This window comes from Eumetopias jubatus, unplaced genomic scaffold (assembly GCF_037043125.1).
Source record: "Eumetopias jubatus isolate StellerSeaLion01/CBP00866 unplaced genomic scaffold, mEumJub1_p1.0 scaffold_4, whole genome shotgun sequence".
NCBI classification, from domain to species: domain Eukaryota; kingdom Metazoa; phylum Chordata; class Mammalia; order Carnivora; family Otariidae; genus Eumetopias; species Eumetopias jubatus.
The window spans coordinates 29821250-30036224 of NW_028274810.1; the positions used below are offsets into that span (position 1 = coordinate 29821250).

General features: G+C 37.2%; 2 protein-coding genes and 1 pseudogene across 2 annotated transcripts; all 3 read right to left on the minus strand.

Moving 5' to 3' along the window:
* Nucleotides 1–31234: 31234 nt before the first annotated feature.
* On the minus strand, nucleotides 31235–141788 carry BTBD8 (BTB domain containing 8). The gene is made up of 18 exons (XM_028087609.2): nucleotides 141533–141788; nucleotides 135689–135886; nucleotides 116993–117228; nucleotides 112088–112205; nucleotides 92137–92226; nucleotides 80883–80963; nucleotides 79558–79654; nucleotides 60533–60621; nucleotides 59968–60070; nucleotides 46816–46998; nucleotides 45987–46124; nucleotides 44970–45099; nucleotides 42467–42528; nucleotides 37983–38688; nucleotides 37641–37725; nucleotides 37099–37238; nucleotides 33114–35441; nucleotides 31235–31832 (listed from the first exon to the last, which is right to left on the minus strand). The coding sequence occupies exons 1-18, from the start codon at nucleotides 141679–141681 to the stop codon at nucleotides 31363–31365; spliced, it is 5403 nt and encodes a 1800-aa protein (XP_027943410.2). The 5' UTR covers nucleotides 141682–141788; the 3' UTR covers nucleotides 31235–31362.
* An 8756-nt stretch (nucleotides 141789–150544) lies between these two features.
* LOC114196862 (lysophosphatidylcholine acyltransferase 2B-like) lies at nucleotides 150545–152516 on the minus strand (annotated as a pseudogene).
* A 2406-nt stretch (nucleotides 152517–154922) lies between these two features.
* EPHX4 (epoxide hydrolase 4) lies at nucleotides 154923–195742 on the minus strand. Its single transcript, XM_028087681.2, has 7 exons — nucleotides 195512–195742; nucleotides 193179–193264; nucleotides 183121–183278; nucleotides 181029–181157; nucleotides 177120–177223; nucleotides 172992–173140; nucleotides 154923–155154 (listed from the first exon to the last, which is right to left on the minus strand). Exons 1-7 carry the CDS (start codon nucleotides 195740–195742, stop codon nucleotides 154923–154925), a joined length of 1089 nt encoding a protein of 362 aa, XP_027943482.1.
* Between the last annotated feature and the right edge of the window lie 19233 nt (nucleotides 195743–214975).

The following is a 214975-nucleotide window of genomic DNA, read 5'->3' on the forward strand; positions in this document are numbered from 1 at the left end:
GGCACCTTCTAGTTCATGTTTCAGTAATAACATATCAGACTTCATTGAATGTTAGTGGCCATAATATGAATAGTACCAATGGGGGCTTCTATTTTTATTAAAATTCTTAGTCTTATTACTATTAGGCTCAAAATAATTTATTTCAAGCTTTGGTGTTCTGGGTCTAACTAATTTGTCTGAGAGGTATATACTGGAAATAAATGTTTAACAGTTAACCCTGCTAACAAGTTTTTATTTAGGAGGCTTATATATTACAGTGATTCATTCATTACCAGAACAAATCAGGCTGTTTGAGTTGTGCTTTTAAAGGTTCTCTACACAATTCAGGTCCAACTATATTGAAATTGACTACACAAATATATTTGGCAACTCTATAACAGCCCAGCTCTCTGATTCACTACTCGCTAGAATTCCTACACAGAAATATGTTCAATTTACATTCATGGTTAGTGTCAGAACATTCCTAATTCAGCAGCTGTGAGAAAGTTATAATGAAAAATTAATTCCATAAATTATTTATTCCTGGATGGAAAATGTAAGCTTGCACTTGAAAGCATATAATCAATAAAAAATATATATTTCATAAACCTCGCAATGCCATATTTCCACATTAGTTGTAGAATGACAAGCTGTTATGAGACAGTACGAAGAATAGCTTAGTGTTGCTGTGAGATGTCTCAGTTTCATCATCAGCAGCAAACCCTCTAATCTGCTTAGTGGCTTGAATGCTTTGATAATCAATGTACTTCAATATTTTCCCTTTTAATCAATTGCAAATATTGAACAATTGCAAATATTGAACAAGCATTTTCTTTTGAGGTTCTACTCCATGTTCTTTTTGTTATCTGCTTCATTCCTGACATTCTGACCTTGATGCTATAAACTGTCAAAAGGAAACACACACACACAAAGACTAAGAAAAATATAGAGGAAATCTGATGAAAGAAAGTGGCTGTTTTCAAATCTAGCCTTTCATCAATTTTCTTTGATACAGGAACTGATATTGTACTATATTCTTAAATCTCACCATGTATATAAATTCTTATTTTTTAAATGATTGGATTTAAACAATTCATTGTACTGAAAACAGGCTCAACTTAATTAGCCGTATGTTTTAGTTTTTTAAAACATTTTATTTATTCATTTGAGATAGAGAGAGAGAGCACAAGCAGGGTGAGAGGCAGAAGGAGAAAGAGAAGCAGGCTCCCCACTGAGCTGAGAGCTGGACGCAGGCTTGATCCCAGGACCTGGAGATCATGACCAGAGCCGAAGGCAGATGCTTAACCACCTGAGCCACCCAGGCGCCCCTAAGCTGTATGTTTTAAAAATAGCTGGTTGTTTAGCTTCAAAACCTTTTCTATTTCCAAATAGGTTTGGGTATGCACATATATGGGTTTAGAAAATCAAAGCAAAACATATTCAGTTCTTTTTTTTAAAGATTTTATTTATTTAATAGAGGGGGACAGAGAGAGAGGGAACACAAGCCGGGGGAGTGGGAGAGTGAGAAGCAGGCTTCCTGTGGAGCAGGGAGCCCAATGCGGGGCTCAATCCCAAGGACCCAGGGATCGTGACCTGAGCTGAAGGCAGACACCTAACGGCTGAGCCACCCAGGCACCCTTTATTCAGTTCTTTATTCAGGCACTAAGAAAGAATTTTTGCACTTTCCCACCACACTGGTTCTGTTCATCCTCTTTGACTTAAATCTCTCCTGGTTCTCAGCTGACTCTCAATGGTAATCCCTTGCGCTTTAGCTACTTTTGGTTTAATGTGATCATTGAGCATAAATGTAATTTAATGGTGGATTCCTCAAAATTTTGACATTTCGACAGATTCTTGTTTTTGACAAGGGAAACTGCCTTCAGTTCTCAGTTGTAATGTAAAAGCGACTAAGATGAAAACTCAACACACCAGCAAAAACTAGATCTGAGAACATAAAAATAGCTGAATTTAAGGTAATTTTGAATTGTATAAAGAAATTTCTACCCTTCAAAGCATAGTCAAGTTTTACCATATGAAAAAGCATAAAAATACATAATATCTATCTCTCTGCCCTGCATCAGATCAAGGGTGTGCACCAACTAAAAATTTTGCGGTAATCACTTTACCAGGTATGTACCTCTTTTTGAGCAGACTTTACATCCCCATGACTTACTTATTTTATAACTAGAAGTTTGTGTCTCTTAATCCCCTTTTCCTATTCCACCCATCCCCACAAACCCCTCCCCTCTGGTAACCACCAGTTTGTTCTCTGTCTTTCTGAGTTTCTGAGTCTGGTTTTTTGGTTTTCATTTGTTCATTTGTTTTTTAGATTCCATATATAAGTGAAATCACATGCTATTTGTCTATTTCTGTCTGACTTACTTCACTTAGCGTAATATACTCTGGGTCCATCCATATTATTGCAAATGGAAGAATTCCATTTTTTTATGGCTGAGTAATATTCCATAGTGTGTGGATGTACACATACATACTGTATATGTATATAATATACATATATTGAATTTTATATATCTAAATATATTCATCACATATTTTCAATATGAATATATATTCCTATATACATATATTCAATATATTTACTTCTTCCTTATCTGTTATATATATCACTGATATATATATATCACTTCTTTATCTGTCCCTCTATTGATGGACACTTAGGTCACTTCCATATCTTCGCCATTGTAAATAATGCTGCAATAAACATAGAGGTGCATGTATTTTTTTCAATTAGTGTTTTCGTTTTCTTCTGGTATATACCCAGCAGTAGAATTACTGAATCATATGACTGTTGTTTTTTTTTTTTTAATTTTGAGCAACTTCCATATTGTGGCTGCACGAATTCACATTCCCACCAACAGTGCATTAGGGTTTCCTTTTCTCCACATCCTTGCCAACACTTGTTATTTCTTGTCTTTTTGATACTGGCCATTCTGACTGGTGTGAGGTAATAACTCATTGTGGTTTTGATTTGTATTTCCATTCTGGCTAGTGCTGTTGATCATCTTTTCATGTGTCTATTAGCCATCTGTACGTCTTTTGTGGAAAAAGGACTATTCAGAGCCCCTACTCGCTTTTTTCCTTTAATTATTTATTAATTTTTAGAATTGTTAAGAAGTTTTATTGTGATAAAAATATACATAAGATTTATCATTTTAACCATTTTTAAGTGTACATTAATTACATTCACACTGTTGCTCAGTTATCACCACCAACCATCTCTAGAGCTTTTCATCTCCATAATGGAAACTCTGTACCCATTGAACAATAACTACCCATTACCCCTTCAATCCAGCCCTTGGCAACCACCATTTTACTTTCTGTCTTTATGAATCTAGGGACCTCCTATATGTGGAATCATATGGCCCTTTTATGACTGGCTTATTTCCCTCAGCATAATGTCTTCAGGGTTCATCCACATTGTAGCATATGTCAGGATGTCCTTCCTTTTCTTTTTTTTTTAACATTTTTTAACCTAAATTCAATTAATTGAATATAATGTATTATTGGTTTCAGAGGTACAGGCCTGTGATTCAACAGTCTTATATAATACCCCCTGCTACTTATATCACATGCCCTCCTTAATGTCCATCACCCAATTACCCCATCCCTCCACCCCCGTCCCCTCCAGCAACCCTCAGTTTGTTTCCTATGATTAAGAGTCTCTTATGGTTTGTCTCCCCCTTTGATTTCATCTTGTTTTATTTTTTCCTATCTTCCCCTATGATCCTCTGTTTTGTTTCATAAATTCTACATATCAGTGAGATCATATGATAATTGTCTTTCTCTGTTTGACTTATTTCACTTAGCATAATACCCTCTAGTTCCGGCATGCCTGGGTGGCTCATTTGGTTAGGTGTCTGCTTTCGGCTCAGATCATGATCCCGCGGTTCTGGGATCAAGTCCCACATCAGGCTCCTTGCTCAGTGGGGAGTCTCCTTCTTCCTCTCCCTCTGCCTGACACTCTCCCCTGCTTGTACTTTCTGTCAAATAGATAAATAAAATCTTAAAAAAAAAAATACCCTCTAGTTCCATCCATGTTGTTGCAAATGGCAAGATTTCATTTTTTTGATGGCTGTGTAATATTCCATTGTGTGTGTGTGTGTGTGTGTGTATACACACACAATGGAATATTAATACCACATCTTCTTTATCCATTCACCTATCAGTGGACATTAGGGCTCTTTCCATAGTTTGGCTATTGTGGACATTGTTGCTATAACACTGGGGTGCAGGTGTCCCTTCAGATCACTACATTTGTATCTTTGGGGTAGATGCCCAGTAGGGTAATTGTGGGGTCATAAGGTAGCTCTATTTTCAACTTTTTGAGGAACCTCCATACTGTTTTCCAGAGTGGCTGCACCAGTTTGCATTCCCACCAACAGTGTAGGAGGGTTTCCCTTTCTCTGCATCCTCGCCAACATCTGTCTTATTAATTTTAGCCATTCTGACTGGTGTGAGGTGGTATCTCATTGTGGTTTTGACTTGTATTTCCCTATGCCAAGTGATGTTGAACATTTTTAAATGTGTCTGTTGGTCATTTGAATGTCTTCTTTAGAGAAATATCTGTTCATGTCTTCTATTTCTTGATTGGATTAGTTGTGTGTTGAATTTGGTAAGTTCTTTATAAATTTTGGATATTAGCCTTTTATCTGATAAGATACTTGCAAAAATCTTCTCCCATTCTGTCAGTTGTCTTTTGGTTTTGTCTACTGTTTCCTTTGCTGTGCAAAAGCTTCTTAGCTTGATGAAGCCCCAGAAGTTCATTTTTGACTTTGTTTCCCTTGCCTTTGGCGATGTGTCTAGCAAGAAGTTGCTGCAGCTGAGGTCAAAGAGGTTGCTGCCTGTGTTCTCCTCAAGGATTTTGATGGATTCCTGTCTCACATTTAGGTCTTTCATCCATTTTGAGTCTATTTTTGTGTATGGTGTAAGAAAGTGGTCCAGTTTCATTTTTCTGCATGTGGCTGTCCAATTTTCCCAGCACTATTTGTTGAAAAGACTGTCTTTTTTCCATTGGATATTCTTTCCTGCTTTGTCAAAGATTAGTTTACCATAGAGTTGAGGGTCCATTTATGGGTTTTCTATTCTGTTCCATTGATCTACTTGTTTTTGTGCCAGTACCATAATGTCTTGATGATTATAGCTTTGTAATAGAGCTTGAAGTCTGGAATTGTGATGCCACCAGTTTTGGTTTTCTTTTTCAACATTCTATTTGGGGTCTTTTCTGGTTCCCTACAAATTTTAGGAATATTTGTTCCAGCTCTGTGAAAAAAGTTGATGGTATTTTAATAGGGATTGCATTGAATGTGTCGATTGCTCTAGGTAGCATAGACACTTTAACAGTATTTGTTCTTTCAATCCATGAGCTGGCAGGTTTTTCCATTTCTTTGTGTCTTCCTCAATTTTTTTCATGAGTCTTCTATAGTTATCTGAGTACAGACCCTTTGCCTCTTTGGTTAGATTTATCCCTAGGTATCTTATTGTTTTTGGTGCAATTGTAAATGGGATTGACTCCTTGATTTCTCTTTCTTCTGTCTCATTGTTAGTGTATAGGAATGCAACTGATTTCTGTGCATTGATTTTATAGCCTACCATTTTGCTGAATTCCTATTTGGGTTCTAGCAATTTTGGAGTGGAGTCTTTTGTGTTTTCCACATAAAGTATCATATCATCTGCAAAGAGTGAGAGTTTTTGACTTCTTTGCCAATTTGGATGCCTTTTATTTCTTTTTGTTGTCTGATTGCTGAGGCTAGGACTTCGAGTAGTATGTTGAACAACGGTGGTGATAGTGGACATTCCTGCCATGTTCCTGACATTAGGGGAAAAGTCTGTTTTTCCCCACTGAGAATGTTATTTGCTGTGGGCTTCTTGTATATGGCTTTTATGATATTCAAGTATGTTCCCTCCATCCCTACACTGTAAAGAGTTTTAATCAAGAAAGGATGCTGTACTTTGTCAATGCTTTTTCTGCATCTATTGAGAGGATCATATGGTTCTTGTCCTTTCTTTTATTGATGTAGTGTATCCCATTGATTGATTGAACCACCCTTGCAGCCCAGGAATAAATCCCACTTTGTTGTGGTGAATAATCCTTTTAAATGTACTGCTGGATCCTACTGGCTAGTATCTTGGTGAGAATTTTTGCATTCATGTTCATCGGGTATATTGGTCTGTAATTCTTTATGTTGGGGTCTTTGGTTTTGGGATCAAGGTAATGCTGGCCTCATAGAAAGAGTTTGGAAGTTTCCCTTTCATTTCTATTGTCTGAAACAGCTTCAGAAGAATAGGTATTAATTCTTCTTTAAATGTTGGGTAGAATTCTCTTAGGAGGCCTTCTGGCCCTGGTTTCTTGTTTGTTGGGAGACTTTTGATTACTGCTTCAATTTCCTTACTGGTTATGTGTCTGTTCAGGTTTTCTATTTCTTCCTGGTTCAGTTTTGCTAGTTTATACTTCTCTAGGAATGCATCCAGTTTTTCCAGATTGCCTAATTTGTTGGTATAGAGTTGCTCATAATAGTTCTTATGATTGCTTGTATTTCTACGGTGTTGGTTGTGATCTTTCCTCTTTCATTCATGATCTTATTTATTTGGGTCCTTTTTCTTTTCTTTTGATAAGTCTGGCCAGAGGTTTATCAATCTTATTAATTATTTTAAAGAACTAGTTCCTAGTTTCATTGATCAGTTCTACTGTTCTTTTGGTTTCTATTTCATTGATTTCTGCTCTAAAATCTTTATTAATTCTCTTCTCCTGCTGGTTTAGGCTTTATTTACTGTTCTTTCTCCAGCTGCTTTAGGTGTAAGGTTAGGTTGTGTATTTGAGACCTTTCTTGTTTCTTGAGAAAGTCTTATATTGCTATATACTTCCCTCTTAGGACTGCTTTTGCTGCATCCCAAAGGTTTTGAACAGTTGTGTTTTCATTTTCATTTGTTTCAATGAATTTTTTAAAATTTTCCTTTAATTTCCTGTTTGACCCATTCGTTCTTTAGCAGACTTTTTTTTTAACTTCCATGTATTTGAGTTCTTTCCAACTTTCCTCTTGTGATTGAGTTCAAGTTTCAAAGCACTGTGGTCTGAAAATATGCAGAATCTTTTGGTACTGGTTGAGACCTGATTTGTGACCCAGTATGTGATCTGATTCCGCAGAATGTTCCATGTGCACTAGAGAAGAATGTGTATTCTGTTGCTTTAAGATGGAATGTTCTGAATATATCTGTGAAGTCCATCTGGTCCAGTGTGTCATTCAAAGCCCTTGTTTCCTTGTTGATCTTCTGCTTAGATGATCTGTCCATTGCTGTGAGTGGGGTGTTAAGGTCCCCTACTATTATTGTACTATTATCAATGAGTTCCTTTATGTTTGTTGTTAATTGTTTTATATATTTTGGTGCTTCCAAGTTAGGGGCATAAATATTTACGATTGTTAAATCTTCTTGTTGAATAAACACTTTTATTATGATATATTGTCCTTCTTCATCTCTTGTTACAGTCTTTGCTTTAAAATCTAGTTTGTCTGATATAAGGATTGCTACTCCAGCTTTCTTTTGACATCCATTATCATGATAAATAGTTCTCCACCCCTCACTTTCTATCTGGAGGTGTGTTTGGGTCTAAAATGAATTTCTTGCAGACAGCACATTGGTGGATCTTTTTTTTTTATTATTATTCAACCTGATACTCTGTCTTTTGATTGGAGCATTTAGTCCAGTTACATTCAGAGTAACTATTGAAAGATATGAATATAGTGCCATTGTATTACCTGTAAAGTCAGTGTTTCTGTATATTGTCTTTGTTCCTTTCTGGTCTCTGTTACTTTTGGGTTCTCTCTTTGCTCAAAAGATCCCCTATGATATTTCTTGCAGGACTGGTTTAGTAATCACAAATTCTTTTATTCATTTTTATTTTTTTATTTTTTAAGTTTTTATTTATTTATTTGTCAGAGAGAGACAGAGCTCACAAGCAGGGGAAGCGGCAGGTGAGGGAGAAGCAGGCTCCCCACTGAGCAACAAGCCCAGTGCAGGTCTCAATCCCGAGACCCTGGGATCATGCCCTAAGCCGAAGGCAGACACTTAACCAACTGAGCCATCCAGGTATCCAGATCACAAATTCTTTTAGTTTCTGTTTGTCCTGGAAGCTTTTAATCTCTCCTTCTATTTTGAATGACAGCCTTGCTCGATAAAGTATTCTTGGCTGCATATTTTTCTCATTTAGCACCCTGAATATATCATGCCAGTCCTTTCTGGCTTGCCAGGTCTCTGCGGAAAGTTCTGCTACCAATCTAATGTTTCTACCCTTGTAGGTTACCGACCTCTTGTCCTGAGCTGCTTTCAGGATTTTCTCTTTGTCTCTAAGATTTGCAAGTTTCACTATTATATGTCGAGGTGTTGACTTATTTTTATTGGTTTTGAGGGGTGTTCTTTATGCCTTCTGGAATTGAATACCTCTTTCCTTCCCCAGATTAGGGAAGTTCTCCTCTATAATTTCCTCCAATATACCTTCTGCCCCCATCTCTCTTTCCTCTTCTTCTGGGATCCCAATTCTAATATTATTTCACTTTATGGTACCATTTACCTCTTGAATTCTCCCCTTGTGATCCAGTAGTTGTTTGTCTCTTTTTTCTCAGCTTCTTTATTCTCCATCATTTTGTCTTCTATATCACTTATTCTCTCTTCTGCCTCATTTATCCTAGCAGTTAGAGCCTCCGTTTTTTTAAAGATTTTATTTATTTGAGATAGAGAGTAAGAGAGAGAGCATGAGCCAGGGGGCAGAGGGAGAAGCAGGCTCCCCACTGAGCAGGGAGCCCAATCGGGCTCAATCCCAGGACCCTGGGATCATGACCTGAGCCAGAGGCAGATGCTTAACCAACTGAGCCAAACAGGCAGCCCTAGAGCCTCCATTTTTTTATTGCATCTCATTAATAGCTTTTTTTATTTTGACTTGATTAGATTTTAGTTCTTTTAATTTCTCCAGAAAGGGAATTTCTAGTGTCTTCTGTGCCTTTTTCAAGCCCAGCTGGTATCTTTATAATCATTATTCTGAACTCTAGTTCTGACATCTTACTTATATCCATACTGATTAGGTCCCTGTCAGTCAGTACTGCCTCTAGTTCTCTTTTTTGAGGTGAGTTTTTCCATCTTGTCATTCTGTCCAGAGGAGAATAGATGAATGAGAGAACAAAATACTAAAATGGTAACAAGGACCCCAGAGAAATATACACTAAACAAATCAGAAGGGACCCGAAACTGAAAAAAAATTAAAACCAAAAGAAAAGAGAGAGAGAATATAATCAGACAGGTGAACAGAACAGAGCAATATACTGGATACTGTGTGTATTTCGGTCTGTTATAAAACTGGATCCCAAAATTATAAAGAAAGAAAAACTTATACAGGTACAAAAATAAGATTAAATACAATGAAAACATAGAATGTAACTGTAAAAATGAAAATTAAAAGACAAAAAAATAAAGAGAATATAAGCAGACAGGTGAACAGAACAGAACAATACACTAGATTCTTGTGTATTTTGGTCTGTTAGAAGAAACTGCATCCCAAAATTGTAAAGAAAGAAAAACATTATATATTTTTTTAAAGTTTTTTTTTAATTTTTTTATTGTTATGTTAATCACCATATAGTACATCATTAGTTTTTGATGCAGTGTTCCATGATTCATTGTTTGTTCATAACACCCAGTGCTCCATGCAGAACGTGCCCTCCTCAATACCCATCACCAGGCTAACCTATCCCCCTAACCTCCTCCCCAAGATTTTATTTATTTATATGACAGAGAGACAGCAAGAGAGGGAACACAAGCAGGGGGAGTGGGAGAGGGAGAAGCAGGCTTCCCACAGAGCAGGGAGCTGATGCAGGACTCGATCCCAGGACCCTGGGATCATGACCTGAGCTGAAGGCAGACGCTTAATGACTGAGCCACCCACGTGCCCCTATATATGTATAAATAAAATTATATACAATGAAAGGATAGAATGTAACTGTAAAAATGAAAATTAAAAAAGACTTAAAAAGTTGATAAAATAAGAAATTGGTTGAAAAGGAAAGGGGGGAAAAATAAAATTGAAAGACTAAAGAATCATGAGGAAAAAACCATGAATTCTATATACTATTTTCCCCTAGTGCTGGAATTTTACAGTTCTGTGTGACCGGTAAACTTGGTCTTAGCCGGATGTTCCTGGGAAAGGGGCCTCTTGTGCTGATTCTCAGGTGTCTTTGACCTGGTTGGAATTGCACCACCATGCCAGGGGGCCAGGCTAAGTAAGCAGCTCCAGATTGCTCTATGTGGCTTTTGTTTCCTGAAGGCTTTCCACGCCACTTTAGAGGATGAGACTGAAAATGGAGGCCTCTCAATCTCCAGCTATGGAGCCAAAAGCTTGTGCCCCCGCTCCTCAGTGCACCCTCAGGGAAAAGCAGTCTCCATGGTCTCCATCTGCACTCTGTGCACACCTGGCCTGTGATTGCGCATTTCTATCTCAGGCACAACACTAGGCTTTGAGTCTCCAAACCCTGCAGACTCCAGCAACACACACCGTGGCTGCTCCTCTGGGGGAGGAAGGGGAGTTTTGAGGGTTCTGCCCCTTATTGGGCCCCTGCAGTCACCCATCTGTGCTACAGTTCGAGGTTTATGGCAACCCAGAGCTGAGAGCCCACTCCTGGACTCGCTGGTTGCAGCCAGCTTCCCTGCTCCAATGCCTGGGAGCTCTGCCGCACTCAGGTACCTGCGGTCTTCCTGTGACCCCGGGGATCTTGAGACCACACTGTCCCATGTAGGATTCAGCCCCACTTTGTCAGCTGGGTGCCTTTTGGACAGGGACTTCCCTCACTGGAGCAGATTTCTAAAAGTTCTGATTTTGTGCTCTGCTGCTGTATCACTTTTTGGTAGCCGCCTCTATCCTTTATCTTCCAGTATATGGCTTTGGATTCATTTCTCTGCACCTCCTACCTTGCAGAAAGTGGTGGCTTTTCTATTTGTAGAATTGAAGCAAATCTTTTCTTAGATCTCTGGTTGAGTTCACAGGTGTTCAGAATGATTTGATAGCTATCTAGCTGAATTCCCGGGCCCAGACAAAACTAAGGTTTCCTACTTCTCTGCCGTCTTGGAAAGTTCTGCCTCTTTGCTCCTCTGCTCACTTTTTAATTGAACTGTGTTTATTTGTTTGTTTGTTGCTGAGTTGTAGAAGTTCTTTATATATTTTGGATATTAACCCCTTGTCAGATATATCATTTGCAAATATCTTCTCCCATTCAGTAGGTTGCCTTTTTGTTTTATTGATGGCTTCCTTTACTTTGCCAAAATTTTTTGGTTTAATGTAATCCCAATTGTTTATTTTTATTTTTATTTTTTACTTGCCTAAGGAGCAGCTAGAGTTATATTGATTATCTCTTTATCTCTTCCTCCCTTTATCTCCACTATCTCTCTCTTGTACTACATCCATAGAGAGCTCCAAGGAAACACCTGGGCAGGGAGGAAGAAGGCTGCATACTGAGAAAAGTATGGTCCCAATATATAGCATTTTAGATAGGGGCAAAAAGAGGATGAACCCAAGAGCAGTGTAAACTAAGAATTTTGTAGTTTTTCATGAGCTCATCATTTCAAAGTAACAGAAGATCAGACAATAAGGTAGGCAAAGCCAGTAGAGTGGAAGTTCAATTGTTCAATGCCTAGTAGGCATGGAAATTGAAATAAGACCTGACATACATTCGAGTGGATAGGGAGGGCACATGATGGGATGAGCACTGGGTGTTACAGGCAACTGATGAGTAACTGAACTCTACATCTGAAACTAATGATGTACTATAGGTTGGCTAACTGAATTTAAATTAAGGAAAATAAGTGAAAGTTAAAAATAAGTGGATAGGGAACAGAACCAAAAGAAACATATGCATTCTACCTGCTGATAAACACTTAAGTCTGAGGACTGTTACAGAAACTGAGTAAGAGAAAATTCAACATGGAACCTATGAAAAAAATTTCAGAACAAGGGAAAGAAAATGGCAACATAAAGAGAAAGGAAAAGCATAAAAATGATCTACTACAGGACCCAAAAGAAAACTTGAAGAGACTACTCGCATCCCTAATAGAGTACAAAAAGCCACACAAGTTCTATAAACATGCATCTATTAAGTATGAGAAGAAAGATATAAACAGGATGAAATGGAAATTCAATAGAATGTTATGATTGAAGTAAAGGACAGGGAATGATACAAAAATAACGCAACCACAGAATTAAAATCCCCATTGGCAATAAAGAAAGACTTGACTCTGCAAGAATATTGAATAAATAATGAGGGTTACTTGAAATACTCTTGGTGAAGCGATATAGGTCAGAGGTAGGTGGGACAGATAAAAGCAGGAAAAGAGAGAAAAGGTCATTGGTATTCATGAAGAAGAGAACAACAAATGGGAGAAAATCAAATATATGATGAGAAAAAAAAGCCCATAGATGCAGATAGAAATAGCCATGTTTTTGGCAGAAATGACAAAGACCTACATCTAGACAAGTCTGACAATTTTTTTTTTAATTACAAGGCTACAGAAGAAGTTCTACTAAGATCTATGAAGGAAACAAAAGATGTTTCTTAGAAAGCACAGAAAATCATGTTCGCCTCAGACTTCTCTGCTGCTACACTAAATTATAGGAGATAATTACTCCAAGCTATTTTTCAGCCAACTGAGAGATAAGGACAGGCAATAAGCACTCAAACGAGTTAAATGAAGACATAAATCTAGAGAATTATAAATATAGTCACAAAGCAAAACACAAATGTAATGCATTCATTTATGCCCCTCTTCAGATCCTTTTGACGCCTTGCCTCCCTGGTCTCAGCACTGGCTCAACTTCCCAGGCCAAACGAACCTGTCAGAGTCTCTTGCCATTCTTACAATAATAAGTCCTGATTGCTCCAACTGGATTTTGTCTCCTGACACCACTAGCTGACTCAGCCTTCCCAGGCAGGTGTTAAAGGCTAGCTTTGGCAGAGGCTCCATCATGCATGCCACCACGGAAGCTGCATTGGCCCAGTGAGATCCATGGAGGGAGGCTCTGTCTTTTCCAGTAGCTGCCAGTAGGGGCCCATGTTGCAGCCTGTAAGTATGGAGGAATTAACTCCTATGGGGCAAACTTTGAACCATGAAGAGAAAAGAGGGAAGAGCAAGCAGTTAAATTTTCACCCTTCTTTCCCCTGATGGGTCCAAGATTCAGAAGCTCCCTTGGCCTCTCCAAAGGTGTCTTGTGTAACCAAGCAGGCAGCTATCTGTCATGAAGCTGAGCATGGCTTGCTACCTTGTATTTGCTTCCTTCCTTCCCTGTTTTACTTCACTTTTTCCCTCACTGTTGCTTCCCCTGGGACTGCACCCTCTGATAAAACAGCAGTTCCACAAGCTTTACCTTAGGTTCTGTTTTCTGGAGAACTGGGCTAAAACAAAAGTCAAAGTTACTCTTAAAAGGTAAGACACAAACTGTAAAAATTCTGAACGATAATCTGGATCCAAACACTCAAAACATCTAAACAGTATCACAAAGGAGTAAGAAAAGGACATAAGGCCAGAGGAGAGTAGTGGAGAGAGAGCTGTGCTAATTTTTCATTTCCAATAGGGGAAACTCAAAAGATGTCATCACACATTTAATACTTGTGAGTTGGAGAAATATAAGGTAAAGAATGTTTTAGGGAAAATGGTGTTAACTGTATGGAAAATTAAAAATGGAAATCTAAATTTTTAAAACATTACAGAAAAGCAAATGAAATCTGATTTGTAGAGAAAAAGACACAAAAAACAAGAAGGAAGTTTAAAACATAAAAATCTAAAACAACGCGTGCCTAGTAGCTCAGTCAGTTAAGCGTCTGACTTCAGCTTGGGTCATGATCTCGGGGTCCTGGGATTAAGCCCCACGTTGGTCTCCCCACTCAGCGGGGAGTCTGCTTGTCCCTCTCCCTCTACCTCTGCCCCTCACTCCCACTTGTGCTCTCTCTCTCTCAAATAAATAGTAAAAAAACTTAAACAAAATTAACAAATTTAATCTTATAAATGGTGCTGAAGATATTTAAAGAAAAATAAAAGTATACATCACCAAATAAAACAAGAGAATGGTAGAGATGATAAAACAGTTTTGGAAGCTGGAAGCAAAAGGAGTGACAATTAATCTAATAAATCCAAGAAAGCTAAAGCCTAACTTAGCAATGGGGAGAGTCAGAAAGCAATTCAGAACTCCCAGAGATTTAGGAATTTGTTTCAGAGCTTCTGGTGTATCAGAGGTGTGACTAAAAGGCAGAAGAATTACTGAAATGCTGTGTAAGAAGTATTCAGAACTCAAGATGCTCTGTACATAACCAGGTGACTCCTCCTCCCTCACCTCAGCAGAATCAGGGGCTCTTTCTCTGGAGAGGGTAACCTGACAGTCTCTGATTGGGGGACTACAGGTGTAACTGAAAGTAGACTTTGTTGGAAACAGGAGGATAAAAGAGCACATGCACACAGAAAGTGATGCCCTCTTCCCACAATTGCTCTTAGAATATTGGTATCAAGGTCATTTCTTCCAGACAGGGGATAGGAAGATTATTCTATGAGTAATCTAACTAGATTAGGTGAAAACATCCTCAAGATGCTGACATTGGTGTTTCAAATGAACCCAATCAGCTGATTCTGCAGAGAAGCCTACCATCAACAAGCCCAACTCACATATAGTTTCTAAAAAAGACTTGAGTCCCTAAAATATGAGCAAAAACCCAAAGAATGCCTCTAATGTAAAAAATAGAGATTGAAACAAATAGAAAAAAGCAAATTGGAAGAAACTCACTGTGTAGAGAGTATAAAATTGTAAATATATAATTTATACATTTAGATGAGGAAAAAACTGCATCCAAGGAGCAAGAACAAAATACTATATTTTTCTTTTCAGTGATTTTATTTATTTATTTGAGAGAAAGAGAGCAGGAGTGAGGGGAAGGTCAGAGGGAGAGGCGGACTCCCTGATGAGCAGGGAGCCCAATGCGGGGCTCGATCATGACCTGAGCTGAAGTCAGACACTTAAACGGCTGAGCCACCACAAGAACAAAACACTATTAAGAATGAAAATTTCGGGCGCCTGGGTGGCTCAGTTGGTTAAGCGACTGCCTTCGGCTCAGGTCATGATCCTGGAGTCCCGGGATCGAGTCCCACATCGGGCTTCCTGCTCAGCGGGGAGTCTGCTTCTCCCTCTGACCCTCTTCCCTCTCGTGCTTTCTATCTCTCATTCTCTCTCTCTCTCTCTCTCAAATAAATACATAAAATCTTTAAAAAAAATGAAAATTTCACTCCCTCTCACACTCCCTCTGTGCTCTCTCTCTCTCAAATAAATAAATAAAATCTTTAAAAAAAAAGAACAAAAATTTCAAAGAACAAAATAAAAAATAAAATAGCAGTAATGAAAATGCAAAACTGAATGGAAGGACTGAGAGACAAATTTGAAGAAATGCCCCAAGAAGTAAAGGACAAAGACAAAGAGATTAATATGAGGGAAAAAGTATAAGTTGTCCCATATCTAATAATAGGAGTTCCAAAAAGACAGAACAGAGAAAATAGAGGAGGAAGAAATAATTGAAGGAATACTCTAAGAAAATTTTCTACAATGGAAGAACATGAGTTTCCAAACTGACAGGGCCTCACTTATGTGTAGGACAATGAATGAAATATACCTACATCAAGTACATGGTCATAATCTTTTATAATATCAAGGACAAAGAGAAAGTCCTAAAATTCTTCAGACTACTTGCAAAACATCAATAACCAGTATAGCATCAGACTTAACAACAACACTGGAAACAACATATTCAAAATTTGGAAGTAAAATTACTCCCAATCAAGAATGTTATATTCAGTTAAACTGTCTTTGTAAGTACATGAGTAGAATAAAAGTGTCTTCTGACTTTCAAGTCCTCAAAAATTATGCCTCTCATGCACTCCTTTGGAGGAAGTACTCTACCAAAATAAGACTATAAAACAAAGAGGAAGATGTGGGACCTAGACAATGGGGAGTTTAATAAGGAGAGAAGTGAAGGAATCTTCATGTTGAAGGTGAAGGGAGATCCAAGGAGACAGCTTTGTAGAACCCCTAGAATAAACTATCCAGATTGGAACAAATTAGAAGGCTCTAAGAGAGAGATTTTCAGGAGGATAAATTGAAATGGATACCTGATGTGTTTGAACATACTGAAAGATTACTTAGATAACTGAGGTAGGGTTTAGCTATGAATAAATTATATTTACATAGAAAGCGAAGCAGACAAACAAAAAGCACAGTTATAAATCCAGGGAGAAGGAAAAACAGAATGGAAGAAAAAGTAATCATGTTACTTACCGACTTAGTGATTAAGTAGTATTTTCATAATTATAATAATGTAAACCCTAATTCCTGACACAACTAAAATTATGAATCAACTATTTTGGGTCATCGGGGTAGGTGAATGAGAACCAAGTGCTCATCTTCCAAAGTGAGACAACAGATAATGTCTAAAACTGAAAAATTAATTTGTGACAGATTCTGTCAAAGGGAATTCATATTATTTAAAGAAATAGCAGCAAACAAGAAATAGCTAAGAGACTTGAAATTGGTTGCTATAGGAAGTGGGATTTGAGTGGGTAGAATCAGGCAGGGGACTGACTTTTTTTTTTTTCTACAGAAAATTGCAGAACGATTTCACTTTTTAAACCATATGCGTACATAATTTTTGAAAATATTTTATTTTTAAGTAATCTCTATACCCAATGTGGGGCTCAAACTCACAACCCCGAGATCAAGAGTCACACGCTCCACCAACTGAGCCAACCAGGCACCCCACATAATTTTAATGAAAATAAGAAATAAGACCAATGAGTCCTTTCTTAGTTAGTTCCGTGCTTTTAAACTCATTTGACTTGTTTTGGTGGGCAAAAAAAATTTTTTTTCAAAGGGTAGACATTTATTTACCTGTTATCATTATTAATAGTAGTAGTAGTAATCTCTAAACACAACAAGGGACTTGAACTCATGACCCTGAGATCAAGAGTCACATGCTCTTCTGATTGAGCCAGCCAGGCGCCCCAGTGTGCAAAAAAATTTAATGATAATATTAAAGGCTACCATCTATATTTTAGTTATTTTTAATTTTAATTCCAGTGTAATTAACATACAGTATTATATTAGTTTCAGGTGTACAATATAGTGATTCAACAGCTTTATACATTACTCAGGGCTCATCATGATAAATGTACTCTTAATCCCCTTCACCTATTTCACCCATCCCCTGCTCACCTTCCCTCTGACAACCATCAGTTTGTTCTCTATAGTTAAGAGTCTGCTTTTTAGTTGGTTTGTCTCTTTTTTCTTTGTTCATTTTTCTTTCTTAAATTCCATATTTGAGTGAAATCATATGGTATGTGTCTTTATCTGACTGCCTTATTTCATTTAGCTTTATACCCTCTAGATCTATCCATGTTGTTGCAAATGGCAAGATTTCATTCTTTTTTATGGCTGAGTAATATTCCACTACACACACACACACACACACACACCATATCTTTTTCCATTTATCTATTGCTTGACCCTTGGGCTGCTTCCATTTTTGGGGGCAAATACCTAATAGTGAAATTCCTGGATAATGTGGTATTTTTATTTTTAATTTCTTGAGGAATCTCCATACTGTTTTCCACAGTGGCTGCACCAGTTTGCATTCCCACCTACAGTGCATGAGGGTTCCTTTTTTGCCATATCCTTGCCAACACCTATTGTTTCTTGTATTTTTGATTTTAGCCATTCTGAAAGATGTGAGGTGATATCTCATTGTGGTTTTGATTTGTATTTTGTTGATTATGAGTGATGTTGAGCATCTTCTCATGTGTCTGTTGGCCATCGGTGTGTCTTCCTTGTAGAAATGTCTGTTCATATCTTCTGCCTATTTTTAATTTGGATTGCTTGTTTTTTTGGTGTTGAGTTGTATAAGTTCCTTACATATTTTGGATAATATTGGATATGTCATTTTCAAATATCTTCTCCTATTCTGTAGGTTGTCTTTTAGGTTTGTTGATTGTTTCCTTTGCTGTGCAGAAGCTTTTTATTTTGATGTAGTTTATTTTTGCTTTTGTTTCCCTTGCCTCAGGAGACATATCTAGAAAAATGTAGCTATGGCTGATGTCGGAGAAATTACTGCCTGTGTTCTGATCTAGGTGGTTTCAGGTCTCCCATTTAGGTCCTTAATCCATTTTGAGTTTATTTTTGTGTATGGTGTGAGAAAGTGGTCCGGTTTCATTCTTTTGCTTGTACCTGTCCAGTTTTCCCAACACTGTTTGTTGAATAGACTGTCTTTTTCCCATTGCATATTCTTGCCTCCTTTGTCAAAATTAATTGACCATATAATCATGGATTTATGTCTGGGCTTTGCATTCTATTCTATTGATTTATATGTCTATTTTTATGCCAGTACCATACTGTTTTGATTACTCTAACTTTGTAGTATATCTTGAAATCTGGGGTTGTGATACCTCCAGCTTTGCTTTTTTTCAAGATTTCTTTGGTTATTTGGGTCTTTCATGGTTCCATACAAGTTTTAGGATTATTTGCTCTAGCTTTGTGAAAAGTGCTGTTGGTATTTTGATAGGGATTGCATTACAAGTGTAGATTGCTTTGGGTAATATGGCCATTTTAATAATTTGTTCTTCCAATCCGTTAACATGTTGTATCTTTCCCTTTGTGTTGTCTTGAATTTCTTTTACTGGTGTTTTGTAGTTTTCAGAGTACAGGTCTTTCACCTCCTTGGTTAAGTTTATTTTTAGGTATTTTGTTATTCTTGATGCAGTTATAAATGATATTGTTTTCTTTTAGGAAGTACTAATCAACAGTTTTATTTATATTTCATTGGAAAGAACTTGGCCACAGGGTTATAATTAGCTGCGAGATTAGCTTCCTAAGTCTAAATGTACTATTTACTCTGAGTAGCCAAGTGCCCAGCTATAAAATTCAGGGTTCTACTAGGAAGGAAAAGGAGAAGAATGATATTAGAGTAGGATATAGCAGTTGCACCAGTCAGGATTGTCCAGAGAAACAGAACCAATCAGAGATATATATTAGATTTATTTTAAGGAATTAGCCCACAGGATTGTGACAACATTCCTGACAATTCTGAAATCTGTAGATCAGGTTGGAAACTCAGGCAGGAGTTGGTGCTTTTATCTTAGGGCAGGATTTCTTCAGGAAACTTCAGTTTGTGCTTGTAAGGCCTTCAACTGATTGGATGCAGCCCACTCACATTATTGAGGATAATCTCCTGTACTTAGTCAAGTGATTATAGAGGCTAAGTACATTTACAAAATACCTCATAGCAACACCTAGGCTAGTGTTTGATTAAATCACTGGGTACTATAGCCTAGCCAAACTGACACGTAAGACTATCATAGCAGTCTTTATCATAAATAGATTATACTACATATTTACATTAATATCTCCTTCATTTTATTGTGAGCATTCCCCAAATCATCAGATATTCATATAAAACATGATATTTATTAAAGTGGCATGATATCCCAACATACCTAAATAAAATTATTCCTATATTTCAGGACTTTAAAAACATTGTGTATATATATACATATCTATATATGTATTTTTAACTATTTCTGATTATTCATTAAATTTCTAAAAGTAAGATTATCAAGTCAATGATTATAAAGATTTTTAAGGCCTATATTCCTATTGCCAATATGTCAATGTACTTTCCAGAAAGTTTGCACCAATTTACACCAACAATATATGAATGCAATTCTGATGTCACTGTACTCTGGACAAAATTAGGTTTCATAATTTTATCAATTAATAGATGAACATGTTTTGTTTTGTATCTCTTTACTGCTATATAAAACATTTAATCATTCACTATACTTTTATTGATCCTTTCTATTTTTTCTTTTGTTAATTTTGTTTTTACCTTTTGCCTAGTTTTCTGCTAGGCTACTAGCATTCTTCTGATTGATGTATGAGGTATTTATATATTAAGAATATAAATCTTGGTCATACTTGCTGTGAATATGATTCCTAACTTGCTTTTCTAGTTTTTTCTTAGTATAAAATTTTTAGAATATAAAATCCTTTAAGTAAAGTAAATCCTTCCTTTAAGTAAAGGAAGAAACTATAGATACTTCAAGTTTTCACTTAGGGTAAACAGTTGATCAAAATTAATAAAGGTATAATCATATTATTGGTGATTAAAATTAAGGGAAATGAAACATGAAAATGAGATTATTTTCATACACAAATGAAGCATCACTCCCATGGATGTCTCAGGTAACTAGTCACACCTTTCCAAAAAACATACTTGGGAAAACTCACATTTTTTCCCCTTAGAATTCTTACATATGAAATATTTTTCTTCATTTAGTAGTATTACTAACTTTAGAATCTACTGACTGAATTGTCATTTCTAAGATGTCGTCAACATTATGTTCAAATAAATTTTGAGATGTTCAGTAATTTTTAAGAAAAAAATTATGGAAGAATAAACATTGAAATTATGATTTTTTTTTGCTTCTAAATAAATTTAAAAATTTAAAAAGCAAATAAGGGTGTTAAATCTGTGATGGTAATAATAGCTGCTTGACACTGACATGCTACAAATAAATCTGTGTGGCAATATAAATTGACTCAGGCATTTGTGCCACATATGACAGCCCAAAATATTTTCATTTCCTCCTTAGTAATTTTTAGATTTTCTTATCTCATTGACTATGAAAAGCACAATCAACCCACACACTGTTCTTGAATTGCATTTAATATAATCTGCCCAGAATTCTAGTTTGATTTTCAAAATTGAGGTGAAACTGAATTCCAAGTAAGTTATCTAAATTGACCAATAATTTAAATTTGTATTGTATAGTAATACTTGGAATTATTTTTCTACTTTAATATATTTCAACTGGTTAGTTGAGTCCAATTAGTTCCAATATTTTTTTATAAGGTTGGCAAAGCATCTAATTTGTTTTCATTTGTAATTCCTAATTAAAATGGGTTAGTGGATATTCACTTATTTTACTTATAATATTCTCACTTATCAAATTTATTATTACTTATTGAATCTATTCATATTTTTAAAAACATTTTCTTTCTTTTTTTTGTAATTATGTTATGTTAGTCACCATACAGTACATCATTAGTTTTTGATGTAGTGATCCATGATTCATTGTTTGAGTATAACACCCAGTGCTCCATGCAATACATGTCCTCCTTAATATCCATCACCAGGCTAACCCATCCCCCCACCTCCCTCCCCTCTAAAACCCTCAGTTTCTCAGAGTCCGTAGTCTCTCATGGTTCATCTCACCCTCCGATTTCCACCCCCCTTCATTTTTCCCTTCCTTCTCCTCATGTCCTCCATGCTATTCCGTATGTTCCACAAATAAGTGAAACCATATGATAATTGACTTTCTCTGCTTGACTTATTTCACTTAGCATAATCTCCTCCAGTCCCATCCATGTTGATGTGAAAGTTGGGTATTCATCCTTTCTGATGGCTGAGTAATATTCCATTGTATATATGGACCACATCTTCTTTATCCATTCGACTGTTGAAGGGCATCTCGGCTCTTTCCACAGTTTGACTATGGCGGACATTGCTGCTATGAGCATTGGGATGCATATGGCCCTTCTTTTCACTACATCTCTGTCTTTGGGGTAAATACTCAGGAGGGCAATTGCTGGGTCATAGGGTAGCTCTAGTTTTAATTTTTTGAGGAACCTCCACACTGTTTTCCAAAATGGCTGTACCAACTTGCATTCCCACCAACAGTGTAAGAGGGTTCCCCTTTCTCCACAACCTCTCCAACATTTGTTTCTTGCCTTGTCAATTTTTGCCATTCTAACTGGTGTAAGGTGGTATCTCAATGTGGTTTTGATTTGAATTTCCCTGATGGCTAATGATGATGAACATTTTTTTATGTGTCTGTTAGCCATCTGTAGGTCTTCTTTTGAGAAGTGTCTGTTCATGTCTTCTGCCCATTTTGTGACTGAATTATTTGTTTTTTGGGTGTTGAGTTTGAGAAGTTCTTTATAGATCTTGGATATCAGCCCTTTGTCTGTAGTATCATTTGCAAAAATCTTCTCCCATTCTGTGGGTTGCCTCTTTGTTTTGTTGACTGTTTCCTTTGCTGTGCAGCAGATTTTATCTTGATGAAGTCCCAACAGTTCATTTTCGCTTTTATTTCACTTGACTTTGGAGATGTATCTTGAAAGAAGTTGCTGTGGCCGATGTCAAAGAAGTTACTGCCTATGTTCTCCTCTAGGATTTTGATGGATTCCTGTCTCCCATTGAGGTCTTTCATCCATTTTGAGTTTATCTTTGTGTATGGTGTAAGAGAATGGTTCCAGTTCATTCTTCTGTATATAGTTGTCCAATTTTCCCAGGGCCATTTATCGAAGAGACTGTCTTTTTTCCACTGCATATTTTTTCCTGCTTTGTCGAAGATTATTTAACCATAGAGTTGAGGGTCCATATTTGGGCTCTCTATTCTGTTCCATTGGTCTATGTGTCTGTTTTTGTGTCAATACCATGCTGTCTTGGTGATCACAGCTTTGTAATATAGCTTGAAACCAGGCAACATGATGCCCCCACCTTTGTTTTTCTTTTTTGACATTTCCTTGGCGATTCACTGTCTTTTCTGATTCCATACAAATTTTAGGATTGTTTGTCCAGCACTTTGAAAAATGCCTTGGAATTTTGATCAGGATGGCATTGAAGGTATAGATTGCTCTGGGCAGCATAGACATTTTAACAATGTTTATTCTTCTAATCCATGAACATGGAATAAAACCTTTTCTTTAATGGTTCTTTTTCTAATGCTTTGTTAATCATGAGTCTGGTCAAACATTTTCATTATTTACCAGCTGTTTGCATTTTAATTTTTGTTAAAAAACAAAAATTTCCCCCAATTTATCTTTTGCTTTTTCATTCTGTTTATGGTATTTGGGGCATACGTTAGTTCTAAATTTTAAATAGCCAAATTATCAATCTTATACTTTATGTCTTATGTTTCAGAGTTGCATGAGTTTTCTGAGGTTCATGCACTTTATTTCAAGATTATATATATATATATATATATATATTTATTTATTTATTTATTTAAGATTTTTATTTATTTGACAGAGAGAGAGAGAGAGCACAAGCAGGGGGAGCTGCAGGCAGAGGGAGAGGGAGAAGCAGGCTCCCCACTGAGCAGAGAGCCCTACGTAGGACTCAATCCCAGGACCCTGGGATCATGACCTGAGCTGAAGGCAGACGCTTAACCGACTGAGCCACCCAGGCACCCAAGATTATATACATATTTTTAAAGATTTTATTTGTCAGAGAGCGAGAGAGAGTACAAGCAGGGGGAGCGGCAGGCAGAGGGAGAAGCAGGCTCCCACTGAGCAAGGAGCCTGATGTGGGGCTGGCTCCCAGGACCCTAGGATCATGACCTGAGCTGAAGGGAGACACTTAACCAACTGAGCCACCCAGGTGCCCCTTATTTCAAGATTATATTAAAACACTGTGAAGGGCGCCTGGGTGGCTCAGTCTTTAAGCGTCTGCCTTTGGCTCAGGTCATGATCCTAAGGTCCTGGGATCGAGCCCCGCATCGGGCTCCCTGCTCAGCAGGAAGCCTGCTTCTCCCTCTCCCACTCCCCCTTTTTGTGTTCCCTCTCTCACTGTGTCTCTGTCAAATAAATAAATAAGATATTTAAAAAAATAAAACACTATGCATGTTTTTGTATAGTACTCTTTTGGCTTCATTGTTTCAAGTTAGATTTTGGTATCTATGGAGGTATTATTTTTCATATATTTTCATATTTTCATCCATATTATAATATGGATGTACTATACATATAGGTTTCCCTACATTAAATCATCTTGCATACCTTAAATTGTTTGAGTCTTTAAGGAATTTTGCGTATTATAAGTGATATTATTCCATAATTTTCTGTTATATGCTATCTTTAGGCAGGTTTTGTTGATCACACTGTGATGGTTTCTTAAATTGCATCTGGAGGCTTTTCTTCTTTCTTCATACTCCAAAATGATAGATCTTGAATGCTTTCTCAGTTCTTCCAAGGTGTATATTTTCTCTCTCTTTTTGAGCCTGTTTTTGTAATTTATATTTCTCTAGAACTATTTTGTTACTTCATCTCTAATATTGTGTATTTATGCTTTTCTCTCCATTGTGGAGATTGTTTTAAGAATCAGCTCTTAGACTTACCAGTTTCACTCATCTCTGATTTCTAATTAAGTTCCACTATTGTCTGTATTAATTCCTTTCCTCTGATTCAATTTAATGTTATTTTTCTCACTTCTTAAACTTGAGTGTTGTTCTCTATACTTTAAATCAGAAAACTGTAAAAGTATTTTATTTATCTTTTTGACTTTAAAAGTAGATTACGCATTTTTTTTTGAGAGTTGCATATACCTAAGTAAAAAAACAGTTTTGTAAGGGTGTTAGACATCTTCTTCCTAAGCATGTAGTAGTTTAAATGTAGGTATATTTCTATTTCAGTTTTTTATAAAGTTCTCTTGCCAGGCTAAAATTGAGCATAAATGGAAAGAAAAGCTGTACATTTTATATGAAAACTCTTTTAGGGAAAAATATGTCCTTGTGTGAAAGTATATTTTCTTAATATCTTCCTGATTTGGAAATTCATTGTTTAATTGATTGGGATATTATTATAAAAATGTAGAATCAGAATAGAACTGAAATTCTCAGAATTAAAACTCTTATGCTAATGTTGGCTAAATTTGGAAGTAGTTAAGGAACCACTGTATGAAAGATGAATCATGGACACTAAAAGTAGCTCATGCAATATTAACATGATAAAAATGTACAGTTCTCATATCTAAGCCAGATTCAAAGTGTTCTTGGTATAAGAATTTACAATATGAAAATAATATAAATATCACTGGAGAAGAGGGTATAGATAATTCCAAGTTGATAAAAGCTCCTGCAATATATCATTAAACTGAGCCAAACCAAGTCCCCACTTTCACCTGTCCAAACCTCCACAAAACTAGCAGAAGATGGGGTGGGAGTAGAAAGGTCATAGTTTGTTGGGTTTCTGAATTTCAAAAGACGTTATACTGTGTACCTTTGTTGTCTCAATTGAATCTCAAATGTGACATGTCCAAATTGAAAATTATCTTTTTTCCAATCAGGAACCATCTACCTTCCTTTTTTTTTTTACTTGTTAGAATTATGGGATACGGGTAGGGAATCACCTTTATCTCTTCTCCCAAGTCTTCACCCTCAAATGGCAACCACATCTTGACCATTCTACCTCCAATTATCTCTCAAATCCATCCTCTCATTTCTATCCTTGATTTTACTACCTAAGCTTGGGCCAGTCTTTTTATTTAATTATTCCAATGACCCCCTTACAGGTCTTCCTTCCTCCAGTCTCTTCTCAACCCAAAATATTTTTTATATAATCTTAATAAAAGTCCTATAATGTATTTGTCTTTTAAAATTTTAAAAAATATGTTCCCTAAATGGCCTGTTTGTAGTCCTGAGCATGGCTTACAGCGTTTTTCATGTTTTGGCCTGCCTGTATTTTTCCAGCTTTATCTTCCACTGCTGTCCCACATGCATTCAGTGCTTTGTTGTTGTTGTTTTTTTAAGACCTTATTTATTTATTTGACAGAGACAGAGATAGCGAGAGCAGGAACACAAGCAGGGGGAGTGGGAGAGGGAGAAGCAGGCTTCCCACCGAGCAGGGAGCCCGATGCGGGGCTCAATCCCAGGACCCTGGGATCATGACCTGAGCCGAAGGCAGACGCTTAACGACTGAGCCACCCAGGCGCCCCTTGGTGCTCTAATTGAATTAAATACCTAAGTTCCTTTAAGTGCCCTCTGTCAGTTAGGACCCTTCGTGCTTGATCCCACTGCTCCCTGCCTCTTCCTTGATGGTCCTGATTCAATGATTATTCCCAACTTCTTCTTTTCAAAGTGAAGTTACTTCTATCTTAAAAACAAACTACCACTGTCTCCTTTTCAGTCTACTCCCTTGAAAGAGTAAGTTCTACTTCTTTACCTCCTGCTCACCTTTCTGCCCTTCCTACTATAAAAAACACCAACTGACAAAACTTCCAGTAAAATCATAATGTCCAAATCTAATGAACTAATCTAGGTGTGCACCTTAGTTGACATCTCAAACAGCATTCAACACTGTTAACTACTTCTACTTACCTCCAAACCAACCAACCTACTTAATTTTCTGTGCTTTGTAGAACACATGAAAGATATGTGAGTTAAAAGATAAAATCATCAGTACCACTTAACCATCATTAGCATCTTTATTTCCTTCAAGTCCCTTTTTCTATATATTTATAAGTATGGAAAATTGGGATATTATAAATATATATTTTGGGTTTTTTCTTTTAAGCATCTTCCCTTGGCATTAAACAGATGTTTTGGAGACAATTATAATCATTGCATAATGTGTTATATAGATGTACCATACTTTATTTAGCCTTCTGCTACTGTTGACATTCAGCTAGTTTTCAATTTTCACTAATATATCTAGGTCTCAGATTCTTATTTCTTAATGGGAGATTCCAAGAAGGGAAAGTACTAGGTTCAGGATACAAAGTTATAAACATTCATGATACAGACTGTGTAATTACTTACAAGGAAAGGTAATTTATATTCCCATAGCAATGCATGAGTATCTGAAATTTATCACTCTTGCTAACACTGTATTTTTTTTTTTAAATCCTTTCAGTTTGATAGGTTCAAATGGAATCTCTTAGCCTTGATTTGCCCTGAATAGTAGTGAGATTATACATTAATCACTCTTTCCTCCTCACCTTAGCCTACTAGTTCTCTTACTTCAGAATATTCCTTTTCATTCTCCTTCTCAGGCTTTTTTCTATTCCACAGTGTTTTGTACTCAGCCCCTTGAACGTCCCACAGACAGCTCAAACATCCTAAGCTTGCTTCAATTTCTGGCTAATGATATCATCAACCACCCAGGCACCCTAGTCAGAAACCTGAGTCTTTTAAGATGACTCCCTCCTCTCATCCCCACATCAGTTACTAACTTTTTCCAACCCACATGTTAAATCTCTCAAATATGTCCACACCTCTCTATCTCCCTGGCTACGGCTCTCATCCAAGCCTTGGTTACTGGAATACTCATCATTGATCTCCCTGCCTTGTCACCCTGCTCCATTCCATTCTATATACTGCTTCCAGAATCTCTCTTAAGATTTATTTGAGAGAGACAGAATGTGTGTGTGTGTGGGGGGCAGGCAGAGGGAGAGAGAGAATTCCAAGCAGACTCCCTGCTGAGCATCAAGCCCCCCGGGCTTGATCTCAAGACCCTGAGACCATGACCTGAGCTGAAACCAAGAGTCAGTCGCTCAACCGACTGAGCCACTCAGGTGCCCCCAGAGTGATCTTTCTAAAATGCTTATCTGGAGCACCTGGGTAGCCCAGTCATTTAAGTGTCTGACTCTTGATCTCAGCTCAGGTCTTGATCTCACAGGTTTGAGTTCAAGACCCACACTGGGCTCCATGCTAGGCATGGAGCCTACTTAAAAAAATAACGAGAATAAAATGCAAATCTGATTGTGTTACTCCCTGGATTCTACATCCCTATCCAACTTTATCCCTTGCCCTTACCATCTGTTCCCTTCTCTCCAGCCATATGGAACAACTAGAATTCCCCACTGCCTCTAAACTCCTTTTGCCAAGAGTGTGCCTCTTTTGTCTTGTGAACTCCTACAATAACGGAGCCTATCCAAGTTATCATCCCATCATTTCTCTCTCCTTTATGCACTGATTACACTTTATATAGGGCTATGTTATGACACATTACAATTTCATAATTTTTTTAAAAAGATTTTATTTATTTGAGAGAGAGAGAGAGAGCACGAGCTGGGGCAGGGGGAGAGGGGCAGAAGGAGAGAGAGAAGCAGGATCTCAGCTGAGCAGGAAGCCCCACACGGGGCTTGATCCCAAGACCCTGGGATCATGACCTGAGCCGAAGGCAGATGCTTAACCAACTGAGCCACCCAGATGCCCCTGAATAAATGCTATTTTTGATAGTGATTATAAAATTCCTTTCAATCTTCTCCCACCATCTAATCATTCACCAAGTTCTATAATCTCAATCTATCTGCTATCTGTTACCAGATTCTCCTCCATTTCCAATTTCTAAGGTTGACAAAACTATTTTTTAATTGCATTCTGAGACTTGGGTGCTTCTCCAAACCAGGCCATCTTCACTAGAGCTGACAGTTATCTTTCTGAAACACACCTGGTTTTGTTACCAAATTAAAAAAACAACTTTGATGACTACCCATTTTGATTGTAGTTGGTTATTTCCTCGAAACATGGAAAGCTTGTCTATTGAGAGTTAAAAATAAAGGAATGCACAGTGGAAGGAGACACAATTCTCATTAAATCCAGGATTTTGATTACTTAAACACTATAGCATAGTATATAATAACTTTAAGAATCCAACTCCAGTACACTCTTTAGCTCTATCTCCTATCACTCTTCCTCCTAATCCTCAACACACAACCTGGTTACCATTCTTAATGCACTGTTGTGTCTAGTATTCCATATCACCAAGCAAATTCTTACTCATCCTTGAAAGCCAGCATCTGGTTACCTGGTTGCTCCAAGAGATGGTATAAAGGGGCTTTAGACTGTTTACATAATCTTTATCAGTCCTCCAAAGCAAGCCAAATCAAAAATAAGATTTTTTTTTTGGTATGGACAATTGGACTGTTTGCAACTTCATATAAACTATGTATAAAAGCATCTTTTAAGGACATTTCTATTTTTATTGATCTATAACATACAATCGAAGTAAAAGCAAAGTACTTTCTATACAAGTACATCTTCAAGCTAAGTCCCCTGGCTACACTTCCAACTAGACTGTGGCCACTAAGCCCTTTATAGAAATTCTGAAGGAGTCACAGACTATTAGTTGCTCTAAGAAGCTTTCTCTAATCTCTTTCTGACAAGCTGTTTGTAGCTTCTCCTTCTGGGCTCACACAACTCTGACCATATACAACTGTTATCTTACCAAATAATAGTATAGTTGTGTTATTTCTCTTTTAGTTTCTTCCACTAGGGTAGCTAATCCAGGGTAAGGACTCTATTATCAGTTTCCTCATGGGTAAAATAAAGATGATAAGAAGACAAATCTCATATAATTATTGTGAGAATTAAATGTTAGTGCATATTTAAAGCACTTAGCACAGTGTCTAGCATATAATAGGAGCTAAATAAATGTTAGCAATTATTTTTCCCTTTGTGTTTGTTAAATCATGAAGTACTACCCCAAAGAGTCCCACAGCAAACAGACTGGTAGATGCACAAAAAGCATAAGAAAACACACATGTCCTGAAATTACCTAAGAGGTCACTACTTAAGCAAAATGCCTTCCCTATTACCTATCTGCAGATGTGACGTGAAACTGAATGGCTTTTTAATGTATAGTAGTTTAAGAAGAAAAGTTTTTAAGACCTTAGACCTGGGAGAGAAATTTCATTTATAAAGTTTTGAATTTCTAAGTTATTTATTAAAAAGAACACATAAAACAATTTCATATTTGGAGAAAAGGAAATAACACAATGTCTTGGGAATTGGCACTGTTTCTATCATACATTACTTCTTTATATTACAAACTACCTATAAATATACTTGCTCTCAGGCTTTATGATAAAAATCAAATGAGCATGTTGTGTGGTAGAAATAACATCAAATTAAAATTAAGGAATACTAGATTCTAGCCCATGAATTAGCTGTGGGACCCTGGGCAATCTTTTAATTCCTCTGGGCTTCAGAGTTATTTTTTTGGAATTTGAAGGGATTAGACTAATCTCTAAATCCCCATCCGGCTTGAAAATACAATGTTCTTACAATGCTATATTTTAACCTTTCTCTTACATGGTTTCCCCCCTCACTAGAAACTGAACACCCTTTTTGTGAGTGGGAAACAGGAATCAAACCTTATTTATCTTTGTACCTCAGTGCATAGAACCAATGCCTCGTTTCTTGACTGAATGAATGAGTGCAACCTACAGAGCTTCTAGTTTAAAAAGGCATAGCAAATTTATAGTATAACAGGTTAGTGGCTAATGTTAATATAATTAGGTTATTATACAACAATAACAAATGATTGTGCATTAATATGATTGTGGATATTCAATATACAGATTCATTCTATTGTTAATTTGTTGAAAACCGTTATTTTAGAAAAGGAAATCTAAACCAAAAGGTTTCCTTACTTTTTTTAGAGAAATTTAGAGAATTTTAGAGAAATTATGTGTTAGTTACATAGTTGTTTTTTTTTTCAGTTACATAGTTTTGAGAGAGGCTAATTCTACTAAATTTCATCATCCTAAGAGCAGTGTCCACTTATATCAAGCAGGTATCCAAGCGATCACTCTCCAGTACCATTTCATAGAAAAGATTTTTATCTTTTCCTTGCTACCAGAATTACAGACTGAAAGACAATGTGATCAAGGAAATAAGGAACTAGCGTATATAGACACATGGAGAAAGCAAGCATACGTGTGTGTGTGCACATATACACACACACAGTTTAACTCAGTAACTCAAATGCCTCATGTACCCATTTTAAAATTAATATTTAGTGCAGGCTTACTGCTGGAACAGTTTCAAAATATCTCTAATATGGAATGGAAAACGAAGAGTGATTAACTATAAAGTCTATATAGGTGAAACAAATGGACAGTTATCCCACTTCTTTTGAACAAGGGCAGATGTCTCTCTCTGGATATACCCCAAAAAGAGAGTTACAAGGGATTCCATTTCTCTGTTTCAGTATCAATGTGACTGAAATTTGAAGTGCATTTACTTCACAATTTCCTGGACCTGCAACGTTGGGAAAGTGAAGGTTTTTTCTAATATTCAGCTATCAGGCTCAATCTGAGTTTGAATGGTACTCACTGATTAACTCTACATAAATTGACACAAGCACAATAAGTTTTTTATTGTTAAATTACTGTTACCATATGCAGAGCAAAAAGTAAAGGGGCTGATCTACTTGTGCATTAACATTTTAAATTCTTGAATTATAAACAAGTGAACAAATGATCAGTTAGGAAAGGAAAACTGAAGGGTTTCTTTATAGTCTACTAATTTCTCTAATAATAAAACATGCTCAAAAATTTTAGAAAAACACCTTTTTCTACATATGATATATTAATAAACAAATTGTTTACCTCAATAAACTGTAAAGACTCCCTCAATATTAAGGACAGTCTATCTCTGGCTAATGCAATTATTATTTAGATATAATATAAGCATCAAAAAATAAAGTGGTAGCATAGTTCAAAATTTTCCAAAGTGTTAATACTCTTAATGCTGAGTTTCCAGTTCCAGAATTGTCCATTCCCCTTGGGGTGAACAATCTTCAGAGGAAAAACTAGCCATGGTGATGCTTGCTGAGGAATCATCAAGGGGAGAGGTTAGTTCACTCCATCTGTTCAAAGTGTCAACATGTGCATTACCCTGAGGTTTTGAGCTGTCTCGTGCTAAAAGTAGTGTCTGATTGATTAGATACTGTGCTAAATTTAAGTCTTCAGGAACAGAATTCGTAATATTTAAGTTTGAATCCTGTTCAGAGAGCAGTTGCTTTAATAGTGTCCAATCTTGTTCTGCAAAGTGCTGATCATCTTCAAAATCCATGTCTGTAACATGTGTTTCTGATTCCATTTTCTGCTCAAATGCTTCTATTACATCCATCTCATATATTGGAGAGAGGGTTTTTGAAGGCCGATGGTCATACATGTAGGTTTGTGCCAGTGTGTCACAATCATCTATGTCTCCTGAAATAATTCATAATACTACACAATGTAAAAATTGCACATGTTGGTACCCCTCAGAGTTTTGTAGAACAATATTAAAACAATATAATAGTTATAGTCCAAAAAAACAGAATGGAAAAAATAACACTTATACAAAATTGACAAGATTATTGAGGCATTTCTTTTTCTATATTAAAAAAAAAAACAAAAAACAACAACCGAAGGATGTTTAGCAGCAAAATCAACATAGGCAACTAACAATAATTCTCCATACTTTAATTTGAAAACTTGTGATACAGAAAACAAAAATTATTTAAACATAAACACAGAATGTGCACATGTATCTAATTCACTACAATATGAAATTAAAGAGAAAAAAAGACATGGTTATTTGATGGTGACTTTAAGTTAAGTCAGTTCCAAAAGGGGAATAAATACATTTTATCTAAAGCCTTATTTGTATATTGCACATGCAAAAGAGGATGCAAGCAAGGACAAACAAAAAAATACAACTTTAAAGAGCTCCCTATTGTTGTGATTTTGCTGAACAAGGGCTATTGATCAGCGTTTTTCTTAGTTCTGATATACAATAGCTATGCAGTCAGCCACTATTGCATATTTTAAATGTGGGTCATTAGTTTAAATTACTATAATAAGGAAGACAAACACACAAAACAATTAGACAGGAAATCATCTATGCATATGAAATAAGCCTGGGCTTTTTTCATATATTATCGTTGCTTCTAAATATAATCTCTTTTAGGAAATTTATCTTTTTACTTGAAAATTTTAGAATTATAGTGATCCTCAAAGTCTTAATCTCTGTAAAATGCATATAAATTGTAATAATTAATCTAGTTAAAATAGTTCAGTGCTTTTAGTGATATTACTATAGTTATTGCACAGACCTCTTAGATATATACTAGCATAGTCCATAAAACATATCCAATGTATAATAAAATTTCTAATAGTCAAGAATTCTATGTTAAATTAGACATAAATAACTAAATAGCAAACTAAGTTTTTCTCTTTATTCTTTCATGTAAAATCTCTTAATAGTTTAGCTCTAATAATAACCAAAATTTTACTAGATCTTAACTCTGCACTAGGATTTTAAGGGAACAATAAAGATTAACTAGTTAGTTTTCATATTATTAAGAAATTTAAGTCTTCATTTGAAATTTGTATCTGTTGCTTAAGTAATTATTCTAACTAAAATAAAACATTCGGGGCTACCTACAACTTTAAAATTCTATAAACTCATTTTCTTATGGATTTAGCATTTCTATTTCTGTACGTTACCTGCAGATAAAGCAATATTAGCTTTTTTGGTAGCTGTAGAATGGTTCTCTTTCACTTGACCTTCCTGAGGCAGAAGTTGACTCCGACAGGAGTCCAGAAATTTTGTAGAGCTGTTCTTTGGTATGTCAGAATTGGGTTCTCTTTGATGAAGCTCCAAATGACATGGTCTTTCTTGAGATTTTATATCATTATCTGAGAGTTTGCTACGTTGCTGAAAGTCATTATCTACATTGCTTCCCCTGTTTACTTGTTTATCTTCTGGAAGAAGCTGTCTGCCTCCTTTGGACAGGACATCTACTGTGAACTTTTTTCCTGTGGCTGAAGCACTCTGTTTATCTTTTCTTGATGAGTCAATGCTGCTGGGACCCAAGAGAGAGCTTTCGTTTTTATGTACACTATTGCCTTTATCTTGTTTACATTCTAAAATACTACCTTCACGTCCTTGTGTGTACCTGGAATAGCATGTCTTTCCATGATGTTCGTGAGAAATGCCATCAAAAACATCAGAAGGTGAAAGAGAATCTACAGAAGGCTGAAAGGCAGTATGGGCTTCCCCTTCATCAGATCCTAGTTCTTCACATTCATCTACTGAAAGTAAGACTGATCTTTTAAAATTTTTAGTTGCAGAAAACTCGTGATTTTCATTTTCTGTTGCATCTTCGAAAGCCAAATTAATTATTCCCTGAAACTGCTGAGGAGCTGAGTTAGATGTACAGAAATTTTCTCCAACATTTTCAGCTTCAGATCTTTCATCTTCTGTTTCATCTGCTGAGGAAGAAACCTGATCTACTTCTTGAGCAAAATGGACACTGCCTCGTAGAATATTTTCTTTTTCCCTAGGGTGGACTACTGTAGATCGAGACCAAATTTCTGGCCGTTTCCTAGGAATCTCGTCATCACTTGTCGAATTAACTTGGAAAAGATCATTACTACTTTGCTTTTTCATTTTCACCTCAATTCTTAAGTTACTGTCATATATTTTTAATTCTTCAGGAGTACTGGTATCACTGCTACTTCTTCCAAGAAAATCATGGCACAACATAGTGCCACATTTAGAAATACCTCTGTCATTTGACCCATCATCATCTTGAGACCCTCCAGCATCATAGTCTTCAGATCTGGGCTTTATGTCATCAGAGGATGTGGTGGCACTGCCAGTGTCAGATTCAGGACTCTCTCTCTGATGCAGACCACTGGCACTCAAATTCCAGTGGCTCAGAAATGGAACTTCTGGAGTTTCATGGCTCTCTGGAGTTTCTGTTGTTTCCATATCTTTAGGAGAATTTTTTCCTGATATTTGTTCCAAAACACACTTGGAGGAAATATCTGAGTCTGCTGTAGCATGTTTGATTTCACTCATAGCAGAGTCATCAGACAAGTGACTAGGAATTTTCTGTTCTTCTACATGAATTTTAGATTTTCTGTCATCTTGGACAGAATTTAAGGTACCATTTGTCCTTTCAGGAACACATGGTAAAACATCTTTGACACATTTAATGCTTAATCTTTTGTTTATATCTTGTTTCCCTCCTTGCTTCTCCCTATCTGATACTGAATGGATTTGCTCTGCATTTGCTGAGTCTAAATCACAAACAGGATTAGAGTTCAAGGAGTTTTCACTGGGATTTGAAATCATGGATTTTAGGACAGTGGTGTTATAAAATTTTGGATCTGCATTATCACTCCCATCAGAAAGGCAATGTATTTTAGCTGTGTTGTGATGATCTGATTCTTCGCTGGAAAATTTTGTTTCACTTTTATGTGAACAAATCCGTTTTGACTCCAGTTCATGCTTTATTGATTTATCCAGATTTGAAATAGTTTGGCATTCTAATACTAATTTCTCTTTCTCTTGATTGCTTAATGGCTTTTGTGGGTCAGGTTTGCATGATGCCTGAAATGCTTCTCTACTGCTGATTTCTGATGTGAGATTAATTAGAGGTTCATGAGGCTTCTGTTCAGAAATATCATCCTTGTTATTATTATCATGTACATCATGAAATATATTTTCTTGGACAACACATGTTTCACTTTTTAAAGGTCTTTGAGAAGAAGGCTGAGTTTTCAATATAACCTGTCCAGGAAGTGTTTTCTGTTTTGAATCTTTATTACTCAAAGTTTCACTTTTCTTAGACTGATTTAAGTTTTTAGACATTGCTGCTATTTTTGCATTAACCTTAGGCAAAGGTGTGTGTCCTTGCTTGACAATTTTTTTCTTAGGTGTTTGTTTATCTGTAGTTGTATTGTGATTCAATTTTGTCACATTTTCATCAGACTGCCTTGAAGAGACTGAAGATTTTACTGAATTTGGTGACTCTCCTTGAGATCCTAATAAAAGAAAATTAAAAAATATAATGTACTTTCTAGTTTGTGAATGAAATGCAATATCTGTTTTTAAATTACATTAGAAGAAATAAAACAATGAAATGACATATCTATGACAAAGGACAAAAGATTAGGTGTTAGTAACATGATAAAATAAAAAATATTTTATTATAAATATAGGGGGACTATTCCAGCATCTTAGCAAAATTACTTAAACAGGATCTTTCTTCCTCAAGAGTCTTGATCCTTATGCCAGAATTGGATTTGCATAAATAAATGAGGGTGGAAAAATCTGATTTTCTTATATCAAAAGAGCAGGAAGGGTCTTCCCTTCGACGTTTTTGGGGAAAAAAAAGACTGTTCCACACAGCTGAAAGAAGGATCAAGCTAAATATAAAATAGAAATGTTGAAATTACTGTTTTTTTTACTGTTCAAACATGAACAAAACTAATTTACTTCTCATAACAAGATCATTATTATTGTAGATCATTTGGGTTAACTACTTAGATGTGCAGTGGAAACTAAAACTGGTAATTGGAGGGCAAGGATTAATTTTGAGAATCTATTTGTTTACACTGGTTGAGTCCTAGAGATGATAATTAAAACTATCAAACAGAATTGCCAAATCTTTTTAAATGTTTAATTTTTAGTTATTACTAGAATTAGAACATGAATAATTTTTCTCTGGCTTATTTTAAAATTTGCTTTCAGTATTAATTCATTATCAAACTCAAAATTGTTTTTAGGTTTTTACATACTGCTCTTAACCTACATGAATGCTTAATGCATAAAGCAAATTAATTTATTAAGTCAGCAAAGTATGCAACCTGATCAGTATGCTTTTCTTTCCTAGAACATGGCAAAACAACAGGCACAGCACAGAGGGAAAAGGGAAAATTCTTCTTCCTATATATCACAGTTCTCATGACTGCACCATTACTTTTTTTTTATGTTATGTTAATCACCATACATTACATCATTAGTTTTGGATGTAGTGTTCCGTGATTCATTGTTTGGGTATAACACCCCGTGCTCCATGCAGAACGTGCCCTCTTTAATACCCATCACCAGGCTAACCCATCCTCCCACCCCCCTCCCCTCTAGAACCCTCAGTTTGTTTCTTACTTTTTTAAAGGGCTCTAATATTAGTGCTGGTTTTGCACATGGAATTCCTATAGTTATCAATGAAACTGAAGAAACCTGGGCATAATATATAAAAGGACCAAAAATACAGATAACTTAGTGACTGCTTAATTATTTCTCATAAAAGACAATAAAAACCAAACCCACACCCTGAAATACCAAAATACTTATCTAGGGGCACCTGGGTTTCACTCTTGGTTTTGGCTTAGGCTCAGGTCATGATCTCAGGGTCCTGAGATCCATCCACCCGCCTCCTCCCCAGCTCTGCCCTCCAGAGCCTACTTGGGACTCTTCCTCTGACCCTCCCCCTGTGTGCAGGCCCACGCTCTCTCAAATAAATAAATATTTAAAAAAAACTTATCTAAAAGCAAAAGTGTGTAAAATCTCTATAGTATTACACAAATGTAAAATGAGTGAAACCATGTTCTATTCTTATTTGTTGCTAAAGTTCCAAATCAGAGTTCTGCTTATTCAATTTAAACACAGAAGTAATACCCAGGATTATATCAGCTTTACCTTGAGTTTTAGCAAGATTAGACGAGGCATTTTTTGTCCTCTGTTGAGCTGTAGCACATCCACTGCCATTTCCTTTTTTCTTTAAAATTGCCTGTGGTACTGGATCACTATATCCTTTGCTAGTGACCTTCTTTAGCACACTAAAAAAATGATTTGCATTCAGTACTGCACTCAGATAGCAACACATGAACTTTTAAAAAACTCATATACGAAATATATTTTTTCTCAAAGAAATTAAAAAGTATCTTTTTTTCAAAAAATAGAAAAACCTTATGTTCACAGGTCTTTAAGTTTATAAGCCTGCAGGTCAAGTATGACAAAGCAATACATAATCAAGTTCCACAAGTGTAATCTATCATTTTGTATCAATAATCATTTTTCATATACTATTTTCGTTTAATAAAATTTTAAAATATTGTGTAAATAAATACATTCTCTAACAAAGAAGAAAAGATATTTTTAAGATATTTAGCTAGAAGTTAGCATATAATTAACTTTCAGAGAAAGCTACTATAGAGGTAAAATAACGAATGAAGATTTACCTGCTACTTATATTAGTTTCTTCTTGAATGCCTTTTTTATTTGAATTTCCATTGGTAACTTTTGAAACGGGTCGAGATTTTACTGCTGTAAATTAAGAAAAAGTCAGTCATGAAACAGAACACTGAATATGTAAAAGTCATGCATAAATTCACTGGCCAGACACTATATCCAAAAATAAACGTTAATGTGGGAAGAAGTATGTTTTCTCTCAGTTTGCATGAGCACATGTAAATAAATGCCTTTTTGCATCTGAAACTAAATAAACATCCAAACACAGAATCATTTTTTTCTAGGAACTTTAACTGTCAGGAGCTATTCAAAGTGAGGGTACTAAAACCCACCTACAGTAGAAGTTTTGGTACTTTCCACACTGTTTTTCATCATCTGTCCTGGAGATTCACAAAAGGACAGTTTATCACCAGAAGGCTTCTCTTCTCCTACTGATCCATTTTCTTTTGGTTCATCCAGACATTCAGTGGAAATCAGTAATTCCATACTTGAACTGGTCGATCTGCTGGAAGGCCCTGCGATGCTGAGGCATGGAGAATCTTTTCCTGTCACTTTCTTCGAAGGCTTTGATTTGGCTTGCACATTTAAGTTTCCAGTGAGTACCTTGGGTCTGGCACCTGTAATGTGCCCTTCCTGATTTCTCACTCCTTTCTCATTTAATGAATTTTTCTGTCCATTTGCTGCTGCTGCTGATCTTTCCACAGCTTGTCTAGGCGACGTGTTTGTTGACTTAGCATTATCACTGTTTTCTGTTTGGGACTTTATTATAGCTTTGGGCTTTCCAGAAACATTCTTTCCCCCAGTTTTAAGTTCTTTTGTAACCTTAGATGCTGTTTTTGTACCACCCTTTTCCTTTAAATCATCATGTTTCAAGGTTTTATTTACAGTGTTTCTATTAGTACTTGAATGTCCAGATGCTCCTAATCCATCAGATTTCATCTTTTGCTTAGTAGAGGGATAACTCCAACAATCCTTCTTGATATTTCCTCTCCAAGATTTGTTTTTTATAATACCAGAGTCAGAAACTTGTCTCCTTTGCTGCAAAGAAGAAAAAAATTCTTTATAACTTGACTGAAGTCTTTGACTTATAGTACTTTGTTTCAATAAGCCAGCTTTTCAAAGAGGAGAAAGATCACATTATGATATAGGGCCACTCAAAATTTGAATTATCTTTGACCATTTGAATGTATCTTTAGTCACATTCCCTTAATTGAATCTGAATATAGCATAAAAAATTAAAAGGCAATTCTTTTTTAAAAAGGCGTACTATTTAGCTTTGTGAAGTTATGGCAGAGAGGTGTCAGGATGCCGTGGGTCAATGATAACAATGCCCAATATTTTTTGAGGGCCCACTCCCAGGTTCTGTGCTAAAACACTTTCATACATTATCTCACTTAATACTCACAATACTCCTATGAGAGAGCTCCTGTTGTTATCTCTGTTTCGTAAACAAGAAACAGGATTAAAGCCGGTATGTGATTTACCAAGGTCACATGCTTGTAAGGATGGAAGTAGGACCTGAGCTCATGATTTACTGCTTTAAGCAGACAGTATAATGCCGGCTTATATATGGTATAATTTGAGGGACATTATAAAGATTTTCATTAAAAACTGTCTCTTCAATCCTATCCAAATGCCAGAAATTTTATCACTAAAGATTTAATCCTTGGAGCTGGGGGCTGCAGGCCCCTGGGAAACGAGACAGTACATCTGAAAAGTTTGGCTTTTGGAAGAAACAAAACAGTAGTAATACAGCTCTGGCTATATGGAGAAAGTGGAGGAAAAGGGGTCCTAAAAACAGGTGAAGTAGTTAAAAAGAGGGAAAGAGGACACTTAAGACACTGAAGACAATGAGCCTATATCATTTTGGTTAGAACCAACCTTCCTATGGAAGGAAACAACATTTTAAAAAGTGGTAGGAAGTGCAGAATAAAACTGTAAGATTATATTGCCACTCTTTATGAAATACGTACCCCCCTTTGAAAAGCTGTATGAAACTGCAGAGGTCTGAGGAAAAGCCTGTGCTGTCTTCATCTTTTTATCCCTTAGAACTGTGCCTATGACACACTGGGTACTTAAAAAATGTGATGCATGTTGTCAAACCTGAGCATATATTGGTATACAGTTCAAGGGCTAATATTTCTGAATATAGAAAACTTCCATTTACATTAAAAATTTGTCTAAGATAAAGATAACATATATGGGGGGTGCGTGCACGCACACATACACACACACACACACACAAAGTAATAAATAACCTGGCTAAGTTTAAGGAAAAGCTAGGTGTAGTGCTAATAAAGGTAATCATTAGGTTCTTAGCTCTTATCTTTAATTGACTTAGGATATTTAAGAAGTCATTAACATCTCTGGGCCTCATATTCTGTATTTCTAGAGGGTGGAGACTGGTCCTACTCAGTGCAGTGTTCCAGGATTCTATGTAATATTTATAAAGTTCAAATAGGTTTGGTCCTCATTTTTTGTTTTCTTGATCAAATCTTAGCTCAAAAAATAACCTTTCTCTATTTTTAATACCTAAAACCAGGTAGAGTTCTGATTTTAGACTTCTTCTCCCCCTTAAAACTGATCTACTTAACTTACCATGTCCTTGAATCTGTCTATTTTAAATTTAGCATCATGCTATGGGTGAGATTTATGCAGTATAGAGGGTAACCGTACTCCTTTAGAAACTTTATATTAACATAGTATAGCATGATGAGGATTCAATGTATACACATACCTAGGCATTCTCTAATTTACATCTGCAAAGTTTACATGTATTTCTTATATACAAATGGCCAGGTGGGAAGATGCATGCTACTGACAAATATGAGACCACATGCTATTGAGAAAAATGAGAAATAGAGGACAACTCTCGAGAGAATTCCCCTTAGACACCCTTTTGGTTCCAGGACTATTCCTTTTTTGTTGTTGTTGTTTAACTTTTTATTGTAGTAAAATTTACACATAATCAAAAGAAGATAGAATAGTATAATGAACCCCCCTGTACCTATTACCCAGCTTTAACAGTGATCAGCTCCTGGCCAGTTTTGTTTCATATATAACTACCACTTTATTTTGAAACAAGTCCCAGACATCATTACTTTAAGTATTCTGGTACCAGCACTCTTCTTAAATCTGTATTACCTCATTAACCTTCTCCCACTTTCAGAAGATCTCATCTCTTCTTGTAAAACACATTTATTCATTCCATACTTACTGAGCACTTACTACATACCAAATAACTGCACATTAATTATTTCACTTAATTTTCACAATAATTCTGCTAGGTTTTATCAGTCCATTTTTACAGACAAGCAAGCTCACATATGGCCGAGATAACAAATGTGAAGTCAAGCCCACACTGTCATGGCAACTGTGCCAGGTGGCAGTGTTGCATCCCTTGTGCTTGGCTGGAGAGCCTTCTTCCTCCACCCAGCCTTCCCTCCCACACTCCCACACAAACTTTTCCCGCCCCTATGTAGGGGTAGGCAAAAACACCTTAGGCAGATAAAAAATGACGCTGAGAGGCCCCAGGAAAACTGTACCCTGCGTTCGGCCTTTTGGCCTCATGGAGGCCACACATTTTCCATTTCACTGCCTTACAAAACCAATAGAAATCTAGGTAAGGATTTAAAAAAAAAAAAAGTGAAGTCAAGGTTTTAATTCTTATTATATGATGTCCAGCAGCCATTTCAGTATACTGCCCTTCTGAGGGGAACATATTACCCTGTTTTCTTCCCACTGTGGTTAACAGTATAAACCTTCGGGCAACCTGAATGCCAGGAAGCTAAGGAAGAGCAATGAGAGTCTGTTCTCTTTCACTGTAAGGCAAGGAAAGAAGAAAAGCCTGGTTGATAACAGTGAGTAGAACAGCAGAAAGAAAGGCAGATAGGGTAATTCTTAGGGGGCCTAAAAAAAACACTGGGGATAAGAGGGAACATAGAGAAAAATATCCTAAGTTACCACTTCTTAGAGTATGTTCTGTGGAACTGTACAGTATAACTAAGAATGGTCAAAGGGGGGTCTAGCAGCGTTCCATGCTTAGGGGAAGAAAACTGTTTCACATTATAATAAATACACCAACTCATTTGTGTGTGGGAAGGGGTAAAAAAAAAAAAAAAAGACAAAATTTACCATCTTAACCATTTTTAAGTGGGAAGTCCAGTAATGTTAACTATATAGACCTTGGGCAACAAATCTCTAGAACTTTCTCATCTTGTAATACTGAAATTCTATACCCACTGAAAAATTGCCCTTTTCCTTATACCTCCAGCCCCTGGCAACTGCTATTCTCCTTCTTGTTTTTCTGAGAGTTTGACTACTTTAGAATACCTCATATAAATACAGCAAGTAACTTTTAAAGTAAAACACAACTAACTATACTCTTGGTACTGATTGCCTTTTTCACACCAAAAATGTACTGTGTGAATTAAAATCTTAGTATAGAGAAAACTGGGCCAACTAAAATCTTCTTTAAGAAGTAGGTTAATTAGAAAATTAGACATTGAATTAGGTCTAGAATTTTAGAGAACTTCTCATCTGTTGGAATAGCTCCAATATGTTAGTTGCCAAAAAGGTTTTCAAGGAAATAAAAAAGGCAGAATATTTCACTTCCTATGCCAGCTGGATATTAAAAATCCACATCATTTAAAAATTTCTAGAATATTTGCTTGATTAAAGACTCAAAATTATTTTCATTAAGAAACAGCTTTACTTAATGAAAGAATACATTTAAACAATCACTGAAATATAAAATAATGAAATTTAAATTATTTAGCTTCTTTTTTCATTTGGACCTGTAAAATTTTAAGTTTACCTGAGAACTACTGAATACAGGCTTTTTGCCAAGTCTTCGATCATCACCTTTGTCAAATGCAGCTGTAGAAAGAAACAATTTATTTTTATAGGAAACACTAACATTACCATAAAAGTAGAGGGAAAACAGTATGCTAGCAGAAAAAGGTTATGTTTTAATGGAAGTAACTTAAAAAAGGCTAAAAGCAATCTAGTACACACAAATAATTCCATATTATATTTTAGAACTTCTTTTTTAAAGAACCCCATTTTCAATCTTATTTTCTGGTCTCTGGATTTTATATTATTAAAATTAATAAATAATAAGTATAAAATCTCATGAGAGGATTCATACATTTACAAAAAAAACAGAATTTTCTCAAGCTGTGAAGTTTTATTAGAGATAAATGGTTTCATTTAGTTCTCCAAATTTCAAAAAATTATGGATTGTGGCAAGTATAATATTTTATAAACCATTAAATATGAGAAAGTGTCTATCCTAAAAAAATGTAAAAATACTCTGTTGAAATTAACTACAAATATTTCCTGGTTTTGCAGAGATATCATGAGGAAGAAGGAAAGAGAAGAGAAAAAAATAAGGTCTTGTTGAAAATAAAACAAGAAACAATCTTCAAACCTATATCATTCTTTTTAGAATTAATAAAAATTCACTTTCTAGATTAGGTTTAAATGGGAATTATTGGGGAATTCATGTTTTTATGTTCTTCAAATAAGAATTTGAATGACGTCAGGAAAATATATAGAAATAATGGGATGAGAGATATAAATATAGTTCAGCTAATGTATTTATTTCTTTTGAAGGTTATATTTCAAACTATTTAAAACATAATTTGAAGAAATATCATCTCCAAAATTATTTGATATTTATTGAAACAGCTGATGAAAAAAATATTAAATTATATGTAACATTCCCATTGCATCTTCTACTACTTGTGTTCTATAGGATCTGTGCTATAAGACAAAGCAGGATCCTAGAAATGGTATTACAAGGACTGATTTATAGTAAGCAAATGATTTTGCACTATCCTATACAAAAAGAAATTAATATAAGATTTCTCCCAAAGGTCAGTAACTCAATTAGAATATAAGAAATGCTATAACAAGGACAATCTAGAATCATTCCTTTATCTGGGGTTTCCCAATGCAGAAACTATCTGTAAGTCAGGACTCATTATAATTCAACATACTGAAGATTAAAAAAAAATATTATTACACTGATAGGATAGATTGAAAAGTTCTTTTTGACAATTAGTACAATTACCAATAACATTTTATTTTACATATGTATACATATATATGTATTTGCATGTATTTTTAATTAGTACTTTATAGAATTAAGATAAAGAGCATTGTTTAAGGCACAACTTAACTATGAAATCCTCTAAAATGAAGAAAAACAAAGTTTACTACCAATCAGAAGAGAGCTAAATGACACCTCATGCAATGCTGATCTTATTTCTTCACACTGAATAGATTTTTGTAGTAAAAACTGTCATCTAAAAATCAGTATAGAAATAGTCACAAGGAAAAAAATCTCAAATTCCTGAAGACCTTGTGATTTTCATTGTTTCATGATTTTCTTTCATTATTTTGTTGGAATTTCTGTGAAAAGTGCTCTTCAGTTCACATCTAGCTACACTATCATGTTATGCTCATAATGCAAGACAGAGCAAATCATATTCTGACTATCCCATTAAAGAATTTAACATATCTATGTACTATCAAGAATATATCACATATGGCTTTCGTGTTTTATAGTACAAAAACGTTCGTTTCCTAAAATATAGTCTCTTAAAATGTTTTTAAAAGTATACTTGCTGAATCTGCAAATATTTTTTCTAAGGCACCTGCTTTAACCCAAAAATAGTCATGAAGCCATTTTTAGTTCCACACCCTCAAAATTTTTATCTTAATATTTTTGAAACAAACATACATTCTGAGCATTATACATCTTTTATTTAATGCTAACGTTTCAAATGGTACCTATTAAATGTCAGAGACTACTGTGAGGCTCCTGAGGGACACTCCGCAATAGCACACACCGTATCACTGAACCAATCAATTGTGAAATAAAGCCATCTAGTTTAGACAAAACCACAAGAAATGATATATTATGCAAAAGATGGAAAAGCTTTCCGGCAAAATATATTTAAAAAGGAAGAGAAAGTATGTTTGGTAATATGTTCTACATGGATTACATTTTCCTATACTTCTAATCTCTTTATAAGAATGCTTTTAAGCAAATTTAGCCGGAACATTGCTGCTAATACAGAGTAGGATTAAAAACTGATAAATAAATATATAAAGGAAATGAATCATTTTCTAAGAACAGCAAAGCATGATTTATTAAAACTGCCTAAACATACTATCACTAGTTTCAATTAGCAAGCTACTATTGAACAGAAGCAAACAATATTAATCCTACCACTTATTAGCATCCCCTCAAAATATCTCTTGTCACAGAGATCATAAAATAAGGATAAAAAATCTCAAGGCTAACATACCTGCTTGGATTTTCTGTTGATCATCTGTGCTCATCAGCTTCCAGCTTTCTGTGTGACGAACAGCATAGAAAGACTGAACCAGGAAGATCCAGAGCTTATCACGCAGAGCCTGGATCTTGCACGTAAAACCCTGTGTTCAAGCAACAAATCAGCAGCTGGTGAGAGCCACATTGTCATAGCAACCAGTCATTATTCCTTTCCGAATCTACTTACTCCTAAGCTAGATCAATGATGTCATCACTTAGATTTTTTAAATCGTCGGGTACATGTTATTTATGAAGGCTTACTCTTCAAAAACAGAATTTTATAGTGAACATGAAGCTAAACCTTATCCTTTTAACCAAACATTATTTTAAATCACCAGTGGCCTTTACATGAATACCTTCTACAGCCTTTTCAAATCAACTATGACATTACAAGGTCAAATACTCTATGTAACAGTAATAAATATGATGAAATTTTTTATCTTTTTTGTTGAACAAATACAAAATGTCAGTAATTTGCAATAAGCTTACTAACACTGATTAAGTATATTTAAAAATAAGTAATATCTTAATTTTGCTTTTTCTTAGTCAATCCAATTTTAAATATGATTTTTTCCTGAAGACAAAAAGGAATTAAGAATATATTATAAAAATAAAAATACTGATTATTAAAAATTCTAAAAAATTATTTAAAACTTTAAGTTTATATATAGGACATTTAATATAGTGACGGGGAGAAATACTAGAGTTACACTGTACCAATTAATATTGTTAAGTTCCAAACTATGTTTAGAATTAGTGAGTCAAACTGCCAAATTCTGAACTTTTGCAGTAAGTCTGTTTAGAGGTAAATGAAATTAAAAAATTTTTATTTTATGAAAAATTCCAAACAGACACAAGGGTAGGGACTATAACCAACCCCCCATCACCTAGTCTCAAGGAACCATGCAACATTTAAAATGTGCATATATTTTAAAATCTTAAAACAATTCAAATATTATATCATTTAAATAAATTTCATCACTTTCAATACCATTTCCTTTGTAATGTCAGAGTTCAGTAACGTGTCCAGAGCCATAAGAAGAGAGCAACTATTCTCAGTGGTAATGTTTTCTTCAATTGCTTTTAAAATTTTGTCCAATAGATCAGCTGTGCTGCTCATTGCTTGTGACTACAAAACAAAGAAATTTATATTTAATAGGAATACATGTAAAATGTGTAAGAAATGTGAAAGTCTGGCTTAACAACAGACCATTTATCATAACTGGCCATATAAAGTCAACCAGAAATCTTATCCCCTGTTAATAATATAATAATTATTATAATTACATAGTTACAATAACCATTATTATAAAAATCCCTTTCCTTTAAAAAAATATCTGCACACAACACACACACACACACACACACACACACTCTGTTCCTAGGAGGCAAAATAGTCCTAAAAACGGAACTAGAAATAAATAATCAAAGTTCTTTATTCAATAACTAAATTTAGAACAAGTGGATCCCCAATAAGACTGAGAATTTTGCATGGACCATAACTGTATTACTGACAGAATAGTATCTTTATGACTGGTTTCTAAAATATGGCTTATGCTGATTGAGAGCTACTGTTGGCCAGAGTTACATTATGCCTTGCCAGTGCATTCATACCTGCCCCCTCCTGCCTTCATTATCTTGTGAGCCAAAAATCCTGTCCATCACTGCTCTAAATCCTATGCAAGCGTGCCATCTGCTATGGAATTTATTTAAGTCACATTAATTTAATCAAAGGCAACCTGCGTTTAAAAACTCTTACATAATGGTAATCAGAATACAAAGATGGGGCTAAATATAGGATATGATTTTAGACATAGTACCTGTAAGAGAAGAGCAAAATTTTCACTTTGAATGATCTTGGAGAAGTTTTCTATAATAAATGCAATACATTCTTCTTGCAGCTGAGATGCCATAGTCAGTGCTACTTCTGTCCACTTCACTCTGGGTAAACTGATGATTAGCCTGTCACTTTCCATCAGAAGAAAAGCAGCGTTCTTATCATTCTTGTAATTTTAAAAAAATTGGAAAAAAGTTAATTACTATTCATAATATAACTTTCTAAGCAAATAAAATACTTTTGTTTTCTTATGATGTTTCCTGCAAAAAAACCCCAAAATTCCAGGTAGCTAATGTCTTTGTCATTACTTATAATACTTATTTGTTCATTCAGAATTATCCAAAAGGGCAAAATCTGAGCTGGGAACAAACTACCTCTAAAAAACCTGAGAACAGAGGTATAATATAACTACAAAGAAAAACTTCACCTCTCTGAGATTTTCACTACTGAATTAGTTTTTGTGCTTATAGATATCATTCATAATTGTATGGCTACACTGATATAACCTTAATTCTTTTCTGACTATAAAATACATGTACTTTATTACAAATTTAGAAAGGTTAAAAATTACTTATATTCTCCAGTGATTTTCTTCCTCCTAATTAGGTAAGACTCTTTATATTTTATTCATTTAATGATGATTCATTTTTATACCACAGGAAAAAAATATTCATGAATACTGATCTCTATGGAAGGCAGAATGACAATTTACAAATACCATGTGCTGCAAGGGAAAGGAAAAAATGGCCACATATACATTACTTTATCTTATTCATATTTGATTTCTAGTTCTTGAAACAATGCTTAGTAAATAACTGTTTAATGAGTAAATAGTTACCCAATAGATGTAGCAGATTGAAAAACATGGCCACAAATTCTTTGTAGCTCCATCCATTGAGAGTTGGAATTTATTTACTCATCCCTCGAATCTAAACTGGCCTTTTCACTTGCTTACAGAAATAGTGGTACTGTGCAAGTTCCAGAGCCAAGGTCTCAAGAAGCCCTGCAGCTTCTGTCTTTATGCTTTTGCAATTCTGGGACCACAAAGCCACGAAGGAGCTGGGTAAGAAAGAGCACATAGAGTGGGAGCCCAAGCTCCAACTCAGCCACCACCTGAAAGCAGCTGCAGGACAGAACTCAGGAAGAATCAGTAGAAGAATAACCCGGTCAACCCACAAAATTATGAGAAATAATAAACTGTAGTTTTAAGTCACTTAGTTTTGGGATAGTCTGTTAAAGAGCAATAGATAACTGATAAATCTGGAAGTGACAGACTGAAATCCTTAACATAGGCTGCATGATGTAAACTTTGCACAGCCTTTGTATGTTTCAGATCTCAACTCCAACTCTATCTTCCCTGATCTCTAGCCCTACATCAGATCCCTTTTATACATGCCATCAGAGAACCTGTCCCTTTTCTTTAGAGTACTTGATTCATTTGTAATTATTTGATCATGAACACAACTACTTGATTACTATCTGTCTCCCTCACTAGGCTTTATGATTACTGAGCGTGAAACCATGTCTGTTTTGGCTCACCACTATATCCCCAGGGCCTAGTACAGAACTAGGTCATAGTAGACTCTCAAATATTTGTTCATTTCTTAGCATCATCAGAGGGTGAGAGTCTATATGTGAATTCCTAAGCTGAATTAGGCTTAATCCTTGAACAACAAAACTTTTAACATTTTACCCACTTACCAAGAATTCTTTTAAAATGTATTATATAGTTCCCTTACTTTATTAGAGTAAAAATATCATACATTGCTATAATTCCTTTTATTTTTTTATTTTTTTTGGTACCAAAACCCTTTCCTCCTCTGGTGACATCCTGAGTAACTGTGCTTTTAGGCAATAAGCCCAATTTGTTCTACTATAGGGACTGTTCTGGTGGTGAAGCCAAATGTAGGGTATTCAAATAAACTTGGCAGGTTATCTACAAAGTGCTTACTACACACATAATGTTATGTGCTGTGACAATTTTTTAAAAAAATACAAATATAAAGTATAGTAATAATTTATGTTGGAATCTGTTGGAAAACTAAATTTGGACATAAATGATAACATAGGTGGTATGTGATCTTATTCCAATACTGATCTGAAGACATAACATTAAATGTTAGAGTTCAAAGAAGATTGAGGTTCAAAGGAGGAAGAAAATGTAATACATTTCTAGACCAAACACATAAAATTTTAATCCAATAGTTAACATAACATATGCTCCAAACTTCAACAATATATAAAGGGTAGTACTAAGCCACCCATTTTCCCTCCTTCCAATCAATATTATTTATTTTCTGTATCTTTCCAGAGTTACTTCATACATACACACACAAGAAATATATGTAATATTGCCTTTATTTTACTCAAATGGAGGCATTAATATGAATGATATTATATACTAGACCTTTATACTTAACAGTACAACTTAAATATTTTTCTTATCTGAATATAAAGAGCCTTGTTATTGTTTTAACAGCTACATAATAGCCCACAATATGGATAAGTCATTCAACCAACCCTCTACTTATATTTACATTGTTTCTGATTTTTTGCTTTACAATGTTGTAATGAAAGATCTTGTAAATAAAATTATTTCATACATATGGGAACATTTCTATAGGATAAATTCCTAGAAACAGAATTGCTGGGTCATTACTACCTGTCTTAGCTTGGGTTCTGCCTAAAACTCCAGCCTGAGAAACAGGCTTGTATGCAGATTATTTATTTTGGGAAGTGATCCCAAGAGAATCTGAGGGCATTAGGGAAGTGAAACAGGGAAGGAGGGAAAGCCAATGGAAGGGTATGTTTTCTTTTCTTTTTTTTTTAAGGTTTATTCCATAAAACTTTTATTTCAAACTGATAGACACACACACACACACACAATGCGTATGTGTGTATCAGATCACAATGTAAAATATATTTCTTATTGTGGGTTGAGGTTTTATTTATTTATATTTTTTCATATTTGATTTTATTTTTTACAGATATATAATTTTACCAATACCTAAGTATCACATTTTTTTATTATGTTCATTTAGCCACTGTATAATACATCATTAGTTTTTTTTGTTCAAGTTTTTATTTAAATTCTAGTTAATTAACATTTAGTGTAATATTACTTGCAGGAGTAGAATGTTTTTGATGTAGTGTTCAATGATTCATTAGTTACCTATAACACCCAGTGCTCATCTAGCTCCTTACTACTCAGTGTGAGCCACACCATCTGCATCACCCAGAGCTTGTTAGAAACATAGAATCTCAGGCTCCACCTCTGACTTACTGAATTAGAATCTACATGTAACCAAGATCCTGAAGTGTTTTGTGTATATATTAAAGTTTGACAAGCACTGATATAGCATTCACTATTATAGGCAACTGGGGCTCAATTTTGACAGGGACCCTTTGAAAAGCCACAGAGAATACACTTTGATTTATTCTGCCCTAGGGACAAAACAGGGAAACATTTAACCACTGGCTCCCAACTCCCATTAATCAAGGCTTATCCCCTGGGATGTTAACTTCCTTCTACTCCCAGGTTTGCCTAGCTGTCAGAATTACTGAGTTGTAGGGACCTTGTGTAGAGTGATAGTGAAGCTTTACGACAGAAAGTGAGAAATATGTTTGATGTGGCCGAGGGAAAGTGCTGTTGGATCGCATACACATGCAGCTGGATCCTGCAGCAATGGCTAGAGTTCACACACTGGCCAAGAGGATATGAGGTGGGGCACCAGAAGTATCCTAAACATTGCCAATATATATTCAATGGAGGACTGTTTTCCAAACTGTAGATTTCTCTCCTAGCAACCTGGAGAAATATTTTTAGTGGCTTACAATCAGCATTAGAACACAAAACAGAGAGAAAAGAGAAAAATAGGAAATATCAGTACATCATGTAATAATGATAAGTACTCTTTTGTGAAAGTTGTTTCAGCTTTATATGTGTGAGTGTACTGGGTTACAGTGTAAAAAGAAATTCTTACTCTCAGTCATAGTCAAAAAAGGTTAAAAACAAAAAGCAAAAGTTGTGCTAATTCTTTTTATTTTAAAAGATAAAAAAAATTTTTTTTAAAGATTTTATGTATTTTGACAGAGAGAGAGACAGTGAGAGAGAGAGCACAAGCAGGGGGAGTGGGAGAGGGAGAAGCAGGTTTCCCACTGAGCAGGGAGCCCAACGTGGGGCTCGATCCCAGGACCCTGGGACCATGACCTGAGCAAAAGGCAGATGCTTAACGACTGAGCCACCCAAGTGCCCCAAGATAAAAATGGTTTGATACTGTAATTTCCATGTCCATTTCTCTTAAATGAAGTTGATTTATTCAAATTAAGAGGTGTTTGTATCTTCTTTGTGATCTAATTTTGTCCTATTTTTAAAAATCAACTTGTAGAAATCCTATCTATATTAGGAAAATTAGAATCAAAAGTATGATATGAACTGTCATTTGTCTTTGCTTAGGGTCATTTTTACTACACAGAAATTTTGCATTTTTATGTAATCAGAATTCTTTAAGGCTTCTGAATTTTATATATCCACTCCCCTGCCAAGGTTATAATTCTCCTAGGATTTATTGTAGTACTTTAATGGATTTTTTTTTCACATTAAAACCTTTGATCTAGGGGCACCTGGGTGGCTCAGTCGTTAAGCATCTGCCTTCGGCTCAGGTCACGATCCTGGGGTCCTGGGATCGAGCCCCGCATTGGGCTCCCTGCTCAGCGGGAAGCCTGCTTCTCCCTCTCCCACTCCCCCTGCTTGTATTCCCTCTCTTGCTGTGTCTCTGTCAAATAAATAAATAAAATCTTTAAAAAAAACCACACACAAAAAAAAACAAAACCTTTGATCTATTTGGAATATATCCCTGGCATACCAGGATGTGAGTTACAGATTCAACTTAAAATTTTTCAAGCTAGCTTCCTGGTTGTCTTAATACCATCTATTGAACAAACACTATGACTCATATTATTTCCTAATCCTTATGATATTGTGTTAATCAAATAGGTCTTAAGCTATCCTTTGGCCTTAGGGCTAATAGCATAATATATACAATTTTGTTTTATGCTAGAGACCATGCCCATACCTACTTCTGTTTTAACTTTCCTAAATTTAAAAACTCTTCATAATTTGTTTTAAAGGGCTTAAACAAAATATTCTGACACAGAAACATTTAATCATGTTTTGAAATAATTTAAGTAATTACACATTATAAAATCATAAATTTTCTAACACCTTTCTCTCTTATACTCAAGCCTCCCGCTGCTTTCTCTTCTTCCCCAAAGCAATGGTTGTACATAGTAGGAGGGAGCAGTCACATCTTACTGAACTGCCCTCACATTAATAAAAAACAAACAAAACCCTTCAAATATAGTTCAGTGCAGCATTTTCTTATCTCTGTTGGTATATGACAGTGTTGGTCATGTCACTAATGGAGGTCACCAATGGAGTAGAGCACCCATCATGGCACATGCAGGTGAACTGAATTAGAACAAAAGACTAAAAAGATTGTCTGCTCTTTCACTTTTTGGATAACTTATTTTAAATTTTAATCTGAAAAAATTAAAGATATTCTATTAGTTTTTTTTAGTAGAGTTGACACACAATGTTACATTAGTTTCAGGTGTACGACATAGTGATTCAACCTCTCTATACATTATGCTGTGCTCACAAGTGTAGCTCCCATCTGTCACCATACAATACGATTACAGTACCACTGACTGTACTCCCTATGCTGTGCCTTTTATTCTCGTGATTTACTCAATTCCATAACTGGAAGCTTCTATCTACTAGTCCCTTTCACCCATTTTGCCCATCCTCCCACCTCTTCTTTCTTGCAACCCCAATTTGTTCTGTATTTATAGGTCTGATTCTGCTTTTTGTTTATTCATTTATTTTTTTTAGATTCCAAATATAAGTGAAACTATATGGTGTTTGTTTTTCTCAGTCCGACTTATTTCACTCAGCATAATACCCTCTAGGTCCATTCACGTTGTCACAAATGGTAATATCTCACCTTTTTATGGATGTGTAATATTCCTGTGTGTATATGTGTGTGTGCACATCTTTTTTATCTATCTATTAGTGGACATTTAGGTTGCTTCCATATCTTGGCTATTGTAAATAATGTAGCAATAAACAGAGAGGTACATTTATCTTTTTGAATTAGTGTTCATTTTCTTTGGATAAATATCCAGTAGTGCAATTACTGGGCCATATGGTATTTCTATTTTTAATTTTTTGAGGAACCTCCATACTGTCTTCCACAGTGGCTGCACCAGTTTGCATTCCCACCAATAGTGCATGAGGGTTCCCTTTTCTCCATATCCTTGCCAACACTTGTTATTTCTTATCTTTTTGATAACTAGTCATTCTGCCTGGTGTGAAATGATATCTCATTGTGGTTTTGATTTGCATTTTCATGATGATTAGTGATGCCGAGCATCTTTACATGTGTCTGTTGGCTATCCGTATATCTTCTTTGGAAAAATGTCTATTCAGGTCTTCTACCCATTTTTTAATTGGACTGTTTGATTTCTGGTGTTGAGCTGTATAAGTTCTTCATATATTCTGGATATTAATCCCTTATTGGATATACCATTTGCAAATATTTTTTCCCATTCGGTAGGTTGCCTTTTTGTTTTGTTGATGCTTTCCTGTGTAAAACTTTTTTATTTTGATGTAGTCCTAATTATTTATTTAGGCAATCTATGATTTTTTATTGTTATGTTAATCACATTATATCATTAGTTTTTGATGTAGTGTTCCATGATTCATTGTTTGCGTATAACACCCAGTGCTCCATGCAGAACGTGCTCTCTTTAATACCCATCACCAGGCTAACCCATCCCCTATAGAACCCTCAGTTTGTTTCTCAGAGTCCATAGTCTCTCATGGGTCTAATAATTTATTTTTGCTTTTGTTTTCCTTGCAGGGAAATCTCTCCCTAGAGGAGACATACCTAGAAAAATGTGCTTTTTTGCTTATTTTTTAAAAGATTTTATTTATTACAAAGAGGGAGAGAGAGCATGAGGGGGGAAGGTCAGAGGGAGAAGCAGACTCCCTGCTGAACAGGGAGCCTGATGTGGGACTCAATCCCAGGACCCTGGGATCATGACCCGAGTTGAAGGCATATGCTTAACCGACTGAGACACCCAGGCGCCCTAGAAAAATGTTTCCACGACTATGTCAGACATATAACTGCCTATGTTCTCTTCTAGGATTTTTATGGTTTCAGGTTCCAAATTTAGGTCCTTAATTCAGTTTGAGTTTATTTTTGTGTACGGTGTTAGAAACTGGCCCAGTTTCATTCTTTTGCATACAGTTGTTCAGTTTTTCCCAGCACCATTTAAAAATATCCTATTTTTTATCAAAAGCTAAGTATATTTTATTTATATAATAAAATATGAAGAATATATTAATGTTTCTTAAAGCTTGACTATTCACAAAGAAAGACTTAATTTCAAAGTTTCTTTATCACCAGGATACCAAAGGCTACTGGATGTTTAGCTGTTCTGATGTTCATCTTTTCATCTGTCTTGAAAGGAAAAAAGAACATTCACAGAGCTTATAAGGACCTGATTAGAGTCATAAAATCAAAATATTGTAACAGAGGTAGAGGCATAGTATGAAGGGCTTATTCTACAGTTAAACTCACATACTTACCACCTGTAAAAAAAAAAAAATCAGACTTCTTAACAAGACACTCAGTTACGATCCTCCCAATCTGGCCTTAGCCTCTCCCCAGACTTATCTCTTCTTATTCCAGTTACAGTAGAATATTGGAATTGCCTGTCTCTGGGTCTCTGGTACATTTTAAAAGTTTGTCAGGAATATCCTAACATACTTCTTTTATTTATTCTTTTATTTTGAAATTATCCTCAACTTTAGCTTCATCTCAAATTACTTCTAATTTGAACATCCTTCTAATCAATCATTTTAACCTCTGTGATCCCAGTACATACCTAAATTATATCTTATATTTATTCATCCATTTATTTACCTATTTGACAATATATACTGAGTTGCCTAATATGTGCCAGGCACTACTCTAAGGCTAGGGCTACCAGGGTAAATTAGGCTGACATGGAACTTTTTTTCTTTTAAAATTTTTATTTAAATTCTATTTAGTTAACATACAGTTCAATATTGGTTTCAGGAGAACTGAGCGATTCATCATTTACATACAACACCCAGTGCTCATCATATCAAGTGCCCTCCTTAATATCCATCACCCATCTAGCCCATCTCCGACCCTCGTCCCTCCATCAACCTTCAGTTTGTTCTCTGTCTTTAAGAGTCTCTTATGGTTTGTTTCCCTCTCTTTTTTTCTTGCCCCTCTCATATGTTCAAGTTGTTTTTTAAATTCCACATGAGTGAAATCCTATGGTATTTGTCCTTCTCTGACTAACTTATTTCACTTAGCACAATACTCTAGCTCCATCCATGTCATTGCAAATGGCAAGCTTTCATTCTTTCTGATGGCTAATATTCCATTGTATGTATATATATATATACCACATCTTCTTTAACCATTCATCAGTCAATGGACATTTGGGCTCTCTCCATAGTTTGGCTATTGTTGATAATGCTGCCATAAACATTGGGTTGCATGTGCCCCTTCGAATCTGTATTTCTGTATCCTTTGGGTAAATATCTTGTAGTGCAATTGCTGGGTCACAGAGTAGTTCTATTTTTAACTTTTTGGGGAACTTCCATGCTATTTTCCAGAGTGGCTGCACCAGCTTGCATTCCCACCAACAGTGTAGGAGGGTTCCCCTCTCTCCGCATCCTTGCCAACACCTGTTGTTTCTTGTGTTGTTAATTTTAGCATTTCTGGCAGGTGCAAGGTGGTATCTCATTGTGAATTTGTATTTCCCTGATGATGAGTGACGTTGAGCATCTTTTCATGTGTCTATTAGCCATCTGTATGTCTTCTTTGGGAAAGTGTCTATTCATGTTTTCTGTCCATTTCTTAACTGGATTATTTGTTTTTTGGATGTTGAGTTTGATAAGTTCTCTATAGATTTTGGATACTAACCCTTTATCTGAGATGTCATTTGCAAATATCTTTTCCCATTCCGTAGGCTGCCTTTTAGTTTTGTTGATTATTTCCTTTGCTGTGCAGAAGCTTTTTATCTTTTTTTATTATAGTTTATTTTGTTATGTTAATCACCATACATTACATCATTAGTTTTTGATGTAGTGTTCCATGATTCATTGTTTGCGTTTAACACCCAGTGCTCCATTCAGTACATGCCCTCTTTAAAACCCATCACCAGGCTAACCCATCCCCCCACCCGCTCCCCTCTAGAACTCTCAGTTTGTTTCTCAGAGTCCATAGTCTCTCATGGTTAGTCTCCCCCTCCGATTTTCATCTGATGAAGTCCCAATAGTTCATTTTTGCTTTCGTTTTCCTTGCCTCCAGAGACGTGTCTAGTAAGAAGTTGCTACAACCAAGGTCAAAAAGGTTGCTGCCTGGGGCGCCTGGGTGGCTCAGTCATTAAGCGTCTGCCTTTGGCTTGGGTTACGATCCCAGGGTCCTGGGATCGAGCCCCACGTCTGGCTCTCTGCTCAGCGGAGAGCCTGCTTCTCCCTCTCCCTCTGCCTGCCTCTCTGCCTACTTGTGCTCTCTGTCAAATAAATAAATAAAATTAAAAAAAAAAAGGTTGCTGCCTGTGTTCTCCCTTAGGATTTTGATGGTTTCCTGTCTCACATTTAGGTCTTTCATCCATTTTGAATTTATTTTTGTGTATGGTGTAAAAAACTGGTCCAGTTTCATTCTTCTGCATGTCACTGTCCAGTTTTCCCAACACCATTTGTTGAAGAGACTTTCTTTTTTCCATTGGATATTCTTTCCTGCTTTGTTGAATATTAGTTGACCATATAGTTGTGGGTCCATTCTGGGTTCTCTATTGTGTTCCATTTATCTGTGTCTGTTTTTGTGCCAGTACCATACTGTCTTGATGCTGATAGCTTTGTAATACAGCTTGAAATCTGGAATTGTGATGCCTCTAGTTTTTTTTTTCTTTTTCAGGATTGCTTTGGCTTTTTAGGGTCTTTTGTGGTTCCATACAAATTTTAGGATTGTTTGTTCTAGCTCTGTGAAAAATGCTGGTGATATTTTGATAGGGATTGCATTAAATGTGCAGATTGCTTTGGGTAGCATAGACATTTTAACAATGATTGTTCTTCCAATCCATGAGCATGGAATGTTTTTCCATTTCTTTGTGTCCTCTTCAATTTCTTTCATAAGTGTTCTATAATTTATAGAGTACAAGATCTCTTTGGTTAGGTTTATTCCTAGGTATCTTATTGTTTTTGGTGCAATTGCAAATGGGATCAATGCCCTGATTTCTTTTTCTGCTGCTTTGTTATTGGTGTACAAAAATGCAACAGATTTCTGCACATTTATTTTATATCCTCTGACTTTGAATTCATGTATTACTTCTAGCAATTTTTTGGTGGAATCTTTTGGGTTGTCTACATAGAGTATCATGTTGTCTGCAAGTAGCCAAAGTTTGACTTCTTCCTTGCCGATTTTTGTGCCTTTTATTTCTTTTTGTTGTCTGACTGCTGAGGCTAAGACTTCCAGTACTACGTTAAAAGGTAATGGTGAGAGTGGACATCCTTGTCTTGTTCCTGACCATAAGGGAAAGGCTCTCAGTTTTTCCCCATTGAGGATGATATTAGCTGTGGGTCTTTCATATATATGGCCTTTATGATGTTGAGATTTGTTTCAACTATCCCTACTTTGTTGAGGGTTTTTATCAAGAATGGATGCTGTGTTTTGACATGGAACTTTAATGTTAGTACTCATCAGTCTAACTTGTATTTTACTAGTTATTTAAATGCCATTTCTTCCATCAATTTGTGAAATGATGAAGTCAAGGTCCACACTTCTTAAAAAAAAAATCTTTGCCCATAGTGAGCACCTACATTATCTTTAGAATGGCAGCAACTGGTTTTAAGATCTGCTTTGTCATTTACAGACATTGTGAACTTGAATAAAGCACTTACTTCTCTGATTCTCTTTTCTCATATGAGAAATAGATATACCTGTCTTATATAAAATTTTTAAAATGAAATTTTTTGAACTGTAAAGATCTAAAAACACCTACTAAATAATAACAATAATAATAACAACAGTAAGAGTAGTAACTGATGTTTCTACTTCTAGTAAACTGAATTATAGCTGGGCCATTTGTTTGCCTTCATCAACAGGGAGTAACTGTTCACTGACCAAAGAAACTAATACAAAATATTAAGCAACAAAACTACACAGTCCTTCATTAGCATAAATATAGATTGAGATTTATTTTTTGCAGTGGTATCTCACTAGCTGATGGTCTACACTTATTTTCCCAGTTAGGTTTAGATGTATCTTCCACGTCACCCAGTCTGATGTATCATTCAGGGTTCAATCAGAGAAAGAGAACCACTAGGAGGTAATTATATATATAAAGGAATTTGTTACAGGGATTTGACCATATGCAATCGTGGGAGCTGGTTAAATGGTCTTTGCATATGATGATGTAGTTTGAAGTCTACAGGGAAGGCAGCTTAGAAGGGAGGACAGATATAAAGTACAGGACAGCAAGAACAAGCTGACATCCAAGAGCACAAACTATAACCCACAAGGATGAACTCATTTCAGTTCTCACTGCCTCCAACCTGGATGAAATGGGTATCCTTCAGGAGATGCTGGTGTCCTTCATCATGGAGCTAACCATATCCTTCGCACAGGCGTAAGAGCAGCCAAAAAAGGACAAAGGGCAAAGTGGAGCAGTTGCAGCTCATCTGCTATTCCATGCCAACTAGGTGAGCCAGTAAACAAGCAATATGTATGAAAGAAAGTGCCTGCCCCAATAGTCCTGGTGTTTAAAAAAAAAAAAGGCAGCTGCTTCACTTTTATCCTCCAAATCTCATGCCAAATTGTCTCTTGTGGCCACTTCAGCTGGAAACATTCAGAGAGGGAAAATCTGGGAAACAGTTTATCCTAGCCAAGCTGACAATGTTACAAAACTTACTGCAGCCTGTCCTTTGTCAGCTTGGCACCCATACACTTCTCTTTAAACAATATTTAATTCCCAAATGGAGACAATAACAAACTTATGCTTTTGCCTAACATGGTATAACTATCCTGTATACAATAAACATGCTAACCCTTTCCCAATAAGAGGATACAAAGTCCCTTTTTTGTCTTTGAATGATATTTATTGTTTTCCAGACTGATTCACACTCCCCTTTGGTATCCTGTAACTTTAATATGGAGATATAAAATTAACTATTATTAACATGCCTTATATTAGATGGTAGAGATATGAGACAGTGGAAAAAGTATATACAAACTGGTTTATATAAACAAATATTCACATAAAAAAGGGAAATGGGTATTTATATCATCACTACTACAGCACTCATTTCTGTAACTGGTAACTTGGTCATAGCTGGGATTTATTAAGCCTGCTGTTTGAGGATGATAGAAAACATGGAAAGACCAGTGAAATCATGAGCACGGGCTCACTGCCAGACTTGATTTACTGTGAAGTGAGTTCGTTAGTCACAAGTGATGCTGTATGAAATACCATGATTATGAAAAATGCAATCTGTAAGTCCATGGATAGTGGTTTTAGCAGAAACAATGGGCGCAAGGAAGGCAAATCTATATCCAGAGCAAATGGATAGATTTTTATATAAGACAGCAAGTATTTGCTGTATATGCAAGTATATGTCCTGTACTTTATCTTTATCTTCACTGAAAACACAGCACTCTTTTCCAAGTAAATGCTGGTTGTCTTGGGAAATGTTGCCATAGAGAAGTTTCAGCATTGTATCCAAATCTACTTTAGTGAGTGGAAGGAAATTCATGTTGATACCATAGCACAACCTCCATCTGTGGCACCTCTCTCCTTTTGTTCATGAACCAAAATATACTTCCTAGTAGTTCTGCATCTCTGAACCCTAACTAATGAATCTGGTACAGGGGAACAGAATCTTAAGGACAGGTTCTCAACTGGTTCTGGGTTATCTGGAATTGGTTATCTCATCTTGCTTTTATACATTTATATTTAAAACACTGAAAAGTACCTATAAAATAAACTTTTTGATGACAAACACAAACAAGGGTATTCGGATTATACTTACTAAAGACTGAATCAACATATTAAGACAACTTTTCTGAATCTCAGAAGGTACATTTGCAAAACTTCTCTCAGACCAAAACCTTGCAAAATGCTTTACAATCCACCTGTTGAAAAAAAAATCAAAGAATCCCAAGTTAGAGAAATGAAAATATTTTCAATTATAATATTCAAATAATACTTTTATTTTCAATGATATAAGTTGTATATATATATGTGACGTTATAGTCAATTTTTTTAAAGACCTTTATAGTTAATTTTGTGAGTTCTCTGATGGACTTAACTGTCCTTCCTTTTCTGTAAACACAAATTTTAAATCCACTCTGAGTTATATGCACAGATTTTAACATAAATAATCATGGTTCAGCTAAAATAAAATTGATCCCAAGCATCTTGAGTAATATCTAAGTCAATACTTTTCCTCACAATTGTTACAATTAGTTAAGCATTAAGCTATACATAATGTGCCCAAGAAAATAGGCCAATTCCAAAATTTCCCCAGAAAATGAGAAGAATGGAAGAACAAAATCCCTACATTAATAGTATCAATACTACTTCAGATCACTTACTTCATGCAGTCAGCAAAAAGACTGTCCACTCCAACTGTATGAGCAATAATCAGGCACTCTAATATAGATGCCAACCTTCTGGGAACAGGCTAAAATTGACAGAAAACACCACATGTATTCTGTTTCAACTTACAGAGGCTAAAAGTATTTGGTTCATAAAGATGATCTGATTTATAAACCTAAACTGCAGAAAAAATGTGTGTAATTCAAAAGTCTGGTCTATTAAAATTGAGTATCTCTAACAACCTTTAGTTTTCTAGAATAGAATTTGAGCTCTCTCAGCTGTCAGAATGCACGCAAGTTTTAGTCTAATTTCATTTAGCTTAATTTTATTTATTTAAATTCAATTTAATTAACATATAGTGTATTATTAGTTTCAGAGGCAGAATTTAGTGATTCATCAGTTGCATATAACACCCAGTGCTCATTACATCACGTGCCCTCCTTAATGCCCATCACCCAGTTACCCCATCCCCCCACCAATCCCCCCTCCAGCAACCCTCAGTTTGTTCCCTATAGTTAAGAGTCTCTTATGGTTTGTCTCCCTCTTTGTTTTTGTCTTATTTTTCCTTCCCTTCCCCTATATTCTATCTGTTTTGTTTCTTAAATTCTACATGAGTGAAATCATATGGTATTTGTCTTTCTCTGACTGACTTATTTTGCTTACATTTGGCTTAATTTTTTAAAGCAAAATGGTATAATAATTTCTAGAACATCACATTGCAATGTAACCATATGGTCTAATCTGCTTCCTAAAGTATAAATATAACTCTAAGTACATGTGCAATGGGAGGTCCTACACTGACCTCAGACAAAATGATAGAATTAGATCATAATTATATAACATTTTTTTAAAAGCTCATATACAGAAGTAAAGAATTAAAACAAATAAAATGTAGATATAAATAGCGACAACAAGTCACTGCTCTTGGTGTTAAGCCCCTGTGCTACATATTGCCCGTATCATTTATTCTCAGGTTTTGGATTCTTTCCTAAGCACATCTATTGCTGATTAGGGTGAATAAAGCTCAACTTCTCTTTTTACACATTCATTTATTGTAATGTGAGGTTTATACACTTAATAAAGATCACTGATCAATTTATGTATATAGTCTCTAAATGTGACCTTCTGAAGATCCCCTGCTCTCAGAGAAGAACAAAAGCTTCTTTAGAATTGGATTCAGCATTGTCTTTCTAATAAGGTCAGTGATTTCCAACTTTCAAAATTATGAATTGCTATTAATTTGAGTTTCTAATACTCTTCTCCTGAAGTATTATATTAATGTTTAATAAATTGAATGTAAATATTTTGTTTTGCAAATTAACAATTTGGTTTTTCCCTTTGAGATAACTGGAGGTACTCTAGGTTATTCTAAAATCAGAAATGGCTGTCACTATATAGATTATACAGTGGTAATTCTACCAAATTAAATAATTTGGTTTTTTGAACCACTTCAGATAACAGTATCAAACTCATGGGAAGAAATTACTGGTATAAACATAAAAACACCCAGAGTCTGAAAAATTGTAAAACTAAAACAAGAGTTAAAAAGTCCAACAATCTAATTTTATTTAGGAATAACCAGCCCTTCACATTGTGATGTCCATTAACTGATGTACAACTTAAGAAAAATTTCCATAAGTAATATTAAAATACAAAGTAACTTGGGGCGCCTGGGTGGCTCAGTCCATATTAAGCATCTGTCTTCAGCTCAAGTCACGATCCCAGGGTCCTGGGATCAAGCCCCGTGTGGAGCTCCTGCTCAGTGGGGAGTCTGCTTCTCCCTCTGCCTCTTCCCCTCCCCACTGCTCGTTCTCTCTCTCTCAAATAAATAAAATCTTAAAAAAAAAATACAAAGTAACTTGCTGCTTAAAGCAGAGACTAGCAAACTATACTTTGGGCCAATCTAGCCCACCACTGTTTTTTTGTGAATAAAGTTTCATTTGAACACTGCTATGAGGTTCATTTACATATTGTTTATAGTTGCTTTTGCTCCACAACAGCAGAGCTGAGTAGCTATGATAGAGAACGTATGGCCCACAAAGCCTACCATATTTGCTATCTGGCCTTTTACAGAAAAAGTTTACTGACCACTGGCTTAAGAGGTTAACTTTAGCTATCTGAGAATTTTACTTATATAAAAATGTTAATTCCCAAGTATTTTGTAACAGGATGACTGACCTTTAGTCATTTTCAAAATATGCTTGCAGAACTGGGGATGACATATATTTAAATTACTACCTAAAATATGTTTTTAAAGAGGTGGCAAGGGGCACCTGGATGGCTCAGTCAGTTAAGCGTCTGACTCTTGGTTTCAGCTCAGGTCATGATCTCATAGATTGTAGGACTGAATCCCAAATGGGGCTCTGCACTCAGCGGGGAGTCTCCTTGAAGATTCTCTTCCTCTACCCCTCCCCCCACTTTCACACCAGAGCGTGCTCTCTCTCGCTTTCTCTAAAGTAAATAAATAAATCTTAAAGAAAAAAGAGATGGTAAAAAATATATAATGTAAATCTAACTGTAATTCCATAAGTTAAATCTAAAAATTTTAACTGTGTAAAACGTAAAATTGTGAAGTTAATGAAATAACTAAAGCTTGTCAGTAATTCCAGGGCCAGTTACCCATTACTTTATACCCAAATTTGTATTACTGTGGGGTATGTTATAATAGGCTTACTATATTTAAGTCACTGCCAAGAAACTATGTAATTGAGTTAAAAATTCTATGTTTGTATGTTTATAAAGTTATAGATTATAAAAAACACGTAAAGCAAAAAGTTTAAAGATCAAGTGATAAAATAAAAAATTATTGTCTCAAATATCTGTTACCACAATAATACAGATGATATTAAAAGAAGCACAATAGGGGGCGGAGCAAGATGGCGGAGGAGTAGGAGACCTGGATTTCGTCTGGTCTCAGGAATTCAGCTGAATAGGGATCAAACAATTCTGAACACCTATGAACTCAACAGGAGATCGAAGATAAGAATAGTAACAACACTCTGAACAGAAAAGCGACCACTTTCTGGAAGGTAGGACGTGCGGAGAAGTGAATCCGAGGCGATATTCGGGAGGATAGATGGCGGGGGAAGGGGCCTCCGACGGCCGCTTCTGGCAAGTGATAGAGCCGTGGAGCACAAAATCGGAACTTTTAGAAGCTGGCTCTGCTGAGGGACGTCGCTCCAGTGGCTAAGCGGGGGGTGGAACCCTCGTGGGACAGTGTGGTCTCAGGACCCTCAGGGTCACAGAAAGACCGGGGGTGCCTGAGTGCGGCAGAGCTCCCAGGTATCAAAGTGGGGAAGCTGGCTGCAGAGACGGAGCCGAGGCGCGGGCTCTCGGCTCAGGGTGGCCATAAACTGTGATCCGCGGCCCAGTCGGGCCACTGCTCCTCCAGCAGGGACCCAACAAGCGGCAGATCCGGGGAGACTCCCCTTCCTCCCCTGGGAGGAGGGGCGCGGAAGTGCACCGCAGGGATCTGCTGGGTTTGGAGACTCCACACAGGGTCGGGTGCCAGACATAGAAATGCTCGATCACAGGCCGGGTGAGCACAGAGTGCGGCCAGAGACCAGGGAGACGGGAGTGACTGCTTTTCTCTGGGGGCACACTTAGGAGTGGGGCCCCGAGTTCTCAGCTCCTCCGGGCGGAGGAGATTGGGAGGCCACCATTTTCACCCTGGTCGTCCAAGGCTGTACCGAGAGCTTGCAGGGAACAAAAGCTCCTGAGAGCAAACCGGAGCAGCTTGCTTAGCCCGGATTCACAAGGGCGGGGCAATTCCGCCTCCGGCAAAGACATTTGGGAACCATGGCAACAGGGCCCTCCCCCAGAAGATCAGCAGGAACAGCCAGCAAGCCAAGACCAAGTTTACCGATCAAGGAGAACGGGAGAACTCCAGCTCTAGGGGAATACTGCACATAGAATTCATGGCTTTTTTACCATAATTCATTACTTTTTCAAAGTTAATTTTTTTAACTGTTTTTTTTTTTGAATTTTTCTTTTTCCCTTTTTAAAACAACATCTTATCAATCCTTTTAAAAATTTTTATTTTTCATTTTTAGAGTCATATTTTTATCCCTTCATAGTAGTTACCCTTATTTTTGGCATATATATATAAGTTGTTCTCTCTTTAAAATTTTGAGATACAATTTCTTCTAACAGATCAAAATATACCCTAAATAACTAGTGTATGGCTTTGTTCTAGTCTCCTGCCTGATCACATTCTCTCCCTTTTTTCTCTTTTTTTTCTTTTTTTTCTTTTTAAATCTTCTTTCTTTTTAAAAACAACTTCTTATCAATTCCTTTTATAAAATCTTTTATAATTTTCATCTTTACAATCATCTGCCATCCCTTCATTGTATCAACCCTTATTTTGTACATATATAAGTCTTTCTTCCTTTAAAATTTTAGCAGGCACTTTCTTCTAACACACCAAAATATGCCCAAAAGCTAGTGTGTGGCACTGATCTATGCACTAGCCTGATCATATTGGGTTTTTTTGTTTTGTTCTGTTTTTGTTTGTTTTTATCTTTTTCTTTTTCCTTTTTTTTCCCTCTTTTTTCTTTCCCTTTCTTGTCCCCTGGTTTCAGGTCTTTTCTGATTTGTATAGAGTATATTTGCTGAGGACATTGTTAACCTGTTAGCATTCTGTTCTCTCATTCATCTGTTCTCCTCTGGACAAAATGACAAGACGAAAAATATCACCTCAGCAAAAAGAACAAGAGGTAGTACCGTCTGCCAGGGACCTACTCAATACTGACATTAGTAACGATGTTGGACCTAGAGTTCAGAATCATGACTTTAAAGATACTAGCTGGGCTTGTAAAAAGTGTGGAAGTTATTAGAGAAACCCTTTCTGGAGAAATAAAAGAACTAAAATCTAACCAAGTCGAAATCAAAAAGGCTATTAATGAGGTGCAATCAAAAATGGGGACACTAACTGCTAGGATAAATGAGGCAGAAGAAAGAATCAGCGATATAGAAGACCAAATGATGGAAAATAAAGAGGCTGAGAAAAAGAGAGATAAACAACTACAGGATCACGAGGGCAGAATTCGAGAGATAAGCGATACGATAAGACGAAACAACATTAGAATAATTGGGATCCCGGAAGAAGAAGAAAGAGAGAGAGGGGCAGAAGGTATATTGGAGCAAATAATAGCAGAGAACTTCCCTAATGTGGGGAAGGAAACAGGCATCAAAATCCAGGAGGCACAGAGAACCCCTCTCAAAATCAATAAAAATAGGTCAACACCCCGACATCTAATAGTAAAACTTACGAGTCTCAGAGACAGAGAAAATCCTGAAAGCAGCTCGGGAGAAGAGATATGTAACCTACAATGGTAGAAACATTAGATTGGCAACAGATCTATCCACAGAGACCTGGCACTCCAGAAAGGACTGGCATGATATCTTCAGAGCACTAAACGAGAAAAACATGCAGCCAAGAATACTATATCCAGCTAGGCTATCATTGAAAATAGAAGGAGAGATAAAAAGCTTCCAGGACAAACAAAAACTAAAGGAATTTGCAAACACGAAACCAGCCCTCCAAGAAATATTGAAAGGGGTCCTCTAAGCAAAGAGAGAGCCTAAAAGCAGCATGGACCAGAAAGGAATACAGACAATATAAAGTAACAGTCACCTTACAGGCAATACAATGGCACTAAATTCATACCTTTCAATAGTTACCCTGAATGTAAATGGGCTAAATGCCCCAATCAAAAGACACAGGCTATCAGACTGGATTAAAAAACAAGACCCATCCATATGCTGTCTGCAAGAGACTCATTTTAGACCCAAAGACACCCCCAGATTGAAAGTGAGGGGGTGGAAAACCATTTACCATGCTAATGGACACCAAAAGAAAGCTGGGGTGGCAATCCTTATATCAGACAAATTAGATTTTAAAACAAAGACTGTAATAAGAGATGAGGAAGGACACTATATCCTACCTAAAGGGTCTATCCAACAAGAAGATCTAACAATTGTAAATATCCATGCCCCTAACATGGGAGCAGCCAATTATATAAGGCAATTAATAACAAAAGCAAAGAAACACATGACAACAATACAATAATAGTGGGGGACTTTAACACCCCCCTCACTGAAATGGACAGATCATCTAAGCAAAAGATCAACAAGGAAATAAAGACTTTAAATGAAACCCTGGACCAAATGGACTTTACAGAGATATTCAGAACATTCCATCCCAGAGCAACAGAATACACATTCTTCTCTAGTGCCCATGGAACATTCTCCAGAACTGATCACATCCTAGGTCACAAATTAGGTCTCAACCGGTACCAAAAGATTGGGATTATTCCCTGCATATTTTCAGACCACAATGCTTTGAAACTAGAACTCAATCACAAGAGGAAAGTCGGAAAGAACTCAAATACATGGAGGCTAAAGAGCATCCTACTAAAGAATGAATGGGTCAACCAGGAAATTAAAGAAGAATTAAAAAAATTCATGGAAACCAAAGAAAATGAAAACACAACTGTCCAAAATCTTTGGGATACAGCAAAGGCAGTCCTGAGAGGAAAGTATATAGCAATGCAAGCCTTTCTCAAGAAACAAGAAAGGTCTCAAATACACAACCTAACCCTACACCTAAAGGAGCTAGAGAAAGAAAGCAAATAAAGCCTAAACCCAGCAGGAGAAGAGAAATAATAAAGATCAGAGCAGAAATCAATGAAATAGAAACCAAAAGAACAGTAGAACAGATCAATGAAACTAGGAGCTGGTTCTTTGAAAGAATTAACAAGATTGCTAAACCCCTGGCCAGACTTATCAAAAAGAAAAGAGAAATGACCCAAATCAACAAAATCATGAATGAAAGAGGAGAGATCACGACCAACACCAAGGAAATACAAACAATTATAAGAACATATTATGAGCAACTCTATGCCAGCAAATTAGATAACCTGGAAGAAATGGGTGCATTCCTAGAGATGTATCAACTACCAAAATTGAACCAGGAAGAAATAGAAAACCTGAACAGACCTATAACCACTAAGGAAATTGAAGCAGTCATCAAAAATCTCCCAACAAACAAAAGCCCAGGGCCAGATGGCTTCCCAGGGGAATTCTATCAGACATTTAAAGAAGAATTAATACCTATTCTCCTGAAACTGTTCCAAAAAATAGAAATGGAAGGAAAACTTCCAAAGTCATTTTATGAGGCCACCATTACCTTGATCCCAAAACCAGACAAAGACCCCATCAAAAAGAAGAATTACAGACCAATATCCTTGATGAACATGGATGCAAAAATTCTCACCAAAATACTAGCCAATAGGATCCAACAGTACATTAAAAGGGTTATTCACCATGACCAAGTGGGATTTATCCCTGGGCTGCAAGGCTGGTTCAACATCCGCAAATCAGTCAACGTGATACAATACATTAACAAAAGAAAGAACAAGAATCATATGATCCTCTCAATAGATGCAGAAAAAGCATTTGCCAAAGTACAGCATCCTTTCTTGATCAAAACTCTTCAGAGGATAGGGATAGAGGGTACATACCTCAGTATCATAAAAGCCATCTATGAAAAACCTACAGCGAATATCATTCTCAATGGGGAAAAGCTGAGAGCTTTTCCCCTAAGGTCAGGAACGCGGCAGGGATGTCCACTATCACCACTGCTATTCAACATAGTATTAGAAGTCCTAGCCACAGCAATCAGACAACACAAAGAAATCAAAGGCATCCAAACCGGCAAAGAGGAAGTCAAACTCTCACTCTTTGCAGATGATATGATACTCTATGTGGAAAACCCAAAAGACTCCACCCCAAAACTGCTAGAACTCATACAGGAATTCAGTAAAGTAGCAGGATATAAAATCAATGCACATAAATCAGTGGCATTCCTATACACCAACAACAAGACAGAAGAGAGACAAATCAAGGAGTCGATCCCATTTACAATTGCACCCCAAACCATAAGATACCTAGGAATAAATTTAACCAAAGAGGCAAAGGATCTGTACTCAGAAAACTATAAAATACTCATGAAAGAAATTGAAGAAGACAGAAAGAAATGGAAAAACATTCCATGCTCATGGATTGGAAGAACAAAGATTGTGAAGATGTCAGTGCTACCTAGAGCAATCTACACATTCAATGCAATCCCCATCAAAATACCATTCACCTTTTTCAAAGAAATGGAACAAATAATCCTAAAATTTGTATGGAACCAGAAGAGACCCCGAATAGCCAGAGGAATATTGAAAAAGAAAAGCAAAGTTGGCGGCATCACAATTCCGGACTTCCAGCTCTATTACAAAGCTGTCATCATCAAGACAGTATGGTACTGGCACAAAAACAGACACATAGATCAGTGGAACAGAATAGAGAGCCCAGAAATGGACCCTCAACTCTATGGTGAACTCATCTTTGACAAAGCAGGAAAGAATGTCCAGTGGAAAGAAGACAGTGTCTTCAACAAATGGTGTTGGGAAAATTGGACAGCCACCTGCAGAAGAATGAAACTGGACCATTTCCTTCCACCACACACAAAAATAGACTCCAAATGGTTGAAAGACCTAAACGTGAGACAGGAGTCCATCAAAATCCTAAAGGAGAACACAGGCAGCAACCTCTTCGGCCTCAGCCACAGCAACTTCTTCCTAGAAACATCGCCAAAGGCAAGGGAAGCCAGGGCAAAAATGAACTATTGGGATTTCATCAAGATAAAAAGCTTTTGCACAGCAAAAGAAACAGTCAACAAAACGAAAAGACAACCGACAGAATGGAGAAGATATTTGCAAATGACATATCAGATAAAGGGCTAGTATCCAAAATCTATAAAGAACTTATCAAACTCAACACCCAAAGAACACATAATCCAATCAAGAAATGGGCAGAAGACATGAACAGACATTTTTCCAAGGAAGACATCCAAATGGCCAACAGACACATGAAAAAGTGCTCAACATCGCTCGGCATCAGGGAAATCCACATCAAAACCTCAATGAGATACCACCTCACACCAGTCAGAATGGCTAAAATGAACAAGTCAGGAAACGACAGATGTTGGCGGGGATGTGGAGAAAGGGGAACCCTCCTACACTATTGGTGGGAATGCAAGCTGGTGCAACCACTCTGGAAAACAGTATGGAGGTTCCTCAAACAGTTGAAAATAGAGCTACCCTACGATCCAGCAATTGCACTATTGGGTATTTACGACAAAGACAGAAATGTAGGGATCCGAAGGGGTACGTGCACCCCAATGTTTATAGCAGCCATGTCCACAATAGCCAAACTGTGGAAAGAGCCAAGATGTCCATCGACAGATGAATGGATAAAGAAGATGTGGTATATATACACAATGGAATATTATGCAGCCATCAAAAGGAATGAGATCTTGCCATTTGCAATGACGTGGATGGAACTGGAGGGTGTTATGCTGAGTGAAATAAGTCAATCAGAGAAAGACATGTATCATATGACCTCGCTGATATGAGGAATTCTTAATCTCAGCAAACAAACTGAGGGTTGCTGGAGTGGTGGGGGGTGGGAGGGAGGGGGTGGCTGGGTGATAGACATTGTGGACGGTATGTGCTGTGGTGAGCACTGTGAATTGTACAAGACTGATGAATCACGGATCTGTACTTCTGAAACAAATAATGCAATATATGTTAAGAAAAAAAAAAGAAGATAGCAGGAGGGGAAGAATGAAGGGGAGTAAGTCGGAGGGGGAGACGGACCATTAGAGACGATGGACTCTGAAAAACAAACTGAGGGTTCTAGAGGGGAGGGGTGTGGGGGGATGAGTTAGCCTGGTGATGGGTATTAAAGAGGGCACATTCTGCGTGGAGCACTGGGTGTTATGCACAAACAATGAATCATGGAACACTACATCAAAAAACTAATGATGTAATGTATGGTGATTAACATAACAATAAAAATTATTAAAAAAAAGAAGCACAATAAATGAAATAAGTTTTCAACAAAGTATACTGACAATCTTTTTAAAATTTCATTTTCTTGTTTTAATGTCAACAAATATGCCCTTTGTGTTTTAAAAATTAAGAGAATTACTGCAAGTAAAATGCAAGAAGCTGCAATAATTATACATACTCCATGGGAGGAAAAGATGGTGGAGGAGTAGGGGACCCTATTCCAACTGGTCCCGGAATTGAGCTGGATATCCACCAGACCACTCTGAACACCCACGAAATCAGCCTGAGATGTAAGAAGATATACCTGGATCTCTACAAACAGAATATCGCAGGCAGTTGGTTTCGAGGTATGAAGCAGGGAGCCGTGATTCTGCGGGCAGGTATCGGAAGATTAACAGAAGGGGGAGGGAGCTGCTGGGATCCTGCACCACTGGTGCACGACAACCTCCTGCGCTGGGGACCAGACACAGACTCGCAGACCGGTAGGGGTGGGCAAAGGACTTTAGGGCAGCCCCCGGACTGAAACCTGGAGTGGCGGGGTGTGCGTGCGAACTGGGGGCAGCTGGTGGTTTTAGAAGCACAAAGGGCAGAGACGTGCCTCTGAGCCCCAATGTGGAGGTGAGGACTGGGAGCCCTGCTGAGGGGTGCACAACCCAAGACGCTGGAGTTTTTAGCAGCACAGACAGAAACAGAGACAGTATGGCCTGGAGAGCTCACTAAAAAACAGACTGTGCTCTCTCTGTTCTGAGGCAGAGGGTTGGAAATGGTCTCTTCTGCTCTCTCTGAAGAGAGGCAGAAAGCCACCAGGGAAAGCCGCCAGAGAACAAAAACCCCCCAAAACTGGTTTTTCACTGAGCCCATCCCCTGCCCCCACAAGGGGCAGGACAACTCTGCCCAAACAGGGTTGCCCGAGTAACAGCATGGCAGGCTCCTCCCCTAGAAGACAGGCTGGGAAAACAAGCAACCCTAAGGTCCCTATAAAACAGGTGCATCTTGCTTGGGTGTGGTCAATAATTTGGACTCTGTACATTCCCTCAACCATCCCTCAACAGAATGACTAGGAGGAACCCCCAAAATAGGAAAAACTCAGACACTTGACTTCTGCCACAGATTTACAAATTGATACAGATATAAGCAAGATGTTGGAAATGGACTTCAGGGTAACAGTTATAAAGACGATAGATAGAATGGAGAAATCGATTAATGGCAACATAGAGTCTCTAAGAGCAGAGATGAGAGCTGAACTGACAGAACTTAAAAATGCTATCAACGACATCCAATCTAATCTAGATACTCTAACAGCTAGGGTAAACGAGACAGAAGAATGAATTAGTGATCTAGAAGACAAAATGATAGAAAAGAAGGAAAAAGAAGAGGCCTGGGAGAAACAGCTAAAAATCCATGAAAACAGAATTAGAGAAATAAGTGACACCATGAAACATTCCAATGTCAGAATTATTGGGATCCCTGACGGGGTAGAGAGAGAGAGAGGACTAGAAGATATATTTGCACAAATGGTACCTGAAAACTTCCCTAATCTGGGGAATGAAACAAACATTTGTGTCCTAGAGGCAGAGAGGACCCCTCTCAAGATCAAGGAAAACAGGCCAATGCCGCAACATGTAATAGTGAAACTTGCAAATCTTAAAACCAAGGAAACCATCTTATGGGCAGTTAGGGGGAAGAGATTCCTTATTTCCAGAGGGAGGAACATCAGAATAATGTCAGACCTATCCACAGAGATCTGGCAAGCCAGAAAGGGCTGGCAAGACATATTCAGGGTACTAAATGAGAAGAACATGCAGCCAAGAATACTTTATCTGGCAAGGCTGTCATTTAGAATGGATGGAGAGATGCAGAGCTTCCAAGACCAGCAGAAACTGAAAGGTTATGTGACCACTAAGCCGGCCCTGCAAGAAATATTAAGGGGGGTTCTATAAAAGGAGAAAGACCCCAAGAGTGATATACAACAGAAATTTACAGAGTCAATCTATAGAAACAAAGACTTCACGGGCGCCTGGGTGGCTCAGTTGGTTGAGCGACTGCCTTCGGCTCAGGTCATGATCCCACGGTCCTGGGATCGAGTCCCATATCGGGCTCCCTGCTCAGCAGGGAGTCTGCTTCTCCCTCTGACCCTCTTCCCTTTCATGCTCTCTATCTCTCATTCTGTCTCTCAAATAAATAAATAAAATCTTTAAAAAAAAAAAGAAACAAAGACTTCACAGGCAATATGATGACAATAAATTCATATCTTTCAATAATCAGTCTCAACGTGAATGGCCTAAATGCTCCCAAAAACGGCACAAGGTTGCAGAATGGATAAAAAGACAGGACCCATCCATATGCTGTCTACAAGAGACTCATTTTGAACCTAAAGATACATTCAGACTGAAAGTGAAGGGATGGAGATCCATCTTCCATGACAACGGACCTCAAAAGAAAGCTGGGGTAGCAATTCTTATATCAGACAAATTAGATTTTAAGCTAAAGACTGTAGTTAGAGACAAAGAAGGATACTATATCGTTCTTAAAGGGTCTATCCAGCAAGAATATCTAATAATTGTAAATATCTATGCCTCCAACATGGGAGCAGCCAACTACATAAGCCAACTGTTAACCAAAATAAAGAGTCATATTGATAATAATACGTTAGTTATAGGAGACCTCAATACTTCACTCTCAGCAATAGACAGATCATCTAAGCAGAAAATCAACAAAGAAACAAGAGCTTTGAATGAAACACTGGACCAGATGGACCTCATAGATATATATAGAACATTCCACCCTAAAACAACAGAATACTCATTCTTCGCGAGTGCACATGGAACTTTCTCCAGAATAGAATACATACTGGGTAACAAATCAGGTCTCAACCAATACCAAAAGATTGAGATTACTCCCTGCATATTCTCAGACCATAATGCTTTAAAACTGGAACTCAATCACAAGAAAAAACTTAAAAGAAATTCAAACACTTGGAAGCTAAAGAACACTCTGCTTAAGAATGTTTGGGTCAACCAGGAAATCAAAGAAGAACTTAAACAATTCATGGAAACCAATGTGAACGAAAATACATCAGTCCGACACCTATGGGATACTGCAAAGGTGGTCCTAAGGAGTAAATACATAGCCATCCTAGCATCACTCAAAAAAATAGAAAAATCCCGAAATCACCAACTAACTTTATACCTTAAAGAACTGGAGAAAAAGCAACAAATGATGCCTAAGCCACACATTAGAAGAGAAATAATTAAGATTAGAGCAGAGGTCAATTAATTAGAAACCAGAAATACAGTAGTAGATCAACGAAACTATAAGATGGTTCTTTGAAAGCATTAGTAAGATCGATAAACTACTGGCCAGACTTATCCAAAAGAAAAGAGAAGGGACCCAAATTAATAGAGTTATGAATGAAAGGGGAGAGATCACGACTAACACCAAGGAAATAGAAACAATTATTAGAAATTATTATCAACAATATGACAATAAACTGAGCAATCTGGATGAAATGGATGCCTTCCTGGAAGCCTATAAACTCCCAAGACTGAAACAGGAAGAAACTGACAACGTGAATAGGCCAATAACAAGTAACGAGATTGAAGCAGTGATCAAAAACCTCCCAAAAAACAAGAGTCCAGGGCCTGATGGATTCCCTGGGGAATTCTACCAAACATTCAAAGAAGAAATAATACCTATTCTCCTGAAGCTGTTTCAAAAAATAGAAAGAGAATGAAAGCTTCCAGACTCATCCTATGAGCATTACCTTAATCCTCAAACCAGGCAAAGACCCCATCAAAAAGGAGAATTTCAGACTGATATCCCTGATGAATATGGATTCCAAAATCCTCAACAAAATCCTAGCTAATAGGATCCAACCAATACATTAAAAGGATCATCCACCACGACCAAGTGGGATTTCTCCCCGGGATGTAAGGTGGTTCAACATTTGCAAATCAATCAACATGAAAGAACACATTAATAAGAGGAGAGAGAACCATATGGTCCTCCCAATTGATGCAGAAAAAGCATTTGACAAAATACAACATCCTTTCCTGATTAAAACTCTTCAGAGTATAGGGATAGAGGGAACATTCCTCAAGTTCATAAAATCCATCTATGAAAAACCCACAGTGAATATCATCCTCAATGGGGAAAAGCTGAGAGCCTTTCCCTTAAGATCAGGAACACGACAAGGATGCCCGCTCTCGCCACTACTGTTCAACATAGTACTAGAAGTCCTAGCAACAGCAATCAGACAACAAAAAGAAATAAAAGGTATTCAGATTGGCAAAGAAGTCAAACTCTCTCTTTTCACAGATGACATGATACTTTATGTGGAAAACCCAAAAGACTCCACCCCCAAATTACTAGAACGCATACAGCAATTCAGTAATGTGGCAGGATACAAAATCAATGCACAGAAATCAGTTGCTTTCTTTTTTTTTTTAATTTTTTTATTGTTATGTTAATCACCATATATTACATCATTAGTTTTTGGTGCAGTGTTCCATGATTCATTGTTTGTTCATAACACCCAGTGCTCCATGCAGAACGTGCCCTCCTCAATACCCATCACCAGGCTAACCCATCCCCCTACCCCCCTCCCCTCTAGAACCCTCAGTTTGTTTTTCAGAGTCCATCATCTCTCATGGTTCGTCTCCCCCTCTGACATACTCCCCTTTTCTTCCTCTCCTGTTATCTTCTTCTTTTTCTTTTTTCTTAAAATATGTTGCGTTATTTGTTTCAGAAGTACAGATCTGTGATTCAACAGTCTTGCACAATTCACAGCGCTCACTGTAGCACATACCCTCCCCAATGTCTATCACCCAGCCACCCCATCCCTCCCACCCCCAACCACTCCAGTAACACTCAGTTTCTTTCCTGAGATTAATCAGTTGCTTTTTTATACACTAACAATGTAACTGTAGAAAGAGAAATTAGAGAATCGATTCCATTTACAATAGCACCAAAAAGCATAAGATACCTCGGAATAAACCTAACCAAAGAGGTAAAGGATCTATACTCTAGGAACTACAGAACACTCATGAAAGAAATTGAAGAAGACACAAAAAGATGGGAAAACATTCCATGCTCATAAACATTGTTAAAATGTCTATGCTGCCCAGAGCAATCTATACCTTCAATGCCATCCTGATCAAAATTCCAATCACATTTTTCAAAGTGCTGGAACAAACGATCCTAAAATTTGTATGGAATCAGAAAAGACCCCGAATTACCAAGGAAATGTTGAAAAAGAAAAACAAAGGTGGGGGCATCACGTTGCCTGGTTTCAAGCTATATTACAAAGCTGTGATCACCAAGACAGCATGGTACTGGCATAAAAAAAGACACACAGACCAATGGAACAGAATAGAGAGCCCAAATATGGACCCTCAACTCTATGGTCAAATAATCTTCGACAAAGCAGGAAAAAACATGCGATGGAAAAAAGACAGTCTCTTCGATAAATGGCGCTGGGAAAATTGGACAACTATATACAGAAGAATGAACTGCAACCATTCTCTTACACCATACACAAAGATAAACTCAAAATGGATGAAAGACCTCAATGGGAGACAGGAATCCATCAAAATCCTAGAGGAGAACATAGGCAGTAACCTCTTCGACATAGGCCACAGCAACTTCTTTCGAGATACATCTCCAAAGGCAAGTGAAACAAAAGCAAAAATGACTGTTGGGACTTCATCAAGATAAAAAGCTTCTGCACAGCAAAGGAAACAGTCAACAAAACAAAGAGGCAACACACAGAAAGGGAGAAGATATTTGCAAATGACACTACAGACAAAGGGCTGATATCCAAGATCTATAAAGAACTTGTCAAGCACAACACCGAAAAAACAAATAATCAAGTCAAAAAATGGGCAGAAGACATGAACAGACACTTCTCAAAAGAAGACATACAAATGGCTAACAGACACATGAAAAAATGTTCATCATCATTAGCCATCAGGGAAATTCAAATGAAAACCACACTGAGATACCATCTTACACCAGTTAGAATGGCAAAAATTGACAAGGCAAGAAACAACAAATGTTGGAGAGGTTGTGGAGAAAGGGGAACCCTCTTACACTGTTGGTGGGAATGCAAGTTGGTACAGCCACTTTGGAAAACAGTGTGGAGGTTCCTCAAAAAATTAAAAATAGAGCTACTCTATGACCCAGCAATTGCACTCCTGAGTATTTACCCCAAAGACACAGATATAGTGAAAAGAAGGGCCATATGCACCCAGTGTTCATAGCAGCAATGTCCGCAATAGCCAAACTGTGGAAAGAGCCAAGATGCCCTTCAACAGACGAATGGATAAAGAAGATGTGGTCCATATATACAATGGAATATTACTCAGCCATCAGAAAGGATGAATACTCAACTTTTACATCAACATGGATGGGACTGGAGGAGATGATGCTAAGTGAAACAGTCAAGCAGAGAAAGTCAATTAGCATAGGGTTTCACTTATTTGTGGCACATGAGGAATAGCATGGAGGACATTAGGAGAAGGAAGGGAAAAAGGAAGGGGGGGAAATCAGAGGGGGAGATGAGCCATGAGAGACTATGGACTCCAGGAAACAATCTGAGGGTTTCAGAGGGGAGAGGGGGAGGGGGTAGCCCGCTGATAGGTATTAAGGAGGGCATGTGTTGTAATGAGCACTGGGTGTTATACGCAAATAATGAATCATGGAACACTACATCAAAAACAAATGATGTACTGTATGGTGACTAACATAACATAATAAAATAAAATTTAAAAAAACCTATACATACTCATAAACATATTAAAAACTAGAGGCAATGGTCCAAAGGCTATCCATAAGAGAGTTTTTTTTTTTAATGTTATATGTAATTGGTTTATTGAGGAGTCTCAGCTCAGAGGAGATACTAAGATAAAACTTTTTTCCCAAGTAGTGCTGGCAACTATGCTGTGTCAAATTCCTTTTTTTTCCATCCCTTAATGATAATATAGGCAAATTCCAGTATTTTCTGGTTATTTTTGGTATTGGAATTCAGCACAGTACTGTTTAAACACCTATCTTATATTTTACCTTACATCTTTCTCTCCCTCATCACTGACTACATTTACAGTTAGGGAGATCTGGAATTGGGAATAGAGAACATGTCTGGTCTCCTGCTCCTCCATTTTCTGGGTCTAACTCTTGTGGAAGAGGGCTATGGATGGGGGCCACAGATGGCCATATAACTAACCAGACACAACATGGTAGTAGGTTGATGTCACTGAGTTTGCTCTAATTAAGATGTTGATGGCCTCTGCTGATGACTCTTTTAGGAGCACACTGAATTTCACCCTAGCCTCTCAGTGGATAAGGATTCTTTTAGTGCTTCATGATGTACAGTGCTTCCCTAGGTGGGACACAGCATCATTTGGCCCTGTACCAGCATCCTCTAATCTTCACAGAAGCACTAAGATCCGTGCCTACCATGTGTAACTGGGGTGTGGAGCGGATGCCCCATACTTTCTTCTATATATGATAATAGCTATTGTCCCTAATAACCAAGCTAGTACTGGCTTCTCCCTTTAGAAATCCCCACATTTGAGTATACTCTCACTGGTTTCTTAGGCATATTCCAGACTCTCCCAAGAAATCTCTTACCATTTTCTCTTATTCTTTAATGGAAGCTCCAGAGTGGGCTGGTTTTACAGATGTGGTATATTGTCCATCTGAGGGATAAGACATATCTCCTCATTGCAGATACCCTCTATCTTTAATCTTTATTCAGGATATGCTTTTATCTCCTTCCTAACTTTCACTTGGCTGGGAAGATGGGGGAAGCAGATGAATGAGAAGGAAAATCTTTCATCAGAATCCTTAATCCTTCACCTTCTACAAAGTTGAGGACACCACGGACCACCCTCCTTCTTCTAGTCCCTTACTTCTAGAGCCTGGAATGAATGACTGATTAAAGGTAGCTGAGGAGTTTAACTGCTTCTCAGTAAACCCTGAGTGGGTGATAGTGGAGGTGGTGCTATATGCAACTATTCATGGCTCTGTTTTAGTACATGGGGTACTTCCTCAGCTACAAGTTATATAGAGATAGGAAAAGTCCCACCTAACACAAAAATCTCAATTTAAATGTTATTCAAATTATTCAAATTACCTAATTAAAATTCATACAATGCATACTGTTGTCTCAAGTACCCAATAAGAAGGAAATGCTGATGTAAAACAATTCTTCTATGATTTATTTTTGTGTTGATGATAAAAGTAATACATGGGGGCGCCCAGGTGGCTCAGTTGGTTAAGTGTCTGCCTTAGGCTCAGGTCATGCTCCCAGGGTCCTGGGATCAAGCCCTGCTTTGGGCTCCTTGCTCAGTGGGGAGCCTGCTTCTCCCTCTTCCCTGTCCCTTCCCCCCCTGCTTGTGCTCTCTCTCTCCCCTTCTCAAATAAATAAAGTCTTAAAAAAAAAGTAATACATGACCATTGTAGAAAATTTAGAAAATGTAGAAAAGCATAAATTAGAAAATAAAAAATAACCTATCAGTCACAGTGTAAATTAAAACAATGGAGAATCTAAGAATAATGTACAAAATGGCATCTGTACAAATGCATAGTATGAGATCTTTCTTTAGACAATAAATTTATGTTTGCATAAACTAAAGTTAAAAGTTAGTATTCATACTCCACCTGAGGAGACTGAGAGAAATATATTCCACCCCAAGTACATGCTATAAAGAGAACTCACAGGAAGGAAGAGTGTGCTTTCAGGGAAAAGAACCAATGAAACACTTGTGATAAGTGTGTTTTGATAAATGGAGAAGGTAACTTTGGTCCCTGACTTCCTTCATTCCAAACCCTGACTGAGTCCCAGGTGTATATTCTACCTTTGAATTATAAAGGATATTCCTATATCCTTTCAATAAACCCCATGTCAATTTTATTTTACTTAAATGACCTGAATTCATTTCTAGTTTTTTGCAAACATACCATACGAGCTGTTTCCCATAAGTTACAGTTCCCATAAGTTAAATTGACTTAATGTTTTAAGATTCAAAGCAGTATTCACTATCAGAGTTAAAAACCTAGTAGGTAATAATGGGTGACTTTAAGCATTAGGTACAAGATTTCTGAGACTCAATAATTACCTTCTGAAAGAAATTACAGTAATCTCTTCTTAAAATATAGATTGCTACTTCTTTTAATCCTTCTAGTCCATACATATCAGCCATATTGAGTATCTGACTAAAATAAAAACAGATGTTAATTCTCCAATTTGAAAACCAAGGAATAACACAATAATTTCCTGATAATATATAGTCTGTTTAGAAAAAATAATAATCTAAATTATTTTAACTCTAACTTTCTTCCCTACATAATAGACATCCTTTATGGGTAATAAAAAGGACACAGGTCAAAAGCTGAAAGCACTTTCACATGACTTGGTTAGTAGAGAATAACAAGAAGTAAATTTGGAGATGTTTCAATCAAATTCCCCTCATATTTTCAGTGACATATATATCAAAGTTCAGGATGCTGTTTCAAAGGCTGTACAAGTTACAAAACTCTTTGCAACAAATTTGTGTAATAAAAACTTACTTGCGAGAAGGGTAATTAATTGATGCTTATCATATTGAAAATTCCTACAAATGACCCTAGGTTTAGAAACAGTATCCAATGACTCAGAGAGTTTCCACTGCTTCTTTCATTTGGCAAGTATTTCCCAGCACCACACTTACTTTAGGTACTTAGGAAACAGACAATCGTTGAGAGCATGACAGAATTTCATGTAGGTTTCCAGGGGGGAAACTTCAATACTTAATCTCCATGAGTCATGACACTTTCCCTCCAAAATCATCTTTATTCAGTTTGTAATTAAAGGAACCAATGAATATTTAAATTAAAAGAGCAGCTTTCATTTGTTTGATATTAGAACAGCAATAAAAGAAGAGGATATTCAAAAAATTAGAAGAGCAAGGTAGATTTCGCTTTCCGGTATGATTTTAGCAACTTGGATGGCATTTCACTAAAGAGCACTTAATAACCACTGTTGGTCTTTAAGATACCTATACTCTTAAAGTAATTTTAAGGTTTTTCTTTTTCTTTTCTTTTGCTGTTTAAGAGAGTAATCCTAAAATTTAAAAATAAAGTAGTAAGAGAACTGTTTGAAATTTGATAAAGATTCAGTTTTACTTTATAAAAACCTGTTATTTATTTTCTAAAACAAATATAAGATTTTTCTAATAAAATCTGAGTCAAATACTTTTCTTAATCTTATCACTGTGAGTTGCTAGATCATCTTTTCTTCTAAATAAGGTGACATTGTTTTTAGATATTCCCAACACACAAGATATGGCAAAATAATAAAAGTGAAGCTTTTACTTCACTGGTACTTTAAAACATGGCTCAACAAAGCAGAAACCACAAAGTAGTAATACTTTTATATTTAAAATCACTAAAAAGTAATACATACCCAACATTAGCTTTGTCTGGAAAGTCCAAAGTTCCTCCATATATAAAATGCATCATAACATTCATTTCCACATGGTTTCTACTGAAAAATAAAAGAAAACTTAATTCAAATCCAGAAATAATTAAGGTTTAACAGATATCAATGATACATTCTATTTTCTAAAAAATTTTAGCCAAGATAAAAGTTTTTTTTGTTTTTTAAAAATATTTTATTTATTTATTTGACAGAGAGAGAAAGACAGCTAGAGAGGGAACACAAGCAGGGGGAGTGGGAGAGGGAGAAGCAGACTCCCTGCTGAACAGGGAGCCTGATACGGGGCTCGATCCCAGGACCCCAGGATCATGACCTGAGCCGAAGGCAGACGTTTAACGACCGAACCACCCAGGCACCCCTAGCCAAGAAAAGTTTTAATCTCACTTATATCTGAAGAATATATTCTTCAAATAACATCCAGTTATTCCATTAATTTAAAATTGAGTATAAATGCAGCTATAGATTTTTATATAAGTAATAAAATGTTATTAGTATGTTACCAAATCACTGGTACTTGTTGAGCATCTTCTGTAATGAACTTTTATTTTTTATTTTTTAAAGATTTTATTTATTTGACAGGGACAGCAAGAGAACAGAGCAGGGGGAACAGCAGAGGGAGAGGGAGAAGCAGACTCCCCACTGAGCAAGGAGCCCGAAAAGGGTCTCAATCCCAGGACCCTGGGGTCATGACCCTGGGATCATGACCCGAGGTGAAGACAGATGTTTAACCAACTAAGCCACCCAGGCACCCCTGTAACTAACTTTTAGAGTTAGAAGGGATGTGAGAGGTCACAATACAATCTCTTGCTCATTAGGAAATCCTTTCCCCAGCATCACTGACAAATGGCCTCTGGTCTTGTTAAAGCCTCAGATAAACAACTCTATACACTAGAAAGATTGTTATGCTGTACAGATTTCTGAATGTGTAATACCTATGCAGCTGCTCTAGTTTGACCAACATCCTCTTTATACAGATGAAAAGTAAAGATACGACTTAAGAAGTAGTCTGGAGTGATAATTTTTATGCCCTACTGACTACTGGATCTCAAACTGAATTCACAGCCTCCTTCCTTTTCCCTACCTCCCCCCGTGCCCCAGACAGTCTTCTTTCTGCTATTCCTATTTTGTTCATTGTACTGTTATAGGGCTTCTTGCATCTTGTCATACCCTCTGCCTCTGTGCAAAGGGGACTGAATTATCTGGTTCATGGGCAACAATCACTGGTCATTGGTCAGGAGGAACTCAAAATGAGAGGTAACTGGATTTCCTTTTTCCTTTCTTCTCTGCTGAACAAGCATGAAGAGGTGATTGGGAAGAAGTGCATCTACTATAGAATTTCAGACTTTCTTTTGGGTGGGTTGTCACAGAAGGGACATAGTAAGCAAGTAAACTCTGGTTCTTGCATTAACACACATTTTACTGCTTTAACAGTTTTTATCTATAATAAAGGAAATTTTAGGGCGCCTGGGCATTGACCCTTGATTTTGGCTCAGGTCATGATCTCAGGGTCATGAGATGGAGCCCGCATAGGACTCTATGCTCAGCAGGAAGTCTGCTTGAGATTCTCTCCCTTTCTCTCCCTCTGCCCCTCCCCCTGCTTGCACACACATTCTAAAATAAAATCCTTAAAAAATAATAATAATAAAGGAAATGTTTTCTTACTTCATCTGCTAGTTCTCTCATATTATTTTGATCAGGAATAAAGTATATTATTTATCCACCCCAACTCTAATACCATCTAGATTATCATCTACATACCTAAGAGGCTGAGATTCATCTTAATCTTCTCCCTCATTATATCACATCACTTATACCTTCAAAATTTCTTGAATTCAGCCTTTGCTGTCTATTTCTCCTTTCACTATTCTGGGTTAGCCTCATTTTCTCTCATCTGTACTATGACTATATCTTCTCTCTCATGCGGGTTTCCTACCTGAAATAATCTCTTCATATCCCATTTCCCACACTGCTATTAGAGTGAAAACCCTTCAACAATTCTCCATAGCCCATAGAAAAAAAGTCCAAATTCCTTAGCTTGGTATATAGTGTTCTTTTATCTTACCTCTAGTTCTCTCTCTCTAGAAGCTGTTCCAAGAAAAATGAACTACTCATTTCCTATACCTGAACTACTTAAAATTCTTTATACATCTATGCCATAGTACATCTGTTCACTGTTTAAAATGCTCTCCCTCTCTACTTATTTCATCTTGCAGACACCAGACATGTGGCTCTTTATCTCTGATTGTTTCTTTAATGTCCCCAAGGCCAAAAAAAAAAAAATCACTGAATGGTAAACAGTAATAACTAACATTCATTCAGCACTTAAGAGCCAGTTACTGAGCTAATAAGTATTTCAAATGCCATTTGCTCATTTAATCATAATAACTCAATAACAGATATTATTAACAGTCTTATTTTATAAATGAAAAACTGAAATTAAGTAACTTGCCCAAGGCCAAATGGCTAGTGATACACTACAGTTTAAATCCAGGCTGACTGAGTCCAAAGTGTAGGCTCTTAAGCAGTACACTATACTTTACGTTTCCATTATCACATTTATCAAACTGACTTGTAATATCTTTGTTTACACATGTGTTTCTCCTTTAGACTGAGTTCTGTTGGGGCAGGCTGTATCTTAGATTTATCCTTGCATTTCTAGTAGCAACCGAATGTCAGCATTGATTCAATATCCCCCAGGATGAGAAGAATTTTCTTGCCCCACACAATACTGGAGCTCTGCAGTGGAATCAGTGCTGATAAGATTCCTACAGTTTGTTAAGCACAGTATCTAATATCTGCTAAAGGAAAGAAAGAAGGAAGGCAAGAAGAAAAGAAATGGAGTCCCACAGGGTAGGACTCAAAAAGGTGTTTGATTCTATTACCTTATAATAACATATGCTCAATAAACTTTTGAAGAATGTTTAATGAATGGCTTGTTAAGGCACTTAGGGCATCTTCCTAACTCTTCAGAGAAATACTGAGTTGAAAATATACAAGTATTTTTCAATTATTTTATTTTATTATGTTATGTTAATCACCATACATTACATCATTAGTTTTTGATGTAGTGTTCCATGATTCATTGTTTGCATATAACACCCAGTGCTCCATTCAGTATGTGCCCTCTTTAATACCCATCACCAGGCTAACCCATCCCCCACCCCCTCCCCTCTAGAACCCTCAGTTTGTTTTTCAGAGTCCATAGTCTCTCATGGTTCGCCTCCCCCTCTGAATTCCCCCCCTTCATTTTTCCCTTCCTACTATCTTTTTTTTAACATATATTATTTGTTTCAGAGGTACAGGTCTGTGATTCAACAGTCTTGCACAATTCACAGCGCTCACCATAGCACATACCCTCCCCAATGTCTATCACCCAGCCACCCCATCACTCCCACCCCCGACCACTCCAGCAACCCTCAGTTTGTTTCCTGAGATTAAGAATTCCTCGTATCAGTGAGATCATATGATACATGTCTTTCTCTGATTGACTTATTTTGCTCAGCATAATATCCTCTAGTTCCATCCACATCGTTGCAAATGGCAAGATTTCATTCCTTTTGATGGCTGCTTAATATTTCATTGTATATATATATACCACAACTTCTTTATCCATTCATCTGTCAATGGACATCTTGGCTCTTTCCATAGTTTGGCTATTGTGGACATTGCTGCTATAAACATTGGGGTGCATGTACCCCTTCAGATCACATTTGTATCTTTGGGGTAATACCCAGTAGTGCAATTGCTGGATTGTAGGGTAGCTCTATTTTCAACTTTTTGAGGAACCTCCATACTGTTTTCCAGAATGGCTACACCAGCATGCATTCCCACCAACAGTGTAGGAGGGTTCCCCTTTCTCCACATCCCCGCCAACATCTGTCGTTTGTTAATTTTAGCCATTCTGACTGGTGTGCGGTGGTATCTCATTGAGGTTTTGATGTGGATTTCCCTGATGCCGAGCGATACTGACCACTTTTTCATGTGTCTGTTGGCCATTTGGATGTCTTCTTTGGAGAAATGTCTGTTCATATCTTCTGCCCATTTCTTGATTGGATCATGTGTTCTTTGGGTGTTGAGTTTGATAAGTTCTTTACAGATTTTGGATACCAGCCCTTTATCTGGTACATCATTTGCAAATATCTTCTCCCATTCTGTCAGTTGTCTTTTGGTTTTGTTGACTGTTTCTTTTGCTGTGCAAAAGCTTTTTATCTTGATGAAGTTCCAATAGTTCATTTTTGCCCTTGCTTCTCTTGCCTTTGGCAATGTTTCTAGGAAGAAGCTGCTGCAGCTGAGGTCGAAGAGATTGCTGCCTGTGTTCTCCTTTAGGATTCTGATGAACTCCTGTCTCACATGTAGGTTTTTCAACCACTTTGAGTCTATTTTTGTGTGTGGTGTAAGTGAATGGTCCAGTTTCATTCTTCTGCATGTGGCTGTCCAATTTTCCCAACACCATTTGTTGAAAAGACTGTCTTTTTTCCATTGGACATTCTTTCCTGCTTTGTCGAAGATTAGTTGACGATAGAGTTGAGGGTCTATTTCTGGGCTCTCTATTGTTCCATTGATCTATGTGTCTGTTTTTGTACCAGTACCATACTGTCTTGATGATTACAGCTTTGTAATAGAGCTTGAAGTCCGGAATTGTGATGCCACCAGCTTTGCTTTTCTTTTTCAACACTCCTCTGGCTATTCGGGGTATTTTCTGGTTCCATACAAATTTTAGGATTATTTATTCCATTTCTTTGAAAAAAGTTGATGGTATTTTGACAGGGATTGCACTAAATGTAGGTAGCGTTGACATCTTCACAGTATTTGTTCTTCCAATCCATGAGTATGGAACATTTTTCCATTTTTTTGTGTCTTCCTCAATTTCAATCAATGTGATACAGTACATTAATAAAAGAAAAGAACAAGAACCATATGATCCTCTTAAAAGATTCAGAAAAAGCATTTGACAAAGTACAGCATCCTTTCTTGATCAAAACTCTTAAGAGTATAGGGATAGTGGGTACATACCTCAATATCTTAAAAGCCATCTATGAAAAACCCACAGCGAATATTGTTCTCAATGGGGAAAAACTGAGAGCTTCCCCCCTAAGGTCAGGAACATGGCAGGGATGTCCACTATCACCACTGCTATTCAACATAGTACTAGAAGTCCTAGCCACAGCAATCAGACAACAAAAAGGCATCCAAATTGGCAAAGAAGAAGTCAAACTCTCACTCTTTGCAAATGATATGATACTTTATGTGAAAAACCCAAAAGACTCCACCCCAAAACTGCTAGAACTCATACAGGAATTCAGTAAAGTAGCAGGATATAAAATCAATGCACAGAATCAGTGACATTCCTATATACCAATGACAAGACAGAAGAAAGAGAAATTAAGGAGATGATTCCATTTACAACTGCACCCAAAACCAGAAGATACCTAGGAATAAATCTAACCAAAGAGGCAAAGAATCTGTACTCAGAAAACTATAAAATACTCATGAAAGTATTTTTCAATTAATTTAATACACATTACTGGACCCTACTACTGCTAAGTACTGGTTTCTGCTGATTCAAAAACTCCACATCTTTAATGCTTAGGAAAAAAGTCAAATCTCTACATATTCTTATTTATATACTATGGATATGAGAAGATTTGATCTCAGAATAATTATGCCACATTATCTGTAGTCTGTTAATCTAGAACACTAGCATAATTATTACAATGTTTACTATTCCATGCACTTTCCCTCAAAATTTCAAGAGCCATTCTTATTGTTAATGAGAATTGGTCATTTATGTTTAAATAATAGTTTAAGACTTGACATATTTACGTAAAAGATAATAATGACTAAATAAAAACAAAAGTAGTTTTATTAAAATAAATAGCAAAATCTAGACATTTGAGCTTATATATCAATATATATGAGTTATAAAAATGACAAGAAGCCACTTTCCTGCAGTTTTACAGATGTTTTACGAAACTGCATTCTCATTACAGTGTTGTAAGTCATTTGTATTTTTACTAAAAGTATTTATAATGACATAATCAACTGGCCTAGAAAAACAACAAATCACTTCAAAAGCCCACAATTTAAATAGAAAGACTGAAAGCACTACCCCATTTAAATGTAATCAGAATAAAAGCTTTTAGGAGATGAAAACATTACATACACTCAGGGAGAAAAATCTATTAGAGCTCTAAGACCAGAGAATAAACATGCACCTCATCTACTAAAATCTCTGTGCTTCATGTGTGCTTCCTAAAGTTTAAGGATTCTTCATGTGGGGGCTAATGTAACACAAGGACTTATTTATAAGTTAGTTCATTCACATTCAATATTTATTGAATGATAGGCTCTATTCTAGACCTTGAGGATACAAGCAGCTTACATTCTAGAGGGAGGACATGGACAGTAAATACATAAAGAAGACAATTTTAATAGTAAAAGTGCCATGAAAATAACACAACAGGATAATATAAAAGAGGGTAACTGGAGAGTTGGGCTACAGTTACTTTAGGTGGAATAGTATGGAAAAGACCAAGGGGCCAGATCATATAGGGTCTTACAGGTTGTGGTAAAGATTTAATTCTAACTGTGATGAGAAGGCACTGAACAATTTTAGTCAGAAGAGAAATATATCTAATTTATATTTCAAAAGATCATCCTGAAAATTCCGTGCAATCCCAGGAATCTCCAAGGGAGACGAGAAAATCCAAATTTATGCTCCAAAGCCCCAAGCCACCACTGAAAGACTTCTATTTACATAAAATGTAAATATGTGGAGTTACAGAAATATTGGCTATGGTTCAATTTTAGTGCAGGATGTGGAAAATTTCCCCCTTCTTCCACCAAAACTGGAGAACTTCCTTTCACCTCCTAACACCAAGGCATAGGTAGAACGAGGATTAGGGGACTCTACTATTCCTACCTCAATTTATTGAAGGCTGTCCATCTTGAAAAATATCACATGCATTACGTCTATGAGTTACCAACTCATTAAAAACATTGTGATTCTTTTCTGTAAGGGCAGACAGAATTTCATTCTAATCTACTGCAGAAAACATCCTGTAGACATACAACAATGGCACAGTTCCAAAAAGGGCTGCTATCAAGCAAAGCAGGCATTGTTGTCCTGGTACTGGTAATGGCCCTTACTTGAACCCATTTCTCTCTAGAAAATGAGAATAATCTAATCTAGGAAAAAAAGAAAAGACAAATATTAATAAACACTATATACTACATACCAAGTACTATCTCGTTTAATCCTTTCAGTAACCTTAGGAAACTCAGGGAAGGTAAGCAATGTCCTTAAAGTCATGTAACAAGTTAGGACTGGATCTTGGACTGCCTATAATGACACCAAAGTCCATGATTTTTCTACTACACTACATTACTCATGGATACATCTACCCAGGTTTACAATATAAGCTAATGTGAAGAAAGAATTTGTTTTGTAGATTACTTTGTTATAATATAAAAATTCCTAAAAGTTGTAATTTTTTTATTTACTTTTTTAAAGCGTTATTTGTTTTAGAGAGACAGAGAGAGTGTGTATATGTGTGTGCAGAAGTGGGGGGAGGGGCAGAAGGAGAGGAAGAAAAAGAATCCTTCAAGCAGACTCCCTGCTGAGCAGGAAGCCTGATGAGGGGCTTGATCTCACACCCACCAGATCATGACCTGAGCTGAAACCAAGGGCCAGCTGCTCACTAACTGAGCCACTCAGATGCCCCAAAAGGTGGGATTTTTTAAAAGCAAAATTCCTAAATCCCTTTTACCCTCAAAATTCCTAAATTCCCTTTAGCCTTCCTACAGCTTTATATCCCATGATACTAATAACATTTTTTGAAAGATTTTATTTATTTATTTATTTATTTGAGAGAGAGAGAGAGACCACGAGAGGGGCGAGGGTCGGAGGGAGAAGCAGACTCCACACCGAGCAGGGAGCCCGACATGGGACTCGATCCTGGGACTCAAGGATCATGACCTGACTCGAAGGCAGTCGCTCAACTGACTGAACCACCCAGGCACCCCAATACTAAAAACATTTTAGGTGGTAATTTGAACACAATCAATCTGATATGTGGTACAAGAGGAAAAAGCAAACATATTATGTGATAATAATAATGGATGTATATAAAACCCGGCATCTGTCAGAGATACTTTCTTCTTTCATTTTAGTGTTAGAAAACCTGGCTTTATCAATCTGATAAAACAGTTGAGCCAAAAAGAAATGCATCCTTATTTCCAATGTGCTAGCACTGGAAGTGAATAAGGGAATTAGGAGTGAGCCTCCACTGCGGATCTAGCAGCTCTAGGTGAGATGAACCAGTAAGGAGCAGAGCCTTGCTTACCACAACCAAAGTGATGGGAAAATACTGTAAGGGGAGTGAGCCTGATCATTGCTGCACTACTACAATGTATTTTTTATTTGGATGCCACTTTTTTTTTGTATAGTTGACACACAACGTTACATTAGTTTCAAGAATACAACACATGATTCAACAACTCTGTATATTATGCTGTGCTTACCTCAAGTGTACGCACCATCTGTCACTGTGCAACACTATTACAATACCATTGACTAACATATAATGTATTATTTGTTTCAGAGGTACAGATCCGTGATTCAACAGTCTTGCACAATTCACAGCGCTCACCATAGCACATACCCTCCCCAATGTCTATCGCCCAGCCACCCCATCCCTCCCACCCCCACCACTCCAGCAACCCTCAGTTTGTTTCCTGAGATTAAGAATTCCTCATATCAGTGAGCTCATATAATACATGTCTTTCTCTGATTGACTTATTTTGCTCAGCAAAAAAAAAAAAGAAGAAGATAGCAGGAGGGGAAGAATGAAGGGGGGAAATCGGAGGGGGAGACGAACCATGAGAGACGATGGACTCTGAAAAACAAACTGAGGGTTCTAGAGGGGAGGGGGTGGGGGGATGGGTTAGCCTGGTGATGGGTATTAAAGAGGGCACATTCTGCATGGAGCACTGGGTGTTATGCACAATGAATCATGGAACACTACATAAAAAACTAATGATGTAATGTATGGTGATTAACATAACAATAAAAAATATAAAAAAAATAACTGTATGCTTTAAAGCCATGCAGTCTATTGTACCCAAATTATACCTTAAGTTGATTTCACAATCTATTGTACCTCTCTACAGTTAATAATACTATTTTGTATATATGAAAGTTGCTAAGAGAGTAGATTTTAAAAATTCTCATAAGAAAAATATGTATAACTATGTGAGATGATGGATATTAAGTACATTTATTGTGATAATCATTTTGTAATATATACATAAATCCAATCATTATGTTGTACACCTGAAATGAATACAATGTTATATATCAATTACATCTCAATTAAAATTTGTTTAAATAAAAAAAGCAGCTCAGATGGAAAAATAGGGAAACAGGGTTACTTAGATGTAAATATTATTTTTTTTAACATCACCAAAGCAATTCATATAATGTTTTAATGCTATATTAGTGAAGGACAGGAAAAACAGAAGAAAAACAAACGTGCATATACATGAGGAGGACAAATTAGAGAGAAGTTCATTTTAGTAGCAATATCAAGTAAAAAGTTGGTGGTTATATGCGATTTTACATCCTCCATTACTGTCTCTCTATTACTATTTCATTAGTTTTTTTTTTCTTTAAAAAACACACTGTAATAAGGGCATCCACATGATTCCATGGATACATAATTGAAATCACTAATGGTGGCAGCTGCTGAAAATACATCCAAAAGACAGGTTGCAAAATACACTGATATGTCTATTGAAACTGTGGTAGTATAATTAAAACAATCTTCAAAAGGCCCTAGGATGAAGAAAATGGGGTTGGGTCCTTTTGCATTTCATTCCTACTAAATGAATAAAATATGAAAAAAAGGACAAAATAAAAACACATTATATATTCTCATAAATAATGTTTCAAAATTCCATTTTTTATAGAGTGAGAAATTACAAAATCATAGACATTTGGAGATCTGTTCTAGTTAGGAAGAGAACCATTGTGACTGCAACCAAGAATCAAGATCAAAGCCAGGGTGACAAATAAATGGTAGGAATTTATCAATACTTCCTGTGCATCCACTGTCATGGAATTGCCACTATCACTATTCCACACCCAAACCTCTGGCTAAGTAAGATGCAGGGCTGAGGGGTTCCCTCAGAACTCCCAGGCAATTTTCCTACTGAGAAAGCTCTCCCCCATACTAAAGAATCTCACAGGGATCATCTGTGACCAAAAAAGGTTTCTTTTTATCATTTAACGTACTAGTTCATCTCTTAATAACCATCTTGGCAGTTTATATCAACTGCCACCAATTGTGCAGATTCACATTCATTGCCTTATGATAGGTCAATGAAATACACACCTATCCAAATTACTCTTTAAAAAAAAAAAAAGGAAAGAAAGAAAAGAAACTACCTTTTGCAGACTGAATATTTACAGCCCCACCCACCCAAATTGATATACTGAGGCCTAACCCTCCAATGTGGCTATATTTAGAAATGGGGCTTATAAGGAATTAAGGTTGAATGAGGTAATAGGTAGGGCCCTGCCCTAATGTGCTAAAATTAGTGTCCTTGGGGCACCTGGGTGGCTCAGTCCTTAAGCGTCTGCCTTCAGCTCAGATAATGATCCCAGGGTCCTGGGATGGAGCCCTACATAGGGCTCCCTGCTCAGCGGGGAGCCTGCTTCTCCCTCTCCCTCTGCCTGCCGCTCTGCCTACTTGCACTCTCTCAGTCAAATAAATAAAATCTTTAAAAAAATTAAAAATAAAATAAAATTAGGGTCCTTATAGAAGATACACCAGAGAGTTCTCTCTCTCCCTTCTTTTCATCTCCCCATGCCCCCATGCACTAAGGAAAGGCCATTAAGCACCAGCTTTCTGCAACCTTAGGTAAGAGCTCTCACAAGACACAAACCTTGCTAGCACTCTGATCTTGCCAAATTGTGAGAAAATAAATTTCTGTTGTTTAAGCCACCCAGTAGTGGTATTTTGTTATAGCAGTCTGAGAAGACTAACACATTATCTCTATTACTAAATGCTTTGTATTATCTCTCATTTTCAGATGTACTTTGATGAATTCCACAACATGAGAAACATTTCAATGAACACATGGGGAAATCAGATTCATAAAGAGTGCTCTGTATGAAGTATTATTTGCAGTCAAGCTGCCCTGTAAGAATTATGCTTACCCTTGAAGAGTAATGTACTTTTGGGAGCTTTCAGCCCAACAGCCACTCAGCATTGCAGCAAAATAACTAGATCTGGCACTTAAAATGGCTCTAAAGGGAAGGGGAGGGAAAAAACACAGGTAAACATTTATGTACTATGCAAAATATAATTTTTTATTAAATTCTTCACCTTAACTCTTAAAACATAATAATCTGTCTTGTTTGTATTTACTGGTAGGATTATAATAATAATAAAAATTATAAACCTATATTTATACCTAAATATTTTTTTTGTTTTATGTTTTAGAGAGAGAGAGCACATGCATATGTAGGATGGGAGGTGGAGGGAGAGGAGGAGGAGGAAGAAAGAGAATTTTGTGGGTTTTTTTTTTTAGATTTTATTTATTTGACAGAGAGATACAGCAAGAGAAGGAACACAAGCAAGGGAGTGGGAGAGGGAGATGGAGGCTCCCTGCTGAGCAGAGAGCCCGATGTGGGGCTCGATCCCAGGAGCCTGGGATCATGACCTGAGCCGAAGGCAGACGCCCAACGACTGAGCCACCCAGGCACCCCAAGAAAGAGAATCTTAAGCAGGTTCCACATCCAGCAGGTAGCCTGACATGAGGCTTGATCTCACAACCCTGAGATCATGATGTGAGCTGATATCAAGGGTTGGACACTTAACCAACTGAGCCACCCAGGCACCCCAATATACCTAAATATTTTGATTACTTAATTAGAACATTAATTCCAATGTCCTTATCTTTTTTATTTTTCCCTTAAAGCTCTTTAACTTTAATAATGATTGAAACTATTTTCATGAGTAAGAGAGTAATAAATCATTTGCAAACGGAGAAATAAAGAACAAAAGATGTTATTTAACATTTTAAGGGAGTACTAATAAGAAAGGCACTAGAACCATAAAGGTCCTGAGTTCAAGTTCAGAACTTACCCAACTGTGCTACAGAACAGCTCTTAGATGTGAGAAATGATAAGAAAGATATTTTCTTTTGAATTGCCATTCTATCTTCTCACATAAAATGTCCATTCATTCTTTAATTCAATAAATATCTATTGACTTCTCTTTTGTGCTAGGCACTATTCTAAGTAGCACTAAATGAGATACACAGAACAACATTATATTCTAGTGGAGAATGGTATGGAAGAATGGAGAGGGACAAGAAGAAAAATATGCTTCTGGCAATGGCTTACTAGGTTGTCTCAGACCAACACTCCTGAAAATAGCTAGGGGAAAAAAGTGAGATACATATAGACATACACATAAATATATAGAGTTTTTTTTAAGAAAGCAAGAATGATTTGGAGGTATCAGAAAGGTACCATCCTGGTAGATTTTGAGACAAATTATAAGAGAGAAGACAAAAAAGCCGACCCAAGTATTTTAGGTAACTTTTTCCATTGAGGCAATTGCCAATATCTCTGATGAACGTAGATGCAAAAATCCTTCCTTAACAAAATATTAGCAAACCAGATTCAACAATACATGAAAAAAAATCATTCATCATGATCAAGTGCGATTTATTACTGAGATGCAAATGGAAGGGTGGTTCAGTAACTGCAAATCAATCAAAGCGATATATCACATCAACACAAGAAAGGATAAAAACCATATAATCATTTCAATAGATGCCAAAAAAGCATTTGACAAAGTAAAACATAGATTCATGATAAAAACCCTCAAGAGAGTAGGTTTAGAGGGAACATACCTCAACATAAGGGCCATATATAAAAAACACACAGCCTTCATCATACTCAATGGTGAAAAACTGAGAGCTTTCCCCTAAGGTCAGGAACAAGACAAGGATTCCACTCTCACCACTTTTATTCAACATAGTACTGGAAGTCCTAGCCACAGCAATCAGACAAGAAAAAGAAATAAAAGGCATCTGTATTAATGAGGAATAAGTAAAACTGTCACTATTTGCAGATGATATACTATATATAGCAAACCCTAAAGACTCCACCAAAAACCTACTAGAACTGATAAATGAATTCAGTAAGGTCACAGGACATATAATCAATATACAGAAATTCATTGCATTTCTATACACAATGAAGTATCAGAAAGAGAAATAAGAAAACAATCCCATTTATAATTGTAGCAAAAATAATAAGATACCTAGGAATAGACCTAACCAAAGAGGTTAAAGACCTGTACTCTGGAAACTATAAAACACTGATAACAGAAAATGAAGACAGTGGAAACAAATGGAAAGATTCTCCATGCTCATGGATTGGAAGGACAAATATTCTTAAAATGTCTATACTACCCAAAGCAATCTACAGATTTAATGCAATCCCTATCAAAATACCAACAGCATTTTTCACTAAATTCAAACAAATACTCTTAAATGTGTATGGAACCACAAAAGACCCCAAATAGACAAAGCAATTCTGAAAAAGAACAAAACTGGAGATATCACAATCCCAGATTTCAAGATATACTATAAAGCTGTAGTAATCAAAACAGTATGGTACTGGCAAAAATAGACAAATAGATCAATGTAACAGAATAGAGAACCTAGAAATAAACCCATGATTAATCTGGACAAGGATTAATTTTCAAAAAGACAGTCTCTTCAACAAATGGTGTTGGGGAAATGGGACAGCTGTAAGCAAAAGAATGAAACTGGACCACTTTCTCACACCATACACAAAAATAAACTCAAAATGGATTAAGGACCCTCCCCAATGTCTATCACCCAGCCACCCCAAATACATTACATGTTAAAAAAAAGAAGATAGTAGGAAGGGAAAAATGAAGGGGGGAGGAATCAGAGGGGGAGATGAACCATGAGAGACTATGGACTCTGAGAAACAAACTGAGGGTTCTAGAGGGGAGGGGGGTAGGGGGATGGGTTTGCCTGGTGATGGGTATTAAAGAGGGCACGTATTACATGGAGCACTGGGTGTTACATGCAAACAAGGAATCATGGAACACTACATCAAAAACTAATGATGTAATGTATGGTGATTAACATAATAAAATAAAATTTAAAAAATTATAATTAAAAATGGATTAATTAAAATTAAATGTGAGACCTGAAACCATAAAAATCCTAGAAGAGAGCACAGGCAGTTAATTATTCTGACATCGGACATAGCTACATTTTTCTATATATGTCTCCTAAGGCAAGAGAAACAAAAGAAAAATAAACTATTGGGACTACATCAAGATAAAATTCTTGTGCACAGCAAAGGAAACAATCAACAAGACTAAAAGACAACCTATGGAATGAGAGAAGATATTTGCAAATGACATATGCAACAAACAGTATCCAAAATATGTAAAGGACTTATACAATTCAACACCAAAAAAGCAAACAATCCAAGTTAAAAATGAACAGAAGACATGAACAGACATTTCTACAAAGAAGACATATAGATGGCCAACAGATACATGAAAAGATGCTCAACAGCACTCATCAGCAGGGAAATACAAATCAAAACCACCATGATATATCACCTCACACTTGTCAGAATGGCTAAAATAAAAAACATGAGAAACAACAAATGTCAGCGAGGATATGCAGAAAAAGAACCTCATGCACTGTTGATAGGAATACAAGCTGGTACAGCCATTGTGGAAAATAATATGGAGGTTGCTCAAAAAGTTAAAAATAGGACTACCTTACAATCCAGCAACTACTCTAGTAGTATTTACCCAGGAATACAGAAATACTAATTCAAAGGGATACATGCACCCCAATGTTTAGAGCATTATTATCTACAATAGCCAAATTATGGAAGCAGCCCAAGTTTTCACTGATAGATGATGAATGGATAAAGAAGAGATATATTTATTATATAATATATATAAAAGGAATGACATCTTACCATTTGCAACTACACGGATGGAGCGAGACGGTAAAACGCTAAGTGAAATAAGCCAGTTGGAGAAAGACAAATACTGTATGATTCCACTCATATGTGGAATTTAAGAAACAAAACAAAGGAAAAAAAAAAGACACAAACCAAAAAGCAGACTCTCTAACTATAGAGAACAAACATGGCTACCAGAGGGGAGGAAGGAAGGAGGATGGGTGAAGTAGGTGAGGGGGATTAAGAGTACACTTACATGATGAGCACTGAGTAATATACAGAATTGTTGAATCACTATATTGTACACCTGAAATTAATATAACACTGTATGATAACTACAGTGAAAATAAAATTTTTAAATTTTTAAAAAATTAAAAAAACTCATCAAATTGGATTTTGATTATATGTGAATTCTAAACATAATAAACTTAACTGCAAAAAAAAAAGAATAAAAATAAAACCTATTTAATAAAGAAAATTACAGGCCAAGATGACTTCTCCAGTAAAGTCAAACATTTAAGGAAGATATAAAATCAATCTTCCTCAAATAAATTTTTATTAAAAATCAAATACAAATAAAATAGAAAAAAAACAAGAAGAAATACTTTCCAACTCATTTTATGAAGTCAACATAATCTTGAGACCTAAACTTAACAAGGATACTACAAAAAAAGGAAAATTATGGGTCGACTTCCCTCAGAAATATAGATGCAAATATATTCAACAAAATATTAGCAAACTGAACCCAGCAATAAATACATTGAATAAAATATCATAATCAAGTTGAAATTATTATAGGAATGCAAGATTGCTTTAACATTTCAAAATCAAGCAATATAATTTAGCACATTAACAAAATAAAGGAGAAAAATTGTGATCACTGAAACAGATGCAGAAAAGCATTTGACAAAATTCAACACCAATTTATGATTTTAAAAATTTAGACAATTCCAATCAAAATCTCAGAAAGCTGTTTTGTAGATAGTGACAAAGTGATTCTAAAATTTATATGGAGGGGTGCCTGGGTGGCTCAGTCAGTTAAGCGTCTGTCTTCGGCTTAGGTCATGAGCCCAGGGTCCTGGGATGGGGCCCCGTGTGGGGCTCCCTGCTCAGTGGAGAGCCTGCTTCTCCCACTCCCTCTGCCCCTCCCCCTACTTTGTGCGCACGTGTACTCTCTCTCTCACTCATTCTCGCTCTATCTCAAATAAAATCTTTAAAAAAATTAAATAAATAAAATTTATATGTAAAGGCAAGAACCAAAAATAGCCAATACAAAACTGGAAAAGAAGAACAAAGTTGGAGGATTCCAACTACCTGATTTCAAGAGAAACTATATACAGTATTCAAGACAGCATGTATTTTTGAAAGAAGAGACACACCGGTCAGAGGCCAGAAATAGATCTACACTAATCTACTTAACTGAGTTTTGACAAAAGCACCATGGCAATTCAGTGAAGAAAGTCTTTTCAACAAATGGTTCTAGAACAATCTGACATCCACACGCAAAAAAGTAAAACTCTTTAACTTACACAAAGGTTAAGTCAAAATTGATCAGAGGTCTAAATATAAAATATAAAACCCTAAACTTCCAGAAGAAAACATAGGATCTTGGATTTAGTGATGAATTTAGATACAATATTAAAGTACAATCTATAAAAGAAAAAACTGATAAGTTGGATTTTATTAAAATTAAAAACTTTAGCCTGGCAACTACAGTCAGTAATATTTTATTGTATATTCAAAAGTTGCCAAAAAAATAAATCTTAAAAGTTTTCATCATAAGGGAAAAATTTTTTTTGTAACTTTGTATGGTGATGGACGGTAACTAGACTTAGTGTGGTGATCACTATGTATACAAATATTGAATGATAATGCTGAACACCTGAAACAAATAAAATATGAGAATTTTAACTCAACAAAAAAGTTAAAAACTTTTGCTCTGTAGAAGACACTGTTAAGAGAATGAAAAGACAAGGCTTGGGGAGGAAATATTTGCAAATCACACAGATAAAGGACTTCTGTCTGAAATATAAAGAACTCTTAAAACTCAATGTTTGACAACAACCCAATTTAAAATGAGCAAAAGATATGAACAAAAACTCCCAGTGATGTACAGATGGCAAATAATCATGTGAAAAGATCCTCAAGATCCTCTGTCAATAGGCAAAAGTAAAATGAGGGCACCTGGCTAGCTTGGTCGGTAGAGCATGTGACTCTTGATCTCAGGGTTGTGAGTTCAAGCCCCATGTTGGGCATGGAACCTACTCAAAATTTTTAAAAAGTTAAAAAAAAAAAAAAGGAAAATGAGATTCCAGTACACAGAATGACTGAAATTACAAAAACTGACAATATTAATTACTGATGAAGATGAGGCCCAAAAGGAACTCTCACTCATTGCTAGTAGAAATACAGTGGGGGGCGCCTAGGTGGCTCAGTCGGTTGAGTGACTGAATCTTGATTTCGGCACAGGTCATGATTTCAGGGTCGTGAGATTGAGACCCACATCAGGCCCCCACTGGGCATGGAGCCTGCTTAAGATTCTCTCTCTCTCCCTCTGCCCCTCCCTGACCTCCTGCTCATGGTATGGAAAGGAAGGAAAGGAAGGAAAGGAAGAAAGGAAGAAAGAAAAACAGAAATGCAAGTGGTACAGCCACTTTGAAAGATAGTTTGGCGGTTTCTTACCAAGCTGAACATAACCTTACCATATGATCTGACAATCACACTCCTGGGTATTTAACCAGCTGATCTGAAAATTATGTCCATATAAAAACTCGCACATAAATGTTTATAACAACTTTATTCAAAATGACCAAGTCTAAGGCAACTATAATGTCCCTCAATAGGTGAATCAATAAACTGTGATACATTCTTTACAACAGAATATTAGTGATTAAAAAGAAAAGGAATTAGCTCTCAAGCCACACAAAAACATGAATCTTAAATGCAGGGGCGCCTGGGTGGCTCAGTCGGTTAAGCATCTGCCTTCGGCTCAGGTCATGATCCCCGGGTCCTGGGATCGAGCCTTACATCGGGCTCCTTGCTCAGCAAGGAGCCTGCTTCTCTCTCTCTCTCTGCCTGCTGCTCCCCCTATTTGTGCTCTTTCTGTTAAATAAATAAATAAAATCTTAAAAAAAAAACAAACTTAAATGCATATTGCTAAGCAAAAGAAACCAGTCTGAAAAGGCTACATACTGTTTGATTGCATTATATGACATTCTGAAAAAGTTAAAACTGTGAAGACAGTTTAAAAAATTACCAGAAATTTGGAGAGGGCATCAATTACAGGGAAGTTTTAGTTGAAATTATTCTGTATAATACTGTAATGGTAGATGTAGGACAATATGCATTTATAAAAACCCATAAAACTTTACAGCACAAATGAACCTTAATGTACATAAATTAAAACAAAAACACTTCGGAGGAGGTCAGGGGACCCTAGGGTGAAATGAAGACTGTGACAAAAGAATCTAACTGCATACAAATATATGAAATAACCTCACTGAAGGGACTGGAAAAGAAAGGGCCTAAATAATCTTGGAAATGAGTATAGACTATAAGAAAAGGCAAAGGAACATTATACTCAAGTTGGTCAAGTTATTTCCCATGAAGTAGGGATTAACAATTCTGAAACCATTATACATGAATACTGGAATTGAAGAATTAAGTACTAGATATTAGATGATGAAAGCCAAGTTTGTCACTGCTATAGAAGATTACAGATGAGTAAGGGGGTAGACTAGGATGATCTATGTGGTGACAGATAAGTGTTGGAGACATCAATATGAATTTATATTTAGTTCAATATAAAGATGGATTCAGGGGGTGCCTGGGTGGCTCAGTTGGTTAAGCCTCTGCCTTCGGCTCAGGTCATGATCTCAGGGTCCTGGGATCAAACCCTGCACTGGGCTCCCTGTTCAGTGGGGAGCCTGCTTCTCCCCCTCCCTCTGCTGCTCCCCCTGCTTGTGTGCTCCCTCGCTCTCTCTCTCTCTCTGTCAAATAAATAAATAAAATCTTAAAAAAAAGATAGATTCATATAGAAATATTTATAGCTATGTGCATATACGCAGGTTAGTATACATATATATTTATACATATATTTCTTTGCTCTGTCAGCTGAGTGACCTAAAAGAAACAGCAATAAGCACACCCAGTATCCAGATATTAGTTTCTAATACCATCAGAATAAAGGAACCAGGGTTCATTAGAGAAATGGTTAGTTCTAGGGCAGATGAGCTTAGAGCATTTTTACTGTCAAAAAGTAAGGAAATACTACACACACACACACACACACACACACACACACACACACACACACAATGATGTGGGGGATTGTCAAAGGGACATAAGAACAAATTGAAAGAGCTCCAGTAGCTAAAGCTGGAACAATTTCAGCAACAAAATAAATAAGCCAAAGTACAAAATAAGCCAAAGTATAAACCAAGCACAAAATATAAGTCCAAGTACAAAATAAATATTAATCCATACTGATGATATACAGATATGACTGAATAAATGGGAAGAAAGAGGCAAATTTCTTGTGCAAAAGAATTCCAAATAATTTAGATAGACACTATTCCCTCAAGAAGGTGAGCCATAACTCCCATCCCTTAAGTGTGGACCATATACAGTTACTTCTTTCCAGAGAGTACAGTGTGCAACTGGGAGATGGGTTGGAAGTAACTTTGGGGATGGTGATGAGAGTAACTTTACAGTGCAAAAACCAAACAAAAACTACCTTAGCCAGGCGATCAGGGTTAACATAAACAGTGATAAGTCATGATGATTACATGTACCCATGAAATGATGTAATAAGAATGACACTTTATCCTTTTGAACTTTCTTACCAAAACCTATAACCTATTTAATGATGAAAAAAATCAGATAAACTCCAATTGAGGAACATTTCTACAAAATACTTGCCCAGAGCTCAAACTATCAAGGTCATCAAAAACAAGTAAACTCTATGAAGATGTTAGAGCCAAGAGAAGCCTAAGGAGACATGACCACCAAATGTAATGTGGCATCCCGGATGGGACCCCAGGGGAATAAAGGACACCAGGCAAAAACTAAAGAATTCTGAATAAACTATGGACTTTAGTTAATAATAATGTCTCAATGTTGGTTCATTAATTGTAACAAATATACTATTCTAAATGTATATATAAGATGTTGATAATATGGGAACTGAGTGTGGAGGCATATGAGAATTCCCTGTACTCTTCCCAGTTTTTCTATAAATTTAAAATTGTTCTAAGAGGGGTGCCTGGGTGGCTCAGTCGTTGGGTGTCTGCCTTCAGCTCGGGTCATGGTCCCAGGGTCCTGGGATCAAGCCCCGCATCGGGCTCCCTGCTCTGCGGGAAGCCTGCTTCTCCCTCTCCCACTCCCCCTGCTTGTGTTCCCTCTCTCGCTGTGTCTCTCTCTGTCAAATAAATAAATAAAATCTTAAAAAATATAAAATAAAAAAATAAAATTGTTCTAAGAAATAAAGTATATTAAGAAAAAAATTAGGGATTCTTCTTCCACTTTTGAAAGATAGCTTTCCTGGGGCGCCTGGGTGGCTCAGTCATTAAGCGTCTGCCTTCGGCTCAGGTCATGATCCCAGGGTGCTGGGATCAAATTCCACATTGGGCTCCCTGCTTGGCAGGTAGTCTGCTTCTCCCTCTCCCTCTGCCTCTCCCCCTGCTTATGCTCTCTCTCTCTCTCTCTCTCTCAAATAAAATCTTAAAAAAAAATAAAAATGAAAGATAGCTTTTCTATATTAACAAGTAGAAAAGTGGTTAAAAGAATAAAATATGACACTGGGAGAAAAAAGGCAGTACAGGACTGATCCTTAAAAGAAGGAAACCAATGAGGTAAGCCCTACAGTCATGACGCTTTTTCTTCCTAGAAACAATTTCTAGATTATGGCATAGGGAGGACAAACACAAGAAGAGCCTGGTTGTCTTACTGAGTTCAGAAGACTAATACAGGAGCTTCAGGAGGATGAGTCAGCTGGAATTTATGGGACACAGTACTGTGGAAGAGGGAGTGATGAGAAAAAGAGCTCCAGAAATTAGAGGAATTAGGTTGTCTGAATATAATCTGAACATATATAGGGTAAAGCTCCATGAAGCCAGGCAAAGAATAAAGGCCAGGGAGCTGGCCAACATTCAAGTTCCTTCCAGCCAGAATTGAATACTTGGAGCACTAAGGAAAGCTCCCAGAAGGGTGACATCCCAGTAGACGAGCTATATAACGTTTAGAGCAAAGGCAACACTAGGTCCACCTTAACAAAATTTAAAAACAAGTCTCATAAAGATAAAGCTGATCCACAATAACTAAATTACCTGGTAAAACATACTTCAACACTTTTAGACAACAAAATTCAAACACTCAACAATATAATATCCAGTATGTAATAAAAAATTCTAGGTATTTAAAGAAGTAGCAAATGTTAATTATAAAGGGAGAAAAAGCAGTCAATAGAAGCAGACCCAGAAATGAAAGAGATGATGGAATTAACAGACAAAGCATTCTTTTTTTAAGAGAAAGAGAGCAAGTAAGTGCGCATGAGTGGGGAGGGAGAGAGGGAGAGAGAGGCATGTTGTGTTACCAGGCATAAAAACAACAATAATCTGGTTGTACATCTCCATCAGAGCTCCTGGGTGATCAGGTGCATTGTCAATGAGTAGCAATATTTTAAAAGAAACCTTTTTTTCTGACCAGGTCTCAATGAGAGTTAGTCTGTCCTTTGAAGCTCTGAAGCCAGGCACTGACTTCTCTCTAACCAAGAAAGTTCTAGATTGCACTGCATCTTTTTTTTTTTTTTTAGTCTCAAATTTTTATTTAAATTCCAATTAGTAAACATATAGTATAACATTAGTTTCAGGAGAATTTAGGGATTCATCACTTACATATAAAACCCAGTGTTCATCACAACAAGTGCCCTCCTTAATACCCATCATTCATTTAACCCATCCTCCACCCACCTCCCCTCTAGTAATCCTCAGTTTGTTCTCTATAATTAAAAAGAGCCTTTTTCTGGTTTACCTCTCTTTTTTTTTCCCCCTATGTTCACCTGTTTTGCTTCTTAAATTCCACATGAGTCAAATCATATGGTATTTGTCTTTCTCTGACTTATTTCACTTAGCACAATACTCTAGCTCCATCCATGTCATTGCAAATGGCAAGCTTTCATTCTTTTTGAAGACTGAGTAATATTCCATTGTGTCATTGCAAATGGCAAGCTTTCATTCTTTTTGAAGACTGAGTAATATTCCATTGTGTATATATACACCACATCTTCTTTATCCATTCATCAGTCAATGGACATTTGGGCTCTTTCCATAATTTGGCTATGGTTGATAATGCTGCCATAAACATTGGGGCACATGTGCCCTTTCAAATCTGTATATTTGTATCCTTTGGGTAAATACCTAGTAGTGCAATTGCTGGATCATAGAGTAGTGCTATTTTTAACTTTTTGAGGAACCTCTATACTGTCTTCCAGAGTGGCTACACCAGTTTGCATTTTGACCAAGAGTGTAAGAGGGTTTCCCTTTCTCTGCATCTTCACCAACATCTGCTGTTTCTTGTACTGTTAATTTTAGCCATTCTGACAGGTATGAAGTGGTATCTCATTGTAGTTTTGATTTGTATTTCCCTGATGATGAGTGACGTTGAGCACCTTTTTATGTGTCTGTTAGCCATCTGTGTCTTTGGAAAAATGCCGATTTATGTCTTCTGCCCGTTTCTTAACTGGATTATTTGGGGGTTTTTTTGGAGTTGAATTTGATAAGTTCTTTATAGATTTTGGATACTAACCCTTTATCAGGTATGTCATTTGCAAATATGATTGCATCTTCTTCCAATAGAATAAAATCTGTGGTTTAGTGTAGCCACCTTCATGAATTATCTTAGCTAGATCTTCTGCATAACTTGCTGCAGCTTATACATCGGCACCTGGTGCTTCACCTTGCACTTTTATGTTATGAAGGCAATTTCTTTCTTTCAACCTTATGAACCAACCTTTGCTTGCTTCAAAATTTTCTTCTGCAGCTTCCTCGCCTCTTTTAGTCTTCACAGAACTGAAGAAAGTTAGGGCCTTGCTCTGAATTAGGCTTTGGCTTAAGGGAATGTGATGGCTGGTTTGAGCTTCCATCCAGACCACTAAAACTTTCTTCATATCAAAAATAAGACTGTTTTGCTTAACATTTGTTTGTTCACTGAAGTAGTACTTTTAATTTCCTTCAAGAACTTTTCCTTGGCATTCACAACTTAGCTAAGTGTTTGGCACAAGAGGCCTAGCTTTCAGCCTGTCTTGGCTTTCAGCATGCCTTCCTAACTAAGCTTAATTATTTCTAGCTTTTGATTTAAAGTGAGAGATGTGCAACTCTTCCCTTCACTTGAATACTTAGAGTCCATTGTAGGGTTATTAACTGGCCTCATTTCAATACTGTTGTGTCTCAGGGAATAGTGAAGCCTGAGGAGAGGGAGAAAGACGAGGGAATGGCTGATTGGGAAAGAAGTCAGAACAAACATAACACATATCAATTAAGTTGGCCATGTTATATGGGTGCAGTTCATGGCACCCCAGGACAATTACAATAATAACATCAAAGATCACTGATCATAGGTCACCACAACAAATATAATAAAGAAAAAAATTTGAAATATTGCAAAAATTATCAAACTGTGACACAGAGACATGAAGTCAGCAAATGCAGTTGGTAAAGTGGCACTGATAGACTTGTTGGCTGCAGGGTTACCATGAACCCTCAATTTGTAAAAAACAACAATAACAACAACAAAAACCATACTATCTACAAAGCACAATAAAGCCAAATGCAATAGAAGGAGGTATGCCTGTATAAATATATAGCATGTCATAACTTCCAAGTGTGGCAGCCTCTGATCTTTGACTGTGTAACTGACCAGTGGCCCCAGCAGAGCACTCTGCATTCAGTACCACATGGGTCCCAAGGCCACTTTCTCACAGGCTGTTCCCTGCCAGTGATGAGCACATCAGGGACACTAGGCAGGCCTATTTCAGAGAGACAGGGCCTTTTCTGATGGGTGACTTTGGCCTGGGGACTTTCTAACAATCTGCTGATTTTCCTCAGAACTGCACTGCAGCCTAAGAAGCTGCAAGTGCAAGCTTCCTTCTTTCCCCCTCTCCTTCCATCACAGTCTTCTCCCTTACTCAAGCTTCCTTCTTTCCCCCTCTCCTTCCATCACGGTCTTCTCCCCTACTCAAGCTTCCTTCTTTCCCCTTCTCCTTCCATCACGGTCAGATCAACACTGCAGTTTGACAGCTCCTTCAGTCACCTCTGGATTCCTTTCCATGTTCTCTCACATGCGTTTACCCTAACACATTTCTTGCAAGTCTAACCCCCATCCTCATGTCTGCTTCTCTGAAGATTTGCACTAACACAGCATGCTATTTCCATTTAAGTAAGATTAAAAGCATCTGAGACTTAAATAATTGCCCTGACTTTAGGACAGAAACTTAGAAAACATTCCTACTTAATAAGGATACAAGCCTCAGTTTAAAAAAAATAATGCTGTGGAGGGCACCTGAGTGGCTCAGTCAGTTAAGCATCTGACTCTGGATCTCAGCTCAGGTCTTGATCTCAGGGTTGTGAGTTCAAGCTCCATGTTGGGCTCTACGCTGGGTGTGGAGCCCACATTAAAAAAAAAAAGTGCTGTAAATGGCATGGTGTATTAAAAATCTTTGCCAGATTTTTCATTTTTCAATATGCCAAAAACCATTTTCTCCTTTCGATTAAATTTAATCTCAACTGACAAGGCTGCTTCTGGCTCTGTCAAGATGCCCTAATTTCCCCCTTGCTCTTGCTTTAGTACATTGCTTGCTATTCAATACTTCCTGATGTTAGCTGAACTAGATTCACTACTCCAGGCAGAATAATGGCCTGGATTACTCAGAGAAGCTCTAAAGAAGGAATTTTTACTAGGACTGTTTTTTTGGTTTTTTGTTTTTTTTTAAGTATTCTTGCTCCACGAATACTTTTTAAACTTTTAATTCTATATAACTAAATAAAGGTTAAACCCAGGGTAGTGAATCCAAACTTTTTAGAGTTGTGACTATACCCATTGTACTTCTTTGCAAACATCTTAGAGAACATAAATTTTAAGAGCTTTTCCTTAAGACAGCCATTTTGACATCCATTGATTATAGCTTTCATAAGATTAGCCTTTCCTAAGTTAAAAAATTATTTGCAAAGTGTAATGGATGCCCTCTTTAGAACTGATAGTTTTTGGTTAATCAAAAAAATTGAGAATTTAAAAAATTATTTGTGTATATCATAATCATAATAACTTAAAAATAAATATGGAGGGGCGCCTGGGTGGCTCAATTGTTAAGCGTCTGCCTTCGGCTCAGGTCATGGTTCCAGGGTCCTGGAATCAAGCCCCACATCAGGCTCCCTGCTGGGCAGGAAGGCTGCTTCTCCCTCTCCAACTCCCCCTGCTTGTGTTCCCTCTCTCACTATGTCTCTGTCAAATAAATAAATAAAATCTTAAAAAAAAATAAATATGGAAAAGGACAGCAAAGGAAATATAGTCAGTAATATTGTAATAACTGTGTATGGGGACAGTGGTAACTATACTTATTGTGGTGAACATTGCATAATGTATAAATTGTCAAATCACTGTTATGCATTGAAACTAATATTATATGTCAACTATACTTCAGTTAAAAAAATCATTTTACTGAAAATTAAAACAACTCCAGAAATTCCAAATTATATAGGTGGAAGTATGCTAAAAAACTTCTATACTCTTTATGGGGAGAACACTACCAATATCCACTTGATAATGACCCTAACTTCTTGCAGGGAATAAGCAGTCTCAAAAAAAAACTCTCTACCCCAACACTGAACAATCCTTTCTCTTTTGAAATTCTCCAAACTGTTTACTTGCTCGCTTGCAGCCAACCAATCATTGACAAACGTACCTGAAAACCAGTTAGAACGTTTCTCCCACTTCTATTTTTTTTTTAAAGATTTTATTTATTTATTCATGAGAGACAGAGGGAGAGAGAGAGAGAGAAGCAGAGGGAGAAGCAGGCTCCCAAGGAGCAGGGAGCCCGATGCGGGACTCGATCCCAGGACCCCGGGATCATGACCTGAGCCGAAGGCAGATGCTTAACCATCTGAGCCACCCAGGCGCCCCTCTCCCACTTCTAAAAACCATATCCAATAAAACACCTGTCAATTATTAAAAAAAAAAACACAACACATATGCATTCATTCACAATCTTTCACTGTAAAGCCAATCCCTTTTTTAATGTGAGTTCACTGACTAAAGCCTCTTATTTCTCACAAAAGCTATATATACATATACACACCTATAATTTCTAATTCAGATTTCTCTAAAATGAAGAATGAAATCTAAAACTTTTGTGAAGCAAATGAAGTATAGAATCATTTTAGATTTTTATAATTTCCCCTCAAACTTTTATATTGTTCATCTATACTAAATTCAATAGCAATTTTTTAAAGTGTGCCTTTTTTATTAGATCTTCCCATCACTTTAGTTTCCACTGGAATAACTTTTTTTTAAGTAATTTTTTTAAAGATTTACCTATTTGAGAGAGAGAGAGCATGAGCAGGAGAGGGAAAGAGAATTTCAAGCAGATTCCCTGTTGCATGTGAAGCCTGACTTGGCTTGATCATGACCCTGAGATCATGACCCGAGCCAAAATGAAGAGTCAGACACTTAACTGTGTTACCCAGGCACCCCACAATATCTCTTTCATGCTTCTTGTATCATTGGTTTATTTGATATTTCATTGAGTTATGCTGTGAAAATAAGTTAAATGGCATTAAATAGGTTTGGGAACAACCCAAGGGACCTTTGGAAGACACAAACTCAATGACAGGACAGGAGAAGTGTAAGTACACTAGAGAAGGGCCTCCTAAGCTTTGACAGTTCTGCCTACTGTGCTGTCAGCATGTTCTATAGAGAATATCTGAAGGGCAGTTTTAGTCAAGTTCCGTTAAGGAGCTTCTACTGCAGGTGGTTTGTTTCCTTTCAGGCACCCACAGCCTTCAGCTTTGGTTCCCCACTGCGACATCTCTCAAAGACCTGTGGCACCAAGGAATTTTATCTCTTTCCCCTCTATTATTACATCAAACCTCACAATGTGAACAGGGTTGACCATTCATCACTAACAAAGTAATTAATACTAAGATGGTAGTGACTCACTTTATTGCATGGTAATTTGGAATTTTATTATCATTATTTCATTAAGGCTTCCTGGCAAATCCCGAGTAAGAGAGCAAACTTTTTCTATAAGGGGACAGATAATAAATATCAGATATAAATATCAGGCTTTACAGGTTACTGTTGCATATGCTTGTCTTTTTGTTGTTTTATATAAAAAGAGGGCAGTGACCAGATTTGAGCCATAGTTTGTGAAACTCCACTATAAAATCAGGTACAACAGGTAACAATGTGTCTCTCTTCCAGATACCTAATACATATTTATAGCAACTAACATTTATTGAAAGCTTATAGCATGCCAGCTATTGTGTTTTGTGTGCATTACCTGATTCAATCCTCACAGCCATCCTATGCTATAATTACTATTATTCTTTTCATAGATAAAGAAATTGAGACTTGAAGACATTAAGCAACTTCTCAACGATTCCATAAACAGTGGAGTCAGAATCTAAACCCAGAAAGACTGACTTCTGAATTACTAAACTATACACTTCTGAAAAAGCTTTCAGCTGAACATATAACTGATTAATACTATGGCACAAACTAGAACATTGACATCCTGAGTGTCAATTTGCTAAATATTCAGAAAAAAACTACATTTTAAAGGGGAGTTGAACACTTTAACTTAATGAATGAAAGCCTAATGGTATAATATCAGGCACTGAAATGAAAGGTATTTTAGAAAGAAAAAAAAAAGAAAGGTATTTTGGAAAGGCTATCAGATTGTGAAAGCTAAAATCAGGAATCACTGCCATGCTTTTTCAATAAAGCAGCCCCCCAAAAATCTTAATTATGGAACACAGAAGTACAACAGACTATCTTAAAAATTTAACAGATTCACAATTTCTCTCAGGAAACACTACAATAATAAATAATGCCATAAAATGTGAGATCCGCAATAGACTGCACCAGGTACAAACTTAGGGGTAGGCTGAAGATGACAAGAGGAAATAAAGGAAAACTGAAATGTACAATATCCAGATGGTATTCATCTGGTGATTGAGAGCAATTCAGGCAGGAAAGTCATGTTACAGAGGTCTACAAAAGAGGGTAATGTATAGTAGTGTTCCAGGAAGCAATACTCAGAAAAGGAGTAACATAACTAACAACAGGATCAATGAACTCTAAGGGGTCCTCCTTTTATTATAACCCCCCTCCCCTCAAACAAAAAGAGTGCTCTTCATTTCTCCTTTGTGTAGAAGTATTGGAGATAGACAAGGACAAAGATGTGGGAAGAGTGAAGAATATGCTTCAGAGGGGAAAAGGCCTATGTAGATGGAGAAGAGTAAAGTAAATGTGACTTTACCTGGAGGCATACCGCTGTCCCATCCTTGGATTGGGGGGAAACGCAAGTGATTCAAACCACATTTCTCTGCTTGCCCCACATAAGTGATTACAGGTTGTTACTACCATCTATACAAAAGCTTGTTATCAAAGGCCTATTGCCTAGATGATTATAGCAAACACCTATATAGTCCTTTAAAGTAATTTAATCCTCATAATCACCCTGTGAGATGAGTACTTTGAGAATATTCATGTTTGATAAGGATGTTAAAGCACAGAATGGTTAAATTGCCCAAATTCACAGAGCTAAAAGATGGTAGGGCTAGAATTCAAACCCAGGCAGAAAGGCTCCACACACAGTTCACACACTCTTAACCACTCTGTTATAAAATAACTTCTTTGGTCTAATTGTGCCACCACAAGCAAGTGACTGACATCAAGACTGTACTGCAGCATATCAAGGACTCCAGGCATTAAGCTGGAAATCAAGATAAAGACTGGATAGAGCAACTAGCAACTGGAGACATAATCTTGGAAGAACCAGGTATCAGGGATGTTTATGAAGAGAGAGCATGACAGAAAGACAGGACTCAAGAAAAGAAGAAACTACCTCATTACCACAGCAATTTGGACATATTAAGCTAGCAAACTAAGTGCTTATAAAATAGAGCCCTAATGTGAATGTAATTCTGATCATAAATTCTGGTATTTATGAGTACTTGCATTGATCTTTCAATAGATGAGTCCATATAATTTAAAAATTAAAACAGCCATATCACAAATGGATTTTTAGCCACATCACTAGGATAAATGCTGACATTGATCATTTAGAACAAGAAGTAATTCAGAAAGTTCTGATGCTGGGCTCTAAACTACATGACATGAATGTATGTCTTCTGAACTACTGGCAAGATATTCCTTAAATTGAATAGTAAAATTATTATGTACTAAACAGAGTTATTCAAGTTTGGACTAGGAAGATAATCTTGAGATTTAGATTTTGCCATTGTAACTCATATAAGTGTACTAACAAAGTAGAAAAACTTAAGACAGGTCTTCTTAGAATATATGCTCAGGAAATTACCTTTCTAGTTAATATATACTTATTTTTTATTGCTAGGTGAACAAAATAAACCAGACATGTGAGCAAGAACTCTCCTGGAATACAAACCTAATATTCTAGATCCAGCTCCTAAAACATAGTCCACTGTCAGGCAGCACACAGAGAGGCCAAATATAGACACTGTTTGAGGATATATTGCAAATGATCACAAGGTCTTGCTTTCCCTGTATGACAATAACCTTAGGGCTCTATAAGTAAAACTTTGGTATGATGCCCCTGTGGTTTCAAGAAAAACTGGAACACAAAATAAAATTAATTTATAAAATAAAATTGCATTGCCCCCCAAAAAAGAATCAAAGAAGCAAAGAAACACACATACACACGATTTGGGAAATATATATCCATGATATGGAATATATATTAATAAATCTGTATTACACCCTGTATTTTACTATATGTAATACATAGTTCATAAAAATTAGAAAAAATGTGCATATGTACTTATAATTACAAAATACATGTTCCCAAGAGAAAAACTCAAATTCTGAATGGTAAATAGTCTGATTGAAACTAGTAATCCTAGAGTTTAGCAATGTACTGCTGTCAATTAACTGGCAAAGCCAATATGATTTTTGAGAGCACAAACATCACTAGTGTTGGCATGGTAGATTCCTGTAATCTAAACCCATTGCTAATTTCACTAAGATTGTGTACCCTTGAACCTACAAGACTGGTTCTTGCCATTGCAAATAACCTGGTTTTTCCTCTTCAGGAGCACGAGAATAACTTATCGACATTCGATTTGAAACATAAAGAGAGGGAGGAAAAACACTGGGTTCCTCGGTCTTCTGGTTCCATTTCTTGTCCATTGTGAGGCCCAGCTGTAGTTCTTTCCCTTGAGTTCCAAAAGAAAATCTGTATTTATTAAAATTTTTTCTTCTTTGAAGCAGATTTTGGTTACTTGCAAAAAAAAGCAGGCTTTAATTTGAAATCTAAAAGCATAGAATGTCTAAGCAACCCAATTCTAAAGCATAATAATGGTTTTTAAAAAGTACATTGAAATATTAAGGCTTCTAATCAATGCTATTCATAAGAATATCTATTCTGAATCAAAGACTTTGAGCCAAAATGCAACCAGAGAAAATACATGTCATTCATGTAGAAATAATCATTTCTAATACTATAATGCCTGTGAAATTAAAAACTGCATTTAATTATATTTTCTGTGACAGTGGCTTTCAAACCTATTTTAGCAACAGAATATTTTCTTCTAATGAAATCTTAGGTTCAAGCCCAATACAAAGCAGAGATCTGCTCTGGTTGAAACATGTGCACATGTCTGGAAGCGGGCATGTGAGCCTGACTGAACCTGCAGGCAGAAAACCCTGCCTGATGTCCAACCCCTTCCCCTGTCACAGGTCCCCTGAGGCATCACCATGAAACCCCTGTGACTTTTGTGAATCAGAGCTTGAAAACCACCGTGCTAGGAAGAGACAGCCACCCTTTTAAACTTTTCTTTCACAACCAAGACACCAAACCAGTCAAGTGCCTATTTACCTGTGAGCTTTAAAACTTTTTCCATCAACATAAATATCAATATCTGGGCAATAATGTTTCACGTAAAGTTTCAATAAATCTTCTCCTAATTCAGATGCAGGATCCAAGTCATAATTATCTTTAAAAGAGAAAAACAAAACTAAAAAATAGTTTCTTTATTATAAATATCCAAAATTTTGTGTTTTAATATTACTAAAGGTTTTTCCACATAGTTATCTTGATTAGCTACTAAAAGAGAGCAATAGTAACTACAATATTTAACTAGTAAATTTAAAATAAAACAATATTAAAATCATCTCTATCTTGCTTTGAAAAATAAATTTCAACTTAATTTAAATATAAATATACCTTTCACAATACAGATTTATAGTTAAATATAGGTAATATTATCACAAAATTATACACCAAAACTGAAGCCACTGAATGAATATCTGACATAGGAAGTTAGAAAATTTTCCAATTTTGATACCCTTTTTCATTACCTTCCTATTCCTGTTCCTGAGTTTTTGGTGAAAATGAAAATGACATTTGAGCCAATATATATTCAACTAAAATTAATGGGATTTATGGAGCACTTACTATGAGTTTAGTACTATATACAGTATAGAAAAATAAAGAAAATAAATATTTTTAAAAGTATCTCTACTTCAAAACATTCACCATTCAGAAAGTGAGAAGTGAAATATAAAACATGTTTATATGTTTAAAAATTACTACACTGTATATCATAGCTTTGCTAGTCCAGAAACTTTAGTCAATACACCTGGTGAGAATCCGTCACTGGGAATAGATTCCCACCAACCAAATTTACAAATTTATAAATTTCTATATTTATAAACCACAATGTCATCACTGGCTTTAATATCAAGAGAGATCCAGAATCCAACCATGACCCAGTATCTCCATGGCTACCACCCCAGTCCAAGCCACTATCATCTTGCTCTTAGATCTCTGCAATAACTTCCCAACACATCCACAACGCTCAAGCCCAACAGAGGCATGTTTTAAAAATGCAATTCAAATCATGAGCCATCTCAGTTCAAAACCATATGGCTCTCTCCATTTTTTTAAATAGTAAAAGCCGGTCTTACAATGGTTTACCAGGCCCCACAACATCCAGCTCCTCTCTATGCAGGTGGCTGGGGACTAGCCTGAGCTCTCCGAGCCTGGAGGGCCACAGCTGTCCAAGGCAGGCTGACAGGGGGAAGACTGTGCACATGACTATTACCCTGCATAACAGAATAAACCTTAGTGTCAGAATTGAATTGCTGGATACCCAATTGGTATTGGAGAATTAGTTGGTGTGGGGGAAAAAACACACACACATTTTGGTGTCAGAAGTGGTCGAAGAAAAAAACCCACAGTCAGAGAAATCCCAAACTCACTGTTCCTCAAGCTGAAGTCATCATTCCACTTTACCCTAATCTTGTTCTGCTTATACTCCAGAAGCCTGCCAAATAGTACCACCCAAAGTCACCAAAATGGCTTATAAGGAAGGTGACCACATGTCTTGGTTTGCCTGGGACAGTCCCAGTTAATGCCTGTTGCCCCAGAATAATTATTGACCACAATAATAATTCTGCACTTTTCACTCTTTCTAAAGTATCCCAATTTGGACAATAAGAAATAAGGTCATCCTTTATATAAGGCTTGCAATAATCTGGCTTCTGCTTATATCTCCAGGCTCATCTCTCACTGTAACCATTCTTGTCCCCTACTCCACCCTAATCCCACAATAAACTATTTCCAGTCTTTAAAATTTGCTATGTGCCTGAGCTCTCTCTGCCTCTAAGCATGTTGTTTCCTTTGCCTGGAATACTTCTCCCCTAAATTCTTTTTGCCTGGTTAACTCCTGCTTTTTTCCCTGAGATTCAACTCAGACATCACCCCCTTCATGTAGCTTTCTCTGGATGCTAAGTCCAGGTAAAATGTGTCTTATCTGTGTCCTCATCACACTCTGTGCATAATCCATCTGACTATATCTCCTCCTAGACTGCACGACAGGAACTCTGTTTTGTTCACTCTTAAACATTCAAAACCTAATGCAAAATCAATATTCCGTTTAAAGATGTGATAATTAGGGGGCACCTGGCTGGCTCAGTCAGCAGAGCATGTGATTCTTGATCTTGGGGTTGTGAGTTCAAGACCCATGCTGAGTGTAGAGATTACTTAAAAATAAAATCTTTAAAAAATATGTGATAATTAGAATGGCCTTCCAGGAACAAATAGCAAGTGCAAGAATACAGTTCTTTGGGGGAAACACCAAATAATTCAGTAAGACTAGAGCTCAAAGGGTGGGAGGGCATTGTGAAGAGAAGAAGCAGCAGAGTTCTAGGCAAGAGCCAGTTCACAAATTTCCTTATGTCACTGGAAAGAACCTGGGATTTATATTAAGGCTATGGGGAACAATTGAAGAATTTTAATAAGGGGAGTGCTGTGATCAGACCTGCAGTTAACAAATATTGTTCTACACAGTATAAATGGAGGGTGGCACAATGAGAGGCCTGGCAACTAGCTGGGGTGCAGACGCTCAAGAAAAATTGCAAAGATCTGAAATTAAGAAATGGTAGGAGGATAAAGAAGAGAAGTATTTAAAATATTTAAGAGAGGGGCACCTGGCTGGCTCAGTTGGAGAAGCATGAGACTCTTGATTTTAGGGTTATGTGTCCAAGCCCAATGTTGGGTGTAGAGATTACTTAAATAAGGCGCTAACTTCCTGTTGTGTGTAGGACCTGATGGATGTAAACACCATTCACTTTGTATCCCTTGTGCCTGGAGTACAGAATCATTCCATATGTGTTTGCCCTCTAGGGGGTTATGTATCATTGGGGAGCACAGGGTCATAGAACACAGGAAGTTTCAAGGAAGATGACATTAACAGTAGGAAAGCTTGCAAAGAAGTTAGTAAGATTCGGACAACAAGCATCTGCTAAACTGGTAAACATGGGGGTTTTCCATGGGGGAATGAGGAAGTAGTTAAAAGACAGGGGGTTGAGGGGTAAATGAGCTCTTTTCACTTACATCCGCAATGTGTTTGGCCACTTTAATGGGCTGCTGTGGGACTGTGGCAGAACTCTAGATGAGAGACAGGAAAAATGGGTACTAAATATCAGCTCGGCCGGCTGCTATATCTGCGTGGCCTTGATAAAGTCCCTTATACTTAGAGTTCTCATCTGTAAAAATCAGCCTACAGCCACTTCTTAGAGTTATCTGAGACCAAATGAGATAAACTATATGAATGGATCTACCTCAAAGCTTAGAAGAGACATCCATTCATTCATTCACCATAGTTAGATGTTGTTAACATACATACAAGGATTCTAAGTGGGCTTAAGTCAGTTTGGTCATTATTGTTGTACTAAATATCAATAATAAAATCTTTCAGTTAACAGATACTTTCATATACATTCAATTCTGCTACAATGCTTGTGTTGAAAATATCAGTTTGATCTAACACAACTGATATATTAGGGAACCATTTGAACATGATGTGAAATTTTCACCTGCTTACGTGCATTTCACTTCCTTACAGCTCATTCACAAGAAATACTAGGGCACTGCAAAAAAAAACTGCACCCACCTGAACGGAACCATGTAAGAACATATAAAACATACACAAACACCTTAAACATCTACCAGATACCTCAGTTCACTACATGTTATGACCTACATCCTCCATAGCTGGTGTTACAAATTTCCATCTGATTTCAGATAACCAACTGTTAAGAGACCGTTTTCTATGAATATTTCATGTTTCTGTATGGTCTGAGGCAGAGCATACTTTCTGGGCAGAGCACTGGAAAATCTGGACAAAGAATGATTAAAGAACAAACATGCCTTGGAAGCTAGAGATACTGCGAGGTTCCAGAAATATTTACAGATTTTCTTCCCCTCAAAACCACTTCCCTATACTCCAGGGTGGTGAAGCTACCTTCCTCTCTCTTTACCAGGGGAGATTTATTTACCTTCCAAAGTAAAGCCCCCTCCCTCCTACTCTATTTCCCTCTCTCTATCTCTATCAGATCTGCCAGCAGCCTATGAAAGTCTCCTAATTTTGGCGTTCCTCTCTTATGGTGCAATCCCACTTTACCTGCAGGGTAACATCAGGCCCTCACCACTGAACCTTTTGGGGACTGGAGGTTGGGAACTTTAACTAAGATGCTCTGTAAATAATAAATAGACCAGAGATCTCAAGTTTCCTGTTAGAATATCTACCATTACTGTATCTCTATATCATCTATACTTATATCTATCTATACTTATTCCTATGTCCTGAACATCCTCCTTCTGCCAATTCACAATAGTTCACAAGCTGCAACCCTTCTGACACCCACCTCCACAAACAAATTTAAGTTCTTTTTCAAGGTCAATTACCATATTTATTGTAGTATTTAGGTATTTCTTAACAATTCAACATATGTAAAACCATACCATTTTCATTAGGTTTCTATCTTTTTAAAACGTGTCACAACAAAATTGTAATTTTTTTGTGTCATGACAAAATATAATGATTTTTATGCTACATGTTGTTTTTAAGTAATACATATATTGTGTTATAACAGAACTGAATCTATAGTCCGCTAAAGCTTCTGTTGGTGTGGATCAGAATAAGGATGATGACATGTGGAGGCTTAAGAGGAGAATTGTGAATTTATTCATAATAACCCCATCTCCAATTGCTTGGGAAAACTAGGAGTTGACTATAGTATTACTTTCACTTACCCATAAAAAATTTGCTTTCACTTACTTTTATTACATTTACTTTCAATTACTTTTATTTCATTTACCTATAAAAAAGAAATCAGTAGAGTTGATTTTTGAAGTACGTTTTTCTCCAACTGTATTAGAATATAGTTACTTTCATGGCATTAAAATTTATAAAAATCCACCAAAAAAATGCCTCACCAGTGGAAATTAAATTGTCCTCTCCATCACTGATATCCTCTGGAACTTCATGCTTCAGAAGAGAACAAGGAGATGACTTTTTATCTAAGAACTCTACAGATGATCTTCCATCATTGTCAGTGCACTTTCCAAAGCTGAAGTCATGTCTCTTTTGTGGTATACCCCTCTCTACTATCTTTTTCCTAAGAATTTCCTCTTCATAGTTTTTTAGGCTTCTGTTTGATGAATATACAATCCTAAAAGAAAATGTAAAATATTAATGAAAATAATGTTGGTGATTCTTAAAAGCTAGTTTCCCAAGTGCTGCTTTCATATAATACAACTATATAATTTTAAAACCATTTTTATCTGGACTAACTGGAAAAAGATCTCAAATAGCAGAAAGTTTTAAAAGTAGTCTATGAAATATTTTAATGTTAGAAAGGAATATACAATGCCATCAAACTAGATAACCTAGATAAAATGGACAATTCTTAGAAAGACACACACTACCTCCTGACTTAAGAAGAAACAGTATCTGAGCAGACCTATACCAACTACAGAGATTGAATTACTCATCAAAAACTTCCTACAACATAAATCCAGGACAGGTGGCTTCACTGGTGAACCTACCAAATGTTTAAAGAAATGACATCAATCCTTCACAAACTTTTCCAAAAAATAGAAAACAGAACACTTCCTAACTCATTCTGAGGCCACTACTATCCTGATACAAAAGCAGACAAAGACACCATAAGAAAAGAAAACCATAGACTAATATTTCTTATTAATATAGATGAAAAAAAAATTCCTTAGCAAAGTAATAGCAAACTGAATCTAGCAACATATAAAAGGATTATAAACCATGACCAACTGGGGTTATCTCAGGAATTCAAGGGTAGATAAACAACTGAAAATCAATGTTATACATCACATGCTATCGTCTGAATGTTTATAGACCCTCAAAATTTGTATGTTGAAACCTAAAGCCCAGTGTGATATTAGGTGGGAGGTGAGGCCTTTGAGAGGTTACTTAGGTGGAGCCCTTATGAATGGGATTAGTGCCCTTATAAAAGAGGCTCCAAAAAGATCCCTCACCTCCTTCCACCATGTGAGGGCACAGTGAGAAGTCAGCATCTACAACCCGGAATAGGGTCTTCACCAGAATCCTACCATGCTGGCACTCTGGTCTTGGACTTCCATACTCCAGAACTGTGAGAAATAAATTTTTGTTGTTTACAAGCCATCCAGTCTGTAGTATTTTTTTAGAGCAGCCCAAAGACATCATAAAACCTTTTAAATTTAGTCCTCTTAGCAGGACTAAGACACCATATCAACAGGACAAAAACCATATGATCACCTCAATAGATGCAGAAAAAGCATTTGACAAAATCCAACACCCTGTCATGATGAAACACTCAAAAAACTTGGTAGAAGGAATGTCCTCAACCTGATAAAGAACATCTACGAAAGACCCACAGTTAACATATTTGATGGTACAAGACTGAAAACTTTCCTTCTAAGATCAGAAAGGATGCCTGCCTGTTCTCATTACTTCTATTCAACATTTAACTGGAGGCTCTAGCCAGGGGATTAGGCAAGGCATCTGGATTGGAAAGGAATAACTAAAGCTATCTCTATTTACAAATAACAAACTTGTATATAGAAATCCTTGGAAACCCACCCCAAAACCTATTTGTTAAACTCCATGTTCTACAATGTTGCAGGATACCAGATCAATATGCAAAAATCAACTGTATTTCTAAATACTAGAAATCAACAGTCTAAAAGGAAATTAGAAAATAGTACCATTTACAATAACATCAAAAAAATAAAATACTTAAGAATATATTTCACACAAAAAGCATAACACTTATACATTCAAAGCTATGAAACAATGCTGCAAGCAATTATATAAAGGGAAACACATTCTAGATGATTTAAGATTAAGATGGCAATATTCTGAATTGCTCTACAGATTCTATTCAATGCAGTATCTATGAAAATTCAACTACTTTTCTGCAGAAATGGAAAAGTCAGTCCTCAAATTCAAAGAGAAATGCAAGGGACCCAGGGGTACCTGGGTGGCTCAGATGGTTAAGCGTCTGCCTTCAGCTCAGGTCATGATCCCAGTGTCCTGGGATCAAGTCTTGCATCAAGCTCCTGGCTCAGCAGGGAGCCTGCTTCTCCCTCTCCCTCTGTCTCTCCCCCTGTGACTACTCTCTCTCTCTCTCTCTCTCTCTCTCTGTATCTCTGTCTCAAATGAATAAATATTTAAAAAAAATGCAAGAAACCCTGAATAGTCAAAACAATCTTGACAAAGAACAAAGATGGAAGATTCATACTTCCCAAATTCTAAGCTTCCTACAAAGCTACAGTCATCTGCACTGTGTGGTACTGGCATGAGGATAAACATATAGATCAGTGCAACAGAACTGAGTGCCTAGAACTACATATATGGGCAACTAATTTTTGACAACAGTGTGGTGATATTGTGATTTATAACATGAAATATATATTTGGTCTTTGTCCACTGTTCCTGGCACATATCTCCTAAAACTCGTAATTTCCTGTGCAAGAGTCATAGGGACATTTTTGCTATATTGCTTAGCTTTGTTCCCAACTCCTGAAATGAAACCAGAGCAATAGAAGTGGAATGGATGGCTCTTCTTATTCATAACAAGCCCTTTGAACCACAGCAGAGTTTACATTAATGAGCTAGGTGACATTTGGAAAGCCCCCAAGGATGGGGCTGCTTGGCAAGAGAGTCTGAATTAATCATCAATGGCTAATGATTTCATCCATCACGCCTAAGTAATAAAGCCTCCATAAAAACCCTAAAAGTTGGGATTCAGTGAACCTCTGGGTTGGTGAACACACGGAGGTGCTGGGAGAGTGGTGCACCCAGAGAGGGCATGGGAACTCCACACCCCTTCCCACATACTTGCCCTTTCCATCTCTTTCATCTGGCTGTTCTTAAAGTTATATCCTTTTATAGTAAATTGGCAATCTAGTAAGTAAAATCCTTTCCTGAGTTCTGTGAGTTCTGTGTCCTAGCAAATTAATCGAACCTGAGAAAGGAGTCATGGGACCCTTCAATTCACAGCTGGTTGGTCAGAAGCACAGGGAACAACCCAGACTTGCAACTGCATCTGAAAAGGGTTCGGGACAGTCTTATGGGACTGAACCCTTAACCTGTGGAATCTAATAATATGTCCAGGTAGTGTCAGAATTGAATTAAATGGGTAGGACCCCCAGCTGGTATCTGGAGAATCTCAGAATTGTTTGGTGTGGGGGAAAACTCCCACACATTTGGTGACCAGAAGGGTCAGAAGTGAATTATTCTATGAGTACAGTATTAAAAGTAAAGGAGACATTGGGGAGGGTATGTACTATGGTGAGCGCTGTGAATTGTGTAAGACTGATGAATCACAGACCTGTACCTCTGAAACAAATAATACATTATATGTTTAAAAAAAGAAAAAAAAGAAGATAGTAGGAAGGGAAAAATGAAGGGGGGAAAATTGGAGGGGGAGATGAACCATGAGAGACTATGGACTCTGAGAAACAAAGGGAGGGTTCTAGAGGGGAGGGGGGTGGGGGGATGGGTTAGCCTGGTGATGGGTATTAAAGAGGGCACGTATTGAATGGAGCACTGGGTGTTATATGCAAACAATGAATCATGGAACACTACATCAAAAACTAATGATGTAATGTATGGTGATTAACATAACATAATAAAAAAAAAAGTAAAGGAGACACACAGTAAAGTGTTTTTCCTTTAGAGGTGTCCAGACAATCCAACAGGAAAAGAATAGTCTCTTCAAAAGATGGTGCTGAGATAAGTGGATATCCAAATATGAAAGAACAAAGCTGGATACTAGCCTCAAAATATATACAAAAATTAATTCAGAATAGGTGAAAGATCTAAATGTAAGAACTAAAAAAGTATACATGGGCATAAGTCTTCATGACCTTGGATTAGGCAATGGTTTTTTACACATAACACCGAAAGTACAAGTAACAACAACAAAAAAGAAATAAAGTGAAAATCATAGAAATTATAAACTTTTGTACTTTCAAAGATACTATGAAGAAAGTTAAAAGACAATTCACAGAATGGAAGAAAGCATGTGCAAATCACATACCCGATAAGAGACTCGTATCTAGAACACATAAAGAATTTTAAAATCCTTTCCTATAGAATAAAATTCTTTTTTGAAAAATATTTATTTATTTGAGAGACAAGAGAGAGCACGCTCATGTGTGCGCATGAGAGAGAACACGAGCGGGGGTAGGGGTAGAGAAGCAGACTCCCCATGGAGCAGGAAGCCCAATGCAGGGCTCAATCCCAGGACCCTGGGATCACGACCTGAACCAAAGGCAGACACTTAACCCACTGAGCCACCTAGGTGCCCCAGAATAAAATTCATATATAGAGACTATGTATAGAATATCAAATATATAAAGAATTTAAAAATATAAACAATACGTCTCAATAATATAAAGACAAATGACCCAACTTAAAATGGGCAAAGAAACTCTATAGTTTACCAAAGAAGATATATAATAGCCAATACGCACACACAAAGATATTCAACATCAATAGCCACCAGAGAAATACAAATCAATATCACAATGAGATACCACTTCACACCCACTATGGTGACTATAATCAAAATGACACATAATAACAAGTGTTGTCAAGAATGTAGAGAAATTGGAATCTTCATACATGCTGGTAGGAATGTAAAATGGTGTAGCCTCTTTGGAAAAGAGTCTGGCATTTCCTTAAAAGTTTACCATATGACCCAGCAATTTCACTTCTAGGTATATAACACAAGAGAAATGAAAACATATGTTCACATAAAAATAAGTACATGAATGTTCATAGAATTATTCATAACAGCCAAAAAGTCAAAACAACCCAAATGTCTATCAACCGATGAATGGATAAACAAAACATGGTATACCCATATGCACAGAAGAGATTTAACACAGCAGTCCTGACTACTATCTTTTAAAAGACTTAATTATAAGGTTGGCCCTTGGCTGGTATCCGGGAACATGATTTCAGGCGTGTCCCTGGCATTCTATAAATGACAAGGGTGGCTCGTTGTGCCTAAACTATTTATACAAATAATATGGTTTATGCTTAACACCTGCTTTCCTTCCAGGAGTCTGGAATATGGATGCACAATAGACACAAGGTGCCTACATGACAAACACCTAGGAAAAACCCTGGGCAGAGCCTCTAATGAGCTCCCCTGGTTGACAACATTTCAGAAGTGTTGTCAAAACTCATTACTAGGGGAATTAAGCATGTCCTGTGTGACTCCACTGGGAGAAGACTTGGAAGTTTGTGCCTAGTTTCCTGTGGACTTCACTCCATATTCCTTTTCTCTTTATTTCTTTTGTAGTAAATCACAGCCCAGAATATGACTATATGCTGAGTCCTAGCAAATCATCAAACCTGAGGATGGTCGTGATGACTCTTTATCCATCATTCAATGAAATATTCAGCCATGAAAACAAATGAAGAACTGATAAACACCACGACATCAATGAACCTTGAAAATATCACACTAAGTTTAAAAAGCAGGACATAAAAGGACATGTACTATATGATTCTACTTATATGAAATGCCCAGAATAGGCAAAACCATAAAGACAGAAAGTAGATTATTGGTTGCCAGGAACTGGGGGAAGAGAGAGTGGGAAGTGACTGCTGGGGGCATGGAATTTCTTTTTAGGATGGTGAAAATATTCTGGAATTGGAGACTGGTGGTTGCAAAACACTGTAAGTATACTAAAATGACTGAATTATACAGTTTAGAAGGGTGAATTTTAAGGTGTGTGAATTCTATCTCAGTTTTTTAAAAGACTGAGAATAGGAGAGAAACTGAAGGCAGTGTAATAGATAACTCTTGAGCTTTAATATAAAAGGGTGCAGAGCATTAGAGTACTAGCTGGTAGAGTATTAGTTGGAAGGGAAATGAGGTCAGAAAAGGCTTCTGTTATTTTTTTTTTAAGATTTTATTTATTTATTTGAGAGAGAGAATGAGAGATAGAGAGCACAAGAGGGAAGAGGGTCAGAGGGAGAAGCAGACTCCCTGCTGAGCAGGGAGCCCGATGCGGAACTCGATCCGGGGACTCCAGGATCATGACCTGAGCCGAAGGCAGTCGCTTAACCAACTGAGCCATCCAGGCGCCCAAGGCTTCTGTTATTTTTAAAGCGGGAATAAAACACCATGTTTATATACCAATGAGAAGATCCAAAAGAAAAGAAACTTCTTTTGGGAAAGTGAAAACTGCTGGAGCAATGTCCCTCAATAGGAGAAAAGAGGGTGAAAATGGTTTTAGTGGAGGGAATGGTTTTAGAAGCACTGACAGTTTATCAACAGTAACAGGGGAAAAGACAAAGCATACGGTGTAAATGCAACTAAATGAATAGATGTTGGAACAGTTTGTGAAAGTTCTAATTGCTTTGATTTTCTCAGTGAAATATAAAGAAAGGTCATCAAGTGAGAATGAAGATGGGGGAAGAACAGCTGAAGGTTCAACAAAAAGGAGGTATGAAATAATCTAGGAGAGAAGGAGAGCAAATGGGACTAGGGAAATATATGACTGCATACAGTCAGCACTAAGTACCTACTTGAGGTTCATGGCCATGATTTAAAGTGAGACCAAATACCATGTGTTTTTCTCCTGCCATTTAATTGTGTGAATGCAGGAGTGGAGGAGTCAAAGAACTGGATTCAAGGTTTGGGGTTCTGACATGCATACAAGGCAAATTCAGAGGGGACAAAGGAAAAGGTTGTATGCAAAGGAAGTGATACAATGATAGACAAAAAAAAATTTAAACTAAGGATAGAAACAAGGACATAAGAGGATAAGAGACAACAAAACTGGTAAGAGTCATAGCAGGTCCTGATGGGAGTCAATAAATTATTAGATTCAGGAGTTTTAAAGGAGGAAGGTAGAGAGATGGGAAGAAGTTAGAGGTTGAAATGTCTGGAATCAAGATTATGGAGGATTGCAGTCTATTGTTATTGACATGATTTCAAATTTGACATGGTAGTGAGGTAGTGTGCAGAACAAGATTACTGGAAGACAAGAATTAAAGGAACCAAGAGGCCATGGTATTGGAAACATATGTTGCAATTTTAATTACCAAGAATTACATTACAAGAGAAATTGACAAGAATTTCTGTGAGAAATGAGAAGGACTGACTTCTGGGGAAGATGGTGGAGTAGGAGGATCTTAAGCATACCTCTCCCATGGATACAACTAGATAACACCCACATCTATGTAAATAACCTAGAAAATGAAGTGAAGACGGGCAGAACAGACTCTCCACAGCTAAATGTAGAGAAGAGGCCACATCAAAAAGGGCAGTAAGGGCGGAGATGCTGTCAGGAGCCAACGGCCCTTGGGACTGTCTGTGGGAGGGAGGGATGCCATGGGCGTGAAGAGGATCAGACACCAGCCATGGGGGAACCACATGGGAAAGATGAATCTCCATAACATTTGGCTTTGAAAACCATATGGACTTAACAATCAGTAGGGCTTAACACCTGGAACTTTAAAATTCACAGGCAGAACTCTGGGAAAGCCAGGAGTCCCCTCCTTTAAAGAGAGAACACAACAAAGAGCCAGAAGAAATACAGCATAGAAGCCGCAGTTTGAATGCCTAGGGTATATGGGAAGGGGATTTATTTACTAATCTCAGAGTGTGTGCTGGAGGGGCAGGGATCTTAGGGAACTTCTCCAAGAATAAAACAGCTGCTAAGCACCATTTCCCTCCCCAACACCAAAGCCTAGATACACAAGCACCTGCGGGAACAAGCAGAGCATGTACACTCTCCACCTACGTGCTAAAGCATGCTTCACACCCCATTCTGCTGCAGAAATACCCTCTCCATCACAGCCTAGGCAGGACTTTTCCCCAGGGCCTGCAGACCCTGACCCACAACTGACTGACAGAGACCTACTGGCTCCTCACAGCCCATCCCACATTCTGCTGCAGACCGGCCCCATCGAATACATCCTTGGCTGAAGCCCAGCCAAAGCAGTGCCATAAGCCAGGCAGTGTCAAGCAACCATGACAGGAGCCATCAACTCTTCAGTGTGACTCCTGCCCTGGGGGAGAGGGGAAATTAACAACACACACCAGTCCAAATGCAGCCCCAGCAGTGGGCTGGGGACAGACATCAGGTCTGACTGCAGGCCCCACTCACCAATGAAAGCTTCTCAGAAGACAGCACAGAGAAAACCCCTGCAGTTCCATGCCACTGCAACTCTGGCAAATGCCTGGTCTGACTCAGTCAAGCCCAAGGCAGTCCCAGACTGACCCACTAACAACACAGGGACCAAATCCTGCTCACAATAGGCAAAGAGAGCCATTGAAGACAACTAGACTGAAGGCAAATGTGGTTCAGCAACAACACTAGGTTACACACACTACACATAAAAGATACCTCTGAAGCGCCAGGTTCTGGTCAACAGGGGACATAGAACAACAGGGCACTATAGGACCTCTTCTTCATAAGGCCACTACTTTCACGAGGAGGAGAGATAGCTGACTTTCCTAACACATATAAACAGATACAGAAAGTTAGATAAAATGAGGAGACAGCGGAATATGTACTAACTGAAAGAACAGGGCAAAATCACAGCAGGAGGGCTAAACAAAATGGAGATAAGTAATATGTCTGACAGAGAATTTACAGTAATGGTCATGAAGATACTCACTGGCCTCGAGAAAAGAGTGGAGGACCTCAGTGAGGCACTCAACAAAGAGATAGAAAATATGAAAAAGAACCAATCACAGATGAAGAACTCAGTAACTAAAATTAAAAACATACTAGAGAGAATAGTAGACTAGAGGAAGCAAAAAAATGGATCAGCAACCTGGAGGACACAGTAATGGAAAGTAATCAAGCTAAAGAGGAGAGAGAAAAATAGTAATAAAAAAATTAAAATAGACTATGGGAAGACAGTAACACTACCAATAAAATAACACTTGCATTGTAGGAATCCAAGGAGAAGAGACAGAAAAGGGAGCAGAAAATTTATCTGAAAAATAATGCCTGAAAACTTACTGAATCTGGGGAAGGAAACAGAAATCCAGATCCAGGAGGCAAAGAGAGCATCTGACAAAATCGAACCATGGAGGGCCACACCAAGACACACAGTCATTAAAAGGATGAAAAGTGGTTATAAAGAATTTTTAAAAGCAGCAAGAGAAAAGAAAACAATTACATACAAGGGGAAAACCCCATAAGGCTATCAGCTGATTTTTCAGCAGAAACTTTGCAAACCAGAAGAAAATGGCATGATATATTCACTGTGCTGATAGGAAAAAATCTGCAGCCAAGAATACTCTATCCAGCAAGGCTATCACTGACAACTGGAGAAGAGATAAAGAGTTCCTAGGTAAACAAAAGTTAAAGGAATTCATCACCATTAAACCAAGTCTATAAAAATTTTAAAGGGGACTCCTTCAGTGGAAAGTAAAGACCACAAATAGTTGTTAAAAAAAAAAAGTCAGAAGTACAAAAGCAGTAAAATTAAGTTTATCTACTAAAATCAGTCAAGGGAGTCCCAAAACAGAAGGATATAAAGTATGACACCATATACCTAAAATGTGGCAGGGGTAGGGGAAAAGGAATTAAGAATGGGTTCAAACTTAAGGAACCATCAACTTAACACAGACTGCTATATGTGTGAGATGTCATATATAGGCCTAATGATAACCACAAAATAAAAACCAGTAATAGATATCAAAAAATAAAGAGAAAGGAATCCAAGTATATCACTAAAGAAAGCCAGCAAACTGTGAGAGAAGAGAGTAAGAAAGGACAGAGAAGAACTACAAAAACAACCATAAGAAGTAAGACAATGGCAGTAAGTCCATACCTTTCAATAGTTACTTTGAATGAAAATGGACTAAATGCTCCAATCAGGAGATAGAGGGTGACAGAATAGATAAAAAAGCAGGAACCATCTATATGCTGCCTACAAGAGACTCATTTCATACTAAAGACACATGTAGATTGAAAGTAAAGGGATGGAAAAACAATCATCATGCAAATGGAAGTGAAAAGAAAGCCAGGGGAGCAATGCTTATATTGGACAAAACAGACTTTAAAACAAGACTGTAACAAGAGACAGAGAAGGACACTATATAACCATAAAGGGAACAATCCAACAAGAAGATATAGCAATTGTATATATTTATGCACCCAACATGGGAGCACCCAAATATATAACACAGTAATAATAAACATAGAGAAAGTAATCGATAGTAATACAATAAGGGACTTCAATACTCCAGTTACATCAATGGGCAGATATCCAAACAGAATCAACAAGGAAACACTGAACCAGATGGATCTAACAGATATATTCAGAACATTCCATCCTAAAACAGTAGAATACACATTCTCTTCAAGTGCAAACACAGCACTCTCCAGTATAGATCACAAGTTAGGCCACAGAACAAATCTAAACAAATTCAAAAAGATCAAAGTCATGCCATACATCTTTTCTAATCACAATGCTATGAAACTAGCAATCAACCATAAGAAAAAAATCTGGAAAGAACACACATACACGGAGGTTAACATGCTACTAAACAATGAATGGGTTAACCAAGAAATCAAAGGGAAAAAAAATACATGGAGACAAATGAAAATGAAAAGAACAATGGTCCAAAATCTTTGGGATGTAGCAAAAAAGGTCCTAAGAGGCAACACTGTAGCAATTTAGGCCTACCTCAAGAAACAATAAAAATCTGAAATAAATAACCTAATGTTACACGTAAGGGAGCTAGAAAAAAAACAAAACACAAAACCAGAAGGAAAGAAAAAACAAAGATTAGAGCAGAAATAAGTGAAATAAAAACTAAAAAACAATAGAACAGATAATGAAACCAGGAGCTGGTACTTTTAAAAGGTCAACAAAATTAATAAACTTTAATCCAAACTCATAAAAATAAAAAAGAGTGAGAGGCAAATAAACATCAAAAATGAAAAAGGAGAAATAATAACCAGCACCACAGAAACATAAAGGATAAGAGAATATTATGAAAAATCATATGTCAACAAAGTGAACAATCTAGAAGAAATGCATAAATTCCTAGAAAAATATAACCACCCAAAACTGAATCAGGAGAAATAGAAATCTGAACAGGCCAATTACCAGCAATGAAATTAAATCAGTAATCAAAAGAACTCCCAACAAACAAAAGTCCAGGACTAGATGGCTTCACAGGTGAATTCCAACAAACATTTAAAGAAGAGTTAATACCTATTCTTCTCGGGCACCTGGGTGGCTCAGTCTGTTAAGTGTCTGCCTTTGGCTCAGGTCCTGATCCCAGAGTCCTGGGATTGAGCCCCACATCAGGCTCCCTGCTGAGCGGGGAGCCTGCTTCTCCCTTTCCTGCTCGCCCTGCTTGTGCTTGCTCCCTCCCTCTCTCTGTCAAATAAATAAAATCTTAAAAAAAAAAAAAAACCTATTCTTCTCAAACTATTCCAAAAAATAAGAGAGGAAGGACAGCTTCCAAATTCATTCCATGAGGCCAGCATTACGCTGATACCAATACCAAATAAAGACACCTAAAAAAAAGAAAACTACAGGTCAATATGTCTGATGACTATAGATGCAAAAATCCTTAACAAAGTATTAGCAAATCAATCCAACAATGCATTAAAAAATCATTCACCATGATCAAGTGGGATTTATTTCCAGGATGCAAGGGTGATTCAATATCCACAACTGAATCAATGTGATACATCACATCAGCAAGAGGAAGGATAAAAACCATACGATCATCTCAATAGATGCAGAAAAAGCATTTGACAAAGAACAATATCCATTCACAAAAAAAGAACACTCAACAAAGTAGATTTAGAGGGAACACGCCTCAACATAATAAAGGCCATATATGAAAAACCCAGAGCTAATATCATCCTCAATGGGAAAAACTGAGAGCTTTCCCCTAAGATCAGGAACAAAACAAGGATGGCTACTCTCACCACTTTTATTCACTATAGTACTGGGAGTCTTAGCCACAGTAATCATATAGAAAGAAGAAATAAAGGGCTTCCAAACTGGTAAAGAAGTAAAACTTTCACTATTTGCAGATGACATGATACTACATAATGAAAATTCTAAAGATTCCACCAAAAAACTACAAGAACTGATAAATCAATTCAGTAAAGTGGCAGGATTCAAAATCAATGTACAGAAATCCACTGCATTTCTATACACTAATAAAGAAGCAGCACAAAGAGAAATTAAGAAAACAATCCCATTTACAATTACACCAAAAATAATAAGATACTTAGGAATAAAACTAACCAAGGAGGTGAAAGACCTGTACTCTGAGAACTATAAAACATTGATGAAAGAAACTGAAGATGACACAATGAAATGGAAGTATGTTCCATGCTCATGGACTGGAAGAACAAATATTGTTAAAATGCCTATACTACCAGGGGCGCCTGGGTGGCTCAGTCAGTTAAGCATCCAACTCTTCATTTTAGCTCAGGTCATGATCTCAGGGTTGGGAGAGCGAGCCCAGAATCAGGGTCCACACTAGCACAGAGTCTGCCTGGAATTCTTTCCCTCGTCCTCTCCCTCCCTCTTTGCCCCTTCCTCTGCTCATGCTATCTCTCTCTTAAATAAATAAATAAATAAATCTCTTTTTTTAATGTCTATAATACCCAAAGCAATCTACACATGTAATGCAATCCGTATCAAAATACCAATAGCATTTTTCACAGAAATAGAACAAACAACCTTAAAATTTGTATGGAACCACAAAAGACCCTGAACAGCCAAAACAATCTTGAAAAAGAAACAAAGCTGGAGGTATCACAATCCCAGATTTCAAGATATACTACAAAGCTACAGTAATCAAAACAGTATGGCACTGGCATAAAAATATAGACATAGATCAGTGAAACAGGATAGAGAACTCAGAAATAAACCCATGATTATGGGGCACCTGGGCAGCTCAGTCCGTAAGCATCTGCCTTTGGCTCAGGTCGTGATCCAGGGTCCTGGGGTTGAGCCCCGCATCAGGCTCCTTGCTCCACAGGAAGCCTGCTTCTCCTCTCCCACTCCCCCTGCCTGTGTTCCCTCTCTCTCTGTGTCTCTCTCTGTCAAATAAATAAATAAAATCTTTAAAGAAAAAAAAACCCCACGATTATATGGTAAACCAATCTTCGATAAAGGAGGCAAAATATGCAATGGGGAAAAGTCTCTTCAACAAATGGTGTTGGAAAAACTACAATACAAGCAAAATAATGAAACTGAACCACCTTCTCACACCATACATAAAAATAAACTTGACATGAATTAAGGACTTAAATGCGAGACCTGAAACCATTAAAATCCTTGAAAAGAGCACAGGCAGTAATACCTCTGACATCAACCATACCAACATTTTTCTAGATATGTCTCCTGAGGCAAGGAAAATGAAAGCAAAAATAAACTACTGGGACTATATCAAAATAAAAAGCTTCTGCACAGCCAAGGAAACAGTCAATGAAACTAAAAGACAATCTAGTGAATGGGAGAAGATATTTGCAAATGACATATCCAATAAAGGGTCAGTATCCAAAATATATAAAGACCTTACACAATTCCACACCAAACAAACAAACAAACAAACAATCCCATTTAAAAATGGACAGAGGACCTGAGTAGAAATTTTTCCAAATAAGACAGACAGATAGCAACAGAAATATAAAAAAGATGTTCAACAGCCCTCATCATCAGGGAAATGCAAATCAAAACCTCAATGAGATATCACCCCACACCTCTCAGAATGGCTAGAATCAAAAAGACAAGAAACAAGTGTTGGCAAGGATGTAGAGAAAAAGGAACCGTCGTACAATGTTGGTAGGAATGCAAACTGGTGCAGCCACTGTGGAAAACAGTATGGAGGTTCCTCAAAAAGTTAAAAATAGAATTACTATATGATCCAGTAATTCCACTACTGGGTATTGATCCAAAGAATACAAAAACACTAATTGGAAAAGATTATATGTACCACTATGTTGACTGCAGCATTATTTACAATAACCAAATTATGGAAGCAACCCAAGTGTCCATCAGTAGATGAATGGATAAAGGTCTAGTATATATACACAATGAAATATTACTGAGCCATAAAAAAGAATGAAATCTTGCCAGTTGCAACAACATGAATGGATCAAGAGGATATAATGTTAAGGGAAATAAATCAGTTAGAGAAAGATATATACCATTTGATTTCACTTATATGTGGGATTTAAGAAACAAAACAAACGAACAAAGAAGAGACAAACCAAAAAGCAGACTCTTAACTATAGAGAACAAACTGGTGGTTACCAGAGGGGAGGTGGGTTGGGGGATGGGTGAAATAGATGAAGGGGATTAAGAGTACACTTATCGTGATGTGCACTGAGTATTGTATAGAATTGCTGCATCACCATATTGTACACCTGAAACTAATATAATACTGTATATCAACTATACTAGAATTAAAAATAAAAATTAATTAATTAACATTTTTTAAAAAGTAAGAAAGAAAGAAGAAATGAGGAGGACTGACTTAAGGGTCTATAGATGACTGGCTAGTGGCATAGACTAGCAAGATGAGATTCAAAGACAGTTTAGGAAGATGGGAGGAAGAAAGATCTAAACGCAGCAACTGGTTTTCAAATGTTTTAAAATGCACCTGGGAATTGGTTTTATTCAGGTGTGCCGAGCCAAATGATTAGGAAATGACTGCCATTGAAGATAGTTTGTAATTTGCAGTCCCCAAGCTGAGAGAGGCACACCACACCAGTAATGGCCACATGGGGAAGCAACAGGGTTGGTCTGGAAGCAGGAGGTAGAGCAAAGCACAGGCAGAAGTCTTTATCATGTTTTCTGTGAAAAGGAAGGAGTGGGGCAAGGTAAACAACTGAAGAAGCTTAATATTAGTTTTAATAATTGGGGCTGGAGGTGGGGTGGGGGGGTGGGGGATGCTCTGGGCTATGAGAATGATCTTTAGTTGCCTGGTATTTGGCCCTGGGAAGATTAGGGCAGAGGAATATTGCCTTGTGGAGAATACAAACCAGATTGAGGAGGTGGGGGTGTTGGGATGGATTTAGGATGACCTGACCCTAGGAGGAGTAATCTCTGCCCAGTCAGTGAGGCCCCCGATGCCAGAGCATCAATAATACAGAAAATAAGAAAATATAGTTAAATACAGTGAATACAACAAGACACCTATCCCACCCACTTCCAGCCCTGCTAGTATAAGAAATGTGAGAGAAAATACCCATTACCTGAAAAAGCTGCAGGGGAAACAGAATCTTTTGTTCTGTGCTGTTCTATGTGTTTATACCTTCCTGACAAGTTCTCTTAGCATCCCCCAGTTAACTGATGTTAAGTTGCAAATTCAAAGGTCATTCCTCTTAAAAAAAAAAAAAAAAAAAAAAGACTATGGAACAAACAATTGAGTGAAAAGAAAAAAAAGGTCTTTCCTCTTTTCTTTCCTCACACACATGCACACACACATACACACTCTGACACCTACAACGGGGTAGGTCTTCTTGGAAAATCGAAGATTTTTATACTAGGTTGAATTTTTGAATTTTAATCACAAGGTCATGAAGCAAGAACTATTTTCCATTGCCAATCATTTGAATCATCTATGATGCTGCTGTATATAAAACAATTTTTCACAGACTGTATTTCCCACTCTAACTCAAGTGCATAATACCAAAGGACTCTACGGTAAGTAGCAATATAACAATATTTCAAAAATTTTATTGGTTATCTAAAGAGAAAGGATGTGCAATAAAGCCACTAATAAGAACTGAATTTCATAAGTAAAATTTAAAAATTTTTTTCAGAAGTTTCATTGAAAAAATTAATCTCAATATTTTATATTATAATCCTCTCCTTATACTTTATATTAATATAGATGAAATTTCAATGCACTCTGCTAAAAAAAAGGGGGGTACATCACAAGCACTTTCTCTGTGCAGGACACGATACGAGATACCATTGAGGATGTTCACATCAATGAGATGATCTAATTTCAAGGAGCTTATATAACCACAGACATACATGACTAACCTAATACAAAACAAAATATGATTAAGTGCTTAAAATAGAGGCCTGTGAAGTGCTATGAAGCACAAAGCCATCTAGTCCAACCTCCTTGTTCTAAATATGAGAAAACTGAGGCTTAAAGAAATCATAAAACAAGATAATGCACAGCTGGGAGGCAGATCTCTGCCTTGTTGCCAAGTCCAGTGCCTCCTCCACTCTACCATGCTGTCTCTTAATCTTTTTTTCCTACTACTTTTAAGGACAATAAATAAAGAAAAATATTGATATAGTTTCTTCCTTTCTCTGATATATGAAAATTTGACATATCCTATGCATCTTCATCTAAACATACACTCAAGGGGAGCCTGGCTGGCTCGGTCAGTAGAGCATGCAATTCTTGATCTTGGTCAGGGTTGTTAGTTTGAGCCCCACATTGGGTGTAGATATTACTTAAAAATAAAATAGTTTTACAAAAGAAGAAAATAAAATAAAAATAAACATACACTCAAGAAATATATCATTTCATAGAGCCTACACAGGCCTACTACTATAAATAACTTATGAAAATGTATTCAGTGCTTACTGTACGCCAAACCACTGTGCTTTATAAGCATCTAATTTAACCCATACAATAACACTTTAGATAGGTATTGTTATTATGTCCATTTTTCAGATGGAGATAACAGTAAGTGATGAATCAACGTTCACACAGTTAGAAGTGGTAGGCCTGGCTTGACTACAGAGCCTGGTCCTTAGAACAATGCCAATATACCACCAACTAGGAAAAAAAAAAGTATACATTTTAAAACTGATAGTCGGAACTCAATGATGAGCCTATGATCTATACTGGGAAATGATAATGATTTTTAAAATTGCACTTAGAGTATCTGTTTAAATTATGTCATACTATTCTTACACACAGGGTAAGTCAAGGTTACACAATTTTCCATTTATGCATATAGGAGTTTCATATAAGAAATTCTGAAATAATGAAGAAGTCAGATCAGAGCATGTCAGAGCATTTCAGAGCATAAAAAGAAGAAAAATAAACCAAATCACACAAATATACTTAACATTTAATTATCCAAAAGTAATTTTCTACACTAACGTCAGTATGATTTGGATTATAGGCAAAATGTATGTCAGCAAATAACTAAAAGACTAGCATCAAAAAACACTGAGGATCCAGAATATAAAAACACAAAAATCCAACTTTGAAAAAGCCAGTATTGGCTTTAAAACTTAGTTCCACATTTACTTGTCATCATTTAGCACTCAAATCAAGAGCCACTAACCAGTACATACCTAGCCCTTTACACAGGGCCTTGCCCATTACAGGGCACAAATAGACACCTGCTGAGTAAGTGTATGTGATGGGTGGTATGAGAGAAAGTCACTAAAATATCATTTAGAACAATACCGACTTCCATATGTTGGAAAAAGGGAAGAAATTACGGTAGGGCAGGATTTAAAAAACTGAAATGAAATACAAATAAACACTTCCAGATTTACAAACATAAAAATCTTAGTGAATTTCTATGGTGTTTATTAGGTGCCAGACATTTTACACCTGACGAAATTCCAGGCACAGAAGGATTAAGGTTTGAGGCACACAGCTACGAAATGGCAGAGCAGAGAATTTGAACTCAGGCGTTCTAGCCTTAGAGTCCATGTCATTTAAATGTCATAAGTCTAAAAGACATATAATTTTGAGAAACTACATTAGAAAATACTTCCCTTCTGGATACATTTAGCAAAAATGAGTGTCAAATCATTACACATATGTGCAGATAATAGTAAAGCATTAAAATAAAATTCTGTTCAATTAGAATGGGTATTAAACTAATTTCTCCCATTATTTAGGTGGGAAAAATTCGTGAATTCACGAGTTCAATAGATGTTCTATTTTCAAAAATTTTGACCATATGCAAGCCATAAGAATAAAAAGTTATGATCTCATATTCTTACAAACATAATTTACTTAAAGTTTTGCATACCAATAATAAGGAAGTCAGGAAGTCAGTATATAGCAACAGTTCTTGCATACCAATGATTTTTTCATACCAACAATACAGAAGTCAGTATATAGCAATGGTTCCCAACAGTGGCTAATTCTACCCCCAAGAGGACATGTGGCAACATCTGACAGACATTTTGATTGTCACAACTTGGGAAGTGGCGGGGAGGGCGGGGACTCAGGAAGAATGCTACTGTCATCTAGGGGCTAGAGGACAGGGATGCTGCTAAACATCCTAAAATGCACAGCACAGCACCGACCCCACAACAAAGAGTTATCTAACCCAAAATGTCAATAGTGCCACTGTCAAAAAACCTCGGCATGGAGTAAGTCATTCAAATTACTAGAGAACACACCATTTCTCCTCTTTCAGGCTCAATCTCAAATTAGTACTTAGTCTTTCCCAATACTAAGCCCCTAATACTCTGATACTCATACTTAGCCTCTACTAAGAATTTAAATTAATGGATTTTTTTTTAGGTTATAAAACAGATATGAAAATACAAGAAATAAAAACATACACACATATGTGTTGAAAAGGTAAACAGTTGTATATTAGACTTAAATGTAAGAGAAAAAAGATAAAGAAAGCACTTACTGTAAAAATGTTCTAAATTCTGAAGCTTCAAAGTTCTCCACAGCAATAGACTCAAGATTTGTTAAATTATCAGATGTCTGTCCAACAGCATGAAAATAGAAGTCAGGAACCCTTGCTAAAAGGACTGCTTTGTGTGCTTTGAACAAAGTACTACCTACACAGAAAGTAACATCTGTATGGATTTCTTCCCTTAGGAGCCTGTAATGAATAAAAAGGAACCATAGTTTAATTAGTGATACTCAGAACTATATAATATACCCATTTTTATAAAATAATTTTTCAAAATAGCACACACTAAAAATACAGAGGTAAGTAACAAAAATAAAATAGGTTAATATGAAAATGAGTTTGTTCTCAGTTCATTCCAAAGAACACTGTTCAATACTTAGAATCTTTTCTAAAATTCATAGTGAAAACAAAGCTAATTATACTAAAAAGAGTAAGACTATTTTTTCAAAAAATATATTTTAGTTCCTTCTGGTAATAATAGAACTTATCTTCTGCTATTTATGTTGATTTCCTTTAAAATGTACCTACTTAAGATTTATTTCAGAAAAAGAACACAAAGTAATATGGTCATTGACTGTTGAATATATTTTTAAAAATCTTTTTTTTCCTAAAGATTTTATTTATTTATTTGACAGAGAGAGACACAGTGAGAGAGGGAACACAAGCAGGGGGAGTGGGAGAGGGAGAAGCAGGCTTCCTGGCAAGCAGGGAGCACGATGCGGGGCTCGATCCCAGGACCCTGGGATCATGATCTGAGCTGAAGGCAGACGCTTAACAACTGAGCCACCCAGGCGCCCCTATTTTTAAAAATCTTACTAAAAGAAGCAAAAGAAGTAAAATGTCAACAACACAAGCAAGCTGAGTATAACAATAGACAATACAGATTAGAAACTGGTACATTTTGTTCTGACTATTGTTAAATACCAAGTCTGAAATGCAGGCTTGGCCATCAAGAATGTGACATTTTAAGCCCTTTTCCAGTTTTTTCCTCACACAAATAGAACAAACTATAATCTATTATTAAAACGATGCGCTCATGGGATAACCCATTTAAATCCCTTTACTAACGCACATGGTTACCGTAAAGCCCACTGATTACATATAAAGTGAAGAACAGAAATCAGCATCATAATACAAACTGTCATAATCTTTTGTCCCTGTGGTAACTATATATTTCTACTCTCTAAATACTAAATAATACTTCATATCACTGTATCATTATCTTTGGCAAAATATGTATTCTCAGAGGATTTCCTTATCACAGGATATAACTGGCAATCACACCAGTACACTATAGGTGTACACTAAAGATATCCATTACAGTGAAAGCTTAGAATGTTGCCACTGACACTCTCATGCCCCCAAGATCAAGTTAATGGCTCCTTCCTCTGATCCCAACACACGCATACCTCTATACAGAGCTTCTGTCATTGCATCATTATTTTTTTGTCTTTCTCCCTACTAGACAATAAATTCCCAAAGGCAAAAACTATATATTCAGTATACAGAGCGCAATATCTGCTTGTTGAATTTTGTTGTATTTTACACTAAACAAAACAAATGCTTCAGAGCACAAAACTTTCAGAACCTTGGAAACAATCAGCAAACAGAAGCATTTTAGTCAATATTTTAATCAATAAATTATTTTCATAAGTGGTTTTTAAAGTTATGCAAAAATGTACTGGTCTCTCAGACATTAATAAAAACTCAAGTTGCACAAATACTCAATTTATTCCTTCCTCCCACCCACCTTTTCTCCATCCTCCACTCTTCCCCAAGGAATAAGGAAGCAATGCAGCTGGTAGCCATACAACCATCACTAGGGAATCTGCCTTGTTCTTAAGATATGCTCATGAGTATTTGTTAAATAAAAAAATTTAATGTGTTTAAAAATTGTCAATATGAAAATATAGTGTTTTATTTTATAAAACTACTTATATCAGTTACAAGTATATCTTGTATGTTACAAGCAACAAAATTATCTGACTCAGACTGGCTTAAATATTAAAGGGGGTGTATTGGCTCATCAAATAGTAAAGTCTAGAGGAAGGACAGGTTGAAGCAAAGGCTCAACCATGTCTAGGTCCAGCTTTTTTCCATCTCATTTCTCTGCCAACTACTGCATTAAGCTATCTAATGCATTTTGGACTGCTGACTATCACTAAAAATGTATTAAGCATGTACTATGTACCAAGCACTGGGTACAGATAGAAGACTAAAACATATGTGCACTCAAGGATTTTACTGAATAGTAGGGAAGACCGGCCTGAAAATTAAAGAGTGTGACATATTCAATAACACAAATAAGTAAAATTTTTTCAGAGATAGGCATAAAAGACCTTACAGAGGACAAGAAAACCAAATGAGATTTCAAAGATCAAATAAGAGTTGGTCAGGGAAGCAAGGCAAGGTCATAGTTCCTGGCTCCACGTTCCTTGCTAAGGTATGTGTGAGTATGGAACTACAAACTGGTCAGCAGAGAGTACTGGGGGGCTAAGAAGTGACAGATGAAGCTGCTGGGATAAAGACAAATAGGAGGCAAAGAGTTTAAAACCATCTTAAAGGATTGAAGGCGAATCACCAAATGGACAAATTCATTTTTCAAAATATCACCTATTAGTTGTGTAGATGAGAAATTAGGGGGGAATGAAAATGAAGATGAGAAAATTACTGCACAACGCAGATGAATGATGTAAAGGCTTGAGCCAGGAGAGATCAATGGTGATAGAGACTAGGGAATGAAATTAAAATATACTTTGGTAATAAAATCGGCAGGAGTTGGTGACTGGATGTAGAAGGTGAATGGAAGGGAATAACCTCTCTTTTTTGGCGTGGACAACTGGGTGCTAATGATACCACCAACCTTTACTGTGTATCTGCTATTCCCACCTTCATTCTCAACTCCAGACATATTTCCAATGGTCTCCTGCATCTGACTTCCTCAACATTCACCATGCTCCTCCCTTTCAAATGCCCTAAGACTTGGTGCCATCTTCTGTGTTTCCCTTCCCCTGTACCTCCACATGTAATTGCTCACTGAGCCCATCAATTGCACATGTGAATCCCTTTCACTTTTTCCATCACCACTGCCATTATGTATCCCTTGACTATCATACAAAATCTCCTAGCTGGTTTCCTTGTTTCTAATTTTTCTTCCCTCAAGATCTAAATATCTTAATCTTTGATTTAAAAAAACACCAACGGCTCTCCACTGCCTCCACAATACATTCCAAACTCTTCACTGAAAAAGAAGGCCTCCATGATCTAGTCTTAGTTTACCCATTCACCCTCATCTGCTGTCACTTTGGCCATACCAACAATCCCCTCCCAAAAAGCTACCAAATTCATTTATCATTCATATATGGCTCGTCTTTGTAGCACATGACCCTGATGCTCTTAACCACATCTGAATGAACAATGGAATGAGCCAAGGTTAGGCATCAATGTGGTAGTTAAACAACTCTAGCAGAGATGTTCTACAATAAACAGAAACCGACTGATGACACTGTAAGAGAGTTTCAAAGCAAATCTAAGAGTAAGAAAAAGAAATGGGTGAGGACAGAAGCAAAGATGAAGGAAATAAATTACTGGAAGATCAGTTTGTATAACTACTGCAGAGAAAACTGACTGGGCTCATATTCTGTTTGTGTGAACTTGGGCAAGTCATTTTAACGTTTCTGGAGTCAGAATGTCAAGGTTTTTATTAGGACTCTACCACTTCATGCCTAATGCTCAGTTTCCTTATCTGTTAAATGGGAATAATACCAAGACTTACTTCACAGGGTAGTCAACCCAGCATCTAGCTAATAGTAGAATAGCAATAAGTTTAGGGATTTTTATTACAATTGTCCTGAATAATGGTCCACTTCTCAATGAGGTCTTACTGTATAATTGCTGTCATATTCCAATCAACTTTCCAATTCTACATCAGATCTGGCTTTTTGACTACTGAAATAGTTTCCTATTTTACTTCTCCATATACCCTATTATCTCTGGTCACCCAGAGGTGTCTCTGTTCCTTGCTGTTTAAGAATCTAATACAACTTGCTTTCCCAAAATAAATCAAACTCTTTCAAATCTCTGTGCCTTTGTAAAAGACATTCCCTTTGTTTAGATATCCTCTGATTTCTCCCTTCCTAATCTTTACCTAATCAATTTTGAATCAATCCTCAAGAGAGCACTCAAACGTCACCCTAAAAAGCCTTCCCTAAACTCACCCCAGTCCCCCTAACTTTTGTTTGACTATTATCTCTCTTACCAGAGTGTAAGCACAACACCAAAGCTATGTCTCATTAATCTTTGATTCGGACCTAGTACAAATCTAGGTACTTGGTGGGTGCTAGATACTTCATTAATATTTGTAAAATAAATCCATTATATTGCTGTGTTTGAAAAAGATTAATTTGGCACAGCAATTAGGGTATTGGGTCACATATTAAGTTTTCTTGTTAAAAAGAAAAGAACTGCCACATCTTTTTTGTTGTTGTTGTTTATAATAGGAACTTGTAAGTTTAGGATCCTATCCTTAATTACTGCTCAGATGAGGATACAAAGTTCACCTACGATGCCTTAATTTCATTTTCTTTATATAAATCAGACATGTTATCTTCCTTAAATTCCTGACACCTTAAGGCTTACAATACAGCCAGGAGAATAAAGCCACTGAAAAGGAGTGCCTCATCCTTACAGATTCAGCCTAGAAACAGAACAACTTCAGTTTTATTTTTCCATCTTTTACATTAATCCCCCACTGGTGGAGAGAAAGCAGCATCCCTGGCAGATAAGCCCAAATTAAAGGGAAATTTTTTTACTTTATAGAAAGCACAGTTTAGAGCCACGGAAGCCTAAGTGTAAGGGATAGAAAGCACTTTTTAAAAAAAAAAAAAAGGAGAATGCTGCACAGCTATTGGTTATTAGTGGTTATTATGTTTACTCTAATTCAGTAGTTCTTAAAGTGTGACCCAGGCAGCCAGCATCAGCATCACCATTACCTGGGACCTTGTTAGAAATGCAAAAGCTCTCTTCCTAACCAACTGAGTAAGTACTATGGTCCGGGACCCAGTAAATCTAAGTTTTAACAAGCCCTCCAGGTGATTCTGATGCACACTAAAGCTCACAAAATCAGTTTTGGTGGAAACGGCAATTGGCTAGGGAATATTTCTAAGCTTCATTTTCTTTATAAACTGAGAGGTCATTAACTGGATTCACCATAGCCTGAGTTAAGCTTCAGAACAACCCTCCATTTGCTTGCGTCCTCATGGGAGCTGGGAGTAGCTGGGAGCTGTAGAGTGTTCTAGGTGGAGAGGCGAAACCAGTATGCAATCAGGAAATATTTCTATGTAAGCATTTCTGGTAAATTCTTTAAAGAAAGTTCAGAATTAAGAGACCTCCAAGACTCCACTAATTTGTTCTTTTTTCCTTAATCTAAATATTCATTTTTATACCTAATTTTATCATTTTTCTCAAACTAAGCTTTTTTTTTTTTTAAGTGTACGCTTCAGGAGCATGAAACCTGGATCCATCCCGACCTTAGCGATACGTCTTTCAAGAACTAAGCCTATTCGTCTTATTGTCATAAACTGGTGCTGCACATAACTGTGATACTAATTTTGCTTTCCTTTTTTAATCTGGTACGTGCTCTCCGAGGTGCTCAGGATTGGTTTTTTAGGGCGAGGGAATCCTCTGTAGTGAGGGGACTGGTGCACGTCCCACAAAAGCCTGAGGCGAGGACAACGAGGAGGGGAGGGATGGAGTGGCCGGGAAAGAGCCACAGCTTCTGGGGCGGAGGCGGATGCCTTAAGAACTGAAGCAGCCAGAGTTCCCGCCTCCTCCTACCTGAGCAGATCCTGGCTGAGCTGCTCCGATACCACCGCCTTCAGCCGGCGCCGCTCACAGGGCCCCTTCCTTTGCAACCCCTTACTGCAAACTCCAGGGGACCCCAGAGGTACCACGGGCGCCGCGCCACCCTCCCCACAGCCGGCCATGTCCCACAAAGGTACGGCGACACCCCGCAGGCCCAGTTCAGGATCTCAATCTCCGGCTGTGGAAGAAGGGGGCGTTTCCGACCCAACGCTCCGCTCCTACCCGAATCCGCCCCTCAAGGAAAGGTTGACGCCTCTCCAGTTTGCACACGGTCCCTTACAGCCTCGGGACGGGTCCCCGGGGCAATCTGGGAGGTCCGCGCCGACACGTGACCCAGGAAGGGTGTGCGCAGGCGTAGTAGCTCTGTTTACTTCGGCCGGCGGGCACCCCGCCCCCATTGCCCAGGGAACAAACCTTCTCCAGGGAAGTGACCAATCTCTCTGGGTTATCTTCCCTCGATCTCTTTGCGTTGCGGATGGTGCGTTATAACCATTCATTTTAGTAGATGTTTTATTGCGAGCCGAGTCCAAATCAACCTGCGAGCCTTTCCACATTAAGTCTTCCTGGGGTGTCAGCGCTTTTTTTTCCAGGAAAGAACAGGTTCACAGGACCTTTCCTGTGGCGAGTCACGCTTATTCATTTTGTTGCTTTGAGCAAGAAAAACTGGGGGTGTGAGGAGCGGGGAAAGAACTTCATAAAATCAGCAAGAGTTAGAACACTCCTGAGTCCCCTGCAGAGGGTGTGTACAGAAGCTAAAAGACCCTCATCGCTTCCTAATCCAGGGAGTGACTCATATAACAGCTAAAGAACTTTAGCTGAGAGATATCAGCTTGTATTCCAGCGTTTTGCCAATAAAGCCATAATATTTATGACGAGGAAGGGAGGAGGTAATTTTGAACATTTTGGCCTGAAGAAAATAGCTGGACTGGATATAATTTAAATATCTTTTGGTATTTTTAAACTTATTTCCTCCGAAGGAAGAAAGCTCAGTAGTTCTTCTTTCAGAAGCTCCGCATGAAGTATCCGTTATGGTTGGTTTGTATGAATCAGTTTTCAAACGATTCAGAGGTTACATTTGGTTCTTATGTCTCCCGAGTCTCTTCTAAATACCAAGTTTTTGGAAAACAGATGGACCTTGTACCCTAAGGTTGGCCAAAGAGTAGCTGTTTCTCCAAATAATGCCCCTCTCAAATATTCAGACGCAATAATGAAAAATATAACTGGATAAATTGATTCTTAATTATTCCTGTAGAAAAGAGGAATGTCAAAGATAATAATAGCTAATATTTATTGAGTGCTTATTAGGTGAGAGAACTGCTCTAACCTGCTCTATATGCATTAACTCAATCTTCACAACCACCATTTAGGTAGGCACTAATATGAGCCTAATCTACGGGTGAGGAAGTTGAGGTATGACAAGCTAGGTAACTTGGGAAAGGTCACACAGCCAGTATAGTGGTAGTCTAGGTATTAAAACTTAGGCTGACTAGCAACCAACTCCTCCCCTTCAAAGTCCTGCAAGAGTTCTACCATGCCCCTTTATCAGCTGAAGTAACAGGCATTTTTATTATGCACAATTGCATTTATTATTAACTCACTGGTTCGGAATGGATGACAGAGTGGTTTCTGGTTCATGTAATTTAATTCTCTTAAAACACCTTAGGGCAATTGACTATGTGAAGTGATTAAAGAAAAAGTGCCCCCTTAAAAAACAAAAATCTTAAAAATAAATAAAAATTTAAAAAATCTGGCCAACGATGCTTCACATTTAACCATTAGAGAATTTTTACTTAAAGCACTATTTTTATTTTAATTAATTCATGCTGTGAAGTCATTTATACCTTAATGTGAGTGAAGTGATCGGATTCTTTTCCTGAAAGACATGGGAAAAAAGAGAATCCTAAAGAACTAACAATGGGAGATTTGAAGGTAGACACAGCTAAATCTATAATTTTGGGTTGGGTTGGCCTTAACTATGATTCTCATGGGTGAAAAATCAATTAAGGTAAAATTGCCTTGGAAGGCAAAAAAACTCTTCTAAGAACTACGATTTCATGAAAGAAAAGTGATTTTTTTGGATGCATTATTTTTTCCTTCTTTAAAAAATGTTTTCATTTGAAACATTTCAAATATACAAAGAAGTAAAGAGAGAGATACAATGAACCCCAATATACCCATTACCAAGATTCAACAATTATCATGATTTGGGCATATATGCTTTATCGAATCTTCTTTCCTTTTGGTCCTTTCTCATATTTTCTTCTTCTTCCCTTCCTTCCCTACTTCTAAAATTTTTGAAAGTAAAACCACAGACATTATTTAATTTTATTCCTATATACTTCAATATGCATTTCTAAAAAAATGGATGTTTTCTAACTACTAACATTATTCCTTACAAATTAACAATAATTCCATTTACTATATAACCCATTATAAAATTTTCCCAGCTGTCCTAAACAATATCATTTATATATTGGTTTGTTTGAATCAGTTCTCAAATGATTCGGAGGTTGCATTTGGTTCTTGTGTCTCCTGAGTCTCTTCTAATCTAGAGCAGTTCCCTCTCCCATTTTTATCTTCCTGCTATTGATGTAGCAGAAGCCTGCACAACTGAGCTGTTGAATATTCCATGTTTTAAATTTTACTGTTTGTGTCCTTGTATTATCACTTACTATGTTCATTTATACCATACATTTCCTGCAAATGTTATGGGGAGGCTTGATTAGATTCAGGTTCAATTCTTTAGCAAAAAGTATTTAATAGGTGGTATACTCGTTTTCTATTGTTTCTTTAACACATTACCACAAATGTAGTGGCTCAAAAACAACAAATTTTTTCCCTTCAGTTTCATAGGTTAGAATCCTCACATGGATCTCACTGGGCTAAAATCAAGGCTTGGGCAGGACTGCATTCCCTTATGGAGTATCTAAGGGAGAGTTTCCTTGCTTTATGCAAATTCTAGAGGCTGCGCATATTCCTTGGCTCTTGACTTCCTTTCTGCCAGCTTCCATACCAGCAGGTTGAATCCTTACATTGCGCCATTCTGACCTCATCTTCTGCCTCCGTCTTTACTCTTTTACGGACTCTTGCGGTTACATTCAGTACAATTGGATAATCCAGGATAATCTCCCTGTTTTAAGGTCAGCTAATTAGCAACCTTAATTCTATTTGCAACCTTAATATCCCTTTGCCATGTAACCTACCACATTCACAGTTTCTGGTATTAGGACATAGACATCTTTTGGGAGGGTGAGGGCAGGCATTATCCTGCCTACCACAAGTGGTAATTCATTTTGTATCATATCAGGAGGCCCATAATGTTTGGTTATCTTCCTTTTAATGTTGCTAAAATGTATCATACATTTTCATCTGATAGTTTTATCTGTTGATAATTCTTGGTTGGACCAACTAGGGATTGCAAAATGATTTTATAATTCTATCATTTATTTGCTGGAAATCTGCTGGAAATCTTCCTTAAAGAATGACCGTCCTTCATTAATTAGAAATATTGGATATCCAGAAAGACATTTCACACTGCAAAGCCAGGATACTTAATTCTCTTATTTAAATTACCATTTTTCAAAGTAAGGAGTTGGTACCCTCATTAATTCCAGTGTGTTCAATTTATCATTTTTGTTATCTTCATGAACTCATTGGTTTTTATATATGCAAAGAGAATTGCATTTATTCTTTTTGATGCTAAAATTGCCTTATCTGGCCACTGGGAGTTCCTTTATATTGACTCCTGTGTCCTTTTGACACATTCTTTAATCTGTGATAGGTTCCTTGCTTTCTGGCACAACCAAATACTAGACACCTTGTTTATTTCCCACCCCAGCTATTCCTCCAAAGAGCTACAGTTCCTTTTAGTGTGGAATGGTAGATAGAGCCCACAATCTCGGTGATAAGTGTGCTCACTGATATTGGGCTGGGTTGTTTCTAGCAATAAATGTTTTTGTAAGAAAAAAATTGCTGAGTTTATACTATATCTGATTCAAATTTAATATTATGAGATTTTTAGATTCTTTGTTTTTAAACTCTGTTCTTTTTTTCTTGCACTGAAAAACTCTTGGTTCCTAACAACATGAACAGAATTACTTATCTATACATTCCTAAAGAAGTTATTAGAGTTTCATAATAATAAGAATATTACTACTAACAATTAGACTATATTCAATTTAAGGTATTTTGAATTAATATCATGGAAATATCAAGTTGGGGGGAACCTGGGTGGCTCAGTCGGTTAAGCATCTGCCTTTGGCTCAGGTTATGATCCCAGGTTCCTGGGATCGAGCCCTACATCGGGCTGCTTGCTCAGTGGGGAGCCTCCTTCTCCCTCTCCCTCTGCCTGCTGCTCCCCCTGCTTGTGCTCTCTGTCAAATAAATAAAAATAAAATTAAAAAAAAAAAGAAATATCAAGCTGTGTGGATACTATAGAATGACTATTTTTGTTCTCCCAAAATTCATATGTGGAAATTTAATCCCCAGTGTGATGGAATTTGGAGGTGGGGCCTTTGGGAGGTGATCAGGTCATGAGGATGGAACCCTCATGAATGGGATTAGTTCCCTCATAAAAGAGACCCCAGAGAATTTCCTTGCCTCTTCCACCATGAGAGGATACAGTGAGAAGACAGCTATTTACATACCAGGAGGCAAGCTCTAATGAGACACCATATTTGCCAGGGCATTGATCTTGGACTTCCCAGCTTCCAGAACTATAAGAAATAAATGTTGGTTGTTGAAGCCACCCAGTCCATAGTATTTTTGTTATAGCAGCCTGAACTAACTAAGACAGTGAGGATTATAAAATATCACTTATCCATCTCCTTTCTCAGGTGAGAAATGCATGGAAATGATCTTGGAACAATATTTAATTTTTTTTCTGTCACTTTCCTTAAGCTTTCCTCCTCTGCTCACCTCCCCCTCACTCACCTCTTCTTCCTTTCTTCTCAAAATACCAGGAAGCTAACTAATGAAGTTTAAGCTTTACGGGCCCCACTTATACAAGCCCCTTCCAAGGCTCCAATGAGATCCCTAGAAATGTGTTTCCTTTTTGTTGTTTTGGGGGTATGTTTTTGTAAATTTTGCAAAGGTAAGAAATTTTACCACATTCAATCAAGAATTTCTTCTTAACCAAATGTCCCCTCATATATGGTGGCACTGAGTGCCTACAGGCATTTTTGGGATATGGCCACAATGAAACTAAGTTGAAGATACAGTAGTTTGGGTTAGCAAGGCATATTTATTGGTTCACAATCATTTCCACATCTAGATAAGTTGTTGCTCCCTGCTCTGGTGCAGGAATGGCTTCCAGGAATAGTTTGCTGATTCATCCTGCATAGTGACATGAAGGGATAGGGCCCAAGGTCACATCAGATCACATCACATGTGAAGATGTCTTACAGGAAATGGTGCTAGAGGTATTTAGGTAGTTAGGAGGTATACAACAGTAAGTAGAGGCTTCAGTTCTCATTAATGTCTAGTCAGAGTGAAGAGTATTCTTAGTAATGCAGAATATGCAATTATAAACACAAATTTCCTCTTTGATGAGACTCAAAGTAGAATTTGTCAGAATTCCTGTATTTATAACTTATGTTTGTAATATTAGTCAGCTTCCCAGAAATTGTAGTCTATTGTAATTTCTCATTCTAAATAATCACTTTCATATCTAGAAAAAAATGTTAAATGGCAGCCATACCATTTATAATTGTTTCAGTGGTATTCATATCTTCCTGATGTTTATTTTTATTTTGTCTTGTATTGTTACATGTATTTATTTATTGCCAATGGAGCTCTTAATGAGATATTTTCTTTGCAAAAATGAAGAAGAGGTGATGGTCTAAAATGTTCCCCTGGCCTTACTTTAGCACTAAACTAGAAAGAGGTGAACAATGTTTATTAATAGGTCTCTTTTTTCTAATTTTTTTCAAGTTTTTATTTAAATTCCAGTTAGTTATCATGCAGTGTAAAATTAGTTTCAGATGTAGAATTCAGTGATTCATCCCTTATATACAATACACAGTGCTCATCACAACAAATGCCCTCCTTAATACCCATCACCTATTTAACCCATCCTTCCACCCTTCTCCGCTCCAGTAACCCTCAGTTTGTTGTCTATAGTTAAGAGTCTGTTTTATGGTTTGTCTCTCTCTTTCCCCTCTGCCATGTTCATCTGTTTTGTTTCTTCAGTTCCACATATAAGTGAAATCATATGGTATTTGTCTTTCTCTGGACTAATGTAGTTCGCTTAGCATAATACTTTTTAATTCCATCCATGTCATTGCAAATGGCAAGATTTCATCCTTTTTATGGCAGAGTACTATTCCATTGCGCGCATATATATATATATATATATATATATATCACCTATTCTTTTATTTTTTTAATTTAAATTCAAGTAGCCAACATATAGTACATCCTTAGTTTCAGATGTAGAGTTCAATAATTCATCAGTTGTATATAACACCCAGTGTTCATCACATCATGTGCCCTCATTAATGCCCATCACCCAGTTACCCATCCCCCCACCCACCTCCCCTCTAGCAACCCTCAGTTTGTTTCCTATAGTTAAGAGTCTATCATGGTTTGTCTCCCTCTCTGATTACTTCCCATTCAGTTTTCCCTCCCTTCCCCTATGATCCTCTGCACTGTTTCTTATATTCCACATATGAGTGAAATCATATGATAATTGTCTTTCTCTGATTGACTTATTTCACTCAGCATAATACCCTCCAGTTCCATCCATGTTGATGTAAATGATAAGTATTCATCCTTTCTGATGACTGAGTAGTATTCTGTTGTGTGTGTGTGCGTGCGTGTATATCTATCACCTATCTATCTATCTATGTATCATCTGTCATCTATCTATACCACATCTTCTTTATCCATTCATCTGTTGATGGACATCTTGGCTCTTTCCATAGTTTGGCTATTGTGGACATTGCTACTATCAACATTGGGGTGTAAGTGCCCCTTCGGATCACTACATTTGTATCTTTGGGGTAAATACCCAGTAGTGCAATTGCTGGGCCCCAGGGTAGCCCTATTTTCAACTTTTTGAGGAACCTCCATACCGTTTTCCAGAGTGGCTGTACCAGCTTGCCTTCCCACCAACAATGTAAGAAGGTTCCCCTTTCTCCACATCCTTGCCAACATTCGTTGTTTCCTGACTTGTTAATTTTAGCCATTCTGACTGTATACCACCTATTCTTTATCCTTTCATCACTCAGTGGACACTTGGGCTGTTCCCATAATTTGGCTGTTGTTGATAATGATGTTATAAACATTGGGGTGCATGTATCCCTTTAAATCAGTATTTTTGTATCCTGTGGGATACAAAAATCTGGTGCCTCAGGGAGTGTCTCTGATGTGTGCCTGGAGCACTCTGCGGCTGTGTTTTGGCTGCTTATCCCTCAGATCAATCATCTGCAGAGGCTCTCCTTGTCTGCAGTAGGCAGTGTTCGGACCTTAGCGAGAGTGTGGCAAGTTTAACTAAGCATGCTCTGCTCTGCTTGTTAAGTAAGACCTGATGTGGGACTGAAGACTTGCAGAACTCTATGGTCAGTAGACATTGCGTGTGCAGGGGTTTGTGCTGGTCTTCCGGGGAAGGGGCCTGCTACCCTGGTCTTTGGGCACATTTGCCCAAGAAAAGGAGCACCAGTAGGGCGCAGGGCGGTGGGACTTGGTGTAAGCAGGTTAGGCAGCCAGTGTCGGGTGCTGTGCTATTTACTGAAGGAGGGACATGGCGTCAGCCAGCTCCTTTGTCCCTGGGGAGTGGTCTCTGTGCTTACTGCTCTTGGGGAAGCACTCCCAGAAGAGTGAATAATTTCCCCTCATGCGTCTCAGGTGTTTTTCTATTTTCATGCAATCTGTCTCTGCGTTGCTTGCCTGCCTAGAGCAGTGCAGTGCCCTTTGGGCTTTATCCTAGCCAATCCTGCTGACTTTAGGGACGTGCTGTGGCAGGGGCCTGAACTGGTCTTCTGGGGGAGGGTTTCACTGCACTGGAATGGATGCTGGTTTGGCCAAGAAAGGCAGTCATGCCAGAGCACAGGGGCATAGGATTTGGAGCAAAGCAGGCTAAACCGCCAGTGTCTGGGTTAGGTGCCCTCAGCAGGTGTCTCTGTGTGCCTATGCTGAGGGGCAGAGGAGGGAAATGGCACCTGCTGGCTCTTTTGTCCCCAGAGAGGTGACTCTGCGAATGCCACCTTTCACAGATATGCTCTAAGAAGAGAGAACAGTCCCTCCTGTGCTCCTTAGGCAATCCTCAGATCATACTGTCTGCCCTGGGGTTGCTCGTCTGCCTTCTTTCCAGGAGTAGGGCAGTGCGTTCAAGACTATCGCAGCCAAGCTTGCCAACCTCTAAAACTCCATTCTTTGAGCCCCGCTGGTTGCAAAAACTCACAGAAATCAACTCCTCTTATTTCCCAGCCAATGGCTTTGGGAAAGCGTTCTCCCTGTGTGTTCCCCTGTGTGCTCCCTTCTCTCTGTGACCACAGCTCCCTCCCCTCCACAGCACCCACTACCCATTTCTCCCCTAAACTGCATTTCCACACTTCCTACCTTCCCCAGTGTGGCCTCTCCTCTCCCTCTACTTGTGCACTTTGTCCTGTCAGTTCTCAGGTCAATTTCTTGGGTATTCAAAGTGATTTGATAGTTATCTAGGTGTGTTCAAGGGACAAGGCAAGCCTAAGGTCCTCCTACTATGCCTCCATCTTAGCACTTCTTATAAATAGATCTCTTATTCTCTACCTTTAGTCACATTGAAACAAACATATCTTAAGGAAAACAGGTACTATAAGATCTAATAGAAATATATATTTCTCAAGCACATTTTATGTATCATAATTAAGGGCTCAAGCTACTTAGAGTAAAAACTATTGTGTTTTTCCTCAAAGGATAATTTTATTTCAATCATGGTTTCTATTTGGAAGGTACTTTCACCATTTTCAGGGCTGACTTTAATATTTGAATATAGCAATTAAGCGGTTAATGTGGTAATGAATATATAGAGACTGTCTAGAGGTCTAAGTATGAATTAAATAACTTGGTATATTCTAGAAGCTTCAAGCAAATTTCTTAAAGTTCTTGTATGAAATGTAATCTGAATTCTGTCCAGATATGTCCTGAAAGAGTCTCAAAACATCAAGATCTGGCACTCCAAAGGCTACCCTAAGTATAGCAGTTAACTCCCCCTCTATTATGAAACCCTCCTCATCAAGATCAAAAAGCTTAAATGACACTTGCAGAATCTTCTCAGTACTGGCAGGATTGCATAGGATAGTCAGACCTGTCACATATTCTCTGAATTCTATATGCCATCATTATTCCTGTCAAAGGGGGCAAAAAATTGTTCCAAGGGCTCTGAAATTAGGACATTTAAGTAATTTGCAAATTCTTCAATTCCTATAGTGGCAACTCCTTTAGTGGCAACTGCAATTGGAGCATATTCATCCAGATGCTAATGAATAGTACCCCAATCTACCTTCAATTTCTAGCTAATTTTTGTAATTCCATCAAACTAGCTTCCATGGGTAATTGAAGGTTACCCGTGAAAATCATCAGTCTACAATCTTCCTGAGTGTGGTCTGTTACAGAACCACCCCTCCTCCCCAGAGCATTTGCCATGTTGATCCTCACTGTATTGGCAAAAGGGCTGGGGCTTTTTTTTTTTTTTTCTTGGTCATTTGATGTATAAACAGGCATAAACTCACGTTCCCCTTTGGTGAAGAACTGACTCAAGGTCAACATATAGACCTAGAAACCTGCAAACCCCTGCCAGGCTTAGGTCACCGTGTCCAGTGTATTTGGGTCCCTGGGTAGCACTGGCTGCACAGGAACACCTGGAGAGAAGTCCCCTAGTTTAAAAGTGACCAGACAGGTGCAATTGGTATGCACTCCTTCCAAGAAAATCAGGATCTGTGGCCACTTCCTTTCGGATGTCACTCGCTTCAGGTTTTCATTCCGGGTATTCTTCCTGGAACTGGGGTCCTCTGGGATCACAAGCACGGGCTGTGTTGACAGTAGGAGTTTTCTAGCCACTGGGATCTGCCCGTTTTGACTTGCCGAGACCACCAATGGTGACACTGCCACCACACAGGCGATTTGGTCAAAGAAAGTGGAGTGTGGGGCCATAACACAGATGAGGGCCTCATCTTGGGTTGCTTTTTCCCCTTTCACTTTAGCCAGGAACCCTGCTGAACAGAATGTTGCCTGAAACAAGAATTTGAGTGGTGGTCGCACCAGTTTTTCCCCCAACTCTTCGCAGGGTTGACTGGTGAAGCAGAACCGCTCATGGTGGAAAGTGAGGACACTGGCCAGAGGACAATGAAGAGGAAGGTGATGCAGGACTCACAGACTGGCATCAGGACAGTCCCAGTGAGGATGATATAGCCCAGCACCATGGGCTGATGCACCTCTGCTGCATGAAGGGGTTGGCCACTGCAGACGGTGCAACTTGTTCATCCTGTGGTGAAAGGTGGACTCCCACACCTCCACCTCAAAGTCCAAGGAGGTGGACTGAGCCATGAGGCCAACTTCTCAGTGGTCCCCGGGTGCCGGTAGATTGGATCTCAGGGCAGCCCCCAAAGCACATCCCTTCCCCATATTCAAGTGCCCTTTCCACACGTAATTAGAACTCTCAGATACAGTGTGGGTTAATAGGAAATGAGGATGTATTACCCTTAATTATTTCTTAAAATCAGAAAAATTAAAAATGGTGTAATAGAATATCAACAGTACAATCTTTTCTACTTTTTGTAAATGTCTTCCTTTTGACATATATGCTTAATAAATTATTTTCACATGATTTCTGACATTTATATTAAGGAGATATTATATACCTACTAGGGATATATGAATTTAAATAGATGAATATTAATTAAAACTTCTAATTTAAATGCCATTACCAGTAAAGTTTACTTACTCTGAGATGCTTTGGGAGTTGGTAAGTCAAATTCATTTACTCTCCCTACAAATTGATTTCTACAGAGACCATAATATCTCTTTAGGCTAAGAGGTTTAACTGATGGCACCCATGAGCCTTTATATGTTACAAGCACTCTTCCACATGCATAGCAAATTAGAATACATCCATTATCATGGGCTGGAATTAGCCATGGCACATTTGATTCATATTCTTAACAAGAGTCCACATGAACCAGTCAGCATTCCAAACTGATATAAGTAACAACAACAAACCTTAAAATCACCTTAGTCAGTAACAGATTTTCAGTAAAATAAGTCAGGATTATTTTACTGGGTCAACATAAACAGTCAAAGTCCTATTCCTCCCTTTGTAGCTGCCCTACATAAATGATCAAGAGGGGCGCCTGAGTGGCTCAGTTGGTTAAGCGACTGCCTTCGGCTCAGGTCATGATCCTGGAGTCCCGGGACTGAGTCCTGCATCGGACTCCCTGCTCAGCAGGGAGTCTGCTTCTCCCTCGGACCCTGCACCCTTCATGCTCTCTCTATCTCATTCTCTCTCTCAAATAAATAAATAAAATCTTTAAAAAAAAGAAGAAATGATCAAGAGAGAAGCATAATCAAAGTTGCTGTGAACCAGGCTCTCTCTTCTATACCTTGTAACATTTGCAACTCTGACAATGCTAATTTGCTAATTACTGATTTAAATTCCTTTCCCCAGAATTAAAAGTCAAATTATAGGCTTCTGAGAGATATTTCTATTTATTGGAACACACCAGGTTACCAGTAAAACAGAACAGTGTAGATACAGAGCCTGTTATTTTACTGGGAAGATTAGAGGCTTTATGATGAATCTAGGTCAGATTCTGGTTCTAATAGTTATACTGTGGCATTGACGAACCTTATTTTCACATCTATAAACTGGTAATACTCTACCTTGCAATGTTATTATGAGGCACAAGCAAAAATGTATATAGAAAGTTGGGTTTTTATTAGTAAATAAGAGTTGCTTAGGATACAGTGATGAGAATTCTTAAGGACATTCCACTTTCTTCTGTCACTATCAGAACTACACTTAGTGAGGGAGATATTTTTTTCACCAACTTAGTCTTATTTGGGAACATAGTTGTAGCCTCTAAGGAGCCATGATTTGGCAATGTTACTGATTGTCTCCCATGCCAAATGAGACCAACCCTAGAGAATGAGTAGTATTCCCTTGAGCTTGTATCATTCTCTATTCTGTAAGTCTTCCCACTCTTATTTGTAATGTTCATTACTACTCTTGAGTCCTTGTTTAATTTAACTGCATTCTGTGTATACTTCCTTTTTTAAAGATTTTATTTATTTGAGAGACAGAGACAGAGATAGCAAGAGAGAGCATGAGTGGGGAGGAGGGGGGAGAAGCAGGGAGCCCAATGCAAGGCTCCATCCCAGGACCCTGGGATCATGACCTGAGCAGAAGGCAGATGCTTAATTAATGCCCCTGTTTATACTTCTTAAGGGAAAGTTCCATATTACCATGTCATCTTTCCTTTATATTTCCCCCATAGTGCCTAGCAGTGTGTGAGATATGTTATTTATTCATTAAGCAAATATGTGAGTGCCTACAAGGGACCTAGGCCCTTATTCTAGATGCTGGATATATGTCAGTTAATAAAACAGTAAAAAAATCTATGCCTTGTGGAACTTAGATTCTAGTGCACATAGGAAGTACAGAATTCAATTCTGGTTGCATTATTGGGGCAAAAGGATATTTTGATCTTTTGTCTAAATCTCTCACCAATTTAGCTGGAAAATTAAGACAAGTAATTTGATAGATGTGCTTTCCTACTTTGCAGTATTTAATACACACACACACATATATATATATGTATACATGAGAATCTCTATATCATCTCTTGTTAATCTTTCCAGTATAAGTAGTATTTATGGCCTTTTTTAAGAATGTGTATTCTTCTAATCATATTTGCCTTCAAACTCATAAATATATTATAAACCCGAGAGATTTGACAATAGAATTTTTTAATGGTTGAAAAATAGTAAAAAGAAGTTTTGAACAATAAAATGAAAATTTATACCATTGCAGGTTTGCCTTTTTAAATATGGCGCAGCTAATCTTCCATATACATTTGTAAAAGGCACCAGATATTAACAGGGTAAAGAATGCAAGAAATCAAAACAGAGCCACTTTCCCCAACTTCCTTTTTGTATCAATATACACATTTTAAGGCAGATTCTTTTCTGTGCAAAATCCAACAGAAGAAAATCAACATTTTACAATTTCACACATTCTCAGATTTTTTTCAGTATCATTTGTCAGGATATTCATGATAAAGCATATTAAAACAATTTTTTCCTAATGAAGCTTAAAGAGGTTGATGAATAATTATTAAAAATTATTTAGAGATTTCATTACAGACCTCTCATAGAAGATATAGAAAAGTCAATCTTTTTTTCTTATTTCTTCTTTCAGAAATGTCCATATCAGTTTGTTCACTATGTCAGGTTGTTCTTGCTGAAGCCAATGACTGACTTCTGACAAAATAGTCAGCCTGAAATAATTTTTAACATAAATCTTTGTGACTTCAGCCATCTCAACCTCCATAAATGCATCTTTCTCTCCCCACAGTAGTAGCGTTGGAATGGTCACCATATGATGTTTGAGAGGCAGACAGCTATAAAAACAAAACACGTGGACTTGAGACTCATTGTAAAAGTTAAAATAACATTTTCCCATAATGTTCTTTTAAGCCATACATTCTCAAAGGAGACAATATCATCACCAACGGGGTGAAAATTGATTCTTGGGAGAGTGAAAAAAATTACTTTTTTTATGTATAAATCATGGATATACACACAGTACATAAACAGATATTAAAATTTCATAGGGTGGGGGGGGCAATTAGGAAAACAATGTCTCAAAAGGCTCCTTAAGGAGGTGATGATGAAAAAATGGTTGAGAAACACTGCATTAGGCAATCAATCTATACAATAAAAAATTTAAAAGGCTATTTAAGAAAGGGCTCAATAAAATTTTTAATTGGATGAGTATAGCAAAATTTATAATGAAGGTTATAAATTAAATATGAAATTCATCACTATGAAGAATAATTTGCTTTAAAAGGATACCAGAATTTCTGAATGGTGTGATGAAAGAGAGTTTTAAATGGTGTTACTTTAAATATATTTTAAATTGTTAGATAATATAACATTTATGTGAAATTGGAACTGAAAATTCAGAAAATATATACAGACTGAACTTTACCATTAAATGAGACTATATTTATTTTGCAAGAAGATTATTTTTAAAACAATGTTTTACTGTGTATTTTCTTAAAGTATAAAGAATAAAACCATGCATAATTCCATCATTAAAAGATAACTTTTGGTCATTTTCTATGCACGTAGTTGAAACCATACCATAAATAAAGGGCAATAAATAAACACAGTTTGTATATAGCATCCATACTCAAATTTCATGTTGAATTATAACTTGAGAATTTTCCCATTTCATGTTTTTCAAAAGTAATTGTGAAAGATAGTATTTTATGGTATAATGACCCATAAATGACTATTCTCCTATAACTGAATATTTAGATTATATCATCAGTTAAAACAAGGGGATGTTTTAAGCGATGCTATAATGAGCATTTTGTGCCCAAATCTTTTTTGGCATTTCAGATCATTTCTTTCAGCTAGAGTCCTAGAAGTGGCTTTCCTGAGCTAAAGAATATAAATATTTTTAAAGCTTTTGACATTTACTGCTACACTATTTTTCAGGAAAGTGGGATGGTATTAATTACACTCTTGTTGACTATGCATGAGAATGAACACATCACTAGACACTCTCCAGCACTGACTTCCATTTTTGTTAGTTATCAAAACTCATGACTTGTGGCTACTTGGGATTGATAGGATGCTGCTAGAATGTGCAGGATATCATACATGTCCACTAGGGACTTAACTTTTGCCTCCCATGCAAGTGGCCATCATTTGGTTATAATGCTCCTAAAAATTAAGGTCTTTGTGAATGGGTAAACGGATAGAAAAATAAACTCTTACTTAATTTTGATACATGGATTGCTATACAAACTTGCAAGTCACTCAAATTCTAGAGCTCATAAAATATTCAAAAGTAAAACATTTTCTAACTATTATCTGCATATTTAACAATATGTGAGCATGTGATAATTGAATCAGTAAGATAAAAGGAGTTTTAAAAGACAAGTAGTCAAAAAAAAAAGAAAAATATAAATTCTTCACTCATATGTGGAATTTAAAAAAAAAAACAAATTAACAAAGAAAAAAAGGGACAACCAAAAAAACCTAGACTCTAAACTATAGAGAAAAAACCGGCAGTTGCCAGGAGAGCAGTGGGTCAGGGAATGGGTGAACTACGTGAAGGGGATAAGAAGTGCACTTGTGATGAGCACTGAGTAATGTATAGAATTGTTGAATCACTGTATTGTATACCTGAAACTAGTATAACACTATATGGTAATTATAGTTGAATTAACACAATAAACAAAAAAAGGAATTTTTAAAATTTTTAAAAAAGAAAAAAGCAAGAAAAATAAAAATTCTTCACCAGATCAAATTGGGGATAAAGGGAGGAGTTTCCAGAAAAATGAAAAGAAGAGCGTATTCTCTGGCCCTAAGGTTTTAAATTGCTAAACTTCACATGAAATGTTACATATATTTATTTTTTTTGGATGTATTTATTTATTTGAGAGAGAGAGAGCACAAGTGGGGGAGGGGCAGATGGAGAAGGAAAGAATTTCAAGCAGACTCCCCGCTGAGAACAGAGCCAGATGCGAGGCTCAATACCATAACCCTGAGATTATAACATGAACGAAAATCAAGAGTCAAATGCTTAACTGACTGAGCCACCCAGGTGCCCCTGAAATATGTTACATATAAAAGAAAGTATCCCCCCAAAAATTGCTAGAACTAATACATGAATTCAGCAAAGTCACAGGATATAAAATCAATGGACAGAAATTTGTTGCGTTTCTATACACTAATAATAAAGCAGCAGAAAAATAAATCAAGGAATCAATCCCATTTACAATTGTACCAAATACAATAAGATACCTAGGAATAAACCTCACCAAAGAGATAAAAGATCTGTACTCTGAAAACTATAGAACACTTATAAAAGAAATTGAAGAGGAAATGGAAAAATATTACACATTCATGGATTGGAAGAACAAATATTGTTAAATATGTCCATATTACCCAAAGCGATCTACACATTTAATGCAATTCTGATCAAAATACCACAGCATTTTTCACAGAGCAAGAACAAACAATCCTAAAATCTGTATGGAACCAGAGAAGACCCCAAAGAGCCAAAGCAATTCTGAAAAAGAAAAGCAAAGCTGGAGGCATCATGATTCTAGACTTCAAGCTATATTACAAAGCTATACGCATCAAGACAGTATGGTACTGGCACAAAAACAGACACATAGATCAATGGAACACAACAGAGAATTCAGAAATGGACCCACAACTATATGGTCAACTAATATTCAACAAAGCAGGAAAGAATATCCAATGGAAAAAAGAAAGTCTCTTCAACAAATGGTGTTGGGAAAACTGGACAGCGACACGCAGAAGAATGAAAGTGGACCAGTTTCTTACACCATACACAAAAATAAATTCAAAATAGATGAAAGACCTAAATGTGAGACAGGAAACCATCAAAATCCTAGAGGAGAACACAGGCAGTAACCTCCTTGACCTCAGCAGCAGCAACTTCTTACTAGACACGTCTCTGGAGGTAAGGAAAACAAAAGCAAAAATGAACTATTGGGACTTTATCAAGATAAAAACTTCTGCACAGCAAAGGAAACAGTCAACAAAATAAAAGGCAGCCCACAGAATAGGAGAAGATATTTGCAAATGTCTTATCAGATAAAGGGCTAGTACCCACATGTGTAAAGAACTTATCAAACTCAACTCCCAAAAAAATAAACAATCCAGGAAAGAAATGGGCAGAACATATGAACAGATATTTTTCCAAAGAAGACATACAGATGGCTAACAGACACATGAAAAGATGCTCAACATCACTCATCATCAGGGAAATACAAATCAATAGCATGATGAGATGCACCTCACACCTGTCAGAATCACTAAAATTAACAACACAGGAAACAACAGGTGTTAGTGAGAATGTGGAGAAAGGGGAACCCTCTTACACTGTTGGTGGGAATGCAAACTGGTGTAGCTACTCTGGAAACTAGTATGGAGGATCCTCAAAAAGGTAAAAATAGAGTTACCCTATGACCCAGCAATTGCACTACTAGGTATTTACCCCAAAGATACAAATGTGGTAATCTGAAGGCACACCTGCATCCCAATGTTTATGGCAGCACTATCAACAATAGCCAAATTATGGAAAGAGTCCAAATGCCCATCAACTGATGGATGGATAAAGAAGATGTGGTAGGGCGCCTGGGTGGCTCAGTTGGTTAAACGACTGCCTTCAGCTCAGGTCATGATCCTGGAGTTCCGGGATCGAGTCCCACATCGGGCTCCCTGCTCAGTGGGGAGTCTGCTTCTCCCTCTGACCCTCTTCCCTCTTATGCTCTCTATCTCTCATTCTCTCTCTCTCAAATAAATAAATAAAAATCTTTAAAAAAAAAGATGTGGTATAAAATCAAAACCTCAATGCGATACCACCTCACACCAGTCAGAATGGCTAAAATTAACAAGTCAGGAAACAACAGATGTTGGTGGGCATGCAGAGAAAGGGGAACCCTCCTACACTGTTGGTGGGAATGCAAGCTGGTGCAGCCACTCTGGAAAACAGTGTGGAGGTTCCTCAAAAAGTTGAAAATGAAGCTACCGTATGACCCAGCAATTGCAACTACTGGGTATTTACCCCAAAGATACAAATGTAGGGATCCAAAGGGGTACATGCACCCCAATGTTTAGAGCAGCAATGTCCACAATAGCCAAACTGTGGAAAGAGCCCAGATGTCCATCAACAGCTGAATGGATAAAGAAGATGTGTACATACACACACACACACACACACACACACACACACACACACACACACACACAATGGATATTATGCAGCCATCAAAAAAACTGGAATCTTGCCATTTGCAACAATGTGGATGGAACTAGAGGGTATTATGCTAAGCGAAATAAGTCAATCAGAGAAAGACAAATATCATATGATCTCACTGATATGAGGAATTTGAAAAACAAGACAGAGGATCATAGGGGAAGGGAGGAAAAAATGAAACAAGATGAAACCAGAGAGGGAGACAAACCATAAGAAACTCTTAATCTCAAGAAACAAACAGGGTTTCTGGAGTGGTGAGGGGGTGGGACAGATGGGGTGGCTGGGTGATAGACATTGGGAAGGGTCTGTGCTATGGTGAGCGCTGTGAATTGTCTGAGATTGATGAATTACAGACCTGTACCTCTGAAACAAATAATACATTATATGTTAAAAAAAAAAGAAGAAGATAGTAGGAAGGGAAAAATGAAGGGGGGGAAATCTGAGGGCGAGATGAACCATGAGAGACTATGGACTCTGAGAAACAAACGGAGGGTTCTAGAGGGGAGGCGGGTGGGGGGATGGGTTAGCCTGGGGATGGATATTAAAGAGGGCATGTTCTGCGTGGAGCACTGGGTGTTATATGCAAACAATGAATCATGGAACACTACTCAAAAACTAATGATGTAATGTATGGTGATAACATCACATAATAAAATAAAATTAATTAAAAAAAGAAGATGTGGTATATATATATATATATACACATATATATATGTACACACACACACACACACACACACACAATGGAATATAACTCAGCCATCAAAAGAATGAAATCTTGCCATTTGCAATGATGTGGATGGAGTTAGAGTGTATTATACTAAGCAAAATAAGTCAGTCAGAGGAAGACAAATACCATATGATTTCACTCATGTGGAATTTAATAAACAGAAGAAAAATGGAAAGGAAAAACTGATAGAGAACAAACTGAAGGTTATTAGATGGAGGTGGGTGGGGGTGGGTTAAATGGGTGATGGGTATTAAGGAGGGCACTTGCGATGAGCGCTGAGTGTTGCATGTAAGTGATGAATCACTAAATTCTACTCCTGAAACCAATTTTACCATATATGTTAACTAACTAGAATTTAAATAAGAATTTAAAAAGAAAAAAGTAGGGCGCCTGGGTGGCTCAGTCGGTTAAGCGACTGCCTTCGGCTCAGGTCATGATCCTGGAGTCCCGGGATCGAGTCCCGCATCGGGCTCCCTGCTCGGCAGGGAGTCTGCTTCTCCCTCTGACCCTCTTCCCTCTCGTGCTATCTCTCATTCTCTCTCTCTCAAATAAATAAATAAAATCTTTAAAAAAAAAAGAAAAAAGTAATAAAAGAAAGTACATACAGCATGGTGACTATAGTTAACAATACTGTATTGCATATTTAAAAGTTGCTGAGAGAGATCTTAAAAATTCTCATCACAAGAAAAATAATTTTTAACTATGTACAGGGACAATGTTAACTAGACTTGTGATCATTTCATAATATATACAAATATTGAATCATTACATTGTACACCTGAAACCATTGTAATGTTTTAAGTCAATCATACCTCAATATAAATAAAACAAGCAAATAAACAAGTAAATAAAAAGTAAAACATTATTTTAGGAGAGTATGTTAAGCTGAAGAACTTATTGTGAAAACACTTGATAAAATATATCTGATTAAAAATGATTAATCTTAGTACGTATAGAAACAATTTGAAAAATCTAAAAACTGTAACAAGTAGTTACAATTTCTCGTCTATATTGCTAATCATTCAACCTATCAAAATATATTTTTAACATACCTATTTCAAGTAAGTCTGTTTTACCATGTTACTTTTCCAAAGTCCAAGTTATCAGCTGATGTGTAAGTATTAAGCCAGCAATTTCCAAGGTGTTATACACTCCATCATTACTTTTGCATGTGGAAATATTTTATTACTTTAAGAAGACAATGTAGAAAATAATCGTATCCATATACTCCCCAGCAGCTTAAGAAATAAAACACTGCAAATATGATTACACCCTTCTGCTGACCTTTCCTTGATACCATTTTTCTTCTACTCACCCTAAGCCAGTAGTTCTCAAAGTGTGGTCAACAGACTAGCAGCATCAGCATCGCCTGTGAACTTGTCAGAAATGACAACACTTGGGACCCATCCCAGACTGACTGAATGGTGGGGTCCAGCCATCTGTGTTTTAACACGCTCTCCAGGTGATTCTGATACAAGCTATAGTGAAGAACCATTACCATTGGAGGAAGGACTAGGTTGAATTTAGTTCTCAACACCCCCATGATGTTGTTTTGTTTTTTTTTTTCACTCCTATTAAGTCAGTGTTGTCTGGCCTGCATTATTTTTTTTTTATTGACATATAATGTATTACTTGTTTCAGGGGTACAGGTCTGTGATTCATCAGTCTTACACAATTCACAGCACTCACCGTAGCACATACCCTCCCCAGTGTCCATCACCCAGCCACCCCATCCTTCCCACCCTGCTCCACTCCAGAAACCTTCAGTTTGTTTCCTGAGATTAAGAGTCTCTTATGGTTTGTCTCCCTCTCTGGTTTCATCTTGTTTCATTTTTCCCTCCCTTCCCCTATGATCCTCTGTCTTGTTTCTCAAATTCCTCCTATCAGTGAGATCATATGATACTTGTCTTTCTCTGATTGACTTATTTCGCTTAGCATAATACCCCATGATGTTTTTAAACTTTTATTATATGTATTAAGATACCTCTCCCCCATTCCTATGGTTTTTTTGAGGAGCGTTTTTCCTTAAGCCCTCCTGGATCTTTGTCCCACCCCTGAATGGTGAGTGACAGTTGCTGGTTCAGGGTGCTGAACTAGGTGGGTCTATCAAATATGTCCTGAGGGTAAGAAATTCAATCTCTTTCTCCTCCTCTCTCTACCAGATTCATGGAAGGCAGTGACCTGAGAGGCAAGGGAAGTCGAGTTTGTTCTGCAAACCTTCCCACAGGTGATTTGTTCTAAAGTTTAGACTGGCACCAGGGAATTAGCAAGACCATTCTGGTTCTCGTATTAAGCCACAGTCTCTCCTTTATTAGTAATGAAGGTGATAGTTTGATTTTCATTTGCTGACTCTTGTTTGATCTCTTAACTGGTTCAGAAATTGAGCAGAAAGGGGTACTATTTGTCAGATCTTCCCAAATACAGTACATATATTTCTACAAACAATATATGGAGGTGTTTTGCATTTTTATAACTTTACATAAATGGTCTCATACTGTACATATTCTTCCACAACTTACTTTTGTGACCTAATATTATATTTTTAAGATTATCCATTGATGATACATTTAGTTCTACTCCATTTTCACTCCTATAGAGAATTTCATCTTATGATTATAGCACAGTTGATCCATTTTCCTCTTAATGGCCGTTTAAAATTTTCCAATTGTTTTCATAATTCAGATAATGTTGAACTTATTCTTGGACATGTCCACTGGTGCACTTATGGAAGGGTTTCCTTATAGTATATTCGCCCAAGCAGAATTGTTTCCTCAGAGAGTATGGACATCTTCAACCTTCGTCAATATTGTCAAGTTGTTTTCCAAACTGATCGTATGGTCCAAAGCAGCATGTATGAATTCATTTCCCTCCACACTATTGCCAACACTTGTTTTCAAAGGTTTAAATTTTTCCATTCGAATGAGACTGGAATACTTTTCATTTACCTGATGTGGTAGAGACTGCTCCGTAAAACTTCTTCCTTTCCACCATAGTGACAGAAAATCCAATTTACAGTTGGACCAAGGGCCACCCAGGATCAAGACTGACTACACTTGCCAGAGTTCTTGCAGCAAGGGGAGGATATGTGGTTTGGGAGAAACAATGTGTGCAACTTCTAAGCTGTGTCCAGTATGCCCTCCCTTCTTGTCTTCCCACTGACTGAAATGTAGATATGGTGGTAAACCATCTCTGACCACAAGAACAAGGAAAACACCCCAGGGATGGCAGAATAACAAGACATAAAATGCCTGACCAAAGAGTGATCTAACAGTCTTGATGATTTCATGGAGCACAGCTGACACACCAACCTAGACTTTCACTTGTGAGAGAATTATATTTCTTTCTCTACACTACTGTTATTTCAGGTCTCTATTACAAGCAGTAATAACTGTTCTATATCTGACTACTAGTAAGGTTGGGCATCTTTCATGTTATTGACCATTAAATTCCTCTTCTGTGAATTGCCTTTTTATATCCTTTTTTTTAAGATTTTATTTATTTATTTGACAAAGAGAGAGACAGTGAGAGAGGGAACACAAGCAGGGGGAGTGGGAGAGGGAGAAGCAGGCTTCCCACGGAGCAGGGAGCCCGATGCGGGGCTCGATCCCAGGACCCTGGGATCATGACCTGAACTGAAGGCAGACGCTTAATGACTGAGCCACCCAGGCGCCCTGCCTTTTTATATCCTTTACCCATTTTTTGGTTGGGCTACCTTTTTATTAATTTGGAGGCATTCTTTATAAACTCTAGATATTATTAGTTCATGATTGATTCTGTATTGCAAATAACTTTTCCCTATCTAAGGTTGCCTCATCATTTTATGGTATCTTTTGATATATTTTTAATTTTAATGTAGTCAAATTCAAATTTATCAGTCTCCTTCATAATTTCAGCTCTTCGTGTCTTATTTAAGAAATCTTTCCTACCTGGGATCATGAAAGTGTTTTCTTATTTTTCTAACATTTGAAAGTTTTGCTGATCATATTTGGTTTTTTTTTATTTCCCTAAGGTTTACTTCTTGTTTAGTAAGACATAGGAATCTAATTTTATTTTATCCATATGGATATCCAATTGTTCCAGCAACATGTATTGAATCTTTTTTTTTAAAGATTTTATTTCTTTATTTGACAGAGAGAGAGAGAGATAGCAAGGGCAGGAACACAAGCAGGGGGAGTGGCAGAGGGAGAAGCAGGCTTCCCGCCGAGCAGGGAGCCCGATGCGGGGCTCGATCCCAGGACCCCGGGATTATGACCTGAGCTGAAGGCAGATGCTTAACGGCTGAGCCACCCAGGCGCCCCTGTATTGAATCTTTTTACCACTGGTTTAAAATGTTCTCTGTCATAGCAAGTTCCCATATGTGCAATTCCATTCTTAGGTTTTCTTTTATGTTCCATTAACCAACTTGTCTATCCCAAAGTCAACACCATATTTTATTAATTTTAGAGTCTCATTACAAACCTTAATATTGGATAGGGTTAGACACCCATCTATCCTTTTCTTTAAAACTTTCTTGACCACCCTCAGCCTTATGCTCTTCCATACAAACTTCAAAATCAATTTTTCAAGTTTCATTGAATTTTCTTATGGTTTTGATTGAAATTAAATTACATTTATAGATCAATTTGTGGAAATCAAGAACTTTATGATATTGACGTTTTCCAATCATGAACATGATAAACCAGGGCTAATTTTCACTAGTTTACAACAGCAAGTCTGTATGGGTTGTTAAAATATTAAAATACTTCTCTATTGATTAGTAAACAGCTACTGCCCTGAGCTTGTATTCTTTACTACTTCCGATAAATTTTGACAATCCATAAAGGTGATCTTTTGTTAGAGTCATAATATTTTTTGTTGCTGTTGTAGAGTATCTATTTTTAAAATATGTTTTCTAACTGTTCATTTATAAGATCATAATTTTTGTAATATTGCACTTACGTATATCAACTTTGCTGAACAATTTTTGTTTGAATAACTTTTCTGTAGATTCTTTTTCTAGATAATAACGACATGTATTATCATGGCTTTGTTTCTTCCTTTCCTAATACTTACACTTTTTCAGTGTTTTTTAAATTTTTTATTATTATGTTAATCACCATACATTACATCATTAGTTTTTGATGTAGTGTTCCATGATTCATTGTTTGTGCATAACACCCAGTGCTCCATGCAGAACGTGCCCTCTTTAATACCCATCACCAGGCTAACCCATCCCCCCACCCCCCTCCCCTCTAGAACCCTCAGTTTGTTTCTCAGAGTCCATCGTTTCTCATGGTTCGTCTCCCTCAGTTTTTTTTCTTATATGGCTAAGACCTGCAATTCAGTGGTGATTAGAGGCAGTTAAAGTCACCAAGTTTATCTTTAGGCTTTATTTTTGTAGAAAATGTTTTTTGTGTTTCATTATAAAGTCTGATGTTTGCTATACGTTTCTGGTAGGCAGAAGTTCTCTTCTGCATTGTTGTCATAATGGAATACTGTGATTAATATAAAGACACTAACAGGGGCACCTGGGTGGCTCAGTCGTTAAGCATCTGCCTTTGGCTCAGGTCATGATCCCAGGGTCCTGGGATCAAGCCCCATATTAGGCTCCCTACTTGGCAGGGAGCCTGCTTCTCCCTCTCCCTCTCCCTCTCCCCCTGCTTGTGTTCCCTCTCTCGCTGTCTCTCTCTCTCTCTCTGTCAAATAAATAAATAAAATCTTAAAATAAAATAAAGAACACAGAATATCAAGTTTAATGGCAAAGGGAAAAGAAACCTACAAAGATGGTTTTATAAAGCAGAAGAAAACGTTATTATTCTCTCAGATAGAGGAAGGACTTCTCAGATCTTCCAAAGTTTCCCATGGTGATACAGCTATTGGACAGTACCACAAAATATTTTCTGCTTTTGATGTAGGTTTTTTATCCTCTTGGTCTTGATTCCTGGAATATCTTTTTATGTGCCTGTCAGCTGTCCAGGTGCAAATAACCAGGGCAAAACACCTTCAATACCTTATTTTTTTCTTGGACAATTAAGCAAAGGTCAGTTTCCCATACTACCCCTTCAGGAAATTCAGGCTTGATCTATCTGAGGTCTATTTTCACGTCCTCTATTTCTAGATTACTAAGAGCTGTTACATGAATATGAGTTGAATATTATTAAATGCTTATTTTTTAAAAAGATTTTTAATATATTTATTTGAGAGAGAGAGCGCGTGCAAGAGCAGGGGGGAGGGGCAGAGGGAGGGGGAGCGGCAGGTCCCCACTGTGCAGGGAGCCCAATGTGGGACTCAATCCCAGGACCCTGGGATCATGACCTGAGCTGAAGGCAGAGGCTTAACCAACTGAGCCACCCAGGTGCCCCTTAATTTATTTAGATGATTATATTTTTCCTTTTAATCTATTACTATGGTGAATTAAAGTAATGAATTTTAATGCTAACTTTGGTTTAATTTTTAATGCATGCTGGATTCACTTCCATAATATTTCATTTTACGTTTATGGATCTATGTTTATAATGTAGTTTGACCTATAATTTTCCTATTTTATACAATCCTTATCTTGTTTTGGTGTGAAAGTTATACCAGCTTCACAAAATGAGCTGAAGCATATGCCTTCTTTTTATAATGTCTAAAAGTGTCTATTAAAAAATGGGATTTCCCCTAAGCAATCGTAATCATTAATTGACCCAGAATTTCTAAAATATCAGATTAAAAGATGAACAGATAAAAAAAAAAGTGGGATTTCTGTGTTAGAACTTACCTTAAAACCACTTAGGCCTGTTTGTGTGGATGTGTATTGTGTTTTTGTGGATGTGCTTTAAATTAATAATTCAATTTCGTTAATGGTTATGTCTATTCAGGTTTTCTAATTCTTCATGAGTCAGTTTTGGTTACTAGATTTTTTCTTAAAAACTGCCCATTTTGTCAAAGTTCTCCAATTTGTTAACCTAAATTTTATATTTTAGTCTCTGTGATATTTATATCTATTTTCTGCTTAATATTGTTTATTCATGTTTTAAACCAATCTTGGCAAAATTTTGTCTATATTAATAATCTTCAAAGAATCTGCCTTTGGTTTTTTTGATTCTCTCTATTGTGTCTTTGCTTTTGATTGCATTAATTTCTGCTTTTTATCTACTTTAAATTATTTTCCTTCTAGTTTATTTTTGTTTACATGTTGTTCTTTTCCTACCTTCTCAAATTGAACTCTTCGCTCACTAATCTTCTATCTTCTTTTCTAATATAAGCATGGAAAACTATGAATATATTTCTTTCTAAGTACAGTTTTAACTGTATTCCACATGTTTTGATATTCTTATTTTTTCTAAGTTTTTATGAATTTCCATTATGTTTTTTTTGATCCATGTGTAATTTTTTTAAAAACATTTTTTCTTATGTAGGCTCCATGCCCAGCATAGAGCCCAATGTGGGGCTTGAACTAATGACCCTGAGATCAAGACCTGAGCTGAAATCAAGAGTTGGATGCTTAACCGACTGAGCCATCCAGGCATCCAGGAGTAATTTTTTTAAAGTTTTTATTTAAATTCCAGTTAGTTAACATAAAGTGTAATACTAGTTTCAGGTGTACAATATAGTGATTCAACACTTCCAGACAACACCTGGTGCTCATCATGACAAATGCACTCCTTAATTCCCATCACCTATTTAACCCATTTCCCTACCCACCTCCCATCTGGTAACCATCAATTTGTTCTCTATAGTTAAGAGTCTGTTTCTTGGTTTGTCTCTCCCTCTCTTTTTTCCCCTTTGCTCATTTGTTTTGTTTCTTAAATTCTACATGAGTGAAATCATATGATATTTGTCTTTCTCTGACTGACTTATTTCACTTACTTAGCATAATACTCTCTAGTTCCATCCACATTGCTGCAAATGGCAAGATTTCACTCTTTTTTATGGCTAATATTCCATGGTATATGTATACCATATCTTCTTTATCCATTCATTAGTCGATGGACACCAGGTCTGTTTCCATAATTTGGCTATTGTTGATATTGCTACTATAAAAATGCATGTATCCCTTTGAATCAGTATTTTTTATTTCTTTGGGTAAATACCTAGTAGTGCAATTACTGGATCATAGCCATGAGCAATTTAAAAGCTTTTAAATTTCTGAATATATGGAGTTTTCTAAAAGTTTATCGTTACTGTTAATTTCTAACTGCATTGTGTTCAGAGAACACAATCTATGTGATATCAATATCACAACCTTTGATATTGGTTAGGATTTACTCTGTAGTCCTGTATGTAATCTTTGTAAACATTTCTATGTACTTAAAAATATTGTGTATTTTCTAAATATTGGATGCAGGATTCTAGAATTGTTCATCAGATCAAAGATGTTAATTGGGTTGTTAAAATCTTCCATATCTTTATTAATTTTTTCCTGCTTGATCAACTTTTGAGAGAGATGAGTTAAAATCTCCAGTAGTAATTGTGAATTTGTCATTTTTCCTTGTATCAGCTTTTGCTTTATTATTTGGTGCTTTGTTACAGGTTTAGACTTGTTTATCTTTTTTGCAGGTTAGATCCTATAGTTAATCCAATTCCTAGCTCCTTCTAGTTCCTTGGCTCCAAATTTTTGAGAGTCCTTGAATGAGGCTATGGTCCTGAGGAATCTTAGGGTGATAAATGAGAGTGATTTCCCTACCTAAGTATAATGTACCATACTTTATTTGTAGTCATTTTATATTGCATAACCATTTTTAATTATGTACTTGGCCTTAATTACCCTAATGTAAAGAAGCATCAGAAGAGGTCAGTTGAGCTTCCAGAAGGTTTGATGTGGCCTTGACCCAGCCAGATTTAACCTATAGCAATCTAATTTAAAACTGTCTTTCACCTTTACATAAAATCGTAAGTTTTGACCTTCACAGGCCTGCTTTTTTTCACTCTTTCTCTCTCCATGCCAGTTAGTAGGATTCTAGAGCTTACTCTTGGGAATGCAGGTCCTCCTAATGAACAATTGTTCGTAAAAGAACCTCAGAAAGATCAGAATATTTTCCCTCTTTCCTTATAGCTACTTGCTTTGTGTCACAAAGCTAACTTTGATAAAGGGATAAATCAAGAACATTTAAAAACTATTCTTTTTATCTCTTGTTAAAAATTTAGACGTATGAAAATGTCATTCTATTTTCTCTTAGAACTCTCTTTACAAATATTATTTGTAAAAACAAACAAATGACAAAACATGGACTTGAGACAACGTTGCTGCTATATCCTACGAGATAAACCTGTAGCCTCTGCAATGTCAGTCTGCCTTTCTAATCATTGCCTTGCTTAATAAATGGGTACCTACAAATACTTTTTAAATTAACATCTGTTTTGCCAAAAATTTTTACATTTATCTTTGTAAATTTTGTTGTTGTTAGTCAAAAAAGAAGGTTTGGGTTTACCGCTTCTCCCCTCAATTCATATAATCTCTTAACTCCCCTTGGATTCCTTATTCAAAGAGTTTGAGAGATTTTATTTTATTTAAAATAACACCCACTATAGGGGCACCTGGCTAGCTCAGTTGGTGGACCATGCAACACTTGATCTCAGGGTTGTAAGTTCAAGCCCCTTGTTGGGTGTAGAGATTACCTAAAAATAAAATCTTTAAATAAAATAAAATACACCCACTGTAACTTTTTTCCATCCTCCTACTTTCAACCCTTTTTTGTCCTTATGCTTTAATTGTGACTTAATCCAATCTGATATTTAGTTTTTTAACAGGTAAGTATAATACATTCATATTTATTGTGTTTACTGACATATTTAAATTGTTTTTGACATCTTATTTTGTGCATTCTATTTACTTTGCTTCCTTTTTCTCCTTTCCTGCCTTCTTTTGAATTGATAGCTTTCTTGTCATGCTCTACTGGTTTTAAAATAATACATTCTATTTCTAATTTATTTTACTAGAAAAAAATTATTGGCATGTATATGTGTGTGTGTGTGTGTGTGTATCTATCTATCATCTATCTATATAATTTCTACTTTCATCCTCTAAATCAAATATAACCTGTCTTTTATATTTTCAATTCTTTAAGCTAGATTCTAGGTAATTTTTTCAGAGCTGTCTTCCAATTCATAATTCTCTTTAGTTTGTCTGATCTGTTATTTAACTCATTTATGGAATTTTAGATTTCAATAACAATATTTTTCTTTTCAAGAAGTTCTTTTGTTCTTTTTCAGCTCTTTCCAGTCTGTCTTGATATTTTCCTATTCTTTCTCATATTTTTTTCTTTCATATATTTAATGATTTAAACATACTTTATAATCTGTTAGTTCTAGTATTTGAACTGTGTTAAGAGTTCTGCAGTTGTTTTCTCACTCATTAATGGTAGCTTCATATTTTTCATAATTTGAATTACGAACTCATCTTCAGAGGACTTTATCTGTGGGAATATTGTAAGTCTGAGTTGAAATGTACCCTCCAGAAAAATTCTGTCTTTGTTTCTGCTGGGAAAGTGTACCAGCCTAGTATGATATTGAAATATAATGTTTTCGCTGATAATTCTAGTGCTATGGAGGTAGCATAAATTCAAGTCTCTAAACCCTTTTCAAGGCAGGCTGTGGGTTGCTAATTATTAAGAGAAATCTTTTTCTCCTATCTAGAGTCCAAACCCAAACAGACAAATCTCCGTATCTTGTCTTTCATTCTATACTTTCTCCCTAGACAATATCTTCTGAACAAAAGCCTCATTTGTCTCTGTCAATGACACCAAGACTTTATATATCTTCATCACAGATTCTCTCCTTTGAATTCCAAACCCTTGTATCTATCTACCTATTTGAATATTTGAGGTACCACCTCAAACTCAACTAGTTTAAGATCAATAAAGTTTATGACTTCCCCCTCAAAACCAGTTCTCTTCTAGTGTTTTCTCTCTCAGTGAATGGCATGACTATCCAGATAGCTGTTCAAGCCAGGAATTCAGGAGCCAACCTTGACATCTCTCTTTTTCTCACCCCCCCCAACACATCACCAACCCCTGTCACTTTTCCTCTTAAATATCTCTTAAATCTACCCATTCTCCCCATTTCCACTGCCTTCAGACTATTTCAGGCTACCATGATCTTTAGCCTGGACCACTGTAATTTCCTTACATTGAATGAATTTATCCAAATACAGATTGGATTTTTTCTCTTTTCTGTTTGAAACACTCATTTACTAGCTTCACATTCATAGCTCTTAAGTATTTAATATGGTCTCCGTGGCTCTGCGTGGCCAGCCACTGCTTACTCTCGGACCCGTTCTCATTTCATTGTCTTCTTCTGTGTGCCAGCCATATTAGCCTTCACTGTATTACTTAAAACCACAATTCGCTATCTTCCCACACAGCTTTGGTACATGCTATTTCCTTTTTCTGGAATGCCAATCCCTCTATCCCCAACTTTACCTGGTCAATATGTAACTCATTCTTCATTTCTCTGTTCAAACATTATTTGTTCAGTTCTCATCCCTTTCTCTCAATGTCTTTATTTATAACCATATATTCATTGCTGTGGTTATATGCTTGATGTCCGTTTTCCCCACTTGGCTAGTGAGATCAGGGACCTTTGTCTAGTTTTGCTTATTACTATATCTTGAGTGCTGGCATAGACCAGAACATAGAAAGTGCTTAATATTTCTTGAGTGAATAATTATCATGAAAAATATGATTACAAATATACATCTATTCACTATAACACAAAGGTAAAGAAGTGGATAGAGTTGTGGATAAAGTAAGTGACAACTACATGGGGGATCCATTATACTATTCTCTCTACTCTTCCATGTTTAAAGTTTCCTTAAGAAAAGATTAGGCAGCTTACAAAATCAGAACACGTTATTTGAAATAGTCTTTGGATAAACAGTGAACATAATCTTAAAAATAAAATATTGGCTATTGTTGAGAATGCTGCTATAAACATTAGGGTGCATGTATGTCTTTGAATTCGTACTTTTGTATCCTTTGGGGTAAATACCTATTGGTGCAATTGCTGGATCATAGGGTAGTTCTATTTCTAGCTTTCTGAGGAATCTCCATACTGTTTTCCAAAGTGGCTGCACCAGTTTGCATTCCCACCAACAGTATAAGAGGGTTCCCCTTTCTCTGCATCCTTACCAACACCTGTTGTTTCCTGTTGTCAATTTCCAAATTATGGAAAGAGCCCAAATGTCCACTGGCTCATGAATGGATAAAGAATATATGGTATATATATACATATATGTGTACACACACACACACACACACACACACACACACACACACACACACTGGAATATTACTCAGCCATAAAAAATAATGAAATCTTTCCATTTGCAATTACATGGATGGAGCTAGAGAGTATTATGCTAAGTGAAATAAGTCAGAGAAAGACAAAAACCATATGATTTCACTCATATGTGGAATTTAAGAAACAAAACAAATGAATGTGGGGGGGGGTGGAAAGAAAGGTAAACCAAGAAACAGACTCTTAAGTATAGAGAACAAACTGAGGATTACTGGAGGGGAGGTGGTGAGGGAATGGCTTAAACAGGTGATGGGTATTAAGGAGGGCACTTGTGATGAGCACCGGGTGTTGCATGTAAGTGATGAATCACTAAATTCTACACCTGAAACTAATATTGCACTGCATGTTAATTAGCTGGAATTTAAATAAAACTTGGAAAAAACTAAAATATTGGCTCTTCAGGGAATGAATATTTTATTTAACTAAAAAGAAATTATACTGACCTGAAAATATTTCGGTAATGGTTAATTGGGCCACTTAATGCTCCAGGCTGGGAGAAGACATAAATATAAGCTTCAAGATCTTCTGTTGTTAATCGACATCCTTTTCTTCCAATGCCAGTGCTGTGACTGGTAAACAGATGTTTCAAAGCCTAATTTAAGTGAAAAGACAATAATTAAAACTTTTTAGTTACCTAACCATAAACTAAACCTTTGGCTTCTGAAAGGGAATAATGGTCAGTGTCAGTAACAACTCCCCCTTTCTGCTCTAGCCAGGTAGAAGACCTCATTGTTTACAAACATATTAGACACATTTTTGCTTTCCTGGATTGATGTTTGATATTCTTCCCTTCAAATCCCCCATGTACACTTCACCCTTAGGAAAAGCCACCTGTCTTTTTTGGGTGCCTATTCACATTCTACAAGCCTAAGCTCAGATACTATCACCACCCTAGTCTTCCCCCATATTCTAACTAACAGTAGTTGATCTGTTTACTAACAACCAATCTACTCTCCTCCCCCCACAATTGTTTGAATTTTTTTGACCACAAACCAGAGTAACAAACACATTTTTTAGCATGATCCAGTTCATACTCCTACACATACGTTTCTGAAACAAATGTTTAAAGAAATATCCCTTACTCTTATTATAGTAAGTAGTGATATTTTCAATTCACTTCTGTTCTACTTTATTTTTTAAAATTCATATTGCAAGCCACGAAACTGATCTCATGACTCACTAAGGGGCCCCCTCCCACAATTTGAAAAACACTGCTCTATACCAGCATTTCTCAAAGTGTAGATCTAAATCACCTGCATTAGAATGATTGGGATTCTTGTTTAAAAGGCAAATCCCTCGGGGCACCTGGGTGGTTCAGTTGGTAAAGTGTCAGTCTCTTGATTTCAGCTCAGGTCATGATCTCAGGGTCCTGGGATGAGCCCCATGTCTGGCTCCATGCTCAGTGGGGAGTCTGCTTAAGGATTTTTCTCCCTCTCCCTCTGCTCCTCCCCCTGCTCACCCTCTCTCTCTCTCTCTCCAAAATAAATAAATTGATCTTTAAAATATGAAATAAAATGCAGATCCCTCAACCCCAAAACACACCTACAAAACTATGAAATGATTTATACAGGAGGTGATTAATTGAAACATTATTTGTAATAGCAAAAGACTGGAAACAAAAAATGTCCATCATTTGGGGGTTGGTTGAATAAACTATGGTATAGACAGATGATGGTGTATTATGTTTTCTGAATACTCCAAGAGAAGATGGAAATGAGGGGCGCCTGGGTGGCTCAGTCATTAACCACCTGCCTTTGGTTCAGGTCATGATCCCAGGGTCCTGGGATCAAGCCCAGCATCTGGGCTCCCTGCTCCGTGGGAAGCCTGCTTCTCCCTCTCCCACTCCCCCTGCTTGTGTTCCCTCTCTCACTGTGTCTCTCTCTGTCAGATAAATAAATAAAATCTTTAAAAAAAAAAAAAAGAAGATGGAGATGATTACATGCTATGGAGTAGCTGATCCCCAGGACATATTTTTAAGTGGGGGGAAAAAAAGGGTGGAAAATAGTGTTTATAGTATGTTATCTTTTGTGTAAGGAGGAGTAGACAAATACATTCACATATGCTTATATTTTTAAAAAAGAAACAATAAAAAAATGAAACAAAAACTAACCAAAATGGTTTCCCTATGGGGAGGGAGGAAATAGGATAGAGACAGAAAAACAGGAAACAGAGACCGAAGTGAGACCTCTCTGTACCTTGTATTAGCATTTTGACTAGAACCACATAAATGTTTTTTATAAAATATAAAAGTTAAACAAAACTTTGTAGTCTTAATTTTGCTTTGGAAATATGAATAAGAACGCATGATTTTTTTTCACTCTAAAAATATGTAAGTACAATATCTATCCAATGGAAAGGTCTAGAAGCAATAAAAACCCAGTAACAATGATCACCTTGACACCCAGACTGTGGTTTCTAAGTACAGTTTCCTACTAATAGGAGCCCGAGTTCCTTCAATAAATGACTGATTCCGGATCTGCAGCAGGAAATAAAAAATGAACCTAGGACATTAAGGAAGCAAGCTATTACTGACCGAAGATTTATGTCAAAAGGACACAGGAGCCAACCTGAAGGAGTTTCCACTTGCCTAATATGAGACAATCTGAGCATAAAAAAGAACGACTGTAATTGATTGATACATGTCAAATATATTTTTAAAACTCATGAGCTCATAATAATATGGAAAAAAAGAAAACTTCATTGGTTGTCATTGGAGATTTCTAGGTCACCAAGTCATTACCTTGGAAGTTGTTTATAAAGGTAAAGAATGAAGCATTTATCCTGCCATTCTTGTGTGAACTGTATTTCAGAATAACCAAGCAGTAGAAATGGACAATTCTAGTTAATAAAAGGAAGAATTCCAGTTAATAAAAGCAGAAAAAAATGATAGAATTAGAAAATCACCATTTTGCGAATCCTAATGAAATAATGGACCTATGCAGTGATGATCAAGGTATGCTAAAATTATCTGGTGAAAGGTTGTTAGGAAATTTAGATAGGCTGACTATATAAATTTAAGTGAGCCCACTGGTCAGTGTTAGTGTTAGTAAAACTGCGAGAACTAGACCCTAGGTGCTTCCCTGATGTGATGCATTAGGAAATACACAGCACCACCTGCCAGTATTCTTGTCAAATTAAAAATCAACCTAACCAAGCCTCTAGATTAGTAGCAACCATGAAGTAGGAGAAACAAGGGTTAGCAGAACAAGTTAAATAACACCATGATGAAGTAGTTAGCCAAATCCAAAATGTGGATCATTCCTCAGAACAAATAAACAAATATGAAATTTCTTCAATAAAAAAATGGTGTTAAAAAAAAAGAAGGAACTGTTATAGCCTGAAAAAACCATAACAATCAAATACAATGTATGGACCTTGTTTGGTTCCTGATTCAAACAAATAAAGTGTTAAGGAAATTTGAATGGAAATCCAATGGAATGGAAATTTGAATATTAAATGATAGTAGGGAGTAAGTATTCATTTTGTTAGGTTTGATAATGGTATTGGAGTTATTTGTTAAAAAAATGTCCTTATCTGTCAGAGATATATACAGAAGTATTTCCAAGTAAAATAATATTGTCTTTTCTAAAGCCTCCCTAAATATCTAACACCACACCAGATATACAAGAAGCATTCGATAAACTTTCAAGAAATAGATACAACACATGACTCCTGGTTGTCCGTGTATATGGTACACCAATTCCCACACACTTACTTTGTTTCAGGGTTTTGTTTACACCCAAAGGCCTCCACTTCTGTTATGTCAAACTCTCTCACCTGGCATTCATATTCCCTTGTCTCCCCATGGAATGTTCTCTGAAAAGAGGTACGCCTATAGGGGCACAGGCTCTCACAAAAAAATTGAACAATAACCAGGCACTCAAATATACAGAGACTGTAAAAATAAGTTAGCCTATAGATGAGGTCTTAGAAATTATTAAATTTTAGCATTTGCCTATTTTTCTTTCTGAAGGATGCACTTTAATGTTTTTCATTAATACATTATTTGCTTGATTTAACCTTTTTTTTTCTTACATAGGAGGAAATGCCTAGCAGTGGGCATCATATCACAATAATCAATAAATGATTATTTTAGACAAACCAGATAACATAAGCAGGACCAGTTCTTTCTTTTTTTTCTTTTCTTTCTTTCTTTCCTCCTTTTTTTAGTGCATCTGTCTATCTTTTATTTTTTTTAAGATTTTATTTATTTGATAGAGAGAGACACAGCAAGAGAGGGAACACAAGCAGGGGGAGTGGGAGAGGGAGAAGCAGGCTTCCCGCGGAGCAGGGAGCCCGATGCAGGGCTCGATCCCAGGACCCTGGGATCATGACCCGAGCCAAAGGCAGATGCTTAACAACTGAGCCACCCAGGTGCCCCTATCTTTTATTTTTAACTTCCTAATTTTGTCATCTTCTTGGGCTCCAGTTTTTCAATTTTAATCTTGGGGTATAATTGACATATAACATTATATTAGTTTCAGGTATACAACATAATACAATATTTGTATACATTGTAAAATGATCACCACAATAAATCTAGTTAACATCCATCACCATATTTGACTTACCTTGAAATCATTTATTGAGAACATAAATTCTGGGAACCATGGTATTTGGAAGAAGTAATAATGGCTGGATTTGAACAGCTGGGCAGGGTGTCGTAAAATATATTCTGAAATTAAAATGCCACGTTAGACCTTATCCAAGGGGTATAAATTACTTACTATTGAAAGAACTTCATTCTAAGGCAATTTCACCCTTGAGATGAAAAAAGAATCCACAAGTAAGTCTTCTGCATATTTCTCTTTGAAACAATTTCTATGTTCTTGTATTTGATTATGGATATTTCAAGTATTTAGAAAATTTATAGCACTTTAAATAAAAAAGTTTCATTTTATGAAGTCTTGACTCAGAAAGGAACAGGAAACACAAACAACACTGCCTTTTCTCCAAGGTTATTTTCAGTGACCTCACACTTTTCCTAGGGATTTATGGGGAGGTAATTTTCTGTTGTTTAAAAGACTTTCTTTGCAGGCAGATTTGAATACCTTATTCATTTGACCTCAACAGAAACTAAAGTGTTTCCTATAAGTTCATTCATGTATCTAGAAAATTCATTCATTCAAGGAATATTTGAATATCTACTGTATGTAAGGGGAGTTAGCAGTCAACAAGACAGAAGAGGTTCCCGTTAATAAGGAACTTATACAATAAGTAATCGATACTTTAAAAGATCATTTTAGATAGCAACAATACCATAAAGAAAATTAAAACAGGGTAATCTGATTGAGAGTGATGATTGGGTGATGTGGAGGGACTATTATTTAGCAGAGGTGATCAAAATAGGCTTCTCTGGGGATGTGACATGTGGACTGATTCCTGAATGGTAAGAGGGAGTCGGCTATGCAAAGATCTAGGAAGAAAAGCCAGGAACAGAAAGTAGGTCCTGGGCTTGGCACATTTAAGAAGCAGAAAGAACATCAATGTGACCGGTGTATAGTGAATGAGGTGTGAGAGGTGGCATGAGATGAGTCAGAGAGCAAAGCAGAAGCCCAGTCAGGGAGGGCCAGAGGAGATGGATTTTTAAGGGCTTTGGAAAGACACTGAAGCTTTAAACTAGAGAGTAGTATAATCACACATATTAAGTGTGCATACTTGTTTCTTGTGCACTCTATTTTTATTTTCTTTGCTATAGAAGTCACTTTTTTCTTATTTCTAATTTTGTAACTAACATGGTTAGTGTTAACATGGTTGGAATTTTTGGAACTATAATTCTCAGGTAAGTTATGCTATACTTTTTGTAAAGTCGTCATTGAACAAAATTTATTCAGCCCTACATTAAGAGATATTAATATAATTAAGGGTTAAATATAGGCATATTACTTGAAGACCTTATATTAACCTGACTAGGGTTGAACCTAGGCTGGATAAAACAATTCTAGAAATATTTCAAGAATCTTCTTGCTGAAATGACCAATTACAATTTTTTCCTTTTAGCAACATCACAAAAATAACATTTACTCAAGGGTCCCAATCAATGGAACAAGCACGTAGCACAACTTTTCCTACTTAATGCAACTGAGAAAAATATAGTGAATTTCAGTTTGATATTTGAATCCTAAGCATCCATGCTATCGCCTCAATAGAAATAGGACAATTGTATATATATCTAAAATTCAACTCTTGGGGCACCTGGGTGGCTCAGTTGGTTAAGCATCTGCCTTTGGCACAGGTCATGAGGCCAAGGCGCTGGGATCGAGTCCGCATCACATTGGGCTCCCTGCTCAGCGGGGATCCTGTTTCTCCTCCCTCTGCCACTCTCCCTGCTTATGCTCTCTTGCTCTCTCTCAAATAAATAAATAAATAAATAAATAAATAAATAAATAAATAAAATCTTTTAAAAAATAAAAAATAAAATAAAATTCAACTCTTACACTTACACTGTACAACATTTATGTAGTCACGTTCCCTTTCTCCCTTATGTAGACATTCCCAACAGAATTTTTTGTTCCCTAGAGGGCTGCTGTGAGTCATAGCAGTACCTGAAACTCAGAAAACTTGACAAGGGTAGTTAAAGAGGACAAGATGATAGTTTTTGCCAAAACGGAATAAAAATGTGCCTGGTCTTTAAACACTGAGGATTTAAGACTTCCCTTTATTATAGCAGGGGTTCTCAAAGTATAGCCCACACGGACCCTGGGGATCCCTAAGACCTTTTTAAACAATCCAGACAGTCAAAACCATCTCATTACAATACTAAGACATTATTTTCTCATTTGTGGACCTTTGTGCTCATGGTATGAAAGCAAGGGTAGATAAAGCCATTGCTGCCTGAGCACAAATCAAGGTAGTGACGCTAAACAATACTAGCAGTCATTGTATGCTTCACCACCACACACTTGCAGCAAACAAATACATAAATACATAAAATTAAGTGCCAGTTTCACTTAGGAATGCCCTAGATAAAACAGCAAAAATTATTAATTTTATTAAATTTCAACCTTTGTGTACATGTCCTTTGAACATTGAGATGACACAGAAAGTACACACAAAGCAATTCTGTTGAACACCCAAGTACAATGGTTGTCTGAAGGAACAGCACTTCTGCAATTCTTTGAGTTGATTAGTTGAATTAGCTGCATTTCTTATGGAATACCATTTTTTACTTGAAAGGATGACTAATAAATTATCACCAGTCAGACTTGAGTATTTGACAGATAGTCTCTTGAAAATGAACAAAGTGAGCCTGTCACTTGGGGGAAAACAATCAACAGCATTTGTTGCCAACAACAAAATTCAAGCTTTCAAATGAAAATTAGAAATTTAGAGATGGGTATTTGCTACTGTGAGCATGACAGCTTTGCAATACTCAACAACTTTTTGATGACATTGGGGCAATATTAGTTAATGTGATTCTTTGATATAATATAATAAAATGTGTCAAAGTATGGAAGATCTGAATAACTCAATGGACCAATATCTTCCAATGCATGATGATGCAAAATCATGCATGGGTAAAAAATCCATTCAAAGTGCTAGAGAGACTAATGGATTTTAATGTAACAGAGTACAAAAAGTTCATTAATATGACATCAGATTCTACATTGTTACTAACCTTTAAGAAACCACCAATTTTTTTAGTTTGGTGTAGTATTAAAGAAGAAAATCCACAGTTATCTGAAAAGGCTATTAAAATACTCTTCCCTTTTCCAATTACAAGTCTGTGTGAGGCCAGATTTCTTCATACACTTCAATTCAAACAACATATTGTAACAGATTGAATGCAGAAGCAGATCTGAGAATCCAGCTGTCTTCTATTAAGCCAAAAATTAAAGAGGTTTGCAAAAATGTAAAACAATGACATTCTTCTCACTAAAATTGTTTGGGAAGATGTAACTAGTTTTCATTAAGATGTTAATCATGTTAACAGGAACTAGATTTATTTTTTTTAATGAATTAATATATAATTTTAAATTTTTCTCATTTTAAATTTCTAATACAGTAAATATTTTTATATATGTCCTATATTATCAAAAACTCAATGGGTCTTTAATATTTTTTAAGAGTATAAAAGAGTCCTGAAACTCAAAATTTGAGAACTATGGCTTTAAAGAATGCTGTCATTCCTGATAGCCGAAGCAGTCAGGCAAGAGGAGAATTTATTTCTAGGTTGTCAAGATTCATTACTGTCAAAGTAATGTTACTGCATCTTTTTCCCTTTATCCCTTTCCAAGTTAGCAGTAAAATATTCTCTAAAAAAAATAAAATTATGCAAGCAAATATGAAGCTATGATTTCTCAGACTCTTGTGGAATAAAGTCAACGTATCTGACATTGTTATATGCTAATATCATATTTTAGTCATTTAATTAAAAAAATACTATGCTATTCAAATTTTGCTGTTTTTAATCCAAAGCGTCAGTGACAATAGTGAATTGTTATTTTAGCAAAGATGTTTTAATTAAAATTCAAACTCACCTGTAAATACAGTTGGGTGAGGGAAGTTAATAACGATAAGCTTCATCACCATTTCGGGATAACAGATGGCAATTAGCCAAGCAATCATTCCCCCCCAGTCATGGCCAATAAGAACACATTTGCTATATCCTGTAATGGAGAAAAAAAAATGTTGATGTCATTGAAGGTGGATGCATCATTACCTTACATAAAATGGGTATACTTCTGAAACTAATCTTCCCATAATCTGACTCTAATTATGCACTTAGGCAGATACTGAGTTTGGTGTTTCCAAAACCTGTATGTCTGAATCACCTAAGTAGCTTTTTAGAAAATTTAGATGTCCAACCTCCATTCTAGACCTACAGATTCAGAATCTCTCCCAGGAACCTGAATTTTTTTAAAAACCTGAAATAGCTCAGCTCTAGTCGCACAAACCTGAGTTTGGAAAACCGTGGTAAAGATTACACATAATTAGGTCATAAGCAAGATTATATTATCGATTTGCCTAGAAAATTGCATGAAGACAAATTTAGGCCAAGGCTGACTGAATTACCACCGAAGAGAAATGAAATATGGCTACCGGAAATCAATGTCTTTGAGTCTATTTTATTGTAATCAGACTAAATGACAACACTGCATTGATACCCCCAGACCTTATCCATTTTTTTTTCTCCTCTTGGAATATTGGCCAGATCCATGCTCTCTTTAGATTATTGTAGAAAAGGCCTTTAATTTGATTTCATGGTTTTTTTACAATATTAGCTCCATTAACATACCATGGTAGCAGCTGGGTTTTAGTCAAAAAAGATGTAGTGGATTCAATTATTGTTAAAAAGTATTTACTCCTCCCCCCTCCCCACTGCCATAAAAGGAGTATACATTGCTACCCCTTTGATATTAGACTTAGTCCTGTGATTTGCTTTGGTCATATGGTGGGAGTCTGACTTGACTTTGGACTCAGCCATCTGACTTGCTTTGACCAATGTGCTGCAAGCAGAAACTTGAAATATGTTTCTGCATCTGGGCTCACCCTCTTGCCATTTCTGCCATTGCCAGGAGAAGAGGAAAAGCTACCGCTAGGTAGCTACTCCCCTTTAGCTTGGGTTCCAGCCTAACTCAGAGGGAGAAGCCAGTCCCAGCAGGACCTGTAACCTGAGGTAAAGACCCAGTGGTCCAGCCTACACTTGACCTGCACACCCATGAGCATTGAATAAATGCCTATGGCTATATGCCACTGAGTTTGGCATGTTTGTTACACAATAATATTGTGGCACTAGCTGATCAATATAAGAAAGATAGTGCGGGGTGCCTGGGTGGCCTAGTTGGTTAAGCATCTGCCTTTGGCTCAGGTCATGATCTCAGGGTTCTGGATGGAGTCCCACATCGGGCTCCCTGCTCAGTGGGGAGCCTGTTTCTCCCTCTGTTCTTCCTCTTGCTTGTGCTCTCTCTCTCTCAAATAAATAAATAAAAATCTTAAAAAAAAAAAAGAAGATAGTGTAAGTGCTTCTGCATCTAAATGATTATTTAGATGTGGATTCTGAAGAAATAAATTTTCTGAGTACAAGAATCAAATTTCCAATAATTCTGAAAATAATAAATTGCATACATTAGAAATACTTTTAAAAACAAATTTTCGAAATCAGAGGGGGAGACGAACCATGAGAGACGATGGACTCTGAGAAACAAACTGAGGGTTCTAGAGCGGAGGGGGCTGGGGGGTGGGTTAGCCCGGTGATGGGTATTAAAGAGGGCACGTTCTGCATGGAGCACTGGGTGTTATACGAAAACAATGAATCGTATATCACTACATCAAAAACTAATGATGTAATGTATGGTGATTAACATAACATAATAAAATAAAAACAACAACAACAACAAATGTTCGAACTCATTCTTGGCTGGTGGACTGAATCGTCATTCCAGATGTATTATTTTCAATTTCCTCTATAAATATTTTCGGCTGTACACCCAAAACCATGGGGACAGGATCCAGACAACAGCTCAGGTAAATGGAAAATGCCTTCTCCCAAGAAATGAGGTTACCAATTCACAATTTTTGGAATGTTAGTCCCTTAAAAAGGACTACACTATTTTTTTTAAACTGACCTACCTAAAGAGTCTAAAATATCCTTTATATCTGTAATTAGACAGTCCAATTTATAATTCTCTCGATGAATGGGAGCATCTGTTTCTCCATAGCCTCTCAGATCAAGTGCTACAACTCGATATTCACTTTTAAATTCCCTTAGTTGGTGACGCCAAGAATACCTGCAGGAAATAAGAAACATTAAAAATACCACAGTAGTGAATCCAGAGAGTAACATTACATCTTTTCTAAGTGGACAATTATAAGAAACTGTCTATTTTGAGAAAGGTTATATAGCCATCTGTGAGCCAGAGGAAGGGATGTGTTTCGGAAGGGAACACTGTAGTTCTTTATAAAAATTTACTGTTATTTTTTTTTACCAGCTCCAGTGGGGTGTAACAGAGGGCCAGTATTTACAGAAACTATGAAATATCTGATACTAAAACCAATATACTTCTATATGTACTTAAGAAATCAATTTTCTAGGCTTTCTTAAATAATGCTTATAGCTATCAGGGAATCTGTACTTACAAATGCTTCTATGGAGAAGATCCTGAATGAGTACAAGCAAGTGTGATATTAAAAACATTTAAGGGGCACCTGGGGGCACAATCATTTAAGCATCCAACTCGTGGTTTCAGTTCAGGTCATGATCTCAGGGTCGTGTGATCTTGCCCTGCATTGGGCTTGCATTCAGTGCAGAGTCTGCTTGAGATTCTCTCTCTCTCTCCTTCTCCCTATGCCCCTCCGGCTTGTGCTCAATCTCTCTCAAATAAATAAATCTTAAAAACAAAAACAAAAACAAAAACAAAAAAACCCCCACACTCTTAACAGCCAAAATGGCATTGTCATGATCAATTAGAATGGCCAGCGTTGGGGCGCCTGGGTGGCTGGTGGGTTAGGTTTCTGACTTCGGCTCATGTCATGATCTCAGGGTCCTGGGATCAAGCCTGGCGTCGGGCTCCCCACTCAGCGGGGAATCCACTTCTCCCTCTCCCTCTGCCCACCCCCCACTCCTGCTTGTGCTCTCTCTTTCTCTCAAATAAATAAAATCTTAAAAAAAAGGAATGGCCAATATGCTACAGCCAAGTCCTGGAGGCGTCTGCAGGGCCAGGTGTTCCCCTGTGCTTGATCATGGAACTGCAGAATTAAATGAAATACCAAGATCCATGAGATTTTTTTCTTTTTTTTTTTCTTTTTTAATCTCTGCACCCAACGTAGGGCTCAAATTTACAACCCCGAGATCAAGAGTCTCATGCTCTACTGACTGAGCCAGTTAGGCACCCTGATCCATGATATTTTCTTCTTCAAACAAGCAAAACCATTTTGGATAACAAAGAAGAAGAAAAAAGACGTGGATTTTTCAAAGTGACTCACTATGTTGTGGGACTCCAAATATGCATTTAAAAAATGGATCTGTATGCACATCTGTTCATGGAAACAGTGTAGAATTATCTGACACAAGCCAATAGGAGATAACTGTCTGAAAAGATTTTTGGAGTGCAATAGGCAAGTGTACCAAGGGATCTGCTATTATAAGCCAATAGTGAGAGAGACTGCAATGTGAAGTGTCACAAAGCAATAAGATCAATGAAACAAAGTATGCACTTTACATTAACAGGTCATCAGGAAGAGTGTCAGACACGTATCTGTATTATGCATGGATTCAGAATCTTTGATCTATTATTAGGATATCTATGATTTGTGAAAATCTGCAAAAGCATTACCAATGAAGACAGATTTAAAAATGTTAATAAAAACTATGTTTCTTAGTGAGGTCATAGCAATCTTACTAACCTTGGCTTTAGGTTGTAACAAATAAGCAGTTTATTTCCTCAAAGATACCCATTTGTCAACACATAAGATATTATTTTCTCATTAGCCTTACTTAAAATTTTCAATTGATTTTTTTATGTCTTTGTAACTGGAGCCTAACTCTTCCCCCTTTAGGGATTACCTCATGCCTAATCAATAGAGTTCTGCATATTTAACCTTTTAAATATTTATTTAATCACTTTTCCTGTCCATCCCTAATATCATTACCTTAATTCAGGCCTCCATTAATGCAGCAACCTATCGATTGGTCTGTATGCATTTCATTCCCTTCAGCGCTATCTTCTACAAAACCAGACTGAGGTCCCAGAAACATAAACTCTGTCATGTAATTTCGCTGCTTAACATCTTTTCTTGAATCCCTATTACGTGCATATCTCAGACGTATTGCAGGTGGGGTTCCAGACCACCACAATAAAGCAAATATCACGATAAAGTAAGTATAAAAGTTATGTTTACATTGTAGTCTATTAAGTGTGTAATAGCCTTATGTCTAAAAAAACAATGTATATATCTTAATTTAAAAAGTATTGCTTGTATAGAACTGTTGAATCACTATATTGTACACCTAAATCTAATATAACACTGTATGTTAACTACACTAGAATTATAATTAAAAACATAATAAAATCCAAAAAAGAAAAAAATACTTTATTGTCAATAAAGTGCTAACCATCATCTGAACTTCCAGTGAATTATAATCTTTTTGCTGGAGGGTCTTGCCTCCATGTTGATGGCTGCTGACTGACCAGGGTGGTGGGGGCTGGAGGCTGGGGGTGCTGTGGCAGTTTCTTAAAATAACACAACAATGAAGTTTGCCACGTCGGTTGACGCTTTCTTTCATGAACGATTTCTCTGTAGCGTGTGATGCTGTTTGCTAGCATCTTACCCACAGCAGAACTTCTTTCACACTTGGAGTCGGTCCTCTCAAGCCCTGTGGTGCTTTATCAACTAAAGTGTATGTCATATTCTAAATCCTCTGTTGTCATTTCAACCATCTTCACAGCATCTTCACCAGCAGTAGATTCCCGCTCAGGACACCACTGTCTTTGCTCATCCAAGAGAAGCAGCTCCTCAGTGGTGAAATTTCAATCATGAGATCACAGGCGTCCAGTCACATGTTCAGGCTCCCCTGCTGCTTCTAGTCCTCTCGCTGTTTCCACCACCTCTGCAGTTTCTGCCTCCACTGGAGTCCTGAGCTCTCCAAGTCACCCATGAGGGCTGGAATCAACTTCTTCCAGACTCCTCTTCATGTTGATATTGTCACCTCGTCCCTTGAATCATGGATGTTCTCAATGGCATCTAGAATGGTGAATCTTCTCCAGAAGGTTTTCAATTTACTTTGCCCCCAGATCTATCAGAGACATCACCATGGCAGATATAGCCTTACGAAATGTATTTCTTCAATAATAAGACTTCAGGAGTAGAAATCACTCCTTGATCCATGGACTGCAGGATGGATGCTGTGTTAGCAGGCATGAAAACCAGCTCCATCACAGCTCCTGGGTGACCAGGTGCATTGTCAATGAGTGGTCATATTTTGAAATAAATCTTTTTTTTTTTTTTTCTGAGCAGTAGGTCTCAACAGTGGGTTTAAAATATTCAGCAAACCATGTTGTAAACAGATGTGCTGTCATCCATGCTTTGTTGTTCCATTTATAGAAAACAGGCAGAATGGATTTACATAATTTTTAGGGCTCTAGAATTTTCAGAATAATCAATGAGCATTGGCTTCAACTTCAAGTAACCGGCTGTATTAACCTCTAACAAGATTGTCAGCCTGTCCTTTGAAACTTTGCGGCCAAGCATTAACTTCTACCTAGCTAAGAAAGTCCTAGAAAGCATCTTCTTCCAATAGAAGGCTGTTTCATTTACATTGAAAATTTATTGTTTATTGTAACCACCTTCATGAATGATCTGAGCTAGATCTTTGCATAACTCGCTGCAGCTTCTCCATTAGCACTTGCTGTTTCACCTTGTACTTTTCTGTTATGGAGATGACTTCTTTTCTTAAACCTCACGAACCAACCTCTGTTAGCTTCAGACTTTTCTCCTGTAGCTTCCTCACCTCTCTGAGCCTTCACAGAATTGAAGAGAGTTAGGGCCTGTCTCTGGATTAGGCTTTGGCTTAAGGGAATGTTGTGGCTGGTTTGATCTTCCAACCAGACCACTGACACTTCCTCCATATCAAAAATGAGGTTGTTTCACTTTCTTATCATTTGTGTCTTCATTCAAGTAGCACTTCCAATTTCCTTCAAGAAATTTTTCGTAGCATTCACAAGTTGGCTAACTGGTGGGAGAGGCCTAGCTTTTAGCCTGTCTCAGCTTTTGACATGCCTTCCTCACAATCATTTCTGGCTTTTGATTTAAAGTGAGAGATATGGGACTCCTCATTTCACTTGAATATTTAGAGGCCACTGTAAGATTATTAACTGGCCTAATTTCAATATTGTGTGTCTCAGGGAACAGGGAGAGCCAAGGAGAGGGAGCAAGATGGGGGAAGCGGTTATTGGTGAAGGAGGCAGAACACATACAACATGCATCCTCAATTCACCATCTCATATAGGTGTGGTTTATGGCACCCCAAGACAATTACAGTAGGAACATCAAAGATCACTGATCACAGATCACCATAACAAATGTAATAATAATAATGAGTTTGAAATATGGCAAAAATTACCAAAAATTACCAAAATAGAGACACAAAATGAGAAAACCTGTTGGAAAAATGACTCCAACAGCCTTGCTCTACATGGGGTTGCCACAAACCTTCAATTTGTGGAAAAAAAAAAACCCAAAAAATGCAGTATCTGTGAAGCACAATAAAACAAGGTCTACCTATACTCATAACATGCAGCTCAAGCTTGTCATTGTGGCAGACCAAACCTCCAAGATTTGACTAAGGCCCAAACTTCCAGCCTGATTACTTTACACTCTTAGTCATTTGCTATATAATGAAAAAAGCTGGCAGTTATATCCTTCTTAGTACATGCCATGCACAATTCTAAGTGCTTCACATATAGTAATGTTGATCTGCAAAACAAAACTATGAAGTAGGTATTATTATATTATTATCCCCACAGTTGACCTTCAGGGGCACAAAAAAGGTTAATTGCCCTGCCAAAGGTCACAGAATTAGCAAAGAGCAGACCTAGGATTCAAACCCAGGTAGTCTGTCCTGAGTCCATGGTACCCTGCCCACACAGAGGGAAGCCCCCTGCAGTGATCCAGTGGCAATATTGCTTTTTGCTTTTGACTTTGTTCTTCTGATGTCCTTTGTCTGCAACATCATCCCTCTCAGCCATTTCCCTACTCCCCATAATTCCTGCCCTTTCCCCTTCACTGAACTCCTCATGCTGAGCATCTCCACTTCCAGGAGACCTCGCAGGCCCCCACCTTTACTGGCGGGTTGGCTGGGACCCTTCTTACTCTCCCATTTGCACATACACTCTTCAGGCGACTGGGCATGTGCTTTATAACAATCTGGTGTGTCTGGTGCTTCCACTGGAATGGGAGCTCCCTCAACTGCCTGGTAGAATATTTAGACTGTGTAGGTGCTCAGTAAAGATATGTTGCATAAGCGAAACAAACGAGTGGAGGGACTGAGTGTTGATAGTGCTAGAAGGACCAGCTGCTCAACAGAACTCGGCCCCAGTTCAAACCGTGAGGCAAGGACGACTGAAGTTCCCAAGTTCCTGTTGGGGAATTTATAGTTAATGTCTGTGAAAAAGTGCATTGTTCTAATATCTTAAGTATGTCTTCATTTAGAACTCATTTAGTGAGAGATTTCAAGGTAGAAATTTGACTCAAAGTAGCGTGTAGAATCCTGCAATATTTTACATTTAAAATTGCATTAGAGATTATGCAAACATAATACCTGCATATTTCATTCTCTTATTGATAATTTAAATTGCCTTGCAAAGAAATTCAACTATTGCTGCCATCCATGAGAGGAGCCAAACAATATCTTCAACATTTCTAAGAAATAGGGCAGCTGCTATCTTAATAAATTGCAAAAAAAAAATCTTAAATGTAACCTTCCCAGAATTCACAAATAAAGCATATTTGATTCACACTTTAAGCTGAAAAGGAAATCACCCCAGGGATAGACTGATGGGCATTTCATTCATATGATAGTAAACAAAATTGAATCCCTTGACACAGAAATGAAACATATTATAAAATCAGTAACTCAGGGGCAACTGGCTGACTCAGTCCATAGAGCGTGCAACGCTTGATCTCAGGGTCATGGGTTCAAACCCCATGTTGGGCATGGAGCCTACTTAAAAAAAGAAATCAGTAACTCCTAAAAATATTACAAAGAAACAAAGCTTGCTATTTTCATCCACTTTTTTTTTTTTCTGGTACGTTTGGTAATAGCAGAAGACACTTCTAAAAAACCAACCCCCTTCCTAGTGATTACTCTTGACATAAGAGGGCTTCTGGTTTACCAGGATAGCCACATTCAGATGTAGAATATCCTTTTCCCCTTCACAAAAGAGAAAAGGCCATAGTCATCAGCCTCTGTGCTCAGCTGTGTGTACCAAGAGCCCTCCCTTGCCTCAGCACTTGAGTAATGACGAATGCATTCCATACAGCTGGTGATGAAGACAACTCAAAGAAACTGCCTGCATCAGCTCCAAATATTTTTAAAAGCGATGCAAATTGAGGTGGAGAGAGAGTGGGAGAAAAACCATCTCCTGACAAATAACTTTATTTTGGGATAATTTAGCTAACAGTCTCAGAGATGCAGATCTTGTTTGATGTTTCCTTTAGATTTAAGAAAGAAGACCCAGAATTTTTATTGTTTCCATGTAATATCTAATATTAAATGTCACCAATTCTCAACAGCTATTCTTAGGTAATGATGATAAGTGCAGATAATATATGGCATGTGTATAGTGCTTTTCTGTTTAGAATCATTTTTACACACATTAACAATTGATGATTATTTTGTTTTCACAGTATCAAATATCTTGACCTACTTGATCTACAAATAAGCTTATAGTTCCATATGTACTTAGACAAAACTTGATTAACAGAGGAATAATATTTATACTTATAATGTAAATTTAAATTGGTTTGAAATGTCAGACAAGAGTTTCTTGCTTTGTTGTTTTTGGCTTTTAAAGAAGATAGAAATGCAAGGGAAGGGGCTTTTGAAAAAAGAGGAAAGCAAGAGAGAGACTGGAAGTGGCTTAATCAAAACAGCTTTGTCCTAAACTCTGGATTTATTTGACCCTTTCCTGAATGGAGCACCTGAATGGAATTGACTAGATTCCTAATAGTTAATAGCGGCAGTTTGAATGGAAGGAAAGACAAAGGCTCAACACTGAGGTCTTGGTTTAGGGTATGACAGTCAAACAGAGGTTTCTGATTATCAGCAATCTCCATGTAGTTGCTTTTGGACTTACCCTAAACACCTGGGTAGCTTTCAGATCAAGTGCCAGGAAAGCTTAGTGAATTCAATATGCTGTCTGCGTAACTGAGCTATGAGGGGTTCATTGTTGTTGTCTTTAAGTCATGGCAAGGGTGTTTCTGGAGTAACACATCCAAGACTTGACTTTGCCAGAGCAAATGGGACTGATGTCCAAGGACCAGTGCTGGGCCTCTCCCAGGCTGTCCCATCCCCTAGAGATTAGAGGACACGTACAAGAACCACCAGGCATTTCTATTTTGCCAGAGGGCTCTTATGAAGAGTAAATAAAGGGACAATGCTGTGAAAAATGTACAAAGGTATCATTCTTAAATATGACAGAAAGCACCAATTGTCCTCTATCAAAAGGGTATCATTGTTATTTGCTGTTTCTTCAAAACAATTACCAGTCGGCTGAAGAGGTTGTAGTTTATGTTTATCTTCCTGGTAGACTGTTCCACATGTAAAGAAGTGAAGTTTCAGGAGAGAAAAGAGCATGGACAAGTACTGGGGTTGATATGAGGTGGTGACAGAATAGCTTTTAAATCTTTTCTTTCTAAAAAGTTAAATATCAACCCCCCTCCACCACGGCAACATATCATGAATTTTATTTAGAATGATGGTCCAGAATGTTAGAGTGAGGTGTTCTTGCATGGTTAGCTAACTTTGAACACCCTCTTGAATTGTTCTATAAGGTGTGAAATTTGAAGGGTGAAAAGCACTGCTTGATATCAGATGATTATCATTCCTATGTCCTGAGGACAAGCAGAAGAGGGCAGCTCTGAGGCTCAAAAGTGAGGTGTGCCTTACTTTTTGACCGCGCCAATTTCAGAAGGGCAGCTGTGAGGTTTACATGAGATGTTAGTAAAACACTTAGAAGAGTGCCTGGCACACAGTGGATGGTCCGTAAACGTTAACTAGCACCAGCTGCAGCATTCAGAAAATTAGTTTTTCACCGGTCTGGGACAATCGCCTGTCTCCAAACGTCTCTGTTACTCTCACTCTTCAAACTAGAATTCCACTATTGCATACTCTTCACATCCTTTAGAGTTTTAAAGATTTTGTATTATCCAAAGTCCTGATTTAAAATGCAGCTAGCTCTCAAAGAGGTATGATCTCAGTGCACTTTAGTTAATACTTCATCAGGGAAAGGGACTTTATTAATAAATGCATGGCGGATGCTAGTGCTGGCGCAGGGCTCTCCACACTGAGTGAATGGGAATGAAGAAAATGAACATTTATTGAGTATTCACTGGGGCTATGTGAAAGGCCTTCTGCATATTTTGACTCTCTTTATCTTCACAACAACTCTGCAAGATTATTGCAGAAGATTGTGCAGGATCCTGCAGAGTAAGTGATTAAGCCAGAATTCACCGCCTATGTTACTTTATGCAGATTTGACTAAAGCTTCAGACTTAGATTTTATTGTGAGCCAATCATGTCAAGCACTCCACTAAACGAGTCTACATACATATGCTTGAATTGTACTGGGCTGTTTACCACCTAATTAAGTTGTCTCCAGATGGAAGAACAGATAAAAGTTTAACATGAAAACGACTTATGTTTATTCATGTAGGCGAATACAGGGGGAGAAAAATCTTCATGAGGTGAAAAATCTCAGAAAAAGACATCTATAGACTTTTTGCTCTGGAAAAATGATGAGGTACATGGGGTTTTGCCACACTACATTCTTTTCCTCAATACCTAATACTTCCTCATGCACTAGCATTCTCAATGTATTTATTAATGAAGTCTCTCTCACTGATAACGTATTAACTAAAGTGTATTAGGGTCAGATCTCTTTGAGAGCTAGATGCATTTTAAGTCAGGACTCTGGATAACACAAAATCTTTAAAACTGTGAAGGAGGTGCAGAATACGTAATGGTGAAATTCTAGGTGTTAAGAGTGATAATAAGGGAGAAATTTGGGGACAGGGCATCATCCCAGACCTTTCAAAAGATACAACATATTCTGCCTTTCAGTCAGCTCAGAGGATATGATTATTTTTCATCCATTTCTTTGCATTTAGTTCATGGACTGTCTCAAGATCATAGCCCTGTGTTATCAAAAGCCCGGTTATCTTTCACCACCATATGTAGCATCTTTTAAAAAGAAATTCATTTTTTAAAAGTTTAATCATATGTTGTTTTCATCTGTACTTATTTGGCTCTGTGAGGTTCAAAGGAGAACAGAACATTTTCTCCTAGGTAACTAGCAACTGTATATTTTTGGTTATAGGTTTCTTCCTAATGTGAAATATTTAGGTCCTTAATTTATCCTGCATTCATATGAGCCTGTTGCTACATGCATAGGAAGTAGTTCACCCTCAGTTTCCAAGAGTCCTCTTCTTTCTCCACTTTCCCCTCACCTGAGGCTTCTCTCAGACCTTCCAGATACTAGGCACTCTACCTTTGGTTTCTTTTCAATCTCCTTGCCCTGCCCAATGTGGCACATTGTCCACAGTAGATACTATAAAAACTGTTTTGTAGCTAGTTCAGAAATTTGAAACACTAAACAATACTTCTTTTAATTTTTCACAAAGAAAGAGAGAAAGAGGAAGGAAGGAAGGAAGGAAGGAAGAAAGGAAGGAAGGAAGGGAGGGAGGAAGGAAGGGAGGAAGGAAGGGAGGGAGGGAAGGGAAGGAAATTAGCCTGGTACCATGCACATTTCTTTAGAATAGAGGGAAAACCATCCCTGTGATTCAGGAGCATTCAGGAAGGATAACTGGGTAAGAGACCATAAAGTAAGGTCGATTAAAAGTCTTAACAAGAAAATGACACTGTGATTAGCCAAGTCCTTACTGCAAAAGAAAAAGTTGGTTGGTAAGTTTACCAGAATTCTGGAAATCCGTGAAGCAGCAGCATAAGTGGTTTGCCTCTTTCACCAGCAGCAACATAATGAAATCTTAACCCCGAATCCTGCAGTACAAAATAGAGGGCATGGAATTTTAGTGATATTTTGCCAAAAGTAGTGCATTTAGTATTTCCATTTCATTAAAGAAAAAGTTCACTTGCATTATTTTTAATATCAAGAAATAAAATAAATATTATTGAATTTCAAAAAGAAAAAAAAATTCATGATTTATTAATAGAGTAAATTAGATTTACTTTTGTTGACATTCCCTTTATAGTACCTTCCCTTCTTGTTCTACCTACAAGGTCAATTTATATGTTACAAGCTTCTGGAACAATGTCACAATTTGTGACTTTCATCTTACTGATGTGTCACATTTCATCTCATTCAAATTCCAAAGGACATGTAAATAATTCTGATCTGAATTTATATTCCTGCCATGTTTACCTCCTAGTCATGTACTTTTCTCAGCTTGCCCGTCAAGAGCTGTGCCATCAGTTATATAATTCACACCTCCTTTCCTTATTTTTAGTTCTCTCCTTCCCACATTATTATTTTGAGAGTTGCATGTACAGCTCCCCTTGCTTCCTGCTCCTCGTGTCATGTCAATGTATTTCTAACAGCAGAATTCTCTGAGTGCTCAAGACTTCTCTCTGCATGTGGGAGACAAGACTGCCCAAGGAAAATAAAAGGCATGGGAGTGAGACAAGAATACAGCAAACAAAAAGCAAACTGAAAAGAAGAAAATGGAGAAAAAAAGCAAGAAAGGAAAACAAAAATTCACAAAGAAGTGAAGAAAGAAACCAAGAACCAAAAGATGAGCACAGAGACAGAATTTTGTATCAGGTAACCCAAGCAAGAGGGTTTCCAGATGTGAAAAAAAATCTTACAAGGTCATTTAATTCAACCCCATCATTTTTACAGATTTGGAAACTAAAGTCCAAAGATATTAACATGGGTCATAAAGGTGGTTGGGAGCAGGGCTGTGACCAGAACCCCATTCTGTCCTACCTTACAGGACAATGTTCTTTCCACTCCTTGGTTCTGTCGCTGGGGAAACTCTTTAGGTAGCCAGATTAAGAGGAAAAGCATTATGAGGAATTCCAGATGACTCTTTTTCACTGCTTCTCCTCAGGTTGGACTAAGATAACAAATCTGACTTTGCCCTCAACTGCAGAATGCCTTTCTAGAAGTTCAATAACTTCTTTTATTGGTGATGAGTCTTGGCCACTTGATTGGACTTAGTGAACAAATAATTAATTGCACTTACTATGTACTAGGCACTGTTCTAAGTTTTTGTTTATTTGGGTTTGTCTGTTTGTTTTACAAATATCGATTCATTTCATTCTCATACCAACCCCAGGCTGAATAAGGGTAAGAAAAATGTGCCCTTGCTCTTTTGAACTCTAGCAGTTGGACCATCTAGCTCCTAATAGGAATCCTGCACTTTGGTGACATAAATATCCCCTCGTGTGAGGCTAGTTTTGAAAGGCCTGTGAGTCAGACTGCAGGGTGCATCCTGAAGGGTCATATCCCTTCACCACCTGGAGCCTCAGGAAATGGAATATCCATGGGCTGCCAGGAGGCTTGGGACAAGCATGAACAGTTCTAGTCTGAATGCATGGTTGACATTTACTTTTTACTCCATTCCTTTGGTCTCTGACTTCATAAGTCTGCTTCCTTGCTCACAAACATAACACCATTTATTTATTGTTTCATGCTGGTTAGGTCATCTCTGCATGCTCCATTCTGCTACTCTGAATAAAGTCCTATTTCCAATGACTTGTTCTATTTACTCTTCCAATCTCTAAAATTTAAGCAAGGACAGCCTCATGAGACAGTAGGGCATGACCAGGAACAATTCCCTACAGCTGATCTGAGCTCTAAAGGGCAAAAAGGTGACAGGAGACAGCCTTCCCTTAGAGAGAGCAGAATTATTCTGGGTTGTTGTGGTGGAGCAGGAGGGGGACAGTAATATATATATAGGACCCTGATGAGAGAACCTCCTCATAACCTATTCTCTGTCTCTCTGTCTCTCTGTCTCTCTCTCTCTCGCTCTCTCTCTCACACACACACATACACACACACACACACACACACACACACACACGGTCTCGACCCCTCTCCCGCCACACCTCGCCCCCCCTTGCCTTGCCTCCCCCTGGCATCTTCCCTGTCCCCGCCGCGCGCTCTTTGCGAGCCCCAGGAACACTAGGGGACGCTGGGCGTCATGGAAGGAGCAGCCCAGCGCTCTCTGCCCTCACGGCCGTCACGTTCCCTCCCGATACCGCCGGGCCCACGCCGGCCTTCACCTTGATCCGCACGTAGCAGTGGGTACCCAAAGAGGGGTCGTTCAAACACGCGGGAGGGTGTTCCCGGGCGACCCTCCGGAAGGTCTGCGCGGGTCCCTTGCCGATGCTCCACAAAAGTTTGAGCAGGTAGACGGAGGCGCAGAGCCCGCAGTAGCAGTAGACCAGGGACCAGAAGAGCAGGGACCGGATCGTGACCGTCAGGCGGAGCAGGCAATCCCGCAGCCTCGCCATCGGGCGGGGCCGGCGGCGGGGCCCGCTGCCGTTCGGGGACGCGGGAGAAGCGGCGCTAGCTCCGGCTGCGGAGCGAGACAGCCAGCGCGGCGCCGCGCCAGGCCCGCCAGCCGGTCCGCGGGAGCCGGCTTCGCGCGCGCCTCCCCGCGGGCCCCCGGGGCAGATGCGCTCGGCTGGCGTCCGGTGGCCCAGCCGCGGGCGCCCGCACTCACGGTGCGCGCTCCGGGGCCGCTGCGCCCTGCCCGGGAGCGCCGCGGGGCAGACCCCCTGCGCTGCGGGTTCCGTCCCGGCCTGGGCGAGGCTGGGGACCGGCCTTCCTCCGCAGAGTGTGATCCCAGTTCTAAACCGCTCAACTGTGGGGAAGATGAAGGGGAATCTTTCCCAAATCATCCTGGCGCAGAAGAAAGCGCCGCTCTTACTTTGACCAGTGTTCAAGTCCTCTCATTGCCCAGTCAACTGGTGCAATTTCATTAGGCCTTTTTCTGGATCATAGAATTATGGCGCGCGGGGAAGAGAGGCAGTGAACGACGGTTTTCATAGTATATGACGGCTATTATTACTTTATTCATTCCTAACATTCTTCTGACGGTGTTGATATTCTCCAACAAGGTTCAGAGTGGTATCAGCCCAGCCAGTTCAGAGTGGTTATCAGCCCAGCCAGGCCTCTCTGGTTCTAAAGGCAAGCCTCTGGAAAGCCCTGGTCTGTTTTCTATCCCTGTAAGTCTTTCCTTTGCAAGACTCTTATATAAATGGAATCATATAATATGTAACCTTTTATTTTTGGCTTCTTTTCATTTAGTGTAATGCATCTGAGATTCAGCTATGCTGTTACATATACTGTTTCTTCTTTATTGCTTGTTAGTTTTCATTGAACAAATGTGTCGTATTGTTTATCCATTTCCTAGTTAAAGGACGTTTGAGTTTTTTCCACTTTGTGATTATGAATAAAGCCACTATAAACACTCATGTGAAGTTTTTGTGTGAACATAAGTTTTCCTTTCACCTGGGTAAGTACTTATAAGTGGGATTGCTGGGTCAGGTGGTAAGTTGCATTTAACTTTATGAGAAACTGCCAAACTGGCTTCCAAAGTGGCTGTACAATTTCGAATACATACCAGCTATGTGTGAGAATTATGGTTGGGTTATAGTCTTGCAAGAACTTGGTATTGTCAAAAAAATCTTTTTAATTTTGGCAATTCTAAGGTGTGTATAGGGTACAAAGTAGGATTAACATTTATGTTTTGCATGTGTAGTATCTCATTGAGATTTTAATTTACATTTCCCTAGTGACTAATAATGTGTGGGCGCATCTTTATGTACTTGAATGCCATCAAATATATTCTTTGACAAAGTGTCTGTTAAAATCTTTTATACATTTTTAAAAATTGTGTTGTTTGTTTTCCTACTATTGAATTCAAGAGTTCTCTATATATTTTGGATACAAATCCTTTATCATACATCATGAGATTTGCAAACATTTTCCCAGACTGTGTCTTTTCATTCCTATAACAGAGACTTTTGAAGAGCAGAATTTCTTAATTTAAAAAAAAATTATCTATTTATTTATTTATTTATTTATTTATTTATTCTTTTTAAGTAGGCTCCACACCTAATGTGGGGTTTGAACTCACAACCCCTAGATAAAGAGTCACATGCTCTATGCATTGAACCAGCCAGGTGCTCCCCACCCCGAGTTTCTTAATTTTGATGCCATCTCATGTATCACTTTTATTTCTTTTATGGATGGTACTTTTGGCCTTTAATGTAAGAAATCTTTTCATAACTCAAGGTCAGCAGGATTTCTTTCCCTTATGTTTTCTTCTAGAAGTTTTATGTTTTTATTTTTTATATTTAGATCTGCGAACCATTTTTCTTCAACTTTCCCCAAGTTTTATTTTATTATTTTTAAAATTTTAATTCCAGTATAGTTAACATACAGTTTTATATTAGTTTCAGGTATACAATAGAGTGATTCAACAATTCTATATATTACTCAGTGCTCATCGGGATAGGTGTACTCTTAATTCCCATCATCTATTTCACCCATCCCCCACCTACCTCCCCTCTGGTAACCATCAGTTTGTTCTCTATAGCTAAAAGTCTCTTTTTTTGGTGTGTCTCTTTTTTTATTTGTTCATTTGTTTTGTTTCTTAAATTCCACATGTGAGTGGAATCAGATGGTATCTGTCTTTCTCTAACTTATTTGCTTAGCATTATACCCCCTAGATCCATCCATGTTGTTGCAAATGGTAAGATTTCATTCTTTTTTATGGCTGAGTAATATTCCTCTGTGTGTGTGTGTGTGTGAGACATATTTATCCATTCATCTACAGATGGACATTTGGACTGTTTCCATAATTTGGCTATTATAAATAATGTTGCAATAAGCATAGGGGTACATATTTGAATTAATGTTTTTGTATTCTTTGGGTAAATACCTGGTAAGTGCAATTACTGGATCATATGGTAATTCTATTTTTAATTTTTCAAGTTACCAAGTCTATGATCCATTTTGAGTTAATTTTTGTATAGGGTACAAAGTATGGATTAACATTTATGTTTTGCATGTGGATATATAATTGTTTTGGCACCATTTGTTGAAAAGAATGTTCTTTCTCTGTTGAATTGCTTTTGCACCTTTGCTGAAAATCACTTGGACGTACGGGACTATTTCTAAGTCTATAGTCTGTTTCATTGATCCATATGGCTATATTTTCTTCAATACCGCACTTGTCATGACTTTTGAAAGTAGTATAGTAGGCCTAGAATTCAGGTAGAATGAGTCCTTAGACTTTGTTCTTCTTTATAAAAATTGTTTTGCCTATTCTGCTTACTTACCTTTTCAAAAAAAATTTAGTATTAGTTTGTCATTTTAGGCAAAAATTAATCATTTTGGAGAAAACTGATATTTTAACAGTATTTTGCTCAATCCATGAACATGATATATCACTTCATTTATTTAGATCTTCTTTGATATCTTTCACTGTTTAAAACATACAAATATTGCATATATTTTGTAATATTTAGACCTAAGTATTTCTTTTTTATATATTATTGTTAATACTACTTTTTTCAATTTCCAGTTGCTTATTACTAGTGTAAAGAAACATGATTTTGGGGTTTTTTTTGTCTTGGATTCTGAGACCTTGATAAACTCACTTACTAGTTCTAGTAGCTTTTTGAAAGAGTCTTTGGGATTTTTTATGGATAACTGTGTCATCTATGAATAGAGACAGTTTTATTTCTTCCTTCCTACATATTTGCCTTTTATTTCTTCTTCTCACCATATTGCACTGGCTAGGACCGCCAGTACAAGAAATAATGAATAGGAGTAGTGAGAATGGACATCTTTACCTTATTCCTGATCTTCAGGGGAAAACATTCAACTTTCACTATTAAACATAATATTAGCTAAAGATGCCATTTATCATGTTGAGGAAGTTCTTTTCTATTTCTAGTTTCTGAGAGTTTTTTTTCATAAATGGAGGTTGAATTTTGTCAAAGGGCATTTGCTTCTCTTGAGATAATCACAATTTTTCCTCTTTAATCTTTTAATATAGTTAATTACATACAAAATTTTTACATTTTGGGGGCACCTGGGTAGCTCATTCGTTAAGCATAGGCCTTTGGCTCACGTTATGATCCAGGGTCCTGGGATTGACCACCGCATCGGGCTCCCTTGCTCAGTGGGAAGCCTGCTTCTCCCTCTCCCACTCCCCCTGCTTGTGTTCCCTCTCTCGCTGTGTCTCTCTCTGTCAAATAAATAAATAAAATCTTTTTAAAAATTTAAATTTTTTATTTAAATTCAATTTAATTCACCTATAGTGTATTATTAGTTTAGAGGTAGAATTTAGTGATTCATCAGTTGCATATAACACCCAGTGCTCATTACATCAAGTGCCCTCCTTAATGCCCATCACCCAGTTACCCCATTCCCCCTACCAAACTCCCCTCCAGCAACCCTCAGTTTGTTTCCTATAGTTAAGAGTCTCTACATATAACATTTTTTGAATGTTGAACCAGACTTTCGTCCCCAGATTAAACCCTACTTGGTCATGAAGTACTATATTTTTTTTATATATTGCTGAAATCAACTTGTTAATATTTGGTTGATGATTTTTGCATCTATATTTCTTATTTTTTATATATTCTGGAAGAATTTATATAAAACTGATATTATTTCTTCTTTAAATGTTTGGTAAAATTCTCCAAAAAAGCCATCTAGGTCTCAAGTTGTTTTTTTAATTTTTTTTTTTTAAGGTTTTAAAATGTAATTGAATCGGTGATGCCTGGGTGGCTTAGCCAGTTAAGTGTCTGCCTTCGGCTCAGGTCATGATCCCAGGGTCCTGGGATTGAATCCCATGTCAGGCTCCTTGCTCAGCGGGGAGCCTGCTTCTCCCTCTGCCTGCCGCTCCCCCTGCTTGTGCGTGCTCTCTTTCTCTCTCTCTCTCTGACAAATACATAAATAAATAAAATCTTAAAATAAAATATAATGCAATCTATTTAAAAGTTATAGGACTATTCAGGTGATCTGCTTTTTCTTTGCCAGTTTGTGTCTCTTAAGAATTTTATGCATTTCACTTAAGTCATTGAATTTATGGCTTAATTTCCAAATATTTTGGACGATTTTGCAGACGATCTTTTTGTTGTTAATTTCTAGTTTAAATACGGTATGTTCCAAGAGTTTACCTTCAAAACTACCTGTTCTTTTAAATTTGTCAAGGTTTGCTTTATGTCTCTGAATATGGTCTATTTTGGTGAATGTTTCAACTGTATTTGAAAAGTTGTTACCTGGAGTGTAGCATAAATGTTAATTAGGTAAATTGGTTGGCAATGCTGTTCAGGACTATTAGGAACCTTACTGATTATCTGTCTACTTGTTCTATCAATTGCTGAGAGAAGAATGTTAAAATCTGTAATGATGGATTTCTTTCTTTTTCTTTCTTTCTTTCTTTCTTTCTTTCTTTCTTTCTTTCTTTCTTTTGGATCTATCAATGCTACTATTTCTGCTTTAGACAGTTATATTTGGGGGCATTTATAAATAAGATAAAATGAATTTTATAATTACTTCCAGTTATGCCATTCTCAGTGTTCTTCATTCATTATATAGATATAAGTTTCTGTTTGGTGTCATATTCCTTCTACCAGAGAACTTCCTTTAGGCTTTCTTGTAGAATAGGTCTGCTGATAATAAATTCTTTCAGCTTTTGTTTGTTTTGCTACATGCTCATCTTTAAGTCTTTATTTATGCTTAGTGATAAGTAATACAGAGATGGTCTCTCTCCATGCTTTTACCTCTCTGATAGCAGTAGACTGCTTTCGTTACTGAATGCTTATTACCCTGGTGGTAGGAAGGGCAGGAGGTAGAGGGGCATTCTCTGCTGTCCTAATTTAGCCTCACAGGCAGGCAGGATGGATATCAGGGTATCAGGGTATCTTGGATATGAGGGTGGGATCTTCTCAATGATCCTTTCCTGTCCCCAGTGACAGGGACTCTCTAATGGTCTGGACCCATGATGTATTTCCTGCCCTTGTCCTACATTAGAGGGTTTATTTCTGTTTTCTTCCCCCCCACCCCAGCTGCAATAGGTCTTCATCAGTGCCCTAGTTAGGTGACAGATTTTGCTCTTCTTCAACCAGAAGCTTAAGGCTTATATTCCTTAAGGAAGACAGAGAAGGATCTGGAGAAGCCTTTGTGCTTTTCCTATGTCTGGTGCTATTCTCTTCCAGGCCTGCATCAGGAGGATTGCTTTCTCAGAACCTCATCCTCCCCCCAGATCCTTCTTGTAAGTACTGATGAGGTCTACAGAGAAGAAGAATCAGCAAGTTGTTGCAAATTTCTCTTGTGCTGTCAGCGGTTCTATATTCTGAACTAGCCCACACCCAGCCTTTAGGAATTTTTTACTTTTAGATGATTTTGTTTTCTTGTTTGTTTTTGTTACCAGATTATATAGCATTTGGTGACATCTGCCTCAGGTAAGCCAGTACTTATGTCCTCTCTCTCCTTTGATGCATTTGTCTCAGCCCTCAGACTAATTTAAGAAATGTTGTGAATTTGGAGGAGAAGCAAGATGGCCGAGGAGTAGGAGACCTGGATTTCGTCTGGTCTCAGGAATTCAGCTGAATAGGGATCAAATCATTCTGAACACCTACACACTCAACAGGAGATTGAAGAAAAGAATAGCAACAACTCTCTGAACAGAAGAGCGACCACTTTCTGGAAGGTAGGACGTGCGGAGAAGTGAATCAGAGGAGACGTTTGGGAGGCTTGACAGCCTGGAGGGTGCCTCCGTTGGCCGCTTCTGGCAAGTGATAGAGCCGCGGAGCACAAAATCGGAACTTTTAGAAGTCGGCTCCGCTGAGGGACGTCGCTCCAGTGGCTAAGCGGGGGTGAAACCCTCGCGGGACAGTGGGGTCTCAGGACCCTCGGGGTCACAGAAAGACCAGGGGTGCCTGAGTGCGGCAGAGCTCCCAGGTATCGGAGCGGGGAAGCCGGCTGCAGAGACGGAGCCGAGGCGCGGGCTCTCAGCTCGGGGTTGCCATAAACCATGATCCACGCCACAGTCGGGCCACCACTCTTCCAGCAGGGACCCAACAAGTGGCAGATCTGGGGAGACTCCCTTTCCTCCCCCAGGAGGAGCGGCGCGGAAGCGCACCGCAGGGATCTGCTGGGTTTGGAGACTCCACATGGGGTCGGGTGCCAGAGATAGAAATGCTCGGTCACAGGCCGGGTGAGCACGGAGTGCGGCCGGAGACCGGGGTGATGGGAGTGACTGACTGCTTTTCTCTGGGGGCGCACTGAGGAGCAGGGGCCCGAGTTCTCGGCCCTTCCAGGGCAGAGATTGGGAGGCCGCCATTTTCACTCTCGTCCTCCAAAGCTGTACCGAGAGCTTGCAGGGCACAAAAGCTCCCGAGAGCAAACCCGAGCTGATTACTTAGCCCGGACAGACAAGAGCGGGGCAATTCCGCCTCCGGCAAAGACATTTGGGAACCACGGCAACAGGCCTCTCCCCCAGAAGATCAGCACGAACAGCCAGCAAGCCAAGACCAAGTTCACCGATCAATGAAAACGTCAGAACTCCAGCGCTAAGGTAATACGGCACATAGAATTCATGGCTTTTTCCCCATGATTCTTTAGTCTTTCAAAGTTAATTTTTTTAACTTTTTCTACTTTTTTTGAATTTTCCTTTTTCCCTTTTGCAACCAACATCTTATCAATCCCTTTTTTAAAAATTTTTTATTTTTCATTTTTAGAGTCATATCTATCCCCTTATTGTAGTTAACCTTATTTTTGGTATAGATATATAAGTTGCTCTCTCTTTAAAATTTTGGGATACAGTTTCTTCACAGACCAAAATATACCCTAAATCCCTAGTGTATGGCTTTGTTCTAGTCTCCTGCCTGATCACATTCTCTCCCCCCCTTTTTTTTAAAATTTCTCTTCTTTCTTTTTTCAACCAACTTCTTATCAATTCCTTCTATAAAATCTTTTAAAATTTTCATCTTCACAGTCATATTCCATTCCTTCATCGTATTTACCCTTATTTTTGTACATATATAAGTTTTTCTTTCTTTAAAATTTTGGGAGGCAGTTTCTTCTAACAGACCAAAATACGCCCAAAATCTAGTGTGTGCTACTGATCTTTTCACCAGCCTGATCATATCCTTTTTTCTTTTTCTTTTTTCTTTCTTTCTCTTTCTTTTCCCCTGGTTTCAGGTCTCTTCCAATTTGTTTAGTGTATATTTTTCTGGAGTCGTTGTTAGCATTTTATTCTCTCATTCATCTATTCTCCTCTGGACAAAATGACAAGATGAAAAAACTCACCTCAAAACACAAACAAACAAACAAACAAGATTCAGTACTGACTGCCAGGGACGTAATCAATACGGACATTAGTAAGATGTCAGAACTAGAGTTCAGAATGACGATTATAAAGATACTAGCTGGGCTTGAAAAAAGCATGGAAGATACTAGAGAAACCCTTTCTGGAGAAATAAAAGAACTAAAATCTAACCAAGTCGAAATCAAAAAGGCTATTAGTGAGGTGCAATGAAAAAATGGAGGCTCTAATTTCTAGGATAAATGAGGCAGAAGAGAGAATTAGTGATATAGAAAACCAAATGATGGAGAATAAAGAAGCTGAGAAAAAAGAGAGATAAACAACTACTGGATCATGAGGGCAGAATTCGAGAGATAAGCAATACCATAAGACAAAACAATATTAGAATAATTGTGATCCCAGAAAAAGAAGAAAGACAGAGAGGGGCAGAAGGTATATTGGAGGAAATTATAGCAGAGGACTTCCGTAATTTGAGGAAGGAAACAGGCATCAAAATCCAGGAGGCACAGAGAATCCCCTCAAAATCAATAAATATAGGTCAACACCCCAACATCTAATAGTAGAACTTACAGGTCTCAGAGAAAGAGAAAATCCTGAAAGCAGCTTGGGACAAGAGGTCTGTAGATTGGCAACAGACCTCTCCACAGAGACCTGGCAGGCCAGAAAGGACTGGCATGATATATTCAGAGCACTAAATGAGAAAAATATGCAGCCAAGAATACTATATCCAGCTAGGCTGTCATTGAAAATAGAAGGAGAGATAAAAAGCTTCCAGGACAAACAAAAACTAAAGGAATTTGCAAACACAAAACCAGCCCTACAAGAAATATTGAAAGGGGTCTTCTAAGCAAAGAGAGAGCCTAAAAGTAACATAGACCAGAAAGGAACACAGACAATATACAATAACAGTCACCTAACAGGCGATACAATGGCACTAAATTCATATCTTCAATAGTTACCCTGAATGTAAATGGGCTAAATGCCCCAATCAAAAGACACAGGGTATCAGATTGGATAAAAAAACAAGACCCACTGATGTGCTGTCTGCAAGAGATTCATTTTAGATCCACAGACACCTCCAGATTGAAAGCGAGGGAGTGGAAAACCATTTACCATGCTAACGGACATCAAAAGAAAGCTGGGGTGGCAATCCTTATATCAGACAAATTAGATTTAAACCAAAGACTATAATGAGAGATGAGGAAGTTCACTATATCCTACTTTAAAGGGTCTATCCAACAAGAAGATCTAACAATTGTAAGTATCTATGCCCCTAACATGGGAGCAGCCAATTATATAAGGCAATTAATAACAAAATCAAAGAACCACATCGACAACAATACAATAATAGTAGGGGACTTTAACACCCCCTTCACTGAAGTGGACAGATCATCTAAGCAAAAGATCAACAAGGAAATAAAAGCTTTAAATGACACACTGGACCAAATGGTCTTCAGAGATATATTCAGAACATTCCATCCCAAAGCAACAGAATACACATTCTTCTTTAGTGCCCATGGAACATTCTCCAGAATAGATCATATCCTAGGTCACAAATCAGGTCTCAACCGGTACCAAAAGACCGGGATCATTCCCTGCATATTTTCGGACCACAGTGCATTGAAACTAGAACTCAATCACAGGAAGAAAGTTGGAAAGAACTCAAATACATGGAGGCTAAAGAGCATCCTACTAAAGAATGAATGGGCCAACCAGGAAATTAAAGAATTAAAAACATTCATGGAGACAAATGAAAATGAAAACACAGCTGTTCAAAATCTTTGGGATGCGGCAAAGGCAGTCCTAAGAGGAAAGTATATAGCAATACAAGCCTTTCTCAAGAAACAAGGTCTCAAATACACAACCTAACCCTACACCTAAAGGAGCTGGAGAAAGAACAGCGAATAAAGCCTAAATCCAGCAGGAGAAGAGAAATAATAAAGATGAGAGCAGAAATCAATGAAATAGAAACCAAAAGAACAGTAGAACAGATCAACGAAACTTGGAGCTGGTTCTTTGAAAGAATTAACAAGATTGATAAACCCCTGGCCAGACTTATCAAAAAGAAAAGAGAAATGACCCAAATCAACAAAATCATGAATGAAAGAGGAGAGATCACAACCAACACCAAAGAAATACAAACAATTATAAGAACATATTATGAGCAGCTCTATGCCAGCAAATTAGATAATCTGGAAGAAATGGATGCATTCCTAGAGATGTATCAACTACCAAAACTGAACCAGGAAGAAATAGAAAACCTGAACAGACCCACAAGCACTAAGGAAATTGAAGCAGTCATCAAAAATCTCCCAACAAACAAGAGCCCAGGGCCAGATGGCTTCCCAGGGAATTCTACCAAACACTTAAAGAAGAATTAATACCTATTCTTCTGAAACTGTTCCAAAAAATGGAAATGGAAGGAAAACTTCCAAAGTCATTTTATGAGGCCAGCATTACCTTGATCCCAAAAGCAGACAAAGACCCCATCAAAAAGGAGAATTACAGACCAGTATCCCTGATGAACATGGATTCAAAAATTCTCACCAAAATACTAGCCAATAGGATCCAACAGTACATTAAAAGGATTATTCACCACGACCAAGTGGGATTTATCCCTGGGCTGCAAGTTTGGTCCAACATCTGCAAATCAATCAATGTGATACAATACATTAATAAAAGAAAGGACAAGAACCACACGATCCTCTCAATAGACACAGGAAAAGCATTTGCCAAAGTACAGCATCCTTTCTTGATCAAAACTCTTCAGAGTATAGGGCCAGAGGGTACATACCTCAGTATCATAAAAGCCACCTATGAAAAACCTACAGCGAATATCATTCTCAATGGGGAAAAACTGAGAGCTTTCCCCCTAAGATCAGGAACATGGCAGGGATGTCCACTATCACCACTGCTATTCAACATAGTATTAGAAGTCCTAGCCACAGCAATCAGACAACAAAAAGAAATCAAAGGCATCCAAATCGGCAAAGAAGAAGTCAAACTCCCACTCTTTGCAGATGATATGATACTTTATGTGGAAAACCCAAAAGACTCCACCCCAAAACTGCTAGAACTCATACAGGAATTCAGTGAAGTGGCAGGATATAAAATCAATGCACAGAAATCAGTGGCATTCCTATACACCAACAAGACAGAAGAGAGAGAAATTAAGGAGTTGATTCCATTTACAATTGCACCCAAACCATAAGATACCTAGGAGGAAATCTAGCCAAAGAGGCAAAGAATCTGTACTCAGAAAACTATAGAATACTCATGAAAGATATTGAGGAAGACACAAAGAAATGGAAAAACGTTCCATGCTCATGGATTGGAAGAACAAATATTGTGAAGATGTCAATGCTACTGAGAGCAACCTACACATTTAATGCAATCCCTATAAAAATACTATCGACTTTTTTCAAAGAAATGGAACAAATAATCCTAAAATTTGTATGGAACCAGTAAAGACCCCGAATAGCCAGAGGAATGTTGAAAAAAAAGCAAAGCTGGTGGCATCACATTTCCGGACTTCCAGCTCTATCACAAAGCTGTCATCATCAAGACAGTATGGTACTGGCACAAAAACAGACACATAGATCAATGGAACAGAATAGAGAGCCCAGAAATGGACCCTCAACTCTATGGTCAACTAATCTTCGACAAAGCAGGAAAAAATGTCCAATGGAAAAAAGACAGTCTCTTCAACAAATGGTGTTGGGAAAATTGGACAGCCACATGCAGAAGAATGAAACTGGACCATTTCTTTACACCACACACAAAAATAGACTCCAAATGGTTGAAAGACCTAAACGTGAGACAGGAGTCCATCAAAATCCTAAAGGAGAACACAGGCAGCAACCTCTTTGACCTTAGGCGCAGCAGCTTCTTTCTAGAAACATTGCCAAAGGCAAGGGAAGCAAGGGCAAAAATGAACTATTGGAACTTAATCTAGATAAAAAGCTTGGCACAGCAAAAGAAACAGTCCACAAAACCAAAAGACAACTGACAGAATTGGAGAAGATATTTGCAAATGACATATCAGATAAAGGGCTAGTATCCATAATCTATAAAGAACTTATCAAACTCAACACCAAAAGAACAAATAATCCAATCAAGAAATGGGCAGAAGACATGAACAGACATTTTTCCAAAGAAGACATCCAAATGGCCAACAGACACATGAAAAAGTGCTCAACATCACTCGGCATCAGGGAAATCCAAATCAAAACTTCAATGAGATACCACCTCACACCAGTCAGAATGGCTAAAATTAATATGTCAGGAAAGACAGATGTTGGTGAGGATGCAGAGAAAGGGGAACCCTCCTACACTGTTGGTGGGAATGCAAGCTGGTGCAACCACTCTGGAAAACAGTATGGAGGTTCCTCAAAAAGTTGAAAATGGAGCTACCGTATGACCCAGCAATTGCACTACTGGGTATTTACCCCAAAGATACAAATGTAGTGATCCGAAGGGGTACTTGCACCCCAATATTTATAGCAGCAATGTCCACAATAGCCAAACTATGGAAAGAGCCCAGGTGTCCATCAAGAGATGAATGGATAAAGAAGATGTGATATATATATATACAATAGAATATGCAGCCATCAAAAAACCCTGAATTCTTGCCATTTGCAACATCTTGGATGGAACTAGAGGATATTATGCTAAGCGAAATAAGTCAATCAGAGAAAGACATGTATTATATGATCTCACTGATATGAGGAATTCTTAATCTCAGGAAACAAACTGAGGGTTGCTGGAGTGGTCGGGGGTGGGAGGGATGGGGTGGCTGGGTGATAGACATTGGGGAGGGTATGTGCTATGGTGAGTGCTGTGAATTGTGTAAGACTGATGAATCACAGACCTGTCCCTCTGAAACAAATAATACATTATATGTTAAAAAAAAAAGAAGATAGTAGGAAGGGAAAAATGAAGGGGGAGAAATCAGAGGGGGAGACGAACCATGAGAGACGATGGACTCTGAAAAACAAACTGAGGGTTCTAGAGGGGAGGGCGTTGGGAGGATGGGTTAGCCTGGTGATGGGTATTAAAGAGGGCACGTACTGAATGGAGCACTGGGTATTACACACAAACAATGAATCATGGAACACTACATCAAAAACTAATGATGTAATGTATGGGTATTAACATAACATAATAAAATAAAATTTTAAAAAATTGAGTTATAATTGACATATATCATTGTATTAGTTTTAGGTATATGACAATGATTTGATATATGTATATACAGTGGGAAATGATTACCACAATAAATTTTATACATTTAAAAAATTTTTTTGAATATTCACCTTTTTAAATTGAAATTTTAAATGAGATGATTGGAAATTTAAATGCAGGCATGAGAAATAGAGAAACTGTGTACACTTTAAACAGTATACTTTACACTTTATAATATTGTTATATATGTAGATTTGTGTACCCACCACCAAAGTCAAGTATACAGAACAGTTCTATAACCACAGGGATCCTTTTATAACCACACTCACACCTTGTCCCTCACCCTTGTACCACTAATATGTTCTCCATTTCCAAAATTCTGTCATTTCAAAAATGTTATATAAATGAAACCGTGAAGTAGGTAACCTTGTGGGATTAGTTTTTCTCACACAGCATAATTCCCTAGAAATTCAAGTTATTTCAGGTATCAACAGTTCATTCTTTTTTGCTGATTAGTATTTCAAATTATGTATATGCTACAATTTGTTAACCATTCACCTATTGAATGACATCTAGGTTGTTTCCAGGTTTTGGCTATTACAAATAAAGCTGCTATGAACACTTGCGTACAGGTTTGTATGTGATCATAGGTTTTCATTTATCTGGGATAAATGTCCAATAATGTAATTACTGGGTCATATGACTTTGTTTTTATTTTTTTAATTTTAATTTTTTTAAAGATTTTATTTATTTGAGAGAGTGAGAGCGAGAGAGAGAGAACACAAGTTGAGGGGGAGTAGCAGAGGGAGAGGGACAAGCAGACTCCTCGTTGAGTAGGGAGCCCAATGCGGGGCTCTATCCCAGGACCCTGGGATCATGACCTGAGCCCAAGGCAGACATTTAATCCACTGAGACACCCAGGCACGCCTGGGTCATATGGCTTTGTATGTTTTGTTTATAAGAAGTGACAACTGATTTCTAGTGTGGCTGTATACAATTTTACATTCCCACCAGAAATGTATGAATGATCCAGTTTCTCTGCATCCTTGTCAGCATTTTGTGTGGTCACTATTTTTTATTTTAAACCTTCCTGATAGGTGTGTATTGATATCTCATTGTGGTTTAAATTTGTATGTTACGGATGTGGCTACTAGTAATGGTGAACATGCTTTCCATGTGTGTGTTTGCCATATGTATATCCTCTTTGGTAAAATTTTGTTCATATCTTTTGCCCATTCTAATTAAATTGTTTCTAAATTAAATTTTTACTATTGAGTTTTGAGAGTTTTTAATATATTCCTTTTTTTTAAAGATTTTATTTTATTATTTTTTAAAGATTTTATTTATTTATTTATTTTTTAAAAACATTTTATTTATTTATTTGAGAGAGAGAGAATGAGAGCCAGAGAGCATGAGAGGGAAGAGGGTCAGAGGGAAAAGCAGACTCCCCGCTGAGCAGGGAGCCCGACGTGGGACTCGATCCCGGGACTCCAGGATCATGACCTGAGCCGAAGGCAGTTGCTTAACCAACTGAGCCACCCAGGCGCCCTATTTATTTATTTGACAGAGAGAGACAGCGAGAGAGAGAACACAAGCAGGGGGAGTGGGAGAGGAAGAAGCAGGCTTCCCGCAGAGCAGGGAGCCCGATGTGGGGCTCGATCCCAGGACCCCGGGATCATGACCTGAGCTGAAGGCAGACGCTTAACAACTGAGCCACCCAGGCGCCTGTTGTATGCTCTTTCTTGTCAGATAGGTGGTTTGCAAATATTTTCCTAATCTGCAGCTTATCTTTTTACAGAGCAAAAGTCTTGATTTTGATGAGAGATCCAACTTACCAGTCTTTTCATTTATGGATCATACTTTTGGTTATCAAATCTAAAACCTTTTTGCCTAATCACAGAGCCTAAAGATTTTTTATTTTTTTTCTAAAAGTTTATAGTTTTATATTTTACTTCTAAACCCATGACCCATTTTGAGTTAATTTTTGGATAAGATGTAAGTTTTAAGTTGCAATTTTTTCTTTTTTGCTTATGGATATTCAATTACTCCAGCATCATTTGTTGAAAAGACTGTCCTCTCTCCACTAAACTACACTTTTGTCAAAAATCACTTCAGCATATTTGTGAAGGTTTATTTCCGAGTTCTTTATTCTGCAGTCTACTGCTTCGTGAATACATTTTCTTGATTATTGTAGCTTTATAGTAAGTCTTAATATCATACAGAATGATTCTTTTCACTTTATTTTTTTTTTGTCAGTATTGTTTATTCTAGTGCCTTTGCCATTCAGTCTAAGTTTTAGAATAAGCCTGTCTATGTCTACGAAAAATTTTGCTGGGATTTTGATAGGATGTGCATTAAACCAGATCAGTTTGAGAACTGAATCTTTCCTATGTTGAGTCCTCCAGTCTATGCATACAATATATCTATTTAAGTCTTTCTTCTTTGACTTCTTCCATAAGCATTTTGTAATTTTCAGCTATAGATCCTGTACATTTTGTTCAACATACACCTAAGTATTTCATATTCTTTGTAATGATTATAAATGTTAATGTTTTTAAGTCACCATATGCTCATTAGTAACAGTGATCAGACTGATTTTTGTATGTTGATGCTGTATTCTGTGACCTTGCTTAAATCATTTATTAGTTGTAAGATTTTTTTTTGTAGATTCCTTGGGATATTCTATGTAGAAAATCATGTGCAAATTTCAGCAGCCATTCCTTAAAGCTAAATTGATTAAAAAACTGCTTAAATATTAGTTTTTTTTAAAAAAGGCCATAGCTTATGGTGAAATCCTGTAGCCATTTACTTTATTTTTTATTTTATTTATTTATTAAATGTTTTATTTATTTGACAGAGAGAGAGAAAGAGAGAGAGTGCACAAGAGAGCACAAGCAGGGGGAGTGGTAGAGGGAGAGGGAGAAGCAGGTTCCCCGCTGAGCAGGGAACACGATGCAGGACTCGATCCCAGGACCCTGGGATCATGACCTGAGTCAAAGGCAGACGCTTAACCAACTGACCTACCCAGGTGCCCCCCCACTTTTTTTTTAGAGAGGGAGAGAGAGAGAGATAGAGAGAGAGGTGGGGGGAGGAGTGTGGAGAGAATCTTAAGCAGGCTCCATGCCCAGCACAGAGCCCAATCCAGGGCTTGATCTCATGACCTGAGCCAAAATCAAGAGTCAAATGCTTAACCGACTGAGCCACCCAGGAGCACTGGGTGGAATTTCTAGTATTATGTTGAGAAAGAAAGGTGAGAGTGGATATCCTTGCCATGTTCCCAAATGTAGGGGGAAAGCATCAACTCTTTCACCATGAAGTGTAACATTAGCAGGTGCCTAGGTGGCTCAGTCAGTTAAGCATCTGTCTTCAGTTCAGGTCATGATCCCAGGGTCCTGGGATGAGTCCTGCATTGAGTTCTGTATTCAGCAGGGAGTCTAGGTCTCCCTCTACCCTTCCCCCTCTGCTTGTGTTCATGTCCCCCCTCCCAAATAAATAAAATCTTAAGAAAAAAAGTATAACATTGGGTGATTTTTTGTGGATGCTCCATATCAAATTGAAGTAATTTCCCTGAAAAACTTACTGAGGTGTTTTTTTGTTTTTTGTTTTTTTATCATGAATGTGAGTTGGATTTTGAATTACACTGTTTAATTTTCAAATGTTGAAACAACTTTGCATACCTGGAATAAATCAGTCACAGTATATAATTATTTTCATACATTGTGGGATTTAGTTTGCTACTATTTTGTTGTACATTTTTGTGTCTAAGTTCATTAGAGATGATGGCCTGCAGCTTTTTTTTTTCTTTTTTTTTGTATTGTCTTTGGTTCTAGTTATCGGGGTAATACTGGCCTTATGAAATGAGTTAGGAAGTGTCCCTTCTTCCTATTGATAAAATTTGTCCTGTTGTGGGGTGCCTGGCCAGTTCAGTCAGTAGAGCATGCGACTCTTGATCTTGAGGTTGTAAGTTCAAGCCCCACATTGGGTGTAGAGATTACTTGAAAATAAAATCTTTAAAAAAATGTCTTGTTGACAAAAATTACTAATAGACTGATTTCTGGAAGACGCATTTTCTGGAATAGATTTTCTGGAAGAGACTGTCTTAAATTAGTGTTAATCCTTTAAATGTTTGGTATTATCCTCGTGTGAAATCATAGGGGCTTGGATTTTTCAGGAGCTTCTAAATTATGAATTATACTTTTTTAATGATAGGGCTGTTCAGATTATTTCATACTGAGTTTTAGTAGTTTGTAGTTTTTGAGCAATTGGTCCACTTATTCAAATTTATGAATGTGAAGTTATTTATATTCCTTTTTATCTTTTTAATGGTTGTAGGATCTACAGTGATATTCACTATTTCATTCCTATTGGTGATTTGTGCCTTTTTGTTAGCCTTGCTGTTTAAAAACTTTACTTTTTGGGGGTGCCTGGCTGGCTCAGTCAGAAAACCATGTGACTCTTGATCTCAGGGTCATGATTTCAAGCCCCACACTGGATGTAGAGATTATTTAAATAAAACTTAAAAACAATAAAACAAAACCAAAAAACCTTTTGGGGTTTTGGGACTACCTTTTCTCCCTCAACCATCAGCTTTTTGTTTCATTGATTTTCTCTTTTTCAATTGATTAATCTCTGCTCTGGCCCTATTTTGGATGTACTTTTTTAGGTTGTTGAGTTAGGAACTAAGATTATTGATTTGACTTTTCCTTGCTTCTAATGCAAGCACTTGACACTTCTAAAAATTTCTTTCAGTACTCTTAACAGCATTCCACACATTTCAGTGTGTATGTTGTATGTTGATAATCATTTGTTTTTTTAATTTTCTTATAAGATTTCCTCTTTGATCCATCAATTATTTGTAAGTATATTAATTTTGTTTAGTGATTTTCCTATTGTCTATTATTGATTTGTGATCTGATACTATTATGGTTAAAAAACACTCTATATAATTTCAATTCTTTTAAATTTAAGTTTCATGACCCAGGATATATGGTGTGTTGGTGAATGTTCCATGTGTGCTTAAAAAAAAAGTGCATTCTATTGTTGGTTATAAACTGATAATATCTATTTACACTCCCCTAGAGCAGCATATGAGTTCCCACTGGTCCTCTCCAACATTGGATAATGCTAGAGACATCATTTGTGTTAATTTGTTGGGTAAAAATTGGTATTTTCTATGGCCTCAAATTTTCATTTGTCACACAAAGTTGAGCATCTTTTCATGTTTATTATATGAATTTCCTCTTAAGTGAAATGTCTTTGTATGGCAGAGAATTACCAATATTCATGTGTTGCTCTGAATTTTCCAGACCTGCAGTCAGATGTATGGCCAAGTGGGTTCTGGCCAGAGGGATATGAGTGCAAGAAGTCTAATTCTCTACCAAGTCTGACCCTTAAAAACATCCAGTGTGATCCTATCTTACTGTGCTGCATCAGTTTTAGAGACCATATGTTCCAGGTGGCATAATTACAAGAAGGAATAGGGCCTCTCAAATTACTGTACTTTCCATGAAAATGGAATATCTCTTATACATTTCCTTTAGGGTAGAACATTTTGTGGTAAACCTTCATTTATTTCATCCTCATTTTAATAGTTTTGCTGGGTACAGAATTCCAACCTGATAATTTTTTAATTTAATCAAGGACTAGTGGATAAATATAAATTCAGCACAATTACCCCAGATCACTCTTCATATTGTATACACACAAATCAATGAATATAATCTGAAAGAAACCTGCAATCAACAGTGAAACGTATAGCTTTTCCTTCCCTCACAAAAGAAAAAATCTAACCAAATTTAGAATTTCATCCACACACACTCTCCTGTGACAAACAGTTCAGACATAGAGAATGCAAAAAACTAGATGCTAACATTATGAACCTTTGTTAAAAAAAAAATAGGAGCAGCCATACATTGTTATTGATAACTATGCCCGAAGGGGCATTATCAAGAGATATTGTGCTATAGAAAAAAGCTATATATACATACACAATAAGAAAATAAACTTCACAATTAACACATGCATGTTTAATACTGGAGAAATCACAGCTCTCCAAAATTTCTCCACATTTCAAGCCGACAGTTATTTTTCTGTCAAAATTTTGAAGATTTAATTCCACTCTTTCTGGTGGTCACTGTTGCTGTAACTCGAATTTTTATTTGGTGATAACTCCATTTCTCTGACTGCAAAATCTTCTTTGCTTATGGTA

Coding starts and splice junctions, on each gene's coding strand:
- EPHX4 (XM_028087681.2), bottom strand. CDS start 195,742: ATGGCGAGGCTGCGGGATTGCCTGCTCCGCCTGACGGTCACGATCCGG. Junction 181,158..183,120: donor GGATATTTTAGACTCTTTAG/GTAGGTCAGTTT, acceptor TCTCCATTACAG/GATATAGCAAATGTGTTCTT. Junction 173,141..177,119: donor TCTCAATAAATGATTTCAAG/GTAAGTCAAATA, acceptor CACTTAAATTAG/GCTTTGAAACATCTGTTTAC.
- BTBD8 (XM_028087609.2), bottom strand. CDS start 141,681: ATGGCCGGCTGTGGGGAGGGTGGCGCGGCGCCCGTGGTACCTCTGGGG. Junction 60,071..60,532: donor CTTTTTGCTGACTGCATGAA/GTAAGTGATCTG, acceptor TTTTTTCAACAG/GTGGATTGTAAAGCATTTTG. Junction 31,833..33,113: donor TAATATTGCTTTATCTGCAG/GTAACGTACAGA, acceptor GAATTATTTCAG/GAGACATAGATGATTGTGAC.